The 288,358-nt window shown below is 47.5% G+C and overlaps 3 protein-coding genes and 1 pseudogene across 4 annotated transcripts in view; 1 reads left to right on the forward strand and 3 right to left on the reverse strand.

The window, feature by feature from the left end:
• Window positions 1-17,167: 17,167 nt before the first annotated feature.
• On the reverse strand, window positions 17,168-34,899 carry ADORA2A (adenosine A2a receptor). Its single transcript, XM_059140078.1, has 3 exons — window positions 34,756-34,899; window positions 25,705-26,281; window positions 17,168-18,965 (listed from the first exon to the last, which is right to left on the reverse strand). The coding sequence occupies exons 2-3, from the start codon at window positions 26,034-26,036 to the stop codon at window positions 18,059-18,061; spliced, it is 1,239 nt and encodes a 412-aa protein (XP_058996061.1). The 5' UTR covers window positions 26,037-26,281; window positions 34,756-34,899; the 3' UTR covers window positions 17,168-18,058.
• A 5,816-nt stretch (window positions 34,900-40,715) lies between these two features.
• On the reverse strand, window positions 40,716-181,049 carry SPECC1L (sperm antigen with calponin homology and coiled-coil domains 1 like). 2 transcript variants are annotated; one of them, XM_059140869.1, is made up of 17 exons: window positions 180,884-181,018; window positions 154,832-154,961; window positions 146,673-146,862; window positions 135,180-135,333; window positions 129,083-130,716; window positions 126,689-126,896; window positions 113,859-113,932; window positions 112,569-112,744; window positions 105,834-105,997; window positions 100,483-100,574; window positions 95,795-95,885; window positions 84,156-84,239; window positions 80,555-80,711; window positions 76,872-76,974; window positions 46,230-46,346; window positions 45,130-45,189; window positions 40,716-43,402 (listed from the first exon to the last, which is right to left on the reverse strand). In XM_059140869.1, exons 3-17 carry the CDS (start codon window positions 146,823-146,825, stop codon window positions 43,313-43,315), a joined length of 3,357 nt encoding a protein of 1,118 aa, XP_058996852.1. In that variant the 5' UTR covers window positions 146,826-146,862; window positions 154,832-154,961; window positions 180,884-181,018; the 3' UTR covers window positions 40,716-43,312. The 2 variants fall into 2 exon arrangements, with proteins under 2 accessions (XP_058996852.1, XP_058996853.1); XM_059140870.1 differs by lacking the exon at window positions 154,832-154,961 and having other exon boundaries at window positions 180,884-181,049.
• Window positions 141,484-142,398, forward strand: LOC131811880 (iron-sulfur cluster assembly enzyme ISCU-like; annotated as a pseudogene).
• Window positions 181,050-200,737: 19,688 nt separating the features above from the next.
• Window positions 200,738-288,358, reverse strand: part of BCR (BCR activator of RhoGEF and GTPase) — a 121,435-nt gene continuing 33,814 nt past the window's right edge. Inside the window, exons 2-23 of the mRNA XM_059140602.1 lie at window positions 259,422-259,594; window positions 252,686-252,790; window positions 252,185-252,370; window positions 246,816-246,923; window positions 243,398-243,458; window positions 242,111-242,163; window positions 239,871-240,011; window positions 229,594-229,715; window positions 228,389-228,557; window positions 227,684-227,803; window positions 226,648-226,723; window positions 225,151-225,255; window positions 224,482-224,556; window positions 222,263-222,360; window positions 220,307-220,438; window positions 208,799-208,858; window positions 208,056-208,165; window positions 206,200-206,339; window positions 205,278-205,412; window positions 204,460-204,565; window positions 203,844-204,006; window positions 200,738-203,493 (exon numbers count right to left, since the gene is read on the reverse strand). Coding sequence (XP_058996585.1) covers window positions 203,404-203,493; window positions 203,844-204,006; window positions 204,460-204,565; window positions 205,278-205,412; window positions 206,200-206,339; window positions 208,056-208,165; window positions 208,799-208,858; window positions 220,307-220,438; window positions 222,263-222,360; window positions 224,482-224,556; window positions 225,151-225,255; window positions 226,648-226,723; window positions 227,684-227,803; window positions 228,389-228,557; window positions 229,594-229,715; window positions 239,871-240,011; window positions 242,111-242,163; window positions 243,398-243,458; window positions 246,816-246,923; window positions 252,185-252,370; window positions 252,686-252,790; window positions 259,422-259,594 — 2,528 coding nt within the window. The 3' untranslated portion in view covers window positions 200,738-203,403. The remainder of the gene's footprint in view (window positions 203,494-203,843; window positions 204,007-204,459; window positions 204,566-205,277; window positions 205,413-206,199; window positions 206,340-208,055; window positions 208,166-208,798; window positions 208,859-220,306; window positions 220,439-222,262; window positions 222,361-224,481; window positions 224,557-225,150; window positions 225,256-226,647; window positions 226,724-227,683; window positions 227,804-228,388; window positions 228,558-229,593; window positions 229,716-239,870; window positions 240,012-242,110; window positions 242,164-243,397; window positions 243,459-246,815; window positions 246,924-252,184; window positions 252,371-252,685; window positions 252,791-259,421; window positions 259,595-288,358) is intronic.

A 288,358-nucleotide genomic window follows, 5' to 3' on the forward strand; every position in this document is an offset into this window, starting at 1 on the left:
ACGTTACCGTTTTCACTGAAATTTAAGACACAAGTGTGTAAGAATCAAAGTCTGAGGCTTTGGATATGAACCCACCCAGAAGCAGGACTCCCTTCTCGTTCTTTTCCTGCTGCCAGTGCCAGAATCTGACACTAGCAGGGCGCGTATTTTTCTGTCCCACTCACTACATTTCTATCCCTTGCTCTTCTCCAAATGAGGACCTGAAGCAGCTGGCTGTCAATCTAGACCCTGTCCACTCAGTATCATATAGACATTTATTCACAGGATTTCTCAAGGTGAGATGCTGAGAGTTAGGCTAAGGAACTAACTTACAGCAGGAAGTACAAGTGTGGGCTTAGCCCCCAAGTGACCTCCCTAATGGAAGCGCCTTCTCACAGGTATTTTGCACGACCTGCAGCAGCTCAGAAAACCTGGCACCAGCAGGTTAGCACACGTATGTGGGACACCTGTTGGCACTGTAGGCCCTCAGTTCACCGCGTTCATTTTTTAATTATTTAAGTTTTATCAAAGTTATACCAGGCACATAATTGAAAGAGCCAACCAGTTCTACAAGGTTAATGAAGACAAAGAGCAGTCCTCAGCCTCTCTCCACCCACTCCCCTCCCCCCATTTCCCTTTCCCTAGAGGGACCATTTTCAACTTTAACTAATTCTTTTACCTATCTATAAATAACATGTTTGTATTGCTACTTCCTGGTGTTTCAGTTCAGGCGTTATCTGTTGACTTCCCACAATGGGAGGTGAGGATTCAGCTCCTTTTTCTCCGCTCCCCCCTTTTACACATATGCACACTTCCCAGGGCCCCTTATTCTCTATATAGTTATATGGTCATTTTTGGTAGATCAGTAATCAGTGCAGCTGTCATTATGACAGTGTAATGCCACTCGCAGCTAAGCCACATAGTCAACCCCATGATTGTTTTTCCTTTACAATATTACCTTTTTGTTTATTTTGTTTTTTCATACACGTAGGTTTCGAAGCTCTTAGCACTAATTAACCTTAAACTCTGCCAGTTACCCAGGTGTCTTCTCAGTTTGTTCTTGGGAAGGTCTCTTGGAGCCTCTCTCCTGTTCAGAGGTGGGGGAGGCCGAACAGCTGCCACCCTGGAACCTCCCTTTACTACCATCTGGGCAATTCCCTGCCTCTTCCCTATGTTGGATCACCTGTTTCTGGATCCCGTGTCTTCTCGTTTCCTGCTTTCTTCCCTCTTTTTGATGACGTGTATTTTCTAGAACTTCCTGAGAGTTATGAGTGGGAAATTTTTTGAAATCTTGGGTCTGACCGCCTCAGAACATTGATAGCCTGGCTCCATTGTCTTCTAGCTTCCAGGGCTGCTGTTGAGGCCAAAGCCCTCTTTGCATGTGACCTTGTAGGATTTCTTTGTCCCCCCTGTGTTAAGAAATTTCACAGTGACATACCTATTGTGCTGGCCACCGAGTGGCCCTTTCAGTCTGATAACTCATGACCTTTGATTCTGGAGTGTTTTCTTGAATTAGTTTGTGTCCTTTGTTGTGTTTCTAAAACTCCTGTGATTCAGCTATTCAGATGAATTTCTCATCTCTTCTTTTCTAGTTTCTTTTTTTTTTTTTTTTTTAATTTTTTATTTTTTATAAACATATATTTTTATCCCCAGGGGTACAGGTCTGTGAATCACCAGGTTTACACACTTCACAGCACTCACCAAATCACATACCCTCCCCAATGTCCATAATCCCACCCCCTTCTCCCAAACCCCCTCCCCCCTCTTTTCTAGTTTCTATCCCTGTCTTTTTGCTCTACTTTCTGGAAAATTTCCTCAATCTGTCTTCTAATTCTTTCACTAAAGTTTTCATTTCTGATGTCACAGTTTTTCTTTCTATGATTTCCCATTGGAGACTTTGCCCTTGGGGAGGGGAAAATCCCTCTTAATGGAGTTTTAGATACAGTGAAATTAGATGCATATATTTAATCCACTGTTTTTACCCAGTATCTCTGTATATGCTGATTATTTAATAATTCCTGCCTTGTATTTATATCTAATCCTTTAGCCTTTAATGATGGTTTTCTATTGGTTTACATATTTGACCCTTACAATCTAGTCTGTGATATCTAGATAGGACCTTGGGATTGTCTAGTGCATCTTTATCAATTTACAGAGCAAATACCTGATGCTCAGAGAGAGGAGGTGTCCTCTTGGAAAACACGTTTCTGCCAGAATTTTCCAGAGGCATGTGAGATGGATTATTTGGCAGGCATACAGTACTCACATAGTTTTTTGGGTTTTTGTTTTTTTTCCACTCTTTTCCAAAAAATATTATTGCGGTATAACTGAGATACAATAAGTAAACTGCACATAACTTAATGTGTATGATTTGGTAAGTTTTGGCCCATCTATACACTCCTGAACCATCATCATAATCGAGGTATCGATCACCTCCCAACGTTCCCCTCCACTGTGCTTGTCATTTCTCCCTCTTACCCACCCCCAGCCCTTCTCAGGCGGCCACAGATCTGCTTTCTATCACTATAGATGAGTTTATATTTGCTAGATAGAAATGTAATGAAAGAATGTGATCTTTTGTTGGGGGCCGAAGGGTGGGGGTCCAGCTTTTTTTTACATGTGGCTTTTCTGGGTACTTTGAAGGCCATACCTGACTGTCCAGGTGGAAAGTCTTTACCAGCTGCACGTCCGTGTGCATCCTTTCTCTTCTACACACCCCCCACCTGCCCTCTCCCGGCCTACAGGCTGCTGCCTGCAGTGTTCTGGTCCTCCCCTTGCCATCCAAGCCTGTTCTCAGGAAAGGACCAATGTATTTCATTCACATTGAGGTGACCGATATGATTTTATATGTGTGATGTGGGCAATTATACAGAAGACAAAACCTACATTTGGCTTATACCAAAGAAGTAAAGCTCTAATGATGGAGTTTGAAGCAGTGAGCAAATAAGTTTGGAAGAGAGTTTTGGACAAGGGCATCCCCTGAACCTCTGAGAGTATGCCCTGTTTAACAGAGTCCTTGTGTTAGACTGACTCTGCCTGTAGATAGGCGGGATGAATTGAAATGCCCTCTGGTCCCATTCAGAATTTTGGTTTCCTGAAATGTCAGCCATTTAGGAGCTAAGAAAAGAACTAATGTCTTGCTGGCTTTCCTTCCTTTTGGTGTGTTTGGCAGAGAAAACAGTCCTATGTAGATAAAAGGTCACTCAGAAGGGCAGGGCCTCCTGTGTTTGGTCCTCATGTCCCTGGTCTAGGTGAGAGAAGGGCCATCAGAGGTGGCCCTGAGCTACTAGCTACTGCGAGTCCAAGCTAGCAGTGGCCCAAAGATCACAGACAGAGAAGCCTGGCAAAGCAGCCTGGCTCTGAGGTTGTCTTGCCTGTCTCGCTTCTCTTCTTACTGATTTTCACATTTAATCTTTAATTCTTTATTAATTAATTCACGTTTAATTCTTAACAACATTGTGAAGGAAGAGAATAGGAAACATTTCTTTATTTTAAAAATAAGAAAAGAGGGGCACTTGGATGGCTCGGTCCATTAAGCGTCTGCGTTTGGCTCAGGTCATGATCTTGGCGTCCTGAGAGCAAGCCCTGCATCGGGCTCCTTGCTCAGTGGGGAGCCTGCTTCTCCCTCTCCCTCTGCCTGCCACTCACCCTGCTTGTGTTCTCTCTCTCTGTGTCAAAAATAAATAAAATATTAAAATAAGTAAATAAAACAAAAATAAGAAAAGAGAGATAGTGTAACCTGCTTAACTTCAAAACATTTCTCAGCATGAGTCTTGTCCACGGGCAACCAGGCTACCTGCCCGTGATGGGGAACATGGTGGTGTGAAACCTCTGGGCTACAACAGAGGAGTCGGGGTAGGGCGCAGAGTCCCCCAGTGAACACATTTCCAGTCGTTGTTTCTTTCTCCACTCCCTTATGTGACCATCTCCCTGGGGTTCAGCATTACTTCCCATGGCCTATTGGACAAAGCATCTAGCCTAGGAGGGAAGGACAAGGAAATAGGTTCCAAGACTCTGTGGGAAGGGACCTATCAGACATTTCCTTGTGAGCAAGAAGCTCAGCACAAGGTTTCTGGTTAAGGAGGAAGACAGGCGGTAGTCCCTTTGGCTCAGTTTGACATTTGTTGAGTACAGACTCTCTGCAAAGATGGGGCCAGGCACGGTTCCTAACCTCAGGGGCCTTAACAGGTCTTCAATAGTGGGAAGCCCAACAATAGTTGGGAGAGGGAAGTTGGTTGTATAGAATCCCTCCTTCAGTAACTCAGGAAGGATGTAGTGAAGACTAGACCAGGAGAAAAGGCACAGGGAAAAATGTAGAAGCCTGACCTGGCTAACTTCAGTATTTTGTCAGGGTTGGCCAGCCCTGCCCCGAGGGACCCCAGACTGCCCACTAGTGTTCCTGTGCCAGAGAGCTCGGGTGGCACAGAGGCTCCAAGCAGCAGGAGACGGGAGAAGGGAGCAGTTTCCAGAGTGCTGCTTCTGGTATGAGGTCAGCAGCCCCCAGTCCACCACCATGCTTCATTTATTTTCAATGGCAAAACTCTCCACATCAGTTGCTGTTTGTTTTTTTTTTTTTTTAACCAATTGGACATCCCATGATCCTTTTAGCCAGAGGGCAGGCATTTTGGCATCCTAAGAATAATAAAAAGTTAATTTCTCCCTTATTGCAAATACATTTGCATTTTCTTATCTCCTGTTTCACTCGATTCTATTAATGGGTTCATGTGATAGCTAGGCAGAGATTATTGGCATCAACCTGATGAAAAAAACAAGACACAGAGCTTGACTTAGTGAGTCACATGGAGAGTTTGTGGTTAAGTCAGATCCAAACACTTCGCCCACCAGAAGGGGTGATAGCCACTGAGGCCAGAGCTGTCTGGGGTTGTGTGAGGAACAGAGTGCCCCACGCTTAGGTGCGATAAATTCTGAATTTACCATTCTCTGATTTTACCTGTAGACTTACACCATACAAGAAGGCAGAGGGCCGGGGTGCCTGGGTGGCTCAGTGGGTTAAAGCCTCTGCCTTTGGCTTGGGTCATGATCCCAGAGTCCTGGGATCAAGCCCTGCATTGGGCTCTTTGCTCAGCAGGGAGCCTGCTTCCTCCCCTCTCTCTCTGCCTGTCTCTCTGCCTACTTGTAATCTCTGTCTGTCAAATAAAATAAATAAAATCTTAAAAAAAAAAAAAAAAAAGAAGGCAGAGGGCCAAGGTTCCCGGTCTAATTCTGCCAGTCATCTGCCGTGTGAGCTTAGTGTGACTCAACCTTTTGGGGTCTTTGGTTTCTCATCTATAGTGTCAGAATTAAAAGGACCCGGGAATGTTTTAAGAGGAAGCTGCACGTAAAGTATATCACTAAGATTTGTTAAGCAAAAAGTGAGGGAAAGGACAACAGCCATGAGCACTGGCACTAAAGATAGGAATTCAAAGCATGGTCTGGAAATAGCTAGAGACATTTAACTCGGGTACAGAGTAAGTACGCATGTATCGAGTTCATTCATTCTGTCTTCCATGTGCTCGAAGGGACAGACTGCTGTTTATATACCCGTCCCACCTCTGAGGGTTGCTTCAGCTTCTCAGTATTACACAGGCACGAGGAACAGCCATGCGCATGGTTTTATTTATATATGTGTGTGTCTTTATTACATCGTATGTCTTTATTGAAGATTGAGGCCTAGAAACGGAAAACGCCAGGTCATTGGGTAGTCACATCTTCACCCATTGTATATTTCTAGCTCCTCATGTCCCCACCAATGTTTTTTTTTTTTTTTTAAATCACTTAAAATTTCAGTTTTATTATGACAAAAATAATACAAATCCTCAGCAGCCAAAAGAAGAGATGCATCCGGTGAGGTCTGGGAGGGCCCCAAATTTAAATTTTCTGTGTTGTTTCCCCTTGGAGTTAGGAGGAATAGCCCTCCCAGCACCTCAGTGGGTAACAATATGGACTGAGCATTATTAGCCAGGGACCGTGCCTTATCAAGTGCTCAGTGTCACCCAAGCTTTGGTGTCCAGGGTTTTACATTTTTTCTTTTTAAAATATTTTATTTATTTATTTGAGAGAGAGAGACAGTGAGAGAGAGCATGAGCGAGGAGAAGGTCAGAGGGAGAAGCAGACTCCCCATGCAGCTGGGAGCCCAATGTGGGACTCGATTCCGGGACTCCAGGATCATGACCTGAGCCAAAGGCAGTCGTCCAACCAACTGAGCCACCCAGGCGTCCCTACATTTTTTCTTTTTAAAGATTTCATTTATTCGAGAGTGAGAGAGAATGAGAGAGAGAGAGAGAGAGCACAAGAGGGGTGAGGAGCAGAGGGAGAAGCAGAACAGGGAGCCTGATGTGGGGCTTGATCCAGGGACTCTGGGATCACGACCTGAGCTGAAGGCAGATGCTTAACCGATTGAGCCACCCAGGCACCCCCAGAGTTTTACTTTTCTTGGAATTGAATTACATAGGCTTGTTGAACTAATCCCCAGCCTTCTCCCTTCCTTGAAGGTCACACTTAAAGCCCCAATCCCCTAATCACATGATTGGACCTACCAATACTTAATTTGTTGACTAACTACGAATGGCTGCAAAGTATGTTTTAATTTGCCTCTCCCTAATTACTAATGAGATTAAACTTCTTTTGTTTGTAATTTTCAAAACTTTGACATGTAACATTGTGTAAGTTTAAGGTGTACAGTTGTTACTTCAATACATTTATATATTATAATATGATTGCTGGTGTGGGGATATTTATCATATCACATAATTATAGTACAGTTTCATTATCTAGATCATACTGTGAATTAGATCTGTATGGCTTATTTACTACTTATAGATTCGTCCCCTTAAACCCCATCAATCTTATCCCTCCAACTCCGAGGCCTTGGTAACCACCATTGATTCTGTTTTTTACAAGTTTAACTTTTTTTAGATTTTAAGTTTTTAAAAAAAGATTTTAGGGTGCCTGGGTGGCTCAGATGGTTAAGTGACTGCCTTCAGCTCAGGTCATGATCCTGGAGTCCCAGGATCGAATCCCACATTGGGGTCCCTGCTAGCGGGGAGTCTGCCTTCTCCCGCTGACCTCTCTCTTCTCATGCTCTCTCTCTCTCTCTCTCTCTCTCTTTCATTCTCTCTCTCTCTCTCAAATAAATAAAATCTTTAAAATTTTTATTTATTTATTTATTTGAGAGAGAGAGCACGCACAAGCAGGGGGATGGGCAGAGGGACAGGGAGAAGAATTCCCACTGAGCTGGACCCTGACTGGGTCCTGGGATCTTGACCTGAGCCAAAGGCATACGCTTAACCAACTGAGCCACCTGAGACCCCAGTTTAAGATTGCACATATGGGGCACCTGGGTGGCTCAGTGGGTTAAGGCCTCTGCCTTTGGCTCAGGTCCTGATCCCAGGGTCCTGGGATCAAGCCCCACATCGGGCTCTCTGCTCAGCGGGGACCCTGCTTCCTCCTCTCTCTTTCTGCCTGCTTCCCTGCCTACTTGTGATCCCTGTCTATCAAATAAATAAATAAAATCTTTAAAAACAAAACAAAACATAAAAAACCCTCCATTTTCTTAGAATCACTTAATGAACATTCCTTCCTTTTTCTGTGGCTTGTGCTGTGACCTCTACCACATGATACATTTCCACACACAGAGAGGTTTGCATCTAACCTTTATATTCCATTCAGTCTGTCTCTTTGCCTGTTCCTGTATCACGTTGTTTTAATTACTTGGGCTTTATGCTTTATGTATCTATCTGTTAGGGCAAATTTCCACATTCTTCACTAGGAAGAAAATTATTGTAGGTCTTCTTGGCCCTTTTCTTTTCATACAATCTTTTGGGCCCAAATTGTCATTTTTGAAAAATTCTATCAAGACTTTTAAAAAATGTTTTATTTATTTATTTGACAGAGATCACAAGTAGGCAGAGAGAGAGAGGAGGAGGAAGAAGGCTCCCCGCTGAGCAGAGAGCCCGATGCGGGGCTTGATCCCAGGACCCTGAGATCATGACTTGAGCCGAAGGCAGAGGCTTTAACCCACTGAGCCACCCAGGTGCCCCATCAAGATTTTTTTTTTTTTAATTAATTAATTTATTTATTTGACAGAGAGAAATTACAAGTACACTGAGAGGCAGGCAGAGAGAGAGAGAGAAGGAAGCAGGCTCCCTGCTGAGCAGAGAGCCCGATGCGGGACTCGATCCCAGGACCCTGAGATCATGACCTGAGCCGAAGGCAGCGGCTTAACCCACTGAGCCACCCAGGTGCCCCTATCAAGATTTTTAAGGGAATTGCACTTGATCTCCAAATTGATTTGGAGATAATTGTGTTTTACGATACTGACTCATCCCACCCATGATCACAGCCCATCTTCATTGATTGGAGTCTTCTTTTGTGTGTATATTTGTCAGATTTATTCCAAGGTACCCTCTAGTTTTTGTTGCTGTTATAAATGACATATTTTTAAATTACTTCTTATAGTAGTTTTTGCTGATAGACAGAAACACTGTTGAATTTTTTCTTTTTATAGTGATCTTATATCCAACAGCTTTGGTGAAGTCTCGTTTGTTCCATTAATACTCCAAGTAAATTTGTTTTCTTTTTCCAGTCTTAAATATTTTCTTTTCATGTTTTTTGTGATCTCTAGGACCTTTAGTACAATAATGTATAGAATAGTGTGCTTGGTCTTTACTAGAAAGAAAAGTCCACCATTGAGTGTGATGTTTCCTATATAGTTTTGAAAAATCCTCTTTAATTGGGTTAAGAAAATACTTTCATATTTCTGGTTTGCTAAGAGTTTTCACTATGAATGATGTTGAATTTTTAAATAAAATATAATTTTCTCTGTTGTGAAACTCCTATCATGCTCTTTAACTTATCAACATGAATGACACTGACTTGTTATCTACTACTAAGCCATCCTTGCATTCCGGGGATGAACCCTAATGAGTAATGATGTCTATTATTATACATTGGTGGATATGGTTTGCTAATATTGAGTATTTTATATCTATATTGATGAATAATATTGGCTCTAAATTTCCCCTTTTCCATGCTTTTCTTATAATATATACTGATATAAATATACATTTTTTTTGAGGATTAGAGCCGTTAGAAGGGTATTGATCTCAACACCTCATAGTGGAAAAAACTGGAACTCAGAAAAAGGAAATAGCTTTTCTAAAATGATAGTTAGAAATGAGAGAGTCAGGACTAAAGTGTTTCTTTACAAATTTCAAGTTACTTCCCTACTCGCGATCTCATTTTCTCCCCACAACAGCTCTACAGGAAGGGTATTGCTTATTGCCCGCATTTATGGATGGGCTAACCGAGGTCTGGAGAGATCCTGTCATGAGTTCTGTGGCCCAGCAGGGCTGGGACTCTAGGAGACTAGAGGCCAGGCTTCTGACTCCTAGACCTGATCTCCCTCTTGAATTTCTTTTGTTTTATGTCCATCCCCACTGACTGATCCACTTACTTATTAGCCTGAAATGAAGGAAACCCTGAGACCTGCATCAAAATTATTATTTTGCAGGAGTCCAGCAACAGTTTCACAGACATTTCAGGTAGATGGCCCATCTGCAGAGAACCCTCAATAGGCAGGGGTGAGGGCTTCATGGTCCCCAAGGACCATCTTGGTGGAGGGACACCCTCAAGGCCAGAATAACTCCAAGGTCTCCAAGAATGTCCCCTAATTTGGGCAGAAATCGGCCCAAAACTCCTAAATGGAATCTTTGTTATCAGATGAGACCACAGGGTTCCTCCTAAGGGGGACCCACAGAATGGGGCTCCAGTTTTCCTTCCATCTCCCTCCCCCACTGTCTGGCCACCACCACCCCTCCCCCACACATCTCAGCAAAGTGCTTCCTGCACCAGCGCTTTTGTTTTGCTCCTGCTATTTGTGTCTGCTTCTAACAGCTGGCCCCAGCCTGGCAGCCCCTAGCTCTGAGGATTATCCAATTATCCCATTAGCCCAGCATGTCCTTCCTTCCTCCAGAGCTATTAGCTCCCCTTCTCCCTCTCCCTCTCTCTCTCCAAGGGCTGGTCCGTAGCCTTCCTTGCTCCTTCCCTAGCCAGACCTAGGGCTGCGTCAGTCCCCAGTCATCTAGACTCAGAGAATACTAGACCTGGAAGGGGTGTTTGCATCAATCCATCTGCTCCATCGTTTTGCAGGGAAGGAAACTTGCCTGCCATACCCTGAGTCACATGACCCGTCATAACAGCGAAGTAAAACCCAGGTCTCTTGACCTCATGGCTACACTCTTCCTCAGCCCATCTGGTCAGCAAGCCTTTTCAAGTGTTCACTGTGGTTAGCCTTGGGATGGAGGAGAGATTGCATCCCTATTCCACTCTCTGGGAATCTATGGTTGAGATTAGAATTTATGGTCTAGGTAGGGAGGAAGAACATACACTGGTAAAACCCAGCACATTATCCAGAAGCTAAGTCATATCTTAGCAGAAGACGAGATGTTTCCAGAAGTAGGTGACAAACTTCTGGAGCATAGAACAGACACTTAGTGCTAAAGGGACATCAGAAGAAGAAGAGTCTGTCAGCGGAGAGTCCAGAAAGGCCCTGTGGAGGACAGGGCTCTTCAGGTGGTGGCTAAAACATGAGAAGCGTTGAAGTAGGGGAGAGTCAGAGGGAGAGCCCTCCTAGCAGAGGCCTCCCTGAAAGGGAAGGGGAGGGAATGGATTAGGAAGGTGGTAGCTGTTCAGCTGGGCTCAGTCAGGGCAGGTAGGGAGACAAGGCTGGAGGGTAAAGCTGTGACCCCAAACCCCATACCAAAGAGCGAGGCTTGATCTGATGCCCATTTAGGGCCCCCTAAATATTTTGGAGCAAGGAAGAGTCATGACAGGAAGGGTACACAGGGCAGATTTGTCTGACTTTTTGGGCTGAACCAATTAGGACAAAAAGAGACCAATGCAGAGAAGTCAGTTTGGAGTTGATCCAGATGGATGAGGGATGATGAGGCCTCAGCTAATACCATGACTTGGGTGTGACTGGGGGTAGAACGGATGGAGCAGATTCGAAAGACGTTTGGAAGAAGGATTAGCAGGATGCAACAGATTGGAAGGTAAAGCAAAGGACCCCCCCACACACACATTCATTGATAGGATTAAGCACGTTAGAAGCAGCAAATGGGAAGTCGAGGGTAGAAAGGAGGAGGTGGGTAAGGACCCTCCTGTACTCGACCTTCTGGCATTCACTGGATGAGAGCATTTTGTAACTTGACAAATTTGCTTAACCCTATGCTGGGTGTCATGTCATCTCACCATGTCCAAGTCCCTCTGGCTTATCAACCAGATATCCACAGACTGACCCAATAAATCAAGCTACCCCCCTCCCCCGCCCACCCCAGACAGCAGAGAGCTTCAGCTGGGTTGACAACACAGTCACCAGAGGTGGTTCTGGTGGAAGGAACTCAGGCCTTGGGTATATTTCATAGATACAACCAGGTCGTCGCCTCCCACCTGTATAAACTTAATTCAGGTGATCACTTTATTATTTTTTTTTTTTTAAGATTTTTATTTATTTATTTGACAGGCAGAGATCACAAGTAGGCAGAGAGGCAGGCAGAGAGAGGGGAAGAAGCAGGCTCCCTGCTGAGCAGAGAGCCCGACGTGGGGCTCGATCCCAGGACCCTGAGATCATGACCCGAGCCGAAGGCAGCGGCTTTAACACACTGAGCCACCCAGGCACCCCAACTTTATTATTTTTAATACTTTGTCATTCCCTCCTTCTAATCACCCGTCGTATCCCCCATTCCTGCTTTCTGCTTTTAGGGTCCTAAAACTAGTGATTCTGGTCAAGAAAGATGAACCATCCTTACCCGACCTGGTGCCCTTGAGGTTCAGGGGAAGCTCCTCAAGGGCCCGCAAGGGTGTCCAGGCCCCTTCCAGGCCAGTGAGTGCGTGAGTGCTCCCGGAATACACTGAAGACCCAGCTGTGGGTCTCCAGCTGTAGGGGGTGGCCTCACCCACGACATAGTCATTCCACCGGAGCTTCTGTGAGCCACAGAACTCCAACAAGTTGTTCTAACCAAGCCCTTCAGAAGAGCACACAGAAACCTTGTTGGTTGTTCTGGTTTGCTCACCCGCTGCGACAGCACCAAGACCTCTTCTCCCATCTTCAGTTTCCAGTTTCCAGACCCTCGCCATCTTGATCGCGTTCCTTCAGCCATTTGTTAGTTCTGCGGGGTGTGGCTCAGAGACGACCACCTCATGGTGGGCACAGTCACATATGGTATTTCAGCTTGTCCGTGATCAGCTGTGGTGTTGAGGATGGCTTGAGTCTTCTGCCATGAGCTGGGAGTGAGCTCCTTCAGCCTGGGGCCCCTAGAGACTGTGGTGCGATGCCCCTTGAAGCCATGGTCCCCTGTCTCTCAGGCATTTCCCACGGGGCTAGCCCGTGCTGAACTTAGCAGCTGAAATGTCCATGTTGTTTTGACACGAAATGACTGGGCTTCTCCTGCACATTTTCTTTCTTTAACTCAGTGGAGGACTTTACACTGATCTTTGCTCAGTATTATCTCTCTGGCCCCCTGATGTAATTCTGAATCCTGATTCTGTCAGCCCAGACATTTACTGTGGCTCTTCTCTGTTCACCTCTTTGATAAGCCCCAGTTCCTCGGGATTTAAGACTTCAGTGAAAAATATGGGACAAGAATGGGCTGAAGACAGCAAATGATCTGTAGTCAGTGCTCCTTGCCTAAGTGGTTGGCCAGTTCCCACACCCACTTCCCGGGCCCCCCAGACACCAGGTGCCTGGCTTAAATTCACAATCCCCACATTTCTTTATCTGATGATGGCTGGGTCATGTCAGTGACCAGAGTATAGAAACCAGGTAAGCAGGCCCTTCCCCTTTCGTCTTTCTTCCCTTCTGACCCCCTTTCTACTCTGGTTTCAAGAACACTGAAACCATATGATTGCTTGCCTTCTCGCGTTTTCTGTTCTAGAACTAATAGCCCTGGGCATTTACGTCACACCTACCTTCCAATGAACTTTCACACCAACTGTCACGGTATATCTGAAAGTGGGCGTGGCAGCTCGGAGAAGGAGCTGCCCCAGTCAGGAAGTCGAGAGCCAGGCCAGGAAAGCCTGGTGCTGAATCCCCGTTAGGTTTCAGTGGAGCAGGGTGATGGCCGGAAGGAGGGAGCAGAGGGACTATTCGGCGTCTCTGAACTAGGCAGGAAAGAGAATCAAGCTGCAACACCAAGAGATTGTTTAGGATTGACTACAGATTGACTACAGAACTCCCCACCTGCTCTCTCTAAACCCTAGGCCTGAATTTTCCTAAGAGAAAACTAGATCATTTTAAAAAAGTCCTGTTTAACAATTCCAAAAAATCTGAATCTGAACCAGGCTCTGTCCCCCTCACTCCCCTTTCCAACCCAGCTAGAAAATGTGGGTGGATTGAGAAAGAACAGAAAGGAAAGATCAAAACTGTGACAACCCTCTGACAACATTTTAACTCGAAAATTGCCTCCGTGTAGGCAGATGTAAATCAGGCGCGCATTTACTCAGCTTCTCCTCGTTCTTACCTCCTACTGAATACCTCGAAGATATGGGCCCTAGAGTTGACCGCTGGCCTTTAAAAGGTTAACTCAACTTCAGTTGCCTGATTGCCCAGTCGGATGCAACTTATTCCTCCTCCGAAACCCCCGCACTCGTGTCCCGCTCCTGGCCCTCGCCTCTGGCTGCATCTAGCTTAGTCTCCTTTGACAGTTGTTGGCTCCCTGTGCACTCCTGCTCACACCCCTCCAGGCTTAGCATGCATCGGTAGGTGCTCATTAATTTGTTGAGAGTGGAACAGAGAGTCAGGAGATGGGGCTCACATTCTGGCCTACTCCGTCTTATCCAAGCCCTTGCTAAGTTCACTGGTCATTAGGTGTTAGTCTGATGACTAATTCTGCAAAATCACATGTACACACACACACACACACACACACTCCCCTTCCCTTGGGCAAGGCAAAGAATTGTAGATGGTTCCATGTGAAGCCTTTTCCACCAGCAGGGAACACTGGGTCTGTCTCACCTGTCGCCTACCCAGCCTCGTGCTGGTGATACCCTCAGCCTGGCCTCTCTGCACCCAGCCCTTCTCTTAGCCTGATGAATGGGAGGGGTTGGGGGCTTGTGGAAAAGCTCTGCTGAGCTGCTCTTTCTCCTCTGGCCGAGGAGAGGGTCAGGGCAGAGCCATGTAGTATGGTGCCTCCTGTACCTAGGCTACAGGTTCTGTGTTTCCATCCCTGGCCTTTGAGGTTGTCTGAGTCATCTGACATATTCCTGCCCCATCCTGGCTCTGCAGCCTGATGGGGGCTGTTCCAACAGTGACAGTCACTGCTAATGATGAGTGACAGCTGTAGTGAGGGGCACCTAGGGACAGAGGAGGGGTTGGTGTGGGGAGGGCAGAGAGGTGATGATCAGACACTCTTACACAGCACCATTCACTTTGCCAAGTAAATAAAGACCCAGAAGGAAGTGGCCTGTCTTAGAGCCGACCTCAGTCCCCACCAACACCTGTGAAACCTCTCCCATCTCGGAGGGCTGCTGCCGGGCTCAGGCAGCAGCAGGGCCCACCCCAGGATTTTGGGTTGCCCCTGGGGCAGCCATGTGTTACATGACACACGGTTCCTTTAGTCCCAAGCGTCGGGGCGGGCTGCACAGAACCATTCCTGCTCCCCAGGCACTTGGCTCCTGAGAGCCGCCGGTTCCTGTTTACCCAGCACGGCTGAAAAGAAGACTATGGTCGCAGCTCTGGGATGCTGAGTCCCAGCCAGGTCGATCCAGGGACATCATCACTCATTTCCTCTTACTCTCCAGGCTGTCCCTCATCCCTGCTCTGCTGCGGTTTGTCACCAGAGCTTGCTTACCCCTTGTCAGCACCTGTGGAACTGAGGTTCTGTGTCTCATCCTGGTTCTCTGGAGCCCAGAGCATTTTGTGTGAGGTCTCCAGAGGGAAGGATTTTTATACAAGTGGGGAGAGCCACAAAGGAAGAATTTCAAGTGGAGGAGGGAAAGGGGAAGCTTCCAGAGGGCCTGTCTCTCATGACAGCCAGTGATGACAAACCAGAACCTGGGCTGATACCCCAGGCTTCTGCCCACAGGCCTCCCTGAGGGCTCTGGCCATTGCTGCCATGGAGAGGGCTCAGGCCATCACCAGAATCAGTTCTGCGAAGAGACCCTTGTGCTCAGGACAGGTCGGAATGTAGAACTCTTAGCCCTTTGGGCATAGCATGGAGAAGGCAGAGGGGCCCTGGGGCGGAGCTGTAGGGCTCAGAGCGGCCCTGATAGAACCACTGGCAGCCTGGCCCCGGGGCAGACATATGTACACTCCATGGGTGGGGCTGGGCCAGGCTTCATGTCGACCTTACGCTGCTGCTGCTGTAGGCACCTACTATGTTGAGGTAGGCTTTGCCCATGTGTGTCCACGTGTACACACGTGTATTCTCCTGTGGTCGGGGAGTGACAGGTGTATCTGTTTATTTCTATGCATGCGCTCTTATACTGCAGGCACGACTCGCAGTGGGAGCCTGCATGGGGTGATACGGAGGTAGGATCCTGGGCCCTATGGGGACCTGAGGAGGTTGAAGTGTCTGGGCTCTGGGCTCTGGAGCCAGGCTCTGGGCTGTCCCTAAGAGCACTTGGGGATCTGTAGTACTTGGGGGCCTTTCCTTAGCCCCTGGTCCTGTTCCTCCCTAGCCCCAAAGCGTATACCCATGTACTCAGCACCCAAAGCTCAGTTCCTAAGAAGCCTCAGTAAGGACAGAAGAGACCGTATTTTTCCTTCTCTACCACTGTGGTTCTCTCCCTGGCCTCTTTCCTCCCACTGGTCACGAGGACCAGCAGCATCCATGCTCTTGGCCTCCTTAGGCACAACACGGGCACTGCTCTACCCTCAGCCCATAGCACAGAGCGAAGTGTGTAAGAGAGAGGAGGACGCTGGTGTGGATAGGGATGCGCTTAGCCCCGGCTGTCCATAAGAGCCCCTGGGGGACTACTGCCTGGATCCCCCCAGCGACTCTGGGGGAAGGCGTTAGGCTTTGATGCTTTTCGAAGGCTTCGATGCCTTCGGTGTCTCTGCTGTGCGGCTGGGCTAGAGGACCTCTGGCTGATGGAGCCGCGTAACACAGCCCAAAGCAAATCCATGTTGGCTTAGAAATACTTAGATGTGCATCTGTGTAGCAAAGGTAGAAAGATGTGCAGTGGAACCCAGTGAAGGACAGTGGCTGTTTCTGGGTGTGGGAAGCAGGGTAATAAGATAGGGGAGGGGCCGGGGCTTTCACTGTCATCGTCATGTTTCAGTTCTTGAGTGGAGTGGTGGGGACCTGGTATTATTTCATACTTTTCGGTCTGGTTGAAACAGTACATCACGAGAGCATGAATTTTGTAGTCAGACCTGGGATTTAAGTTTATTTCTGCCGCTTACCGGCTATGTGACCTGGGGCAGGCAGGTACTTAGCCTCTCTGTTCTAGAGGCTGTTTAGTCCTCTGTGAAATGGGGCTCCCAGGCTGTGTGAGGATTACCTGTTAAGTTCTAACAGCCCTTCCCCAAACCTGCCTGAGCGTGTCCAGGAGACCTGAGACCAGACTGGCTCTCCGTTGGGTCGCAGTGGGTTGCTAACTTCCCCCTGGGCCTCTAACTTGTCCGGTATGGAAGGATGACACAGCCCCTGAGGCAGGTTCAGAGCAGGAAACCCAGTAGGTTTTTGTTAGGTGCAGGAGGTGGGGTGACTCCAGAGGAAGGGGAAGGCAGTTGAACCCTCGCCTCTATCTCTTTCCAGATACCTCTGTAGCCTCTCAGCTAAGGGGTGGAGCAAGGGGCCGGCAGTGGGGCATTCCTCTCAGAGGACTGGAAGGGGCAGCGAGGGAGGGCGGAGCCACGCCCCACACCGGGGATGTGGGGCGGGGAGCTCTGGCCTCTGCAGGGAGGGCAGCTGGGAAGAGCCCCTCCTCCCACAATCCCCCTCCCACAGGAACACAGGTCTGGGCGCTGCTCACGTGCCTTTAGATCCTGGTGCACCCAGGCAGCCTTTTCCCTCGGGACAAGGGAGCCTGTGAGGCGCCCCCAATCAGGCAGGGTGTCTGTCTGTCTCCAAGTACAAATGCACACTCTCTCACACGTGCAATATGCGCCCATATATACACATATATATTCCATAGGCCTGGCTGTGGAATGGGGAAAGGAACTCAGACACCATTTTCAGTGGACAAGTTTAAAACACAAATGGCTCATTTTTATTTTATCTCAGAAAAAAAGAAAACATTCCCTTCAGACAGAAAGGCCGCTGGACAGGGCCTCTGGCTGGGCAGCTCTGAGCTACCCAGGCACCCTGGGCAGTGGGCCTGTCCCAACCTCCTCCCCGGAGCCCACAGTCCGGCAGCATTCCATGACACCTCCTGTCCTCGAGCCCAGCTTGGTGGCCCCAGAAGATGCCGCTGGGACGGAGTGTGTAAGAAGTGCACGGCAGCTCATGGTAGCCAGAGAGGGCTGCCTGGGACTCCCTGGGCTACTGCTGGAGACAGCTAGCAGCAGGACTGACATCAGACCCAGCAACCAGGGAAGGAAGATAATTTAAAAAAAAAAAAAAAAAAAGGTATTCTTCACACTTAACATTTTCTCTTGGAAAAACAACAAAAGAAAAACGCCACCTCTGGGCACAGCAGCACCTGAACCCTTGGGAAGCCTGGGGAGGGTGGTCTGTTTGTGTGGTCGGAGGCCTGTTGGAGCCATACTCCCCCACCCCCTTGCCCCAGCCTCAGGGCCAGCCAGCCTGCTCTGCCACAGATCTTCTGCCAAGTCGGGGTGGTGCTTCTAGATGCTTCCAGAGTGGGGTACCAGGCCCTGCCCAGCCAAGATGGTCTGGTGCTGTGGCCCTGACTTGAAGCAGGGCCTCCCACCAAGAAACGTCCACTCCCTCGGACTCCAGGCCCTTCCTGCTGGGCCTCATGCTGCTCCAGCCGGGGCTCTCGCCTCTCAGTCCAAAGTGGGAGCTGGCCATGAAAAGGGTCTCCAGGCCCATTCACTCTTCTCCCAACGTGACTGGTTCCATCCACCAAAGAGAAAGATCTCCCTTCTGTAGGAAGGGGCAAACTCAGTGGATCGTCAGGACACGCCTGCTCCATCCTGGGCCAGGGGACCCTCGAGGCCGGGGGACTCTGGGCATGCTCCCTTGAGCTCGTGGCTGAGGAGCTCCACATCGGGGAGCCCCATGTCCCCATGGGCCTCATGGGCACTCCCTCCACTCACCAGCCCCAGGGTGTAGCCGTTGGGCCGCCGCTCAGGCTGGGGGGCGCTGCCATTGGCCCACACCCCGGGAGGATGGCCGTTGAGGCGGAGGCTGATCTGCTCTCCGTCACCGCCATGGGCTGCCAAGGCCCGGGCACTGGGGCCACCCGCCTTGAAGGGCTCCCGCCGCCTGAGGATGTGGCTGCGAATGATCTTGCGGAAGGTCTGGCGGAACTCCCGGATGCGGTAGGCGTAGATGAAGGGGTTGACGACAGAGTTGGTGTGGGAGAGGATGATGGTCAGGTACATGAGCTCAGGCGGGGCGTGGCTGCACTCGGGGCAGAAGAAGGTGAAGCAGTTGATGATGTGCAGAGGCAGCCAGCAGAGGGCGAAGAGCCCCACAATGATGGCCAGCGACTTGGCCGCGTGGACCTCCTTCTGCAACGTGGACCGAGCCCGCTCCCCCGGCAGAGGCTGGCTCTCCATCTGCTTCAGCTGCCGCCGGGCCGCCAAGAAGATCCGCAGGTACACGCCCAGCATGAGCAGCAGGGGCACCAGGACACAGGCAAAGAAGTTGTAGTACACCATGTAGTTCATGGGTACCACGTCCTCGAAGAGACAGGTCACCTGGCCCTCCCTGCAGACCTCTGACTGGTTCTGGCCCGCCTTTGGCTGACCACAGTTGTTCCAGCCCAGCATGGGAGTCAAGCCAATGGCGAACGACAGCACCCAGCAGACCGCAATGATGCCCTTGGCCCTTGTGCCAGTCACCAAGCCATTGTACCTGGGGAAAGGAGACCAGCATCATAGGTCTGAAAAACCTCAAGGCTAGGTGGGGCCATGAGTCAGAAACCCAGAGGGCCTCCCCATCCCCCCCACCCACTGGCTAGAAGACCAGGACCAGTCACTTCCTGCCTCCTAGCCTCGGTATGGTCCTCTGTGCAGTGCAGGTCCGAACCCTGCCTTTTCCCACAGGAGCCAACAGGACAGCAGGCTCCCTGGAGAGGAAACCACTGGGCAGACATTCAGATGATCACTAAACAGTATTACAAGTAGTCCTGGAACTCAGTAGTTCAGTTTACGGGAATTTATAAGTGAGAGAACTTATCACCTCCATGTTGGGCTTAGTTGACGCTAGAGTAAGTTTCCTCTTAGAGTGGGAATGGGTCAGGGGTGCAGACTCAGTGGCTGGGGGTGGGGGGGAACCTGCCACATCAGACTTGGAGATGATTTGTGTCTCTTGTCCTCCACACTCTTCCTTCCCCATTTGACTTAAGGTCTCCAGAAGCCCCCAAGAAGCAGTGGAGGTCCTGGGCAAAATACCCTTTCTCCCCTCCAAATTCACTCCCAGCCCTCTGGAGAGACACAACTGACATCAGCATGTCTTAACATTTATACAGTAGTCTTAACGTTCAAGAGCAAAGACCTACCAAAGGTACTGAGGTCCAGAGAGGAAAAAGAATGTGTCTGAAAGCACTGAGGACTCTAGAGAGCCAGGCTCAGTCCCAGACTCAGGGCATTGACCTGATCTGCCAGCCAGGAAGTTGACCCCCCAGCCCACAAAAATGGTGGCATAAATTTTATTAATAGAATGGCAGTCTGAAGCACCTGGGTCGGTCAGTCAGTTGGGCGCCTGACTCTTGATTTCGGCTCAGGTCATGATCTCAGGGTCATGGGATCGAGCCCTGCATCGGCTTCTGTGTTGAGTGGGGAGCCTGCTTGAGATTATCTCTTCCCCTCTGCACCCCCAAACCTCCCCCCCAAGCATGCCTGCACACACATGCTCTCTCTCTCTCTTTAGAAGAGAGAGGGAGAGAATGGGCAATCAAAACATCATCTCCTTGATTGAAGAAGGTCACCTCAGTGATCGCTGAGAGATGACCATCTGTTTAATGGTTTTGATCCTAGCAACATCAGACTGCCCTCCCCTTGACCTGGTAAACCCCACCCACCCTTCACATATCTTCCCCAAGAAGTTTCCTACCCAGATGCAGCTAATTTCTACTCTATCTGGGCCCCTGAGGCCAAGGGCCCCTTGGGGGAAGGGTTTTTCTGCAGCCATCTCTGTACTGCCAGCATGGACCCAGGAGTACACGGTAGGTGCCCTTTACTTAATTCCAGAATGGGAAGCACCCACAGAAACTATCTCATCTGGGGATGGCAAACATGGGCCTCTATACAGGGAAGAAGTGTGGGAGGCAGGCGGTCAGGACATCATGTGTACAAGAGACAGCTGACACTGCTCTGCCCCTGGCCACCCATGCAGAACGTGCTTCCAGTGCCGTGCTTCCAGTGCCGCCAGATCTCAGAGGGGCTGAGGAGCTGATCCTCTGGGTAAGATCGCCCGTGGCTTACATTTTGTCAACAAATTCAAATTAAGGGGGAGAAAAGTCTGGTGGCCTCTGACCTCTTATCCAATCCAACTGCCTCATTACATAGATAAGAAAACTAAAGCCTGAGGAGAGGAACGGCCTTGCTGTGGACTTTTCAGGAGCCCAGAGCACCCTGGGCCAAGGTAAGTGTGTCAGTTCTGAATGTATGTCAGTTTTGAATCCTAACAGTAACCGGGCAGGGCCCCTCCCAGGAGCCTTCGACCCCATTTAGCAAGGGCCTCGGTGCTTGCAACAGGGCTTGGCAGAAACAGGGTCATGGACTTGACCATTTCTACCAAGCCACAGAGAGCCTGCGCTGCCCTGTTTCCTATTCTGGAGCCTCAAACACAAAGTCACAGGCTCTCCCCGCAACACACTTGATACTTACACAGCATTTGTTGTGTGTCGGGCACTGTTTGTAGTACTCTACAAATTATAATTTATAGAATCTCATTGAACAGGAGGCTATTTTAATGTTGGTATTTTTCCTGAGAAAAGCATATCCCTTCCTGAGTCCCAGGGCTGGTGTGTTCCTGGTTCGGCCATGTTCTGTTTGTTACTCTACATCTCTGAGCCTTAGTTTCCTCATTTGTAAAATGGGGCTAAGAATCCAGGGCCTGTGAGCACTGTCCCATGAAGGCAGAAAGTAAAATCCGGGGGTGGAGATTGCAGAGAGGTGAACTGTGACTGAGGGGTGAAGAACTTCTTAGCCGAGCTGTGCACACAAGATGCGGGCTGCTTCAGGGAAAGGGAGCTTCCTGTCATTTGAAGCAAGCAAGCAGAAGCAAGTAGCTCTGGGGATGGTGTAGAGGACCCCGGAGACCATCTGCTTTGGGGATTTCCAAATTGTCCTCCAGTAGCCACCCTGTGATTCCCAGGCAATCACAGAGGTAGGCTGCTGAGGAAGGAAGGCAGCTTAAGAGTCACTGAATGAATGAGCTGGTGGGGACCCCAGGGTCCAGCCCAAAGACTTCCAAGATAGTTTGAAAATCCCTGATCTGCCCAGCTGTCTGCTTTTACAGACAAGGAAACCCAGGAGGGGAAGTTGGGCACTCGATTTTAAAACGAAAGCCCCTTGTGGGGACAGAGACCCACGTTAGTAGCGCTCGCTTGCGGCATGCCAAGAATATCTCCGAGAGGATTCCCAACGCTGCCTTCCAGAAAGAGAATTGAAGGCAGGGCAGGGGACAAAAGGGACAGTTTTACCTGGACCATATACCCTGTTGTTTCTCTTTGATGTTTTAGTATGTGCAGGTAATTATTTAAATACACATACACACATCAAACAAATTAATTTTGTTATTCAGAAGAAAAGTCCTTAGGCTGAGAGCCCTAGACCCAGGCCCCTGGGGAGCTGGAACAGCATTACAGCCCAAATGGAATAACAGCCAAGCCACAGCCTGGCCCAAGGGCATCCCCTGGGCATCCCCTGTGTCTATGACAGATGCTAGTCCCATCTTGGCCTCCTGGGCCCTGGTCACAGGCCGTCCAGTGTAAGGGGTGACAAATGCATCCAGCACAACCCTCCGCCATCCGGGGGGGGCCCAGCGGCACCACAGGGAGCGGGTGCCAGGGCACTGCTCGGCACGTTTGGGGGTACCTCTGCATCCATGCGTCTTCCAGCTCCCAGGCCGCCCCTTCCCAGGGACTCCCCATTACCCATGTTGGGGCTTCCTCTGTGATCCCAGAATACCACCCACAGCTCCAGGTGGGGCTTCATGTGCATTTTCCCTACACTGACAGAAGGTGGGGGCTTTCCGAAATTGTCCAAATTGGTCAGTGAGCTAAGAAATGAAGAGCCATGGGTGAAACCCAAACTCCTTCCGGGGCAGAGGCAGGCCTGAGCCAGCCTCATACACTCCCTGCCCTCCTGTTCTTCTGTCACCTCTCCTTGGCCCAGAGCCCATGTATTCCTTCCTTCCTTGGGGCCTTTGTCTAGGCTTGGCCCACTCCTGTTACACCTGCCTCCACACACACCCATCCTGTAAGACCCGTCCGGCATCACCTCCTCCAGGGAGCCCTCTCTCCCACTCCTGCCCTCCTTAGAAACCAGGTACTTGGTTTTTGTCTCCATGGGGTGATTCACCACATACCCCTCAGGTCTTTGCACCCACTGTGCAAAGACCTTGCTCCAAATGTGGCCTATTTTCCAAGGAGAGTGAGTGTTTGCCAGGGGCTAATGTGAGAGGCAGGACACAAGGGGCACGAAAGTAACAAAGTCTCTCTCCCTACGCTTCCTGTCCTTTGGGGATACTGAGAGCTCCATCTCTGCCTCTGGTCAGGTTGCTTCTCACTAGCTTCTTGACTAAGCCCTGCCATAGCCACCAGGGTCCCTGCCCTTGGGAAGAAGCACAGATTTTTCTGAAACTAAATTTTTTAAGAAAGGAAGAGAGAGGGGCACCTGGGTGCCTCAGTTGGTTAAGGGTCTGACTTCAGCTCAGGTCATGATGTTGGGGTCCTGGGACTGAGCCCCACGTCAGGCTCCCTGCGCAGCCGGGGATCTGCTTCTCCCTCTGCCCCTCCCTTTACCCACTACCCCGCCCCCCCGCCCCGTTGTGTGCTCTCTCTCAAATAAATAAATAAAAAGTCTAAAAAAAGAAAGAGAGGGAGAGAAAGGAAAGCAAGGAAAGGAAAGGAAAAAAGGAAGGAAGGAAGAAGGGAAGGGAAGGAAGAGAAAGAAAGAGAGAAATGAGGGGTGAGTGACATGGGCCTGGGGTCGATGTCCAGGGCAGCAGTCAGGGGAGGGGCTCCTGAGAGCTGCCACAGGCACCTGCTGAGCGGAGCAGAGGAGGGGAAGTTTCCCACTGGCGGGGGTCGGGGGAGAGGCAGGAGCTCCCAGTTCTCACCTGCCTCCTCTTTGCTCCCCGTCGCACCTTCATGCCCCTCAGCCTCCCCGCCCCAGGGCCCTTGAGGAATAAGAAAGCAGAGAGACCCAAGGGAGCCTGGAACTTCAGGAAGGGCCCCAGAGCCGCCCCCCAACCCCGAGTCAGCACACACTGGCCTCTCCATGAGTAACACAAGGGTCATAACATCTGCCCTGGCCCCGATGCCAGGGCTGTGAGGATCAAAGGAGAAACTGCGCTAACGTCCCCTGGCAACGGGAGGGGATCAGCCACAGCAGAATTGGCATCCCTAACAACTCCCCGCCCAAGACATCCAGGCTGACCCTTCCAAAGCTTTATCAAGCGTTGCTCAAACAGCCAGGATCTGGGTGGACCTGGGTCCCACTCCAGGAGATTGTGAGAACTGGAGATTGCAGATGGGCGGGGCAGGTCCAGGCTCCATGCAGGGACCCAACTCTGAAACTCCAGGCACTTAACCAGGAGCGGATTCCCTATCGGTCCCCCCCACAACCCGAACCTCCCTCCTCCTGGCCCCATCCTTCCCATCTGCTCACTGGATCCTTACAACACCTTTGTGAGCTCAGAAGGACAGAGAGGCCTGTCCCCTTCTACAGATGAGGAAATGGGCCCAGAGAGTGACAGCTGGCTTTTTTATGGTCACACAGCATGTCCCACAGGATTCATTCTCTTGACTCTCAGATTGCAGAGAGAAAAGCAAAAGCTGAGACCCTTTCATTAAGCCCCATTCTCTCCCTAGAATGCTGTTGCCCTTTAAATTGGGGAAGGAAGTGAAAGCGAGGTCTCTCCTTCCCTACTGAGCGTTCCCAACAGGGCGGGCCCAGGCCCAGCTCAGGCTCAGCCTGGCCCCTAAAGCAGACACCAAATTCTCTGCTCTCTGGTCTACCTGGGATCCTGTGTTCTGACCTATCCCTCAGTGAGCCTGGACCCTGGACCCTGCACAACGAGGCCAGTCCTCTATGGGCTGGCCAGAGTCTCCTCTTCAACAAGGGTCATAAGCTCTCCTGAGACTAGAGCACCCTACAAGGCCATACGGGGGCCCAGGCTCCTCCCTTCCTTCGAGCAGCACAGGGAGGCTGCCTGCTTCCCCCTTCCAGCCCACGTAACAGCAGTGGCCAGGTGCAGGTCTGGGAGCCCAGGGCCACCCTGTCACCCTGTTCCCCAAAGACTGAGCTGCCGCGGGTGACAGGCCACAGCTCTTCGCAGGCCCAGGCCCAGGCCCAACTGTGCTGCCAACTCGTCGTGTGGCCCTGAGGGCTGGCTCCCTTCTCTGAGCCTCATTTCTCTATCCGGAAGATGAGAAGAAATGACCTTTACTAAGGGCCCCCTTGGGTTTGACACTCTGGCCTGCTCCACAGGAAGGCACTTGAGCTGTCTGGGAGAATTCACCACAGGGCCAGGTACCTGGGTCCTTTGAGAATCCCCTCAGCATCTGCAGCCACTGGGCTGTGGAGCCTGACTCCCAGATGCACGGTCAAGGAAGTGGGGCTGGAGGTACCCCCACCCCCATCCCAACCCCTACCTTGGGGTAGAGAGGTACTTCCTAGCTTCCCTCAATGCCAGCTAGGTGGAGGCCATATTAAATAAGCTCTTGGCCTCAGGGAAAGTCTTCATTTACACAATCCAGAGCTGAAGTCACTTCACAAAAGATTCACCATGAAAACCCCCTCCGCTAGCTGAGCACAGAGGCTCTCTCCAAGACCATGAGTACTTGCTGACCTGAGGAGCACAAAATTTGCATATTGGTCCAAGTGACTCACTGTGGCATTCAGCCAAGTCACTTCCCCTCTCTGGGTCATTTTCCTAATGTGCAAACTGTGCGACTGGCCCAGAAGAGCTGGAGGCGGGCCTGCGGGCAGCCTTCTAGCTCCAAGGGCCTGTGGTTTCCCGTAGTGCCCCGCCCCAGCTCAGCATCACGCTGTGTGAGAAAATGGCCCAGATGCACCGCCCAGGCTCGGGCCACACGCATCTGCCAGCAGCCAAAGTAGCAGCCTCAGCCACACAGCCTGGGGAAGACTGAGGAGGGCCAGGGTTCCTGGGGCCCACAGGGGTCCCCTGGATCGGCATGCTCCCCGGCCACGTGCTAAGTCCTGGGCAGCCTCAGCCAGGCCCCCCTGGAGCTGTCCTCAGCTCCACACGCAGACATCAAAGACCAAAACGTGAGCCCAGGTTCACCCTGACCCTGGCTGGGCACAGAGCAGACCTCGGCACAGATGTGAACCCCAGCATGAGGCATGCCAAGGAAGGGAAGAGGGGAGCTCCAACCCACCGGCCCCGGCCCCCAGCTCACCGAAGTGGGATGCGGATGGCGATGTAGCGGTCAATGGCGATGGCCAGGAGGCTGAAGATGGAGCTCTGCGTGAGGACCAGGACAAAGCAGGCGAAGAAGAGGCAGCTGTGGCAGGCAGCGCAGAACCCCGTGCTGATGGTGATGGCGAAGGGGATGGCGAGGACTCCCACAGCAATGTCGGCGGCCGCCAGGGACACCACAAAGTAGTTGGTGACGTTCTGCAGGTTGCTGTTCAGCCACACGGCCCAGCACACCAGCACGTTGCCCAGAATGGCCAGCACGGCGATGGCCAGCTCCACCGTGATGTACACCCAGAAGCCCATGGTGGGCATGGCCGCAGACAGGCAGGGTCAGCAAGGACGCGGGCCAGGCCAGCTCACGGTCCATAGCTGCAGCGCAGCTGGCCCTGCCCAGGCCCCTGAGCCCCTTCTTCACAGGAGCCAAGAGCGTCCCTGCCTGGGAGGGGAAAACCCCCAAGGGCTTTTTCACAGCCAACTCCAAGTCTCCAGAAACCAGACCCTTTGCAGAGGCTCTGGCAGCATCCTGGCTCAGCTCAGCTTCGCAGTCCCGGAGGCACCTGCCGAGGGAGAAGGCTTGTGAGGAGCTGGACCCCAGGCAGAGGGGGCAACGCTGAAGATTCCCGGGGGCAGCCATCAGTGCCACTCACCAAAGCCCTCCCCGCAGGCCAGACATCAGCCCAAGAACAACCCACTGTGGGGATCAGCCTTGGCCCCCGTGTTTTCTCAGCGAGACAGGAATCTGTCTTAACACAAGTTAAGTCACTTGTGTTGCCCCTCATGCTCAGCTTCCCAAGACTTTTGGGACAGCCCTGCCAGTCTCCTGGGTCCCTGAGTTCACTGCCACCCCCAGGACCCTTCCAGAAAGCCCCCCTCACTCCTCAGCTCTCCCAGGCCCACCCACCTTCTCTCTTGGCCAGCCTAAGTCCTCTCTGTCCCCTAAGAGCTCTCCCTGGGAAACACAAGTACCTACCTAGGCCGCTGGGTTAAAGAGAAGCCCAGAGATGCCTAGAGCTCTGATCTGGAAGGACCTGGGTGGCCCGTCTGGTCCCGTGTCCCGCTGCCGGCAGGTGAGCCCCCATGCCCTCGCTGGTAATGCCATACAGCGTGGAGGAGCAAGCACAAAGGCAGCCGCCCCTCAGCAGCCCCTGCTGGCTGCCTGCACGTCTGGGCGGGGAGCGCCCTCCTCTCTCCCTCCTCCCACGGCCGCTCCCCAACCTGCTCCTCTGCCTGGCTAATGCCAGGGTAGACTTCGTGTCGTGCTAGGCAGAAAGCAGAGGGCTCAGCCGGGACTTGCCGGAGAACTGCAGGCAAGGATGTTTTTTTTTTTTTTTTCTTTTCTAGGCCTCAGGTTCTTCATTGATACCATGAGGAGACTGGACCCCAGAGAGCCTCTGGGGATCACGGTGGCACTCACTCAAGATTCCATGAGAAGGAAGGAAGTAGACCTGAAAGAGCTCCCCCAGAGTCAAATGTCAGAGAGGTGTAAGGAATTAAACCCCGCAGAAGCACAGGCAGAATTCAAGGTCTTGGGCTCCCCCAGTCCAAACCCCCAGGGTTCCCTTGAGCTTGTGAAATGGTTTCCATCTCCCCTTATCGGCCTGGGGGCTGCTCCCCACTGCCTTTGCCCCCACCTGTCACACTCATAGGTGCTGCCTCGTGGCGTCCCCTCATGCCAAATCCACCCCCTCCTCCTGTCCCGGGCCCTCCCGGGGCCCCAGGTGCGCGCGGGCCGCAGCTCCTGCCTGCATGGGGACAAGAGGCTGGAACCTGCCTTTCCTCCGCCCACACGTGGACTCGGGAGAGTGTGTCCTCTTTCACTCCTCCAGGACACAAGGGATAGAGCAGGCCTGGGAACCTTGGGAGAAGGTGACTCATGGTCCCTTCCCATGTTCCCAGGGCCAGGCTCCCCCCGCCCCATCCAGGAGGTGACAAGGGGCTGCAACAGAGAAACACAAGTCTCCTAACTCCAGTGTGCCGGACTGCACCTGAGGGCTGGTCCCTGCGCCTACCGGGAGGCTGGAACAGAACACCCACCCCCAGGAAACAGGACAGAGAAGAGGAGGCGAAGTCCCTGAAGAGGGAGGGTTCCCGCAGCCTGCGGCAGACCCGGTGGGCTTCCCCAGGCCCGGCGCGGCCCACTACCAAGGGGGCCTGAATGAATCCCAAGTGCCCGCTATACACAGGGTATTTGCCAGCCAGCTGCCCACAAAGCATGGCAGTGGCAGAGGACGATGAGACCAAGTCTCCTGGTACTGTCCCTGGTCCCAGAGTGTCCCTGGCCTAGAGCCCAAAGCAGCAATCACCAGGGAACCCCCAACTGCAGAAGCTGGGTGTCCAGGGTCCAATTTTTATTCAGCAAAGGGAAGTGCCAGACCCAAGACTGCCTGCTACTCCGGGGCCTCCCAGGCCCAGCAGCAGAGGCAGCAGGCCACGGTCCAGTGGGGTCTGGCCAGGCCCGCTAAGCCTCAGGGACCCTGCCGCCTGCTGTCTGCGCTCTACCCTCTTCACCGTCACCCACCACCCTCCTCACCCGACTTTGGCCTCTCCATGGGACTTGGCATCAAGAGGTGCCGCAGCATCTGCCAATCAGAGCAGCCCAGGCTAGTAGCCTAACTTGGCCCCAGACCACTGTCCAGATTCCGAGGGTCCTTCCTGGGGGAGCATGAGGCAGGAGCCCTGGCAGTTCACTTGACCCAAATACATATCACATTTCTGCAGCGCTGAGACCGGACTGCCCTACCCCACTGCCCAGAGCACTGCTGGTGGAGTCACACTACCAGCACCTGTCCTGGAGGCCAGGCTGACTCCATGAGCCAGGATGCCTGGACTGGCAAGGCCTTCGAGGGGCCTAACCCGGCCCTGTGTTTGGTGAGGCTCTCCTGGCAGCCCCGAGTACCTGCCTGCATACCGCCAGTCCTCAGGGCCTCCCTACCACCTTCTGTGCTATGGGCTCCCATGGTCACCAGCACCTAGTAGCGACACTCTTCCTGACGACACTGAAGTCACCGTACCTGCGGTGCCCTCCCACTCTCACTGGATGCAGCAGGTCCTCCTGGTCAGCTCCTCTTGCCCATATCAGTCCTGCAAGGACCTAATGTCCCTTACAGCTGGGTCCTGAAAGGCTGCCTCTTTGCACATCTGGCTCCCCATCTGCCCTTCTGAGAGCATTCCTGCTCTTCCCGCTGCTGCCGGCACATCCTGGGGTAAGACCGGCCTGGCCCCACAGGCAGCCTGGGCATCTGTCAAACCAGAGTGCCAGCCCCAAGCCGAGAACATCCGTGCAACCCAAGGCACCAGGGGACAGACAGGGCAGGAAGAGGGCTGAACAGCCTCCTACTGGAGCTCTTCTGCGGGAAGGTTGGGAGCTTCCCAGCCATGGATAGGCAAATCAGCCCAGGGGGTCGGGGCACCCTGACTTGCGACCTTTGTCAGGCTTTCGTGGTGTAAATGCTCCCAGTGGAGCCAATGTCAAGCTACTAATGTGTCATTGACAAGAAATGTGAAGTAGCACACACAGCTCAAGAGAACCTGTGTCACTCGGCTCCGGCCACCATTGAGCCACCGAGCCCTGCACCCTCCCTGGATGCCAGGACTCTACTCCAGACCCTCTTAGCGTGGGCGGCCTGCTTGGGAGCTCACAATATGAGAGCATGGTGGCAAGGGGGTCATCTGTTCTCACTGGCCCCATGAGCTCCATTTTAGAGATGAGGAAGCGAAGTCCTAAAGAGGTTCATGACCTCTCCCAGCCTTTCCAAGAGCATGAAAGGGGGGAATAGAGCTGAGGGAAATGCTCATGGAAAACAGCAGCAGGAAGATTTCCTGGGGCCTCCTGGCCCCTCGCGGCTTCCCTCCCTTCAGAGGCCTCCTAGCGCGACAGGAAGGTCTGAGGCCCAAGGGGAGAGGGACAGGGGTGGAGCCAGGATCTGGCAATTTCCTATCCCTTTCTGTCGGCTCTATCTAATTAATTCTTGAGTCATCTGTTGCTAGCCAGGAAAGGAAATTAAATGGTAATAATGTAATATTTCCCCCTGATTATCCCTTACTGGGGACAGGGCAGAGGGCAGAATCTGTCCCATCAAAAATAGAGACACATGCACGATAAGCCTGGAGAGGACAACCCCGCAGGATTCCCCCCGGATAGATCAGAACTGTTACTTCTTCCAGCCTACCTCCTCACCCCCACCCACCTGGCCACTTTAATCAAAACTCCATTTAATCAAAACCCACATACTTCCTGGCCCACTTCTGGCTCATTGTAAGTCACACTAGCAAGGCTTTCTGTACACATGCGTAGATGGCGTCTGTGTTCCCAGAGTCTGCTGGACGGAGGTGCCTGCTAGCTTCTAGGCAGGACCCCATACCTTTGTCCCTGGGTGCGGCACAGCGCAACAGACCAGGCCCAGTGTCAGGACTCGGACCGGCATAACCATGCTCGGCGCAGTCCTGGGCTCCAGGATCCTGGCTGGAGACTCTTACCATCACTTTCTCACAGCAAATGTTACACCAGCGCCTACTCTGGGCCAAGCAGCATCCCAGCTGCTGCATCACAGGGAGCTCTGTGCCCCGTGCTGCTGAGCCTGGCCCCAGAAGGGTCCTGAGCTTCTAGAAGGGGGCCTTGAAGGACGAACTGTCCCAGGAGACTGCTGAGAGCCAGCTGCTCCCCAAGTGTGCGGTCACTCCCCGTCTCCAGGGCCTCAGGTCCCACTTATGATGAGCCTGCAAACCGCAACTGCGAAGCACAGGAGAAAAACTCAAGCTAAGATAAGCAACAGCACCCAAACTACGGAGATTCATTCGTTTGGGAAGACATGAAGGTGAGAATCTCATAATGCTTTTCAAAGACATTTAGGATCTTTAAAGAGACGAGAAAAGGAATAGCATCCACAAGCAAGAAAGAGAACGTACGACTCGACGGATAGAGATGAAACAAGAATGGATGAACATGAACAAGAAATAATACAAAATCCCTGCAATGAAAAATAAAGGGCCTGAGGCAGAGCACAATCCGTGTGATGCACTTCGGGCGTGCACACAGTTGCAGACGACCGGGGCTCTGAGGGGGAATGATCAGTACTGAGGAATGAGCACAGCAACTTCGCAAAGACACAAAGTCCAGGAGGAGATCCAGCTGAGAGACCCTGAAGGTAGACGAGAAGTAGCAACACCTGTCTCACAGGAGCTCTGTCAGCGTGGAGAGGGCAACAAGCAAAGAAGAAACAGTCGGACAGGCAGCTCGGCTCTGCCTCTCAACCCCAAGCCCACAGCTTGCTCTGCCATGACTGGTCTTCGGAGTGGCCCGGGGCATGGACACAAGCCTCCCAGAACCCCAGGGGTCCTGGGGCCTACCAAGGCCCTCTCCAAACACATCAAGTGGAGTGGGGCCAGTGTCTTCCAGGGCTGCCTGGAGGTGAGCAACCACGGAGCACTAGGGCCCCTTCCTTTTCTCCTTCTCTCCCTGCAGGACAACCTCAGGACCATGGCACAGGCTGCGCCCAAAGCCCCGAGCAGGCATCCAGTGGTCCCCCTCCCCCACGGCCCCTCCGGAGGCTGCTGCTTTCAGCCCCAGGGGCAGGATGTGGGCAGGAACTGGTGGAGTGGAGAGTTAGCTCCCTGTACTGAATCTAGCCCTTAGAGTAGCCTCGGCATCCTCAGCTCCTAGGGCCCCAGGCCCAGCCCCAGCTCCTTTCTCCCCACAGGGGGCCCAGAGTCCCCCTCCAGTCCCCATACATCCAGGCCAGATACCGGGAGAGTCTGCAGCCTCTAGCCTGAGGTGTCCATTCACCCCCTCACTGGCCACCTCTCTGACAGCCCCCCTCCAGGAAGTCACCCCACACACAAGGTGCTGGGTGCCCATTCAGGTGTGCTCCCACTCCTGCTCCATCCCACACTCCCTGAGATCCCAAGCAAGAGTCTTCCCCTTTGTACTGAGGGTCCTGTGAGATAGCACCCACACCTTCCTCTAATGAGCCTTCTGATGGTGGGACGACAGGGACTATGATGCCTGAAGGGGACATGGCGGGGCGGGGGCCTAGATGGCCCCAGTGGGCCCGGTGGGGCCCTGGCAGTGGTCTGTTGGAGGGCAGGAGCTCGTTAGAGGGAGGACCCACCCAGGATAGGAGGGAGGCAGGCCCACTTCTGGTGACACAGCCCTGGGGGCTGAAGGGAGAGGGTGAGAGCAAAAGCAGCACGGCCTGTGGGTCACAACAGACGCCAGGCAGCACCACCACTGTTCCTTGTTAACTCAGTGGGCCCCTGTACCTAGTTCCCGGTTTGCAAAGGCCATTAGGGGCCAGAGGTGAACGCCTCTGTTGTGGGTGGGCAGACGGAGACCACGAACCCACACACCAGGAGGGGCATCAGAGTGACGCTGCCTGCCTCTCCCTGGCGCATGAAGGCCCTGTCTAGAAGGTGAGCATGGGGGCCTCCTCTCTGCATCCCAGTTACAGGCTCCTGCCCATTTCTCACTTCCCTTCCCCCATCTGGGCCCGGCACAGACCTCCAAGGTACGACCCACAGGCACCGCACTCCAACTATTGCCTCCAGCCTCCAGACCACGTAACCCCTCCCTTCCGTGACTGCTAATGCTTCTTGGGCCCAGACCCTTTCCCTGGGTGTTGGGACTTGTTCCTTTTGGCCTCTCAGCACCTGACTCCGGGTGTCTGTCTCCTCCACAGCCCCCGAGGCACACCCCCCAAACTTCATGCCATACTTCATCATGGCCATCCCTCTGGTCACCCTCCCCTTAGCCTTGGTCACACCCTTCAGCACCTGGTCTGAGCTGTGGCAGACAAGACAACCTCCACGGGATGGCTGGGCTGGCCGTTCCCGCTCATCCAGGTAGGGTAGCTCAGGAATGAAGCAGGTTAAACGTTGCAGGCTATGAAGCCCTGAAGCCCTGAAGCCAACTCCAGTCCACATGTCCCTCTGCCAACAGAGATCTCCTGTGGTATTCCCCCCGCCACCCATGCCACAAGGCCAACAGCCTCCCTTGGGTTCCCCAGTTCAAGCACAGACCCAACCTGTCCTCTGGTCTGACCTTCTCCTTTCAGGCCCATCTCTCATTTACTCTCGATCACAACCCTGTACAGAGAGCATTGGTTGTTCTGTCGTGCTCGTTTTTACGAGTAAGGCAGCGAGTGCTCCAAGGAGGTGAGACCAGAATCCAGGTTTGGGCATCGAATTTTGCCGTCCATTGGGTCGCCCTTGAAGCCAGCCCTTGCTCTCTTGGGCTGTGGGTTCCTAGGGGAAGGACCACGGTGTGGTTGGGGGCCCGCACCTCATAGACCAATATGAGGGAGAGCAACACAAGCAAGTCCCCAAAGCTTGGCCAGGACTGACCTGGGCCAAAGCGTCTCTCACCTGCCATCCATATCTGGGCGGACCTCAGCTTCTCTGAGGTTCTGAACAGGGAAGCAGGCTGAGCCCAGAACCTGATCTACAGGGACATTAGGATAGAGGGAAAGTGACCAGAGTGACACTAGAACCTGGGAAAGCCAGGAAGACTCTAAATGGCAAGGACAGAGCAAGGACGTGTTGACACCACTACCTGTGGACAAGCCTCAGTGTGGAGCTCGGGTCACAGACCTGCTGAGACCCGAGATGGGGACCTGGCCCCCAGAGCCTTCCAGCCCAGCCAGTGCCTCCAGGACCAGCCACAGCAGGACTAAAGAGGGAGCCCCTGACCTCACAACATCCTCCCTGGGCCACTGTCCTCCAAAAAGTTCCCCATCTTGGTCCCCACAGTGGGGACAAGCAGGGCAACCAGAGTCGGGCATAGAGGTAACACAGAGAGTGTCCTGGAGGGTGCAGAGGCTGGCTGGACAGCAGAGACCAAAGGAAGGGCAGCCTGAGTTCTGAGCCAGAGGTCAGCACAGGCCCTGTGGGTGGACACGGGCCTGGGAGCTCCCCCGCCATGGTGAGGGAGAGCTGGACAAAGGGGCAGCCTAACCCAACCCCAGGAGCCAACCACGACTCCAGTCTTACGGAATGGGGGGTGGGGGATGGGGAGACCTGCTCTCCAGCTTCTCCTTCTCTTTCCCTTCGCCTCTGCCTTGGCCTCCACCACCCTCCCATTTTACAGTCTGGAAACTTAAATTCTAAAGCGGCATGGCGGTCCCAGGGAACGCAGAGATCTCTGCTTCGCGGGCCCGCGGGCCCCTCCTTGATCCTTTAGGCTGTCCTGCGCCAAATCCCTCGAGGGCCGCCACCATTCCCGCCGTTCCTACACCTCAGCTCCGGGCAGCCCGGCAGACGGCCAGGTTCACTCCGAGGCGCGCAGCCACCCTGCCCGGCCTCCGGAATCCCTTGGGTCCCCTAAGTCCGGGTGTCGCCACCACTGCCCCCGGAACGCTCCCGCCTCGGCCCAGCGTTCCAGACTCTCCTTCTCGCCGCACCCGGGCATTCGCGAGGCCGAGCAGCTGCCCTCGCCGTTCCTCCCCGGGAATGCGGTCCTCGCCCCGGGCTGCTCCACCTGCGGAAGCCCTCTCTCGCCCCCGGGGGTCCGACCCGCCTTCTCTCTGGCCGCACCTCTGCGCCCCCAGCCCACCCCCGCCGGGCGCGTCCGGAAGGTTCGCCGAGTGCCCTGGGGCCGGCCCGTGGCGCCGGGACGGACCGACGGACGTCCCCGCACGTCACCTGCGGGTCCCGACTCCTGCCCGCCAACCCCCGCCGCCGGCGCCGTCGGGTTCTAGCGTCCCCACCCCTCCACGCCGACCCGTGCGCACCTTCCGGTCCAGTCTGGGGCGACCCGGAGGGTCCGCACACTGCCCCCCGACCGGCTTAGGACGTGCGTCCGCGCTTGAGCCGCCCCTGGACCCGCCATTGTGGTCCCCGCCTCGGGGCAGAGCTCGGACCCCAGCCCTGTGAACTCGCTCTCGGGATGGCGGGAAGAGAGGGTCGGGGCGGCGGGGCGCCCTGAAGGGAGGGGTCCCGCGCCACCCATCCCACCCAGGCCCTCCGCCTCCGACGACCCCATGCCGTCTGGCCGCCCGCCAAGGACCCTGGGGACCCCGGACCGGAGACCCCGGCTGACCTGCAGCTCGCGCGCCGGCTCCCGCTGTCTCCGCGGCGGCTCGGGCTCAGGCTCCAGCCGCGTCGCTCATGGGCGCCCCCTGCAGGCGGCTTCGAGACTTGCACTGTCCCCGCCCCGCCCCGCCGCTCTGGGAAACCGAGGTCCTGAGTTCCCCCCGGGGATTGGAGGATCTGGCTTGAGAACCTGGGGGATGCTCGCAGTAGGACGAGGCCACGACGGGCTGGACCGCGCCACATCCCTGCCCGCGTCCCCCAGCGTGTTCTTCCTGGCTTGCGTCCGTCTGGCCACCTCCGGCGCCACACCCCCTCTCCTTCGATGAGTGTCCTGGACAGTTTTCCTCCCCGCCCAGTGAAGCCGCCCAGCCCTTGGCCCGCACTCCCTTTCCTCCAAGAAGACTGAAGGGCTTCCCCTGCTGCTCTGGTCCTCTCGGAGCTCTGCTATATCCCTTATCATTGTAGCTGAGTTGGGGTGGTGCCTGCCTTTGTCATCCTTTCCCAGTGTCCAGCTGTGATCTGGGAAGTGCCCAGTGCCAGCTCCTCCTCAAGTCTTTCCATGGCTGCACTGTTTCTGAAGGATAAAGCCCAGCCTCCTTCCCTTGGCATTCAAGGCTTTCAGCCCTGAGGTCCTGCCTGGTCTCCGGCTATGCCCTCCTTTCCTGAGCCTTACCCTAGGTTGGGGGGTGGGCACCTCAGCTCCAAGGATGTCTGTAGGAAGCCCACCGAGTTTCCAGTGGCCCCTCTAACTGCCCCAGCACAGACTCAGGGCCAGGGCTTTCTTACAGCCTCTGGGGCCCAGCTGGGACCTGCCCCCACCTCCACTTCTCTGAGCAAAGTGAAGAGGAGTTGTCTTCTGTGCCACACACTGACCTGGAATCTTAGACTCTTGGGCTGGGACTCCATCCCCCTGTTACTCCCAGGCCCATGTTTTAGAGACTTCAAATTGGGAATGACCTCACAATGGCCCCAGTCCAGCCATACAAGGGGACCCACCTTCTACCCTTGGATCAAGAAAGTCTTGAATGTCTACCCCAATTCTGTGCACAGCCGGATGAACTATATCAGACAGCCAGAGACCGGGGCACTGGTGACCAGGGACTCATGGGAACCCCCGCATTCTTGAACCTCTGGGGGTCAGTGGGGTCACGGTGAAAAGCCCAGGAGAGGGGTTTGTGCAGGACCAGACCGAATCCTAGAGCTGAGGCCCCCTACAGGAGCTCGATGTCTCCCACAAGGGGAGAATGCCAGCAGGAGATGAGACTCTAGGCTCAGCTCGGGAACAAGAGTCTAAGGCCGTGCCCATCGACTGCCTGGATTCAGCCAGCCTCCATTGCCCTGCAGCCTCCTCCAGCTCTTCCCTAAGCCTGAGCTCCCATCCCCATTCCGCCAGCTTAGGTCCCAGGGTTCCTATTTTCCTTAATATCCAGTGTTAGGATAGGCCATGGGGGACGGAGGAGGGTGGGCTGGGAGGGGTCAGGACCCCAACCCCGCTCCAGGTGTTGGTGAGGCACATAAGAGATTTTTTTCAAGTGGGGAACGGTCCCTGGATGCCTTTCCAACCTCCAGCCTGGCCCTTGTCCCCTTGGCACCCCATCCCCCAGTCTAGACCTTTGTAGCCTCCAACCCTTGTCCCACTCACATCCTGTGAGGGGTAATGGGGAACCAAAGGAAGGAGCTCCCCCACCAGGCAGGAACACTGCCCCTGGGGCTGCACTGGTGCTGTGGCTTCCCCTCAGCCGTGAGGTTCCCACTGCCTCACCTGTAAAATGGAACTGTTTTGTTTCACCTCCCTCGACAGTCAGGCTATGAGGTACCAGCTGGGGGCTCTGCCTGGCCAGATGGCCCTCCCCCACACCCTTGGCTTCCCACCCTTGCTTCTGTGCTGTCTCATGAGATGAGTTACTCCTGCAGTGGAGATAAACCCCTCCTGCCCACACCAGTTTGTCCTCGCTCAACAAACACGCAAGGAACAGCTTGTCTTGAGAGTCACCTGGGGCCTAGGAGGGACTATGGAGTTTCATGGGGCAGAGACCAACACTCAGACAACCTGGGGCAGGGCTCGCTCTTGCCCCTTTAGCCCCCAGCATGGGCCCCTGCCATTTCCATTCTGGGGCCCAGCACCTTTCCCACCCAGACTGCCCCATATATGACCTGGCCATACATGCACCTGTCTCCACGCCAGACAGGCCCCACGCCCAGGGACTGAAGGTTTCCCTTCTATAGCTGGTCCTCAGGGCCAGAGTGCCAAAGCTCTCAGAGCTCACTCCTGGGGCCCACTTGGCAGCCGCCAGCTCCTTGGCATGGGTGCCCCAAGCCTGGGATAGGCGTGTCCTCAGGTCAGAGGTGGTCAGGCAAGGGGTTGGGTCCACCCCAGAACCAGCTCCTCAGGACCCCTGGGACCTGCCCAAGCTGGGGGCACCACAGGTCCCCAGCCTTGTCCTAGAGCAGTCCTTCCCCAGCCAGTTAGAGGCAGAAGGAGCTGCTCCAGTGGTCCTGTATCATCTGTCATATGCCTCTGTCCAGGTCTCCCGTGAAGCCACTGCCTGGACAGCACACACCCAGGACTGGCCAGTTGAGCCGTGACAGGAAGCAAGCATGGGGGAGGGCTATTCGCAAACCCTGCTTCCCCCACCGAGCCGATGTGCTCATGGTTAACCCTCATCTCCGGGCCTTCCCATACTAGAGACCCCCCCAACACTGCGCTCTTGGCACCCCCACTGTGTTGGCCTTGCTGCCCTCTTACCGGTGCGGTGCCCTCCTCAGCCTGGAGAACACTTCTTAGGTGTCTCGGCCATAGGGGAGGCCCCTGTCCCTGACCAAGGGAGCTCCGGCAGTGCGGCGGGCACAGGCCTACTGATCCTCAGGTTCGGGGATGCCTCTGGCAGATTCCACCTTCTATCTCTGGGCCTTGGTATCCCTGCCCAGCCACAGGTCAGGCTTTGAAGGCAACGGGTGCCTGCCCTTCCTTCTGTCCAAGCCCAGGCTCCTCAGGGGGTCCAGCTGGGCTTGCTCTTGCTCCTGATTTCTGGTCTCAGACAGCCCCTCCGGCCCCCTGCTGGCTTTGTTCCTGTCCAGGATGCACCTGGTGGCCTCTGGACCCCAATTGTTTGCACTGGGGCCAGCTGGGCCACATCAGGGGGAAAGCGATTCCAGACCCAGGACAAAGCACCCGGTGGGTACTGGGGCCAGCGTCCCTGCAAACCATCCAGGCCACCCTGAGGTACTCACCAACTTCTCCTTCAAGTGGGAGGGGCACTGCATACTTCCTGGGACTCTGGAATTGAGGAAGTGGGAGACCTCACAGGGCTCCTGTCTATGCTTAGACTAAAGCAGGCTCCAAGGCAACAGAATCATGCCAGAGGAAGCTCCCCAAACCATCTGTAGGCCTGGGAGCCACAAGAGCAGTGCCCTGATCCTCCAGCCCCGTCCCCAGAAAGATGCTCCAGCCCACATCGGCTTCTAGGTGTCAGATAGTAACCCCACTAGGAGCTCTATGCCTCTGAGCTGATCATGGCTCATCCATGCAGATGTGGGAACTGAGGTCCTGACAGGACTGGGACCTCATCCTGGGCTACAGGGTGGACAGGGACCATGTGCATGCCGGAGCTTGTCACTCACCACCCTAACAATGGCTCTAAGCCAGGAGCCCAGGCACTGGCATGCAGCAGCTCCCAGAACATCAAACCAGCTGCCTTCTCCCCACCCTCCCTGACCCTTATCCCCATGCCCTGCTAGGAACTTCCCTACCCCACTTCTAGAAGAGTAGGGTGTTTGGTAGTAGGGATCAGGAGGGGCCTCTTTGTGGGGGGTCATCATATTGCAGAAGTGTGAAGAATCCTGGCCTGTCTCCAAGTTGGTGCCAGACCAGGGGGTGGAGGGAACCCTGGTATCCCAATTCCCACTTGGTGCAACCTGTTTCCTGCCCACTGGGTCCCAGTGACATGCCTGTCCTGTGCTCCACCCCAGCCCTCCTCCTAGGACTGTGATTCCTTTCTAAGAACCCTGGACTCACATACACTCCATAATGAGGCCATCCTCCAGGGACTCATGTGGCCTTTCCATGCTCTGGGTCTGGCTCGGATCTGGTGGCAGAGATGGCAGGCTGTGCCCGGTCACTCTCTGCCCCTCTGACCCACCCTCCCAGGCCCCCAGCTCCCAGCCCTACCTCCATACTCAGCCTGCTCTCCCACAATATGAGCCAGGCCCAGGGATTACAAAGCCGTCCTCCCAAGCCCCCACCCTGCCTCCTGCACAGATGCTCTAGCTACAGCCCAGCAAAGCCCTGCCCTGGTAGGCTCAGAGCTCTTGCTTTCCCAACAGCCTTGGCCCTGACTACAATCCACTCCTCATCAGCCTGGTGCAGAGCCCAAGACCCCTTCTATCTGCCCTGCCTTCCATTTAAAGGACAAAACAACTCAGGTCAAACCAAGGGTGTTGGGAAGTGTAGCCATTTAAGAATAGGGCCAAAGAGTTGGCCACTGTGTCACCAGGGCATGGCTGCCTAAGGCCTAGGACCCCAGCCCTGCGAGGCTATGGACAGAAGGGTGTGAGATCCTTTCTGGATCTCTCCTTCTTGAGGAATTGGTTTTCTTGCTTCCACCCATCGAAGTCACCTCCTGCCCCCCGAGGTTCTAGAACCTACCTAAGTCAAGGTGGTAACAGTTCCCTCCCCAGACATGCTGTCCTGGGACAGGAAGCACAAGCATCAAGTCTAGGAGAGCGGCGCCCCTGGGCCCCACCATGTTATGAGCAGTTTAGGAAGTTGGGCTACAAAAGGACTCCCCTTAGTGGCCCTCAGTCTTCTCCGGAGGTAGCTAGCATGACAGGCAGGCAAGAGGGGATGTTTTGGGGATGGCAGATTCCATAACTGAGGGGCAGCAGCTAGGACAGCCCATTCTGACCCTCCTGCCCAGGGGTCCTGAGGGTGTTGACTGGTGTCCACTGCACACAAACCCCAACATGCGGGTCTCAGCAGCCTCTTGTTGTTCCCAGCAGAACGACCTCCTTATGCTTCAGCGAAGGGCAGGAGCTCCATGTCTGAGCGAGCGCCCCAGGTCCCACAGCTGGCGAGTGGGGAGAAGCTGGAGACACGCCCAGTCTCAGGGCAGTCTTTCTCCTGCCCAATCCTGTACTCCAAGGACTTGGGTGTGCTCTGGAAGCCGGGTCACGGTGGGCACCCACGGTTGTCAGCACTCACAGGCCACATCTCAACTCAGGCCATAGGAACTTCCCAGGTGTGAGCTCAGTTACTGGACAGAGGCCAGCCCTGAGAGGGAGTCTCAGGCCCAGGAAAGGCCCACTAGGTCACTTAGTGCATAACGAAGTGGCCTCATAGTCCTTTCCACATGAGACACGTAGCATGGGTAATATGACAAACCCCAGTGTTATCCTGGGCTGCGCCCCGTAGATTCATAATCATTCCACACAAGATGCGCACGGAAAAAAGGCCTGACTGGTTTGCTTGCTCTGAGTGGTATAATTACTGATCTTTTTTCCTCTATAATTTTATATATTCTGAAAATGATCTCCCAAGAAGATGCACTGCTAGGGAGAAAAAAAAAAAAACAACCGCCCTCAAGGCAAACCCCCCCACCCCGCCCCAACCACTCTGTTCCCCACAACAGCATGTCTTGGCTACCGTTGGGAATGCCAGGCCTTCCGTTCTTGTAGGGTAACCTGGGCAGGGCTTCTAGGGTCTCAGTCCTGGGCATCTGGCCTGTAGTTCTGCTTTGCAGGCCACGGTGGGACCTGGAAGACACCAGCACTCCCACTCACTCCCTCAGGTCCCTCAACCACAACACTTCCCAGTCTGTGAACTGCAGGGGAGGGCCAGCCAGAGGGGATGGAGCCTGGGCTCAGGTGCCCTCCTGTTGCCACAGTCAGTCCCAGGGGGTGGCCAGGGTCCCGTTCACACCATGTCAGAGGAGCAGCTGGAAGTGTAGAGTTAGAAAAGTCCGAGCCTGATGTGTTTCAGTAATTTTAATACATTCAAGAATATTTAATAGAACAAAATAAAAAAGTACTGTCAGTCAGCAGAAGCCTGTGGTTGAGAGATACAGAAATGGAACTGGCCCTTTTGCAGTAAAGCTTGTGCTTAAAGGGAAAAGAGACAAAATGACTTCCTGGGGGCTTCATGTCAAGTGCCACTGGACTAAAAGCACCTCAGAGTAGCACTTTTAGGTATATATGACTATTTAGATTATCCCATAAAGCCAACAGTGTTAAAAGGATCCTATTAGAAAAAGAAGTCATGCTTCTAGAATTTTCTCGTCTGTGGAGCCACACACAAATGTAGGTGGCCTGGCTGGGTACCCTGGCACAGCCTCTTGTCAGGAAGGCAGAGATGGGCCCTTAAACAGGCTGGGCCCAGTCCTGGCACTTCCTGCGGCCACCCTCTCCCTGTCACCGACCCCAATGGCGGCCTTGGGGGCACAGCCCCAGGTCCCCCAGCATGAGCTGCCAGGGCTGGGTCACTTGGCTAGGAAGGAACAGATGTGTGGACTGCAGCCCAGGAAAGTCTTCTCCTTCATAGGACAAAAAAGCACCCCCCAATAATAATAAATAAACAAAAACATGGCTGCAGTCAGACACTGGGTCTAGACAGGAGCACAGGCTTCCACGAAGGCAAATGAGAGCAAAAGTGGGACTTGGGAAGACCGAGTGGAGAGACATTTAAAAAACGATCATTCTCACCTAACAGTCCCTCATCTGACAGCAGAGAGCAACTGCCAACAGAGCAACAGAAGCCAGAACGGAACCTGACCAGGGAGGATGGGGACAGGTATCCGCCAGGGTCTTCTGGTGCGCCCTGGGGCTGGGTTCTGCTCACTGAGTCTCTCCTTCCTTAGCCGAAAATAGGCATTTCACAAAAAGCCTCCAGTCGGGACAGCAGCCAGAGCTGCCAGGTTGGGACATCTGGGCAGGGTTGATGGGCACTTATCAGCCAGCTGGTGACTGTGGGCCAGCAGGCCATAAACAAACACACACACACACAGCCCATTTCACAATAACCACATTCCTTCCTAGGCTACAGACACCTCAAACTCCTACTCTAGAACATGATGCTTGAACACAGAACCCTTGGGCCCACATGCTGGCTGGGCAGCCTTCTTCACATCCTATGGCTGAGGCAGCGATGGTGCTTCCACCAGTGGCAACTCTTCCTCGTGCTACTTTGTAAGTGCCAAACACAGTTGTATTCTAGAAGCAACAGGTCTCGACGCTGTTCAAACCAACAGCTACTGTGTTAGGTGCACATGAGATGTGGGATCCCTGTTCCCAAGAAGGGCTGAGTCCCAGCCTGAGAGTCATCTCAACAGAACCCCTCATAATAATAAGGCTTCAGTTCCACCACACAGAAGGGGTACAGGTGCAGCTGCCGTCACTTGGAACCTGGAGGGTGGCATGGCAAAGGACCAACTCCATCACAGGGATGCAGGCCACCAGCCCTGATGCTATCCGCTGTGGCTGTAGTCATGGTGGCCTCCAAGACCCTCTATCTGGTGTACCCGTGCAAGGAGACTTAAGGCACTTCCTTAAATTCTTGCCCAGGAGGATTTTATCTGAGTGACTCAGTGACTTTAAATTACCCTGCAGGGCTCTCTCCAGGTGTTTGGCTTTTTCTCCTGCTACTTCTGACTTCATTTCTGGCTTTCACCATGCTAATGTCCAGACTTCATGTTTCATCTCTATCTTTACTAGAACAATTTAACTTTGGTACTAAGAGATCAGGAGCTATATTCCCCCAATATTGCTCATAAGAAAAAAAATTTTTTTTAAACTAGAACTCCTTTTAACCAATTCTTTTGTACAGAAACCTAAAGACAGACCTGGGTTTCCAAGCCCCTTCCATGCTGAAGGACAGGTTGGCAGTGCCGAGGACAGGGGCCACCTCCACTCGAAGGGCGCCCAGCCACAAAACCAGCCCTTCAGCAGTGACGGGCGCCACCAGCTGGGAACTCGAGTCACAATTCACTGTTAGCTCAAGCTGCAGACACCTAAATCACGCAGGCCACATCAGCCCCACCACACGGAAGCAGTGGCTGCCCTATGGCCATGGTGATGTACTCCATGGCCCTCCACGTCCAGGGCTGCAGCCTACTCCCCAGCACCTCTGCCGGGCGCCGAGTCCCCTGCCGGGTTCTCATGGGTGACAGAAGCCGCATTGGTGAGCAGTCGAGAAGAGCTGTGGCGAAAGCTTTCACTAACCCCCGGTGAGCTGCCCACTGAGTTTCACCCACTTTCCCAGGTTTAGCTGTGCAGGAGCTGGTTTGCACACCCCACAGCACTAATGCAGTTCAATATTCTCTTCAGAAAAAAACTGGCAGCAAACAGCGTGTGTGACATGCGTGGAGCCCAGGCCAACCTTGGGCCGGACAGGTCATGTGTGCAGAGCCGGCTGCAAGCCGGGGGCCAGATAGGACTGAGTTCTCCTGACTCAGAGGCCCCGGCTGAAGGCTCACACGCTGCGGGGCAGCTCAGAGAGTCACTGAAAGCTTTACGGGGTGCGTAGCTAATGGCATTGGTGTCACTTGGTAACGGGAAGAGTCCTTCAGAGGTGCTCAGGTTTCGAAGTACTTGTAGATTGCTGTCACGTAGAGCATCACGCTCTGCCAATCAGGCCGCTCAGTCCGCACCATTTCATTAATGTCCTAGTGGAGAAGGAAGAAACGTCGTTATAATCCCGGTCACTTCTGGGCCCGTTCCGACAGGCTCCCTGGCAGCTACACCGGCTGCACAGGGCAGGGCCTCTGACTTTGGGCCAAGCCAGATCACACCTCCCAAAGGCCTTGGCAAAATGCCTGCTCCATTGCTGCCAAGTGTGCCTGGAAGCTTCAGCATTATCCCTGAGCTGCCTCTCTGTGCCTAAGCCCCGCCCCAGAGCCCCACATAGGAGAGCCCCTGCTCCCGGCCATGGCCCTCCGAGGCTTGTTATCATCTTCTCTGGGGCCTTCAACCCTGTCTGCCTCCTTTCTTAAACCCCTCCAGGTGGTCGCTTCTGAGCGCCTTTCTCAACCCAGTCTCTGGGTGTCCCAGGAGAGTCTCTGGGCACCCAGGGCTCCCAGAACTCAACTTTCCCATGCCCTTCACCATGGCAACCATCTGAAATCATCAAAAACACTGTTTTCTGATTGTATTCTGCAGAATACCAGTCGTGTGAGATACCAGCTGATGAAAACGAATGTGGGAAAAGCCAGGACTCAGATATAGAATTTGGAGGCCCCCAAAAGAGACCCACTGTTGCTGAAGAACATCCCTGTGACTTTCCAGGGGGAAGTCTGCTCTGGGAGGTTCTGAGTTGAGGCCATGGACAGCAGGTTGGAATAGGCCACCCAATTATGACTTGGTATAGAAAAAGAAAAACATGTTTGTTCAAAATAAAGATTTTTGGGGGTCGGGGAGAATGGCCCACTTTAATATGTTGGAACTTCCCACATGATGTAAAATACCCACATAACGGAAAACATTTCAATAATGGTAACTTCTCTTTCTTTGTACAACTGAATAGAGACCACCCTAAATAAGCTTATTTCTTCAAGTCCGAAGATAGACTTCTGGACCTTTACATGAACACTCCTGTGGGGTAAATACGAATGTAAACACTTCTTCAAAGCCATCCAGCTGTTACCAGTCAGGCTGAGAGGTGCCCTTGGGGCAGTGACCTGGCCTCATGGGGCTCTTACTGCGGAACTCCCCAAGTTGCGCGCTGGCCACCGTGTGCCCCTGCATGACCAATACCACGGCACCAAGTTTATATAACCTCAGTGTCACTGGGTGTGGAAGGACTGGCTCTGTATCTGGACCCAGTACCTTCTTCAGAAAGTCAGACATGGTGACAGGGTGAGAGCTCTGACAGAAGCACGTCGGTTGTGAGCTACTGTGGGTGCTGGGCAGTGGCATGACGACCCTGAAACGTGAGGGTTTTCTACAGCTCATGTCTCACACCTGAGTGGTGTCTGCCACAGTCCCTGTGAAGCACGGGAGTGCCTGCTCGGCCTCTAAAGCCTCCTTCTTTGACAAAAGGCAGACAGACCTGGAGGAATGTGCCTCTGACAGTGACTGGTTACAAACTTGTTAGCATTTTTTTCTTCTGGACTCTAAGGAAGTCAAAGCTGCTGGGGCTGTAGGCAAGATGACTCTATCCAACTTAGGGTGCTTCCTTTGGACACTTCATGTGAGGCATAAAGCGCCCATGGGACAGAGGTGAAAGCCCAGCTTGTACCTTTCTAACGAGACATGCATTTTGCTGGCAAAGGCCTCGGTGGACCCCCATCTTCACCCACTAGCCCCTTGATCATCAGGCCACCACACCACCTAGGATCTCCCTTAATGAGAAGGAAACTCTTCTTAACAAAGAGGGACCCTGCCAGTGACTCACCAGTGTGGATTTGATGCCGACGCTCTCAGCTGCCTGGAAGGCCAGTGTGAAGTTCCTTCGCTGTAAAACAAACTGCGTGACTAGAGTGGACAAGCAAGGCCAGGAGGAAGGGGACCTGCACTACTCATGCTGCTGGGGAAGATGGACAGCCACCTCCATGTGGTACCAGAATGAACCTACACTGGACCCTTGGAGCGCCCACTGAACCTGACTGCCCCTCCGCAGGCCCCCCCGCTCCTCTTGGAACCAGCCATGGAGCAATCTCCACACACTCGTTCTTTTCTCACTGTGCAAAAAGGCCACTTTTGACACATCAGTCCTGAGGCGCCTGGACCTGGACCCAAAAGCTCATCAGAAACAACCGTCAAGGGCAACTGGGTGGCTCAGTGGGTTAAGCCACTGCCTTCGGCTCAGGTCATGATCTCAGGGTCCTGGGATCGAGTCCCGCATCAGGCACTCTGCTCAGCAGGGAGCCTGCTTCCTCCTCTCTCTCTCTCTCTGCCTGCCTCTATGCCTACTTGTGATCTCTCTCTATCAAATAAATAAATAAATAAAATCTTAAAAAAAAAAAAAAAAAAAAAAGAAACACCCATCAAGTGAGCTTCCTCCCTGGGGGGAATCTTCAAGTGTTATCTGAGGGGATGAGGGTACCAGAGGAGGGCTCAGGCCTGGGGCCTCTCCTCATGTCCCTCTGGGCAGGGGCTGGCCCTGACCCGGTCCCTGAGCAAGCTCCCTAAGTGGGATGACTGAACTACACAGGGCTAGCAGGAGACTGCCCCAGCATGGGAAGCACTGCCCAAACCACTCATGCCCTGAGTTGCTCTCAAGAGTAAAGCCTTTGATCCTAAATGTCATCACCCAGGAAGGCTGACTCCTCCCACTAGGAATGTTGTCCTTGGGGAATGCTGAACCCACCAAATGTCCCACACAAGGTAGGTCAGGGACTGGCTAGCTCAGCACAAATAACTCAATCCCAGAATAAGACTAAGCTGGGAGGGGGCCGCTGTGAGGCAGTGTTGTGGCAGGGGCCCTACAGCTGGGAAGCTCTGCCTCTCCTGTGTGGTAAGGATGCCAGGAGCTGGGCTGTTTCATCAGCCTACCTTATCCTGGCTGTTCAGCTCTTGATACGGAATGTGGGCCGGAAGGTACGTATGCAGGAGAGCGCAGAAGGCCAGCCCGTCATTCCAGCTGCTGCTGAAGTTCGTAATGTCAATATTCTGAAGGAAAAGAAAAATACATGTAAGTAACAAACCCTGTGATCTTTTCAGGAGCGTGTCATGGAGGGGGAAGGCAGCCTCAGATGCCACATGGCTTCCAAACCCCAGGCAGGGAGAGCTTCTGGAGAAGGCACAGTGTGTTACAGGTCATGTCTGAAGACCGGCAGAGGTCAGGGACTGGCCTTTTCAGAAGGTGCCCATCCCATCCTGCCCACCGCCTACAGGTCACCACCCCCCTGGCCGCACACATCGGGGTCACTGCCCCCTCGTGTGAAGAGCTTTGGGCGCAGGGAGCTGGTTGGCAGCTCTGCAGCCTTGCCGGCCTTGGGGAGCAAAAGTGCTATGTTAAGAAGTTAGGATTCATTCTGACCTCACCTATGAGGGCTCTAGGCACAGATTTACTATCTATTAAAACCTCTGTGTTCTGAGGACATCAACAGCTGCCTTCTTGCCTTAGGAGGCACTGGGAGCCGACTGATGCTGGGGATGTGTGCTTCCCCACAGAGCTTCTCCACAGATCACCTTGGTTTTCTTTGAAGAGGTGCCTCTTTCCACATTCATAGTAAATTATTTGCAACTATAAAAATAACCTATTCAGAATAGCTGACTATATGATAACAACCTTTGGGTGATCTGTAGACTTTACCCTTATTTGCAAGAATCCTTTTGAAGTTGAAACTCTACAGTTAAATTTTGGAAATTCACACACTTTATGTCAATGCCACAGACCCAAAAAGAGAATACTTCCCAAATGCCTCTTGTTTGAGGCCCCACTGTTTCTTTCACGCAGACTTCAACTGCACCAAAGGTGAGCTCCTAGAGGACTGGGAAGCCCAGACTTTATTAGTGAAGGCAAACACCCCACTCCTGGATACAGGTTGCCACTCCTCCCAGGGACAAGTGATCATAGCGACAAGAATACTATGTGTATGTGCACAGGGTTTTACAAACTCTGCCATACTTCACCCCAGGTTTACAAACTGTTAGGTCCTCACACCAAGTAGGGGACCTGGGGCTCATGGACGAGGGGCAGGTGGGGAGGATAGGACTAGGCTGGGCAAGTGGCCCTTCCAGGAAGACACACAGCTCGCGGTCAGTCCCCTTAGAAAAGCAGCCAAGTAGTGTGGAAGAGCACGGGGCTGAACTTTTCATCAGCCTCATCACTGAAACGATTTCTCTGGCCCTGACTCTAGACACCCAGAATGCTGCCCTCTGGGTGTGTGTATGTTGGGGGGGGGGGGGGTTCTACTCAGCGCAAGCCTTCGAAAAGGCAGCAGCTCTGTGGGCCATCATTCCAGGGGTCATTTCCCCTCGGTAACCTGATTATCTGGGGCAGCTAGTCACACCAATCTGGCATGAAAGCATTGTTCATAAACTGTGGTGAGAAAAAGTAGCAGATTAAAGCACAAAAGAATGCAAACCTGCCAAGAGTCATAGGGAAGGTCTCCGCAAGCTTTCAGGGCCATCTGACTAGGCCTCCGTAAGTGAGCCCACCAACCCCTCCCCAGCCACCGGGGCCTGATAGGTCCTCTCTGCCTCCAGGCAGCAGGCCTCACGCTTCTGGCCATGACACAGCCCAAACAAGCATTCCTGTCCTAATCTTGACAGGTCCCCGCTCCAGGGAACAAGGACAGCCCCTGCCTCCCATGAGGGCACTGTGCACCCAGCAGTGTCCGATGGTAACTGCTGATTGCTGCCCCAGCAAAGGGGCCTCTTTCATCTCGTCTGAATCTCAGGAAGCAGCCAGCCAGGGGCGCCAGTGCCACCTGGGAGGAAACGAATCAGGGAAGGGAAGTGACCTGTCCAAGGTGCTGGGCTGGCAGCAGGGAGGACAGGGTGTCATTCTAATTCCATCGTCACCTAGAAGCAGTTTCAGGTAAGGAGGCTGGGACTCAAGAAGGCCCAGGTTCCAGAGCTGACCTGGGGGATTATTCAAACTCAGGCCCATCCAAAGCCGGTCCACACTCCTCCTAGGAACCCGACCAGACCTCATGACAAGTGCCTGATCAAAGAGCCCAGGGCACCTCATATCATTGCCTGAACAACAGGGCAAGTAGCCTCTTACAGACGAGTCCGAGCCCTGTGGGAGGTCAACGGCAACATGTGGACACCGAGGACTCCCAACCCTTGCCCCCAGAGGCCACATTCATTTCTGGAGGAAAACAAATCTCCACTTCCTGCCGCCACAGCCCCCTCTCCAGCTCCCTGAAAGGCAGGCGTCTGGCAGAGCCGCCTACGTGCCTGGCCTCCCCACGCCACAGGGCAGAGGCTCCTGCAGCAGAGGAAATGGCTGCGCCCCAGCTCCCCAGCTGTGGGAACCCCAGCCTTCCCCAGCTTCCTCAACACAAACCCAACCTCAAGCCTGGAACCTCCAGGCAGAGCAGCGGCTTCATTTACAAAACATGCCAAAGAAATTTAAACAATGAGGAAACAATGGCCTCTTGAGATCCAGGGTAGGGGGAGTTAACTTTGAAGTACCTGACAACCAAACTTCCAAATCAAAACAAAGTCCAGGCCCAGGCAGGCTGGCAGGTGTCTCCGCCTCCGCCAGCTGGCAGGGGCCAGGCTGGGCACTGTACCCTGCAGAGGACAGTGAGGCACTACACACCAAATCCAAGTGAGACCTCTGAGTGTTCTGACCCCTGTCCCTCTACCTCTTCACCCCTCCAGAGAGACCCGGCAGGGAAAATGAGGCCAGGGCTTCAAGGGAAGTAAAGAAAAGCCTAAAATCTGAGATAGCAGGCCCCAGGCAAGGCTGCCACCACCCCACATCACCACAGCAGCGCTGGGCTGGGGCCTTCTGCTCCCCCATCTCACCACTTTGATCAGGGCTAAAAAATCAAATTACTGGGAAATAACGCAGATCGAACAGAGAGAAGTCTATATAAACAACAAAGCCAGTTCTCTGAGGCTGAAAAGGGTACAAGAAAATTCAGATGAAAGACGAAAACTCCCCCGGCTTCCTCTCTGGAGCTCTTGATTCCACGGCTATCAATTTAGGTTTAAGAGGCCACCTCATCACGAAGTTCAATTACCTGTAATGGTCCTATGACATACACTTTTTTGACATGTTTACTTACTTCACAAAGGTTGTCTAGAAATGGACTATTTTTAAAAAGTGGCATTTTTCTGTGCCTAAGGTAAAACCCTTGACTGTAAAGCGTGAGTGCACTCTATCTGGGCAGACAGGCCCAGTGACATTTTGTAGATCAGTGCAGGGGCTGCAGAGGGTCAAGGGCCTTCCACCCACACAGGTCCTGACCCCTACATGCACGGCTGCTTCAGCAGGCCAGCCGATACCTTTAAAATAAACTATTCTTAAAGCCCAAAAAACGATGTTTTGAGGGGAATATGCACACTAACGGAAGGACTTTCTATTGCTCATTATTCACAGTCAATGGTGCCAAGATCTCTAAGGGAACAGTTTTCTTTTTAAAATAGGGACAATGGAACATACTCGTAATTATAATACAAGTTTCTTTTTCTTTTTTTTTTTAATTTTATTTATTTGACAGAGAGAGACACAGCAAGTGAGGGAACAGCAGCAGGGGGAGTGGGACAAAGAGAAGCAGAAGAGAAAAAGCAGACTTTCGAGCATGGAGCATGATGCAGGGCTCGATCCCAGAGCCCTGGGATCATTACCTGAGCGGAAGGCAAAGACGTCTAACGACCAAGCCACCCAGGCGCCCCTATAATACAAGTTTCTAATTAATAAATTCAGATTTTGCATTTGGTTCTCAGGTCAACTCGGGACTTTTCTACTCTTCCAGATAAGTCTATCTTTGGATTAGGTGGACAAAAATGAGAGGATTATGATATGTGTCAGAACAAAAGTTCAAGAAAGCATTCAGCACAGACTCAAATGAGGCACTCTGTCGCATTTTCTCCTACAGGCTCACGTCCTCCCATCCAATAAACGTCCACTAAGAGATCTGACTGGGCAGATGGACGTAGCCTGCTTTAGAAGCTCATCTGCTGTTCTTTTCACTATCATAAAAACTCAGACCTAGACTCGTAAAATCGCCTAACACCTCACACCCCTCCACAGGATCAGCTGGGTGTTTCCCACTCGCTCCTTCTGGAGCTGGGCCAGACGCCCTCACCTGCTCTAAAGACTATGATAGGAGGTTGTCCTCTGCCTGTGGGCTTCAGGTGGCCCCACTTTGGTGTGCCCTTGTATGCACTGAGAGTTGAGGGGTGGGGTAAGAGAGTGAAAGTTACACAAATCTCCACAGAGAAAGATAAAAAATGTTATAAAACATCTTAAAAATGTTTTAATCTGTCTGAAGTTTAATTAAGGGCCATAAAATACACTCCCAAATACCACATGTTCTTTAAATAGTTATTAAGGTTCTGATCTATTTAAGGAAATGCCACTTTTATGAGCACAGGGCAAGAAGCCAAACACCATGATTCATCTCTCTGTTCACACCGATTTCCTTAGACCTGTCTCAACTGTTGACAGTGGTGTCATAGGCCCAGACACAGGCAGAAAGGCAGGGTCCTTCCCATGACTGAAGATATTGGGAATGCCACCTGCTGGGTGTCACAGCGCAGCCTTCAGGAGGTACAACTGGATTACAAACAAAACCCCTACCCAACTGCTTCAGCTCCAGGCCAGGGGGCAAGGTCTGGAGGGAAATCTGGGAGAAGCAGATAGGGGTATCCTTTTCTCTGTGGTATGGCAGGGGGATGTGATGTCTAAAAGAGAGGTAAAAAACATCAACAGACAGTATTTACCCCTGCTCGTAGTACTAAACACAGAAGGCCCCAGAAGACCCTGGAAGTTAACAAGCAAAAACCTGCTTGGAGTCAGGGCTGCCACGGTGTAAGTGTCAGGCCCAGTCTGGCTGCAGATCTTAGGGTGCTGCCCTGGGGACTTTTGTGCCATCTCCCTTATGAAGTTTAGCCAAGCTCTGCTCCAGGTCAGGGAAGAAGAGAGGAGGGGAGAAAAGAGGAGGGCAGGCTTGCTTGTCCTTGTCCATGAGGCTTGCTCATCATGAAGTCCAGGTGTTGGGACTACATGGTAAAGCAGGGATAAGGAAGGAAGGCAGGGCAGACAGCCCAGGCTGAGCCAGCAATCTTGAACACAGGGCCCTGCATCTTGTGCCCCTTGTTGGGGAGGGGGTTCCAACAAAGACCTTCAATCTTCACTGTGCATCAGAATCACCTGCAAGGCCTTTTCAAGGTAACATGCTCAGCTCTACCCTAGAGAAGGCTGACCCAGCTGCCCAGACACCGATTTTCTTTGAAGGTCTCCAGATGACCCAAGTCTGGACTGATCTAAAGACTGCCAGTGGGTGGAAGTGCAGTGGATGGGAACATTTAAAAGGTCAAATCCGGGAGTTCATGATGATGCTCACAGAAGCACACCCAGCCCAGCTTGGAAACCACTCATGATCCTGAGTGCTGGGAAATCAAGGGAGAGGATCAAGCATAGGATGGAACTTTCCTGACCAAAATGGATGGCAAGGCAATTAAACAGCTGACCAAGGAGTCTGTGAGGAAGAATTCCAATGAAGCAGGAGTGACTGACAGAAATGGAATGGCATCACTTGGCAACAATGAGGATGAGGGGCCGGTGCCATCTCAGAGAAAGAGCCGGTCCTGCTTTGCTACCTGGAGAGACGGACACAACTCCACAGCTCAGGTGTTTCTGCCAAACACTAGAACTGGAATCAGACCTAACCTCAAGTTCTATTTTCTAGCTTATACCAGGGGGAACACCACAGGGAGGTAGTCAGCAAAACCTAAAATATAGAAGTTCTGTTAAGATATGTGATCCAGGGCACCTGGGTGGCTCAGTTGGTTGAGTAGCTGCCTTCGGCTCAGGTCATGATCCCGGACTTCCAGGATCGAGCCCCGCATTGGGCTCCCAGCTCCTTGGGGAGTCTGCTTCTCCCTCTGACCTTCTCCTCTCTCAAGCTCTCTCTCTCATTCTCTCTCAAATAAATAAAATCTTAAAAAAAAAATGTGATCCAGTCCCTTCAAGAACACAAACTGAAAAGGGGGAAAAGAAGGGGGAAATTTAAGATTAAAATTGACTAAAAGAAGTATATTATCCAAATGCAAAGTCTGAGCCTTATCTGGATCTTAATTCTAGCAAACCAACTATAAAACCATGTTTCAATCGGGAAGTTTAAACTAAATGCAAGATGACATTAAAGGGCTGGGAGTTGTTCTGGAAGCCTCCAGGTGGGGAGAACTCGAGGACCATATGCAATGACTTGTGCCCAGGGAATGTGTATGCAGGGTCGCTTTACCACTCTCATTACTTTAGTGGGTATCTGAAAATTTCCATAAAAAACCAAGGTACAACAACCCTAAGGAAAGACAAACCACCCAACTGCCCAAATGCAAAATGGGTAAAGAATCTAAACAGACATTTTTACAAAGATGCCAGATGGATGGCCAACAGCATACAAGAAGATACTCAACTCCATCAGTCAGTAAGAAATATAAATCAAAACCACGAAGAGCGGGGCGCCTGGGTGGCTCAGTGGGTTAAGCCGCTGCCTTCGGCTCAGGTCGTGATCTCAGGGTCCTGGGATCGAGTCCCGTATCGGGCTCTCTGCTCAGCGGGGAGCCTGCTTCCTCCTCTATTTCTCTGCCTACTTGTGATCTCTCTCTGTCAAATAAATAAAATCTTTAAAAAAAAAAAAAAAAAAAAAACCACGAAGAGCTACCACTTCATATCCAACAGGATGCCTATTATTTCACAAAATGGAGTGATAAGTGCTGGTCAGGATGTAAAGAAATGAGGATTATATAGTGCTGGTGGGAATGCAAAATATTGGGGCCGCTACGGCAGGCCCTCGGTGAGTCACACAGAAAACTGCTGGGTGACCTGGCACTTTCACTTGGGGCACACACCTCAAAGAAGTGCACACTGGTGTTCAAACTAATCCCTGTACAGGAATGTCCACAGCAGCATTACTCCCAACAGCCAAAACGTGGAACCAACCAAGCAACAAATGTCCATTTGAAAAAAATAGATAAACACGATTATGTATGTCCATAAGATGCCATCTTTTTGAGTCCACAGAAAAGAAAATGAAGTACTGACACATGTTACTATGTGGATAAATCTTCAAACACTCTCCTGGGTGAAAGCTAGACACACAGGCCACATGTTGTATGACATCACTTATATGCAGTATCCAAACTGGTGAGAGTCAGAGACAGAAAGCAGGTGAGTGGTCACCAGGGGCTGGGCATACGGAGTGACTGCTAACGGGTATGGGGGTTTCCCTTTGGGTGAGGAAAAGTTCTGGAACCAGACAGTGGTGATGGCTGTATAATACTGTGAATGTATTTCATGTCCCTGCCCTGTGGACTTAAAAATGGCTGGAATGGTAAAATTTTAGGGTATGTCTATTTTACCACAGTAAAAAAAGAAAAAAAAAAAAACAAAAAACCCCAACAAACTGGCAGAAGTTCTGTAGTAGTTCATGCTCAGTAGACTCTATACACTGAGTAGATCTCATAAGCAGCTAAGTTATCCTAGAGTGTTCACTGAACAATTATGTTGCTCCTAAAGTGTTCATTGAACAATTATGTTGCTTAAATGTAATGATTCAAGAGTGGGTTTTATGGGAATTTTTATGGTCTTACTTTAAAAAAAAAAAAAAAAAATTCTCAGGCACCTGGGTGGCTCAGTGGGTTAAAGCCTCTGCCTTTGGCTCAGGTCATGAACCCAGGGTCCTGGGATCGAGCCCCGCATCAGGCTTTCTGCTCAATAGGGAGCCTGCTTCGCCCCCCCACCCCCCGCCTGTCTCTCTGCCTACTTGTGATCTCAAATAAATAAATAAAATCTTTAAAAAAAAATTCTTAAAAACAAGTAGTTGAATGTAGGAGGCAGGTTATCAAGCTGCTCCCTTTACCTCCGGGATAAACCAAGCCAACTACAGCATCTAAGAAGGAACCTGATCATTCTCTATGCATGGCTGCTTCAAAGTTCAGAGAGGGAAGCTGCCAGGGTTCTCTAGGGGAGGTAGCCAGTTTAGCCACAAAGATGCCGCCCAAAGTAGTAAGCACACTTCTAGCATAAGCTCCAACTGTGCTGAAACGTCACGAAACAAAACCTAAAGTACAATAATAACATTTTGAGTTTAATGTGCTATAAACTGTTTCAGTCAAATGACCCTATTTTGGGGGAACAATTCAGAATAAGCCAATGTCACCCAAAAGATGGGATTAGCATCCCTGCATTGCCCATAAATCCCTCCAAAGGGAGACTTTTCACAGGAACCAGGATGCCTGCTTTTTGAAAATTCAGGAAAACTGCCACCAGGAAGGGACAGCAGGCAAGAGCTGCTGGCTAGGTCACAGGTGATTCATGAGCCCTGGGCATGCTGTGAGGAGTCTTATGAGCAGCTTAGGAATTAGTTCTGCCTTTTCTAGATTTGTTTAGCTTTGGCAGGGGTTATTACTCACTAAAATGCAATTTGAACTCAAGGAGACATTCACAGTAATCCTCCAGCAACATTTACCATGGTGTGTGCTCTGGGGAAGGGCTTGGCAGAGGAGGAAGAAAGAAGCTATGTCTCCCCATCCTAACCCCCAAAGGTTTCCCTGAGAATTTATGTGTCTGAGGGCAAGAAAATAAGGCATTCCAAAATATCCTTGGGATGGTCTCCTTTAGTTTATCCTTAAGACAAATGCCACCAGTTTCGTACTCAGGCTCTGAAACAGACGGATGCAGGGTAATCTGGGTGCTTGTGGACCAATGTAAGAAGCCAGGGCTCACACAAAAACCCTGTTCAAACGCCTTCTCTGAGAAAAGGTGACAGAAATAAGCTCTTTGGCTTGCAAGGCTGACTCCTTCTCCATTTAAGCCTTAGGAAATTTTTTACACCGATGTGAAAGCCACTGCTCTGGAAAAGCAGGGCAGTGTGACAGAGGTTATCATGGGTTTTAGAGTCCGGTGGACTAGGCTGTGAATGTTGGGGCGAGTCCCTAGTAGCTCTAAGACAGTAAGGCCAATTTACCTTGGAGGACTCTCCATTCTCTCATATGCAAAATGGGAAAGATAACCCAATTACGTAGATTTACTAAGACAGAGTCTGTGAGGTACAGGGAACAGCTCTTCAGCTGGAGCTTGACATTATCAGGCCCCCCTCCCACCTTCCCCAAGATGGTGGTGATTCCACCTTCCAGAGCACAAATAAGCATGAGACAGGAGACTGCTGTCCCTGCCCCAGGAGAGGCCCTGGAGTACCAGGAGACAGACATGCTGGTCCCTCTCCTCTAGTGCACACCCTGGAATTTCGAGATACCTGCCGTCTGGGCCACAGATGAAGAAGGTCTGATGGCTCTGTGACAGTCATACGGACTTCTGTCACATGTCTCCCCTGTACCTACTACAACGAACAGCACTTATATGACTTCGTTTCCCCTCTCGGATGTGTTCCTGCTAAGCACTGACCTGGAAAACCTAGCACACTCTTCAGGCACTTCACAAAGGTTTGCTGAATGACTGCTGGGATTACATGCTCATTTAAGAAAACTCTGACAGAATGTAGAGAAATTTAGGGGAAAAGGTCCAGAGGATCTGAAAGTTTCAGTATGGAGATAGGTCTTAAAAAAAAAAAAAAAAAAAAAAAAAAATGCTTCAGCTTCTAAAAGTGAGGGCTGCTAAAAGATTATACTTACAAAGTGCGAAGGATAGACACAAAGTATACCTAGACTCATCCAAATACCTTAAATTTTAAAAATGTAATTTATGAGCAAAAGGATAGGACCATACAGAGACCATAATACATTATCCCAAGCAGAGCAAAGATTTAGACCAGCACACTGGTGGCACGCCCCTAACCGTGAAGGTGCTCATTTGGATGCATCGTTATCTTCCTGGTACTCAAGTTTCAGGGGAGAATTACCTGCCCCTGAGAACACCCAGAGAGAACTCGAGCCCAGAAAGAGTACTGATCTTCCCTGGCATAGCACTTCCATTTCTGAAATCAAAGGGAATGTATCCAGTCTGACCCAGGACACCCCACTACAAGGCAGCCTGGATGTGAAATGCAGTGGTCTTTCAGTAGCTTGGGAAGGAAATGGTCTCGGGAAAGAGATGCTCAATGGAATGCTCACCTTCAGATGAACTCATCTTACTACTGAAGGCAGGAATTAACGTGTCCTTTTAAATCTTTCAGGGTATTTGTTTCCACACCTATAAGGTACCATTCTGGCAGAGGGAAAATGGTGAAACATCCAAAAACCAGGTATCACACCTGTGGAACCACCACCCTCTTATACCCCCACACTCAGTGGTTTATTTATTTTCCCATTAGTGTAGTAAATGTGAAGGGAAATGGTGAAACACTTTCCTCTGAACCAAATATAACCAGTTACCACCAGTGGGAGAACACGATGCTGTTGCAAGGGAGCAGAAGAGCCTGTATGCCATTGGGGTCCTATACATGGCACTTTACTCCTGACCCCATACTTTTCTGGTTTTGTTTTGCATGCAAGTTGGTCACAGGCACTTTTTGTGGTTTCTTGGCAAAAAAAAAAAAAAAAAAACACATTAGGATGCAGCCAGACAGAGAGGGCTGAGGGTCAGAGGGTGGGATATGATGCAGAAGAAGTATAAAGGCCACTTAAAACTGGATTCCACATAGTGCAGTCATGAATGCTTATGATTACAAATCTGAGTCATTAAAAAGGTTAAATCGCGTGGGGGCGCCTGGGTGGCTCAGTGCGTTAAAGCCTCTGCCTTTGGCTCAGGTCATGATCCCAGGGTCCTGAGATTGAGCCCCACATCGGGCTCTCTGCTCAGCAGGGAGCCTGCTTTCTCCTCTCTCTGCCTGCTTCTCTGCCTACTTGTGATCTCGGTCTGTCAAATGAATAAATAAAATTTAAAAAAAAAAAAAAAAGTTAAATCGTGCCCAGGAGAAGGCATCATTTTAAAAGGCATGGAATTGGGGCGCCTGGGTGGCTCAGTGGGTTAAGCCGCTGCCTTCGGCTCAGGTCATGATCTCAGAGTCCTGGGATCGAGTCCCGCATCAGGCTCTCTGCTCAGCGGAGAGCCTGCTTCCCTCTCTCTCTCTGGCTGCCTCTCCATCTACTTGTGATTTCTCTCTGTCAAATTAATAAATAAAATCTTTAAAAAAAAAATAAAAAAATAAAAGGCATGGAATATGATTATGTTTCAGAAATAATTTCGAAAGTTCCTAGAGGGCAAAGGTCATGCTCTAGACCGCATCATATCCTTCCTTGTATTTGATGACCATTCTGGTTGTGCACAGGCACGTCACTGAAGAAGACACATGGATGGCAAACAAGCACACCGAAAGATGCTCCACGCCATTCATTCCCAGGTGACTGGAAAATGAAAACCATGCTGAGATAGCACCACATTATTAGAACGGCTGGAAGCCAACCACACGAAGTCCCCATGAGGATGTAAAGGAACTGGAATGCTCCTGCACTGCTGGTGCAGCCACTCTGGAAGACAGTCTGGCAGCTTCTTAAAAAGTAACACCTATACCTACCACATGAGCCAGCCAATCCACTTTTCAGATGTCTTTGCAACCACCCGCACATGAATGTTCACAGAAGCTTTACTTAGAAGCAACAACTAGAAACAACCCAATGTCTAGCAACAGCTGAATGGATAAACAAATGGTGACGTATCCATAAAACGGACTTGTTCTTCAGAAAATAAAAAAGGAAATGAATTCTTGAAATACACAATATGAATAAATCTCACGATCATTATACTAAGTGACAGAAGCCAGAACCCTCCCCAAATTATACACGCTATGATCCCATTTATACAGAATTATAAAAAATGCAAACACTACGCAGTGACAGCAGACCGTGGTTGCCTGGGGGCGGGTGTGGGAAAAGGCAGGACGAAGAGGATACAGAGAGGCTTAAGGAATCTTCTGTGGACGTCCATATACTCACCATGTGTGGGGATGTTTCACAGGCATATGTATGTCAAAAGTCATCAAATTGTAAATTTTAAATATATGGTTTATTATATGTCAATTCTTCCTCAAAGCATCTGTTTTTTTCAAACAAGGGATCCCAGGGCCACAAACACATCTGGGTGTCACCTAGGTCTCTTTGTTTTTAAGCTTTGTCCTTCTTCTCAGTGTTTCAGAGTGCTATAACCGAATGTAGTTTCCAGTTAGACCGTGGTGAACCAGACACAGTCCAAGAGACTCTGATGGAACCCACACTCTGGGTGGGTTCGGAGAAGGCAGACAGTCATGACCCTGAGATCTCAGGGTGCAGTATGGTTCTTGCTATGCAGAACCATACAGGCAAATGCATCCTGCTTTCATAAGGAAGACTTTTCGCCAGACTGCCCCTACTCTACCCAGGTTTCCTCTCACCTATGAGGCAATATTTTTTAAAAATATCATTATAAGGTTCTGCCAGGCTAGTGTCACATTACTGGCTGTTCTACTTAAATAAAAGAAAAGTCTCTGTGGAAGACTGGATTTTTCACAAAAAAAGGCCAATATTTCTGGCCCTATATCGTCTCCAGAACCTTGTTGCGTTCCATCAGGAGATGGAATCTAGCTCCCCTCCCCTTGCAACTGCACAGGCTTTTGCGACTGCCTTGACTAATAGAATGTGGCAAAAGAGATGCCGCATGACCCCCAAAACTAGGTCATAAAAAATGAGGGGCTACTGCCCATATCTCTCATGAGACCTTTCCCCTGGAACACAGCCGGCACGCCGTGAGGAAGCCCAGGCCACATGGAGAAGCTGCATGTAGGCTTCTAGTCCCAGCCCAGTGAAATCTCAGCTACCATCAGCCACCAGACATGGTGAGGGCAGGAGCTTCAAATGAAGCCAAATGGAGTAGAGATGAGCTGTCCCCACTAAGCTCCACCCAAATTGTAGATTTATGAGCTAAATAAATGTCATCATTATTTTAAGCCATTAACTTTTGGGGTGGTGTTTGTTATGCAGCAGTAGGTAACCAGACCAGCCTCTTTCCCCTGATCTACAGAGCCCATTTGTTAAGGAAGCTAGTTTGTCTTTCCTCCTCCCTCCAGTACCTAATGGTTAATTACCCTTTCCATAATTATATATCATGAGGCAGCAATAGAGCATCTTTACAAATTACCTGCTTCTACAGAGAGGCCACCCTAAATTTCCTGAATGACCTCAGGCTAAACTTATTTGTGAAAAGCCAGAGCATCATGTATATAATAAAATTAACCTGCCAAATTTCAACTCCTCTATAGACTTCATATTGTTATGCTGGCATCGCATCCAAAGTGAATCACACACACACACACACACACACACACAACTCTTCTCATGATGTAAGGCAGTAAAGGGCTGTGTGTGCTATCTGATATATAAAGATTATTTGACCCAAATAATCTAATGATTCGGCTTTTAGCAAAATAATGAAACAGCTCCTGAAACTGTTACTTATCTGATTTCTCCTCTATTTCTCAGTATTACTCATAATAAAAATTCCCATTTACTGGGAACTTAGTGACGAGCCTGGGACCCTGCTGGGGAGGCACGATGGTTGGTGGCGAGAGCCCAGCTGGGTGTCTGGAGGCCTAGGTGTATAATCTCAGGAAGCCTGCCACTTCTCTAATTTGAAGTTCTGTCACCTGAGAAGTGAAACTTCACCTACAGGATTCCTAGAGGTCATCTCAAGTCTGATATTCTCCAACTTCTGAAAATGGAATTGTGGGTGCTAATTCAAATTAAGTGCCTCAAATTTTATCCAAGCAAACAAACTCCTGTAACAATTACCTTATAGCTAACCAAGTCACACCATGTTCCCACATTCAGCAGGTGGGTGGGAGTTAAATGGGGGAAAAGAACCAGGGCAAGAGGAACAGAACCCTGAGTTAAGGAGAATGACAGGCCTCTCTGGCTCTGTTCAAACTCCTCAGGTCCCTTTCACTTCTCACATTTCCACAGGCCCATTCTGTCGATGAAGACATGACAGGTACATGTGAGACTGCTATCGCTATGTGCAGCCCATCAATCCTGAACATCTTTCCACATTCACGGGCCCTGAATGCAGCTCTGAAAGCTGCTCACAATCAGAAATGTAAACATCAGCACTTAAGAACTGGAGTCAGCTGCGGGAAATGTTGATTGGGTAGTGTCACCTACCGCACACAAGAACACAGATCAAACCAATGTATTGTAATGCTATTAAGCAATTAATTAAAAAAAATTATAGCCTTGACATTTCTGGAAATAGATGTTAATGGTGACTGTCAAATTATGTTTAAACAGAACCCAAGAAGTACACTGTGATTCTGGGAAAACTTTGTTTCCCAGCTGCTATGTTTGGCACTGAAAGGAATCCCCTGAAAACAGGAAACCGCTCTTTCACTCCACTGTGATCATAAGGCCATCTGCCTAACCTTCACTGTGTGCAGTGGAGAGCACAGGCGTATGAGGAGCCGTGAGACAAGGGTGCACAGAATGACCAGGCTGTGGCACCATGAGTGACCACATGGAGAGAGCAGGTGAATATATGGAAATGCACATAAAGACTGGGTGGGACTACAAACTTGCCATTCCCTTTCCCTTTGTTCAAGTATTTTTAACCCTTGGAACACAGTGATATTTACAAACAATAAGATCTTTCTGTATGGAAAATTAAGTTTCCACCCAAACTGACAATGTAAAATTTTTAAAAAATTTGACTTTCAACCTAGATTCAATTCAGATCAAAACCCTTACTTACTGCCTCCACCTTTTTTATTTTTTAACTCTGGGAAGTCATTCCTGTGACCTTAGATTCCAGTTATAGAAGAGGAAATGAAACCATCTAAGCTGTGCATTAACTATCAGGAATTCCAAATGTATTATTTTAACTGCACTCTATCTACTGGCAGAACTCCCAGCTTTCCTGACCTCTCCCATTCCACCCACCCCGGCCTTAGTCCTAACTGAAATCACGAAGAGAGGATGCTAGGAAAGTGCAAAGGGAAGACAGGGAAGGAAGGACTGGGGGAAGAGGTACTCCATAATGTTTCTGACATGAGAGACTGAAGACTTCTCTGAAAAGGAAGGGGAGTACCAATGGAAATACCACTTGGATGCATTGGACAGACCAGGGGCCAAGGGTCACATGTGCAGAGACACTTCTCTATTCCCTGTCTCAGCATGCAGTGAACAAGAGGAATCATAAGAAATCTGAGCTTTTTGGGTAAACAAAGCTACTTTATACAGAGAATTCACTCACCCCCCAAGTTTTGGAATGCTGGAAATGCACAGTGGCCCAAGAGAGTGTGGCAAACACCAGGTGCCTGGGCTACCCGGGTAGGCACTAGCAAGTATCATATGAATACTTCATAAATTTATTAAGAGAACTTCCTTTTCTCCTGCTTGGCTACAGACAGCCTAATATTTCAAAGGAAGCTGTGGGGGACTGAGCTATTTTTATCTGTCCATTAGTTCTTACTCTACTGACTCTTCAGTCCACGGGGACACACAATTCTGGGAGAAGAAAGGCTAAGTGCTCCTTTGTTGTTGTTGCTTAGTGAAAGAGGGTCGGGGGGAAAAGAAATCCAAAAAGGAAGCATGTGAGGAAATTTCCAGCTGTGGTGGAGCAGAGGTCAACAATGCCTTTTTCTAAAAAAAAATACATAAAACTGGACAAAATTGTCAAAAATAGTAATTTCAGGGCTCTGGAAATGAATCAAAGGCAAATAATTTCAGGTAAGAACAGTGGGAGCCTGTAGTAGCCTTCATGCCTAAAATTGCTCTCATCTGTTTTCCTCTTTTATTTTTTAAAAAACCCGTAACAATGAATAAAGCAATAATTATAGTACTGTACTACTGGGTTTATAACACAAATAAATATAACACATATGACAAAAGCAGCACAAAGGAAGAGGGAAGAAAAGGACCTACATTAGAGCAGCAGTTGCTTTATTTTACCATATTAAGTCAGAAAAACCTTAAATCAGCTGGGGTAAGATATGTATTATAACCAATCCCTAGAATAATCATTAGAAGAATAACTTTTAAAATATGGTAATACGCAACTATATGCTTGCTACCCGCAAAAAGTAGGCACACTAGATATGTATACCACACTAAATGTAACCCAGAGAAAGATAGAGCGGCTATATTCATATAAAATAAGGATTTCATAGCACAGAATATTCTCACAGGTAAAGAAGGTCATTTCATAATGGCAGAGGTAAATTTCTCAAGAGGACATAACCCTTCATTTTTATGTACTAGTAACAGTTATAGAATACGCTGTTTTTTTTTTTTAAAGATTTTATTTATTTATTTGACAGACAGAGATCACAAGTAGATGGAGGCAGGCAGAGAGAGAGAGAGAGAGAGAGAGAGAGAGAGAAAGAAGCAGGCTCCCTGCCGAGCAGAGAGCCCGACGTGGGACTCGATCCCAGGACCCTGAGACCATGACCTGAGCTGAAGGCAGCGGCTTTAACCCATTGAGCCACCCAGGCGCCCTAGAATACACTGTTAAAACTACAAGGAGAAGTAGAGAAATCTACAACTATAATCAAAAGACTGCAATATTCTTTGCTCAAAAATGGATATAATAGGGCACCTGGGTGGCTCAGCTGGCTAAGTGTCTGCCTTTGACTCAGGTCATGATCCCAGGGTCTTGGGATCAAGGCCCACATTGGGCTCCCTGCTTGGTGGGGAGTCTGCTTCTCCTTCTGCCTCTCCCCTTGGCTTGTGCTCTTTCAAATATACAAACTCTTAAAAAAAAAAATGGACAGAATAGGCAGCTATAAAATAGAGATACAGAAAATAGGATAAATAGTCAATGAATGGTATCTAATTAATATTTATAGAAACTTTCTCCAGCAACATCAGACTAGCATTTTCTTCCTTTCTTTTCTTTTCTTTTTTTTTTTAAAGATTTATTTGTCAGAGAGAGAGAGAGCGCACAGGCAGAGAGAATGGTAGGCAGAGGCAGAGGGAGAAGCAGGCTCCCTGCCGAGCAAGGAGCCCGATGTGGGACTCGATCCCAGGACGCTGGGATCATGACCTGAGCTGAAGGCAGCTGCTTAACCAACTGAGCTACCCAGGCGTCCCTCTTTTCTTTTTTTAAAAGATTTTATTTATTTATTTGACAGAGAAATCACAAGTAGGCAGAGAGGCAGGCAGAGAGAGAGGGGGAAGCAGGCTCCCTGTTGAGCAGAGAGCCCGATGTGGGGCTCAATCCCAGGACCCTGAGATCATGACCTGAGCCGAAGGCAGAGGCATAACCCACTGAGCCACCCAGGTGCCCCAGACTAGCATTTTCTTAAACAAGAGACCATATTCTGTGCCACAAAATGAGTCTCAATAAATTTAAAAGGATCCGAGTCATAGAAAGTTACATTCTCTGACCATTGTCAAATTTAGTTAGAAATCAGTAATAGAAAGAGCTCTAGAAAATCCTCAAGTGTTTGGAAATGAAAGGAAATCCTTCTAAATAATCCATGTATCAAAGAAGAAATAAAAACAGAAAAGTATTTTGAACTGAATGAAAATGAAAAATTTGTGCGATGTACTTTTTGTATTTGGGTACTTAGGGGAAAAATTTCTTGCAAGAATTATCTACACCAGAAAAGAAGAAGAGCTTCAAATGATGACAACTTTACCTTAAGGAACTAAAGAAAAAGAGCAAATAAAACCCAATTAGTGAGCAGAAAAAGGAAGTAAGAGGGCGCCTGGGTGGCTCAGTGGGTTAAGCCTCTGCCTTCGGCTCAGGTCATGATCTCAGGGTTTTGGGATAGAGCCCCGCATCGGGCTCTCTGCTCAGCAGGGAGCCTGCTTCCTCCTTTCTCTCTCTCTGCCTGCCTCTCTGCCTACTTGTGATCTCTGTCAAATAAATAAATAAAATCTTAAAAAAAAAAAAAAAGGAAGTAAGAAAGACCAGAGCAAAAAGCAAGGAAATAGAAAATTAGAAATAATAAAGAAAATAAAGAACTGGTTCACCAATAAGATAAATTTGACAAACCTCCAGCTAGATTAATAAGGAAGAAAGAGAGAATACAAAAGTTGCAGTATCAGGAATGAAAGCAGAGACCACCCATCAGTTTCTACAGATAACTAGGAAACGGGAATATTATCAATGTTATCCCAAAAATTCCACAACTCAGATGAAATGAACAGATTCCTTGAAAGATACAACTACCTCACTCAAGAAGAAACATAATCTGAATAGCTCTTTGTCTCTACTAAGGAAACTATATTTCTGTATTTTGAACTTAAAAATGTTCCTAACAAAGACAACCAGACAAGATGACTTCACTAGCGAATTCTACCAAATACTTAAGAAGGAAGTAATACCAACTGTAAATGAACTTTTCCAGAAAACTGAAGAAGAATTCTTACCAACTTATTCTATGGTCAACATTACTAACACCCAATCTTGGTAAAAACATTATTTACAAACTGCAGTCCAATATTCCTCACAGACATAGATGCAAAAATCTAAACAAAATTTTAGCAAGTTGAATTTAACTTGCTAAAAAGGAATAATACGTCATAACTAAGAAGAATTTGTCCCAAGAATGCAAGGTTGGTTTACCACTCAAAATAAATTATCTTAAGCAAATAATGGATCAAAGAAGAATTCACAAAAGGGAAATTAGAAAACAGTAAGAGAAAGAGCATCGAATCCTAACCACTAGACCACCAGGGATAGTAGAAAATAATAAGAGAAAAAGGAAAAGTAAAACCCCAAATACCAAAACTTAGGGGACACAGAGAAAGTAGTTTCGAGGAAGCTTACAGCAATAAACTCTCACGCATTAAAAAATAAAAAGATCTCGGGGCGCCTGGGTGGCTCAGTGGGTTAAAGCCTCTGCTTTCGGCTCAGGTCTTGATCCCAGGGTCCTGGGATTTAGCCCCACATTAGGCTATCTGCTCAGCAGGGAGCCTGCTTCCCTTCCTCTCTTTGCCTGTCTCTCCGTCTACTTGTGATCTCTGTCAAATAAATAAGATCTTTAAAAAAAAAAAAAAAAGAAAGATCTCAAATCAACAAACTAACTTTAAAACTTAAGGAACTAGAAAAAAAAGAACAAACGAAATCCAAAGCTAACAGAAGAAAGTAAATAATAAAGAACAGAGCAGAGGTAAACAAAAGAAAATAGACAATTGAAAAAATAAATCAAAAGCTGATTCATTAGGGGCGCCTGGGTGGCTCAGTGGGTTATGCCTCTGCCTTCGGCTCAGGTCATGATCCCAGGATCCTGGGATTGAGCCCCACATTGGGCTCTCTGCTCCACGGGGAGCCTGCTTCCTCCTCTCTCTCTCTCTCTGCCTGCCTGTCTGCCTACTTGTGATCTCTGTCTGTCAAATAAATAAATTAAAAAAAAAAAAAAGCTGATTCATTAAAAAAGTCAGCAAAATTGACAAACCTTTAGCTAGACTGACTCAGAGAAAAAGAGAGAAGAGGCCTCAAATTATTAAAATCAGAAATGAAACTGAGTGAGAATATTATTACCAAGTTTATGCAAAGGAAAAGTATGATAACAGAGTACTATAAACAACTGTCTACCAAAAACTGGACTACTAGATGAAATGGGAGACTCCTAGAAACACAAAACCTATAAGACTGAACTACAAAGAACAGAAAATCTGAACAGATGTTTAACTAAGATAACTGAATCAGGAACCAGAAAAAATTTCCAGTAAAGAAAAGTCCTTGACCTGATGCCTTCACTGATGAATTCTACCAAACATTTAAAGAGCTAACCCCAGTGCTTCTCAAACTTCTACTAAAATTAAAGAGGAGGGAATAATTTCTATCTCATTCTATGAGACCATCCTTACCCGGATAACAAAGCCAGACAAAGACACTACAAGAGAACAATGTTCTGGACCAGTATCTCTTATGAACACTAATGCCAAAGTCCTACTTTGGCATTACCACTAGCAAACCAAATTTGACAGTACACTAAAAGGATTTTACACCAAGACCACAAGACCAAGTAGGGCTTATTCCTGGAATGCAAGGATGGTTCACAACACACAAAAATTGATTTATGTGATATACTAACCACGTTAACAGAATAAGGGAGAAAAAACCCACCTGATCATCTCAGTTGATACACAGAAAGCATTTGACAAAATTCAACAACCTTTCATAATAAAAATACTTGAAAAATAGGAATAGAAGGAAACTACCTCCACACTATAAAAAGCTATGTATGAAAAACCCACAGCAAATATTATACTCAATGGTGAAAAACTGAAAGCTCTTTTCTAAGCTGAGGAAAAAATAAGCCAAGGATGTCCACTTTGGCCACTTCTACCCAACACACAGTTCTGGAATTTCTAGCCAGGACAATTAGTGAAGAAAGAGAAATATAATGCAAGAGGAGAAGAAGTAAAACCATCTCTGTCTGCAGATGATATGATCTTCTATGTAGAAAACTCTAAATATTCCACATAAAAAAACTGTCAGAGCTAATGAATTCAGCAAAGTAGCAGGATCAAGGTCTACATATAAAAATCAGCTGCACTTCTATACACTAACAATGAACAACCTAAAAAGGAAATCACAAAATAATTCCATTTATAAGAGCAACAGAAAGAATAAAAATAAAAAAATTAGGAACAACCTAACCCAGGAGGTGAAAGATTTGTATAATAAAACCAACAAAATACTGCTGAAAGAAAGTAAAGACATCCCATATTCATGGCTTGGAAGAATTAATACTATTATGATTTACTATTACCCAAAGAAATCTATAAATTCAATGCAATTCCTATCAATGTCCCAATGACAATTTTTTTTTTTACAGAAATAGCAACACCCTCCTAAAATCCACATGGAATCTTGAGGGACCTTGAAGAGTCAAAATAATCTTGAAAAGATAAGAACAAAGCTAGAAGACTCGAAGTTCCTGATTTCAAAACTTACTGCATAGCTCCAGCGATGAAAATGGCGTAGTACTGGCAGAGGCAGACTTACATAACAATGGAATAGAGTTAAGAGACCAGAGATAAACCATAAGGTTTTAAAAGGAAATAAGTAAATAAACATTGTATATAGTCAAATGAATTGACAAGGGTGCCAACACCATTCAATGGGGAGAGGAGATTTTTTAATAATAAACTGGGGCTAAAGTGGTTATCCTCTGGGCAGCAGCTTCTGCTGAATCTAAGTCAGCCTCCATACATTTTACTTAGGACATGACAAACAATTGTGAGGGCAAAAGCTAAATCAAATGTTGAATCTGCTACTCTGGCATTGTCTTTCCCCTGGGATTTAGGACCCTCAAATATTGATTTAATAGCTCTAAATTCTAATTTTAGCATCCCCACTCAGAGATTCTGAAACAAGCTCTGGACCACTGCTTCCTGTTTGGTTTCTGCCCCATGCCACAAGTCGCTTAATACTCCAAGGGTTTAAAAAAGCAGGGGTAAATATGGGGCTCAAGTCAGTGTGTTTTTTCTTTTCTTTTTTTAAGATTTTACTTATTTATTTGTCAGAGAGAGAGAGAGACAGAAAGAGAGAGTACAGGCAGGTGGAGTGGCAGACAGAGGCAGAAGGAGAAGCAGGCTCCCTGCTGAGTAAGGAGCCTGATGTGGGACTCGATCCCAGGACCCTGGGATCATGACCTGAGCTGAAGGCAGATGCTTAACACACTGAGCCACCCAGGCGCCCCCATGCACTACTATCTTAAACAAAATCGAAATTCTCAGTAGAGTCTGGTCTGATATTCTACCTAAACAAAAGTACATTATTTAGTTTTAATTACTAATATGTTCTTACTGACTAGTCCATAATCTTCCTGAGAAGAGACTGTTTTTTTAATTTCCTGATTCTGCTTTAACACCCAGAGCCCTATCTGGTGTCCACCTTAGTATGTATCTGACCAGTTAATTTTTGTATCAGGAACAATTGAAAGCAAATAAAGCACAGCACATAAAATATTACTTCCAAATCATTCAAGTCTGTCAGTTCTTCTGCCTCCAATGATCTCCACTAAGACATGTAAGAAAAATCTTTTCTTCTCTATCCCGAGCATTAATGAGCAAATCCCTAAACAAAACTGTGCATTCTTAATGTTTATTTGAGATTAAATTACCTCAGGCAGTTCTTCTAAAAGCTTTTTTTCATCTACTAAAACTATTTTGTACTAGATTAAGTGATTTCATTATCCTTTGGATTAACTAATCCAATTCTAGGTCTGGCATTTTATCAGAAAACAAAGATTTTTCATCCAAAGTAAAGCTCTTTTATTTTTTTTTTAATTTTTTAAAGATTTTATTTATTTATTTGACAGACAGAGATCGTAAGTAGGCAGAGAGGCAGACAGAGAGAGAGGAGGTAGCAGGCTCCCCACGGAGCAGAGAGCCCAATTCGGGACCCGATCCCAGAACCCTGGGATCATGACCTGAGCCGAAGGCAGAGGCTTTAACCCACTGAGCCACCCAGGCATCCCAAAGTAAAGCTCCTTTAAATTAACCTTTAGAGGCCCCTTGACTATATTCAGCTATGTTTCTTCAGAACAAGAAAACAATGGCACACCAGAAGCTGCTAAATACAAATTTTAGAATTGAAGAAAATATATTGAAAGTATAAATTATTTTCTTGATTACCTTATCAATCTGATACCGTCAACCCCTAAACAGCTAGAAGAACTGAAAGCAGATGCCTCCAGGAAGCAGAAATTACAGAGGTTATGAAATAGACAATGGATTAGCACTTTTCCCTGTGCACTTCAGAATTATTAATGTTTTAATTGCATATTTAAATTAAATTTAAAAAGCATAACTGTAGGGACGCCTGGGTGGCTCAGTTGGTTAAGCAGCTGCCTTCGGCTCAGGTCATGATCCCAGCGTCCTGGGATCGAGTCCCACATCGGGCTCCTTGCTCAGCAGGGAGCCTGCTTCTCCCTCTGCCTCTGCCTGCCATTCTGTCTGCCTGTGCTCGCTCTCCCCGCCCCCTCTCTCTGATAAATAAATTAAAAAAAAAAAAAATCTTAAAAAAAAAAAAAAAAAGCATAACTGTAGAAAAAAATAAAAATATAATGGGTACAAACTGAGGCACTAATTTAAAAAACAAGGAAGATTTAATCCTTAAAGCAATAGTGCTGAAGGTTGTTTATGTGACGCCATGGTCTCATGAGACAGCCTTGAGGCCATCATTTATCCTATGGGGCTTTCAGTCCTACATTTGTAAACCTGACAGTAAATCAGAATGCCAAGGCCCTTTCAACAGTAGTAATTCTAGTATTCTACAACTTCAGTAAACAGTGAGTGGCAGGACACAAGAGAAAATGTACTTGTTAGATAAAAGGCAAACTCACAAGGGCTTGTTTTGTAATGGATGGTTAATGAAGTTATAGTGATTAGCACAATTATTTTAGGATGACTCTTAAGAGAGTTAAAGGAAGATGATATGGTATTAGGGAATCTATCTCCGTTGATGAGACAGCTCCTACGACAGAAAGCATGCATGCTCCAAGCATTAATGCTGCATGTAGGGCCTGAGAGAGCCGCATGTGCTGAGTGTCACGTAACAGCTCCTGCTCTAGTGAGCTGGTCAAGTGTCACAACCTGCCCTTTCCTGTGGACTGTAAGCAGTCAGAGACCAAAAAAAAAAAAAAAAAAAAAAAAAAACAAACTGGTCCCAAGCTGCTGGCTCCAAAGGATGGGTATGCTCATCCATATTTACAGCTAGATAAGGAAAGGGTTCTGTCACCTCTTTTATGGCTCTTGACCAATTAAGAGCTCGATCAGATATATCTTTCCATTTACAAAAAGAGTACACATTTCAGACTGCCCAATTTTAACTCACAGACTTGGAAATAAAAGAATCAGCATCCTATCTACTTTTAAACAGCAAGAATAGAGATCTGCCTTGCAGGAAAAAAAAGCAAGACAAACAAAAAAGCTATAAATCGATATCATTATAGAAGTGTCCATAGGAAGTAAAGAAAGGGGAAACTGGGGTTGTAGCAATAACACTGTCTAGTGTCCAGGAAGGTCTTTTCTTTTTATATGTTGACTATTCCATTTTGCATATTTCCTCCTGTACTGTAAGTACCTGCTAAATGGAAAAAACTTAAAAATTAATTAAAGTTCTTAAGTTTTTGAATTCATTTTTTTTTTTAAAAAAACAGGTGGAGTACCTCTTAACAAATGGGCCTTTACAAGAGCAGTAATATGGGTGGGGTGTCTGTGTAATGCCTACTCAACACAGCAGAAAGATAAGAGGAAATTTTTGGTATGCCCAATTCTAAAAGTAGTAATGGGGGAACCATCTGGAACCAGTTGCATGACAAATCCCACGTTCATCTAAACCTTAAGGGTTTCCTCGTGGGTACAAGCACAGACAGAAGCCCATAGGGCGTAACTGTTTCCCACAATGCAAACGCTTAAGTAGCACATGGAGTTTGGAAAACTCTGCAGGACTTCGAGGTCCCCCCCCCCCCCCCCACTGCTCCCAATCCCGTGGCTTTCCTCAAAGCATCCCTGGATTAGCCTCTCTTCTCCCTCTTGCTTCCCCTAGAATTGTATTTTTTTTAAAAAAACCAACACAATGTCCCTTAAAATCATAGAGGCAGAGAATTTAGGTGGGAAAGAACTAAGAGACAATTGGTAGACTACTGATTTAATGCTTGAAAGATCTCCATCAACTCATTTAATTTTTTAATCAACTTGATACATGGCAAAGTTCTATAACCAAGGGTTACAAAGGTTATAACTAAGGTTATAAGTAAGTGCCTCAACTGACATAGCAGTCTAAGAAAATGTAGTTTATTTTATCAGACAGCACCCAATGCATCAAATAAAATAGTAATTTAAAAATCTATTAAACACATAAGACATGCTAGTGAATGTGCATGACTGCCTCAGTTACTCCTCTATTTTATGGAAGAGAAAAGTGAGGCTCAGAGAAGCTGAGTAATTTGCATAAGGTCATACAATAGGGGCAGAGCAGACACTCAAGTCCATGGCCTTGATTACTACTCTATGTGTGAGTCTCAGTGTGATCTAAGTATCACCTGCAGTACCTGCAAAAATGAAGACCCCAGGGTCTCACTTTATACCTCCAGAATCACAGATCTTTAGGTGTGGTTCTCAGGAATCTGCCTTTCCCCCACTATCACTATCTTCACAGTTTTTGATGCACAGGGTTGAGAAAGCCTTATGCCAGATGCTGGAGAGGCAAAAACAAGCTCCCTAGTCTAGAAAGGAAGACAGACATGCAAACTGACAACTTTTAGTACCCATGTGATACACCCTGTGGAGTTTGGGAACACAGGGAAATGAACTATACATGCAAAGACCCAAAGAATATGCCCTGAAATATAGCCAACACTGTCCTGAAGTCAAGGAAGAACTTGACTCCCTCGTTTCTGGGAGGAGGGAGTGGAACATGTAAAAGATGAACCCTTGTAGGGGTGAAGCAGGGGCACAAGCTATTTTGCACAGATGCTGTTTTCTCAGCTGAAGGAGCAGATACTCCCTAGATGGAAAGGATGAAGCGAGAGGATGGGGAGGCATTCGGGACCAAGGTGAGACTGGGGAGTTCACTGGAATGAAGAGTCAAAAAGGCTATGCAAGGGCCAGATTGATCACAGGGGGTCTTGTCCTCCATACTAAGGATCTTGGTTTGTAACTGCATGGCAACGAGGAAGTAGGTTCCAGATCAAAATTTCAAACCAGTTTGGCAGCAAAGTAGAAGATGGACAGGAGGATGAGGAAAATTACTTATGTCCATGCAAAAACTTACACACAGCATCCACTGCAGCATAAATATAATAGCCAAAACAACCAAAATGTCCATCAATAGATGAATGGAAAACATGTGGTATAACCAAACAATGGAATGTTATTTGGCCATAAAAAGGAATAAAGTACTGACAACACAAGCCACAACATGGATGAACCCTGAAAACATGATACTAAATGAAAGAAGCCAGTCACAAAGGCCCCCATACTTTGTGACTCCCTTTATATGAAATGTCCAGGATAGGCCAATACATGGTGATAGAAAGTAAATTAGTGCTTAACTATAGGGCAAGTGAGGACTGACTGTTAATGGTTACAAGATTTTTTTTAGATTGATGAAAATATTCTAAAATTGACTATGGTCAGTTTTTAAAAACTCTGAATATACCAAAAGCCACTAAAATGTATATCTTAAGTGGGTAAATTGTATCTTATGTGAATATTTCAATTAAAAAACCATAATGAGGGGCGCCTGGGTGGCTCAGTAGGTTAAAGCCTTTGCCTTCGGCTCAGGTCAAGATCTCAGGGTCCATGGGGCGCCTGGGTGGCTCAGTGGTTTGGGCTGCTGCCTTCGGCTCGGGTCATGATCTCAGGGTCCTGGGATCGAGCCCCGCATCGGGCTCTCTGCTCCGCAGGAAGCCTGCTTCCCTCTCTCTCTCTCTCTCTCTCTGCCTGCCTCTCTGCCTACTTGGGATCTCTGTCTGTCAAATAAATAAATAAAATCTTTAAAAAAAAAAAAAAAAAAAAAAAGATCTCAGGGTCCTGGGATCAAGCCCTGCATCAGGCTCTCTGCTCAGCGGGGAGCCTGCTTCCTCCTCTATCTCTCTGTCTGCCTCTCTGCCTACTTGTGATCTCTGTCTGTCAAATAAATAAATAAATTTTAAAAATAAACAAAAACCATAATGAAAAAAAAAATCAAGTGGTTATGCAATATTGATTCATGCTTAAGATTTCAGTCTTAGATCAAACTTGTAGCCAGCAGCATTGATCTTCTTGCCATTCATTAATGCTAAGAGTATCTGTTTTATGCCTACTTTCAGATCTGGAGTATCGAAATCTTTCATGCTAGAGCTTCCTGTCTGGCTTCTTTCACTTAGTGTAGCATTTTCAAAGTTCATTCACACTGTAGCATGCATCACAACTTCTAATTCATGAACATGGGATGTTTTTCCATTTATTTAGATTTTCTTTCAGCTATATATTTTTATTTTTTTAAAGATTATTTATTTATTTGACAGAGAGAGAGATCACAAGCAGGCAGAGATAGAGGGGGAAGCAGGCTCCCCGCCAAGCAGAGCCTGATGTGAGGCTCAATCCCAGGACCCCAAGATCACGACCCAAGCCAAAAGCAGAGGCCCAAACCACTGAGCCAACCAGGCGCCCTCTTTCTGCTATATTTTGTAGTTTTCAGTGTACAAGCCTTGTCCTCCCCTTGGTTAAATTTATTTCTAAGTACTTATTCTTTTTTTTTTTTAAGTACTTTATTCTTTTTGATGCTACTGTAAGTGGAAGTATTATTTTAAGTTCATTTTCAGAGTTTTCATTACTTGTATATAAAAATGCAAGTAATAGGGCACTTCGGTGGCTCAGCTGCTTAAGTGTTGATTTCAGCTCAGGTCATGACCTCAGGGTTGTGAGATCAAGTCTGTACTGGACTCAGTGCAGGACATAGAGTCTGCTTAGGATTCTCGCTCACTCTCTGCCCAAAACACTCTCTCTTAAAAAAAAGAAAGAAAGAAAGAAAGAAAGAAAGAAAGAAAGAAAGAAAGAAAGAAAGAAAGAAATGCAAGTGATTTTAGTATATTAACCTTGTACCCTGCAAATTAGCTTAAGTTTATTAGCTTTAACAGTTTGTATGTTAATTCTTAAAGGTTTTTTAGATATAAATCATGTCATCTGCAAACAGAAATAATTTTACTTATTCCTTTCAATAACATTTCTTTCTCTTGCCCAACTGCTCTAGCTAGAACTTTCAGGAAAATACTGAATAGAAGTGGTTGAGGGTGGACATCCTTTCTTGTTCCTAATCTTGAGGGGAAAGCTTCCAAAATCTTTCACCATTAAGTATGCTATCAACTGCAGGTTTTTCACAGATGCCCTTCTATGAGGGCATAAAGTTCCCTTCTATTCCTAATTTGTTCATTGTTTTTTTTTTCTTATCATAAATGGTTTTTTTTTTTTTTTTAAGATTTTATTTATTTATTTGAGAGAGAGACAGTGAGAGAGAGCATGAGCAAGGAGAAGGTCAGAGGGAGAAGCAGACTCCGCATGGAGCTGGGAGCCCGATGTGGGACCCGATCCCAGGACTCCGGGATCATGACCTGAGCCGAAGGCAGTCGTCCAACCAACTGAGCCACCCAGGCGTCCCATCATAAATGGGTTTTTAATTTTTGTCAAATATTCTTTCTGTGCCCATTGACAAGATTATCTTGTTTTTTTTTCTCCCCTTATTCTATTGAGATATGTATTATACTGATTAATTATCATATATTGAACTAACCTTATATTTCTGGGATAAATCCTACTTGGTCATGGTGTATGATCCTTTTTGTCTGTTCCTGGATTGTTTACCAGTATTTTGCTGAGAATTTCTGCATAAGGAATATTGACTCATAGTTGGGTTTTTTTTAAGATTTTATTTATTTATTTGACAGAGAGAGATCATACATAGGCAGAGAGGCAGGTAGAAAGAGGAGGAAGCAGGCTCCATGCTGAGTAGAGAGCCCCATGCAGGGCAATCCCTGGACCCTGGGACCATGACTTGAGCCAAATGCAGAGGCTTTAATCCACTGAGCCACCCAGACGTCCCTTGACTCATAGTTTCCTTATGACATTTTTTTCTGGCTCGGTTATCGGGGGACACAGGGAAACACAGGGAAAATGAACTACACATGCAAAGACCCTAAATGAGTCTTTGGGTCTCACAAGATGAGTCTCACAAAATGAGTCAGGAAGTATTCTCTCCTTTATTTTTGGAAGAGTTTGAGAAAGCCTGGTGTTAGTTCTTCTAAAAATTTGGTAGAAATCACCAATGAAGCCATCTGGTCGTGGGCTTTTCTTTGTTGGAAGTGTTTTGCTCATTAAGTCAGTATCTTCTGTTGAATAGATCTATTCAGATTTTTTCTTCTTGAGTCATTTTTTTTTTTTTTAAGATTTATTTTATTTATTTGGTGGGAGGAACAGAGGGAGGAGAAGGACAAATAGACTCTGCAATGGGCATGGAGCCTGACACAAGACTTGATCCCAGGACCCTGAGATCATGACCTGAATTGAAACTAAGAATCAGACACCCAACTGACTGAGCCACCCAGGTGTCCCCTTCTTGAGTCATTTTTGATAGTGCATTTCTAAGAATTAGTCCTTTTATACATAGGTCATCCAATGTGTCAGTGTACAGCTTGTCATAGTATTCCCTTTTAAGTATTCCTATTATCATTATTATTATTATTATTATTATTTTCTAAGTAAATAAGTATTCCTTATTTCTTGAGGTCACTAGGAATGTCCCTTCTCTTGTAGTCTGCTCTTTTTTTTCCTTTGTCCATCTAGCTAAAGGTTTGTCAACTTGTTGATCTTTTCAAAGAACCAGCTTTTTTTTTTTTTTTAAGATTTTATTTTTACTTGTCAGAGAGAGCGAGCACAGGCAGACAGAAAGGCAGGCAGAGACAGAGGGAGAAGCAGGCTCCCTGCTGAGCAAGGAGCCCGATGTGGAACTCGATCCCAGGACGCGGGATCATGACCTGAGCGGAAGGCAGCTGCCTAACCAACTGAGCCACCCAGGCATCCCAAAGAACCAGCTTTTGGTTTCATTAATCTCTTCTACTGTTTTTTCTGCTCTAATTTTTATTTCTTTCCTTCTGACTACTTTGGTTTAGTTTACTCTTCTTTTTCTATTTTCTTAAAGTGAAAGGTTGGGTTACTGATTTGAGATTTTCTTTTTGAAGATATGTGTTTATGGCTATAAACTGCTCTCAATGCCTCCTGTAAGTTTCAGTAGGTTGTTTCACTTTCATTCTCTTTATTTTCTAATTTCCCTTGTGATTTATCCTTTGGCCCACTGCTTTTTTTTTTACTTTAACTGTTTAGTTTCCACTTAGTTGTGAATTTTCCTCCTGTTACACATTTCTAATTTCATTCCATTGTGGTCAGAAGATACTCAATATAATTTCAATCTTTGTTCAAATTTGAGACATTTTATGATCCAATATATACCCTATCCTGTAATGTTCTATGTGCATCTGAGAAGAATCTTTGATACTGCTGTGGTTGGGTAGGTCCAGTTATACATACATGTGTTACATGTGTGTGTCCATACACACACACGTATACACATATACATTTTTATATATATATACACACATACATATATATACACATAGTGTCTAGTATCAAGTTCAAGTCTTAATATGTCCTTGATGATTTTCTATCTACTTATATCCTAACCATTTACCCTTTTTTGCTAAGTAATTTATTGCAATAAAACTTACATAAAATATATATAATTTATCATTTTAACCATTAATGAAAATATTAAAGTAAAATAAATATATTTTTACTCTCAGTCCAGATGAGACCTCAGCGAAAGCAGTTAACAGGACTTAAGTAAGAAAGTATTACAGAATAGCTGAGTAAAAGTACTAGAAAGATTAGCTACTCTGGAAAGGTAAAAACTGATGCCATCCAAGTGGCCCTCAGCCAAATCTGGGACAGACTTTGTGTTGAATGTGTTCTTAAAATTCAGCATAGGATCCCCATCTTAATGTGAGATATGTAGCGAGCTATGACACTCTAGCATCTGGTGCGGCCACTGCTCCTGTGGGACAAAGGAACCATATGATTGATTACCTGATAACCTTCTGTCTTCTTCTGACACCACTTCAGCAAGGCATTCCTCTTTGAACCTCCATATTCTCTTGCCAATGCTGACAGAGGGTCCTTCCTTTCTTCCCTAAGTGAAAACAAGGAACCCAAAGTTAAAACATTTTTTATTTGAGCTCGATTATAAACCAGAAATCCCACAAAGAAGAGAACAATGTCAGGGTGCATTTTTGAGTAGTATAACTGCACACACAAAGACATCTAATGGCAAGATGCATCTTTTCACTCATATGATTTTACTTACAATTTTGCCAGGACCCTCACTGACCCACCACTGTCAGGGGTTTCTGCTGTCTGAAGGGAGGAACTCTATTATCCACAAGGAAACTGGCAAAGATTCAGTGCAGTGTGCATTCACAAAAATAATGGAATGCACTCCAGAACGCTCAGAAGGGGGCATAATAACTTGATGCTGGCAGCATCTGAAAGCTGCCACAGCCGCCTTTCACCTAATAGCTTACCTTTCCATAATCTTTATGCTTTATTTTATTTTATTTTATTCATTTTTGTTTCCTACCTTTTATGTCCTCAATCATTTCCTCTTTTTTAAGAACAAATCCTTCTTGTAAATACAAAGGATTATAAGGCATGGTTCCTGCCTTCAAGGTGCCTACAACTGGGGGAAGCAGATAAGACAACAGATGGCGACAAACATCCATAAAACATCTCAAATGTATTTACTGCTATATTATACACTCTTTCTTGACTATAGGTAATTAGAATTTTATCTTGCATAGAAAAATGGGATTTTTCCGTAAATTCACTCACTCATTTAATACCTCCTTACCCACCACTTCGCCAGTCAGTGTGCAAGTGCTGGGCAATGAGTAGTGAACAACACAGGCTCCCTGCCCCCTTAAGGAACTTCAGAGTTTACTATAAGTTATAACACAGATAGATCACAGAAGTTCAAAGAAAGAAAGGAAGAAAGAAAGAAAAAAAAAGAGAGAAAGAAAGAAAGAAAACCCAACAATGGTTGTAACTCATTTCTTAAAAATATACGTAGGGTACTTTTGGGTACTGCCAATTTCCTTGAAGGCAGAACAAATATCCTGTTCCAGAAAAGACAATGAATCAAAAAAGATGTTTGGATCATGCAAGGGAGGCATACTACCCTGCATATCTGGGCCAAATCCTTCCTTTTAGTAACTACTTCAGGACTACCTAGACTAAGAGTACCTCTAAAATAACCTGCTCTTTCACAAGTGGCATACCCTTGAAAACCTGGTCTAGTTTTTAGTGGTTACTTTATAAAAAAGCAGAGATTCTACCCCACACTCCATAAACTTAGTCCAGTAAGTGTCCTAAAGGTTATGTTACAAGCAGCTCAGTATTCTTCAACACAGTGATTCTGTCTGTATTCACCCTTCAAAATAAGTTAGGAAATAAAAGAATACACATTTAGAACTGAGGCTTTTTACAATTGAGAGGTGCAATGAACCCGCACCAGTTTGATTTATCTTAGAACCAGAAGTAAAATACAAAAATTTTCAACAAGCAGTTAAAACTGCTACCTTGAAGAAATATACTTTGATGCTTGTGTGCCAGCCCACCAGACTCCTGCTTTGGTTTAAAAAGTTCAAAGAAGTGTGTTAAAATACCACCAAACATAGGAAAAGAGAATGAAGATAAAAGTTATTTGAATGAACACAAAAAAGCAAGCCAAAAAAATAAATAAATCAACCTCCATCATGCTCAAAATAAAACTACTATAATCACTGTGAAAAGTTTATTCTGGCTCACACCAGGTCTGTTTGTTTATAGAAACAGCTTAAAAAGCATCAAAGAAGAGTAATTCTATGGACTACAATGGGAAGCTGCAAAAAAAGATCCTTCCAGAGCTGGAGAGTCATCTCTCATAACTTCTTCATTGTAAGTTGAAGACAATTTCCAGGAGATGACTTGTTGAAAATCACAGCTTCTGAGTAGGGAAGCCAGAAGAGTGGGTGCCCTTTCCATAGGCAAACTGCAGGTGGCCTACTACCCAGAACAAAGACAAGCATGGACAATGCTCTCCCTGCATCAGTCTGGCCAGAACGAGAGCTACCCTGATCATTGGCTCCCTACTTGCTCTGATGGTGCACTGTTTACAGGACCACTATTCTAAGAGGCTGGGCCCCTAATGGCAGGGCTTTAAACACAAGTACATAATTTGAGTTTGAGAGGTCAACTATTCCATTTTATCCTTATACCTATAAGTGAATATAAATCTAAAGTTGTTTTTTTTTTTTTTAAGATTTTATTTATTTATTTGACAGAGATCACAAGTAGGCAGAGAGGCAGGCAGAGAGAGAGAGGAGGAAGCAGGCGCAGAGAGCCTGATGCGGGACTCGATCCCAGGACCCTGAGATCATGACCTGAGCCAAAGGCAGCGGCTTAACCCACTGAGCCACCCAGGCGCCCCTAAAGTTTTTTTTTTTAAAAGATTTTATTTATTTATTTGACAGACAGACACAGCAAGAGAGGGAACATAAGCAGGGGGAGTGGGAGAGGGAGAAGCAGGCTTCCAGCCGAGCAGGAAACCTGATGCAGGGCTCAATCCCAGGACCCTGGGATCAGGACCTGAGCCAAAGACGGATGCTTTACAACTGAGCTACCGCGGTGCCCCATAAATCTAAAGTTCTGAAACCCACTCCCATCTCTCCTTCAATTCTCAATACACCTCAAAACAACAGTTTTCCTCATCCCTATAAACAATGTTTGCTTCATTTCTGACATTTGTTTTTTTTCCCCTCTAAATGACAACTATTTCTTAGTCCTAAACGGCTTCTGATATAAGAGAAAAATGAATAAAATATACTATCCCATTTTCAGGTATTGTTTATCAGCGATCAATGCAGCATCATGCCCTTAGTTTCCTCTAAAAATAGTGTCCCCTTTGGTAACTCTCCTTCTTTCATTCCTTTTCTAGAATCTGTTGTCAGAATCAACCATCTTTCCCTTTGAAAAGCCTCCAGAACATAAACCTCCCTTCACCATTTCCACTGCTATCATCCTGATCCGGGCATGGTAGAAACATCATAATGTTATTTTAGTTGTGTTCCTCGACTTTTCTCCACAAGAGAAAAATCTCTGAATCACCTTCTCACATTGGTTTACTTACTCCGCTTTATAGCTACAACCATATCTGAGTGACTCAATTGGACTATAAAGAGGTTCCATGCCTAGCCATTCCTTACTGTCAATCTTATCTTCCATGGCCCCTGGATGTAGTAGGTCCACACCTTCCTCTGGCCTTCTGTACCCATCCTCTGTGCCTGTGCAGTACTACCTCCCACAGCTCCCCCAGTCTTCAGTTACTCACCCTTCTGTTCGTTGACTCACATCACTGACCTTGCCAACAATGCCAGCCTGCCCTCCCCACCCAGACGCCACTCCTCTCGGAAGCCTTCCCTAACCCTCTACCCAAGCCCAGTATTCTGATTCCATAATGCTTTCTTTAGGGGAAAGGAACCATCTCTTCTATGTTGCCTTGCTTTTTATCATACCATCCTACCCAACTCTGGGCATAGAAGAGACGAGAAAACATTTAATGAGACACAAAGGAAAAAAAATCAGTGCTTGACTGCCATTATTTCACAACCTGATCATCAATCTCCAAAGGCCAGGAAAGGTATGCATGAAATGCACCAGGATTAACTGTTCTCTACCTTATCCGACTTCGAGTGGTGGGGGTGACGGATGCCGTGGGAGAGGAGGACAGAGAAAGCTGTGGAGACGTGGTTCCCATAGCCATAAGAGAGGCCGGTGATGCTCCCTCAGGTGCAGAGATATCTCTTTTCATCTCTTCACTACTTCGTCGAGACACTGATTGTGAGAAACAGTCATTATGCATTTTACATAAATGCAGAAAAACATTTACTTTTATAAAAACACTTTTAAATTGAGGGACGCCTGGGTGGCTCAGTCAGTTAAGCTGCTGCCTTCAGCTCCAGTCATGATCTCAGGGTCCTGGGATCAAGTCCCTCATCGGGCTCCTTACTTGGCAGGGAGCATGCTTCTCACTCCACCTCTGCCTGCCTGTGCATGCTCTCCCCCACCCTCCCTCTCTCAGGCGCAAATTAATAAATAAATAAAATCTTAAAAAAACAAAACAAAACAAAACAAAACAGCTTTTACCAGCTTTTAAATTGAGATAGTTTCTTCAGCAGTTTCAAAAAAGAGCAGAAATGACCATATAGGAGGAAAAAAATAACATTTTCTTTATCACACTGGTAACTTGAATGGATTTACTTCTTTCACTAGGAAAATGGTAAAAAAGGTACAGCAGTTGAGATATGCACTGAACTCCACACTCCCTGAAGTGAGGAATGTGTCTTATCCATCCCCATTAACACTCACAGAACCTACCTAGCCCACAGTGAGCATTCCAGACATGTTCATTTAATCACAAATACAGTGAAAACCAAAGGCTAATTAAAGCCATACTTGGAATGCAAGCTGGTGCAACCACTCTGGAAAACAGCATGGAGGTTCCTCAAAATGTTGAAAATAGAACTACCCTATGATCCAGCAATTGCACTACTGGGTATTTACCCTAAAGATACAAACATAGTGATCCGAAGGGGCACGTGCACCCGAATGTTTATAGCAGCAATGTCCACAATAGCCCAATTATGGAAAGAACCTAGATGTCCATCAACAGATGAATGGATAAAGAAGAAGTGGTACATATACACAATGGAATACTATGCAGCCATTAAAAGAAATGAAATCTTGCCATTTGCGACGACGTGGATGGAACTAGAGGGTATCATGCTTAGTGAAGTAATTCAAGTGGAAAAAGACAACTATCATATGATCTCCCTGATATGAGGAAGTAGAGATGCAACAGGGGGGGTTATGGGGGTAGGAGAAGAATAAATGAAACAAGATGGGATTGGGAGGGAGACAAACCATAAGTGACTCTTAATCTCACAAAACAAACTGAGGGTTGCTGGGGGGAGGGGGGTTAGGGGAAGGGGGCGGGGTTATGGACACTGGGGAGGGTATGGTGAGTGCTGTGAAGTGTGTAAACCTGGTGATTCACATACCTGTACCCCGGGGGATAAAAATATATTGTATGTTTATAAAAAATAAAAAATTATTAAAAAAAAAAAAAGCCATACTTGGCAGCTATTCACTGTCAACTAAAATAATCAAAACCCTTCTAAACTTAGTCAAGATACCATTAAAAGGAATGAAAGGAAAGATACCACACTTAATTCTGGATCAGGCCATGTTTCTAAAAACACGAACCAGTGAGACAAACCAAAAGGTGTCAACTACTGAGAAACAAGGGCAATAAGGAAAGTTCTATTTTATTTTATTTTATTTTATTTTTAAAGATTTTATTTATTTATTTGACAGAGAGAAATCACAAGTAGATGGAGAGGCAGGCAGAGAGAGAGAGGGAAGCAGGCTCTCCGCTGAGCAGAGAGCCCGATGCGGGACTCGATCCCAGGACTCTGAGATCATGACCTGAGCCAAAGGCAGCGGCTTAACCCACTGAGCCACCCAGGCGCCCCAGGAAAGTTCTATTTTAAAAGGCTAGCACACCCTGCCAGAACTACAGAAAGCTCTGAGAACTGGTAAGTAGAAGTAGCCCATGCTTCAGCCTTTGGTAACAGAGCCACAACAAAAGCCACTTTCCAACAAGGAGGTGCTGACTAGGCACAGGTGCTCGTGGCCCTGGGCTGAATGCAGGAAGAAAGGAAATAAGAGCAAAGTTCCTGATGTCAGATACATACTCTCTCACGTCAGAAGATGCTGGATGTGCAGGCGCCCTGAGCTGGCTGCAATCAGTGCTGTACATCAGTAATTCTTCCCTAATGACTGAGATGGCCCCCCTTTCATAGACTAAAATGTTTTTGGTGATTTTAGGATAGCCAAAGCAGAACCTAACTCTGCATTAGTAAAGTGATGTCTGTAAAGATCCAGAGAAAAGAGATGCTTTCTCCTATTACATGATCTTATTAGAATGATGTATTTGTACATATTTCTGACATAATCTTACAATTATCCTTGTTTTTTCTTTCAGTGTCAGATCTTTGAATGCCTTAAATCAGCAGTTTAGAATGCCTTAAATCTAGCAGTGCTAAAAAACTGGCTGAGAACACCTTTCATCATTTTATATAAACTAGAGGAAAGTGAGAAAGAATAGGAAGGACTCTGTGAGAAGAACAGGCTTTGGAACCTGCGTTTTGGGATGGTAATTAATAAAAAGACCCGGCTATGACACCTGAAAACTGTACTAACTTAAATCACTGTACAAGTGGAAGGGTAACTGTAAGGCAGAGTTACAGAAATTTCTCCTTTCCTGGTCCAATTTCTAGTTGAGTTTTAAAGGGTAAATAAGGGCCACAAAAGGAAAATAATGTGAGCAATTGATAAACTGGAGTTAACCCTAGGAGACAAGGGGAGCCTGTCAAAGTCATTATAGGATGGCTTTATGAGACTGGAAAAATCTGGTTTCTGGAGAATTTTTGGTGTGATCTGAAATAACAGTTGCGACATACCTTGGGAAGGATATCCTAATCTTTCACAACTGTACTAATGTTGTATCAAGCTATAATTCTGGCACAATATCTAACCCATTCTAGGCCCCTCATAAATACTTATTAAAGAAATGGAATAATCTAGTTTTCAGGATTGTTTTATTTATTTTAGAGATTTTTATTTATTTATTTATTTGACAGAGAGGGAGAGAGAGCAAGCACAAGCGGGAGAGCTGCAGAGGAGCAGAAGCAGGCTCCCCACTGAGCAGGGAGCCCAAAATAGGGCTCAATCCCAGGACCCAGGGATCCTGACCGAAGCCAAAGGCAGATGCTTAACTGACTGAAGCACCCAGGTGTCCCTCTTTTATTTTAAAATCACAGCCATGAAATGTGATTTCTATAGACTCTAGAAGATACAACAGGGGAAATTCAGAGTGAAAATAATCAACTCAAGGGACACCCTTGGCTCAGTCGGTTAAGCATCCAACTCTTGATTTCAGCTCAGGTCGTGATCTCAGGGTTGTGAGATCAAGCCCCATGCCAGGCTCCCAGCTCAGTGGGTAGTCTGCTTGAGTTTCTCTCTCTTTGCCCCCTTCCACTCCCTGCTCATGCATTCTCTAAAATAAAAATTAATCTTTAAAAAAAAAAAAAAGAATCAATTCAAGAGCTAAAGAGGCAAGAAAGTTAAGTAAGTCTAAAGAGAAAGCATTTGGTACCATTACTAAAACTTCTGGAAGAGTCTTTCTAAAGGAAATTCCAGATAAAAAGTCATCACCTGAGATGGTCTTGGCACTTTCCATGGCAGGTACTCTCGGCAGAGAAGCGGGTCGGCTGGTTGAAGATGTTCTTAATAGATGCTCTGCACAAAATAGGAAGGGTCAAAATAAAGACATCAGACACTGAACTTTGAAGTCACAAGGGCAGCAGGAAGGTGATCTCTCCTCCTCTCCCAGCACCCCCAGGCCCATCTTTCCTTTTCAATATAAGGCAATCTAACAATCCCCCATGGAGCCCATATCTACAGAAGAGTTTCTGTAGACAAGGACTGTGGAAAAACATTTCATTCAATGTTTGATTTCTAGGGATGATTTTTGACACAGATGAATGCCTCTAAATCACTGACTGCTAAATCAAAATTCAAAGATCTTCTATGTTGGTCTATAAGTACATGCTAAATCAAAGTCTTGCCCTTAAGTTCCTACCAAGAGCAGGAAAGCCATACATATACACAACCAGAGACACAGAAGACTGGACAATTACAGTGAGAATCAAACCACAGAATGAGAAGACATTCACTTTGATTTAAGGCAGCAGGGAGGTCTTCCACAATATAATGACGTTAAGCTGGGCTTTACTAACAGAAAAGAGAAGGGGTAACAATATTTTGGCCAGAAACAATGAGAACAAAGGTGTAATGACATTCAAGTTACAAAGCAATAAAATCCCAGTGTGGCCTCAACACAGGGCATACCGAAATCAGAGAGGGCAGCAGGAAAAGGGGCTCTGAAGGGATGAGGCTGACCAACAAGAGCCTTCATTACCTTTTAGGTGGACTTCAGTCTGAGAGCAACAAGGAAGCACCAGACATTTCTGAGAATTTGAGGAGGAAGAAGACAGGTACTGTCTCTACTGCCCAGTTTGCAACCACAGCCCTGTTTCACCCCTCTCTTGCTCTCTAGACTCCAGTTTCTCAAATTGGAGCTTCCCAAACATTGGCACAAGCTGCTCCCCCACCTCCTGTTCTCTTCTTCCATTCCCGCTATAGCCTGGTTACCTTCACCATCCTTCTGGTCAAGCTTCAACATCATTTCCTTAGGACCTGCCCCCCCGGAATGGCAGCCCCAAACAGACCAGCACACACTTCATGCCTCAGGCTACAAGCCTGACAAGGCTGTCATCAGGCCAGGACAAGCAGCAGGACGGACAGACTAGATGTGTTCTGCCCAGCTGCCACGTGCGAAAGATGTGTGATTAGCATAAGGGAAAACACTACCTCTTAAACTTACTGAAGACTATTAGTCTCACTATCCAAGAATGTCCCCACAGTGAAAATATTTTAACAGATCATTTACCACTTTAAAAAAATAGTTCCTCTCAGAATATCATCATGTCCAAAGTAATGGCCCATGACATCTTTCAAGGATAACATACCTGCTATTTCAAAATCTATTTTCTAAGTTTATGAGGAACATTTTTATTTGGTTACCAAATGTAACTAATTACATACAACTTTGGGAAGGATGAACTTACTTTCTTAATGAAGACAGGACTTATACAGCCTCGAGTCACTACATCTTTCCAAACCTGAACAAATACCACCTCTGTGCGAAGAGTCCACAAACAAGCATCAATCAGAATTCTGAACCCTGTCAGTGGCTGGCATTCATCCTCACAGGAAAAGCAAATTATGCACAGACTGACAGACAAAACAAAGTTAGTAGAACACGGAAATAGTAGGAAACAGAAATCAACATTTTAAATTTAATCAAAATTTCCATTTTACAATTATGAAACCAGTCACTTCCCCAAAATCTTAATCTCCCAAAGAACACGGCAAATGAAGAAAGTGAAAATAAAGCTTGTAACAGACAAATGAATCCAAACAAGAAGCATGTCGGCTAAGGCAATAAGCCCATGTCATTCCCTAGAGGGAAAGTGTTTCTAAATTGCATACTGTAAGAACACGACTGAAACAAAGCTCATGAAATTTACTGCTGATTCCTCTCCTCAACCCTGGTTAAATCTTTCCTACTGCATGTCTAAGGATCTGTCTCCATTTGGCAGGTACTCCCCTACCACAGACCAACACCTACTTTTTTTTGAAAATGCACAAAATTGTACTGAAGGCCTCAACAGGGTTATTCTTTTCAAAATTAATTGTGGTCATCTTCATCGGGCACAACACAGTCTGCTGCCATTCTATGAAGTGCTCTCACTGTGGGACTCAAACTCGCTCAGAAGCACTTGTCCCAGGGCGAGCACATGTCCATTTACTACAGCCATCAGCCGCTGTATTCCGTCTGCATGTCAAACTGTCAGTTTATTGCTCTTCAGCAAATAAGACTGGGGTATTACAGTCAAATGTGGTAAGCAGAAGAGATTCTATTTTATAGTAATAGAGTCTATTCTACTGCCATATGGAGCTTTTCTTGTCTTTAATACATTCATTAAACAAAAAACATTTGGGTGTCCACTACTCACTAGGCACTGGGCTTGGTGAGAAGGTTGAAGAAAGGAAGAAAGGAGACAAGAAACTTACCCTTACAGAACTCAGAATCTAGAGCAGAAGCCATATACTTAAAACAAACAAACAAACAAAAAACACACACACACAACAACAACATAAACAAACCATTACAAGTGAGGGATGCTAGGAAAGAACAAGTACACAGGGCTCTGGGAACACAATAGGGGACGTGACATGCTCTTGAGGGGAGGTCCGGGAAAACCACCTCAGGAAATGACATCTCAATTCAGATGAGAAGGGTAATTAATAGCTTTTACACAGGCAAAGGAGAGGCTGGAGGGGAGAGTGTTCCCAGCGGAGGGCTCAGCAACTTCAGGGCAGCAATGTTCAGAGGATGGGAGAAAAGAGGAACAGATGAGGCAGCAGAGGCAGGCTGGAAGGGCCAGAACAGGCAAGAGAAAGCGTGCAGGCAATGCAGGCCAAATTAAAAAGAGTCTGGACTGTACCCTATTGGCAACAGGGAGCCAATGAAGGCACTTAACCAACTGAGCCACCGAGGTATCCCAGGATGTGGTGAGCATTTTTAAATGACAGTGGAAGGGAGCCAGTAGACAGGGTAAAGCTGAGTATCTGGGAGAAGTGGATCATAGCCTGAGGCTAACAGCATCTGTGACAGCTCAAGGGGATGAGATCCAGAGCTCAGGGGAAGGAATAAACCTACACAGAGTTGTTCTGTTCATGTCCAACAGACAGGCAACAATAACAGGAGCATAGTAGATCTGCTACTTAATGCTCTCTTATTTTAGGAATCACAGAAATAAACAGGTACAGGCAGTTATCCCTTTATTGTTTCCCAAAACAAATTTTCAGGCAAAACAGTGGGTTTTAAAATAGAAGCCTAAATGGCCAACTTCTGTTCAAAGAGTAGTTCCAAATGGACTGATGCTCCTGCCAAAAAGGAGTATAAAATCTGAAAAAAATATGAAATTCAACCACTTAAGGGGGCATTGAAGAAAATCCAAAAGCAGGCAGAAAATGAAAGGAGTAAACACGTGGAAGAATGAAAGAGCATAGGGGTGAGTTTCCCAGTTTATGGCTCTAGGCATGAGTGCAGGCCCAGGTGAGGCCACGTAGGACAGCTGGTAGACATCTATCTACTCCTTCTTCAAGGCAGTAAAGCTGTCAGGACAACCAAAGCTGCTGAAAAGGGAGGGAGTAGGGGAAATACCAGAAAGAATCACAAATTCTGTATACATACTCTGCCCAAATCTCTCACTGACCTCTGAAAACCACAAGCACTCAGATTCCAAGGAGCTGAATTAAGGACAAAATAACTGAACAGGTATTTCAATCGAAGGAAAAGAAGTTAGATGGAGTTAGAGATGAGCCAAGGTATGGTTTGCTATCAAAAACCAATTTTCTGCAGAGGAACAAAATGGAAAGCAATCTCTACAATGTGTGATTGACGACAGCCAGAATATAATTCAAAATTACTAGACACACAAAGAGAGAGAGAGCAAAGTGACCCACACTCAAAAGAAATGGAAACCTACCCAAAACCTACCCAAAGATAACCCATGTTAGAATTAGCAAGAGTTTAAAGCAGCTATTAAAGATTTGCTCGACATTATAAAATATATATACATGTTCTCAACAGATGAACAAATGAGAAATTTGAGCTGAAAGAGTCACAAGAATGTGAGACTGGCGCTCCCTAAGACGCAATATGCAAAGGCAGCCGAAAGCTGTATTTGGAGCGAACATTGAGAAAACTCCTCCCAAACACCAGTCCCCCTCTAAATATAAGGATCACCAGAGCAGCTGGAAGCCTGCTGTGCACTAAGGACACCAAAGCAACTTAAAACCCAAAGCCAGCCCAGCTCCTGAACAGATCAACTCAAATCAACTCAAGGAGGTGCCTGTGTCAAGGCATAAAACCAATCTACTGCCCTATATAAGATGTCTAGATTTCAACAAAGAAGTCTAAAATATATTTAAAAAAACAACAACAAGAAAAAGAAAAGTATATCCAGTTTACTATGTCAAGGCACAAAGTAATCAATAAAACCGAAACAGATGTAGCAGAGATGTTGGAACTATCTGATAGGGCACTTAAAATACTATGATGAGTATGTTAGAGCCTCTGATGGAAATAGACAAACAGAAGATCAGCTAAGATTTCCTTCTTTCCTTTGATTTTTGTTTATAGTTTCCATCTCTCTGCTAAAATCAGATAAATAAAACTGTGAGAACCATGTCTCTGGTTCTCAACTGAAGGCAAGTTTGCCAACATGTCACTGTCTTGAGGCAATTTTCACTGCACACCTGGTGCAGTGGGGTGCTTACTACCTCGTGGGTAGAGGCTGGGGAAGCTGCTAAGCACCCTACAATGCATAGAACAGAATGAATTATTAGATACAAAATTTTTAAGAAAATCAGAAGGGGGGGGTGGAGGGATGAAATACAGACTAGACAAAATTAATCTAACTGTATTACAAAGGCATGGCATAACTATACTGAGACAGTGGTGAAAAGGGGGCTGATCTAAGTAGAAAAACGGATGGACTGGATATCGAGTCCATGACTGGACTATCCATTGACTATCCATTGGCTATCCATTGACTGGATACTCTCAGGCTAAACACAAAATGAACTGTATGCACTGTACTCTGCAGATCTGCTTTTCACAGGGGTACGGTGCAGCAATTGTGAAATGACTGGACATGCACAGGAGGGTTCAATAAATAAGTATATTATGGACAATGACGTCCAGGTTTCTGCTGTTGGGAGACTGGAGGAGTCTAGATCACCTTCCGGTGCCCAAAAGTAAGAAAGTGCTTGGGGTGGGGGGGGCCATTAAAAGAGCAAGGATCCAATGTGAAAGAGCTCCAAATGGTTCCCAAGTTGGAATAATTTGAGAAACAACAACCAAAATAACAACAGTAAGAGATTACAACAAAAGAATAAAATAAATACCCATGAATCTATACTAATACAAATATATGTTAAAAATAAAACAGTAATGGGATGCCTGGGTGGCTCAGTTGGTTAAGCAGCTGCCTTCAGCTCAGATCATGATCCCAGGGTCCTGGGATCAAGTCCCACATCGGGCCCCTTGCTTGGCGGGGAGCCTGCTTCTCCCTCTGCCTCTGCCTGCCTCTCTGTCTGCCTGTGCTTGCTCGCTCTCTCTCCCTCTGTCTCTGACAAATAAATAAATAAAATATTTAAAAAATAAAAATAAAAATAAAACACTAGTATAATGATTTGAATAATTCCCGCAGGCTAAATACCCAAACGGATGCTAAAATCAGTGATAGAAAGTTTAAACAGGAATAGGGTATTTATTAATTACTAGCAGACAACCATCCTCACCAAGTGATCACAGCCAACATGGCTAGTAATAGTATATATGGCCCTTACAAGTCCCTGATATGATACCTGAGAAGGGCCCTCACCCCTGTCAGAGCTGCTTTGCTGACAGTACATAACCTCAACCCAATCAGGAATAAATAACACACAAATCCATTCTGAGAGATACTCTAAAAAAGTAACTGGCCAGTATTCTTCAAAGGTGTCAAGATCACAAAGACAGAGAAAGACTGATGAACTTAGGAGGCTTCGTGAGATAAGACAACTAAACACAAAGTTGGGCCTGGGATTTGATCCTGGAATTAAAAGGGACAGCAGTGGAAAAATTGGTGAAATCCAAACATCTGTAGTTTAGGTAACAGTATGTTAACAATATTGATTTCTTATTTTTGATAACTGCCCTGTTGCTATACAGGATGTTCACTGTAAGGGAAGCTGAGGAAAAGTGTTAGAGAGAGCTCTAATATTTTTGCAACTCTTCTATAAGGTTTACCTCAAGAGTTTAAAGACAGACAGGGCACCTTAAATAAATATTGCAATGCATGCTCAAATGTACCAACAACAACTTACCTTGAGAAGCATTTAAAAAACAAGATGGACTGAAGGGATAGAGGGGTGGATAAAACATGAAAACATAAACACAAGGGCACCTGGGTGGCTCAGTCGGTTAGGTGTCTGCCTTCAGCTCGGGTCATGGTCCCAGGACCCTGGAGCCCTGCATCAGGCTCCCTGCTGAGTGGGGAATCTGCTTCTCCCTCTCCCACTCCCCCTGCTTGCATTTCCTCTCTCGCGGTGACTCTCCATCAAATAAAAAAATAAATAAAATATTCTTAAAAAGAAAAACATCAACACAGCAAAGTACTTAAGAATCTAGACAATGCAGGGGCACCTGGGTGGCTCAGTGGGTTAAGCCGCTGCCTTCGGCTCAGGTCATGATCTCAGGGTCCTGAGATCGAGTCCCGCATCGGGCTCTCTGCTCAGCAGGAGCCTGCTTCCCTTCCCCTCTCTCTGCCTGCCTCTCTGCCTACTGTGATCTCTCTCTGTCAAATAAATAAATAAAATCTTAAAAAAAAAAAAAAAAAAAAAGAATCTAGACAATGCAATGTAGATATCCACTATACAAATTCTTCCAACTTTTCTCTATGTTCGAAATTTTCTGTAATAATATGTTGGGGGAAAAAAGGAACCTAGATACTCTGGTTCATCAAGACGAATACCAAGAACCACAGAGAGAAGAAGGAAAGGGTTGAGGGTGGTGAGAAGTTAGAAGTGAGCAGACAGATACTCACCAGACTATAAATACAAGAGGGGAGGATTTCTAGTTGAAATTTTCCTAGGAATTTCCCCATTAGGATGGGATCTAGGGCTGAGCCAGAATCTGACATAGATCTACCCTCTGGAGAATGAAAATTGCTCTGAAACTTTTTAAATAGAAAGCTCTTTTTGGGGGCACCTGGGTGGCTCAGTGGGTTAAGCCTCTGCCTTCAGCTCAGGTCATGATCCCAGGGTCCTGGGATTGAGCCCCACATCGGGCTCTCTGCTCGGCAGGGAGCCTGCTTCCTCCTCTCTCTCTGCCTGCCTCTCTGCCTACTTGTGATCTCTCTCCCTCTGTCAAATAAATAAATAAAAATCTTAAAAAAAAAAAAAAAAAAAGAAAAGAAAGCTCTTTTTGAGGGTGTCTCGGTGGTTCAGTTGGCTAAGCACTTTGGCTCAGGTCATGATCTCAGGGTCCAGGGATTGAGTCCCACGTTGGGCTCTCTGCTCAGTGGGAAGCCTGCTTCTCCCTCTGCCTTCCCTGGTCCCTGTTTGTGTGCATTCTCTTTCTCATTCTCTATCTCAAGTGAATATATATATATATATATACACACATTTTTTTTTAAACTTTCATTTTTTTAAAAGAAAGCTTTTTTTCTTTTATTTAACTTAGGACTATAACTTTCAACACAGATCTGGCCTGCTAGTAAAACCTCCTTTATATCACATTTATTCTATGTACCCTTACCATAAACCAATGTCTTCAAAAAACTGCATTTTTAAACCTTTTTCTATCTCTAGCCTCAAGTAATGCAATTTAGACAGATGATAAGAGTCTTTCTTTCCTTCTTTCTTTTTCTTTTATTTTTTTAAAGATTTTGTTTATTTATTTGACAGACAGAGATCACAAGTAGGCAGAGAGGCAGGCAGAGAGAGAGAGAAGGAAGCAGGCTCCCTGCTGAGCAGAAAGCCCTATGCGGGGCTCCATCCCAGGACCTGGAATGATGACCCGAGCTGAAGGCAGAGGCTTTAACCCACTGAGCCACCCAGGTGCCCCTTCTTTCTTTCTTTTTAAGATTTTATTAATTTGAGGGGCGCCTGGATGGCTCAGTTTTTCTCTGTCTTCCTTCAGCTCGAGTCATGATCCCAGGGTCCGGGGATCGAGCCCCACATGAGGCTCCCTGCTTGGCGGGAAGCCTGCTTCTCCCTCTGCCTACATCTTTCCCTGCTTGTGTTTCCTCTCTCGCTGTGTCTCCCTCTGTCAAATAAATAAATAAAATCTTAAAAAAAAAAAAAAAGACTATTTATTTGAGAGAGAAAGAAAATAAGTGGGGGGAGGCAGAGGGAGAAGGAGCCGAAAACTCCCCACTGACCAGGGAGCCTGATGTGGGGCTCGATTCCAGGACCCCAAGATCATTACCAAAGCGAAGGCAGATGCTTAACCTAATGAGCCACCCAGGTACCCCAAGAGTTTGAATTTCTTTACAGAACATAAATCCACTTGGATTAATGAACTTTCTCAGATACCAAATGTCTAAGCCATGACACAGAGAAGGCACTTATAAGTATATCACCCTGACATGGGGCAAAAACCCAGGCTCCCCAGCCATCTGCAACATCCAGCTGAGGTCTTTGCTTAATACTCCGGACCTTAAAACATCACACTGTGTAAGCAGGGTCAATAAAGACCTTTTCAGCCACCTGTATCCATGTACCTAGTTAGCAGATCTATCTTTTCCTGCTTATTAGGCCATAAATGCTAATTCATATCCTATGTACAAAGAGTCACTGAGGTGGCACAATCATGACCCTAAGCCAATAATACCAACAAAAGAGCATCTGATTAGTCCATTTATAGTAAGATTTCTCTGCTCTGAAATATTTTCCCATAACTGACATATAAGCATGATGCTAAAATAGAACAAAAACCCCTATGCCTATTATAATATACTTAATCGGAAAAAAAACCAAATTCTCTAATTTAAGTGTAGAACAAGAGGCAGCATCTTTGAAAGTTTAAGTAATGAAGCCACTGAAACTTTCAAAATGAAAATTATAGACTATTCTTTGATTATTTATGACAATAAAGGAAACAATCAAGGAAGAAAAGCAATTTGAGGGGCGCCTGAGTGGCTCAGTGGATTAAGCCTCTGCCTTCAGTTCAGGTCACATGATCTCAGGGTCCTGGGATCAAGCCCCACATCAGGCTCTCTGCTCAGCAGGGAGCCTGCTTCCTCCTCTCACTCTGCCTGCCTCTCTGCCTACTTGTGATCTCTCTCTCTCTGTTAAATAAAAAAAAAATCTTAAAAAAAAAAAAAAAAAGAGAAAAAAGAGAAAGAAAACCGTTTCAAGAGAGCCTGGAAATCCTACTCTCTTATCACAGTTTAGATGACTGGGACCTGGGGACTCTGTTTTCTCTGTGTCTGAAGATGACCTCAAGGCTCTCCAGATGGGGTCACTCCCACAGGGCTGTTACAGGCCCAGTGTTACATATATTCTCAAAGGCTGTAGCATCCCGGTCCTGGTTCCAACTGTACTTGGCACTGACTGCAGATCAAAAGGCTGACTTCATTGACAGAATGGGGGCAAATGCAACAGGCAGCTGAGTGGGAGTGCTCCTGAACCCTTGGCTTCCATCTTTACCCTCGGTGCCTGCAGCTTTAAGATGCCCAAAACATAACATGTAGTGATGGTTTCTCACAACCACTTGTCAGCTGCTAAGCAAAATCCTGCAGACCCTGGCGGCCTTGCAATGAAATAAAATCTTGTACCCAGACAATAAAGAGCCATCCTTCTCAGCCACTTGTGCTATGAGTAGCATATGCTAACAGTAATAAAATCTCACAGTGAGCATTTACTGTGGACTAAAATCTGTGCTAAGCCCCTTACATGCTTTAACTTGCACTTCCTTCACTCATCTCATAATTTATTATCAAGAGCCCAGTAAGACAACAGGTGCTGAGATACCTCAGTGAATCAAACAGACATTAAATTCCTGAATTCATGGACCTCACAGTCTAGGGAGGCAGATAATAAAAGCTATAGACAAGTAAACTATGCAGTGTGTCCAAAGGGTAAAGTCATCCAAGTTTTTTTAAAGGGGAGAGGAGTTTGGGAAAGGGGTGTGTGGAGGGGCATAAAGTTTCTAATTTTATATATGGCACCCACCAGCTGAGGAAGCCTAAAGCAAAGCCTTGAAGAAAGGCCCGAGGGAGCCGTGTGGGCATGCGGCAGCGCTCTCGGGCACAGGAAGTGCCAGTGCCAGGCTCCGTGGCCGGGCGTGTGCCGGAGTGCCCAGGGAGTGACTGAAAGGGAAACGTGGTAAGGCTGGAGAGGCAACCAAGGCCACGTTGGGAAGGCCTGGAGGCCACTGAGAGGACTCTAGCTTTTCTTCTGAGAGAAATGGGGAGTTGGGGGGAGGTTTTGAACAGAATGAAGTGTTCCGATTTATATTTTTCAGGAGTATGCTGGCTGTAGGGTTAAGAACAGATTGTGAGGGTAGATAACGAATCTTTTGTCAGAACCCAGGTGAGAAATGATCGTGGCTTGACCAAGGCTAGGTGATGGTAGAGGGAAGAGCAATTCTCCGACTCTGGATTTGTCCTAAAGGACAAAACAGTTCTGTAACTTTGGTGACAGATGGTAACGAGACTTATTGCAGTGATCATTTTGCAACATGTACAAAAACATGAAAGCCTGAAATTAATATGTTATATGTCACTTATACTTCAATTAAAAAATTGATTTGACGGGGGCGCCTGGGTGGCTGAGTTGGTTAAGCATCAGACTCTTGATCTCAGCTCAAATCCTGATCTCAGGGTCGTGAGTTCAAGCCCACATGGCGCCTACCAAAAAATAAATAAATAAATAAAAAATAAAAATTAAAAAAATTTATTTGATCATGAAGAGAAAAAAAAAAACCCAAAAACCTAACAGTCTGCAGATATGGGGTATAAGATAAGGGAATTAAGGATGATTCCAAGGTTTCTGGAGGATAAAACTGTCATTAACTGAAATGGAGAAGACAGATTACAGGTAGGACAAGGTCAGAAAATCCGGAAATCTTGTCTGGTACTGGCTCTACCATAAAAGTTGTGTGAGAACAGCCAAGCCCCTTATAAGTGTGCAAAAGAATGGACCTCATCTCAACCTCATGTTTCAGATTCTCAGTTTCCTTGTATGGACAATAATACCGAGCACAGAGGTTAAAAGAATGGGCTTTGGCATCAGGCTGCCCAGGCCTACTGTTCATTGTTAACCTGTGTGAAGTTATTTAACTTTCTGAAACCTTGTTTTTAGTATCTATAAAACGTGGGTAACAGCACCTACCCCATGAAAAACTTGAAAACAAAATGCCTAGTAATGGTGTGGACTCTCCATTGCCGATCATAATGTCTAGAGAGTTGTCTTCCAAGACATATATGTATAACGAATCCCCCTATCTGTAATGACGATGTATTAGTAGTAAGCTTCTGATAAAGATGTATACCAGAGCAGTGAAATAATGTCAAGAACAAAGAAAATCACAATTTAGTTAGCCAAAAAAGTCAGAAGAATCAAAGAATTGACAGCAGAAGTGAAATACTATGCCATAAGAGATATACCTTGAACAGGGATCTCCCCATAGTTTGGTCTCTTATCGGTCAGTGCCGTTAGGGGCTTGGATGTAGAGATTGGTCCACTTATGGAATGTCTCTGAAATCGTAACATAAATAGTGTCAAAGTTAGCATAAATCTAGAGCTGGGACTCACAAAGTCAACATTGCTGAGGGTAATATTTAGTTACAAATCTCCATCATTCTATCCATATTGTTATGGTAAGACTAAAACACACACATACACACTTGGAGGCATACAATGTGATCAATATATTTTAAAAAATTATACAGAAATATCCCCTGTGCCTATTACTCAGTTTTCCCCAATGGTAACATTTATAGCATTCTATCACAACCAGTATACTGACATTGTTTTGTTTAAAGAGAATTCTTAACAATTACACACCCATCAGTGAAATACGGACTTGCATCTACTACAAGAGCCCTAGTACAACCTAGCATCTTAGTTCAGCGCCACCACAATGGCTTTGATCTGGCTTTCTCATCTCCAGTCAGATACATGCATCTTTCTGCATGCAACCACAAGTATCCACCACAAATATTTCCTCTTACTTCCTCTGCATTGTCTCCTGCCACCTCTGTGTAATGCTCAAATGCCACCAAACTATTCATTTCCACATAGACCAGGGTGTTTACCGTCACTGTCCTTTCTGTCATGCTTATTTTCCCAGCTTTTCCCCCAGCCCTTTTTTATCCGAGGAACCTCTAACGACTCTTTTCATATTCTCAGCAGAAAAGTATGCAAAGTTCAGCCTCTTCACATCCTTCCCAACATTTGAGACTGTCTTCTAGTTTTAGCCATCCTAAAAGGGTACATAGTGAGATCCTTCTGTAATTTAATTTTTACTTCTCCAATAACTAATGATGTTGAACATCCTTTTATGTGTTTACTGGCTATTTGTCTATCTACTCTAAGGAATGGACTTTTAAAATCTTTTGTCCAGTATTTACTGGTTTGTCTTCAATCAAGATGAGGATGTCTTCTTGGAATACAAGTGTTTTGACAGATAAATGTAGTATGATTATATTCTCCTGAATCTATAACTTATCTTTTATTTTCTTAATGTCTCTCAGAAGTTTCAAATTTTGAAGTCCAATTTATCAATTTTCTTTCACGGCTCCTTCTAATGTTCTAAATAAGAAATCTTGGCCTTCTTGAAGATCAGGATGACTTTCTCTAATGTTTTCAGTTTTGTAGTTTTAGCTTTCACATGTAGGTCTACAATCAATTTTAATTTTTATAAATGCCATGAGAAACAGCTGTGGTTATCTTTTTTCCATATAGATTCTAGCTGTTCTGGAATTCTTTGTTGGAAAGGCTACCCCTCTCCCACTGAATTATGTTGGCACCTCTGCTGAAAATCAGCTGGCCTATTTCTGGATTATCTAATCTACTGATATAATGTCTACATTTAAACTATATCAGTAAGTGCAGCCGCTGGTACTCTGGCTATTTGTGAGATGGGGAATTTATCAGCTTAATGATTTCAAATAAACAAACTATGTCAGTACCACACTGTCTTTGATTCCTCTATGTGCTAAAACCAGGTAGTATAAATCTTCCAAATCTGTCCCCCCTTCCTTTTTTTTAAATCTCCCAAATGCCTTGGCTATTCAGGGTCCTTTGAATTTCCATATAAATTTAAAACTGTATTATCAATTTCTACAAAATAGCATGCAGGACTGTCACTCGGATTGTACTGGATCCCTCACTGGGACTGTGAGGGAGAGCTGTAAGATAATAACAATCCTGAGTCTTCCAGTCCATGAATATATCTGTTTATTACTTCCTCGAATTCTCTCAGCAATATTTTATTCTTTCCATTATACAGATTTTTCACAGCATTTTATTAAATATATTGCTAACTATTTCAATTTTCAATTGTTTACTGGAGTGACTAGATATAAGAGAACAAGAAGAAACCTCAAGACAGAAGATACTCTTTTTATAACCCTACCTTGTGACATCCCACCCTTTTGCCATACTGTATTCATCAGAAGTGAGCCAAGAAGTCCAGCCAACACTCAAGAGGAGCAGATTCCACAAGTGCATGACTTCTGAGAGTCACTAAGAAGCACTTCAGAGGCTGAGGACCCAGTTACTTATGGATCTCCTCCTCTTCTGAGGTTTATTTTTAAGGCAGGTGTAGCATAGTGCTTACTCAAGAGCCGCAGCGTAGTTCTGCTTTAGGGTGTGGCCCTCAGGAGTCTCTACGGAATGCTCCAAGTATTTCAAGATTTCTCCACGGTGGCCAGTTGGAAATCAAATGATTCCCTGCTCTCTGTGAACTACGGGAAGTGTTTACCTGGTAACTCTTCTGTTCTGGGAATCTGTTCTTACTCAGCCTTGTGGGTTTCACCCTGTGCCTGTGCAGACTAGCATTCAGGCAAAGACTCATAGGGATGCCTTTGCAGAGGCCCTTCCTCTGGCCCTTCCAGAGGCCCTAGCTCCCTCCTCCTAGGTCCTCAGCCCTGCAAATTCCAGCACTCTCATTCTCCCTGAACACGGATCTCTGTCTCCTCAGACTCAGTTAGTTCCCCCTTCCTGACTCTATCTGGCTTCATCCCCCCTGAACCACCATCTGGAACCTCCCAACAGGAAAAGTGTGGGCCCAGCAGGACTTTTATTTAAGGACCACAGTCTCATGCTGCCTGCTGTACATGTCTGAATATAACTGCTTCCTTTAATTTGTCCAGCTTTCGAGTTGCTGGGGGTGGCAGAGTAATCCAGCCAGTCACTCCCTCAAAGTCAGAAGTAGAATTCCCACTCAGGGAGTTTTGAAAAACTAACAATCCCACTCTTAGGCCCTATTCCCTAGAGATTCTCATTCACTAGGATGAGGCCTGGGAATCTATGTGTTTAAAACCTCTCCACATGGTTTTAATGCACAATTAGATTTGAGAAGCATTGTGTTAACCGAGTACTAAAAAGCTACTGAATGTGACTTATATTAACTTCTATCAAGGTACAGAGATTAAATTTTTCACCTCCTACCTTTATAAAGATTGTCAAACTCATGCATTTTTTTAAAAATTTTATTTATTTATTTGACAGAGATCACAGGTAGGCAGAGAGGCCGGCAGAGAGAGGAGGAAGCAGGCTCCCTGCTGAGCAGAGAGCCCGACGTAAGGCTCCATCCCAGGACCCTGGGATCATGACCTGAGCCAAAGGCAGAGGCTTAACCCACTGAGCCACCCAGGCGCCCCCAAAGTCATGCTTTGTATCTTAAATTTCAACCAACAGATATTAAAGAAATTTCACCTCTTTTGAAGTTTGTATTTTGCATCTTGAGGTCTACAGAAAAAGTATGAGTAATAAGAGAGCATTAAAAAGCATTAAATCTATAGTACAATTGGAATTCCCTTGCCTTCATGGTAAATTAAGAGCATTAAAACCTTCGGTACACATGGAAATGCAGCACCACTAATTTGCAACATTACAAATGCAGAAGGGTACACATTTACCCTAAATTTCACATAGGAGAAAGTTAGAAAGTAAGAACAAAACAAAACAAAAAAAAAACCCCAACAGATTCACTCGTAAAATGCATGGCCAATAATTAACAAAGCACAAAGGTTTCAATTCAAAAATAAAATGTTCCCAAATGCTAGTTTTACAGAAGAGGTATGGCCAAGGTTCCCCTGTATCAAAGGGTACTAGGTACTAGGTTTATGGCCAGTTTTCCTTTGGCTACTCTAACTTAAGTGGCAAACTCCACCACAGCCAATATTTCCAAAAGCGGCTGACCAACAAGGGTACAGTGAGAGGCCTAATGAGCACTACAGAACCACCACCATCTCCCTTGCTTCTGGCCTACATTTCCACAGCAACCAAGAAGAGCAACTTCAGAGACTTGTTTATAATGGATCAGCAATGCCCTTGTACTAGATGGCTAAAAAAAAAAAAAAAAAAAAAAAAAAGCCCATAATGAACCTTCTGCAGAAACCCCAACTCTGAACCTGGGCCAGCCTTAGGATTTGGTTGGACCTTGAGACACCGCACCATGAAGGAACCTGAGAGGAAATGCCACATGGAGAGAGTGGCCCAGGCATCCTTGCTGAGCCCAGGCCTCAGCCCACCCTGTGGCTAAGTGCAGGTACGGAAGTGAGCCCACAGAAAGCCAGCAAAGCTGCCTATTCAACACACAAATGCGAAAATCATACAACTGCTCTTTTAAACCACTAAGCTTTGATTTGTTAGGAAGTGGAGGCTGACACACGCCAACTACACATCCTAACTTAGAGAGATGGTCCCTGAACCCACACTGCTCAGGTTCAAATCCCCACTCCACCACTTCATTATATGACCTTCAGCAAATTGCTGAACTTTTCTAGGCCTCAGTTTCCATGTGTGAAAACTAGAGGTAAGAATAGTACCTGGTACCCAACAGGGCTGTTATGAGAATTACATGAATTCACATGATAAAGCACAGGGAATAGTGTAGAATACACAGCAAGTGTTCAGTACTTGTTACTCTTTCCAAAGAGTAACATAATGGACATTTTCATAATTTATCTCAATTAAGGATATTTACATTATTTTACAATCCTAACTACTACATTCTTCACGAGGTAAGTCATTTGCCCCCCATAACGTAAGTGTAAATGACTTTTAGGAGGACAAACTTTTAGATGCTGAGGCTCCCACAGCCTCTATGGTCACGGACACTTACCTGCATAGGTGAGACAGCTGCGGCAGGAGGGGTTTTCATTGGACTCGGACTCAAAGGCGTGCGAGGAATTGTGGCTGCAGTGGGGTTTGGTACTACAGAAACAAACAAATACTGAATGCATCATGGTAGAGTGGAAGCTTTTATAACTGGTCTCCCCTGAACGATCCCTCAGGCTACCCAATGTTCTGGCTCCCCTGAAGCTGTCCTGAGGCCTAACCTCCGAGGCGCTCACTCACAGTCCTGCCTAACAGGTGATGCTTCTCCTGCCATCAGGCAGACTGTTCCCTAGAGTAGTTGTGTTGATTCCCAAACTGGTTATGCCAGTCATCCCATTTTTGCCATTTCATTAACTTGGGTAGTTAAAGAACTCCATGAGCCAATGTAATTCAAGTTCAAAAAACCCAAGAGGAATATTTCTGTAACTGTACCAGGTGAGAAGCTGGGCCCATAGTGGATATGCATTCAATGAAGGCACACTGGAAAACAAAAGCAAACAAAAAACAAAAGAACACTGGGCTCCCATTCAGCTTTTCTCATCTCCTCCTGTGGAGTTCATCACTTCACTTTGCAAGTACTTTCTGGTTTGCATTTAATGCACAGATCTGTTAATTATTCACTTATACGTCAATCTCCCTCTCTAGACTGAACTATTCAAAAGTCGGATCCATAATTTACTCACTTCCAGATACTTGGGCTTGATACAAGGTTTAGTAGAGGGTACATAAAAAATGGTTATTTGGGGTACTGGGTGACCCAGTGGGTTAAGCCTCTGCTTTCAGCTCAGGTCATGATCTCAAGGTCCTGGGATCGAGCCCCTCATCGGGCTCTCTGCTCAGCAGGGAGCCTGCTTCCCCCCACTCTCTCTGCCTGCTCTCTGCCTACTTGTGATCTCTCTCTCTGTGTCAAATAAATAAACAAAATCTTTAAAAAAAAAAGGTTATTTGTTTGAAGCCAAATTAAAATCAAAATGGGACACATATATAAAATCAGGCACATCACACAGTAGGAAAAGATGAAAAAGTAGATCATTGTGGACCTTTTCATGCAACCAAGTACTTATATTTAAATTGCTATTTTTAGATGCATTCTTTTACTGAGATAAAATTCACATAATAGGGGAACCTGGCTGGTTCAGTCGGTAAAGGATGCTACTCTTTATCTTTGGGTTGTGAATTCGAGCCCTGTCTTAGGTGTGAAGCCTACTTAAAATTTAAAAAAAAAATTTTTTTAATTCACCTAATAGGGGTACCTAGGTAGCTGAGTAATTGAGCAGCTGCCTTTGGCTTGGGTGATGATCTCGGTCCTGGGATGGAGCCCTCATTGGGCTCCCCGCTTGATGAGAGGCTTGCTTCTTCCTCTCTACCAATTGTGCTCTTTTGTGCACTCTCTCTCTCAAATAAGTAAATAAAATCTTTGAAAAAAATTCACATAATAGAAAGTAAATAATTTTAAAATGTACAGTTCAAGGGTATTTAGTACATTCACAATATTGCACAGCCATCATCACTTCTACCTAGTTCCAAAATGTCCCAGTCTCTATTAAGCAATCACTCCCCATGTATCTCTTCCCTAGTCCCTGGCAACTGTCAACAAACTGCCTTCTGTGTCTATGGACTTAGCTATTCTCCACATTTCATAAAAACGGAATCTTATAACCCATGACCTTTTGTTTCTGCCTGTTTTCACTTAGCATATTTTTCACATGGTAGTATGTATTAGTACTTCTTTCCTATGGCTGAATAATATTCCTTCAGATGTAGAGACCACATTCTGTTTATCCACTCATCAACTGATGGACAGCTGGGTTGTTTCCATGTTTTGGCTATTATGAGTAGTGCTATTACAAACACTCATGTACAAGTTATTTGAATACTTTGTGTTAACTTCTTTTGCATATATAATTAGGCAGTGCAATATGGAGTCATTTAGATATATTTTATTGTAAAACATTGCTTATTTAAAAAGATCAGTTCAAAAGCAGATTTATCTTTTTTGCATTAGGGCCCATTTCATCAATATTCTGAATAACTTCATGACTTTAATTTAGTGTAGACACGTCATTATCATTTCGTTTTAGAAGTACAGATTTTTGTAAGTCTTTCTTTCATCTTAGCTCCTCATATTACCCAGAGGTAGCTACTAACAATAGTTCCAAGTGCATCTTTCTTGCACTTTTAATGCAAAAATCTATGTACTTAAAAAAACAAAATGAGATCACACTATGAAATACTGGTGTTCAACTTACTATAAAGGACTGCAAGCGTATTTTAACATAAGTACTTTGAGATTTACCTCATTCTTATTAAAAAATGCACAGCATTCTATTGTACTAATGGGTCATAATTGACTTAATCCTTTTAACGGGCTCGTAAGCAATTTCCAGGTTTTCCCCTTTTTTTCAAACAATCCTACACTGAAAACTTTGTGTGTATATCTGTATCTATATCTATCTATATACATTCTTTTTGAAGATTTTATTTATTATTTCACAGAGAGAGACATAGCAAGAGAGGAAACACAAGCAGGGGGAGTAGGAGAGGGAGAACCAGGTAAGCAGGGAGTCTGATGGGGGGCTTGATCCCAGGACCCTGGGATCATGACCTGAGCCAAGGGCAGATGTTTAACGACAGAGCCACTCAGGGGTCCCTATATCTATATATATTTATAAACATCTGCCAGTATTATTGTATTAAGAACTTCAGGATCTATGAATATGGCATTTTATTTATTTATTTTTTTTTAAAGATTTTTTATTTATTATTTATTTGACAGAGAGAGAGAAATCACAAGTAGGCGGAGAGTCAGGCAGAGAGAGAGAGAGAGAAGCAGGCTCCCGCTGAGCAAAGAGCCCGATGCGGGGCTCGATCCCAGGACACTGAGATCATGACCTGAGCCGAAGGCAGTGGCTTAATCCACTGAGCCACCCAGGCGCCCCAAATATGGCATTTTAAATTGGAAGATATTATCCTCCAAAATATCTGTACCAACAATGTGAGTATATAAATGACTTTTGCTCTGATTTTAAGTCAAGGACACTAATTTGCATACACTCACAGAATATAGATTATAGAAACTCTATTATTATTAGAGGGATTAGAATAAAGCCTATTGTGAAGTTAAAAGAATTTTTAGAAGAAAATGTAAGTTTTAGGACACATTATATTCAGTTATTTTACTGTTGTTAAGATTTATTTATTTTAGAGAGAGAGTATGGGTGAGTGGGGGGGGGGGGGCAGGCAGAGGGAGAGTGTCTTAAGCCAACTCCGCACTGAGGACAATGCCCAACCCAGGGCTTGATCTCACCACCCTGATTGAGATTATGCCCTGAGCCAAACCCAAGAGCTGGATGCTTAACTGACTGCATTACCCAGGTGCTCTTCTCTTCTGTTTTTTCAAGATTTCATTTTATTTTATTTTTTAAGATTTTATTTATTTGTTTGACAGACAGAGATCACAAGTTGGCAAAGAGGCAGGCAGAGAGAGAGGAAGGGAAGCAGGCTCCTTGCTGACCACACAGCCCGATGTGGGGCTCGATCCCAGGACCCTGGGATCATGACCTGAGCTAAAGGCAGAGGCTTTAACCCACTGAGCCACTCAGGTGCCCCTGTTTTTTTTTTTCTTTTTAAGATTTTATTTATTTGACAGACAGAGATCTCAAGTAGGCAGAGAGGCAGGCAGAGAGAGAAGAGGAAGCAGGCTCCTTGCTGACCACACAGCCCGATGTGGGGCTCGATCCCAAGACCCTGAGATCATGACCCGAGCTGAAGGCAGAGGCTTTAACCCACTGAGCCACCTAGGCGCCCACTTTTATTTTTTAATTTTTAAAAAATATTTTATTTATTTGAAAGAGAGAGCAAGAGATATCAAAGAGGGAGCAGCAGACTTGCTGCTGAGGACAGCCCATTGTAGGGCTTGATCCCAGGACCTCTGGGATCATGACCTGAACCGAAGGCAGAAGGCAGATGCTTAACCGACTGAGCCACTCAGGTCCTCCTAGTTTTCCTTTTTGTTATTATTATTATTATTTTTTTAAAGTAATCTCTACACCCAACATGGGACTCAGACTCACAACCCCAAGATCGAGAGTCACATTCTCTGCCAACTGAGCCAGACAAGCACCGCCATTTAGGTTTTTTTTTTTCCTTTTTTAAAAATACATCTCTTTCCCCTTCCCAGAGCTGAGGGGGTTAGAGAAATTAAAAAGGACCCAGTCATCTGAAGGAGGGAAGAATAAGCTTCCGGATACAGAAGAGCCTTGCAATATAGAGCCTGGCCTGCTTTGGGACCTGCAGTCCAGTGTGGCAGGAATATAGAGGACAGAGGAAGAGCAGTTCAACTGGGGTAAGAGGAAGGCAGGGTCAGACCACGCAGGCACTGGGGATCTGAATTTCACTTTAACTACAATAAAGCAATTAAAGGACTTTAAGCAAGAAAAGTCCTTTCTATCAAAATGAATCAGAGAGACTGATTAGGAAGTCACTGAAATTAGAAGCTGATGATGGCTTGTACTAGCAGTTGATTATGCACTAGAGATGGTGAGAAGTAGACAGAGCAAAGATGTGCATGCTGGAGGCTGGATCCACATGACCTGATAATGGATTAGATGTGGAAGTGAGAAACAGGAAGGATTTAACAAAGGAGGAGGATTCTTGGGCGCCTGGGTGGCTCAGTGGGTTAAAGCCTCTGCCTTCGGCTCAGGTCGTGATCCCAGGGTCCTGGGATCGAGTCCCGCATTGGGCTCTCTGCTCCGCGGGGAGCCTGCTTCCTCCTCTATCTCTGCCTGCCTCTCTGCCTACTTGTGATCTCTCTCTCTCTCTGTGTCAAATAAATAAATAAATAAAATCTTTAAAAAAAAAAGAAGAAGAAGAAGGATTCTTGGATTTCTGGCTTAAGTAATTGGGTGGAATGGTCCTGCCATTTACACAGGGGAAAGCCTGAAGCTCAGGGGCAAGAGTGCAGTTTTGGACATAACATGTCTAGGAGATACCGGAGTGTCAATATCAGGGAAGCCTTTGGATTTATAGACCTACAGGAGTTCAGACAAAGGGAAAGGGCTGAATTCATACATCTAGAGGTTTTTTGGCATAGAGAACACACTCAGAGCCTCAGGACTATGTGAAGACCCATTTATTTGAGGGGCAAGGCACCAAGTCTAAAAACAAAATCTCTGAAGCTGAACAGATCCCAACTCCCCTGCTAAAAGTCACCTGATAGTAAGACTAGTTCATTAATACTACATTGAATTTGATGAGGCTCAGAGAGTAAGATGGAAAGAATATCAAACCAGACCAGAGAACAGATAGTAAGTGAATGACGACAGCCTGCCCTTGGCATAGGATTTAAGAAGTTACCTTGTGATGCACTGTCAAAGGACTTGATGAGGGTTTTCACCGTAGGGGTTGGCTCGGAGGAAGTTGAAGACCTTCTACTCAGTCCCATCCCTTGCCTTAAGGCTGCCAAGTCTCTCTCAACAGCATTCATATAGTTGTACACCCGGCCTCGCTCCTCCTCTTGCCTGAAAACAATAGTGAAATCAGGCCTTTTTATACACATACTAGCAAACACATTTTTGCCTCCCTACTGAAAAGCATTAAAAAGTATCACTTTAGGGGCGCCTGGGTGGCTCAGTGGGTTAAAGCCCCTGCCTCCGGCTCAGGTCATGATCTCAGGGTCCTGGGTTCGAGCCCCGTATCAGGCTCTCTGCTCAGCAGGGAGCCTGCTTCCCCCTCTCTCTGCCTGCTTGTGATCTCTCTGTCAAATGAATAAATAAAATCTTTAAAAAAGCGGGGGGGGGGGGGGGGCACCTGGGTGGTGGCTCAGTGGGTTAAAACCTCTGCATTCAGCTCAGGTCATGATCTCAGGGTCCTGGGATGGAGCCCCATATCGGGCTCTCTGCTCAGCAGGGAGCCTGCTCCCCCCCACCCGCCTGCCTCTCTGCCTACTTGTGATCTCTGTCTGTCAAATAAGTAAATAAAACCTTTAAAAAAAAAAAAAGTATCACTTTAAAAAAAAGACAGTATCGGGGCAACCTGGGTGGCTCAGTGGTTAAGCCTCTGTCTTCTGCTCAGGTCATGGTCTTGGGAGTCCTGGGATGGAGCCGTGCATGAGGCTTTCTGCTTAGTGGGGACCCTGCTTCCCCCTCTCTCTCTGCCTGACTCTGCCTATTTATGATCTCCCTCTTTGTCAAATAAATAAATAAGATCTTTAAAAAAAAAGAAAAAACAAAAAAAGACAGTATCAGTAGAGCTAAATAAATTACCGAGTCTAATATTCTCGTTTGTTTGGTAAATTCCAGGAAACAATATTACAATTTTTATATTGGGTTGTACTAAATATGTTTAAAAGTAACCAACAGAATCCATTTTCCATCTGAGTATGTGTAAGGTGAGAACATCAGTTATCAGTTAGCAGTAAAATGCAAAGTGGGCTGGCCAAAAAGAACCTGATTCAGGACTGGGATTTTGAGATTCTGTCCTGCTTTTTGGTGTTTGGGAATTCACCAGTACATGTGGGTTATCTATACTGGCCCTATCTAATATGCCATGCACAAACAGGAAAATACAAAAGAAATGAAATCAAAGTTCATATTCTATTTTTTTAAATACTATTTTATTTATTTTGAAAGATTTTATTTATTTATTTGACAGACGGAGATCACAGAGAAGCGGGCAGAGAGAGAGTGGAAGAAGCAGGCTCCCTGCTGAGCGGAGAACCCGATGTGGGGCTCGATCCTAAGACCTTGGGATCAAGACCTGAGCTGAAGGCAGAGGCTTTAACCCACTGAGCCACCCAGGCGCCCCCAAAGTTCATATTCTTTAAAACAAACCTTCTGTAGTATCCAAATAGAATTTCTACAAAGAAAAAAAACAAAACAAAACCTGGGCCCTATTAGTACATGAGTCTCGTAGATGCTCAGTGGATCATGATTCATCTAAAAAAATCAATAACATTTTATTTCTGGCTAGCTCTAATTCACTGAGCTAATACAGAAGTTTTCATCTGGAATAAGATTTCAGTTGCAGAGTTTGCATCTTTCATATAACCATCAAATAAGTTTACAGGTAGACAAAAACTAAGCCAGCCCTTGGGAAAATCTGGTAGCTATTTTACTCTTCTGACATCTTCTGACAGTTGTTTTCCTCCGGATGTATCACAGGGTCTCATGTTCACACTTTTTTTAAAAGATTTTATTTACTTGAGAGAGAATGTGGTGTACAAGCCGGGGAGAGAGGCAGAGGGAGAGGGAGAAGCAGACTCCTTGCTAAGCAGGAAGCCCAATGCGGGACTCAATCCCAGGATCCAGGTATCATGACCTTAGCCGAAGGCATACACTTAATTGCCACTCAGGCGCCCCATCATGTTCAGAAGTTGAAACAAATAATCTGTAACAATGATTATCAAACCTTTCTTGGAGTCCCTTTCCACTCTTTTTTTTTTTTTTTAAGATTTATTTATTTATTTGAGAGTGAGCAAGAGTTACAGCATGAGCAGGGGCACAGGGAGAGGGAGAAGCAGACTCCCCACTGAGCAGGGAGTCCAAAGTGGGGCTCTATCCCAAGACCCTGGGACCATGACCAGAGCCGAAGGCAGACACTTAACTGCCCAAGACACCCAGACCTGGGCCCCCTCTTTCCACTCTTAAAAATTACTGAAGATGGAGCACCTGGGTGGCTCAGTGGGTTAAAGCCTCTGCTTTCGGCTCAGGTCATGATCCCAGGGTCCTGGGATCGAGCCCCACATCAGGCTCTCTGCTCAGCAGGGAGCCTGCTTCCCCCTCTCTCTCTCTGCCTGCCTCTCTGCCTACTTGTGATCTCTCTCTGTCAAATAAATAAATAAAATCTTTTAAAAAAACAACAACAACAAAAATAAAATTACTGAAGATCCCAAAGAGCTTTTCTTTATGTGGCTTATATCTGTTGACATTTATCATAATGGAAATTTAAACTAAGATATATTTAAAATACTTAATTCATCTAAAAATAAAAATAAACCCGGGACTTAACAATACAACATACTTTTATAAGAAACAACCATTTTCCAAAACCAAAAAATGGAAGAAGAGGAGGAAGAGGCAGAGGAGGAGGAGGAACAAGAGGATGAAGAATAGCAGTGTTTTTACATTTTTGTGTATCTCTTTAATGTCTGGCTTAACAGAATATACTATTAGATTCTCATTTCTTCTTCTGTATTCAATCTATTGTGACATAAGAAAAACAGGGCTCAGAGATATGTAGTAGTTGAAAAAGAAAAGATTATTTTAATGACGTGAAATAGGTAATTGTGGCTTTTTAGACAACCGAGGCTGTTTTTCCTTGGTACTATACCAAAATGTATTAAGTGGTAGTTACTTAAAAGTTTGTTGCGATGTGCAATTTGAAATCATGTGAATAAACTTCTCCTACTCTGTACATTCAAAGTACTCTAGTCTATCTTATACTTTAAATGGATCTTTTACCCATATGTGACTGCACTGGTCATACAGAAAACACTGGCTCGGGGCGCCTGGGTGGCTCAGCGGGTTAAAGCCTCTGCCTTCGGCCCAGGTCATGATCCCAGGGTCCTGGGATCGAGCCCCGCATCGGGCTCTCTGCTCAGTGCAGAGCCTGCTTCTCTCTCTCTCTCTCTCTGCCTACTTGTGTTCTCTGTCAAATAAATAAATAAATAATCTTTAAAAAAAAAAAAAAAGAAAACACTGGTTCACTGAATTACATGAATTTTCCAAATGATGACATCTGTCATTATCGGATTTACTATTTAAAAGTCACATTTGTTAATATCAGCAATGATCTCATCAGAAAACTCTTTAAATACGGGAAGCTGCCAAGCTTATGATGGCAAATACAAATTTTCTAAAATCCTAACATTTACTCGAATTTCCACATTTTGGTACCAGCAACAAATACAGTCAGTTGTTTTCCTTTAAGTGACAGTGACAGTCTCTCTTAATTCATTTCCAAGGGACATCCACCAAATACCAAAGTCTTAATAGTTTATTTTAGTGTGAGCTGTTTTTTTTTCTTAACAATCACAGAGCACTTTCCTTGAGACAACCTCATACTTGAGTATACAGCAGACATAGTGAAAGTGCTTTATGTATATTTCCCATTTATCACATGGAATGTTAAACAGAGTATGTACTTAAGGACTGAGATTTAGTAAAATTAATTTACTGCTTCACTGAGGACATCTTTAGGACCTGATGGAATGATTCTTCAAGAGCAGAATTTCAGTCACTCAGGTTAACTTCAGAATGAAAATTTTCAGGGATGCCTGGGTGGTCAGTCAGTTAAGCATCCAACTCTTGCTTTTGGCTCAGGTTGTGATCTCAGGGTCCTGAGATCTAGCTACCTGTTGGGCTCCCACACTCAGCACAGAGTCTGCATGAGATTATTTCTGCCTCTCCCTCTGCCCCTCCCCGTCCTAAATAAATAAATAAATCTTAAAAAAAAAAAGGGGGGGAAGGAATAAAACATTTCTTTAACAGTATACAAAAAAAGGTAATATGAGGGGTGTCTGGGTGGCTCAGTGGGCTAAAGCCTCTGCCTTCGGCTCAAGTCATGATCCCAGGGTCCTGGGATAGAGCCCTGCATAGGGCTCTCTGCTCTGCAGGGAGCCTGCTTCCTCCTCTCTCTCTCTCTCTCTCTCTCTCTCTCTGCCTGCCTCTCTGCCTACTTGTGATCTCTGTCTGTCAAATAAATAAAATGTTCTGCTTAAGGAAGCCAAAGAAAAATGGTTTAGTAATCTAGTTTTTCTCTGGGCCATTCATTAGAGATAAGCAACAATGAAACAAGATAGGTTTTCGAGAATATCCTGTTTTGTTTTATTTTGTTTTGTTAAGTAGGCTCCAGGCAGCATGGAACCCAACAAGGGGCATGAACTCACAACTCTGAGATCACGACCTAAAATGAGATCGAGTGGGGGGGGCACCTAGTGCACTCAGTGGGTTAGGCCTCTGTCTTCTGCTCAGGTCATAATCTCAATGTCCTGAGATCGAGTCCCACATTAGGCTCTATTAAGAGGGGAGCCTGCTTCCCCCTCTCTCTCTGCCTGCTGCTCTGCCTACTTGTGATCTCTCTCATCAAATTAATTAATTAATTTTTTTAAAAAAAGAGTTGGACACCTAACCAACTGTGTCACCCAGGCACCCCATAAATATTTTTCTAAATTTTTTCCTAGGTCTACCTAAAAATTAGTTAAAAGTAATGAAAAATCAAATACTTTTTTTTTAAAAGATTTTATTTATTTATTTGACAGAGATCACAAGTAGGCAGAGAGGCAGGCAGAAAGGGTGGGGGGAAGCAGGCTCCCTGCTGAGCAGAGAGCCCGATATGGGGCTCGATCCCAGGACTCTGGGATCATGACCTGAGCCAAAGGCAGAGGCTTTAACCCACTGAGCCACCCAGGTGCCCCAAATACTTTTTTTTTTTTTTTTAAAGATTTAATTGATTTATTTGACAGACACGAGATAACAAGTAGGCAGAGATGCAGGCGGGGAGGGGGGAAGCAGGCTCCCTGCCAAGCAGAGACCCCCCCTCGATGCGGGACTCGATCCCAGAACCCTGGGATCATGACCTGAGCCGAAGGCAGCAGCTTAACCCACTGAGCCACCCAGGCGCCCCCCAAATACTTTTTTTATAAAGTAAACTCTATGCCCAACTTGGGGCTCAAACTCATGACCCCAAGATCAAGTCATATGCTCTACTGACTGAGCCAGCTAAGCGTCCCTGGATAATCAAATTCTTAATAACCTCAAACATAAAAACTACTCCCCCCTACCCATTAGATGGAATCTCACTGAGAACTCAAAACACATCACAAATGGCATCTCATCTAAAGCACTACATTGGTTTCCAATGATCTCTATGTTAATGGGGAAAAAATACTACTATGGAGATTAAGGTGGTTATAAGTAAAACCTCCTCAAGAGAGTGATACAGAAAAACTCGCTTTGCACTCTTTACTTGGGTCTCTAACAATAACATTAGTTATTAAGGTAGGTGTGCCTGGATGGTTCAGTTGGTTAAATATCTAATCCGGGGTCCTGGGATCAAGCCCCACACTGGGCTCCCTGCTCAGTAGGGAGTGTGCTTCTCCCTCTCACTCTCCCTCTGTGCTTTCCCTCTCTCTTTCTCTCCAACAAATAAATAAAATCTTTAAAAAAATAAAATAAAGTATACTCATCATCACCCTGGCTACTGGGCAGGCAGATCTCCTTTCAGCCTTCCAGCAACACTGTAAAGCAGAGAGGACTGCCTCCATCTTAAAGATGAGCAAAGTGAGGCTTAGGGAAGTTAAGGGCCCTGACCAAGATCACACAGCTAGTAAGAAGCAGAAGTGGACAGGATGTGTAATTCCATAGTACACATCCCTACTCAGAGGCTATTAATCTAAAGCAAAGTAACAGGACTGGGGTGTAGAGATATAGGAAAGAAGAGAACTAGAAGGTACTTTGTGCCAGGGACCATTCTGGCCCCCCCGGAACTATTAATTATAGATACTGATAACAACTCTGACAGATCATACAGAATGTACTATTTTGCAGGTATCATAAAATGAGGCCAGAAAAGTTGAGTAACTTCCACTAGGATCCACACTCTTTCTTTCCATGATACCACATCCCAAAATTGGGACTGAAGTGTTCTCTATTAAAACTGGTTTCTCGGGGCACCTGGGTGGCTCAGTGGGTTAAGCCACTCGCTGCCTTCGGCTCAGGTCATGATCTCAGCGTCCTGGGATCGAGTCCTGTATCGGGCTCTCTGCTCAGCAGGGAGCCTGCTTCCTTCTCTCTCTCTCTGCCTGCCTCTCAGTGTACTTGTGATTTCTGTCAAATAAATAAATAAAATCTTTAAAAAAAAAAAAAACTGGTTTCTCGGGGCGCCTGGGTGGCTCAGTGGGTTAAGCCGCTGCCTTCGGCTCAGGTCATGATCTCAGGGTCCTGGGATCGAGTCCTGCATCGGGCTCTCTGCTCAGCAGGGAGCCTGCTTCCTCCTCTCTCTCTCTCTGCCTGCCTCTCTGCCTACTTGTAATCTCTCTGTCAAATAAATAAAATCTTAAAAAAAAAAAAAAACTGGTTTCTCAAAACATACTTGCGTGACTTTATCTCTTCCAGTTCTTTTGTGAGTTTCTCATTTTTTTCTTGAGCCTCATGTAACCGGCGCTTCAGATCGCCAATCTCCTCTTGGGCCTCAGATTTAATGTCATTTGCAATGACCACAGCAGTCTGGAGATCAGCTTGAAATTGCCGCCATTCCGCAGATTCTTCCTACGTTAAAAAACTAAATTTTTATTTCCAAAAGAAAGCAAAAATACTTACTTAAAAATAATAAAGTGTATTTATGACTGGACTATAATGCACTTCCCAAATGACGATTAATTTCTTTTAAGTCTCAGATAACTACTATTATAATTTCTAACAGGTAACAGGTAATACAATTATTAGTAGTGAACTTGTACTTAATGAGGAAAAGACTTTCTAGTTACTCTGTCTGCTGAGGCATCGAGCACCAGAGTGCTTAATCAATTTTAATGACAATATTATCAAGTCTCCCTTCCTTATGCAAGTTTTTAAAGTCTTATGAAAATAAACACATTGTTCAAAATTTACAGCACTTTACCTCTGAAAAGTAGATAATGGTGTGTGAACCATACGGAAAGATTTTACAGGGAATATCTATAAATATCTTGACATCAAAAACTAACAGGAAAAAAAAATCAAAAGTCAAGGAAAAGGAAGAGGAAGTCCGATGAAAAACACTAAACTCTAACTAGGCAGACAAAGTCATACAAAGAGAAGAGCAAAGAACTGTACAGTCTGCTGCTTCCCACAGTCATGGAGGATGTGGGCGTGGCTGGATGGGCAAGTCTCCCCAGGGCGTTGCCTCCACCAGAGCCACAGCTGCCCAATCGCCGGCCCGGCACCCATCCCCCAACAAAGCGATTTTCTGACACTGTGAATATAGCCTGAGTAACTGAGGCATGACCCAAACTAAGAGATGAGCTTACCCAACCTCTGCAGCAGACTGGCACAGCTGTCAGCAAGCTGATCAAATCCACAGAAGACTGAAAACAGCTTGGTTTGGGACACTTACTAAGCAAGAGCAAATAATTTTTCTTTCCAAAATACAATACTTGCTTCCTAAATCCATCTTTTTAAAACTACCACTCATAAATTACTAGAAGATTCTTCTATCCAGAATCCAGCACTAATCCCAACTTGAAATGGTGGCAGTTGCTTTCCGCCCAACGGGCAGAAGGATCAGTATTTTAACTGAATCTGAAGCTTAAGACGAATACTAACAACGATCAAGGACTACACAGTCCTCAACTTTCAGAAACCTAGGTATTCTAATGAGATAATACATGAGGATTTATCCTACCCGAAGTCTCCTATGGAGTGTCTTGATTTCTCTTTCCATGTCATGTTTCTGGTCCTGGAGTTTTTTAACCGTATCTGAAAAGAGCAGAGAAGTTTAAATATATATTCTTAAAGCTATGTTCCAAGGAATAATATAAAGGGAGGTATTTAAATATGACATTGAAAAGAAAGGTCATCCTGCCCAAAGACTTCTTATTTGTAATACCAAACTCTAAAACAAAAAAAGAATGTTCATTCCAAGTATTAACCAATACTACTTTCCTAAGGAAAATATCAAAGCTTAAATCACAATTTCTGGATTGCTTCCTTCCTCAGAGTCTTAATTCTGAAACAAAAAGTTAAGTAAAATCAATTGTTGGAAACACACTGTTGGCTCATAACCAATCAAAATATCACTGACTACTATTAAAGTGTGAACTTTTAATCAAAAGGGTTATTAAACTAAACTCTTTATGAAAGCATAACTTATTTTACACACTGCAATAAATTCCATAGAGTGGTGAATTAGCAAAATTTTTACAAATTTAATTAATTACCCTGGGGAGCTGCTATTTACATTACTTTTACAGAAAGTCTTTTTATAAAATAATGATATATTCATAAAATAAATAAAAACTCCTCAAATCATTTCTTACATAATATGAGTTTTCCTCAAACAATTTCACTTTCACTGTAAACATTTAATGAGTACCACTTATATCCAAAGTACCATTCTAGATAGAGTGGGAATGCAAACATGAAGGCAAAGTCAAGCCCAGTGTCCTTGGAACCAGAAATGTATAGGAAGTCATATTCTACTTGGAGGTTCTGCTCAAAAGTCCATGCTTAAGAGGAAATGGCTTAGGAAGTCGCCCACTGGTAACCACCACCCAGTAAATCTAGCACAGTTGATTACTTGGACAGCTCAGGGACTGAGCACTTTCTCATGGCTGAAGCATCAAAAAAAGCACTGACATCTGGTGACAAATTCCATGACTTTACCTGCCACCCCCACTCCAGGAAAGCCCTATCCTTTCTGTGTTCCAACTCTGCCTGTGACTACTATGGCCAATCCTGTTACATTTCTTTATATATCTGTCTCTACCACTAGACTGGAAACACTTCAAAGTCAGGTACTATGTGGTGACTTCACAGCTCCAACACCTGACACACGGTAGGGCTGTAAAATGGAATAAATGTATAAATATGCAGGCTAATGGAGGGAACAAGAGAAAACAATACTCAAATCAGAACCTAAGATTTTAAAAAAATATTCCATTTACAGAATTAAACTCTTTATTATCAAGGACATCACTGCTATAGACATTGGTGTTTCTGAGTAAACATTCCCTCCTATTCCTTACACTTACTTAGTAGTAAGAACCTAGGCATAGTGAACAGCTGTGTGAGGTTTCATGTGTAATCAAAAAAGTAGTCCTTAAAGAGCCCCTGGCTGGCTGTCAGTAGAGCACAAAATTCTTAATCTTAGGGTTGAGTGTAGAGACCACTCAAAAACAGAATCTTTAAAAAAAAGAATCTTAGGTGCTTCACTGGCATGAGATGCTTGATCTTGGGATTGTGGGCCCAAGCTCCATGTTGGGTTTAAGATCACTTAAAAATAAAATCTTCTCCAAATTAAATCTTCCTGGGGCACCTGGGTGCCTCAGTCAGTTGAGAGACCAACTCTTGATCTCAACTCAGGTCATGATCTCAAGGTCATGGGATGGACTCCAAGTTGCTCCACACTCAGCAGGGAGTCTGCTTCTCTCCCTCTCCTTGTGCCCGCCCCCCACTCACGCCCTCTCTCATAAAGCTTACAAAAATCTTCCCTAAGTTCACAAAATATTAACTTTTAATCAACACCCTAAAGTAGGAGTGTGCTACTGTCTTTTCTTAAACTGTTCATCTTCCTCCTCTCAGTTCCATTAAGAACCTGCTGTAGACCTCTGTGACATGAAACCTTTAATTCAACACTGATACATCTGTGTTCAGATATTTTTACTTTTTTTGATTTTTAAAATTTTTCTTTCTTTCTTCTTTTCTTTTCTTTTTTTTTTTTTTTAGAGAGAGTGCAAGAGCAAGGCAGGGAGGGGCAAGGGGCAAAGGGAGAGAGAGACTCTTAAGCAGCCTCCACGTTCAGCACAGAGCCCAGCACAGGGCTCAGTATCACAACCCTGAGATGATGACTTGAGCTGAAACCAAGAGTTGGATGCATAACCAACTGAACCAAGGCACCCCCAGTATTAATATATGTGTAATAATTATTGTAAATATATAATGACAATATGTTTTCTAAAGCTGAATAAAAAATAAATGAGAGGGGCGCCTGGGTGGCTCAGTGGGTTAAAGCCTCTGCCTTCGGCTCGGGTCATGATCTCAGGGTCCTGGGATCGAGCCCTGCATCGGGCTCTCTGCTCAGCAGGGAACCTGCTTCCTCCTCTCTCTCTGCCTGCCTCTCTGCCTACTTGTGATCTCTGTCAAATAAATGAATAAAATCTTTTAAAAAAACATAAATAAATAAATAAATAAATAAATAAATGAGATAAAACATGGGGGAAAACCTGGCCAATTTTGGTAGCCAGTAATTAATTCTCTCCCATTCAACACAAAATTGTTCAACAAAGTTGGGGTCTCTGAAATAAGGATACAAAATTCAAAATTAACTCAACGAGTACCTCATTAAGTACCCTCTTTGTACCAGGCTTTTTTCTAGATGCTTAAGGTATAAAGGAAAGGGAAAGAAAATACAGTCCTTACCTACAGACAGAAAAGAGGATGTTTTCATATGAAAAGGATTAAAAGTCTATCTCTATAGAGCTCCTTCTGACCTCATTTAACCTGGAAACTGAAAGGGCCATTCAATTTGATTAAGAGCAAAGTGGACACCAGTGAGTGAGTCCAATACCCTGATCTGTATCTCTGGAGGCAAAGATGACTCAAACTAGCATGGATCATTGGCTCCCATATGACCTACGTACAGCCGAATTCAAGGTCTTGGTGATACTATCAGACGTAAATAAGGACAGAAGATAAAATATTTTTAGTACTGGGAACACTACAAGTTACACCTTTCATTTACACTATATTTAAATGTAAAAATTTGGAGGGTGCTTGGGTGGCTCAGTCAGTTAAGTGTCTGCCTTCGGCTTAGGTCATGATCCCAGGGTTCTGGGATCAAGCCCTATGTCAGGCTCCCTACATGGCAGGGAGCCTGCTTCTCCCTCTCCTTCTGCTACTCCACCTGCTTGTGTTCTCTTGCACGCTCACCCTCTCTCTGTCAAATAAATAAATAAAATCTTTTTAAAAATTAAAAACAAATAAATGCAAAAAGTTTTATAATGAAAATAGGGGAAAAAAGTGAATTTCTCCTCCTCAGCTGAAAACTGTTTTTCATTTTTTCTGGTCACAAAAGATGTATCTATGGGGCGCCTGGGTGGCTCAGTGGGTTAAGCCGCTGCCTTCGGCTCGGGTCATGATCTCAGGGTCCTGGGATCGAGTCCCGCATCGGGCTCTCTGCTCGGCAGGGAGCCTGCTTCCCTCTCTCTCTCTCTCTCTGCCTGCTTCTCCATCTACTTGTGATTTCTCTCTGTCAAATAAATAAATAAAATCTTTAAAAAAAAAAATAAATAAATAAAAAAATAAAAAAACAAAAAAAAAAAATAAAAAAACAAAAAAAAAAACAAAACAAAAGATGTATCTATGAATCTTCAGATTATAATTCACATAAGACAAATGACAGCAAATCTAACTACTGCTCACCTTTAACATCTGGTGTGTCTTAATTCTCAGTCAACATTTTAAGCCATCTGACCATCTTAGACTGATCATAAAATCCAAGATTTCATTCATTTCTTTGGCTGTTATTCTTTTATCTTTCCCAAACTCCACATTCATGGCCAAATCATCACTACTCTTAAAAGGGCATTGTTCCGGGGCGCCCGGTGGCTCAGTGGTTTAAAGCTTCTGCCTTCAGCTCAGGTCATGATCTCAGGGTCCTGGAATTGAGCCCCGCATCGGGCTCTCTGTTCGGCGGTGAGCCTGCTTCCTCCTCTCTCCCTCTCTGCCTGCCTCTCTGCCTACATGTGATCTCTGTCAAATAAATACATAAAATCCTTAAAAAGGGGGGGCATTCTTCCACACTCAGCACTACATATTAATTATTGTTGTGTCTTATTAAACCTTTTGAACAGAAAGGAAAGGAAGCTGGCAGCCAGTGGACATATTTAGACAGAATAAAGTTCACTATAAGTGTCTCTAGGGAATGTGACTTAAACTTCATGAATCATAACTATTTTTGCTTTGTAACATAAAGTATTAAAAATGATAATAGGCTTTTCTCCTCGGAAACCAAAGGACTCTGTATCTATGCTCTTGTTTTGAAGACCAGCTTAACAAAACTGCCCTCTGGCCCAATTAACGGTCACACAAAAGGGCACTGTTAGTTGTCAAGTCCGGGGCCACTACACGTGCTAAATGCACTAGAAATTCCTCCTCTGAAGTTCTTCTAGTATGGGGGACACTGCCATCTACTGTCTTCAACTCAAAAGCAACATTACATTCTATCAAAGAACAGAAGAAGTACTACAATCTCATTTTTAATTACAAATTATAACTCAACTTTACAAAGTTATTTTTATTCTAGAAATCAGGTAAACTGCTATTCTCATTGGCATTAGACCAACTTTGCTCTGAATAGTTCTGGGCACTGCCCTCCCCATTTAATAATGGGGTTCACAATCTCTTCCCTACTAAGACCTCTCATCCCTGACAGAGAAGGAACCACCAACTGGGCCTTCGTTCTGGCCCAGTTACATGCCCATCACACATGCAGGTGTTACCTACCATGAGCACAGCTAAGATAAGCACAGATTCAACCTATGACTCCGGTGGGGGGGGGGGGGGGTATAAAATCAATGGAAGTTCACAAGCAACCTTTCCTGCCCTCCAAATACAAGAAAACCCTCAGGGTACTGATAGCTCAGTGCTGTCAGACCCTTACATCCTATCAAGTGCTTTCAACTAACATCACGTGCAATTTCCAGAGGAAGGGAAAGGACAACTGTATACCATCAGTTAAAATACCATGCCTTAGGGCCACGTTGGGGAAGATGGGCAGTACATTCAGCCATCAAGCCACAGCTCTAGCTTTATCTCTAAACCAGAATTCCTGATGCTGAAAGAGGACACAGATGAGCTTCAAATGAACCATTTACTACTTTTATTTTTCTTTATTCGTTTTTATTTCCCATCCCCCCCAAAAGTAGGTAGAACTTTTCCCCTTTGATTATAAAAAGTAATGCATGTTCAGCAAAAATCCAGGAAACAGAAAAGGGTTGCAAAAATAAGATTTCTCAGGATGCCTGGGTGGCTCAGTTGGCTAAGCAGCTGCCTTCAGCTCAGGTCATGATCCCAGCATCCCGGTATTGAGTCCCACATCAGGCTCCTTGCTCGGCAGGGAGCCTGCTTCTCCCTCTGCCTCTGCTGCCACTCTGTCCGCCTGTGCTCCCTTGCTCGCGCTCTCTCTCTCGCTCTCTCTCTCCCTCTCTCTCTCTGGCAAATAAATAAATAAAATCTTTTAAAAAAAAAATAAGATTTCTCATGGGTTGCCTGGGTGGCTCAGCTGGATGACTGTCTGACTCTTGGTTTTGGCTCATGTCATGACCTTGGGTTTGTGGGACCAAGTCCTGCATCCAGGCTCCACATTCAGTGAGGAGTCTGCTTTTCTCCCTCTGCCCCTCCCCCTTCACTCACATGCTCACCTTCTTTCTCTTTAAAATAAACCTTTATTTTTTTTTTTAAGATTTTATTTATTTATTTGACAGACAGAGATCCCAAGTAGGCAGAGAGGCAGGCAGAGAGAGAGGAGGAAGCAGGCTCCCTGCTGAGCAGAGAGCCTGATGCGGGGCTCAATCCCAAAACCCTGAGATCATGATCTGAGCCGAAGGCAGAGGCTTAACCCTCTGAGCCACACAGGCACCCTAAAATAAACGTTTACAAAATAAAATAAGTAAGGTTACTCATTATTTACTAAAATAAGTAAGGTTACTCATTATTTACATTTGCCAAATATCCTTCCAGACTTGGCGTGTGTGAATATTTTTCTTAAAATGGGATTATGGTATTCATACTTCTTCATAAGCCTTTCCACTAAGCAGTAAATAATGGACATCTATCAACAAATACAGGGGCATCTGCTTTATCCTGTCTACGGCACTTTGTGCCATACATAGAGAGCTGCCTAATTTGTCCTCATTGGTGACATGGCAGTCATAGCATGGATGCACTGTGCATATGGGCTATTAAAACTAGATCGCAACTGTTGAAAGTACAGGTAGTTTCCAAGTATTTGTGATAAAGCAGCAATTCTGCAACATACATATCTAAGTTTACATTTGCAAACTTATAAGCATGTTTCTAAAGAACAGGTTTCTGGAAGTGGATTACTAAAGTACTGTTACACTTTAAATTTTGATCAATATCCCAAAAAGGCTGTAGTAATCTATACTCCTTCAAACAGTACACGAGAGGGCCCTTTTCTCCTCTGCTACACTATCAGCCTTTTTTACTTTCCACACCTGCTGTGAAAATCGGCATTTTGTTGAGTTTCTTTGCTTTTTTAGTGAAATCGAGCATCTTTTTTCACCTTTTCTAATTATCTATTCAAACACTTTTTTCAGGGAAAGGATTATCCTAGTATCATTAATGTATATAATCTCCTCATATATTCGATATGTGTTACCAAAATTTCTCCCAATGTCCTTTACTTATGGTACTTTTGTTTTGCTGAACTCAAAATTTCAATCATACACAGTCAAATATAGACTTTCCTTTATGGCTTCCAAGTATTCCTTAACTTTTTTTTTAAGGGGGCTCCACCTAGCATGGAGCCGATGCAGGGCTTGAACTCAAGACCCTGAGGTCGAGACCTGAGCTGAGATTAAGAGCTGGACACTTAGCCAACTGAACCACCCAGGTGTCCCTTCCCCACATATTTTTAAAAGGCTTTTCCCACCACAGATTTATACAGCTCTCCTCTATTCCTTCTGCTACTTCTCTACTCTCAAGCCACCCTTGCTCACCACTGTCACTAGTGTTCCATGTAAAAGTGCAAAACCTGTGTTAGATGTTTGGCCCTAGTCCCAAATCTCAGAAGGCATGAAAGAACTATCATAATTGCAAGCACACAGAGAGCATAACTACACAAATACTAAGTTGATAAATTCATTGTAACAGATGGGTACATCACATCACCTGAGCCACACCTGAGATCTCCCTGGTGCCACTACCCTCAATACCAATCAGCTTTGGTTTGCTGGACTAGTGGTGAATCAAGTCATTAACTTTATTTCTTTGGGCTCAGCTGAGTTGCTTCCTTCTGCTATTTCTCTTTGAAGATACTAAAATGTCCACTAAGTCCTGGTTGGCCTTACTTACTTATAAGGACAAGGATAATTAATATTAGTGACTTCTCCATGTTTCTCAGCAACTGTGAAAGTCACTGCTGTGATGGCCTCTCCCCTCAACACAACGACTGGCTAAAGGCTCTGCTGATGACAATTCCTATAGGGGGCCCCTCCACCAAAGGTACAGGGACATAAAGTGGGTGGCTTCAACCAAGGCAACAGGGGTGGTGTGTGTGTGTGCGCGCGCGCGTGTGTGCAACACGCGCCTGTTTCACTGCTGAGCCAAAGTGCCTTTCCCTATGGGAAGCCTGCGGTTACTTCAGGCAAGGCTTTACTTCTGTTTCTGATGCTAACATCTCCACAGGAGCCCCTGGCACCATATTCCCCACCTCCTTTAGAAAAGAATCCAAGCCTGGAGGCAAACACCAGAGCCAGCACGCTATAGACAAGAGGGCAGTAAAACTTCTGGCAATCCTTTACACCACAGCCTGAAACTGCTACGGGTCCCAGGCCTGATGATCCCTGAGAAACCCCCATCCCCAAAGTTAGGCTGGGAACATCACTACTTAGAGCTTCAGTGTTCTCCTGCATTGTAGGTTTTCTTGCTCTGTTTGATTTCTCCATATCCCCAAATCCATTTGCTTTATCTATTCCAGAAGTTACTCAAAATTTCTGATCTACTGATGAGACCCCCTCACCTATTTTCTGTCTTTGGTTTAGGCTCATTGTCATTTTTATATTACATGGCAGGACCATTTCACTAAGACTTTGGGAGGGCAAGGAAGTACATGTATGGCCTCAGGCCATCATCTTGAACCAGAAGTCTTAACACAGTATTTACTGAGTGAACTTTACATCAGATCTTTGTAGTCTGGAATGCTAAATCCAAACAATACAAAAAAGCACTTACAGGCTAGGTCTAGGCAGCATGGTACTGACATGATCTGGAAAGCTACCTGGGATTCCAAATACATGTTATGCCTTGTGATACTGTCCCACACTCACTGAACTCTACTAATTTTTTTTTTCATCTTTCTTCTCTATGTCCTTCAGACTGGATAGTGCCTTACTGACTGGTCTTTAAGTTCATTGACATTCTGCATCTCTACTTTGCAGTTTAATGACTGAGTAAACTTTTTGTATTAGCTGTTAAAATTTTCAGTTCAAGAATATGTTTTAGGTTCTTTTCTTTACAGTTTTCATTTCTCTGCTGAGATTTGCTGTTTATTCATTCCTTTCAAGCAGATTTTCCTCAACGTCCTGAGGACAGTTACAATGGCTGCTTTAAAATCCTGTCTACAGGGTGCCTGGGTGGCTCAGTCAGTTAAGAGTCCAACTCTTGATTTCGGATCAGGTCATGATCTTGGGTTCGTGAGACTGAGCCCCATGTTGGGCTCTCTGCTCAGTGGAGAGTCTGTTTCAGATTCTTTCCCTCTCCCCCTCACCCTGCTTGCACACTTGATACTCTTTCTCTCTCAAATAAAAAGATAAATCTTTAAAAAATGATAAAAATAAAAATAAATAAAATTCTGTCCACTAATTCTGAAGTCAAGATCATTTTGGGGTAAGGATTAACTACTAATGCCTAGTTTCTTTTAAGGGTGATGAAAAAGTTCTAAAGTTGACTATCATAATGGCTGCTCCATAGTACAACATCTCAATTTTTCAGGGCACCTGGCTGGCTCAATCAGTGGGGCGTGAGACTCTTGATTCTGGGGTTGTGAGTTCAAGCCCCATGTTGGATGTATAGATTACATAAAAATAAAGTCATTTCTTTTTTAAGATTTATTTATTTGAGAGAGAGAAAGCACAAGTGGCGGGGGGGAGGCGGAGGAAGGGAGAATCTCAAGCAGACTCTGGGCTGAGCAAGGAGCCTGCAGCGAGGCTCAATCCCAGGACCCTGAGTTCATGACCTGAGTAGAAACCAAGAGTCAGACACTTAACCAACTGCACCACCCAGGTGCCCCTTAAAAATAAAATCGTTTTTAAAAAAAGAAAGAAAGTGGGGCGCCTGGGTGGCCCAATGGGTTAAAACCTCTGCCTTTGGCTCAGGTCATAGACCCCGGGTCCTGGGATCGAGTTCCACATCGAGCTCTCTGCTCAGCAGGGAGCCTGCTTAGTCCTCTCTCTGCCTGCCTCTCTGCCTGCCTGTGATCTCTGTCAGGTAAATAAATAAAATCTTAAAAAAAAAAAAAAAGAAAGTTCAATTTCTCAATTAATAGCAAGTCCCCCATTCCAAGTGCTGACCTAGCATCTATCCCAAGTGCTAGAATTCGCTAAGAAATAAATTAACTCCTATCAGACTAGAGAGACATAACAACTCGTTTCATGTACATGAAACTTGCTTGGATCCTGGTTCCTAGAGAAAACTATAAAAGACATTTTGGGGACAGCTGAGAAAATGTGAATATGAGCTATTAGATGATACTAAGGAATTATACCAAATTTTTACTAAATATGATTACAAGGAGAATATTTAGGAGTCACATATTGAAATATTACATGTCATAAGGTCTACAACTTACTGTCAGCTGGTTCAGTTAAACACACACATACACACATGGAAGGTGAATACTGCAAAACAATAACTATCAAATCTAGGCAATGGATGCTAACATACCATGCTGCCAATATTTCGAAATATTTGAACTTTTCATTTCAAAAAATTGGAGGGAGAAGCTATATAGCTAAAAAGATATTCAGAATTTTCAGCCACCTCAAAATTAAAATCCACATGTTAACATAATTTTTGTTTTGGCAATGATTTTTCATCCCAGGAATCCTTATCAGCTAACATTTTTCTACCTACATCCTCAATTACCACAAGATGTCACTCTTTTCCATGTTCAAATCATAAGTCTTACAAGGCAAAAGGCTTTTTTTATCAGTACTAAATGAAAAATGCACTCAATTTCCAAGTTAATCTGAAAAACTGTAGAACCTTTTATATTTAGGAAATAAAGTTAGATACATTCTCTCAGTTCAGAGATAATGAAATACAGACTAGCTAAAAATGTTAAACTGAAAGTACTGGGTTTTTAAAAAGATTTTATTTATTCATTTGAGAGACAAAGAAAGCATAAGCAGAGGGAGGGACAGAGGGAGAGGTAGAAGCAGACTCCCCGCCCGAGCCAGGACCCCGAAGTGGGGCTCGATCCCAGGACCCCGAGATCATAACCCAAGGCGAAGGCAGGCACCCCTTAAACTGAAGTTTTTAGAAACTTCAGGTAAGGACATTTTATCTGTTGGGCTATCATTATCTCTAAGAAAAGAGTCCCCTGGTGAGCTACTTCAGTATCCAAATGTCTCAGAATGTTCCAAATAACCCTGGGGTCAATCCAGAGAATCAGAGCCAAGTAGTCAGAGCTCAGAACTGCCACAGGTTTATAGGACTCCTGCAGATGACCCACCCACTCTTTCTTGGAACTAGTTCAAACCTCCCCAGGGCGCCTGGGTGGCTCAGTCAGTTAAGTGTCGGTCTTTGGCTCAGGTCATGATCCCAGTGCTCTGGGACTGAGGCCAGCACTGGGCTCCTTGCTCAGTGGGAAGACTGCTTCTCCTCCCTCTGCCTGTAGCTCCCCCTGCTGTGTACTCCTGCAAGCGCTCTCTCTTTCTGTCAAATAAATAAATATAATCTTTAAAAACACAACACAACACAAAACAAACCATAAAAAAACCTCCCCACCTCTGCACCCACAGCACATGGGATCTGGCCCGGCACTGTGTCTGTCTATTAATCCTCTGTCAATAAATAACACACTGTCAGAACCCAATGAAGCAATATCATAAACCACAAAATTTAAAAGCTTTAACTAATGTATCCAAAAACAGTTATTCCCATTCTCCCTGTCCCCACCCCCACCTGGGTATCATTAAAGTGTACTACAACTTAAAATTTGTTAACATCTAAGGAATCTGGATGAAGAATACATAAGAATTTCTAAGATGCACTATTTGGAAATTCCAAATTTACAAAAAGGTGCAAAAACTGGTACAAAAAAGCACCCATATGCCATTTTCTTCAGATTTATCTATGTTAACAGTTTACCCATCCGTTTTCATCATTTGCTATCTTGTATCCCTATTTATGTCTCTATCCATCTATCCCTAATGTTTTTCCTAAACCTTTAAGGATATACATCATGGCCTTTTACCTCTAGCTATTCAGATTGTGGTTCCTAAGGATAGAAACATTTACTTACTTAAACACAGTATAGTTATCAACTTCGTAAGTTTATACATGTATTTATCTAGCATCTACTTTTGACCAGTTTTGTCATAACATTCTTTATAGCATTTTCCCTATAGCACTAGACCCAGTCTAGGCAAAGGTATTTTGTTTGTCATGTCTCCCTAGGTCCCTTTCCCAAAGATTTTTATGACATTGGCATTTTTTAGGAATACAGCACCACCCCACTTATGTTTTTAGGAAAACATTCTTTATTTTTTGTTTAATGTTCTTTATGATTAACTGAAGTTATTCCTCAGCAAGAATATGGCCTAGCGGGGCACCTGGGTGGCTCTGTGGGTTAAGCCTCTGCTTTCAGCTCAGGTCGTGATTCCAGGGTCCTGGGATCAAGCCCATCAGGCTCTCTGCTCAGGAGGGAGCGTGTTTCCCCCTCTCTCTCTGCCTGCCTCTCTGTCTACTTGTGCTGTCTGCCAAATAAGTAAAATGTTTAAAAAAAAAAAAAAAAAAAAGAATATGGCCTAGCTAATGCTGAGTCTGACTTTGTGTGCCTCTGTCACTTATACAATTACCCAAAGTGCTGCCCAATTTTTCCACTGTATAATTTCTGGTTGTTTCTTTTTCCTCACTCGCAACATAATAAACAGTCTGTGGGAAGCCATTTTAAGATCACCCAAATTTCTGCTCCTCATCAAATTGTCAACACAGAAATGCTTTGTACAATTTTTATAACTTTTTTTATAAGTCTGAAATAATCATAAAAGTTTCAAAAAACGTAGAGCAACTTAAAATTAGAGTTTCAATTCTATCAGATCATAAAATCTCCTTGATAGGGAGGAAAATAAGACAACAAATAAATACCTGTGCCTCAGACATAAGATTACGAATGATCGATTTCTTTGGTCTCTGTATACTTGCAATCACTAAAAATAAACAGTAAATGGCTTTTCCTAAGACCTAGAAAAATATAATAACAATCAGCTTTTCCTTTAAATTATTTTCTGTAACTAACACAGTTTTAAAGCAATGCTGCCACCTAATAGTTCTTGCTTAGGAACAAAACACAGCAGTCCAAAGACTACTGCTTAATGTGTGATATATGCTTGGCCACATACGTACTTCTGCTGGGCACTATCTACTACTGAACCTGTTTCTCTGCAGCAGTCAGAGGAACCAATTTTCCTTCTGTTACCAAATGCAAACTATCCCCTCTCATTAAGATGGGTAGGACAAAAAGGAATGAAAAGCTCCCCCACCACTTACTCTCTAAATCAGAAATAATGAGGTTGTCATGGAGTTTCACGGCTCGGTGTTGTTCTACTTCATCTTCAAGTTCAAAGATGGTTTCTTTCATGTCGCTCCTCTCTGTCTCTTTTTCTTCTAGATCTGATCTTAGTTTCTCTAATGTCATATTCAATTCTTCTATTTGTTTCTTAGCTTCTTCTTGGAAGGCTCGATATTCATCTTCTACCTATATAGAATCAATGGTGCAGATTAGAAAAGTAAGAGCTGCTCTAAGAAAAATTCTAGAATGGAAGTATATATTGTTCCAAAGGAAGCTAAGCATGAACTGCTAGGTGAGAACTAAAACCACCTGTGTAATAACTGTCTGAAAATATAAAAAAGCACTCTATAATAATATACTATTTTATGTAATGTGCTTAAGCATAATTTGTCGCTACATCACTGACAAATTATATTGACATATCACTGAACTTAAATAGATCATTTACAAGGAAATTTTGGAAATTCTTCCTTCTCCAAAGTTTGGATCGAAGACATGCATCTGATTAAAGATTTTGTTTATTTACTTGACATAGAGAGAGAGAGAGAAAGATCACAAGTAGGCAGAAGGGCAGGCAGAGAGAGGGGACAGCAAGCTCCCCACTGAGCAGAGCCCGATGTGGGGCTCGATCCCAAGACCCTGAGATCATAACGCCAGGTGAAGGCAGAGGCTTAATCCACTGAGCCACCCAGGCGCCGCAGGCATGCATCTAATTAATAATTAACATCCTGGGGCGCCTGGGTGGCTCAGTGGGTTAAAGCCTCTGCCTTCGGCTCAGGTCATGATCCCAAGGTCTGGGATCGAGCCCCGCATCGGGCTCTCTGCTCAGCAGGGAGCCTGCTTCCCCCCCCATCTCTACCTGCCTCTGCCTATTTGTGATCTCCCTCTCTGTCAAATAAATAAATAAAATCTTTAGAAAAATAAATAAATAAATAAATAGCATCCTCTCCTATTTAAAAAAAAAAAAAAGATTTTTTTAAATTTAAAATTAAATTTTTAAAGAAGTCTGATGTGTGACAGTTTTATTACCAAAATAAAAATGGAAACAAATTCTCAAATATTGTCATTGCAAAAGTTCAGCTCCATGTGCCCTCCAACACATATGCTCCAACACATAATACATTCCCTAAATTGTATCTCTAAACATCACTAAAAAAATTGAGATCTAAATTATTTGAATTTTAGGGTGCCTGGGTGGCTCAGTGGGTTAAAGCCTCTGCCTTCAGCTTGGGTCATGATCCCAGGATCCTAGGATCAAGTTCCGCATTGGGCTCTCTGCTCAGTGGAGAGCCTGCTTCCCTCTCTCTCTCTGCCTGCCTCTCTGCCTACTTGTGATCTCTCTCCCTCTGTCAAATAAATAAATAAAATCTTTACAAATAAATAAATAAATAATTTGGATTTTGGCCAAAAGATATACTGATGTTTCTTAGTTTAAAAGTCACTGCATTAAAATAGGAAATAAAATGTAAGACAGAATATTTGGATCAACTCATGCAAATAAATCCTGCATCAGCAATCACATGGGGCACAGACCCTTGGCTGAAGTGCCAGCAACCCCAGGCAGTAGTTCTGCATGTGTCCTCATTACCATAGTAGGTGTAAAACAAGGGGGCTGGACCCATGATCTCTAAGGTCTTTGCCAGCAATAAGACTTAGCCCTCTAAGCAACGGGGGCCTCCATACTCCAAAAATATTTTAACTCGAAAGAGAACTCTATTTGAAAAACTACAATCACAGGAAAAGGGGTAGACACTGCTGATCCCACAGAGAGGTCTACTGGCTCTCATCTCTCCTACGCCAAAATATGTCATTAGAGATGAGGAGATAAAATTGCACTATACGATTCTCTGGGCACACCCAGACTAGAAACAAATTCTGTTGTTGCCATTCTAGTCCCTTCCTCTCACAGGCAGGAAAAAAACAACAAAATGCAAGTGAGTCAAAGTGACATTATTTTAAGAATACTTTTGACTGTATCCCAATAAGGAAAACATTCTCAATCTTTAAAACAAAATCAATCTTGGGGCGCCTGGGTGGCTCAGTGGGTTAAAGCCTCTGCCTTCGGCTCAGGTCATGATCCCAGGGTCCTGGGATCGAGCCCCGCATCGGGCTCTCTGTTCAGCAGGAAACCTGCTTCCTCCTTTCTCTCTGCCTCCCTCTCTGTCTACTTGTCATCTCTGCCTGTCAAATAAATAAATAAAATCTTTTTTTTTTTTTAATTAAATTAAAAATTAAAAGAAAAAATAAAAAGAAACAAAACCAATCCTAGAACAAGTGAATGAGACATCACACTAGTGATACTGGCTTTCAGTAAGCAGAGTGTGTACTTTAGCTGCATAATTCTGCTCCATTTTATCCACTTAAAACAGTACCTTTGCAATGGTGTCCTGCAATCGATTGGCATCATTTCGGGTGTGAGCTAGGTCTTCCTGCAGGCTACTAGCCAGAGTCTCTGCTTTTTCTTTGTCCAGTCTGACACTCTCCAGGAGATCCTGAATATCAGATTTGTCTCCAGAGTTATGGATGGAATACAGCTCTGCCACTTTCTGCTTTTCATTCTCTAGCTGAGCCTTCAGGCGGTTCATCTCTATCTGATCACTGGCCACTGTGGCTTTGTACTCCTCTAATGTGGCTGCCAAGGCTGCTTTACCCTTCTGCTCAGACTCAATAATCCGCTCCATATGGTGATTGCGTTCCTTTAGTGCCCCTATCATTTCTTGAGCTTCCTTGTTGTCTTGTTCTGCCATCTTCAAAGTATTGCTTAAATGCTGCTGGACACCAAGAAGCTGTTCTCGTTCAAAACGGGCATTCTCTGCTAGATCCATATAACGTTGCTCCAATTCCATATAGCGTCCACTTTTCACATCCTCGTCTATGACATAAGAAATGTGATGCTCATCAAGAAGGGAGCGGAAATATTCAATCTGTCGACTAAAGTGTTCTAACTTATCACTCTGCTGACATAAAGACTCCATGAGAATAACCTTCTCTTCCCCCAGCCTTTCATTTTCACTGTTCAGTTCCTGGGTTATCTGTTGTAAATCAGCTAGCTCTTGCAGAGTTGCCTGAAGTTCCTCACTCGTGCTGTGTTGGTTCTCTTCCATCTGATGTATCCGTTCTGTCAAGCACGCAACGGACACTTCACTCGCGTTACCACTGCTCCCTTTCCGGGAGCGCTCTATGCTCGGAAGGCCTTCGGACTCTGAGGACGATGGTGCGTCCAGGGCATCATCGCTCGACGTGAGGGGCTGGTACACCTCACTGCACTCGCTGTCTAGGTTGTCCATAGAGTTACTGTGCTGATGGTCCATGAGGGTGTTTTCATCCTGGCTCAAGAGATCCTCCACAGAACCAGGAGCAGAGCCTTCCACCGAAGAGGTCAGGGTCCCTCCTCCATCGCTCTGATTGCCAGGGGTGATTTCCGGGCTCAGGGACTGATAACCAAACAGTTTTTCGGAATTGTCTAACCTCTGCTCTAGGGAAAAGCCCAGAGCATTCAACCTGTCCTTTAACATTCTATTTTCGTTTTTGAGCTGGTTGAGTTCTTCCCGGATGGCAGCATTCTGTTCCTGCAACTGCAGTAAAGTGGACTCCACGTCAGTTGGCTGGTGAGCAATGATGGCTTCCTTCTCCTCAGATTTTTCATCACCCTCGGAATGATCCTCATTAATGCCCAGCTGAGCACGCATGTCTCGGAGTTCATTCCTCAAATGTAAGATTTCCACATCTTTGGTTTTTGCCAGTGTGAGAAGATCTTTCACTTTGGCTTCCAAAGCAGCTTTGTCACTGATTTGGTTGTCCGACTTAGACTTGCTCATGCGAATGTCACATTCCGTAGCTGTGCGACTGCGCGAACGCTTGGCCAATGCCACGTCATTAGCTCCCTGACCCGCAGAAGGTAGTTTTTTGCTCTGGTTTAGTCGGGTACGCTCACGTAATCTTTCTCTAGTAGAACCAGATTCTTTATTACCTATGGAAGTGCTCCGCTTAGTTGAAGAACTTGTACCTAAATATTTAAAACAAAGAATGGAATGCAAAAATATTAACAAGAAAAGGTACATAGGTTATGTCCAAGGTCTAACCAGATGAAATCTAGAGTCCTACGCATTGATTCCGACCGATGTCATCTTGCCTTAGATTCTGGTTACTGTAAAATTCCGTTTCCTCAAAACCAGATCATTCATCTTTTAATTATTAATGAAAAAGAAGCTATATACTGAATTGTATATTTTTAAAAGGTGAATTTTACAAAATATGAATTATATCTCAATAAATCTATTACATAAAAAAAGCCACACATTAACTTGAATCCTAAACCATGGCTAGAGAAGTGGCCAGGGGCATAAGAGTCTAGGGTAAGCTAGATGAAACAAACTCTAGGATTAACCAGTCAAGGTAGCAAACTAATTGTAGAAGCGGATGGTAAAGAAAGAACAGACAAGCAAGAAGGGAAAAGCAGCTTCCAGACAAACCAAAAATCCAAGCTACCTATGATAAACACAAAAAGTATGATCAAAGTAAGTGCAAAAAAAGTTTTTCACATCATAGAATGCTACATAAATAATACCAGTAACATTAATTATAATAAGGCTAATGTGTACTTAGCACTTACTCTACACACACACAGATGAACGCTTCACATACATTAACTTATGTAAGCCTCATTATCGTTACATGAAGAAACTCACACACAGAGATGCTAAATAATTTGCTGACACCACACATGTAATAAGTGGATAAGCCAAGATTCAAATGCAGGCAAACGGTGTGGCTCCAGATTCTGAAACTTAAGAATTATGTTATGTTGTCTCCCTAAATGTTAGAAAACAATAATGTACTAATACTAATGCTAACTAATGATGGCACATTACCAAATATGTTACATGAATCACTACTACCTGACTGCTAAAATTCTAAACCTGTGGAAACTGACATAACTATGGGTTTAGTACAGAAAGAACAGGAATATGCTTACCTAAAAACACTTAGGAAATAATTAGCTGCTTTTCACCTTGAAAAATAAGATCTAGACCTAATCAGTAAGTATTCGGTAAGAACCTGCTGGTTTTACATGTCAGGCATAGGCTGCAGAGGTGAGGGAGTGAAAGGGCAATGGGTATAGGAAGACAGACACTAATTCTGCCAGGGATCAGGGGTAGAGCAGGGGAGAGAATTCTGGCTGGCCACAGGACAGGATGACGAAGCAGAAGTGAACAGGGTGCACAGCAAGGAAAATAAGGCCACACAATGGAAGCAGCAGAGAAGTTTTTATGGGGCTCTGAACGCCAGGGGAAATTTAGTGAGTTCCAGAGTAAATGTTCTGGAGCAGGGAAGACTCGTAGGGAACAGCATTTTAATGAAAATGAATCCAGAGGCTGCTAAGTGAAACACCTGAGGAAGAAGAGTAGTCCAGGAGGAGTGTGGGCAGGCAGAGCAGTAAGAGTAAAGGAGGGCCTACATTTGGGGAGTGAGATCAGGATCTCTGCAAGAACAGAAAAGAGGCTACCTCTGTAATAGATTTACAGGGCAGAAATAACAAGATTAAGGAGCAAACAATTGCAAATGGAGGCCAAATAAGGAACAGGGTGGTATAACTAGAAGTATTAATTCCTTTTCCCATTTCTGTAAACAGTACCAATAATTATTCTTTCCCAAACCAAAACCCATCCTAAAAAGCAAAGCATCTGGGCATGCCTGAAAGACAAAAGGAAAGGAGCCAGTAATGAGGGGAAGGATTAATAATGCTCCAAAAGGAAAGGAGAAGTAAATGAACAAGAAAAGAGAGAGGACATGACAAAAAAAGCTCCCCTTCTGGGATTACTGTGCTCCGTGAGTAGATGGAAGAATCTGAGTTACAGACAAGTGAACTGGATTGGGAAGTCATGGGGAGTAAATAAACGTAAAAGTAAATAAGGTAAAAGTAAAAAAGGTAAAAAAAAGTAAAAAGGGACGCCTGGGTGGCTCAGTTGGTTAAGCAGCTGCCTTCGGCTCAGGTCATGATCCCAGGGTCCTGGGATCGAGTCCCACATCGGGCTCCTTGCTCAGCAGGGAGCCTGCTTCTCCCTCTGCTTCTGCCTCTGCCTGCCTGTGCTCACTCGCTCTCTCTCCCTCTGTCTCTGATAAATAAATAAATAAAATCTTAAAAAAAAAAAAAAAAAGGTAATAGTAAATAAAGGTAGAGAAAATCAATGGAAGAGTTAAGGATGTTGTTAGGGGATGAACTGTATCCTCCAAACTCATATGCTGAAGCCATACCCCCCCAAGACCTCAGAACATGACCGGTTTTGGGGAAAAGAGAATTAGCTTAAAAGGTATTTATATTAACATGGGGTTTGTAAAAATGGGCCCTAATCCAATCTGACTGGTATCTCTGTAAGAGGAGGAGGCCAGGCCACAGACACAGAGAGAGGTATGACCATGTGAGGAGACAATGAGAAGGCAGCAAACTACAAGTCAAAGAGAGAGACCTCAGAAGAGATCAAAGTGGCCACCACCTTGATCTCAGACTTCTAGCCAGTTCTGGTGGGAAACTACGTGTCTGTTATTTAAACCACCCAATCTGTGTATTCTGTTATGGGTGCCTTAACAAACTAATACAGATGTACAAAGCTGCCTCCAGTAGAGGCAACGGATACAGGGAGAATATAACTGAATTTAGCCTGTGAAGGCATGTGGCACTGGTCAGTAGGGAACCGGTACAAATGCATCTCTCCCAGTAAATTCTAAAAGCTGGAAATAGGAAGATACATAGATGGCATTGGAATACCTCATTTCCTTCTTACCACAAAGGCTGCAGTGTTTAGTGTGGTGATGACTTCAAGCTTGAGATGTGCAGTCCTTGTTCCACCACCAGCTTTGTAGCAACGTGGTACAGTACCCATTATATATTTTCTGAGCAAATGAACACAAGGCCTTATGCAAGATACTTAAGCTTTAAGCATAGCTCTCACATCTCTAAAATGAGGATAATAATAGCCTCTACCTCCGAGGACTATAGTAAGGATAAAATGGAACGGTGCCTGGTATAACAGTGCCTTCCTCATGATCATACCACATGCCTATTATAACTAACAGGGGGTGGGTGTGTGATCTGGGATAGAAGGAGGAGTCCACAGAAGATCAAAGTAGGAGAGAGGACAGTAGGTAAACCTGGGCTAGGAAAAACTCTAATAACATATACGAGGGGCTAATGGTCTAAATAATGATCATAAAGGAAGTCTGCTATTATTTTTGCCAATGTGCTTTCATCAGCTGTATTACACACACATGACGTTAGGGCACCTAGGTGTCTTGGTCAGTGGAGCATGCAACTCTTGATGTCAGGGATGTGAGTTTGAGCCTCACATTGGGAGTACAGATTACTTAAAAGTAAAAATTTTTAAAAAACACAAATAAATAATAAAAAATAAAATGAATACACATGATCTTGTGTGTACTGGAAGGGATGAGTTAATTAACAGACTCCAACAAATCTAAAGCCGAATTGCTGCTAATGAATGAAGAAAGAATGGTAGAACAGGAATGCATGGATCCAGCATTGATCGTCAGAGGCTGCTAACATCTTGGAAAGACAAACAACCAGAAATGATGTGCTTGCTGGTGAAGGACAACTACTGTGTATGAAGGCACCTTATGAGGGAAAAAAAGAAACCTGAATCTGAACCATCAAGGCTCTAGATCCAATGACATTAACAGTAAATGAACAAAGGAACATGGTCAAAGACATCAAGGAGATGTGACATCAAAATCCAGATCACGGAAAAATATAGTTCAAACAACGTATATTTCTATAAAAATTAAATTTTAAGAAAAAAATAGATTTAGGAAAGGGTAACAATTATATACAGACCTTAAGTAAATCCTGACCTAGAAACAGTAAATACACCTATTCAGTATTTATGAAAAAGTTGGAAATTTGAATAAGTTTTTTTTTATATTTATGATTTGAGAAATTATTAATTATTTTAAGGACTAATAATAGTATTGTGATTATATATTTAGGGGAATCCTTATCTTTCAAAGATAATTACATGTTTGTGGATGAAATTACAGGACACTTAGAATTTGCTTCCAAATGAGGAGGGAAGGTGGATGTGAAGGAATTAAGACTGTCCTTCACTTGACAAGGGTGATGAGTACATGGGGTTGAAATACAAATACTTTTGTACATGGCATACATTTTCTGTAATTAATGGAACACCTTAAATACTACTGCACTCTGTTATTCAAACAAAAAAGCAGGGGCACCTGGGTGGCTCAGTGGTTTAGGCCTCTGCCTTCGGCTCAGGTCATGATCCCAGGGTCCTGGGATCGAGTCCCACATCGGACCCTCTGCTCAGCAGAGAGCCTGCTTCCTCCTCTCTCTCTCTGCCTGCCTCTCTGCCTACTTGTGATCTCTGTCTGTCAAGTAAATAAATAAAATCTTTAAAAAAAAAGCAATTTAACTCTTACTCTGAATGCCACCCATACCTGTGCTGATCTTGGATTTGTTCTCCACGGTAGTCATGGCAGGGGCTGATGCTGAAGACACTGTGGAAGGGCAGGTGCTTTTCTTTCCTTTAACACCATTAGTCACAGTCACCCCTCCAGCCATTCCAGCTAAGAGGTCATCACTGCTCTTGGTCTAGAACAAACAAAAATAAAAGCAAACTGATTAGATGAAACAAAAGTAAAGAGTATTTTGAGACTACACAAAGCTCTTGGCTTTTACACTGAATTCAAGATCAAGAGCTCCACAAAGATTTTCTGACAGTTACCAAACATTACTTAATACTGTGCTACAGAAAGAGAACCTCTTTACTGGTTTATAAACAATCACACGCTTCTTTCTAAAATATGAAAATCACATATGTAATCAAAGACTTTATGCCCACACACGCCCACATATGCCAGAGTCAGTGAATGAGAGGAAAGTGAAGACATCCTCTTTGTTACTCTTTCTAGGACATGACTTACAAATAGGGATCATCTGAATGCTATCACATGGGCTCAGAGAAAAGTTCTATAATTGAACAAAAAATGCCATCCTATAATTTCTAGAGGGAAATACCACTAAAAGTCAGAAATGATCTCTATTACTTTAAGGTAAATCAGTGATGGAACCACTATTTTGAAAATTTATTTTTCTTACCTGACCTAATTTTTCAGTAGTCTAATTTAAGACAAAATTGATTTTTCTTAAAGCTTAGTCAGTATATAAAATCTAGACAGTTTAAGGTTAGAGTGAGTAGTCAGCCTAAATGATCAAACTACTTGAGAAAGACCCTTTGTAATGCTTTTTTATATTTTAGAAGGACTAAAAAAAAAAAAAAAAAACAAGAAAAAAAAAACCAAAAACCAAGCTTTTTAAAAAGAAAACAAGAGACAACTACACTTCAATTAAAAAAAAAGGAAACAAGCACTCTGGATAAGATCAGGTACAAAATTATTAAAGAAAAAATAGTGAAGAAACCTATTTTTACTTCTAGGAATAGAATACAGAGGACTTAAAAATCTGTGAAAAAACGAAAAACTACTTTTTTTTTAATTAATTCATTTGAGAGAGAGAGAGAGCACAAATGCAAAGGGTAGAGGGGGAGAGAGAGAGAATCTCAAGCTGACTCCACACTGAGATACCACCACCCTGACATTAAGAACTGAGCAGAAAACAAGAGTTGGATGCTCAACTGAGTAAGCCACCCAGGCACCCCAAGAAAAACTACTTTTTAAATAAAAAAGATCCAAGAAGTTTGTCCCATTAAGGTGAAATCGTAAGTTAGCCAAATAATTTACTACTCTTGTCTACCTGGAGCCACGCAACCATAATAAATTCCCAGGCAATCATAATAAACTCATCTCCACAGATTAAAATGCTTCATAAATGACTAATCTCTAAAGTCTTCTCCTGTTCTAAATGTCAGTAGAATAGGTTCTATTCTCATCATTCAGATATAAAAGTTATAATACAATAGAATTAGCTAGGTCAATCTGTCTTACTAGAGGTAGAAAAAGATTAATGTTTAAATGAATTAAACTAATTCAGCTTTGGTAATTTAGGATTGTCACATTATGAAAAATCTAGTTATATAATGAGGAAGGAGAATACTGTATTAATCACTAAGGATTGCTCATATTCTTTAAGGCTAGTTCCTGTTTATGAAATTAGTCATCAAGTATGATGCAAAAAATTTGTCAATCAGTCCTACTTCCCTCCTGTCAATTCGTCCCTCATCAATTAATCAGTATATAAACTCAACATAACCTTATATTTTCAAATAACCTTTCATAGTCCATTAATAGAAGTTAGAATTATCTTTGAGGTAATTTTTCTTCCTCTACAAGTTAAATAATAGCAGCGTACTGGCACATGAATAAACAGTAGAAAAGAATCCAAAAAGAAACCGCATATATAGACACCTGACTTATGACCAAAGAAGCAGTACAGAAGAAAATGGGTTTTTCGATAAATGATACTAGGTCAACTGCATATTCACAAAAGAAAAAAATGAATGAACCCTGTTTCATACAATATCAAAAATAAATTCAAGCTTTCCAACTATGATTCAAAATCTTGAATGATGAAATAAAGAACTGATAAATTTGACTACATAAAAATTAAAATCTTGGGGCACCTGGGTGGCTCAGTGGGTTAAAGCCTCCGCCTTCGGCTCAGGTCATGATCCCAGGGTCCTGGTATTGAGGCCCACATCGGACTCTCTGCTCAGCGGGGAGCCTGCTTCTCCCTCTCTCTCTGCCTGCCTCTCTGCCTACTTGTGATCCATCTCTCTCTCTCTCTGTGTCAAATAAATAAATAATCTTAAGAAATAATAAAATAATAAACAATAAATTTTAAAAAATAAAATCTTAAAAAACTTTAAAAACCCTGTGCATAATACAAAAATGAGAAACTGGGAGAGTATATTTCCAATATTTCACAAATAAAGGGCCAATATCCACAATACACAAAAAATTCTTAGAAATCAATGGTAATTACGAGACGCATAGAAAAGTGAGCAAAATGAAAAATCATCTACAATCAGTCCACATACAATACAAATAGTATAACCAGTCTAACTCAGAATAGGAGAAATGCAAATTAAACACCACTGAGATACCACATCTCACCTATCAGACTGGCAAAAATGAAAAGTTATGACACATTCCTTTGTGAAGGATGAGGGGCAACAGGCGCTCTTTTAAGTTGCTGGTGAGAACACAGCTGGATGTGGCCTTATGAAGGGTATCCAGCAATGTCTAACAGAACTACATAGGCATTTACTTTGTACCCTGCAACCCACCTCTAGGAATTTCACCTGAAGACATACCTCCAATAATACAAAAATACATATGCTTAAGGTTACTCAATGCATTGACTTTTTATTAACATACAATGTTAATATTTAATGTAATATTTAATGTTAATTTGTTTCAGGGGTATAGGTCTGTGATTCATCAGTCTTACACAATTCACAGCACTCACCATAGCACATATTCTCCCCAATGTCCATTACCCAGGCACCCCATCCCTCCCACTCCCCTCCACTCCAGCAACCCTCGGTCTGTTTCCTAAGATTAAGAGTCTCTTACGGTTTGTCTTCCTCTCTGGTTTTATCTTGTTTCATTTTTCCCTTCCTTCCCCTATGATCCTCTGTCTTGTTTCTCAAATTCCTCATATCAGGGGCGCCTGGGTGGCTCAGTGGTTTGGGCTGCTGCCTTCGGCTCGGGTCATGATCTCAGGGTCCTGGGATCGAGCCCCGCATCGGGCTCCCTGCTCCGCAGGAAGCCTGCTTCCCTCTCTCTCTCTCTCCCTGCCTCTCTGCCTACTGGTGATCTCTGTCTGTCAAATAAATAAATAAAATCTTTAAAAAAAAAAAAAAATTCCTCATATCAGTGAGATTATATGGTAATTGTCTTTCTCTGATTGACTTATTTTGCTTAGCATAATACCCTCTAGTTCCATCCATGTCCATACAAATGGCAAGATTTCATTTTTTGATGGCTGAGTAGTAGTCCATTGTGTGTGTGTGCGTGTGCGCGTGTGTGTGAATCACATCTTCTTTATCCATTCATCTGTTGATGGACATCTAGGCATCTAGGCTCTTTCCATAGTTTGGCTATTGTGGACATTGCAGCACTGACTTTTAAAAGATTTTATTTATTTATTTATTAGAGAGAGAGAGAGAGAGAGCATGAGAGTGAGCGCACAATCAGGGGGTGGGGTAGAGGAGAGGGAGAAGCAGACTCCCTGTTGAGCAGGGAGCCCAACTCAGGACTTGATCCCAGGACCTTGGGATCAACCTGAGCCAAAGGCAGACAATCAACTGAGCCACTCAGGCACCCTTGCAGCATTGTCTTTAACTGCAAAATATTGGAAACACCTTGAATATCCATACACAGTACAGTAGCTCAATAAAACTATAGTACATCCACACAAAGACACATTAAACAAAATAAGAAGGGTGCCTGGGTGGCTTATTGTCTGCACAGGGCTCTCCGCTCAGTGGGAAGCCTGCTTCTCCCTTTCCCTCTGTCTGCTGCTCCATCTGCTTGTGCTCTGTCTCTAATAAATAAAATCTCAAAAAATAAATAAATAAATAAACCCAGAATGAGAAAGACTACTATAAATTGGTATAAAGAGATTTCGGGAATACAGTAAATGGGGAAAAAAAAAAAAAAGCAAAGCGCAGAAACAGATCTAATTATGGCAACTTCTGTTTAACAAAGGGGAAATAACACAATAAATATACATGCATCTGATTGTGCAAAAAGAAACACCTCAAGGAGAAAAACAAAAACCCAGCTAGACTGTTTACCTCCAAGAGATGGCTGGGGACAGAGTAAGAATGTGGGAAGAGAGGGGCGCTCCTCTGAACACATCTTCTCCCTAATTCTGACATGTGGAATGGAACCTTGGTAGTGTTTCACATGCTCGCAGTTAATTAATTAATGAATTAAACAAGGATACGGGAAAACCTAAAGTGGAACACCATTGGAACAAATGGACACCACTGCATTTCAAATAAATAAAACAGTGGGTTAAGCCTCTGCCTTTGGCTCAGGTCATGATTGCAGGGTCCTAGGATGGAGCCCCACACTGGGCTCTCTGCTCAGCAGGGGGCCTGCTTCCCGCCCCACCCCCGTCAAATAAGTAAATAAAATCTTTAAAAAATAAAAAAATAGGGGCGCCTGGGTGGCTCAGTAGGTTAAGCCGCTGCCTTCCGCTCAGGTCATGATCCCAGTGTCCTGGGATTGGGCCCTGCATAGGGCTCCCTGCTCAGCGGGGAGCCTGCTTCCCCCTCTTTCTCTGCCTGCCTCTCTGCCTACTTGTGATCTCTGTCTGTCAAATAAATAAATAAAGTCTTAAAAAAAAAAAAAAAGGCTCAAAAAAAAAAAAAGGCAATTCTGACCCATGCTACAGTGTAGATGAACTCTGGGAACATTATGCTAAATGAAATAAGCCAATGGCAAAAAGACAAATACCATGTGATTCCACTCCTGAGGTATTTACGTTGTCAGATTCACAGAGACAGACAAAAGTAGTTGCCAGGGACTTGGGAGGAGGAATGCGGAGCTGTGGTTTAATGGGGATGGAGTTTCAGTTTTGCAAGATGGAAGTTTTTGGAAATGAATGGTGCTATTGGGTTGCTTAATGTGAATGTACTTACTGCTACTGAAATGTACACTTAAAAATGGTCAAGAAGATAAATGTTATGTGTATTTTACCACACACACACACATACACACACACATAAAGCTGAAAAAAAAAGTTAACACAGTAACAAAATAGGCAACTGATTTGAACAGGAACTTCACAAAAAACATCTCTAACTGTCCACTAAACATATAAAAGTAAGATATCAAAAGATGCTTAATTCCATTGATAATGCAAATGCAAATTAAAGCCACTTCAGACCACTCCTTGACCACTTCAGCCCCTCCTTGATCTGGGTGGTGGCTACAGAGCGTGTTCACTTTGTGGTGATTAACTAAGCTGAACACAGATGCTGTGTGAACTGTTCTGTATGTATACCTCATCAAGAAAGTTAAAAACAGGGGCGCCTAGCTCAGTCAGAAGAACACGCAACTCTTGAACTCAGTTGGTGTCATGAGTTTCAGCCCCATGTTGGGTGTAGAGATTACTAAAAATAAATAAACTTGAAAAAGTTTAAGACGAAACAAAACAAAAAAAAACCTCTGCTTCTTTTACACAAAGCTACTTGCAGGCTACCATTCCATATTTCAAGTTTTGTTACACAGTTCTGCAAATACATGTGCACTTCCACACATAAACAGTAGTTCAAAACTTAAACAGTTCAAAAAAATTGTGAAATTGATGAAGGGAAGAGATTTTTAACTTACTTCTTAATAACAGATGCAAAATGCAAAGCCTTTGGTAAAAACCTTCTAGATACAGGAGCAGCTGGCTGGTTCAGTTGGTAGAGCATCCAACTCATGACCTCAGGGTTGTGAGTTCAAGACCCACGCTGGGTATAGGGATTACTTAATAAAAATAATAAAATTGGGGCGCCTGGGTGGCTCGGTGGGTTGGGCCTCTGCCTTCGGCTCGGGTCGTGATCTCAGGATCCTGGGGTCGAGCCCCAAGTCGGGCTCTCTGCTCGGCGGGGAGCCTGCTTCTCCCTCTCTCTCTGCCTGCCTCTCTGTCTACTTGTGATCTCTGTCAAATAAATAAATAGAATATTTAAAAAAAAATAAAATAAAAAAAAATAAAAAAATAAAAAAAAAAAAAAAAAGAAAAAAAAATAATAAAATTGCTTCACAGGCTCAAGTGTGAAAGATGGCGGTGGCTGGAGCTGGCCGTCTGAAACGGACAGTGTCAACCCTACTGCTGCAGAGCCCAAGTCCACCTGCCAGGGAACTGCCAGCTCCAGCCAGGATCTATCATAAGGTTGTTGATCATTATGAAAATCCTAGAAACGTGGGGTCCCTTCACATCAAAAAATGTTGGAACTGGATTGGTGGGGGCTCCAGCATGTGGTGGTGATGTAATGAAATTGCAGATTCAAGTGGATGAGAAGGTAAAGATTGTGGACTCCAGGCTTAAAACATTTAGCTGTGGTCTGCTATTGCTTCTAGCTCGTTAGCCACAGATTGAGTAAAAGGGAAGATGGCAGAGGAAGCCTAGACCATCAAGAACATGGACATCACCAAAGACCTCTGCCTTCCCCCCGTGAAACTACACTGCTCCATGCTGGCCGAAGATGCAATCAAGGCTACCCTAGCGGATTACAAACTTAAAGATTTAATTAATTTATTTATTTGACATAGAGATCACAAGTAGGCAGAGAGGCAGGCAGAGAGAGAGTAGGAAGCAGGCTCCCCACTGAGCAGAGAACCCAATGTGGGGCTCAATCCCAGGACTCTGGGATCATGACCTGAGCCAAAGGCAGAGGCTCTAACCCACTGAGCCACCCAGACGCCCCTCAGATTACAAACTTAAAAAAGAATCCAAGAAAGGGGGCGCCTGGGTGGCTCAGTGGGTTAAAGCCTCTGCCTTCGGCTCAGGTCATGATCCCAGGGTTCTGGGATCGAGCCCCGCATTGGGCTCTCTGCTCAGCGGGGAGCCTGCTTCCTCCTCTCTCTCTCTACCTGCTTCTCTGCCTACTTGTGATCTCTATCTGTCAAATAAATAAATTAAATATTTTAAAAAAAAATAAAAGAATCCAAGAAAGGAGAGGCAGTGAAGAAATGAGCCCTCTGTGAAGTTTCCAGCAGGTCATACCTGCTGTCTGTCCACCTGCCAGGCAATCTCTATAGATGTTCAGAAGCCCTCACACTACAAAGAGCTCTGGGACAGGCCCAGCACTTGCTAGTCATGTGTGGCTCCCATGCAAGCAAAATACACAGTTTACTCATTCCACGTCTTGTGCTTTCTTTCAGGCCACTCTTAAACTGCCTTAACCCAGTCTGCATATATTTTGAATTGTGTGCGTGGCCTCAAAACTGAAATCAGTCGCAAAGTCTCAAGTGTGGTAGTCCACAGGAGTGTGCAAATATCCAATTTCACCCAAATCTATCTTGGGAAAGATTATCAGTAGAAGACCATGGTATGATTATCTGATAGAACCAATTATTGTACATAAAACAGATTTGCATATATATAAAAGAATGTAAGAACAAAAATATTAAAATTTAAAAATTTGTTAAATTTGTTAAAAATAGAAAACCTAGATACAGGGCGCCTGGGTGGCTCAGTGGGTTAAGCCGCTGCCTTCGGCTCAGGTCATGATCTCAGGGTCCTGGGATCGAGGCCCACGTCGGGCTCTCTGCTCAGCAGGGAGCCTGCTTCCTCCTCTCTCTCAGCCTGCCTCTCTGCCTGCTTGGGATCTCTCTCTCTCTCTCTGTCAAATAAATAAAATAAAATCTTTAAAAAAAAAAAAAAAAAGAAAAAAAAGAAAACCTAGATACAAATGATGAAATAATATAACCAACATATCCACGCTTCTCAACTTGGACTTTCCAAGTTTCATGGTCGGCATCAACTCAAAATTTACAGTTAGTTTTTAAATTTTGCCTTTCAAGTTTCAGAGATGGATTATTCATCATATGGTTAACTAATTTTCACACTGAAAAGGTATGATGATAAATAATCATTGAGAATCATCAATTATTTAGACAGATTCTAACTGAAGTAACTGCTACTTACTAATTCTTGTCTATTAACTTTTAGAAAAAAGTACTCTTGGGACAATGAAAGAGTGTATTACTTCCACAAGAATTAACCAGGAATACCCGAGCAGTGTGTGAAACCTGCAAAGTGCAGGCACATACGAGGCCATCCCTATGTGGCAAATAATCCTCTCTACTCACTGTGACAAAGAATTAACCATGCAAACATCCCAAACCAGATGTCAAAGCTACTCATAACAATGGGAACAATTTCCTCAAAATTCACTGAACAGCAATCATACTGTATTTTGTATTTACAAAAACTCCAATCAGCAGTGAGATGCTCTCGTCAAAAAGGTACTTTCTCGGGGTGCCTGGGTGGCTCAGTGGGTTAAAGCCCCTGCTTTCGGCTCGGGTCATGATCCCAGGGTCCTGGGATCGAGCCCCACGTCAGGCTCTTTGCTCCGCGGGGAGCCTGCTTCTTCCTCTCTCTCTCTCTGCCTACTTGGGATCTCTGTCTGTCAAATAAATAAATAAAATCTTAAAAAAAAAAAAAAAAAAAAAGGTCCTTTCTCTTATACCTCAGCTAGATCTAGCCTCAAACAATATTTGAAATGAAAGAGGTAAAGAAATGTATATCCCCATGCTGGCCACTATAAGAAAAGTGTTGAATACTGTGCAATGACAGACACACACGTGGGTGTCCACATGAATAGGTGAGTATGTGTACACGGTGTCTATATGACTAAAAACCAAAGGCTTCATTCATCTGGTTAGTCATCAACGCTCCATCAGTTACAGGAATTCAAGCTGTGGCAAGTGTCCAAATGCTAGAGAAAGCACAGTGAAATGTGAAAACTTAGGAAAATAAAATAATAGGGCACCTGGGTGGCTCAGCCTTTAAGCCACTGCCTTCAGCTCAGATCCCAGCGTCCTGGGATCAAGCCCTGCATCCATCTCCCTGCTCAGTGGAGAGCCTGCTTCTCCCTCTCCCTCTGCCTGCCATTCTGCCTACTTGTGCGCACTCTCTTTCTAATAAATATGTAAAATCTTTTAAAAAAGGAAAGACTACATGTTTATTATTATTTTTTAAAAAAGGAAAATAAAGTAACACTTAAGTTTGTGGGGTCTCCAAGCCCTTTTGATCTTTTCAATTCTTCTGTTCATTTCACTGTTTTCTTCTTTCCTTCTTTGACTTCTCACTTCAATTTCTATTCAGTGCCTTTTTTCTTCTTCTTTCTTAAGAAAAAGCAATTGCTTCAGTCTAGATAAAGTATTTCCAAATAGTTCTGCCTCTTCTAAGACCCTCCTCACTATACACATACATACACACCCCTACTTAAATGCACCAACAAGGATGGCCAGAGCTATGGACAGCTGGCACGTGCTGGCACACAGCAGAGATACAGTTGTTTTGCTTTACAATGAAAAAATACTCACTGTTCAAAACCAAACTACCATCAACTCCAGATACAAGCCTCAGAAAATCTGACATGCCTATTCAAGGCACACTTCATAGCAAACCTTCAAAGACCCTGCCTGCCACTGATGAGGAGACAACAGAAGAAAAGCAGTAGAACACATCCAATGCCAGTGTTTCAACCTGTTCTTCCAGTCACGTAAATAACAGGTACCCAGTCACACAGTACTCCGCTCCAAAGACACCCCCAGCAAGTGAGTAACCAGTTAGGTCAGAAAATGCCAGCTATCTTACACAAAAGAGTGGCAGTACTGTCATCGAGGAAGTAATTCAAGGTTTTGATTCCAGAAGTAGGGCAAAGGTCTATTTCTGGCACCATCCTCTGGGCCATAAGATGACACCCAGTAACTCATCAAAACTGCAGCAAGGAGAAAATCTGGGGGCACCTCCAAGCCCATGGAGTTAGTCTGGGCTTACTTTTGACAACCCTGAAATAGAAAAACCAGCATTTCCAGCTGTATCTTTCAACATATATAAGGAAGTCCCTCATTAGCTGTTCTATGAGGTGCTTCTTAAAATAATTAAGTCACAGTCTATCAAAGCCCTGCCTAGACAAAAGGCTTTTGAATGGATCACGTCTGAAACAGTGCTTAGTTTTCCCTACAAGACTAACCCTCTCCAGGTTTTCTCCAGAGTCAAAGTAGCAAAACACAAAATTCCCAGGACAAACAAGCAAAGAACAAATAAGTGGATTCTGCACTGAGAAAGACTAGAAGACTGTGTGGACCTCTGTGCAATATATCTAAGATATGTCCAGTAGAAAAACAGCCCGGAGTCACCTTGTCCCTTGAGTGGTCAAAACCAACACAGACACTGAGAGCACCCACAGAAAAAGACTATTCTTTTCAGAAATCAATAAAAATGTTACTATCTGGGATGCCTGGGTGGCTCCTTCAGTTAAGCATCTGCCTTCAACCCAGGTCCTGATGGTCCTGGGATAGAATCCCGAGTTGGGCTTCCTATTCCACGGGCAGCCTGCTTCTCCCTCTCCCTCTGCCCCTCACTACTGCTCATGTGCTCTCTCTCTCTAACAAATAAAATCTTAAAAAAAAAAATTCTACTACCTGTTATTTATGAAGCCCTTGCCATGTGCCAGTCTCTGAGCTAATTCACTTCCATACATTCCTCATTTCATCCTAATCATGGTGCTATAAAGCACATGCATAGAAAGTCTGGGTCTGTCTGCTTCTAAAGCCCAGTCACCATTCTGTACTAACAAGAACTAAACCAGCCTTGGAAAGAGTGTAAAACAAACAAAAAAACTAGTTATGTGCTAACTAAATTAACATCGCCCAGTTTTAATGGGATTAATACAGATCGGTTGTCAGGAAAAGAGTAACAGTTATGGGGTGCAAGGGTGCAAGGGGTGGAGTGGGAATAAAAATACCCTACCTAGGAGTTTCAGGAATAGTATTGCTGGTCATCCTTTAAGATCTACCACATATATTCTTAAAACCTTCCCAGGCTAGCAACAATGTCTTCCTGAAATGCTTACACTATCCTCCTGCTTCCCTGTGGGAATCTGACTTTTTTGCATGTATTTCATTTACACATGTAGGTGACAACCTCCACCCATTACCCCACAAGCTCCTTGAAGAAAGACGCTAACTCCAGCTCACACTGACACAAGAACCTTGCACAAGGCAAGTGCTCAATGATATGTTTCATAAGCAAGTCTACTATTTGGTTTCATTTGTAAAGCCAGACCAAACACAAACACACCAAGTCTACCATACTGTGAACTCTTCGAAGTCTATGTGTTCCCAGCACCAGCAGAGAGCGAACCCTAAAGGATGTTTAGTTAATAAATCAAACATCCTATTAAGATTCACTCCTCCTAAAATCCATCACATATTCAAACATCACCACGTTAATACCTTTGACAATGATGCTGTTGTTCCAGGTTTTACGAGTTTGCCTCCTGTAGATGCTGAAGAACTGTTTTCAGGTTTAGTTTTTTCTACTGTTTGCGTTTTGCTTATCCCAGACACTTTAGGCACTGAGCCAACACTCCTGCTTGCTTTCTTCATTCTGGGTTGCCTCTTCGTGATGCATTTACAAACAAATCTGTGGAAAGAAATGACATTATACTAAGAACACAATTGGAAGGAAGCTCTTTAGAAATTTGTTTCTGAAAAATTTTACCATGCAATAAATAAAAACGTTTGAAAGCTAAATATTGATACAGAAACTAAAAAGTTGAAAAGCTCTTAGACTTATTAATTAGAATGTACCCCACATTTAAGGTTTCCTCCTTGAATATTACTAACATGAAACTACTTTGTGCATTCTAGCTCGGTCATTAAAAGGAATAACCTGGGAGCGGCTGCATGGCTTAGTTGGTTGAGGGTCTAACTCCTGATTTTGGCTCAGGTCATGAACTCAGGGTCCTGAGACACTGAGACAGAGCCCACCCACATCAAGCTCCACTCTAAGCCTGGAGCCTTTTTTTTTTTTTTTTTGACAGAGAGAGAGAGAGACATCACAAGTAGGCAGAGAGGCAGGCAGAGGGGGAGGGGGAAGCAGGCTCCCCTCTGAGTAGAGGGCCCAATGCAGGGCTCAATCCCAGGACCCTGAGATCATGACTCAAGCTGAAGGCAGAGGCTTTTTTTTTTTTTTTTTTTTAACATTTTATTTATTTGACAGACAGAATCCAAGTAGGCAGAGAGGCAGGCAAAGAGAAAGGAAGGGAAGCAGGCTCCCTACTGAGCAGAGAGCCTGATGTGGGGCTCAATCCCAGGACCCTGGGATCATGACCTGAGCTGAAGCCAGAGGCTTTAACCCACTGAGCCACCCAGGCGCCCCATGAAGGCAGAGGCTTAACCCACTGAGCCACCCAGGCACCCAGCCTAGAGCCTGCTTAAGATCGTCTCTCCCTCTACCCTTCTTACCTCCTCCCCACAGGGGAGCACATGCACACACTCTCTATAAGGAAAAAAAAAAGGAATATCCTAGATTGCTAATGGAACTAGCTAAATATGACACAGCATACATTATCTTTAGCATTTAATGAAGCAAAAACCATCCTGGCATTTGAGAATTGGCCATTCTGCAGGTATTTAAGGGTGATCGTATTTTCCCAAATTATCCAGCATAATCCTAGTTTCAAGTATCTGTTGTCATAACCTCACCTACACCAAGAGGAACATCCCAGAAACTCTATCATTTAGGATCTAAATATATTTCCTAGGATATCTCTTTTATCAAGAAGCAGCAACAAAATTCCTTACCAGAACATAAACCTCAAGGATGCTTGGGTGGCCCAGTCAGCTGGACATCTGCCTTCGGCTCGGGTCATGATCTCAGAGTCCTGGGATTAAGCCCACATCAGGCTACCTGATCATCAGGGAGTCTGCTGCTCCCTCTTCCTCTGCCCCTCACCCTGCTCATGCTCCCTCTCATGCGCGTTCACTCTCTCAAATAAATAAATAAAATTTAAAACAAAGAAGGAGAACATAAACCTCAATTTTTTTGTTCAGAAAACAAGGCCATCTATACACCTATAAGGAATGTGACAAGACTACCACCTAAACAGCTCATGCTTGATTTCACAGCTTAGACAACTTGAAATAACACCAGCTGCACACAAAACTGCACTCAGATAAACCCTTAAATATATCTTTATTAACTAAGCTAGAAAAGCAATTCCTACAATAAGTAGTATCAGGTTTAGAAAGATGTCACACACCAGGTTGGCTTTAACAAAAATGAAAGCCTATTTGAATGTAAGCAGTTTTGTGTATGATGACGCTTGAGAAACTACAGTGAGCACAAAAAGAGGCTGTTCTATTCTGTGAAGATTTCTACGTACTAACAAAAATAAACTTACAAAATAGCCCCTCGGAAAAGAAAAGGCTCATCCCAACAGCCTTAATGAGTACTTGACTGACACTAAGCTCAGACACTCCAGATTTATCTTGCCTTGACATAATATAAACTGTACCAACTGGTTTGGTGGCAGGAACAGTGAGACAGGACAAGGGGGCTCTGCTCCAGCCCTCAACGTGATAAAGCCTTTGAGCAAAAAGAACACTATTATTAACAGCAACCAAAGCACAGAAGCAAGTCTATGCTTTTCTCACCGACAAAATGAAGGAATGACACTGGACCCATTGCTAACTCAAAGTACTGTGGAAAAATCAAGTTCCTAAGAATCTTCCCTTCAACTTTTCACTTTCCCTTTTTATTTGCCTCCTCTTTTCTAAGTCTCCTATCTTGTAGATGACTCCCTGAAGTTTCTTTCTTTTCTTCTCCAAATTCCACTCCTGCACTCCTTTCCACACCACTCAGACCCTCTATCATTCTCTGCCTACTCATCCAAATGAACTTTTTCTAGACAGGTACCATCCAATAGAACTTACTGCAATTATAAAAATGTTTTATGTATATCTGTGCTGTCCAATACAGTAAGTAACCACTAGCCACTTGTAGCTACTGAGCACTTAAAATGTAGCTGGTATGACTGAGGAAATGCATTTTTATTTTTATTTAATTTTAACCAATTTAAACGTAAAGGTTCATGGTAGCTACCATACTAGACAATGTAACAGACTGTCCCTTTCTTGCTGTTACCACGTAAAACCTAAGGAACTACCACTTTCCACCCACTAGGATGGCTATAATCAAAAAGATAGAGGGGCACCTGGCTGGTGCAGTAGGTGGAGCGTTCAACTCTTGATCTTGGAATTATAAATTCAAGCCCCACACTGGTTGTAGAGATTACCTTTTTAAAAATCTAAAAAAAAAAAAAAAAAAAATGGTAACAAATGTTGTAAAGGATGTGCAGTAATTAAAATCCTCACATGAAGCTGGAAAGAATATAAAATAGTGCAGCCACGTTGGAAAACAGTCTAGCAGTTCCTCAAATGCTTAAAGACAGTTACCATATGATCCAGCATGTCTACTCCTGGATTTATACCCAAGAGAAATAAAAGCTTTCATCCACAAATTTATGTACAAATGTCCACAGACACATTATTCATAATAGCCACAAACTGGAAACAACCCAAACCATCTCAAAAAATTCTCCCAAATTAGGGGCACCAGGGTGGGCTCAGTGGGTTAAAGCTCTGCCTTCAGGTCAGGTCCTGATCCCGGGGTCCTGGGATCAATCCCCCCCATCCAGCTCCTTGCTCAGCAGGAGTCTGCTTCCACTCCTTTCTCTGTGCCCACTTCTCCACCTACTTGTGATCTCTGTCAAATAAATAAATAAATAAAATCTTTGGGGGAAAAATAAACTGCTCCCAAATTAAACTATCACGGAATTGTTAGCCTGTAAATTTTTACTTATCAACATGTATTTGTTATTTATGGGATACATATTACTATCACATAGTTCTGTTTACATACCATCTGCATACAAAGTAACTTTTTGTTTCAATTCCAAATATCTATCAACCAATGAATGGATAAACAAAATGTGCTATATCCAACCAATGGAATATTATTTGGGCATAAAAAAGAAATGAACTACCAATACATAGTACAACCCTGAAAACATTATACCAGATAAAAGACACCACACACAAAGAATCATGTATTGTATGATTCCGGTCATAACAACTTTCCAGAATATGCAAATTCAAAGAGACAAAAGTAAATTAGAGGTTGTCAAAGATTAGGGTAGCAGGAATGGATACTGACTGCTAATGGACACAGGGTTTCTTTTTTGGGATAAAACACTTGGAATCAGGGGCACCTGGGTGGCTCAGTGGGTTAAATTCACATCTATTTTATTACAATTTGCCTTCAGCTCAGGCCATGATCTCAGGGTCCTGGGATCAAGCCCCACATCAGGGTCTCTGCTCCGCAGGGAGCCTGCTTCCCTTCCTCTCTCTTTGCCTGCCTCTCTGCCTACTTGTGATCTATGTCAAATGAATAAATAAAATCTTAAAAAAAAAAATTTGGAATCAGATTGTGATAATGGTTGTGAATATACTGAAAACCACTGAATTTTACACTATAAAATGGGTGAATTGTGCAGCAGATGAATTATATCTCAATAAAGTGGTTACAAAAACAAAAATAAAAAACACCTGGCAGCCTAGGTTGCTCAGTTGGGAGAGCATGCGACTCCTGATGTCAGGGTTGTGAGTTCGAGCCCCAAGTTAGGTGTACAGATTACTTAAAAATAAAATCTTTAAAAAAAAAAAAATAAAAAAACTAATGAACATCAAAACAAGGACTTCAAGAAAGTAGATCCGAACATTATAAAATACCTGATAAAATAAAGAAAAGGACTACAGTTTTGCAAAGATCAGAGAGAAGATAAGCAGCACAGCCAAAAGCTTAGAAATGCTAAGAAACACTGGTCCAAGACACTGGCAGCTTGAGATCTTAGATTTTAGACCACTCACTCACCCTCACCAACACTGGACCCAAAGCTCCCTTTCTCCAAGAAATACGTAAACACAACTTTACTACTAAATTGGAATCCAAAGCTAACCTATTTATTTTATTATATACACACAGATACTTTCTAAAAATATCTATGTGGCAACTAAAACATAAAAAATAAAAGTAAATCGTAATAAAATAGATGTGAATTTCAATATGTGAATTTTCAAGCAAGACTATCTGAGGAACAAAACAGTAAGAAATCCACACCTCTAAGTTAAATCACTATGAATCTGACTACAGATAGTCTTGACTTGGGCACTTGGTAGTACTGCAACTCAGATCCCATGCCATCTATCATACATGCTATCAACAACATGTTTTTCTTAAAGGATGAATCTCTCTTATTGTGATGGTTAATTTTATATGACAACTTGACTGAGCCATGAAGTGCAAAGATATCTGGCTAAATTATTCTGGGTGTGAGGATGTTTCATTTTCTTTTTAAAGATCTGTTTTGTTTTGTTTTTCAGTTTTTTTCATGAGAATGTTTCCGAATGAGATAAACATTTGAATTCACAGGGATTCCTGACTCCTTGAGTTGGGATGTTGGTTTTTTCCCATCTTTGGACTCCATCTGAAAAACTGGTTTTTCTTGGGTCTCGGTCCCACCAACTTTCAGACCGGAATTTACACCATCAGTTAGTTAGCTCTCCTGGTTCTCAGGCCTTCAGATTCAGACTGGAACTTGCATTATTGGCTCTCCTGGGTCTCGAGCTTCCTGACTACAAATTCTGGTACTAATTCAGCTTCCATGATCATGTGAGCCAACTCCTTATAATCATTCTCTTTGTGTGCTTACTTGCTTCTGTGTGTTTGTGTAGATCCTACTGGTCTGTTCCTCTGGAGAACCCTGACTAATACCCTTGGTAAAGCTGAAAACAAAACAATTTCTCCTCAATGTCTACAGTAACTGCATTCCTGGAAAATTCCATCTATACCAAAACTACACTTAAAAAATGCCTTCTTTGTGTAAAATGGAATTGATTCTAGGCTCAGCCATAAACAGTTTTTTTCTATCTACGTAAATTATTCAACAAGATATTCCAAAGTTGTGGCAGGTCACAGGAAAAATTTTGATTTTGCAGAACTGACGCTTCATTTAATCTAGAATTCCATGGCCCTTACGTACTAAATTTCAACAGCAACCACCAAACATTGAGACAACAAAAAAAGCTTTCATGATTTCTTTTGTTTTTTTTTTTTTAAAGATTTTATTTATTCATTTGACAGAGAGCGAGCGCAAGGGCATAAGCAGGAGGAGCAGCAGGCAGAGGGAGGAAGAGCAGCAGGCTCCCCGCTGAGCAGGGAGACAGATGCAGGGCTCTATCCCAGAACCCTGGGTTCATGACCTACGCCAAAGGCAGACACTTAACTGACTGAGCCACCCAGGAACCCCAGCTTCCATGATTTTCTAAAATGACCCCTATCAAAGGGCAAAGATCCTCATAAACAGATGCTAATTCACCAGATCTTGGCCCCTACCTGGTTAATAAGGAGGAATCGATAACCCTGCCTAGAGAGTCTCTAGAGTCCCCTGGGCATGGGAGAGATTACAGAGGGGAGGGAAAGGACCAGCACAGTTCATAGCACTTCAAGTGCCTGAAAATGAAAGGAAAAAAAAAAAAAGGACACCTGGGTCAGTTGGGCATTCGTGTTCAGCTCAGATCACGATCCTGGGGTCCTGAGATTGAGTCCTGCATCCCACTCCCTGCTCTGTGGGGAGCCTGGTTCTCCCTCTGCCTGCCACTTCCCCTGCTTGGGCTCTAACAAATAAATAAATAAAATTTTAAAAAGAAAAAGAAAGTTGAAAAGGGTATGTGTTGAAAGTTACTACTATTTCTTCCCCAGTCCTGCTCAGAGCTGTCATCAGCACCCATCACTACCTCTAGTCCAGGGACGCCTGGGTGATCCCAGGGTCCTGGGATTGACCCCCACATGGGGCTCCCTGCTCGGCAGGAACCCTGCTTCTCCCTCTCCCACACCCGCAGCTTGTGTTCCTTCTCTTTTGGTCCCTCTCTGTCAAATAAATGAAATATTTAAAAAAGGGGGGGGCACCTGGGTGGCTCAGTGGGTTAAGCTGCTGCCTTCGGCTCAGGTCATGATCTCAGGTCCTGGGATCGAGCCCCACATCGGGCTCTCTGCTCTGCGGGGAGCCTGCTTCCTTCTCTCTGCCTGCCTCTCTGCCTACTTGTGATCTCTGTCTGTCAAATAAATAAATAAAATCTTTAAAAAAAAAAAAAATCTACCTCTAGTCCAGAGAAGTCAAGGTTTAGGAGGAATAAAAAGTAGTTCTCACAATAACAGTATGGATCCTGCCTCCATAAATACTAAGAATAATCTCAAACTACAATAAATCCATGAAGTATGTCAGATATATTTCTCAAGTAATATTTCTTAAAAACATCAAAACTGATGCACTGCACCCAAAATAGGGAAAGGCACTGAAGGCCTTGAGCTCCTCCCATGGGGAAGGCATCATTTCCCAGCTCTGCGGTACCTGGTAAAAGTTCAATGAATCCTCACAAGAGCCCATACAGGCATTGACAGAGGCTCAAAGAATGTAACTCACTCTCCCTGACTCAGCATTCTTTAGTGACAGCAGCATGAATCCAAAGTCCATACCCTGCCCACTGCTCCATATGGCCCCCAGTGCAACTACACATAAGAACTTCATCAGGCATGTGTAGTTTTCATCTCAACAAATATTTCACAAGATATGAACAAAATGTAACAACACTAAAACTACACTGTGCAACTTCTAGATTTATCAATCTGTCCTTTGGATCAGTGCTGATATAAAGATTTTATTTATTTATTTGACAGAGAGAGAGAGATCACAGGTAGGCAGAGAGGCAGGCAGAGAGGGAGAAGTAGGCTCCCTGCTGAGAAGAGAGCCCGATGCAGGGCTTGATCCCAGGACCTGGAGATCATGACCCGAGTTGAAGGCAGAGGCTCAACCCACTGAGCCACCCAGGCGCCCCTGTCATGTTATTTAATATAAAATCTATCTTTTTTAGAGCACAAAATTTATCACCAGTTCTAAATCAGTATATATTAAGTTACAGCTGTAAAAATAAAATTCTCAGCTATAATCACATTAATTTATAGATACCTGCTACTTTTTCATTTAAAATAATTATTTGTTAGGCATGGCAGGCAGAAGCACAGCTGCCCTCCTTTTACAGAAATAACCCTGCATTAAGAAGGCTGCAGGGCACCTGGGTGGCTCAGTGGGTTAAAACCTCTGCCTTCGGCTCAGGTCATGATCCCAGGGTCCTGGGATCGAGGCCCGCATGGGGCTCTCTGCTCAGCTGGGAGCCTGCTTCCTCCTCTCTCTCTGCCAGCTTCTCTGCCTACTTGTGATCTCTATCTGTTAAATAAATAAATAAAAATCTTTAAAATAAATAAAAAAAAAAAAAAAAGAAGAAGAAGAAGGCTGCAGTCTGGGTGGCCAGAACTCTCACCAGGATGTCCTTGTACTTGGACTCCCCAGGACAGGATTTAAAGTTCCAGGAGCCCTGCCCAAAGCTAATTACACATCCACAGCCACAGAGGAAGCTTGAGTTTCCTATTCATCTACAAGGAGAACACATAATTAAAACCTACTGAAGAAAACAAATAAAGGGCCATCTCTTACCTGACAGATACGGTAGAGAAAAAACTACTTAAAAGTCAAGCCACGGGCGCCTGGCTGGCTCAGCTGATAGAGCATTCAACTCTTGGTCTCAGGGTCGTGAGTTCAAGCCCCATGTTGGGTGTAGAGATTACTTGAAAAAAAAAAAAAATCAAACCACAGACTCTTAAAAATGGTAAACATTTTGGAGGCCATTTTATAGGAAATCCTGCATGCAACATCACTAACAAAAAAATCTTCTAGTTACAAACATCTACTGTTGAAGGAAACTGACTACTAAAAAGTTCTGAAGCAAGTCATTATTTACTCAACATTCACTCAATACTTTGTGCCATGGAAAATGCCAGTTCTCTAGGAACTAGTCAGATAAGGCATAAATAAATACATGGACACATAAAGATAATTAAGACAAAAATACCTACTTTCAAGGAGCTCACAGTTTAGTGGGAGAATCAAGATACATAAACAGTGAAGAGGATGCCACCCTTCATAAATTCTGCTGATAAAACAAGGTAAACAGATATACAAGGTACAATGGCAATAGAAAGAGCTAGTCCTCGGTTCTGTCTCTCAGGAACCAGGTGAGAGGTACACCTCAGAGAGTTATGAGAAAGCATGGGCTCACTTGAAGGACTCCAAGAACTTGGGTCTGACTAGAATACAGAAATGGGAAAGGGCCCAGCAGGCCAGTCAAGCTCTGGCCTTTGTCCAAAACAGGATGGCAAACTACAGACAGACTAAAGTCAGTGCAGCCCTAATGAGGATTTACAAATCCTAAAGAGGAACCTGGTGCTGGTGTGGATAAGCTGAAGCGGCATAACATGCTGGCCGAGCTCAGGCATGAGAAACCCTGATCGGAATCTCCTTCCCTCTAACTCTCTTCCTCTGACCTCACTCTAAGCTCTCCATTCAAAAGTACCACTCGGGGCGCCTGGGTGGCTCAGTGGGTTAAGCCGCTGCCTTCGGCTCAGGTCATGATCTCAGGGTCCTGGGATCGAGTCCCGCATCCGGCTCTCTGCTAAGCAGGGAGCCTGCTTCCTCCTCTCTCTGCCTGCCTCTCTGCCTACTTGTGATCTCTCTGTCAAATAAATAAATAAAATTTAAAAAAAAAAAAAAAAAAAGTACCACTCTTGGGGCGCCTGGATGACTCAGTTGGTTAAGCATTAGACTCTTGATTTCCTCTCAGATCATGGTCTCAGGGTTGTGAGATCAAGCCCAGCACTGGGTTCCTTGGTCAATGCTCCATGCTCAGTGCAGAGTCTGCTTATCCCTCTCCCTCTGCTCCTCTCCCCAGTGCTCTCTCTCACAAATAAATAAAATCTTAAAAAAAAAAAAAAGTACTACTCTAATACCGCCCCTCTCCCAGGATCTGAACACCACCACAGTGCTACACTATGCCTGCCTTTCTTCCACATCAACCCCCATGAATCTCCAGCCACACCTCCAGATTCCACACCATCTGCCTCTATTGGCAACATGATGCATGGGCCCTTGGAACTGGGCACCGATGCTACACAGATTTGATCTGGCAAGCAGAGCTCAGTGTGACTATTACTTCTCTTGATGTAGACACTGAAGCTCTTAACTTAATCAAAAGAAAAGCTGCTTTTCTACGAGCTACCAGAAGCACACACTGAGTTCATGGTTACCTAATACTCACATGTTTTCACATCTTTTTTTTTTTTTTTTTAAGATTTTATTTATTTATTTGACAGAGAGACAGCGAGAGAAGGAAAACAAGCAGGGGGAGTGGGAGAGGGAGAGGGAGAAGCAGGCTTCCGGCCAAGCAGAGAGCCCGACATGGGACTCGACCCCAGTACTCCGGAATCACGACCCAAACCTAAGGCAGACACCCAACAAGGGGAGCCACCCATGAGCCCCTCACATGTCTTTTTAATGCAAACGGCCCCTAAGCTGTTTTTTCTCTCCCCTACCACCTGCCAACATTTTACTACAGAAATTTTCAAACACATGGAAATGTTGAAGAAACTGTAAACACCTCACTGTTCTCCTTTTCATAGCTGTGTAATTTATATTCAGAAAAGAATTTACACTCTGCTAAAATTTTCATTTGGTCGTTCAGCTCAAAGCCTTTAGGATATCTTAAAATTCTGACTTTGATTTAAAACCCAGAGTTTTCCCTCAAACAAGTACTGTCTTTAAGCTAAGTCCCATGTCCATTCAGGATCCTCAACTACAACACAAGCAGGTTGGATTCTAAGGAATTTCAAAGGTAGCTTTTGACTCCCAAAACCTTCTACTTTAGCAAAATTCACAGAACTGATGACAATGTTACATAGGTCAGAGCAAAGACAAGTTTCCCTCCAGGTCTCAAACAGCAGCAGAGTACTGAACTAAAATCAGGAGAGCTGGGTTCAAGCTCCAGCTTTGCCATACAAGCTGTGTGACTGTGGACAGACTCTTAATCACTTTCTATCTTTGCAACTCTGTTTTCTCTCCTATAAGAGGAGCTGATAAAACCTAAATGAAGAGGTCCTGACAAAATAACCTGTATAGACAATGAAAAAGAACAAAAATCCTGATACACTCATTCCAGGGGAATTCACCTTTCCAACACGCAAAGGTTGGGAACGGGAAAAAAAATGTGCAACAAGCCAAGATCAGGGATGGCAATTTATCTCAGTGACTCAGAAACTCCATCCTCACCAACTACCCACCTATAGGGAGCACATCAATCAAGTTTCAAAAATAATCCCAAAAGGACTTGGAAAATTTGTCTTTCCTGTCAGGATACTGCATCAAGAAGGAGCTACCCTGCACAGAGAACACAGTATCTTGGGAACTGTCAGAGAGCTAAGGCCCCAACCTCATCAAGAAGCACCTTCAGCCCTGGCAGCATGTGGGACAGGAACCTGATAGCAACTACAGGGGCATCCCTATCTCTTCCTCCTACAGTCACACCAGGATTTTTAAAAAAGATTTTATTTATTTAACAGAGAGAGATGGAGGGCGCAAGAGAGCACAAGTAGGGGGTGTCACAGAGGCAGTGGGAGAAACAGGCTCCCCACTGAGCAGGGAGCCCAATGCAGGCTCCATCCCCAGACCCTGGGATCAGGACCTGAGCTGAAGGCAATTGAACCACCCAGGTATATCAAGTCACAACAGGATCTTTTTTTTTTTTTTTTTAAGATTTTATTTATTTATTTGACAGACAGAGATCACAAGTAGGCAGAGAGGCAGGCAGAGAGAGAGAGGAGGAAGCAGGCTCCCCACTGAGCAGGGAGCCCGACTCGGGACTCGATCCCAAGACCCTGAGATCATGACCTGAGCCGAAGGCAGAGGCTTTAACCCACTGAGCCACCCAGGTGCCCCACACACCAGGATCTTGACAGGGTCACTACTTTAGGTGACTACTTTTTCCTCTGAATGCCTCCTATTCACCTCCATTAGAACCTCTTTTTCCTTCTGTTATGCAAAATGTATTGCTATTTAAAAGGATTTAAATTTAACTGTTATTTAATTGATATTTTTAAATCTACTGTGCTCCTTTAAAACAACCAGTATCCTGGAGACTGCCCTACCTTGTACAAAGAAATATGTAACCTTGGGCAAGTTACTCGACCTCTCTGGAATCTCAGTTTCCTCATAAGTAAAATGGGCTGCTAATGCTACCTCCCTGATAAGGATGTTGAGAGGATTAAGGTAATGAACCTAAACGGCTTAGCAGGGTGAGAGCCCACAGTAAAGATGGGATAAATGTGGGCTATCATAATGTAGAGAAAGAACACTCTGCATGCCCCAAGTATGACTAATGGCCTTATTAAAATAAAAGCAGTAATTCAAAAGACACTTTGAAAGAGAAACCCTTTATAAGGAATGACTAAAGACTGTTTATACTCACTACTTAGATTAAATTATATACTACTGCACACAGATGTCAACAAACAACACTTGCTTCTGGTTCTTTCCCACTGAAAATTATATATCAGGAAATACTGAAAATATATGGTAAGGAGCTCACTGGAGTGATTATCAAGAGACCTGGATTGTGGCTGCAAGCCTGACAAGTCTGCATGACCTTGATAAGTCATGCTAACTCTGTGGGCCTTGTTTATAAGGCAAGGAGCATGGATCAGGATCTTTCAGAAATTCAAAAATTCCATTTCATAATTTATACCATTCAGAACCAGGAATCAAAACTACTTTTAAAAAGGAAACTGTTGATTAGGTATGACATTTTTGTGCCTATCAACATGCCACTAAAAATCCAAAAAGGGTTTCAGCCCAAATGATAGAGATACATTTCTCTCTTATTTCACAAACTCCATATATGAAATATGTAGGGATTATATTAAAATGTAAAGTAAGAACAGACTTAAAACACAGAGGAGAAGGAATCACATAGTCAAGGTAAAACTGAAAATCAGGAAACTAGCTACACTGGAGTCCGTAACTACAGGTTACTAAACCAATCAAAACCAAAAAACCAATCTGATAAAGCATGTGGGCTACAAAAACCAAACAGAACGCTGAAGAAATGAAGTAAGAAATGTTTTAATTAGATAAATCCTAATGCAGTCGACTGATCCAATAGTGAATTCCTCAACACATACATGTTTCTAACCCTTCTTTTGTGAATTATGACACACAATCAGAAAAATGCATTTAAATGTAAACATTTTAAAAACTCGGAGTGAGACTCCATTGAAAAAGTCAAGGCTTACTCAGAGGAAAAGTGTGAGCCCTGTCATGTCAAAACCCTGCACACGTGCAAGTGGGCGTGTATGCAAGATGCATGAAACAGGGAGAGGAAGGAGAGAAGCCAAGGTGAAATGGTTTTGGACATACAACTTTCTGCGTAGTCTGGATCCACATATAAAAAGTCCACTACCGGGACGCCTGGGTGGCTCAGTGGGTTAAGCCGCTGCCTTCGGCTCAGGTCATGATCTCAGGGTCCTGGGATCAAGCCCCGCATCGGGCTCTCTGCTCAGCAGGGAGCCTGCTTCCCTCTCTCTCTCTCTCTGCCTGCCTCTCCATCTACTTGTGATTTCTCTCTGTAAAATAAATAAATAAAATCTTTAAAAAAAAAAAAAAAAAAAAAAAGTCCACTACCGCTCAAAATACTTCAATGATTACTAACAGCTAGCCTTCAATTACTACGCTTAGTGACAATTTTCAAACGCTTATTTTTATTGTAACACAATACCTTCTCATTTTTAATACCGATTTTTTAAAGTTTATTTATTTATGTAATCTCTACACCCAACGTGGGGTTCAAATTCACGACCTCACAATCAAGAGTCATATGGTCTTCTGACTGAGCCAGCCAGGTGCCCTGACACTGATTTTAATTCATGCCTAAAATCAGGGTGTGATTATCAACTAATGTGCACATTTAATATGGTAGTTTGTCTTGTTATGGTATGGTTTCCAGAAATCAGTGATCCACATTATGACTTACTGAGAGGGAAAGGGGACATTCAGATCCATCTCTTCTCCACTTCCACCTGCAGCCCTGAGAAGGAAGGAACTTCGCCCCAGTGTCCTTTCCTTAACCCTAGCGGTGTACCCCTCTTAAGCACGCCCATGGTCACAGATGAAGGGAAAAAACAGCTACCCCTCTGATTTCCCACTTTCCCTCCCAGCTTCCTCCTTTCCATCCGGTCACGTTCTGTGAAGGGAGTATCAACAGGAGAAAAGCCACACTGACCAACCATGCCCAAGTGGATACTGAAGTTAGCACTAAGAAGCTGACAGCGAGTGGGGCTCACAACCCCAAGAGGAAGGTCAGGGGCCAAGTCAGACTGCAGTGGAATGTGATAAAAAACTAAGCAGGAGATGAAGGATAAAGACCTTTTCAAAACTTGGGCTTTGTTAAGGGGAGACAGTCCTGAGGAGGTAGAGACACTTTGCTGGTGGTGGGGTTGTTGTTTAAATTAAAAGCAAGCTGCCTGGAGACCATCAGCAAGAAAGGCCAGTGCTGTATCAGCACACCTGATTCTCATCCTCACCCTACGTGGCTGGAAAGGAGGAAGAAACTGGGGTTAGGGAGGTAAACAGCTTGCCCAAAATGTGTGCTCTTTCCACTAAACTATAGCTACTGATAGACAGGATGCTAAGAAAAGGAGTTAATTATCAGCAAAAAAATTCAAAAGCACAACTCCATGTCCGTTTGGTTTTGGCCAGAAAGAAGTCCACTAGTATGAATTTATGATTTCTATTATTCTACAAGATTGAACACAAGGAAATCTTTAGAAATTAGAGGCTTCCTGGATTTTTCAAAATTAGAACCATGTCTTCTTACTGCTTTCTAAATAATAACAGAGAAACACCTATTTTTTTTGGTTTAAGTTTTATTTGAATTCCAGTTAGTTAACATACAGTGTAATATTAGTTTCAGGTGTACAGCACAGTGATTCTACACTTCGATACACGACCCAGTGCTCATCACAAGTGCACTCCTTAATCCCCATCACCTATTGAACCCATCTCCCCACCCCCCACCTTCCCTCTGGTAACCATCAGTTTGTTCTCTGTAGTCAAGCCTTTGCTCTTGGTTTGCTTCTCTCTCTCTCTTTTCAAAAACCTAATGTTATACCAAGACCTCTTCAGATCCATTTCTGGAGCTCTTTTTTAATATAAGCTGCTGAAAGGCCGTTAAACTGACAATACTTAACATTCCAGACTAGTGACAAGGCTGGAAAAGAACAGCCTAAAAGAATTTTGGCTATAATACACAAATTATTTTTCCAGATTTAGTCCAAAACAAATTGGTTCCCGAAGTTCAAACTCCCAGAATGCAAGAAATTTTGAGTCTCCTCTGGCCATTCCCTCCTCAGCCAAGGTTTGTGAATATTTTCTAAAAGAAAAAGTTTATTCAGGATCCCTTCAAGCCACAGCTTTATGCTCAGAGTTGGCGGGCAGTTACCCAACAGTACAATGCTATATTCATAAAATAAACTGTTGGCCATTAAAAACACTAATCTATTTTTACATTTATAACGAACTCTGACCCAAAATACAAAATGAAATATTTTCTTGGCATTTCACCATTCAAATCTAACAGTGTAAAAAATCCTTTACAAATAAGCTTATTTTTTAAAAAAGATATTTATTTATGAGAGAGATAGCAAGAGAGGTAACACAAGCATGGAGGAGCTGGAGAGGAATAAACACAGGGAGCCCGACACGCGGGCTTAATCCCAGGACACCGGAATTAGGACCCGAGCCGAAGGCAGATACCCAACAACTGAGCCACCCAGGCACTCCTAAAAATAAGCTTAAAAGGTGGGGGGACACCTGGGTGGCTCAGTTGGTTAAGTGTCTGCCTCTGGCTCAGGTCCTGATTCCAGGGGCCTGGGATCAAGCACCAGTGTTAGGCTCCCTGCTCATGTGGAGTCTGCTTGTCCCTCTCTCCCTCTGTATCCTGCCCCACACTCATGCTCTCTTTAATTCTCAAATAAATAAAACCTTTTTTTTCTTCTTTAAGATTTTATTTATTTGTTTGACACAGACAGAGATCACAAGTAGGCAGAGAGGCAGGCAGAGAGAGAGGGGGTAGCAGGCTCCCTGCCGAGCAGAGAGCCCGATGCGGCGCTCGATCCCAGGACCCTGAATCATGACCTCAGCCGAAGGCAGAGGCTTAACCCGCTGAGCCACCCAGGCGCCCCTAAATAAAACCTTTTTTTTTTTTTTTAAGATTTTACTTATCTATTTGACACACAGAGATCACAAGTAGGCAGAGAGGCAGACAGAGAGAGGGGGGGCAAAGCAGGCTCCCCACTGAGCAGAGAGCCCGACGCGGGGCTCGATCACAGGACTCCGAGACCATGACCCAAGCAGAAGGCAGAGGCCCAACCCACTGAGCCACCCCGGCGCCACTAAATAAAATCTTTTTAAAAAGTAAGCTTAACGGGCCACCTGGCTGGCTCAGTCATAACATGCAACTTTTTTTTTTAAGATTTTATTATTTATTTGACAGAGACCACAGGTAGGCAGAGAGAGAGGAGGAAGCAGGCTCCCTGCTCAGCAGAGCCCGATGCGGGGCTCGATCCCAGGACCCTGAGATCATGACCTGAGCCAAACGCAGAGGCTTTAACTCACTGAACCACGCAGGCGCCCCCCAGAACATGCAACTCTTGATTCAGGGTTCTGAGTTCAAGCCCCACACTGGGTGTAGAGCTTAAAAATAAATAAGTAAATAAATAAAATTTAAAATAAAATAAAATTCACTAGAAAAAGAAATGAACGAGACTACGTGTCAGTGAGGACATGAACACCTGGAACTCTCACACACTGCTGCTAGAAGTATAAAACAATACTGCTACTTTGGAAAACATTCTGGCAGTTTCTCATAAATTTAAACACATACCGTTATTATCCAGTAATTCAGCCCCAGGTATTTATCCAAAAGAAATTAAAACATATGCACACAAAGACATACATAGATGTTCATAGCAGCTTTTTTTTTTTTTAAGATTTTTATTTATTTATTTGACAGACAGAGATCACAAGTAGGCAGAGAGGCAGCAGAGAGAGAGAGAGAGGAAGAAGCAGGCTCCCTGCCAAGCAGAGAGCCTGATATGGGGCTCGATTCTCAGGAACCTGAGATCATGACCTGAGCCAAAGGCAGAGGCTTAACCCACTGAGCCACCCAGGCGCTCCTCATAGCAGCTTTTTAAAAATACATACAATACCCCCAAACCAGAAACAACCCAAATGCCCATCAACAAGGAAATGGACAAACTATGGTATAGCTATATAATGAAATAAAACCCAGCAAGAAAAGGGAAAATCCACTGATAACATGGAACGGCACAGATGAGTCTCAAAAGCATTATGATAAATGAAAGAAGCCTGAGGGGCACCTGGGTGGCTCAGCCTTTCAAGCACCTGACTCTTGATTTCAGCTCAGGTTGTGACCTTAGGATCATGAGACTGAGGCCACACTGGGCTCCCCACTCAAGGAGTCTGCTGAAGATTCTTTCTCTCTTCCTCTCCCTCTGCCCCTCTCCTTTGCTCTCTTTCAAGTAATAAATAAAGCTTAAAAAGGGAAAGAAGAAAGAAGCCTGATACATTCTATTTACACGAAGTTCTACAAAATGCAAACTTTTCTATAGTGACCGAGAGCAGATCAGTGGTTGCTTAGGGAAGAAGGGGAAATTAGTTGAACAAGATGTAAGAGAACTTTTGGGGGTTATGGAAATATTCTGTAATTGGACAGAGGTACTGCTTATATGGCCATATACATTTTCAAACCCCATTACACTGTACATTTAAAATGGAAGCATTTTGTTGTAAATAAATTACACTGAAAAACTCATTAAAATAGTAAAAAAGTTCCCAATTGTTCAACCAAAATGCCAAAAATTTAGATTAGAGAATTATTTTGTCAACAGCATAAAGGAAGTCCTTCTAAACTAAACAAGTTAAAATAGATCAAATGGGGCACCTGGGTGGCTCAGTCAGTCAAGCAGGTGACTCTTGATTTCCGCTCCAGTCATGTTCTCAGGGTTGTAGAAATGAGCTCTGCATCCAGCTCCATGATGGGTGTGGCGACTACTTAAGAGTCTCTCTCGGGACGCCTGGGTGGCTCAGTTGGTTAAGCAGCTGCCTACGGCTCAGGTCATGATCCCAGCGTCCTGGGATCGAGTCCCACATCGGGCTCCTTGCTCCACGGGGAGCCTGCTTCTCCCTCTGACTCTGCCTTCCACTCTGTCTGCCTGTGCTTGCTTTCGCTCGCTCTCTCTCTGACAAATAAATAAATAAAATCTTAAAAAAAAAAAAAAAAGAGTCTCTCTCTCGGGGCGCCTGGGTGGCTCAGTGAGTTAGCCTCTGCCTTCGGCTCGGGTCATGATCCCAGCGGCCTGGGATCGAGTCCCGCATCGGGCTCTCTGCTCAGCAGGGAGCCTGCTTCTCCTCATCTCTCTCTCTCTGCCTACTTGTGATCTCTCTCTCTGTCAAATAAATAAATAAAATCTTTAAAAAAAAAGTCTCTCTCTCCCCCATCTCCCTCTCCCCCCTCCCCGTGCCCCCTTTAAAAAAAAAGATTTGAATTTGAATTTGATTTAATAAAAGTGAAATCTTTTTCAACAAGCATTTCACTGGTTCGATAAAATGAAAATTAATTTTAAAATACTGTGAAGTCCTTTTTCCTTTTAAGGTCATGGTCTCAATAGTGGGCAGTTTTGCCCACTTGGAGACCACTGGCACTGTTTGCAGACATTTCTGTTTATGACGATGGGGGTAGAGGTGCTACTAACATCGAGTGGTAGAGGTCAGGGATAGTCAAAACATCCTATAGTGAAAAAGAACTGTATGACCCAAAACATCAATAGTGCCAAGACTCAGAAACCTTGGTGTACAGGGATTGGTTTAAGCCTGGGAGGAAGAGAAGATCTCCATTTTTTTGTACCTTACCATACACAGGGCCATATCTGCACAGACATTCTGTTGAGCTGAAAAAGCCAACTCAACAGAATTGGCTGACAGGAAGGGAATGTCTCTGCCCCAGGCCTATTACTCCTCTGGGTTTCCGTCCACATTTCCTGCTAAAGGACAGATAGCTCAAAGAAGGGCTTTCTCTGATCTCCCAGAATGAAATGTGAGAAGGAGGCATAAGGCCTCATTGCTTACCTGTACCTCCTTCTGCAGTCCCCCTGCTGCCTGGCAGAAACTGATGACCTGATGATCAAACTCTACCACTCTCCCATTCCTCTGAAACCTTACTAGCAAGAGGGAAAGAAGGAAAAGTAAAACCTGTGGGCCAACCAGTGTAGCCAAGCACTACACTAGAAATTTCTCACACTTCATTTCATTCAATCCTCCTTCATCTAAGGAGATGGATATGATTATCAAGTCCAAGGTCTGACTCCAAAGCCCACACCAGTCCACCACAACTGGGTAACTCCCTGGATTGTCTTTCTTTTTCTCAAGGGGTGGCCTGTACAGTGAGAGTACTGAGGGCCTCCAGATTACTCGATGTTCAGAGACATTTAATTATGGTGGGATGTGCCTTGGAAAAAACAGCAGGTATGGCTTATAGCATTCCCTCCTCTACAGCTCTGCCAGCTCTGCCACAGCCCATAACTATACAGAGGATGGAACCAAACCCCCCAAAAAGACAAGAATCAAAGCTATGAAGTGAACAGCCTGAATCAGTGCTGAAAAGGACATGTGTGTCATAAGTAAATCCTAATAAACTCTTTCTAGACATGCCAGTTAACCACCTGTTACACAGTTTACTCCTATTATAAGATACCCTGTAACTGTAGACATGGAGACCTTCTGCTCACTCATTAGTGGTAGGATAAGGATGTAAGAAGGAAAAAGAAAAAACAGTGAGAAAGCACTTCCTTCTGAGTTCAAAATGTCATGGTCCACACTCTTGAATGCTGAGATAAACCATGTAACTCAATTACACTGATTTTGCTGTTGCCGATTTAGGACTACACTGTTCCTCTTCATGGCATGAGTAATGTATTGCAAGTTCAAGCAATGGAGCTCAATCACCCGTCAGAATTTCCATTCAGATATTAAGGAAAACAGAGGGGCTACTGAGTGGCTCAGCTGAGTGTCTGCCTTTGGCTCAGGTCATGACCCTAGGGTCAGCAGGGAATCTGCTTCTCCCTCTCCTTCCGTGCCCCCCCCAATCTCATGCGCGCGTGCTCTCTCTCAAATATATGTAATCTTAAAAAAGAAAATAGAACATGTAAAATATGTTTCTTTCTACTTCTTCATTCCAATTTTTTAAAAAGTAAAATTTCGCATGGGAAGCCTGGGTGGTTCAGTCGGTTAGGCGTCTGCCTTCGGCTTGGGTCATGATCCCAGGGTCCTGGGATCAAATTCCACATCAGGCTCCTTGCTTGGCGGGGAGCCTGCCTCTCCCTCTGCCTATGCTCTCTCTGACAAATAAATAAAATCTTAAAAAGTAATAATAAAATAAATAAAAAGTAAAATTTCACAACACTACTACAAATGTTAGCAAACTGTGAATTTCAGTAAAAGGTTACTAGTAGCAGATGTTAAGAATTATAGATTCCCGGGACGCCTGGGTGGCTCAGTTGGTTAAGCAGCTGCCTTCGGCTCAGGTCATGATCCCAGCATCCTGGGATCAAGTCCCACATCAGGCTCCTTGCTCCGCAGGGAGCCTGCTTCTCCCTCTGACTCTGCCTTCCACTCTGTCTGCTTGTGCTCGCTCTCGCTCTCTCTTTGACAAATAAATAAATAAAATCTTTAAAAAAATAAAAAAAAAAGAATAATAGATTCCCGGGGCACCTGGGTGGCTCAGTGGGTTAAAGCTTCTCTCTGCCTTCGGCTCAGGTCATAATCTCAGCGTCCTGGGATAGAGCCCCGCATCGGGCTCTCTGCTCAGCAGGGAGTTTGCTTCTCCCTCTCCCTCTGCCTGCCTCTCTGCCTACTTGTGATCTCTGTCAAGTAAACAAATAAAATCTTAAAAAAAGGAACACCTGGGTGGCTCGGGTGGTTGAGCAACTGCCTTCAGCTCAGGTTATGATACGGGAGTCCTGGGATCAAGTCCCGCATCGGGCTCCCAGCTCCGTGGGGAGTTTGCTTCTCCCTCTGACCTCCTCTCATGCTCTCTCTTACTGCCCTTCTCTTTCTCTCTCTCTCCCAAATAAATAAATAAATAAAATCTTTAAAAAATAAAATAAAATAAAATCTTAAAAAAAAAAAAAGAAGAAGAATAGATTCCCATACAAAAGTCACAGCATCTTACCTCCGACTTAGAAAATCGGAGTATTAAAATGCTAATATAAGGCTCTGGAAACAAGTCCAAGAAGAGAAACTTTCAACTCATTAGACTGTTTAAAAAATAATGGCTATTTTAAAATTTGAAAAGATCCAGAAAGCAGTAGCACTAGTCACTAAAAGTTATCAAGAGGCAGATTCTGGAACAACTAATAATCAGAGATGCCCCTACACCAAATGAACTGCCTTCAAAGTAGCTGGGTCTTCCTTCTCACTCTTCAAAAGCCTTCCAGTGGGGGCTGGGAGGGCTGATTTATCATCAGACATCAGCTGAAATGGGAAGTTCCTACACTAACCTCACTTAGCTGCCTATCAGATATTCACAATGGTTCATCTCTAAAGGCTCCAGATACCAGTGGGATAACTTCAGTTTAATTTTAAAAAGCATTGTATGGTACATCTGCAGGAAGAATTCTCTTAGCTGACTGTCTCACTGTCACTGACTGGCCCAAGACTTAATCACTGAACAAATACCTAGTCTGGGCTTTTGACAAAAAAAAATTTTTTTAATTTTATTGACAAAAGACAAAACGAACTGCTATGCAAAAATTCATCAGCTTTCTGAGAGGTGACAGGTCTTTTTCTTCTTGACCTCACTAATCTCTGAAACCACCTTCAGAGGTGTACAGTGACTGAGAATCCTAATAATCCTTTCTCAGAAGTCACTCATGTCAACACAGAACTTACCACTGCTTTCCAAGTCTCTGCGCATTTGCAATAACTCCTTTGGTAACTCCTTTGGCCAGGCAAACGCAGCACCTATGAAGCTTTTTTTATGCAAAATTTTGCACAATCACATGCAACTAGGAACAAAATAAGGTAAGAACCTTGGGCGCTTATCTCCAACAATGCTAACCTTCAGTGAGAAAGTAAATACTGAATTAGCCTTTCATTAGAGAATCTCATACTTACATAATAAACCTCTCCTTAGCCTACCAGCCTAGTATACCGTCTTCAATTTTCATTTCCAGTTAAAAAAAAAAATTCCTCTAAGAATAGGATCAGAAAATAAATTCCAAATTCCAAATTCATACTTTACTGTCATTTTATTGAAAATAATACGGAAGGAGGGGTGCCTACCTGGCTTTGTCAGTAGAGCATGTGATCCTTGGTCTTAGGGTTGTGGCTTCAAGCTCCATGCTGGGTGTAAAGATTACTTAAAAATAGAATTTTTTTTTTGAGAGAGAGTGTGTGTGCATACCCAAGTTGGGAAGAGAGGGACAGGGAAAGGACAGGGAGCTGAACACAGAGACTGATGGAGGGCAGGATTTCATGACCCTGAGAGTGTGACTTCAGGCAAAATCACAAATGGGACACTTAACCAACGGAGCCACCCCAAAACAGAATCTTTAAAAGAAATAAAATAAAATTGGGCGCCTGGGTGGCTCAGTAGGTTAAAGCCTCTGCCTCTGGCTCAGGTCATGGTCCCAGGGTCCTGGGATCAAGCCCCACCCACATCGGGCTCTCTGCTCAGTGGGAAGCCTACTTCCCTTCCTCTCCCTCTCTGCCTGCCTCTCTGCTAATTGTGATCTCTGTCAAATAAATAAATAAAATCTTAAAAAATAAAATAAAAGAGGATACATTCCAGGGGCGCCTGGGTGGCTCAGTGGGTTAGGCCGCTGCCTTCCGCTCAGGTCATGATCTCAGGGTCCTGGGATGGAGTCCTGCATCGGGCTCTCTGCTCAGCAGGGAGTCTGCTTCCTCCTCTCTCTCTGCCTGCCTCTCTGCCTACTTGTAATCTCTCTCTGTCAAATAAATAAATAAAATCTTTAAAAAAAAGAAAAAGAGGATACATTCCAAATGTGATAAAATGAAGCAAAAAGAACAGAATTATCATTAAATCTTATCACAAGGATATACTCCAAATGTGATAAAATGAACCAATCAAACACAAGACCATCTCACACTTAAAATCTGCCTCTGAGTGGTTAAGAAAAGCGATGCAAGAAAGAGAAGAGAGGAGGCACAGCTAAGTGCTCAGGCAATAAAGGATGCAGAGGGAGGATGCAAAGAATGGGAGCAAGTGCAGAGAAGACTTCGGTAAAACAGGTCAGGCATCATCCCTTGACATCCTGCAGCCTTTGTTACCAGGTAGTAACTCGAAAGGGGCAGCTCCTTCAATTCTTGGGCAGTTTATGCAGCTAAGTATCAGTGCAATTGGAACTGCCATTTACCAGAATATCTGCCAAACCAACACAAAATAAATTCCTTCAACTACTTCAATTACAAGAGAAACAATGCCCACCTAAGTCTTCCATTCTCCAGGCTAAATAGCACGGTCGTTCCTTCAGCCTTATGACAAATGCATTCTAGTTGAAAGGCAGCATATCATAGTAAAAAGAACATAAAACTTTTAGTCAGAAATCGTGGCTCAAATCCAATCTTGGCCACTGGTTAACTCTGTATTCTTAACCTCATTTCCTCATTTATAAAATTAAAGAAAATAATAGTTGTGCTAACTACCTCAAGATGTGGGGCGCTTGGGTGGCTCAGTCATTGGACATCCCACCTTTGGCTCAGGTTGTGATCCCAGAGTCCTGGAAGTAAGCTCCACGTCAGGGCCCCAGATCAGTGGGAAGCCTGCTTCTCCCTCCCACACTCTCCCTGTGGAGTATTCCCTCTCTCGTGTCTTTCTGTCAAATAAATAAATAAAATCTTATTTAAAAAACTATGTCAAGATGTGTTGTGAGAGGACCACATTTAATGAAAGGTACACATGAAATATCTGCTTTTTCAGCTCTGCGGATATAGATGCTCATTAGATTCCACAGTACTATTAATATAGACTTCATAAAACTCTTGTATTTGTTTTATAAATAAAATTTTGGAACCCAACCCAACGTGTATGATGGCAGAGGTAGTCACAGCAAAAAGGAGAGGAAGTGATTAAGAATCCCAGTACAGGGACGCCTGGGTGGCACAGTTGGTTGAACAGCTGCCTTCGGCTCAGGTCATGATCCCAGCGTCCTGGGATCGAGTCCCACATCGGGCTCCTTGCTCCGCGGGGAACCTGCTTCTCCCTCTGACTCTGCCTTCCACTCTGTCTGCCTGTGCTCGCTCTCACTCGCTCTCTGACAAATAAATAAATAAAAATCTTTAAAAAAACAAACAAACAAAAAAATAAACCAACTTAAAAAAAAAAAAATCCCAGTACAGGGGCACCTGCAGTACTTCACCTGGGTGGCTCAGTCGTTAAGCGTCTGCTCTGCCTTCAGCTCGGGTCATGATCCCAGGGTCCTGGGATGGAGCTCCACATTGGGCTCCTTGTTTGGTGAGAAGGCTACTTCTCCCTCTCCCACTCCCCCTGCTTGTGTTCCCTCTCTCACTGTGTCTCTCTGTCAAATAAATCTTTAAAAAAAAAAAGAGAGAGAGAATCCCACTACAGCTAGACAGCTTCCTGACTGACATTTATATTCTACACTAGGCCTTCAGAAATACAACTTTAACATAAACTTACAGGTTGCACTTTTTTAAAAACAAAGAATGTAGGGCACCTGGGTAACTCAGTGGGTTAAGCCTCTGCCTTCAGATCAGGTCATGATCTCAGGGTCCTGGGACTGGGGCTCTCTGCAGCGGGGAGCCTGCCCCCCACCTCTTTCTGCCTGCCTCTCTGCCTACTTGTGATCTCTGTCTCTGTCTCTCTCTCTGTAAAATAAATTAAAAATCTTTAAAAACAAAACAAAGGAGCATTAGTAACTGAATGCCAAAAAACTTTTTTTTGCAAAATATTTTATTCATTACAATGAAATTCTGGTTACTAATAAATGACTTGCATTCCGCTATGATGGAGCTAGGTCCAGCCAAACAAGCCTTTGAACTGAACGGGAAGGTTGAGTATGTGTCTAAAGGATGCATTTCTAACTTCATTACCAAGTCCAATATAAAAATACTCAGAACAGAAATGTTTATTTTAACTGCAGTACTTCTAGAACCACCCAAGAGGGGTTAGTGTAGATCCAACTAGGCTGCATATCAATATAAATCTGTCCTTGTACGGATGGACATCATTTTTCCCTCTAGGCTTAACCACTCTAGAAGATCCAGATTATTTTCCCTAACCATCAGCATGAATAATTTACAGTAGGCCTTACTATAGTGACAACCTCAATAATTCACAGGGCAATATAATAAATACATAAAAGTTCAGAAAGAAAAATAAGACTTTTGTCTTATTAAGCCTGCAAGTTTTGCCATGTCACCCAAAAGTACTCTTAGCTACCTATCAAAAACTTGTAACACATATATACTCTACCTGGCTTTGGTGAAAGGAGTCTATTACTGATCATTAGAGCAAGAGGGCTTGGATACAATTTATAAATATGCAAACTTTGGGGTGTCTAGGTGGCTCAGTAGGTTGGACTTCTGACTCTTTATCTCAGCTCAGGTTTTCATTTCAGGCTCTTGAGTTCAAGCCCTGCGTTGGGCTCCATGCTAGGTGTGGAACCAACTTCAAAAAAAAAGCAAATTTTGTTACCAAGACCTTTTAAGGCTCATCAGTTTATCCGCCCAAAAATTCCATATCCACATTTACCAGTTGGTTGTTTTCTATTTTTTCCTTTATGAAAATGTTTCTACTTTTACCTGCAAATGATTAATATGAATACAGACTTACAGTAGCTTGTAACATTTAGGGTAATCTCTAGCCTTTAGTACTTTATCTACACTATTCAGAAAACTGCCACAGACTCAAACTGCACTGGTAAAACCCAATCTGCATTACTTACTTAATTCCTAACTTCTCACCACTCCCCTACCAGAAAGTAAATCTAAAGAGTGCAAAGGATTTTGTCTGTTTTGTTCAATGCTGTTGCCCCAGAGCCTGGAAGTGCCGGGCACTTAAGATCTTGTCACATAATATAGGGTGTCTGGGTGGTTCAGTGGGTTAAGCCTCTGCCTTCGGTTCAGGTCGTGATCCCAAGGTCCTGGAATAGAGCCGCATCAGGCTCTCTGCTCAGCAGGGAGCCTACTTCCCCACCCCCAACACCCTGCCCCACCTGTCTCTCTGCCTCCTTGTGATCTCAGTCACAGAAATAAACAAAATCGTTAAAAAAAAAGTCACATAATAAATATCCGCTGAACTGATGGAGCACCTGGCTGGCTCCATCAGTAGAGCTTATGATTCTTGATCCTGGGGTTGTGAGTTTGAGCCCCACAGTGGGCACAGAGTTTCCTTAAGAAAACTAAATAAAGATAAATAAATAAATAACTCTGCCGAACTGAATGACTAAATGGTGTATTTTTACTATGGAATACTACTATGAAGCTATTAAACACAATGAGTCAGAGTGATGCCAGCTGATTTAATGGAATTTCCAGAAATACTAAGTGAAGAAAACAAGAAGTGTAAAAAAAAAAAAAAATTTTTTAAGTATACTCGTAAAACCTTACACTGATGAGTAGGTGGAGAATCTGAACCCCTCATACACTGCTAGTGGGAATGTAAAATGATGCAGCTTTGGAAGTTTGTTGGTTCCTCAAAGTTTAGCACAGCTATCACATGACCCAGTGACTCCACTCTGAGGTACACACCCAAAAGAACTGAAAATATTTAACCACAAAGAAACCTACACATGAATGTCCAGGGCAGCATTATTTATAATCACCAAAAGTGGAAAAAACCCAAATGTCCATCAACAAAGTATGAACTATTATTTGGCCATAAAAGGAATGAAGTACTAATAAATGCTACAACATGGACAATGCTTAAAAAGATCATGCTAGGGCGCCTGGGTGGCTCAGTGGGTTAAGCCGCTGCCTTTGGCTCTGGTCATGATTTCAGGGTCCTGGGATCGAGTCCCGCATCAGGCTCTCTGCTCGGCAGGGAGCCTGCTTCCTCCTCTCTCTCTCTGCCTGCCTCTCTGCCTACTTGTGATCTCTGTCAAATAAATAAATAAAATCTTTAAAAAAAAAAAAAAAAAGATCATGCTAAATGAAAGAAGCCAGACAAATGGGCACAAACTGTATGATTCCATTTCTATGAATGCCCAGAACAGGCAATCTACAGAGACAGAAGTAGATTAGGGATTTCCAGGGGCTGGAAGGAGTAGAGAATGGGGAATGACTATTAATCAGAACAAAGGTTCTTTCTGAGGTGATGAAAATGTTCTGGAATTAGACAGTGGTGATCAACGCAAAACTCTATGGATATACTTAACTTTATGAACTTTATGGTATAATGAATTTTATCTCAATAATCCTGTTATTTTTTTTAAAAACATACATGTTTGCAAACAAATATACAATCCAATACATGAATACATCAGTCACGCATTCAAATGAATACAGACACTCAGGTATTCTTGTATTCAAACGAATACATGAATAATAAAGAATGATAAAAAAGCGGGGCACCTCGGTGGTTCAGTAGGTTAAGCCTCTGCCTTTGGCTCAGTTCATGGTCTCAGGGTCCTGGAATCAAGCTCCACATTGGGTTCTCTGCTCTGAGGGGAGCCTGCTCCCCCCTCTCTCTCTGCCTGCCTCTCTGCCTACTTGTGATCGCTCTCTGTCAAATAAATAAATAAAACCTTTAAAAAAAAAAAAAAAGAATGATGAAAAAAGGAGTGGGGGCCAAGGCCTAAGGCAAGGAGGAGATTTAAAAAAAAAAAGATTTAAAAAAATGAAAAGCTGGAGGCCTTGCGTGGGGGCACCAGGCAAGGATGAATAAGACTGCAATGAAGTTGGCATGAAGACTGAAAAGGAGGGAGATAGGCTGAAAAGGTCAGCAGGTAATTGGTAACGGGCTCCCCTGTTACACAGCAGACCTGGGTAACCGTAAGGATTCAATGGAGTCTGCAGAAAATGAGGAGTGCCAGAGAGGGAGAACAAGAAAGAACATGAGAGAGAAGATTTAAGACTGGCTCAAATCCACTAAAGTTTAAAAAAGAAAAGTGTGCAAGAAGAAATCCAATAGGTCCTGCTCAAGAATCCTTGAGCCTGGTATGATAAAACCAAACCACAACAAGGAGAAATTTACAGGGAAAAAGGGAGAGGGACTCAGGACACTGGCTATCTCCCAAGTAGGAGAAAAGGTGCTTCTCTTAGGAGAAAGTGTCCAATGGTGACTCTTCTGGGAAAAAAAGCAGCCCCAACAGACTGCCCTGGGAATTCTCAGTAGAAGAGGTACAACTGGAAAATGGCTGACCTGAGTTTTATCCCAAGAATATAAGGAGGGAGAGAGGAAGAAATGGACAATTTTAATTTTTAACCAGTATTTCTTCACAAATCTGAACAGTGCTCTAGGTTTTCTTCATGACTCTTTCCTAAGCTTAACCAGGGTTGTGGGTTTTTTTTTTTTCTTTTTTTAGGATTTTATTTATTTATTAGAGAGAGAAAGAGTGTGTGCTCTCGCACCCAAGCATGGGGAGTGGCAGAGACAGAAGGAGGAAGCAGGTTCCCCACTGAGCAGATAGGCTCATGTGGAACTTGATCCCAGAACCCTGGGATCATAACGTGAGCAGAAGGCAGACATTTAACTGACTGAGCCACCCAGACACCCTTAACCAGTGTCTTTTTTATTTTTCTTTGTATAACCTAAGTTCTTTTGAAAAGAAGTGTAATATGGGGCCTTTTTAAATAGACAAAGTATCTTTTCCCTTTATCATTTTTTTCTTAACATTTTATTTTTGGAGTACCTGGGTGGCTGAGTCAGTTAAGCATCCAGCTCTTGGTTTTTGGCTAAGGTAATCATCTCATGGGTCATGGGACGGAGCCCTGAGTGGGGAATCCACGTTCAGCCAGAAGTCAGCTTGAGGATTCTCTCCCTCTGCCTCTTCTCTCACTCACATGCATACATGTTCATACGAGAGCTTGCTCTTGAAAATAAACAAGTCTTTTTATTTTTTTTTTTAAGGCAGATGCTTTTTTTTTTTGCCCTGAAAATAAACAAGTCTTTAAAAAAAAATCTTGGGGCACCTGGGTGGCTCAGTGGGTTAAAGCCTCTGCCTTCGGCTCAGGTCATGATCCCAGGGTCCTGGGATCAAGCCTCACATCGGGTTCTCTGCTCAGCAGGGAACCTGCTTCCCCCTCCTTATCTGCCTGCTGCTCTGCCTACTTGTGATCTCTGTCAAATAAATAAATAAAATCTAAAAAAAAAAAAAAATCTTAAGTAATCTCTACATCCAAAATGGGGCTCAAACTCAAAACCCTCAGATCAAGAGTCAAATGCTCTCCCCTCTGAGCCAGCCAGGGGCCCCTCCCTTTATCATTTGTTTTCCCTATGTTATATGCACAATAAAGAAATTGCAATTTAATATCGTTATTTCTTAAACCATTACTGTCCAAACACATCAAATTAAAACAAAAACAAAAACCCAAGGTGGAAGGTATCCAAGGGGAATGAAGGAAGCAATACAGAACAAATGCACATTCCTTCCAGAGCTGGGAACAAAGATAATGCCCAGCTGGTTTCTAGGTTATAAAACACGTATGAGACAGTCCCTCCTTCAAGAAGTAAAATTTGAGTTAAACGCTAAGATACAAACAAATATACTTTGAAATCGTTGCGTACAACTGGAGGGTGTCTCACAGCTGGAGAGGTCAAGTGCACCTAGAGTAAAACTCCCAAGGGCAAAGACTTAAAGTAATCTCTACTTCCTTGGTAGTGCTAACATGCCTAGCACATAACGCACCCAGCAGATGAAACAACCTTTGGTCAAGCCACACACTCTGCTATGCACTGTGACGTCATTGGCTAGTGGAGGGAACAGACAAAACACAGGGCACCAAATCCTCACTAGACAGGAAGCTGGACAGGTAAGCAGGAAATAAATCAAGGGATGCCTTCAAGGCAAGGTAATATCTAAGTTGAGTAGAAGGTGATAATGGGATGAAGTGAGAGAACATTCCAGCAGAGGGAGACACAGAGACCGGAGAGAGTTAAGGGACCGATAGAGGTTCAGCAAAATTCGGCGAACCACCAAAAAAGGTGTGTTTGGGGGGGGGGGGGGTATGAGAATGGAGGCCAAAGCCCAGTGATGAAGCATCCTGGATAACAAGATAAGGATTAGTAAATCTGATTATGAAGACAGTGGTAGCTGTTGAAGGACTTAAACTTGGTGGTGGGGATGTGGGATGACTATGAACAGATATATTTTGCAAAGACACAGGCAGGAACCAACCACTGGATTCAACCAGAAAAGAACTACACTGATGATGTGGGGAAACCACTGTTAACAGATCTGCACTCTTTCCTAGTAGACAAATTTCCTTTTGGGAGTTACCCAATTATTCTTAAAAATAGAGAACTTAGGGGTGCCTGGGTGGCTCAGTGTTAACCCACTGCCTTCGGCTCCGGTGTGGTCTCAGGGTATTGGGATCGAGCCCCGGATCAGGCTCTCTGCTTGGTGGGGAGCCTGCTTCCCCTTCTCTCTCTGCCTACTTGTGATCTCTCTCTGTCAAATAAATAAATAAAATCTTTTTTTTTAAGATTTTATTTATTTATTTGACAGAGATTGATCACAGGTAGGCAGAGAGAAAGGCAGAGAGAGAGGGGAGGAAGTAAGCTCCCTGCGGAGCAGAGAGCCCGACTCGGGGCTCGATCCCAGGACCCTGGGATCATGACCTGAGCCAAAGGCAGAGGCTTTAATCCACTGAGCCACCCAGGCGCCCCAATAAATAAAATCTTTAAGAAATAAAAAATAGGGAACTTAGAGGTAGCTGAGAGCAGACAGTGCTCTAAGCACAGAAATTAGTACTACAAAGAATTATACTGCATTATTCATTTTACCTCAAGACACTTTTAAAATGTGTTTGATACATTTTCATATACTACAGTTTTGTGAATATAAAAAAAAGACTGACAATAACTAAATCTTATTTGTTATTAACAGCAGATCAGGATGAATTTTAAAGACTTCACAGACAGAAAGATCATCTGCTACATTCCTTTGGAACAAACCATTGCCACATCTTCCCCTCAACAAATCTGAAATACAGTCTGTAAGCCTAATTTCTCAATGGTTATGTTTCACAGTAAAAGACTGAGGCCACAATACTAAAAGATTTCTGAGCTCAGAGAGAAACCCCATGGAGGTTCTTTACCTCAGCAGCTAGTCTATTCACCACTAACAATTCCAACCACCAGGAGGAATTTCCCTGCCTAGGCTTATTTTGTTGGCAGAGCACACACAAAAAAATATCCTGACATTTTATATCCAGTAGGAAAGAATAATCAGAATAGTAACATCTTTAGTACCAAGCAAATTTAACCAATCTTCCCAGTTGCCTATGGATTTGGACAGATGGCCACAAAGTAAACTCATATTTACTCTTAAAAAATAATCTCCATTTTAATATTCTTACCACCAAAAGCCCTAGGAACTTTTTGAACTCCCTAACAACAATAATGAAACAAAAGATTTCAGGCTTTATTTCTAAAAATATCTTATTGTGATAAGATAACCAACCTTGTATTTGCCATTTACAATCACCATACACCATCATTTACTATCAACATTTCATTAAAAAATGCTTAATTTCGGGCGCCTGGGTGGCTCAGTGGGTTAAGCCGCTGCCTTCGGCTCGGGTCATGATCTCAGGGTCCTGGGATCGAGTCCCGCATCGGGCTCTCTGCTCAGCAGGGAGCCTGCTTCCTCCTCTCTCTCTGCCTGCCTCTCTGCCTACTTGTGATCTCTGTCTCTCAAATAAATAAATAAAATCTTTAAAAAAAAAATGCTTAATTTCAACACCAGGAAAATGACACATATATATTCTTTTTAGAAAGGGCAGTCCTTTCATTGAATAAATTTAATGAAAAACTCCTCTCATTGTCCTTGTTTTTCTCTATACCCTAAGGCCCATTCAACCCTCCCTTTCAGGGGTTTGACCAAGAGTCTCCAAGATTTGTTCTCACCCATTTTTACGATGGCCTCACTCACTGTCTTTCCAGAGGGACCACAAACAATGTCATGGAACAGATGAGAAGACCCATTTCTACTAGGAGGGAAGAGAACTCTGTAGACAAAGACCCATTAAATGTTTTAAAAGTGGCAACTAGGGGCACCTGGGTGACTCAGTCGTTAAGTGTCTGCCTTCACCTCGGGTCATGATCCCAAGGTCCTGGGATTGAGCCCCGCATTGGGCTTCCTGCTCTTTGGGAAGCATGCTTCGCCCTCTCCCACTCCCTGTGCCTGTGTTCCCTCTCTCGCGGTCTCTCGCTTTCTCTGCCAAATAAATAAATAAAATCTAAAAAAAGGGGTGGGCTGAGTCGCTCAGTGGGTTCAGCCTCTGCCTTTGCCCCTGCATCAGGCTCTCTGCTCACCAGGCAGCCTGATTCCCTGATCTCTCTCTCTGCCTGCCTCTTGGCCTACTTGTGATCTCTCTCTCTCTCTCTCAAATAAATAAAATCTTTAAAAAAAAAAAAAAAGTGGCAACTGGAGCTCCGTTCATCTCTTCCCTCCTCCGCCATCCCTCGCATTTACAGATAGGGAAAGGAAGGTCCAGAATGGGCAAATGATTTGCCCCAAGCCATAAAACCAAGAAAGCATTTCTAGCCTGCTGATACCCTATCACCAGTCCTCTACTGAGCTGGACAGTTTGCATAATGGTAAGTACAAGTTAGCATTTGTGACTTAAATATGTATAAGGTTTGGGGCACCTGGGTGGCTCAGTTGGTTGGGCATCCCACCCTTGATTTCGGCTGGGGGCGTGATCTCAGAGGGTGCTGGGATGGAGGCCCAGCTCCATGCTCAGTGAGGGGTCTGCTTGAGATTGGTTCCCCCTACCCTTCCCCATTCGTGGGCACACACACACCCATGGGTACGCTCTCTCTCAAACAAATCTTTAAAAAATAAAAATTAAAAAATTAAAAAATAAATATGTATATAGTTATACAGCAAGTTTTACATATTATGAAAACCCAACCCAGGTAATAATTTTGAACCGAAGCAATACTATCAGCTGAGTCATGTGAAATTAAGAATGTACTGTGTCAAATCGTTTATAAAAAGAACTTGTGCTTTACAGAAATCCCATCTCAAAACAACACAATGTAGATACACACCCTAAAAATTCAAGTTTAAAGCTTTTCTATGGGCAATATTCACTTTCTTACTGAAAATGAATGTCAAGAAAATCCCTACATACCTAGAGTATACACAGGCTATTAAGAAACATTCTCCAGCTACCTAAAGTTGCTGAGTCTTAAAGACTGCTGGGTGTAAAGTAAATCAAAGGGGGAAAGGACATTTTTAAAGAGGAAAAAAAATTACTGGATCAGTTAGCTATTTCTTTATCTAAAACGACTTTCCCCAAACCAATACCTCACTTCTCCTTACAGATATACCTGTCAGTATTGGTTTGACCATTTCATAACCTACATGTGTTATGCTGATGTCTGCTGATGTCTACAAAGCTCTGATTTCATCTCAAGATACATCCTCCTGGAAACACTGTTGGGCTCTGCAACATTTTTTAGTTTCCTGAATCTGCTGTAATCTTAGAAAATATTATCAGTGGCTAGAGATGCTCTTTTTACAACACACTTTTCCCTGCAATCAATATAGGGCAGGGAATTTATGGGAATTTTTCCTGGACCCTCCCCTACTTGCCGGTAAATTATCAAGGGCACAACAAATCACATCTCTCTACATTTGAATTATCACTGGAATCCTTACTTGGTCTTGTAAATAGGCTGAAACTACGTGGAAACTGATTTATTTTCCAGTCATCTCCAGGAGAGGTGCCCAACAATGAACTATGATGTCTTAAATATAACCATGTATGCCACACAATTACCAGGTTGAGGAAAATGCAAACTTCCCTCAATAAAAAACTATTATTCATATTCACCCTGATGCAATTAACCAGATCTCAAGAAAAAAACGACTTTCCGCTCGCTTAAGGATGACCTCCCTCTGAGCGGGGAGAGGGTGGGGGCGCGTACCCCAGCGGAAGCAGAGCCCACAGGAGGCCCTGGGTCCGCCGCCCACCCGCGGCGCTACTCCCCGAGCCGCGTCCTCCGAGCCCCGAGCAGCGGTGTCTCCGCCGGGGGAAGGGGACTAAAGGACCAGGGCTATGGGGCGCCTGTCCCAGCCTCTTTTGGGGCACGGGGAAAACAAAGCGCGAGGGACGCGCTCAGCCACCTGGCTCGGAGGGACCAGCAGGCGAGGAGCCCAAAACCACCTGGGCCGCATACACCAGCCAGGAGCCGCCGGGGTACCCCGGGGTTGGCCCAGAAACCCCGGAGGGGGACGGCGCAGGCGCGGGACGGACTGGGGGGCCCCGGCGGGGGACCGCGCAGGCGCGGGGCCGCTGGGGTCTGCGGGGCCGCCAGGGCCTGGCCGCGCGGCCCGCCAGCGCACACTGAGGGGACCCGGCCCTGGCTCTTACCGCGCGGCGCCGCCTCGCTCGCTCGCTCGCTGGCTGGCTCCGGGATGGGCCGGGCGGCGAGCTCGCCCGGTGGCGCGGCCCGAATCCGTTGAGTCCGGCCTTAGGGCAGCAGCCAACCCCGCGGCGCCGTTCGCCCAGCCCGCCCTGCCTCCCTGGCGGCCCCCGCCCTCGGCCCGCCCCTGTCCCGCCCCACACAGCCGCCACCGACTGCGCCGGCGCCGCAAGGCCCCGCCTACATCCCGCCGCCGCGCAGGCGCCTACGGCCTCGGCCGTTCCGCTCGCGTCCCTCCCATCTCCGGCGAGCGCAGGCGCATTGTCATCGGCACGGCCACCATAAAAAAAAAAGGCTCCAGATGCTTTGGGGTTTTCGCTGGAGCTGTGGATGGCGGAGGCTCCTGAATGGTGTGTTTGACGGGGCGGGGTGATGAGTGTAGAGCTCCACCGTTCCCAAACCTTACCTCAGCTAAAGGTCCATTTTTCATGCAGCACGCATTTACACTGTGCTAAGGACCTTGCTAGGCGACGAGCTAGACAGTGGTAATAAAAACACACAAGCCCTGCCCTCTTGGCGCTCCCCGTGCGGCCGGGAACACCGACACTAAAAAACTGAGCCACCAAAACCGTGAGGCTAAATAGCCTCTATCAAGTTAAGGAAGTTCTGTAGGTCACAATTGTCATACAGGTTTCTTCCTTAGGTCGGACTACATTAATAAATTTTTATTCCATCATCGTAATTTCCCAGAAAAAAAGAAAAATTGGACTTGATAAATGTTTAGCATTGCTGGACTATTCGCTAGTATTTTATTTAATATTTTTGCGTGTATGTCCATGAGTGATTTTGGTCTTTCCTTTTGCTCTCTTGTGCTGTGGATGTCTGATTTGGGATTAATTTTTTAATCAAGTCACAGTGAGTTGAGGAGACTTCGTTTTCTTCTTTATCTGGAAGATTATGTATAAGAGGATTTTTCTTTTCAATGTTCGCTGAATTTGCTGTAATATTACCCAGTTCCTGGTGTTTTTCTTTGGTTTCGTCTGACACTTCTGAGGGGCCAGGATGCAGATTTTAGATTAAGCATTCTATTTCTTTAATGGTTCTAGATTGACAGGTTTTTTTGTTTGTTTGTTTGTGTAGGCTCTCTGCCCAACATGGGGCTTGAACTCATTACCCTGAGATCAGGAGTCCCATACTCTACAGGCTGAGCTAGCCAGACACCCTAAGACAGAATTTCCCTGTATCATCTTTGCTGAACTATATTTTTGCAAGAAAGTAGCTGTGTGTTGATGTTTCAGAATCCTTGGGATGAAGTTGTTCATATAATTCCCTTATAGTTCTTTGTTTTAATTTTATTTCAGATGTAACCCATTCCTGTAGTTCCTCTTCCCAAATGCAGCTAATTGTATTGTTTCTTGATATCCTTCTAGAGATACTTTATGAATATAAACAAATATGCAAAATAAACAGATAAGTTCTTTTGCTTCTCTCTCTCTCTCTCTCTCTCTTTTTTTTTAACATAAATTATAGCCTACTACAGATACTGGTATTTTTCTTTTTAAAATACCAGGTGGGGGGCGCCTGGGTGGCTCAGTGGGTTGAGCCGCTGCCTTCAGCTCAGGTCATGATCTCAGGGTCCTGGGATCGAGTCCCGCATCGGGCTCTCTGCTCAGTAGGGACCCTGCTTCCTCCTCTCTCTCTCTCTGCCTGCCTCTCTGCCTACTTGTGATCTCTGTCTGTCAAATAAATAAATAAAATATTAAAAAAAAAAAATACCAGTTGGTTAGGCAACTACCTTTGGCTCAGGTCATGATCCTGGAGTCCTACGATTGAGTCCCACGTCAGGCTCCCTGCTCGGCGGGAAGTCTGCTTCTCCCTCTGACCTCTCCCCTCTCACTCTCTCTCTCTCATTCACTCTCTCTCAGATAAATAGATAAAAGCTTTAAAAATAAAAAAATTAAAATTAAAAAACCCAGAATATATGGGGCACCTGGGTGGCTCAGTCCTTAAGCATCTGATTTCGGCTCAGGTCATGATCCCAGTGTCTTGGGATCGAGACCCACATGGACCCCCACATTGGGATCCCTGCTCAGTGGGAAACCTGCTTCTCCCTCTCTCACTCCCCCTACTTGTGTTTCCTCTCTCACTGGGTCTCCCTCTGTCAAATAAGAAAAGTCTTTACAAAAAATACCAGAATAGATACTGTTTTAATACTCTGTAGATAAGGGCACCTGGGTGGCTCAGTTGGTTAATCGACTGCCTTCGGCTCAGGTCAGGATCCCGGGGTCCTGGGATCGAGTCCCACATCAGGCTCCCAGCTCCATGGGGAGTCTGCCTCCCCCTCTGTCCTCCCCTCTCATGCTCTCTCACTGTGTCTCTCCCTCAAAAAAAAAAAAAAAAAAAAAAAAAAAAACTCTGAAGATAATCGTTCAACCCTAGTGTAGGACTAAGGCAATGGTCCTCACAACCAGCCAGCCTGAGTTTGCATGCTGGCTTCATTATTTATTAGCTGTCTGTCTTTGTGTTTCTGGGTGTTTTGTTTTTTGGGTTTTTTTTTTTTTAAGATTTTAGGGACGCCTGGGTGGCTCAGTTGGTTAAGCCACTGCCTTCAGCTCAGGTCATGATTCCAGCGTCCTGGGATCGAGCCCCACATTGGGCTCCTTGCTCAGCAGGAGCCTACTTCTCCGTCTGCCTCTGCCTGCCACTCTGTCTGCCTGTGCTCACTCTGACAAATAAATTCTTTAGAAAAAAAAAACAAAAGATTTTATTTATTTATTTGACAGAGAGAGAGAGAGAGAGCAGAGAGCCTGATGTGGGAATCTCCCTCTGATCCTTTCCTATGAAGACACTTGTGACAGCGTTTAGGGCCCATCTGGATAATCCAAGATAAATCCCGATAAATTCTTTATTTATCATATCTACAAAGACCCTTTTTCCAAATAAGGTAACATTTACAGTTTCCAGGGTTTAGTACCTCATAGGTTTGGGAGCCATTATTCAACAGTTAACAGAGGAGGTGGACACTCTGAGCAGCACTAGTGGCGCCAAAAGTAACCTCTTAGGTTTTTCTTATACCTTAGGACACATCTTGCCAACAGATGCACAAAATAAACTCAGATAAAGCAGAAAAAATGCTCACACAGTTCAAGCCTATGACAGCTTGCTGCTGGGATGCTGAGTGTACTTCCCATGGCGGGCGTTTGGGGGCGCCACTAGTGTGTATTTATCATATAAATGAATGATAATTGCTTCTTTGTGCCATTTCAGTGTATGAAAGATTTCACAGAAACATTTTACTTTCAGATTGCAGGGGAAACCTGTATTCTGTCAGTCTTTTTCACTCACCATTAGGTCAATAAAATTCATCTGTCTTTTTTTTTTTTTAAAGATTTTATTTATTTATTTGACAAAAATCACAAGTAGACGGAGAGGCAGGCAGAGAGAGAGAGAGAGAGGGAAGCAGGCTCCCTGCCGAGCAGAGAGCCCGATGCGGGACTCGATCCCAGGACCCTGAGATCATGACCTGAGCCGAAGGCAGTGGTTTAACCACTGAGCCACCCAGGCGCCCAAAATTCATCTGTCTTGTTGCATGCACCTGTGACATGCAAAATTAATAATATTTCGGTTACAGTATAGTGTTCCATTGTATGAACAATACCACATTTTATCCATTTTCCTACTGATGGGCATTTGGGTTATCCCCAGTTGTGAGCTGTTAGTGGAAGGAAAATCGCATCATGCAAAAAAAGATACCTGGATTCTCCGATGAAAAGCTATGCATCCTTGGAAGAGGTCCTGCTAGGTTATCTGGTACTTAAAAAAGGCTCTGAGCCTTTTACTGTCTTCGAGCTCTTTTACAACTCTGTAAATTGTAGAAAACTGATAGCAGTGCAAATGGCTCTTATCTAAGGACAACCTTCCCCCACAGTGGAAAGGTCAGTTTGGCCTCCTTTTGCAAATTTATTTCAATATCTCTGTTCTATAAGTGTATTTGACCTTTGGATTCTCCTTTGAGCAGATTGTAACATCTTACCAGTTCCCTTGGTTAATTAACTAGTTAGGTAAACTCTTTGATATATGTTTATTTTATATTTGCATAAGGGTCATGATTTTTCTTTCTTTCTTTCTTTCTTTCTTTCTTTCTTTCTTTTTTTTTAAGGCTTTCTTTATTTACTTGAGAGAGAGAGAAAGCACAGAGGGAAAGGGAGAAGCAGACTTCCCATTGAACAGGGAGCCCGACATGGAACTTGATACCAGGACCCTGGGATCATGACCTGAGCCGAAGGTAGACACTGAACTGACTGAGCCACCCAGATGCCCTGATTTTATTTTTTAAAAACTTATCCTCAAACACTGGAAACAAAGTTTCTATTGTTATGCCCCAATAATGGGTTCGTGATTAAAGGAGGGAGACTGATACAAATTGAAGGTCAATTTTTTTTATTCACAACTGCTTATACCTCCCACCTATATCTTAACAACAGGGCCAATAATGAATTTAATGAACTCATTGTTTTTTGAGTCTTAGTTTTAGTCCACGGTTGGCAGGGTCCATTGGCAGAAGCATCCACCTCTGGGTGGGGCGCGGGGGGGGGCGTTCTCATCCTTGGCTCGTTTCACGTGACCTGCGTAAATCCAGGCCCTGATGCCTTCTACTTTTATTGCCATGGGTGTGGTCAAGATGACAGTAAATGGTCCTCTCCAGCAAGACTCCAAGCCTCTCACTTGGCAGCAGGCACCCAAACTAAGTCCCTGGATTGGCGAGGATGTGGCTCCACCTCCGATTCTGTCCCAGTGTGGGCAGTCCGGGTCCCTGCATGGGCTCTTTTAAGACAGACTATAATGCCTGCAGTGACTGGAGTACAGACTGAGCAGTCATTTCTGCTATAGCAACCTCTTTCTCTTTTCCCTCTTCCCATTCTAGTTCTTTCCGCATTTACCACCTGACATTGAACACATCTATCAACCACATCTTGAGCCATACACCCTAATTTAGAAACCTAGAACTGCTTGCCCATAAGCTCTTTAAACTTGCATGTCCCCAAATGAGTGCCCTGATGTGTTTGGCTTACTAATTTTCTCCTAGTCTTAGCCCACTCTACCATAGTGAGTCCTCCCTTAGTTAGTTCATAGATAGGTTGCGCCATCTCCAGGAACCGTGGTATCCACAGCCTGCAGTAGCCCTACATCCCAAGAAACTCCCTCATGGAGACCAAAACCTAAGTAAGTGGCGTGGTTCTTACAAAGCTGTGTTTTTATTGCTGACACCTGATACCCTTTTCCCTGCAGAGTCTGTAAAAGAGCTCTCATCCTCTGCAAGCAAGACCCATAGTCCTCAGCAGCTTTTTCTACTATTCCCGCTAACTCAGTCAGATTCTTCCTTTCAAATCCTTCAATTTTCTGAAGTTTCCTCCTTATATCTGGGGCTGACTGACTGGCAAAAGCAAGATCATTTACACGAGTTATCGTGTAACTTCTCTTAAGTTTACCTTAAGTTGTCTAGCTTAGGTAAACAAACATTTAATAACAATCTAATCTAGAATTTAACACCCATAAAGCCATGTTATTAAAACATAATTTTTCTCTCCAAAATAACTACCATTTCCAGAGAAAGCCAAATCAGGACTAACTCATTTGAAAAACAAGTCCAGTTTTAACAAACTTGGCCTAATTATTTACATAAACTCAGCAAGAACAGTGAGTAATCATATAGATCTTTTAGAATCTGCTTTGCTGGAACTTTTTATAAGGAATCTCTAGGTTGAACTTTTAGTAGCCTCTCCGGGCCAGAAGCCAAGCCACGTACTTGCCATCAGACATGCCTGCAATACCTGTTGACTTGGGCGAATTCCTCTCCCTGAGGTACCCAAAGTATCTTGAGGCTCCTCCTCCTACCAGGGAGTGACATTCTTTACTCACCTGGTGAGGCTGCTGGGAACTCTGTAAGCAAGGTATCAGGCCAACAGTTCCAAAGGGCTTTACAGCTCCAGGTTTTACAAAGTCAACCTTAGTTCCTTTAAGCTGGTCATATCTGAGTCTTTTCAAATATGACATTCCAGTCAAAGCCTTGGTAAAATATCCAGTGTCCAATGCTGTCCTGTTACAAGGAGAACAGATTCTTACTGAACTCATGCAAATGACTGATTGCGAAGGAAGAACTTGTTGAGCCCTTTTGGTTTCAGAGGGTTCAGATAGAGAGAAAAGTTGAATGCCTTGATTCGTTTACAAATGAACACCTTTACATCTCTATCAGTTACAGGTAACTTGAGAAAAAGTTTCCCTAGTCTAGAGGAGCAAACATTACAGAACCAGTAATGTTTAAAACATTAAGAGACACCAGCAATGTTTAAACAAACCAGTAATGTTTAAAACATTAAGAGACATAACCCTTCAGTTTACCTAGTCCCATGTTACTAATTCTGGTTTAGTCTGAATGTAGCCCTTACTTCTGTAAATCTTTACCCATTTAAGTTCCCAGGATTTTAACATATCAAAGACCTGTATTTGTCCTGAAAGTCTTCCCATATGAAATTTTCTTAAAGGTGGAATTCATCTTACAAGATAACTAAAATAATTACAAATAAAAAAACTCGGGCGCCTGGGTGGCTCAGTGGGTTAAGCCGCTGCCTTCGGCTCAGGTCATGATCTCAGGGTCCTGGGATCGAGTCCCGCATCGGGCTCTCTGCTCAGCAGGGAGCCTGCTTCCGTCTCTCTCTCTCTGCCTGCCTCTCCGACTACTTGTGATTTCTCTCTGTCAAATAAATAAATAAAATCTTTAAAAAAAAAAAAAAAAAAAAAAAAAAAAAAAACAAATAAAAAAACTCAGAACAGATATAGTTAAATATCAAGTGATGACCCTTATGAAAACATTAAACTCTAGGAACTGTATAGAACCTCTAGAGTAGCTACAAAATGTAACCCAAGGTTTATCAGTAACTTAGCATATCAAGGAAGACTTAAGAGCCAAAGAGATCTCATTTACAACTCTGGGAAGGCAAGGAGAAAACGCTTTACATTTCAATTAACTGAAGAAAACTTTGCCCTTTTAAATGGAGAGAAAACCAGCTTTTCTATACCAGTGTCTTTCCTTTTTTTATTTTTAAGCATCCAGTCTTAAGATATGAATTTTCTGGGTTTCCCTCCCATCCTGAATGATGTCGCAGACAAAGGGAGGGGGATCTTTCAGATGCTGTCCTGCTCTCGTCCCTCACGGGAACTTAGGAGCGTCTTAGCTAAGGTCTGTCCGTTTAAACCCCGGACCAGGCTACTCCGTGGAGTAGATGACCATTATGCCATATGACGCCCTGCGAGACTCAGGGTGCAGCCCACTCAGACTCTGTAGCCGAAGCGGTGGAGCCATACAGACACATTCACACAGTTAGGAACTCTTCAGATTCAAACAGGTTGGACATCTCCCCCCATCCATTCTTTAGGAATGGATCTAGCTCAGACAGTGGCCCCGGGCCTGTTTTTCTTTCTTATTCAAACAGGATCAGGCATCGGGTATTTTTCTCTCCTTTTTACATATTTCCTACTTTTCTACTGAGTTGTTTCCCTTATTTCCATCAGTCTTAATTACACTTAACAGAATTTTGTACTCTAGAAATACCTTAACCTCTACTGAAGATTAAATATAAACCAATTGTGAACTGTTACAAATAATTCTTTAGATGGCAAATTTATCTATTAGTTAAGAACAAAACATGTTTACGAACAGATTTCATTTTTTTAAAGATTTTATTTATTTATCTGACAGAGAGAGATCACAAGTAGACAGAGAGGCAGGCAGAGAGAGAGAGAGGGAAGCAGGCTCCCTGCTGAGCAGAGAGCCCGATGCGGGCCTCGATTCCAGGACTCTGAGATCATGACCTGAGCTGAAGGCAGCGGCTTAACCCACTGAGCCACCCAGGCGCCCTACGAACAGATTTCAAAAGCACAAACCTAGTTCCAGCAACCAGCGCTCTAGCATTTTATCCCATTTGGTTGAAGTTTTGAGAAGCTTAGGGAATAAAATTATGACCATTATACACCTAACCTCTGTTTCTGCTTCTGTACCTTCGCTTGCTAACCCATGAGGAGATGGAGAAATAACCAGCAGACTTTCTATAGATACTCTGTAACCGCACATCCCCCACCCTGAATTGAACCTGACAGAATGACCGCTCCCGGACCCCCCACCGAGCTCTGGGTGCAAGAGATAATAGCGATCTGGTGCCCCGTGGCTTGACAGGGAGACCCCGGCCAATCCTGAGGTGACACATACCCTAGCAATGCCAACTAAGCAGTTTGAAGAATGACAGCCCTTCGACCTAACCAATAATCTGCCTTTTCCCGCTCTGTAGCGTGCCAGTCATATTATAGAGTTGCTTTTTGATTTTCCCGCACTACGTGGCGATTTGTCACAAGATACTATGATGTATGCTAAGTCCCTGCCTCCCCAAAAATAGTGTATAAAAAGATGTTGTGGTCCCGAGCATGGGACCTCTTAGTGTCACTGATAACGAGTGCGCGGAGGTCTGGGTTCGAACTCGTAATAAACGACCCCTTGCTGTTTGGCTTTGACTCTGGACTCTGGCGGTCGTCTTTGGGGGGTCTCGGAATTTGGGCATTTCAGTTTCAGGTTAGCAAAGACTTTGAAAGCTACTTTAACAATTACCCATTGAAACTCTGAGACAGACAATCATCAATTTAGTCATCTCTTTTTTTTTTTTTTTTTTTTTAAAGATTTTATTTATTTATTTATTTGACAGAGAGAAATCACAAGTAGATGGAGAGGCAGGCAGAGAGAGAGAGGGAAGCAGGCTCCCTGCTGAGCAGAGAGCCCGATGCGGGACTCGATCCCAGGACCCTGAGATCATGACCTGAGCCGAAGGCAGCGGCTTAACCCACTGAGCCACCCAGGCGCCCAATTTAGTCATCTCTTTGCTAACAGATTTCAACACAGATTTTAACACAGATTTTTTTTTTTTTTAAAGATTTTATTTATTTATTTGACAGAGAGAGATCACAAGTAGGCAGAGAGGCAGGCAGAGAGAGAGGAGGAAGCAGGCTCCCCGCTGAGCAGAGAGCCCAATGTGGGACTCGATCCCAGGACCCTGAGATCATGACCTGAGCCGAAGGCAGCGGCCCAACCCACTGAGCCACCCAGGCGCCCCTTAACACAGATTTTTTTGACCTTAAGTAAAAACTCTGAAGTTTCACATTTACTACTGTTAACTCAAAAGACATGTTTATCCTAATTAACCCAACAAGCTTAACTTAGTTCAAATACTGATTTACATTCCACCTGGGCCCACTCCATTTCGAATGTTTACCTGAGACCCAGGTGGGAAGATCCAGAGTGGGGGGTGTTAGGTCCAGGGGGTGCTCTTCTTGTTTCCCGACAGTGAAGAACAGAACAAAGTGCCACCAGAATGCAGAGAAAGGGTTCCCAGTTCTAGGGCTCATCAGCTCAAAGAGAGGAGCACACACCATGCTTTCCCACCAGCAAGGGGGAGGGGCTAGGCAGTCTCCATTGGGCCAGAGAGGGCAAGGAATGTCCCCAAAACAAAGTTGTTTCGGCAGCTGCTTGAGAATATTTTTTAAAGTCTCTGTCTCGCGTTAGACTAATCCCCTTTGGCTCCAGTTATAGCCATTAAGAGTCAGAGTTCCCTTACTCTCTGTTTGCAACAAAAAGACAAGACAAAGACAACCGCAGGCCCAGCAGTTCTTACCCAGAACCTGCCACTGGTGGGGACTTTTTGATCTTCTGGCTGTCCAGGGGGACTCGAACCCCCTGGCTGCCTAGGGGGACTCGAACCCCCTGACCGCCTAGGTTACTGCATAGGTGACCGCCTAGGGGAACTCGAACCCCCTGACTGTCTAGGGGGACTCGAACCCCCTGGCGATCTACCAGTGGAGGGAAGGAGAGTTCCCGCATCCTCTCCAGCCCTGGGGAGCATGGCCGTGTCCGGCTTTACCCTGGTGGACTATACCTGGAGCTCCACCCAAACAGACCAACCAATATCACAGAGCACCTGAAGATCGGCAGATCCCACAGAGTAAAATCTGTGGGATCTTACCTCAAGGCTGTTCCCAGAAATTTGGATGCTGGCTCAGTTCTCATCGTTTAATCCCGGATGAGGCCCCATATGTTATGCCCCAATAATGGGTCTGTGATTAAAGGAGTGAGACTGATACAAAGCGGAGGTCAAGCAAAGCTTTATTTCTCCCCAAGCATCAAGAATCTAACCGAACGTTCAGGGACGCACCTCTTACAAGAGAGGGAGACCCTTCTCTGTTTCACAGACTAGCTTTTAAGTGCGAAGGCCATGCGGTTGGGCCTGGCCACGCACAGGTGGCCAATGAGATTGTAACACACACAGGAAACTCCACAGCGATGCTAGATGACCAACTGAGTTATAATTTACCCTAGTAGACATTTGACCCAGCCTATTACACCTTGATTGGGATTGGCGCCAAAAAGGCCCCCAAAGGGCGGGGCCCATACTCCTTGGTAACCAGGGAATCAGTATGCATCCCCCCCCACTGATCGATGTCTCCACCTGGCCTGACCCACCTTTGTATCTGGGCTTTGTTACCTGAAGCTGGTTTCTGGGACTTGTCTCCAAGTAAATCCCTTGGGGGAAGGGGAGCAGGGACAGTTTTTAAATAGGTCCTTACACCTATGAACACTCCTGCCCACAGTGAAGTACTTTTAATGAGCCCAAACTACTGACCTACTTGTTCTCTCATTGAAATTCCAAAGCAAAAGAGCCATTTTTGACCAAGCAGAAAGCTGCCGACATTTCCTGAGCAGCCATCAGACCTGTGCCTGGGGCAGGGGCTGAGGTAGAGATGGCTTTGACCAGGCCCCTAGCCTCTAAGAGTCCTCTCTGGCTGCGGCAGCAGAGTGAATTGGTCCTAAATCCCGTGAGCTGTTGCTAAGGTGTCCTGGAGGAATCAGCAGCATTGTCAGAGGAGGTGGTATTTCAGAAGCATTTCCTTTACTCCCCCCTCAAAGATTGTATTTATTTGACAGAGAGAGAGAGAGAGAGACATCAAGAGAAGGAACACAAGCAGGGGCAGAGGGAGAGAGAGAACAGGCTTCCCACAGAGCAGGGAGCCCGATGCAGGGCTCAATCCCAGGACCTTAGGATCAGGACGTGAGCCAAAGGCAGATGCTTAATGACCGAGCCATCCAGGCGCCCCTCAGCAGCATTTCCATATGGAGAGGGCACATCCAGGATGGTGGGCAGCAGGAGAAAGAGCAAGGAACTGAAGGCAAACAGGGCATCCTCTAGAGCTGAAAGACCCGCGGATCCCCTTACCCAAGAATCCAACACTGCCACTGGATGCAATCAGCAAGAGGTTCTTTATTGTTACGCAGGCGCCTGCGGGTGGTCAGCTGCACCCGCAGGCGCCTGCGTAACAATAAAGAACCTCTTGCTGATTGCATCCAGTGGCAGTGTTGGATTCTTGGGTAAGGGGAACCGCGGGTCTTTCAGAGCAAAGACTAAAGGAGCCTGGCAGCAGGGAGCAAGCACGGCTGCACCTGCAGGGGTGGGGGTGGGCGCAGAGCAGGGAGAGTCTTCCCCACCAGGCCTGGGAACTTGGGTTCAGTAGTGTAGACAGGGACTAGTCCCTGCATTTTTGGGACAGGGAAGTGACATGCTACAAGATGGAGGACTGGCCTTGTGGCATGCACAGAGTGGCGAAGTCGACCCTCAACAGAAGGGGACCTGTTCATGGTTCTGGGAGGTCTGAGCTAGTAACAGGGTCAGAGGGGAAGAGACAGATCTGAGGGTGGGACACAGAACCAACCATGTGGACTTCATGCCAGTCTATGGCTGGTTCTCAATGCCGCCCAGGCATCTGGGCTGTCCCATCAACCTCACCCATACTCCATCCTTTGTCCTTGGTCATCCTCCTTGGTTCCCCAGCACCAGAGGGGCAGAAAGCTCTGGCACTTGGGTCAGCCACTGACTTGGAGCAAGAGAGGACTTGGGGAAGCCAGGGGCTGCCTGCCTACAGGAGGTCATCTATCTATTTGAGCTCGTTCCAGGGCCCCACATCTCTGCCTGGCCAAGCGGCAGAGTTTGGGACACTGTGATGATCCATTCATGGGCTGAAAGTGCCCTTCTAGTCAGGCCCCTGCAGACCCTGCCATGCTAGGGTCCTGTCACCATGAAGATGGGCTGAGCTGCACAGCCAGGAACCCCTCTGAGCTCAGTCCTGCTGGTTTCCCGCTGACCCACTCAGCTCACCCCGATGCCCACCCCAATCACTGACTCAAGCCCCACTCAAGCCCAGCTACTTCATCTACACCACAGCTGGAAGAGTCAAATGGCAGGGGCCGGAGGCCAAGTTTTCATTGGACTGTTCCCACAGTTAGCAAGCCATCAGCTTCGAGTGCCAGGATGTGGAGCTTAGGATTCTTGACATGCCTCCCTCAGAGCCAGGGGAGCTCTGGGTCCCAGGAAATACACAACTGTCAGCTGAGCAATGATGTGTCTGCAAGCACAGATGGGCTGTTGGCCTTCCACGGCCGTGCTGCTCATTCCAGGAGGGACCCACGTGCCCGCAACCATGGCCTGAAACCCCAGAAGCTCCTTGGGATGCCCAGCTGGCCTGCAGGTGACCCAGAAGAGATACAGGAAGGGAACCTGCTCTGGACAAGGCATCCACCTCCCTTATGGCCTACAGCGGTCAGACAGAATCAGACCCTCTTACAACACAGTCAGGGAAACTGAGGCCAGTGAGAAGGGAATGGGGCTGCTGCTTTTCACGGGCCAGCAGCTCTTTGGGCCCCCAGACTTGAGCTTAAACGCAGGCACAGACAGCTACTAGCTCTATGTCCTCAAGCCAGTTCCTCAACCTCTCGGTGCCTCCAGCTCATCTGTAAACAGTGGCAATGCTCCCACACCAGTCACGGTGCTGGGAGACTACATAACAGGGTTTCACCCTATTCTGTGCCCCTGTACACCCCGCTTCTCTTCAAAGTCTTTGGGACACGGAAACCACATGACTAATAAGCAGTAATGATGCACTTAGTGTCTGTAAACATCCCAAGGGCAGGGCCTGCCATATGGTAAGGGCCTGGGACATGGCTCTTCTTTATCATTGCTCAGTGTCCAAGTCCTAATCCACAGAAAGCAATAACCCTCTTCGGCTTCCTGATTCAACTCCACCTAGCCCTGGGGATCTCTGGAAAACAAATAGACATCTTGGTTGGAACACGGGGACAGCAGGGATAAGCCGGAGAGCCAGCAAAACACAAAGGTTTGAATAATGTTCATTGGCCTGTGTCTGGCACTTCCCAGTGTCAGTGTCTAACCAGCCTTATTTCCCAGGTTCAGTGAGAGAAATTAGTCATCCAAGAGGCACAACAAATCTTGGCTTCTAGATCCTGGATTTGCACCCCCAGCTGGTGTCACCACATCCCTAGCAAAGGAGCCTCTTGGGATTCTGCACACAACACAAGGCTCCAAACATGCCCACATCTCTGAGAACCATGTTCAGGACTAGTAGCTCTTTAGGAATAATTCTCCTTTTGTGGGTAGAATTAACTGTGGGGAAATTTTAACCAAATGGGTAAAAAGAGAGGGGCTTAGGGGCACCCGGCTGGCTCAGTCAGTGAAGCATCTGCCTTTGGCTCAGGTCATGATCCCAGGATCCTGGGATCGAGCCCCACATTGGGATCCCTGCTCTGCAGAAAGCCTGCTCTCCCACTCCCTCTGCTTGTGTTCCCTCACTTGCTGTCTCTCTCTCTCTGTCAAATAAACGAAATCTTAAAAAAAAAAATTTTATTTGATAGAGAGAGAGACAATGCACAAGCAGGGGAGAGGGGCAGAGGGAGAAGCAGACTCCCTTCTGAGCAGGGAGCCCAACGCAGAGCTTGATCCCAGGACCCCAGGTCATGACTTGAGCTGAAGACAGTTACTTAACTGACTGAACCATCTAGGTGGCCCATAAATTTAAAAAAAAAAAAAAAGAGGGACATAACAGTACATTATTATCCTGTTTTGAACCCAAAGCACACTGTTTTTGCAGGAAAACCTGAAAGCAATTCATTCCAATTTTAGTATATGTGCTGCCGAAGCAAGCACCCTGAAAGCAATTCAGAGAAGTTCTAGAAAGATCTGGAGGAAAGAAAGACACACCCATTGAGAAAACATAAAATGGCCCTGGGGAATTAATTTCAAACTGGTCAGCAGGCCAAGCTTGGTCACAGAAGCCAGAAAAGGAAAGGACCAGCAGGAGGGAAAGGCAGTTATGTCAGAGGCTTCAGGACCGTGAACAGCCTTTGGCTTCCAGCCACAGTCAGGCTGACCTGGACATAAAGGAAGTGGGCACTGAGGGGCAAGATTGCAAGGGCAGGTAGCTGTTCCCAGGAGCTTCATGAGGAAGGAGAAGAAAGGTGGGTGGAGGGGTCAAGAACGAGCTGTTTTTTAACTTTTCTTCTGCTTTCTGGGAGCCAGAAGCCAACTGGGTGTGTTTATGGGACAGCTGTCTTGGGAACTGTGGGGCATCCCAACAGAGTGGAGACCAGTGGTACAGGTGGTGAAGGAATTCAGCCAAGGCAGAACAAAGGAGATGTAAGTTTATTGAATACACTGCAAGAGAGAAGTAGGCAGGATGGCCAACCCCCCCAGGCTGGGCTGTGTATGGTGTTTGGAGATGATCCCTCGGTCTATCTCCAAGGCTCCTGCCCCAACCTTTCAGCCTCTGGCCCCAGGACACAGGAGGGACAAGCCATGTCTGCTTTGAGCAGGAACACACTGGGAGAACAGGAGGTGGGAGAACAGAAGGAGAAGCTGGAAAGCCAGGATCTGGTCACGGTGTTGAATTTACTAGCAAGGTGACTGTATTAGTTTCCTGAGGCTGTCATGGGTTCTCTCACGGTTCTGGAGGCTGAAGTCCCAAATCCAGGTGTTAGCAGGGGTAGTTCTTTCTGGATTCTTGGAGCGAGAATCTGTTTCCTGCCTCTCTCCTGGCTTCTGGAGGCCAGCAATCATCAGCTCACAGATGCATCACGCCAGTCGCAGCCTTCATCTGCATATGGCACTCCCCCTGCCTGTCTCAGCGTCTTTTTTTCTGTCTCTTACAAGAACATTTGTTGTTGGTTTGGGGACACACCCTCATCTGTGAGGAGCTCATTTTGAAATCCTTACCTCAACGATTCCTACAATGACCTTTATGCCAAATAATATCAAATTATGAGGTTCCAGGTGGACATGCCTTGAGCAGGGAGCACAAGTCACCCATTACAGGGACGACGGAAGAGCCACTTCCTCTTTCAAAAGCTTGGTATTATCTGAACATGAGAATGCTCTTGCAAGGAGAATCCGAGAGAATGGTGACCAGGAGCCTGCTCTGGGGACCACATGGTCCAACTGGGATACACAGGTGGCTTTAGTCCTAAGCACCTTGAGAGCAGAGGCCACATACCACTGCGGCCAAAGACCACAGTATGTGCCTCCTGGCAGTGCACGCTAATCTGTCCAGCACCCAGCCTTGTTTTCCCATTGGGTTTTACTCCACTGGGCTTAGGAAATCTTCAGTGTCCTGAGGCCTCCCTGCCCTGCCGCATTTTGGGGTCAGCCTTGACCAACCTCACAGGTGCTACAATTTCTCACCCACCCGCGTGGCCCAGGAGGCATGGGCCCTGACCTTGAGCTGGGACCTTAGAACTCTGAGGGAGGGGGTCTTGAGGCTCAGGAGCTGAGGGGGTAGGGAAAGATTGCCTGGGGGCTTTGGCCCCTAAAGTTCACCGTTGTCTGGAGACCCTCACAGTGAGACCAGCAAGCATGGGGGCCTTAACTTGGGGTGACCCATACATGCCATATCTGGATGGTGGCTATGGTTAGGTGACCCACTGGACCTACAGAGTGACTCTGAATTAGAAGAGATTGTCATCAACTGTAAGGGAAGAGGGGGCCACAATTACGTGTTTGTCTGTGAGGTTCACTAATGAGGCCTAGATGAGGGGGTGACAACCCCTTCCCTCTGGGTGGTCACCCTTGACCCCCACAGAGCAGACTTGGATTCCAAGCTTGGTTCCACATTCCAGAGTACCAAGGGCCAAAGGACAGAGTCCACAGTATTAGTCAGCTGAGATTGCATAACAAAGTCCCACAGGAGGGAGGGGCTTCTCCTGAGGCCTCTCTTCCTGGCTTGCAGACGAGCTCCTTCTTACTGTGTCCTCATATGGCCTTTCCTCTGTGTGCATGTGTGTAGGAAGAGAGAGATCCATCTCTTGGTGTGTGCTCCTTTCTCATAAGGACCCCAGTGCTATCAGACGAGGATCTCCATTTAATTACCTCCCTATAGGCTTCTGTCTCTGAATATAGTCACATTGGGGTTAGGGCTTCAACATATGAATTGCGGGGGAGCACAATTCCATTCATAACAGTCATGACATAGCGGAAAATTCTAGGTCAGCCGTGGGAGGGTCTGGAGGATGTGGGTAACACCAGCGGGGTGGAAGAGGGATTTACCTCTTGCTGGAACCCCAGTATGGGTTCAGCAGAGAACAAGTTTGGCACAAAGGGACCTATGGGGTGGAGGCTGAAGCTCAGAGGCCTGAGACCAGCCTGCCCGGAGGGGTTAGAACTCCCTAAGTCATCGGTCCTGGACCAGGAGCCCTGGGAGTTGTTCCCTGGCCATCACCAGGGTAAAGGGCCCCAGCTGGGTAGTGTAGCCCGGGAGTGTTTACCTAATGGAGAACACAAAGGTCACAGATACCTTAGCTTGGTCCAAATATCTTCTGGTCGCCACTCCCCAACATTGTCAATACTGTTTTCAGAAAAGTAGAAGAAACAGCAACTACTCCCCTCTTTTTCTCTCCTTCTGACCTGTGTCCCCCTGAAGCTGAGAGGGAGTGGGGGGTGGGGCTCACTCGGGCACCAGTCAGACACAGATCAGAGCTGAGACAGCAAATCCTGAGGGGAAGGAGGGGGGTCTGTCAATACCAGCCCATCATGTAATTTAAATTATAGCTATATTTATTTATTTTTAAAAAAAGATTTTATTTATTTATTTATTTGACAGACAGAGATCACAAGTAGGCAGAGAGGAAGGCAGAGAGAGAGAGAGGAGGAAGCAGGCTCTCTGTGGAGCAGAGAGCCTAATGTGGGGCTTGATCCCAGGACCCTGGGATCATGACCTGAGCTAAAGGCAGAGGCTTTAACCCACTGAGCCACTCAGGCACCCCTAAATTATAGATGTATTTAAATGAGCACCTGCTTCCCTCTGGGTGGGTCTGGATTTCCCCTGCTGGCCCTGGGGGGCTATGCCACAGGTTTGGGAGGTCCACGTGTCTGTGGTCACTCAAGTCCTTCATCCCTGGGGAGTTCCTGGGTCTGGGCTGGCCACCATCCTGGCATCCTCCACTTCTCTGGCCACTCAGTCGGCAGCTACCTGGGACCCGAACTTGTTTAGACCCCATTTCTAAGTCCCCCTCTTTGTCCAGAATCCCACTGGAACTTACACAACCCTAGCTGCCAAGCTCGGGTTTCAACACAGTGACTGAAAACCCTAAGGAAGAGTTTCTGGTCAGGAGTGGACCAGTCTCCCCCCACCCCCCCTGCCACAGGAGGGTGTGGAAAAGGAGCCAGTGCAAGGACTGAGCCCTCACTGTTCTAGCTAACTCGTCTGAGAAGCCCCAAGAAGGCCTTTCCCAGGACGCATGGCCGCGTTATATCCAGTCGGCTGCCCGGCCCAGGGCGCTCAAAGCATCTCGCTGGGGAGTGTACAGATTAGCAGCCTCAGTTCCCTCAAAGCAGCTGGTTTCCTTCCCAATCTGGACCCATCCGAGAGGGGCAATAGGGCCTTGTCTTCCTGGAAACCATTCACATGGGTGCCTGTTTGTCCTGATCCTGGCTGGCTTTTCTGTGATGCAAGTTTTGGCGTGACAGACACAGGAACTTTTCTGGCAGCGCCCCCCCCCCCCCCAACTCTCCTCCAGCAGAGTTCCAACACCCCCCCCCCCCCCCCCCGCCCAGGACTGACAGTCCTTCCTCCTCCAGGCGAGACCCTCAGCCCCAAGGCTGCTGGCTGACCCATGGCAGCTACTCCAGGAGGCCATTTGGGCCTCTTCAAGAGCCGGTCTGTTTGTCACCCCCTCACTTTTTCTGTTTATCTTTCCAGGGCTATTTGCGACAGCCTATCCTTAGTCCACAGAAAGGTTTCCTTTTAAGGCAATTGAGGCATTCTTTTTGGGGGGGGGCAGGTTTACAAGTTTTTCTGAGATTTCTACACAAAATTTTGCTCTCCTTTATTTGTCAGAGTGTGTGCGTGTGGGACACCTGGAGGCCTCAGCTCGTGTGCCCACATGAGCACTGCTAGGTCTAGGCCAAAGCTGGTGGTCAAGGTCTAGCCCTGTCCAGTCCTGCAGAAACAGGGTAAGCTTGGGGGTCAGTTGAACACAGACACCCTAGCCTCTGCTCATCGACCAGTTCTGAGACACTGGAAGCGGCGGTGTGGGCGTGGCTTTGTGTGCCTCAGTTTCCCCATTTATCAAGTCCCCATTGGACTAAGAGGCCTGTGAGGGCCCTTTGGGGTAGATCTCAGATTGGGGATCACTGGCCTGGGCTCAGCTGGTCATGGTGCCTGCCCTTAGGCATTTGGGTGCAGTCAACTTTGGCCTGAAATACCAAATCCTAGTAAGAGAGATGCAGTAGGGCATTAACATTTATTATTATTATTATTAATGGTTTTCAAATAGGACCAGGACTACAGGGATAGAGAGAGCTAACGCTAACTGGAGTCTTTTAGGCATCAAATACTCTGGAGGAGAAGGGCCAATGGCAGGCTGTTCCTCATTGGCAGATGTTAGAGCAGATGGATGGCATGATGTATGTGAAGCTTTTCCAGTGCAGGCAAGACCCAAGGTTAATACTTAAACCTGTGGGAAGGGGCACTGTGGGAGAATGCTCTGGGGGAGGGTGCTGTGTGGGGGGGTTCACTGTGGGAGGGGGTGCTGGGAGACAATGCTTTCGGGGATACACTGTGGGGGCCACAGTGGGGGGCTGTGGGAGGGGTGTTGGAAGAGGTCGTGTGGGAGCAAAAATGCTGGGGGTGCTGTGGGAAAGGGCTCTGAGACCTTTGGAGATTCGGAGGTGGAGGCTCATCCCTAGGGCATCCTGTCGTACTCCTGGTGTGACTTCCTCCAGGTCGCCACAAGCTGGTGTTTAAGGGTTGCTGCCATCCAGCCCCGTCTCTCTCCAGGACAGCCCCACACGTGGCTCAGTGAAATTGCCTTGGTGATACCCTACAGGCAGTGGTGATGGGTGGCCAGCCAGAGGGAGAATCAGTCCAGTCTACCACACTGCCCCGGCCCCTGGGAGCTGACCAGGGAGTCACCAGGAGACCCTCATCCCCTGGGGGTCTGAGGAAGACCCCCCACTGGCCATTTGCTATCTACCAGCAGAGCTGCAGCCCCAGCTCCTCCCAAGCAGCACCCAGGACCCACACTTGTCTCCGTCCTGGGCACAACTTCCCTGTCAGCCAGACAGGCTTTATTCTGAGTATAAGGCTGGTGGCAGCTAAGGGTGACCCATGTTCCCCAAGCCTCAGTGCCAGTAGAAACCATGGAGACCAATGGGCCAGTGCAGGGGTCTGGCTGTGTGTGGCTGGAGCCCTTCCTGGCCCTGGGCATGGCATGGCCGGTACACTTGGCCCTAAACCAGAGGGCTCTGGGGTCATCCCCTACACTGCCCACCAGCCTGTGGTGTGTCGACCCCACGGGGCCTGGCTTCTTCCTGCCCGTGTGTACTGCCCTCCGAGGCACCCGGGCCCTCTTTGTCCCCTGCTGCCCACCCCTGGCACCTCCCAGCGGCTCCAATCACGGCTTTTCTTCCGAATGGAGCAATTGCCACTGATACCAGTAGTCTCAGGTAACTTTAATGAAGTGCGGGCAGTCCTTTGCCTCACGGTGGTATAGGGAGGCCTGAGCCCAAAGCAGAGATGCAGCTGCCGAGACCGGCCGAGCTCACAGCTCCAGACTCGGGGGCCAGGGCGGGAAAGCATCACTTCTCACGGCAGAGTCCAGCAGCCGAGCCTCGCGGAAGGTCATGTCTGGGCTCTAGGCCCCGAGGCACCCTATGCTGGCGTTACCAACCCACGGCCCGTACATATGATGGGACAACATGGGCGGCGGGGGCCCCAAAGCGACCGCCGCCACTGTGGCCCGGCAAAAAGAGCGCTCTTACAGCTCCACGAGAAAGAGTGGTCATTCCGTCATTAAACAGCACAAATTCTATATAAATAAAAAGTAAAAAGGGGGAGGATATGGGGGAGGGAACGAAAATTGGCACAGACACAGATATATTGCTTTCCAGTTTCAATGCGACAGATGCAAATCATGACACCAGGGGAACAGAAACAAGGGCTGGATTTAGATTTTCAAAGCCAAGTGTGTTCTCCTTGTGGGGCTGGTGGGTTGCTAAGATGGACAGGGATGGGGAGCCAGGCCAGAGACAGCTTGGAGTTGGAGGCCTGAGAAACCCCGTGCATCCAGAAATGTGCAGAGGGCACAGGACTCCACTCCCTGCCCTAAGCTCCCCAGGAGAACAGCATTACGTTAAAATGGTGGCTCTGCTCTCCTTGCAAGAATAAAGCACAGAGAAATAAATACAGTATGTGGACATAATACCTTCAAGAGACTGTTTTCTGTCGCCTCCCTTGCCTCCCCGCTTCAACAGGTCCATAAGCAGAGGAGATGTTTGGGGGCACATGCCCCCCCCCCCCCCACAACCATGTGCTGCAAGTTCAGGCAGGAACTGCCTTGTCAAGTGAGCCCTCCCATCCCCACCCCTGCCACGCAGGACATGGGAAGGATCATAGGACATTGCCACCAGGTACTGGTGTAATCACGTGACAAGTAAACACCTTTTCCTGAGTCACACCATCACCTCCCTCCTCTGGTTCACTACATCCTCTCTTCTTGCAAGACCAGCACAGAAACTTGGCTTCTCCTGGTTTCTTTTCTCCTTACCCTAACCCCTTTCTTTTAATTAAAAAAAAAAAAAAAAAAAAAAAAAGAGCAACTGTTCATAGATTTGTTTCTTCAAAATTTAGTGGCCTCCCTCATTCTCTTTTTTCTAAGCTGGGTGGTCAGGAGGGTTACTGGGAATGTCCTGGCTTCTGTACTGGTATTTGGAGAGCAGGAGAGGTGGGCAGCAGGGGCCGGGGCGGGGTGTGTGTGTGTGTGTGTGTGTGTCTCTGTCCTTCCGCCTGCTCTGGGATAGGAGCCCAGCATCTTGAGCCTGGCTGGCAGAACAGCTCCCCCCTGCTCCTAACATTCCCCCATTCCTGATGCTCAGGAGACTTTAGAATGGGCTCCTGAGAAAAACAGCCGGAGTGTGGAGGAAGACAAAATGTCACTGGGACACGGACTGCCTATGGAGTACATTCTAATATCGTATTAGGTATCTGAATCTGTTAGGAAAAAAACTTGAAACTATGTAGAAAACTTAAAAATATTCAAGTATCAAAAGGCTATTCGGATCAAAGTTTAAAACAAGCTGTCAGCAAGCTGTTGCTGCCAAGAGGAAACTTTACAAAAGTTAGTACTGAGTTTGTTCAGCAGAGAGCGAGAGAATGAAGTGATCTGTGTGGTGAGGGGGACGATCAGGGGAAGGGAGGGTATTGGCAGAGGGGGTGACGGGCTGGAGGAAGCCAGAGAGACTGAGGCCTTTTGAAGCTGAAGAGTAGAGCCTTTGCCCAGCAGGCAGTGGACAGGGTCACTATCTCTGGAGAAGAAGCCATAAAGTGCACAGCCTGGACCTCCCTCCCCCTGATGTCGGTCCTGGACAGACGGACAGACAGACATTACATGGCTCCATGGGGAGCTGCCTTCCAAGGGGACATGAATAGCAAAAACAAAGCAACAGGACAGAATAGGAAGACCCATATCTGGACAGAGCTCCTTCTAGAAAGAAAGAAAAGGAAGGAGGCAAAAGGGGTCAAACGCTACACAGTGTTGACTTAGCTTTTCAAACCCTGTTAAGCAAACAGAGTCAAATTTCTAAGTCAGGGAAACTGAAAAGCCCCCACCCACACAGGGACAGGGCTGTGGCCCCCACAGTATGAAGCAGCATCAGTGTTTATTCAAGACACCATAGTGAGGGAATCTGGTCATGTTCCCTTCTCCCTGGAAGAGGGTGCATCTTGACAAGTGATCCAGTAGAAATCTTTTAAACTCTGGTAAGTTAAGTTCGTAGAAACCACTCCCTTCGCCTGGTCCCACGGCCAGGCCTGCGCGCCGAGGCATGCTGGCGTGGGGCGCCCTCTGGTGGCAGCATGGAAAACCGCAATCTGAGGCCCGGCGGGAGCTCACAGACCCAAAGGGCCCCGAGGCCCATAACTGCCCAGGCCACTTAGCCTTTTGCCTTGGGTAGCTGTCTCTAGGCAGGTGGTCCAGCCCTTGGGGGCAAGGCGGCCCAATTACTCCTCAAGAAGATCCGGTTCCCGCTCTGTGGATAGCCCGATTTGCCAGGAGGTTTCCAGGCCGGTCTGCCGGCCTCTCAGAGATGGAACTGGGCCTTTAGACTTCAGTGGAGAACAGGATGCTCTGTCTCTTGCTGTCTGGGGCAGGGATGGCCTCCAGCTGCAGGAAGTACAGCAACACCTGGACCTGCCAGGGCACAGCAGGGAGGAGGAGAGAGGCAAGTGGCTCAGAGGGATGCTCATAGCTGCAGAGTGTGCTGGTGACAATGAGCTCCTCCTGGCAAGAGATCTGAGCATCCCTGAAGGAATACCAAGCCAGCCCTGAGAAGCCCCAGGAAGGAACAGTAGGAAGGGCAGTGGCCTGAGTCCTCCCATCGCCCCCCACCCCTCAGCCACATGGCCTCAGTCCCTCTCTCTGCATCTCGGCCCCCTTCCCTGTACAGCTGGGTAGGAATGACTGGCAGGACTCCGCAAGGGCCAGGCAGAGGCCACCTCTGTGAGGTGAGGCAGCGTGAGCTGGAGTCTGTCTCCTCATACCTGGGACATGACTTCCAGGGACCAGCTGTCAGTCATGGATATGGGCTGGCTGGGGTTGGCAGGGAGCTTGCTTTCCTTCTCTGACGGCCGGAGCAGTGTGGGGCCGAAGACTGTGGCAAGGTTGTGCAGGGACATCTTGTTCACTGTTTCCTTTTCTGCCACCCTGCAGGGGGCCAAAGCAGAGGGTGCTACTGTGACACAGCTTTCAGAGTGGGGGTGAGACAGAGGGGCCAGACCACCCCGCCGAACTCAGGAAACATGACAGTGGGCCCCATCTTTCTGCCTTGGGCTGACTCTACAACACAGACACCCCACCCCTGGTCGTGCCGAAAGCAGACCCCACCCCGCTTCTTTTGGGTTGGAGGAGCCGAGGATGAAGAGCACCCGAGGCTGGCAGGGAGCTGGCCAGCTGTGGGCCGTGACCTGCTGGGGAAAGAAAGCCTAGCCACTGGCTGTAACTGAAGCATCTCACTCCTCCCTTAAGACTGGAGAGTACGGGTGAGTGGCAAGGTCCCTAGGAGCCATGGACTGCGACAGGAGCCAGTGTGCCACAAGAGAGACTACCCTGCAGCCTGGGGGTCCTGGAACCCTGGGCCCGAGGAAGAGTTGGGGTTACCTTTTCAGGTGGTCCAGAAGGAAGAGGAAGGTCAGCAGGTTGGCCTCTGGGAGTGACAGCAGCAAGTTAAGCATGCAGCTCTCCTTTGCAACAGGGTCTGACAGAGCTGCGGGTTGGAGGGGGGGATTGGGAGGGATGTTATTCTCAGCGTCACAGTCAAGCTGGAGGCCCCTCCTGGGGCCCGAGTCAGAGGGCAGAGCACAGACCAGGCCCATCATCACCCTGACCCACACAGCATTGGCCCCCAGTGAGGACCCCAGGATGGGTGCCTTTTCTGTATCCCAGAGGGCTGACAGGCACCCCAGGGACCAGTGGCAGAAGATGCCAGGCATAGCTGCCCTCCTGGCTGGCTTGGCCATTCCCACCTTCTGCTTGGAAAAGCCCAAGGCATGAGAAGTTGAGCATGGAATGAAACGTAAAGGAAGAGGGGTAGGAGTTTTGGGGGGGCCCTGGCAGCTCCCTCATCACCCTGGGTCCCCTGGGCCCCAGTACCCCCACTTCGGATACCACCCTCTGGGTTGACGTAGGGTCAGCTGGGCTTGAAGCCCCACTTGATGGGACTAGGACCTGGGGTTAGAGGAGCAGGGCAGGCACTCCAGTGAGGAGGAAGGAGCTTCTAGGACCCCATACCCCCGTGTGTCCACAGAGGTAGCGGCTGTTTCACCCTCTGGGGCCACTTGGAGGGATGCGGACAACGGGAGGCCCTGTAAGGATGGGCAGAGGCCTTCTGGTACCAGCTGGGTACACAGTCCCCCTGCCACCCACCAAGTTTGGACTGAAACACGGACCGGGTAGAGAGGGGAAGCTCCCATGCTCACCAATGCCCTCGGCAAAGTTGGGGTAGAATTCATCGGTGAAGAGAGGCTCCGGCAGCTCACGGAAATACAGCTTCAGCGTTCCGGCAATGGCGTTCACGTCCATCTCGCTCATCATCACCGACACGTCCTTGTTATCTGGAAGGAGTGAGGACATGAAGCATGGCCTACTCAGGAATCCCAAACAGGGCTCTGCTCTCCCTGTCTCGGCCTAGCACAGTCCACAGCAGGCTGGCTTTTGGGGTTCCTCCTTTCAGCAGCTCATCTTCTTCCAAGCACACCAGTGATTCTGACATGGGAGGCGTCCTCTCTTGATGGGCAAGGGGCAGCCTGGCAGCTGAGCCACCATGAGGGGCTGTGAGGCTGGTGGAGGCCAGACACTGCCTGGGCAGGGATTGGGGGTGCTCTGCTCTGTAGTGACCACCTGGCTACAGGCATCTTCTGATAACATTAAGATACTGAGTTTCAAACCAGTGCCTTCCCTCTGGACCATGGTGTCACAGGCCAGGGAGGGGAGAGGACACAGGCACCAAGTCCAGTCTCTGCCCCCTTCTACTCTGGGAAGCCTCTGGGGTCTCAGCATCCTCATCTGGGGATTAAGGCAGTTCCACCAAGTTCTAATAGACCACACTGACTCCTGGGCTTTGGTCAGCACCTCTCTTCCAGCTGGTGGAAGCAGACTAAACCCCAGCATGAGGTGGGGTGGCCCCACAGAAGCCCCTGGTCCCACTCCATGGGACCCATCACGCATGGTTCAGACAGGAGAATGGGCTTCTGCAGAACCGCCTCCCACCGCTCCCTCTTCTTTTCATTTGAAAACTAAAACAGTAAAGGAAAGGTATGGAGCCAGCATGAACCAAGCCATGGGAGGCACATGGTTACCACACCCACACCCCCAGTCCGCGCTGCCCAGGCTGACACTCACTGACATCAAAGGCGGCCTTCAGTGCCTGGATGTCTGTGGCCACTCCAGACACGCGGTAGATGCCCACTTCCTCCATGCCCCGGCGCTCGATCTCTTCCACACACTGGCGCACAATGTAGGGCACCTTGGATCTCTCCCTCCTGCAGGGGAGAGGCAGTGCCTTTAGTGCCTGGTGCTCCGGCTCAGGCTGCGGTGAGGCTAGAACCACCCCGTCTGAACATCTGGACACCTGGAGATGGGGGTGATGGAGGCCCCCAGGGTTGGGCTCACACGGACCTGTCTGCATGCTTTCCCTCTGCTGTGAGAGCTCATGATTACCATCACTTACATCTTATGAAGGCTTTGTTCTTCCTTTTTTTTTTTTTTTAAAAATTTATTTATTTATCAGAGGGGGGGGCGGAGAGAGCGAGCACAGGCAGACAGAATGGCAGGCAGAGGCAGAGGGAGAAGCAGGCTCCCTGCCGAGCAAGGAGCCCGATGCGGGACTCGATCCCAGGACGCCGGGATCATGACCTGAGCTGAAGGCAGCTGCTTAACCAACTGAGCCACCCAGGCATCCCTGTTCTTCCTTTTTAAAGGTTTTATTTATTTGAAACAGAGAGAACACGAGCAGGGGAGGGTCAGGGGGAGAGGGACAAGCAGGCTCCTAGCTGAGTGGGGAGCCCGCCACGGGGCTTGATCCCAGGACCCTGAGAACGTGACCTGAGCCAAAGTCAGACACCTCCCTGAGCCACCCAGGGGCCGCCATTATTAGGGCCTTTCTAAGGTAGCTGGATGCCTGTGAATTATACAGGATTTAGGAGGTCAGGAGGCTTTTCGAAGTGGTATCAGCTATAGGAAGTCAGTTACAAAGATCCAGGTGTTGGGCAAACAGGTGGCCACACAAGGTGCTGGACTCAGTCTCGGCCCTGCTACCCACTTGCTGTGAGGGGAATCCTGATCCCTCCAAGCCTCAGCAAGAGGTGAGAGAGGTAAGCCCTGCACACAGCGTCATTCCACCACCATCTGCTGGATGAATGACTCCACAGGTCTGCCTCCAATCAGCACCCAGAATCCTGGGATTCTAAACACTATTCACTCACGTCTTAACAATGCACAATGCTGGTACCTCTACACGGGACCCTGGAGTAGGAATACTTCAGAAACGGGAGACATGCTGTTTGGAGTGTCTGCTCTGGCCTAGCTGAGCACCTGGATTCAGGTGCCCAGCAAAGCTCCCTCCCCAGCCACCCCATCAGCAGCACTTATTTGAATAACCGCTGACATAGTCCTCTCTGCTCAGGCCCCAGACCCTGGGGACAGCTGGGGTGCAGCTGGGGGCGGGGAGTGGTGTTTGGACACAATTAGGTGTCCGGGGAACATCGGACGCAGGCCCCGGCTCGGACGACCAGTGAGGTCAGGGGCATGGCCAGATTCCAAATGGAGGAAGTGAATGATGGATCCTGGCAGGGAGAGATCTGTGTCCCTGAGAACTGCTCTCCAACATAGACTTCTCCAGGCAGCTGACCTGACCAAGGGGTCGAGGTGGCCATCATTCTACAGGAACCCTGATCAGGATAGATTCTGAGTGAGGGAAGAAAACCCTGACCTTGCACAGTTCCAGTAGTGTGGGAGCCCACCTGCAAGAAGGTGGCGAGGATATTCCTAAGCTGACAGGGCCACGTTTCACCCTATCACGGGAGGCAACCAAGCACATAGAGTGCTCTGGGGGCCTGGGAGGTGGCCTTGTGCACAGAGGACTGTGTACAGAGAGGGGAGACCCTCACCTGTTCTTTCCTTCAGAAACACCTGGCGAGGAGGAGTGCCCACTGTGCCCAGGATGAGAGACATATGAACTCCAGCCCCCCTCCACTCACTTGGTGACCACGGCAATCTTGACTCCGAAGACGCCCGTCTGTTTTCGGGAAGGCATTCTCTTCAAGCTGAACTCCCTACTGGTGAACTTGACAGAGAGCTTCACTTCAATCTGCAGGGGGAGGCAGGGGCACGGCCCTCTCAACTTTCTGGGACTCACAGTCTTGAGTTCCCGGAGGTGCAGGGGGCTTAGCAAATCACTCCCCCTCCCCGAGCAAGTGGGCTAAGATCCCAGTGTAGGGCGGGTCCCTGGCCCAGCTCAGCAAGAACCGGGACCGGTCAGGATGATTCAAGGGTTGGTTCTTGCAGGACACTGCCCCCCAAACCCTAACTCCCACTGCTTTTAATAGTTAAGAAAACAACAGAAAAAGTACAGACAATAACATAACAAAAAGTCATGAATTATCTATCAAATGTTAACATTTTGTCACATATGCCCAGACCTTTTCTGGTATGTAATAGTTTTGTTATTTTTTTTAAAAAGGTCTAAATCCTTCTGGGACCCTGAAAACTAATCAGGGTCGCAGTTTCTACAGGTCCCGCCTATCCTGTTCAAGGTCACTGGGAATTGCTTTCCAGCCACCAATGGATACTTTCCTGCCCGTAGTGACCCTGCTTTGCAGTGCCTTTCCCTCCTCCAGCCATGCTCCACCTCAGACACTAGCTCAGGCTTAGCCTCCTTCTGATTGTTTTGGAAGGAATCGGTGCCACCCTCATCTTGTGGAAAAAGTAGGCGCCAACATACCCCATTCATGGCGATGACAGTCCGCTGCCAGTCTCTGTCCTGCAGGGCCTGGGGGTCCAGCTGAAAGCAAGCAGTTAGGATTATCAGGTGCCCTGAGATCTGCACAGAGACCCTGCCAGGAAGCAGCCCAAGCCTGTGCCTTCTCCACACCTAAGTTGGAATTAGAGCTAGATTTCTGTTGGCACCTCTGTCTGGAGGCCAAGAGGGGTCCTGACAGAGAACTTGCTAGAAAAACCTTGGAAACTGAGAGCCCTCCTGCTCCCAAACCTGTACTTCACAGGTCCCAGGCTCATGGCTCAGGGCCCTGTTCCTCCCTCTGTCCCTTCCCATGGGAAATTCAAGTCCATACTGGCGGTCAACTTACTCCCCTTCACCAACCATTGCAGGTGCCATGTGCAGCTCAGGGAGGCTGAGCATTTGGCTTAGATATTTTGGGAAACCCAAGTTCAACAGGAACTTTCAGAGGGCAGTTTCCCCCCTGAGCGTGCTAGGTGGTAGGAGCCCATGCAGGAGGGGTCTCCAGTCCAGGCCAGTTCTATGGTTCAGAGTCAGGACCAGAAGGACCCAGAGCCCAGCTCCAAATCACACAGCCAGTGATGGGTGCTGGGGGGCCCTCTGCACCCTCTCCGACTTCTACCCCACACAGCACTGTCTGAGTACCAGCCTGTAGGACCATGTTGCTGAATCTCACCCCACAGCCTATGTTGCTATGAGACCCTGACCTTCAAGGTCAGGCCAAGGGCCCCCCATCTAGGAGGACTCCATCTTCCCTGTTTTGGTAAGCACACATTCCACACCACTGGGCTGGGCTGGACAAATGAACACCTGGGAAGATCTCGTTTCAAAAACAGTTCCCCGGGTTCTACTCCCAGAGTTGCACCAGCAGCGAGGGGAAAGGAGGGGAAATCTGGGATTCATCTAACTAGAAACCTCCCCAAGGGATTCTGATATAAAGGCAGATTAGGGAGCCACTGTCCAACATTGTATAACCTGGCGCTCCTCCTGCAGGGCCTTATGATTTTATCACTCACTTCATGTCTGCAACTAGACACACCACTGGAGAGCAGGGTCTGTGCCTCGCAATTGCTGCACACACCAACTTGTGTGTGTGCATGCATGCACACGTACACACACACACACACACACACACACACACACGGACAGTACTGAGCACAGCACCAGGTACAGAGGGGTGCTCAGAACAAGCATCCCGTATCTACCCACTGCAAGAGACCCAAGGGGTGAGAGCCACATGGGCCTTGTGCAGGACAGGAAAGAAGGTCCAGTGGCAGCTACAACTCAGGTGTTTGCAACCTGAGCCTCTCTCCCTACACTGCTTGGCACAGAGGCTCAGCACAGGCACTCCTGGCAGGGGCAGCGAGGCATCACCTCCCCTTCAAGGGCCTACTGGTTAACATCCCCAAAGATCTGAAATGCATGGACAGAATGACACAGAAAAAACAAAGGGTGGCAGAATGTCTCCCTCCTGCAACTGTAGGGTCACAGGTTCTCATTCCTTAGGGGCCAGACCTCTGGGCCACAGAGGGGCAGGGCCTGTGAGCAGGGACCAGGCAGTCACAAACTACTCAGAAAAGGAAAACCCAACTTCCCCAAGAGAGCGAATCCCAGGCATCCAGCTGGGGGAATGGCCTCCTCCAGGGGTGGCATGAGGGGATGATGCTGGGGCCCCACACTCTCAACCAGACCAGGTACGGTGAGACAAGGTAAAGGTGGGGTGCACCGCCAGCCTCTCACCCCCAACTCCTGTGCTCTAGCTGTCCGGGAAGGAAAGGGACAGACACCGTCCCTTCTGTTCCTAAGCAAAGGGAGAGCTTCATACCACCACTGGGAGTTTTCTTTAAAGGGAGACACAAAAGCAGCTTCAGCAGGAGACCCTCACTTCCCTGTCCCTCCTGGGAACGGTCATCCCTGGGCCCCTCTCCCAATGCAGCCAGCAAGCAGAGCAAAGGAGCACCACATCCAGGCAGCAGGGACCCTGCCCCGACATGGCCTCCCCCGGGAAACCATGGCACACCCCTCTGCCCACCTTGCCCTTGCACACGAGGTTTCGGATGTAGGTCCACAGGGCGGTGCCCCGAGCACACAAGTGCTTTTCGGGAGAGACCAGCCGGCTCCGGCCCACCCGGCTGGGGTGGAAGTACCGCAGGACGCCCTGTATGGCGGCGGGGGCAGACAGCATCTCTCGCATCCTTGGCCCTGCTGTTCTGAGAGGCCGATGTGGCTAGACAGGAGCGTGTTTGGACAGGAGTGTGACAAGCTCCCGGCCTCCACTGCCTTTTGACCATGCTGGTCGGGAAACCCCACCCCTGCAGCCTGGCTCGCCAAGGTCAAAGTTTCCGATCACCCCTGGATTCTCCTTTTTTGTGTGTGTTTGGAAAATACAGCCCCATCCCCCACCAGCAGCCTATTGGTTACGGGAACTCCGAGTCAGTTTTCTTTAAAGCCCAGAAAAGTCAAGCTTCCTTCTCAAGTGGCTGGTTTCCTGTGGGTGCCTTTGGAAACACTGAGTAACATGTGTCTGCCTGGCTAGCCTGCCTGCCTCATGGCTGGAAGTGCTCTAGGGACACCCCCCTCCTCCGAGCCTCTACCACCCCAGTCAGGGACACCAAGAATAGTATGGAGTCTTGCCTGGACTCAAAGCAGACATCCCACGGCCCCCCGCATCCCCCACCCCCTGGCACAGCCAGCCCCATGGAGGGTGTTCACTGTCATTGCCCACTGCCAGCACCAAGGTCCAGGCCCATCGCCACCTGGCCCCAAAGGCTGTGGCAGGAGCTGGCCTCCAGAGTGCAGACCTGGCCCACGGAGCTGCCAGGCTGCTCCTCACCCAGCCCCCAGGACTTGCAGCAGCTCCAGTGGGAAAGACCGGCCCCAGGCTGGCTTGGCTCCAAAGAACAGAGTGTGCCGAGCAGAGCGGAAGCAGCATGAAGAATAACACGATGATGAGGCCCAAGGCTTGGGGCAGTCGGGCTCCAAACGACATCCAAGGCTGGCACGCGCTCTCGTGCGGCTATTTCAAGGACCAGAGAAGTAAACAAGGCGGGACTGGGATCTGGGAAAATAGATGACTGAGGAGAGAGGACCAGGAAATGGTGCTCCAGACGCCCGTGGGGGCCCCTCGGGGTCTCAAGGTCTCGGCAAGGAATGTGGCTGCTGCTGGGGGATGGGGGACAGGGACTAGGCGGGTGTGGGGGGGCGGTTTCTGCTCACCAATGTTCTCTGGAGGAAGGGCTGGTTTCTAGCTTGTCTCCCCGGGGTTGGGCAAGGTGGGGGGACACTGGTAGGCGGTGGGGCTGGTGGATGGCTGCCCCCGCATGTCTGGGTGGCTCTGCTGAGGACCAGGCGCTGCCCTCAGCCCGAGAGGCAGGACTAAACCGCCCAAAGGAGGCAATACCCATTCCCTGTGTCCACTGTCACCACCCAGGACGGCCCAAAAGGGTTTCCCACGTGTGCTCTGTAACCTTACTCCCTCCCTGGAATGGGTCTTCTGAGAGACACCCAGAGAAATCTCTCCGGGAGGGAAATCTGGTTTCCCGTTTCTGCTCTTATTGCTACAATCTGTTCTCTTGAGCTCCAGCGTCCACATCTTTAATTCCTTGCTGCCCTTCTCTGGTCCCCACCAGGCTCCAGCATCACTTAAATGGATAAAGGAACACTGCCTAGGACATCTAAGATGATAACAAGTGCTGGGGAGGCTGTGGAGAAACAGGAGCCCTCAGATACCGCCGCTGGGGATATAAAATACAGCAGCCACTCTGGAAAAGAAGGGCAGATCCTCGTAGAGCTAAACTTGGCTGCCCAACACAGCAATTCCACCCCCGGTTTCCACACGGGAAGAATGAAAACATCCGTTCACACCAAGACTTGTGTGCACACGTTCACAGCAGTGTTAACCGTAATAGCCCCGAGCTGGAAACCCAAGTGTCCATCAACTGGTTGGTGGATAAACACAGCATGGTGAATGGATACATAGGATGGACTACGATCCGGCCATAACCAATACTTGCTAGCATGTGGGTGACCCCCACAAACGTGCTCAGTGTTAGAAGCCTGTCATAAAGACCACATAATACAGAATGATTCCATTTATGTGAAATACACAGAATGGGCAAATCTGTAGACAAAAAAGCAGATCAGCCTGGGTCTGCAGGTAAGAACATCAGGTGATTATAAATGGGAATGATGAAATGGTTTTGGGGGGATGGAAATATTCTAAAATTGGATTGTTGGTGAGAGTTACACAACTCTGTAAATTTACTAAAAATGACTGAATTGTATACTTAAGATGGAGTTACTGTATGTCATGCTAGTTGAAGAAAATAAGATATAGGCTCCCAGAATGGATCACAATACAGCAAGGAGGGCCCAGGTCACATGGCCACACTTTCTTCACCAGGACAGAGGTACGCTTCTTGAGGGCAAATCTTGGGGAATCTGGACAAGGAGGATTTGCTCACATGTTTTTTACACGTTCAGAGCTTTTAAAGCCTAAAATCTTCCTCATAAGTTTATTAAACAATCTTACCTGTTTTATGTGTCTGGTACAAGAGACACTTTGGACCTCTCCCAGAGAGGGAGGTTTCAGAGGTGACAAGGGTTTCTTCCCTTGCTCATTTACCCACAACAGGGGCTGTATCTCATTCATCTCTGAGCAACCCCCAGCCCTCCCAACAGGTACCCAGGAAGGCATCCCTCCGCCCAATAGCAGGATGCCGTAGCGTGCTGAGTGTCTGTGTGGATGGACCGTTGTGTGGTTTGGTGATGAAAGGCTGGGTCTCTTGGTTCCTTTCTAACAGTATCTGTTCTCCCCAACCAGCTGGCTGAAAACCACATCTTCCCCAAACCCCATCTCCTGCCTGCCTGACCACAGCTCTTATTTTCACTTTCGTTGATGTCTGTCTCTCGTACGGGCCCCAAGCACAGGGCTTTCTTCTTTTTCATTTGCTGTGGTACCTCCGTGTCAAGACACGTGTATATGGGATATATGACATAAACATTTTTCATATACATGGATTACAATACGGGTTGGCACAGACTAAACATTTGGTCACTTGGCATGGCCGGGTGACAGATACCTGCCCTCTTCTGGGTGAGGGTGCTGAGCCTCCCAAAGGTGGCTTCCCCACCATGCCACAGGGGCTGACTGTCCCTCTAGCGGTGGGGGATTTCATGAAGGATGCAAGTCGCTGAGTCTGGGCTACCATGTCCATCCCTTCACCCTGTGGACATGTTAACTCTTTAAAGAAGTTAAAACTCTTTAAAAATTGGAAGTTAAAAAATATATATAATGTATATCATGTATATATTATATATTATAAAATATATATTTTATATATTAACCCTTATATATTATAACCATCAATGACTATATATTATAAAATATATAATAGATAACATAAAATATTATACATTATAAATATTAGAGATTAAAAAATATATACACATATATGTGTGTGTGTGTGTGTGTGTGTATAAAACATAAAATGAACCATTTTTAAGTTCACAATTCAGTAGCATTAAGTACATCCCCAATGTTGAGTAATCATTACCACCATCTACCGCCAAACTTCATCATCATCCCAAACACCATCCCCGTGAAGCAGTAACTCCCCATTTCCACCCCCTCTCAGCCCCTGGGAACCTCTGTTCTATTCTCAGTCCCTAGGAGTTCACTGGTTCTAGGTAGCTCCTGTTAAGTGGAATCCCAGGTCACTCATTCTTTTCTGTCTGACTTATTTCACTTAGTACAATGTCCTCGTAGTCCACCCATGAAGCGTGTATCTGAAAGTCCTTCCTGTTATGGCTGCATTGTATTTCTCTGTATGGATATACCACGGTTGGGTTACGGACCCACCAGCTAATGGACACTTTTGGTTCCTTCCAGGTTCAGGCTGTCATGCATGTACAAGTGCTAGTGGTGTCCCCACATCGCACAGCTGCTGGGAGTGGGGGAAGGAAAAGATGCCTGCGAGCAGAAAGACCTCACAGTAAGACCTCACACTAAGGTCCTGGTGAGGGCTGGAGCATGGGTGTCCGGGCACCCCCAGAAGGGGGAGCACAGCTGGACCTGTCGGTCTATATCCAACCAGGTTTCCACTCACGAGGCAAGCAACTCGGGCCGGCAGAGTTTGGGAACCCACATACGGCCAATCCAAGCACTAGCTTCGAACAAAGCTTCAAACAAAGTTTGAAAACAGACAAACCAGAACCCCGAGGCCCCAATCTCATCCAAGACTCAGAAAAAATGTTAGAAAGAAAAAACAACTCTGATGATCCCACTGGAATGAGTGGTGAGCCCCGCGAGACACGCAAAATACCGGGAGAAATGGGAGAAGACAAAACTCTAGGGTTTGATATAAGTTAATCACTGAGAAGAAACAGCGTGGAGGGGGTTTAGCATCAGAAAATCGGCAAACGGAGGAGAGCAGGGAAAGATGGAAAGAAGGACTTCCTAATAACTGCAAGGCTCCAATTTCTCTGGGCTTTGATGCAATCTCATCAGTCTTGTGCTCCTGCTCAGCTCAGAACATAGGACGTTTGACATTTCCACCTGGGAAAATCCTTCCCCTGAAGCCCCAGACCCAGACCCCAACTCAGTGAAGATTTCCCTGTCCTCTGACTCCCTCCAAATAACTGCATCCAAGCCACGCAGCCACCCCAGGTCATGGCCTGCTCTGGCTCTCAGCACATCTGCAGATCCTTCCTTCCTGAGACTCTCCGCTCCGTGAAACATAGGGGCACATGTCTTCTTGTTCTCGGGGTCCCTGAGGCCTGACATGCAGGAGGCCCTTCATCACTAGGGCGGCACAGCGGGCTCTTGGTGTCTGCTGATAGGACAGGGATGGCTTTGCTTGCTCGGATTCAGGGAACACTATCAGTGGGGCCCTATGCACCTGTCTGCACGTGAGGGCTCAGGCTTGCGAGTCTCTGACTCTTTCTTGAACAGCTGGCGCCCCCAGGGCTGTGTCCCTGTTCTACACTTGGTCCTTCTGCCTTTCTCTCTGGGATGGCCTGATGCTGTGAACAAACCAATTCACCCATCCTGGGTTTAGGAGGGGGAGCCCTCCATCCTCCTCTTGTGGAAATGCCATTGTTTAGGAGGGGAAGTGGGGATCTGGCCAGGCATCTGAAGAGCAAGGGCCGAAACCTGAGACTCAGACCGGTGGTTCCTGAACCTGCAGCTCATCAGTACCACGTGGAACCTGAGACTCAGACCGGTGGTTCCTGAACCCTCAGCTCATCACTACCACGTGGAGGAGGAAAGGGAGCCCGATCAAGCCCCGGGAAATTGGGACTCGGCTCCCCAGATGACTCTGACACCTTCTGCCCAGACAGGTGTGTGAGCAGCTTTGCTAGAGACTTGATTTCCATCCCTTGGCCCTCAGAGGGGCCTGTCCGGCCTCTGCCCTTCCCAGCCTGGACTTCTCCCTGGCTCCCTGTAAACACACCTGGGGTGCTGCATCTTCTCCATTTCACAGAGAGGGCTTTACACTCAACTTTTTAGTCAATGTACATATGTGGGGGGTGGGTAGCACTTGGGTGGGGGAAGGCCATGCTATTCCCAACCCCCCTCCCCAGACCCCCAGCAACGGGGAGGGCAGGGCTCTATGTCCCAACCACGTGGCATACTTGGAAGGGGCCTGATATTGCTGGGAAAAGCCCCACTCAGAAAACAGTATCTGGGGGAGTTGAGGGACACAGGGGGTCATCACCATTCCTCCTCTGACTTCCTGCCTTCTTGCTCCTGGGGATGCTGGCTTGTAAGCAGGCCCCACCAGGAATGGGGGTCTCTAGGGGCAGGGCCAGCCACTGCCTACTCTGTGTGAGTCACAAACGGACCTTGCGTCATGCTGGGATTCCTTCCTGGCCGATGTTGGCTGACCAGGCTTCCCACTCACTCAGCTCTTCCCACTCACTCAGCTCTTCCATGGAAGCAGAAACAGAGCCAGAGCCCGCCTTCTTCCACCAACAGTGACGACACTGAGTAATAATACCAGCAGCAGCCACTGAAGACCCCCATGGCCAGCTCCATGGCAACCGGCTCCAGTTTACACGGGAGGAAATACATTTATGCAGGCAGTGGTGACTTGCCCTAGCTCCCAGGAGGTGCACTGGGGCTGAAGGAGTGGACAAAGGGTTTCCCTTGGGCAACACCAGGAAGGCTGCTCTGAGTTGTTTTCCAACTAGACCTTATTCTTGGGAATGTCCCACGAGCTCAATTTTAGCAAAAATCACCCCTTGATATCTTTGATAGCTGATGAACTTCGACAAGTGACCAGATTCCTTGCCCCCCCCCCCCCATCATCACCTCTGGGTAATGTCTGATTGCCCTGGCCTCCTTTCAGAAAAGAACCCGTTAGGTTGATTTACCCCTGATGTTTCCCCTTACCCCTGATGTTTCCCTTCAGTAGCTTCCAACCAACAATCCCCCCACACCCTGCTTCTTGGCTATAAATTCCCTCTCTCCTTGTCACATTCAGAGTTGGGCTCCATTTCTCTCCCCTGCTACAAAACCTCACTGCAGGGTCCCTATACTTACATCCTGCTGAATACAGTCAACCTTAATGTTCTAACAAGATCAGGCACGATCTTTTTCTTTTCTTTTCTTTTTTTTTAAGCAGAGTCCACTCCTGTCCTATGTTGCCTACCAGAAGGAACAGAAATGGAAAGTGTTCACTGAGGAGCACCCCTCAGAGAACCTCAGAGATGTCCCAAGCCAGCCCCCACAACCCCACTGCTCTTTTCTTCCCCAGGACAGGGCAGGGAGCTCACCTGGCACCCCTAGTGTGTCTGAGAGCATAGGCTGTGCTCATAAAAGAATATTTTGTTTATATCCAGTAGTATCAAGGCAAAGGGTCTCCACAGACGGCTCAACACAGTACAAGAAGAGGATGAATATCCTTTCTTTTTTCTTTTCCACTGAGACACCCGATTACCCAGTGACAGTGCAAATCCTACCACCCCTGGGACTCTAGCATTGGAGGATTTGGATGAATTGAGTGAAAGGTTGGTGGAATCTGGGCCTCCCTCAGTCTTTCAGAAGGACTTAAAAAAGGAGCCAGACAACCAGTCCATCTACATCTTCAGCTTGCCTTGGGGCTCTCTGAAAGACGGGGGGTCAGGGAATGGGTGTATGGGAGGGACGCCCGGGCTGGGGGCAGATGCAACTATGGAGGGGAGAAGGGAGGGCGAGCAAGGGGAACATATTAGTTGCTGAGCAGCAGAGTACAGCCTGAAAACTCAAAGGGCCAGAGCTGTGACCGTTGCCCACCAGGTGCCAAAACACGTCAGTCCTCAAAGATGTCCAGCCCCAGCATGCTCCCAGAACAGCAAAATCTGGAAAACAAGTCTGTGTCCATTAAAAGGAGAAGAGTCCCTTGAAGTGGCTGACTCAGTCCATGGGACTCTCTATTGAGCCAAGATGGTGAATAAGACCTATGTGGAAATATGGGGTTGGATCTCAAGGACACTGGGGAGTCAATGCACATGAGCTGCAGAGTGGTGAGGATCCGCACTGAGCATGCGAGCCAGCCCCCAGACATCACCCCAACTTCGCAGTTGGTGCACGCCTCCATCAACACGGGACTCGTGTCCAGCTCAAGGGGGTGACTTTGGTTGGGGAACGAACCTGACTTGTCAGAGATCCCTGGACAGGATCCCAAAAGTGGAAGAGCTGAAAAGCACCAGCTTGTGTTCCTCCTTCTTCCATCCAGAAGCCCTTCGCTACCAGGACCCCTACAACTGGCTCAATGGTTTATCAGGCTGACGGGGAACAAGGAAGAACCATACGCTTCTCCCTCAGCAACCAAGCCACAATAGGACCCCTGTGCAGGACATCTACCAGGTGGCCCTGGACCAGCCGTCGGCCCTCAAAGACCATGCTCACTGACAAAGCATTTCAAACACCTCCATTTCAACCTCAGTCAGTGCTTCCAGACTCTTCTTCTTTCCAGCTTATCTCTTAACTCAGGCGAAAGACCCTGCGGGGAAAGGATCCCATGATGAGAACCACAGCCCTCCCCTCGAGCAGTGAGGACTGCCCTGACTTCAGCAAGACCTCGCGTGACTGACCCCAGGACAGTGCTCCACCTGACCTTCACTGCCCACCTGCAGGCACCCACCGCCCTTAGTCCCACACTTGCCTTCTGTAAACCCGCAGGTATTTTTAGCATTTTGGAGACAGTCTTTGAGACACTAGCCTGCTGTCTTCCCAGTGATGGCCTCACTGAAGTAAATCCCTTTCTTGTCTCACTACCTCTCGTCTCTCTGCCTTTGGATTTTATCAATTGTGAGTAGCCCAACCTGGTCTGTTTGGGGGCCCCTGTGCCCCAGTTACACCATCTGAGAGAGGGGCCAAGAATCCCACTTTTCCTGTGCTGGGCAAGGCCACCCGACTGATCCCCAGTGTGCATCCCAAACCTTAGTGGACTTGTTGGACGGTTGCCCCAGGCCAGTCCAGCCCCAGCTCCTTTCTGTCGGGGGTAGCTGAGGCCCTGGGCCGGCTCTCCTGGGAAGGTGTGGGCTACGGGGTGGTGTCCGCTGGAAGGTAGGTTGGCTGGGGGTGGGGGGGTGGGGGGAGTTGTTACATATAAGGCAGTCAGAGGAGCATTTTTGCTTCTAGACCTGGTCTCAGGTACAGGGTATGAGGGGGTCCCTGGAGGCCCTGAGCCATTGAATTCCCAAATAAGCTTCCAGGGTAGGAAAGCAGGCAGCTGTGAAAACCTAGGGAACCAGAACCTGAGAACCGGGCAAAACAGAGAGGGGGGTCTGGAGGTAAGTGAGGACTTGCTCTTCTCTGAAGGACGAACATATGTGCTCCCCACCAAGAAGACGAAATTACTCAGGGGTGAGTCACTCTCCTTCTCCTTCATCCATGCTGCTCAGAATTTCAGCACTAAAAGCAATGTCCTGCCCTCAGGGCAGAGAGGTGGGGCTTTGTGGACAGCCTCCTTCTACCACTTCACCTGGAATGCCCAGCCCACTCCTGCTGGAGGCTTTACTGGAGGGGGGGGGTGGAAGGGTAGGAGAGGAGCTGGAGCAGTCGGTGCCCAGGGCAGGGCAGGGAGGAACCTGCTTGGCCCGGTTTGGTAAGAGGCCCACAAGGAACACGGATATCAGGGCTTCCTCCAGTGGCGTGCAGAACTGCACAGGTGAGGCCCAGGAAACACAAGGCCATGGAGGAACTGAAGCCCAGGCTGTGAGAACAAGCCAAACTGAACTTCCTTTGGGGACAAGATGGGGCAGGACAGACACTCAAACAGAGAGATGAGCAGGAAAGGACCTGTGACGGTCCCTCTCCAAGTCTGGGAGCACCTGCCCTTGATCCCTGGAGTTGAACCGTCTCTGTGTCCCAGGTCAACTGGGAAAAGAATGGCGAGCATCCGGCAGAGGGTGTGGGCCGGCCCAGGGGCAGGCGTACGAGGGTGTGCTGGACACAGCGATGGGCAGAGGGACTCTGCAGGAAGCAGAGGAGCGGGAAGGCCTCACCTGGACCTGGCCCTTGCCCATGATCCTGTCTGTGCTCTCGCCGTCCTCCTTGGTGATCTTCGTTTTGTTGTAACACTTTTCGTAGCACAGTATCCTCAAGGTCTGGGAGCCTTCCAGCTCAATCTCAAATTCCTGAAGTCCCAAGAAAGAATTGTGAGAGGAAGGGACGCCCAGTGGGTTCCTCACTGCCCCAGAAGGATCCATGCCTCAAGACCCTCTCCACTTTAGTCCTGCAACGAAGACCCTTAGAAGCTACTTCCCTGTGAGTGCCCCACTGTGGCCCAGCCTGGATGCTTCTGAAGCTCTGAATACCTCTAACATCTAATCCAAACTCCTGAAGCCAGAATGTCAAAGGGCAGTCCCCACAGCACCTTCACCAGAAGCTCAGGGGTGTTGGTCACAAATGCAGTTTTCTGTGGACTCTGGGTGATATGACGTGTCAGTATAGAATCACCGATTAGTGGGGAAGGCTCTGCATGTTTGGGGACGGGGTTCTATGGCAAATCTCTGTCCTTTCTGCTCTGGACCTAAAGCTGCTCTAAAAAAATCAATGTATTTGAAAGGGGAAAAAAAAAATTGCCCCAGAGACGTGACAGAGGAGACAAAAGAATTGCTCCTGTAGGCTTTGGAGCTGTCTACTGTAGGACGTGTGGTGTTAACTTTCTCCTCCATCACCTCAGGATAGCTTCAGTAAATTCTGTGTTTCACACCAGTGCTGTTGCCAGCACAGGGTCGTGGTGGGGAAATGGAAAAGAAGGTGACGGAAAAGAAAAAAGGAGAGATTTCTGAGCCCGCATGGGGGTGTGGAGGGCGCGTGTGCTGGGAACACGTAACACCCCTGGAGGATCCAGACGTACCCCCAGGCTGGCCACCAGGTGACCTGCTGGTCTAGAACCCTCGTGCCTTGGTTCTTTGAGCCTCTACTGCTGGCTCGCACTTGAACCCTTTGTGCTGTGGCCACAACCCCTCCCTCACTAACCCTGTCAGTCACAGCCCTCTTGCTCCCAGCAAAGCCTTTGGTGGTTCCACATGGCTATGCTGCTCCCTTGCCACGGAAACCACCACCCTTTCTGCAGGGATGCCCAGAGCTATTATGCCTGGTCAATCCTCATGCCCTCAGACCTGCTAAGGCATCAAGTCTGATGATCAGAGTAGGGGACACCAAGAAAGGAGAGCTGGGGGCTTGGTCCCACGGCTCTATGAGCCACACGACCTGAGGTGGACCAGGCAGCCAGGTGGGACTCAGCCGCTTTTTCTGCAGGGGGGTTGCGTGGTATGTCCCCACCCACATCTTTAAGCATGAGGCCTTTGAGGGCCACAGCTGCTCCAGAAACTGGGAAATGGCATTCTCACAGATCTGGAGGCTTCGTCAATATTAACCACTCTGTAACCATTCCTATACTCCTAAAGGCTCAAGGCAAGACAGTAAGCGAGTTAATGTAACAGCTCTCCAAAGTGAAGGAGAACAGAGCAGCAAACTCTACAAACCCAACACCTGGGAGAGGCAAATCAGGTCCCTACCCCAGCCCTGGCTGGCGGAGTTCAGGCTTCCAGAAACCAAGAGGGTCGGGTCATAGGGCTCATTCCAACTTCCGAGGAAGAAACGCTATGGAAACTTACTAAGTAAACACTAAGCAGTAACAAAGGCAGCACAAAAAGCCCTTTTAAGTTCGTTTTCCAAAAGCTTCTCCAGGCTGTTTCTTTGTAATGTATGTGTGTGTGTGGCGGGGTTGGATTCTCAGGAACAGAGATATAATCTCTTGGACTAGCCCCCCTCCTCCCAGGAGATTCCTGGCATGCTGGTGGAATGCTGGCTGTGGCAGGGCCTCGGGAGGTGGGAAGCCATCAGGGAGCCCCAGGCAGGGGCGGGGGATGGTTCAGACTGTCCACAGGGACAAGATTCTGGCCTGCCTGCCAGGGCTAGAGCTCAAGAAGTATCTGGAAGTAGTAGCTCACCTCATTCCAGTTGGGCTCCGTTGTGTCTCTGTAAACGCGTGTCTTGGCTTTATTCACAAAATAACCAAAGGAGTCCACCTCCAGGGTGCAGTACAGATCTGCAGAAGGACAACACACGGAAGGTGACTGCACTTTTCCACATTACCTGCATTTTCTATGACAACAGGGGTTATTTTTTGTAGGGGGCCAAGAGCAGGCTGCCCCAAGATAGACCACTGTGACATGGAGATTACTCTGAGCTGAAGGTAATTAAGCCTCTATGGGCTGAAGACAAACTTTTGCCCTTTCCTTAACTATACAGAAGAATCTAGATTGTGGAGGGGGAATTCTCAAAATAAGGGTTATGAGCAGAGATAAATTTTATCTGAGTGACCCATCAGTATGGCAGGGCAAACTTTTTTTGTTGTTGTTAAGATTTTATTTATTTGTGTGTGAGGGGGAGTGAGTGAGAGCACAAGTAGGAAACTTACCAAGTCAAGTTTCCAGGCTGGCATGCAGAGGGAGTAGGCTCCTCGCTGAGCAGGGAACCTGATATGGGACTCGATCTCAGGACCCTGACAGATACTTAACCAAATGAGCCACCTGGGCATCCCCAAACATCTGTTCTTATTGCCCTGTCATGTGCATTCCTGTCCTTCGAACTCCCAGACCCCTATGCCCTTCTCCTTAGTTCGGAATGACATATATGCCTCATTTTGCCTGACCAGCTCTGTAATTTCCAAGTCCATGTGGATTTCCTGTTTAAATGCTATTAATTTTCTCTTGTTAGTTGGTCTCCTATCAATCTGATTCTTAGTCCAACTGAAAGGACCCTTGAAGGAGACAGGAATTCTTGTTCCTGGACATTTTCAAAATCAGGGGAAAATGGCCTTCATTTTCTTTCTTTCTTTTTTTTTTTTTAAGATTTTATTTTACTTGAGAGAGACAAGTCTCCTCCCACCCTGAGCCCCAGGAAACCCCTGCAAGGCTTTCTGTCTCCAAATGGTGATTTTCTAGAAATTTCTGACAAGCAGAATGGTATGACATGTAGTCTTTTGAATCGGGTGTCTTGCTAGGAATAATTCTCTTCCGATTCATCCCCGTGGTTGCCTTTATCAGTACTCTGTACCTTTCTACTGCTGAGTGGCGCTCCGTCACGTGGATGAACATGGCGTGTTCTTTGTGAACATGCATGCATCTCTCTAGAGTAAATACTTAAAAGCAGGGCTGCTGGGTCACACGGTAGAGATGTGTTTAGCTTTTTAAGAAACCGTCAAACTGTCTTCCAGGTTCCAGGCTGAACCCTTTCACATCCCCACCAGCAGAGGGCCTGAGGGTTCCAATTTCTCCACACTCCCACCGACATTTGTCACTGTGCACCTTTTTGATTATCGCCATACCAGTGGGTATGAAGTGGGATCTCACTGTGGTATTAATTTCCATCTCCCTACAACCATAAACACCTTTTCACGTGCTAATTAGCTACCTATATTTCTTTGGTGAAGTATATTCAAATCTTTCGTTCATTTTTAAAAACGAGGTTGTCTCCTTTGCACTGCGGTTCTGAGAGTTCCTCATACTCTGAACACAAGTCCTATACATGTGCGCACACACACACACACACGGTTTGTAAATTCTGTCTTCTTGGCTATGGCTTATCAGTGATTTCTCATTCAGCTTTGCAGCATCAGTGGGAAAGCACCGCAGCACAGCCCCTGTCCTGCATCCTCCTACAACGGGCCCCAAGGACTCACGAGGAAGTGGCATGCTGAGGGATGCAGCCTGTGCTGTCCTAGATTGAAATGCAATCAGCCCCCGCCTGAGCACCTGCAAGGCACTCCCCACCTCAGAGGGGTGGGAGGAAAAGGGGATCCATTTAGCTCTCAGCAGCCAAATCTACTCTGCTGGCTGGGTCAAGGCCCAGCTTTCCACAGCTTGGAACCCAGGCCATGCCTCCTGCCAGTAGCCGATCCCAGTGCCTGTAATTACAAGACCTACCTGCAGGGGGAAGCTCAGCAGATTGCACATCTGGTCCAGGGACCAGGGACCAGGGACCAGGGACCAGGGACCAGGGACCGGGGACCAGAGACTGGTAACAGTCCACTAGGCGTGCCAACCTCCACAGGACCTCACAGGGTTTAGGGTCCAAGGCATCTGACGATAATATGAGTCACGACCCTGGTTCCTCACAGCCTCCAGGTCAGTGCCCTGCTCCCTTCCTCCCCAAACCAACCACTTACTTGAACTCTGCTTAAAGCCAGTCGCAGAGTGGACAATGACATTCAGGAACCCGTACAGCCCGGGAGATTCATCATCTGTGCAAGAGAGCAGAGAGGTGAGCATCCATGTTCCTGAGACAGGGAGGCAGGTGACAGGCTCTGCTTCAAAACCAGTCCTCGAGGGGAGCACCATGTGACGGCCATTTGCTTAGCTCAGGGCCAGGGGATGTCATGAGCCAGAAACATATCCACTGTAGCCTCCGTCTCAGGGACCTGAGGATCTGAGTTGGGTTCACAGCACAGCAGACCTGTGACTGAGGTGAAGAGTAATAAGGTTCCCAGGATAGGAAAGGGGACGTGTGTACAACCCAAGTGCCCGTGAGCAGGAATGAGTAGACATAAGTATGTGGATGAGTGGACGCAAAATGCAGCATGATCAAAGGGAGGACAGGGGAGCAAGGCCAGACCCAGAGCACAGAGGATCTGATATGTGTCATATGACCAGGAACAAAGTCATGTGTCTCTTCAACCACCCAGCAGCTGGGGACAGACCACCCCTGACCCGTCCCATCCACTCCTGGCAGGGGCTGACAAGACCCTAGCAACACACGCATTCCTTTGAGAAACCTATGGTCTCAAAGACAGTGCTGACAGCAGAAAGGGACAGCAGCCCTTGGGAGGACAGCCCACCTTCTTTGTTGATGGTCAGTGGAATGCTGTGGACGGTCTGCAGTTTGACACATGAATTGGTCAGCATCTGCAGCTCCACGGACGTCAGCGAGAAGCTTTTGAAACCTGAGAGGGTAGAAACCAGGTGCATCAACCAGCCAGCCTGCATGGTTCCCCAGACCCCGGGGACACCCAGAGGGTGTTTTCTGATGTCCCCACGCAAGACCTTCACCATGGTGATGAGCTGTGGTGGCCAGGAGGGGCGACCTGCTTGCTCCCAAGAGAGGAGCTGGTAAATGGCCAAGCAAGGTGTGGCCTTGGCTGAGGCTGGGCTCAGAGGGCAGGAGAAATTAGCATAAGGCTTGCAAACACAAGAGCGGGCCTGCCACCTAAGCACAGCCACAAGGCAACTGTGAGACAGCCGCTTGGACCATCTTTCCACACAGACACCCAGCATAGCCCTGCGCTGAGCTCTGTCAACAAGGGTCCCTGGATCTTCACCAGGTGAGGAAAGGGGCTGATTTCTGTTGCAGTGCTGAGCAGGGAATAGACGCTGCCATGCTGCAAATGGTTGGGGTCCCCTGGTTATAAAAGCACACCTGGGACACGAGCCCAGGCAGGGCAGCAGACACTGTGTGTGTGTTGGGGGTGGGGGGTGGTTACGGCTCAGCACAAGCAAGGACAATAAGCCTGGAGGAATGGGAGCTCAGGACAGGGCAGAGGCGTGTGTAGCTCCCAGCCCACCTGGGACACCGTGCTCAGCCCGGCTCTCTCTGCAGGCACTCTCAAAACAGTGCCACACGTGGCACACCTGGGAACCTCTTATCAAGGATAGCTTGGGAATCCTGAACCATACAGCTCGGGTGCAGAGGAAGGACCCAAGTGGGGCAGCCCTGGGACTTGTGGCAGGGTCTGCCTTCCCACTCCTGAAGCCTGCCAGACAGGCCCAGGGGCAGCTCTGAGCTCAGGAGAAGGTGGAAACTGCTAAGAGAGGTAAGCACCCAGGAAAGGGACCATCCCAGAGAATAGTGAGCACCCTACCCTAAGAGTGATCAAGTGCTGGCCCCTTGGACAAGGACTGGGACTAGCACAGTGTGGCTGCCTGGGCGGGTCCAGCCAAGGGCCTCTTTGGCATCAGCACCTGCTGGGGGGTAAGGGAGACCAAGGCGCAGGGCAGGCAGGGGAGAGGGGGGATACAGAGGACAGGTAGGCATCAGAGTAGGGAGGTGGGGTATTTAGGAAAGGCACTGGGGGAGAGGGAGAATTCACAGGGAAGGTCAGAAAGCAGTGGGGGTGACATACAGGGGATGTGGGGGAGGCCTAGGAAAGTGGGCCTATATAGAGGGCAGGGCCCTACAGGAGCTCCTGTCCAATTTATTTTCTGAACCAGAGCTCACATAGCATCCCTTGGGTAAGAGAGCCACTGCCCAGCCCTCAGGAAGAAAAGGCTTGAAACCATAGGAGGAGATGAATATCCAGCCCCGAGGTTCCAAGTCTTTCCTTGCAGATGCCACTTACACTTTTTCTGCTGCTCTCGGATGTTCTCCCTCCACTCAGCACGCTCATAGTCAGAAGAGATCAGGAACGTGTAACTCTGGGGAGTGAGAAGGAGAATGCATCCTGCCTACCTTCACTCCCCATAACTGTCCACATGTGCTCCAGCAGTGCACCCCTCCAAGGCACCCATACCTGGGTGCCAGAGGCTGGCTGGAGCCTGGTGGCTGAGTGTGCTCACAGCTTGGCTTGTGTTTCTGGCACTTTCCACCCTTCCTGCCAGTTGGGCTTTAGGCCATAGCTCCCATGCCCCATGCAGCTCTGCCTCTGGAACCCGCCCCCTGCCTGGACTGCCTGGGACAGGGCATGGCATGCTGTGACTTAGGGCCACAGAGAAGGTAACCAGGTGGGATCTGCAGAAGTGAGGGCTGGTCCAATTTATTTTCTGAACCAGAAAACCAGACCACCTGTGTCTGACACATAGGCCCTGAGCTGTGACCCAGAGATGAGGCTCTCACAGAGCCCACCAGCTGCCTCCCTAGGCTGCCCGTTGATGGCCATGTGAGATGCCCGGCGAGGGAGAGGCCTGGACTCCAGACGGCACCAGGAGCCAGACTCAGGACAGAAAGTCCCCCTCAGGCCCACAAGGTCCCCAGACGGAATCCCTGTACTGAGGTCTGGGTCTGCACAAACCTGTGAACCCCCTGCCCTAGTCAGACTTCCTGGGGACCCCGCCACCTCCCAGCTATAAGGGCTGAGGTCAATCTGGGGGCTTTGGCCCAAAGCACTGGTCTGAGGGACACATGGGCCTGGGTGTGCGGTACTGAACTAGCTAGCCTCTCGTGATGTGGGAGCGCCCTCCAGAGGTAAAGGGCTGCTGTTGTACCTGTCACACAGGAGCCAGGGAACACAGCTGCCACCCAGCTGGGCGGTGGGTCTCTGCCACAGCACAGCGAGGTTCCAGCTACATGGGACCCGGGGGCCAGGGGGCCAGGAGCATCTGCCGGGGCTAGCAGGGGGAGGCCCCAGCTGGCTGAGTGAGATCGTGGCGGGCGCTCACCTTGCCATTGCGGTTGTGTACCCTGAAGGCCATGCTGGGGGACATGAGCAGGAGCAGCGACTCCTGCTCTGACAGCTTCTTCTTCAGCCTCTCGATGGCCTTGCTGCCCTTGTTAGCCCTCTGTGGGGAGAGGCCACATGGTCACATTTCTATCCCGGGGGCCCGTGCTACCTGTTCCCGCCCATCCAGTCCCCACTGCTTCCAGAGCCTTCCTCGGCCTACAGGGTTTGTGGAGCCGTAGGCCAGGAATGGGGGATGTGGAGCTGTAGGCCGGGGGGAGGAGGACCCCCGTCCTGCTTAGCGCACCTCAGCCAGGCATCCCTGAACTAAAGCCCAACCTTCTGGTGACCCACCTCATCTGTGGCCACCGCATGGTGCCTGCTCTGGCTGGGGCTAACCTTACATGCGAACCCTCACTGTTTCTCAAATCTTGTAATCTCTCCAAAAACAACCAGGGGCCTGCCTGGGCCAGTCTAGAACACCTACAGGGGCTGATCCCTTTTCCTAGGATCCTTTCTCCATCGGTGCAACCGGGCACCTCCCCGACCCCACACATTGGATGGCTCCAAGCCTGAAGGCGGGCTCGCAGGGATCCCAGCAGGTCTCCAAGGCCAGAAGTGGATCAGACACCAGATACCCAGGTGTGAGGGCTGGCTGCTGCTCCAGTTGCAGGGCCTAGCCTTGCTCCTTCCCAACTTGTCTCACCTTCTCTCTCTGAATATCATTCTTGATCTGGGATATCTTGATCTTCATGGCATCCAGCTCCTCGTCCAGCACCAGAGGGATGCTGGGAGCCGCCTCTGACTCGTCCACCGTCTGGAAGCTGAGATCCGTAAGTGGGATGTACCATTTGCAGTCATACTGCTGGGTTTTGCTGGGGGAGGAAACGGCACATTAACACATGGACTGCTTCTCCTTCGCTAATGTCACTGCTCTCAAGAACCGGAAAAGCCTAAGTCTGAGGCTCGCATAGTTTACAAGACCTTGAAACCTAGTTTGTGATCTGTGTGACAGGCTGGCATAAGGCCTCTGGCTGACACTGGGGACCCAGTCCCGGTGAACCCTAGTAATGGGCACTCTGCTTGTATGACTTAGGCCTGATCCACCTCATCCTGGGTTGAGACGGTGGCGGCCCACAGGCTCCCTAATGTGGGAGCACATCAGTGGGGGGCATCCACCCACAGGACAGGACTGCAGAAAACCCCCAGAGCTGTAGAGTTTGAGGGTCTACAGATCTCCTGGGGGTAATCCCTTGCTGTGACAGAAGGGGAAACTGAGGCTGTCTTCTGAGGTGACTGGTTTAAGTGTACTCAGTACGGTAATGGCAGAACGGGGGAAAGAGCCCAGTTCTCGTCTTTCTCAATATAATCTCTTATTTCCTTTACAGCTGGTGCAACCTGGGTGGTCTGATTCCCGGGAGGGGTGTGTTGGGGGGTGGTGCGTAGCCTAGGCTGAGAATAATTTAGAAGCTCTCACCAGGTCTGGGGAGACAAAGTACCGGGATGGTCTAGTGATGCCCCCCACTCCCCACCCTGCTCCCTCACCTGCCAACCTGCACCAGACCCTGCAGCTCTCTGACCTGCCACTTTTTCATGACTTGACGGACCCCCAAGAGCACCTCATCAGGTAGATTCCCTTTCCACTGTAGAAGGTAACAGACCAGTCACTGATCCTGACCTAGAATGTCCCCAAATTGTTAGTGGTGACCTTTCACCCTGAGCCTGGCATCATGGCCAGCTGGAAACGTGACCTAAAGAAAAGTGGCCTGGACACATAGTTACCAAACTCTTTAGGCTCACTGCACGATGGGAAAAGAAAAAAGATAGGTTTCCTTTACCCATGAGACTAGCCCCACGTCCGGCCCCAAGACCCTCACCACCTGGCAGGATGGGCATCGTGTGGTCACTTACCCCCCGCTCTGCTTCTTGAGCTTGGTACAGAGGAGTAGGTCAGTGAACAGGAACACGTGGCGCAGCTTACGGGCCCCCTCCACCAGCTCCACCATGAAGCTGTCCTTCAGCAGCTGCCGATGCTGTGGGGTGCAGTGGGGGCTTGAGTCAGGGCCGGGGGGGGTGGGCCTTCACTGACTTAGTTTCCCACTTTCAGACCCAGTCTCCAGTGCTCCCCCCACCTCAGCGAACACACACATATGCTTTTCTCTTTGTTCAGCAAAGCTTCTCGGGCACTTAGCCTGTGGAGGAGGGTGAGTGGACAGGGTACCAGCCGCTGGCCTGAAGGCTGGGGAGGGGGACATTACAGCTATGTCAGTGGTGCGCAGAGAAAATGATGGCAGGAAACCCCTGTGAGCAGAGTGGTCCCTGCCTCTGCAGGGCAGCAAATGGAGACCCAGAACGGGTAAGAGGCTGGCCATGCAAGGGGCCTTCTTACAGAAGGACCATCATAGCACAGGCCCACGGTGAGACGAGCATGGATGGGGCAGCCTGGTGAGCGGAGAGGAGACAGGGCCAGGGTGCTCCAAGAAGGCCTGGCTTAGTTCTGAGGGCAGCAGGAGGCCCAGCAGGGGGCCCAGAGCTGGGACCCTCTGCTCTGGGCTTCTTAGGGTCAGTGCCCCCTGACGGGCAGAAGCCCACATAAGATGCCCAGATACCTGCAGCCTGAGTCTAAGGTGACCTGCCCAGGATGCACTAGACCTAGACTGAGCAGGCGGACAGTAGGCACCAGCCCGCCAGCAAGCCACGTGCCTCTGCACCCGGGTGCTTCATCTGAAAGACAAGAACACTCCCACTGGCTCATACAGCTCTGTGGGTAGCTGAATGGCACACCAAGGTAAGTCAGTAATTCTTCTGAAAAAGAATGCCCGGCACCTCATGAGGGTCAACACAGTGCTGTGTCAAGGACACAAAGACAGGATGAGAGGCTGATGTGGTGAGCCTCCCCCTTCCCCATGCACATTCCAGGTACGCTGTGTGAGCACAGGGCCTCATCATTGGATGTGATCCCCAAGAAACCTGCGAGCAGGTCCTTGTGCCCATCTCACAGATGAGAAACAGGAACCTCGGAGAGGTTTACCACCTGTCCCAGGCAGGGGACTCAGGTGATTGAGCAAGCAGAGATGCTCAGCAGACTCTGTCCTTGGAATTCAAAAGCCCACGGGAGAGAGATCAGATGCTTAGCGGGAACCCAGCCACCCTGACTTCTGGGAAGGCCCTCCAGAGAGGGTGACTCCCCACTCCTCACTGCGATGGCCAGGGAAGGGCCTGGAGGATCGGGTACATATATTGGAATGATCCATATCCATAGCATCTCCCCAGCTGGAGGTATCTCCATCCCCACCCCTGCCCCTGGTGTGCTTGGCAGGCTCATGCCTGGCTCGCTGCCACTTGCAACCTCAGACTCTTCTTGGGGAGCCTGTGCCTCCTGAACTCTCCCAGACTCTCTGCAAGAGCTGGAGCCAGCAGAGCTGCCCAGAAGCAAGTACAGCCTGGGCTGGTCCCCAGCACTCCCAGGTGCAAAAGCCACACGTCACTGTCACATTCAGCTCAGGTCACAATGGCCAGCTGGCCCCTGGTTCCAGGGAGCGAATGATTTAAATGGAAGAGCATTAAGTGGAAGCGCTGGAAGACTGCCTGCGTTCCAAGGCCATGACTCATTGTCACTCACCCCCTGCCCGCCTGGCATGGGCTGATAGCTCACCTGGCATTGGCGGCTACGAAAAGCAGGAAAGTGTGTGCACCTGGAGAAACGTCCACATGGAGCTGGAGACCCTAGGACAAAGCCTAGGACAAACCTGACTGCTGGGTCCTCATCAGGGAGCAGGTCTGTGAAGGCTCCTGGGACCCAGAAGTCCCAGAGGAATGAACAGATAGATGCCTCTGCAGCAGGGACAGAGGAGAGGGTCTTCCAGCCCAGGGGGCAGGGACCCAGGGACTCTCTGTGACGGGACATGGATCCTTTCTCCTTACAAAGCGGCTGAGCTTCTGGCCACCACCAGCAGAGGGCCCCCAATGTCCAGCTCAGAAGTAGACTCATCAGCACATCAGAAATGACTAGAGTCCCAGCAGCGCCCACCCTCCTCCACCTCTCAGCCAGCCCACCCTCTCTCCCTGCAAGGTCTTGCTGCTCACACCGTCAGCTGAAGTGTCGCATTCATCCTCCACAAGACCACTGAGTATTCCCTGGTGCTAGGGGCAGCCCACATGCCTGCCATGTGGAGAGGACACATGGCTGACTATGAGGAGGACACAGACCCCTGGGTCTCAGCCTGCAGCCTTGGGAGGCTGTGACAGGCAGACTCTATTTGGATACTGTGACAGTCGCCACGACCCTCCCCGTAAACTCTTGCCTATGCAAACCCTCATCTTTCTAAGAGAAGCCCCAAAGCCAAGAGAGCCCCGACACTTCCTAGTCAGCCCACTGCCCCCAAAGCATCCCAGTCCGAGCCCTGCTCCATGCCATGCTCGGTCTCTGAGGGAGAGCAGAGGGTGCGAGTCGTGCATGTCACCTGCCAGACCCTTGCAGTGTGCGGGTACTGGACATGTGCTTGGCATGAGCCTGCCAAGCACACCAGGGGCAGTGGCTATCTTCAGAGTAAGGCTCTTTCATTGTGAGTTTTCCCTGTCACAGTTGCCCTCCCTCCAGAGGAAGCACTGGGTCTTGCTTCTGAATCCCAGGCCACCCTGGGGTCTTCTGGCATGCCCAAACAGAAAATATCCAGGAATTGGGCAGGAGGGGTCTCCCAGCCCCAGGAAAACAGGCCCCCAACTATACTCTGGCAAATCCACAAAGGGAGCCTGGACCCCAGGAGAGAGACCAGAGTTGGGGGGAGGGAGCAGGTCAGCAGGCAAGGGGAGTGTGGGGGAGAGGGGAGGGCCGGGCATCACACTGCCTCTGCCCATATTTCCCCAGGCCCAGGGGTAGTCCTGAGGCACTGACTCTTAGGGCTGGTAGTCCCACGCTGAAGGCACAGCCTAGGGCCCTGTTGCCTGGGTAGATGCCTCCTACTGGCTCTGGAGGTCAGCCGGCCTAGGTCTGGGATCAGCCCTGCTCAGAGTCCAGCCCAAAGCCCCAGGCTGAAGAGGGATCCTGCCGCTGAAACAGGTCCATGAAGAAACCACAACAAGCCCTTATCTGCACAGACACCATTTCAGGGAGGAGAGAGGCCAAGGATAGACGATCAGATAGGAGGACAGAAATGAAGGAGGGATGAAGCAGGTGCAGGCCCAACAGCGTTTTTGAGGGGCTTCTCTGCCCTTTGCCTGAGGCATTTGAGGGGCTGCTGGACCCTGTGGCCATTACCCGGGCCTCTTCTCAGATCCTGGGCTTCTGCAGAGAAGCCCTGCCAGCACACATGGGACCAGTGTAGAGCCAGGAGGACCCTGTCTGCCCAGGAGACGTCCCACTTGGAAATGCTCACTAGCCCTGTCTGCAGCACCAACTTCTGGTGTGGCCCACCTGTGTCCCCTTGAGGGGATATAGCAGGGTCACACAGCTTGGCTGCACCGGGTCACAGCCCCATGGCACTGTGGGCTGTGGTCTAAAGATGGTGTGAAGTCAGGTGACTAGAAAGGACTGTCCCTTTGCCTCAGCATCTCATGCAGAGCAAACAGCCCCAGCCCTGGGTAGAGCTGTAGGAGAAGACCTGGAACCTGCTGGACCCCAGGGTAGGGCAGCACCATTCTCAAGGTCTATGGGACAGTGACTCAGGAAAGCCAGCTCCTTGGGGGGGTGCCACAGGAGTGCGTTTGTGTGAAAAAGAATCCATGTGTCTCTGTGTCTCTCTGTGTGTGTCCCCATGTAGGCATGCATGTCTTTGTATGTGTGTATCCCCGTCAGTGTATGGGTCCTGATCTCCGTGTTGCCCCATGTATGTGTCCCTTGTATATATATTTGTGTTTGTGTCCTCATGTGTGTCATGTTCCTGAGTTTCTATATATCATTCTAAATGTTTCCATGTCCCTGTGTGTCCATGGGTCTATGTGTCCCCCCATGTCCCTCTGTAGGTATGGGTGTGTGTTTTTGTCCCTGTTTGTATCGGAGAGTGTGTCCCCTCATGTGCAGGTCTTTGTGTGCACTATGGGGCCGAAGAGTGATGGTGCTGGGGAAGGCACTCCACTTGGGGAGTCCCCCCACCCCCACATTCCAGGTGGGGAACACCTTTTTAGAGGGGACACCACTTGCCTCCCTGAAAGAGTGATAAGCTCACGCTGCCAGGGAGTGAGGGGTCTGCAGCCCACCCTCCTCTCTTCTCTGCAGTGATGACACTGGCTCAGCCAGTTCATCTCTCTGAGCCTCTGGCTGCCTTAAAAGATAAGACAGGATGCAAACACCTGCCTGGTGGCATTTTTCAGAGGATTAAATGTGCCCACATGGGGCTATTGGCTTCCATAAGCCAAGTCCTTTGCAGGTCCAGGCCCTGCGTTGAGAGGTGCCCTGTCATTGGGCTTCTCACACTTCGTGATGACTGGGGGGGGGAGGGTACTATCACCCTCATTGCTACAGACAAGGAAACTGAGGCCAGTGAGGCTACATTATGTATCCACCATCTTCGGAAGAGGGGTGTCTCCTTCCTCAGGGGTCTTCCCCTAGTCTGGCCGGCCTCCCCCAGCTGTCATCTAGGCAATACTGCCTCCGACCCCCAGACAGAGCCCACCCAGGAAGGAGGCATCTGGAAGAAGTACACTCTTACAGACTGATATTTCTGTCCACCGCAAAATCCATATGTTGAAGCCCTAACCCCACAATGTGACAGTGTCTGGAGGCAGGGCCTTTGCAGGCAATTAGGTTTAGGTGAGCCTGCGAAGGTGGGAGCCCATGATGGGACTGGGACTGGTGTCCTTCTAAGAAGAGGAAAACAGAGCTCTCTCCAAATGCACATTGTGAGGAAAAGCCGTAGGGGCACACAGTGAGAAGGTGGCCATCTGTGGGCCAGGAAATAGGCTCGTACCAGACCCTGAGCATGCTGACCTCGAGAACTCGAGACCCCCAGCCCCCAGAACTGTGTGAAATAAAAGCCTGTTGTCTGAACCCCCAGCAGATGGCACTTTGTTCAAGCAACGGAGTAGACTGCGGCACACATACGAAGAAGCCAGAGACCACGATTCCATGGAGGGGGTGCAAGGAAACTTTGTCAGGAACAGGAATTGGGAGTTTAGTGATAAGCCAGTGGGGCCTGGCCAGGTGAGAAGAAGAAGGGTTGCCAAGGAGGGCCCAGGTGGGGGCAGAGAGGAGAACATGGAAGGTGGCCAAAGCAAGTGGTATCAGTTGCTGGCTGAGGGTGCCTGGCTTGGCTCTAAGCATGGACCAGATTAGCATGTGTGGCCCTGGAGGAAGCTGGCAGCCTGGGCCCCCTCATTCCCATGCCCACAGAGTGAGGACTGAAACTGGGGGTCACTGGCTGCATGCGAGCAGCCCAGCTGACACTGCCCATCAGAGCAGCCCCGGCTGCAGGGTAAGTCACTGGGATCTGGAGGTTTATCAGGTGGAGTAACAAGTGTCTCTGCAGCCCAGTGTGTGCTGAGGGCCCCATCCGACTCTCTTGCCCTTATAACTGTTCTAGGGCTCTTGGCACCTGCCCACTTGTCCTCCCTGCAGAGCACACCTCCACTCCCTGGTCCCTGAGAGAGCCTCTGGTTTCCCATGCCCTGGAGAGATGCATCATCGTGAGACAACCAATCGGGGGAATGAAGTCAGAGCAACAATGTTGCCTGGAAGGGACAGGAGCCTGCTGGATAGAGGGCAGGGTGAGCCCGGGGCAGCATGCTGCTGACACACAGTAGGAATGTTCACTGAGCACCAGCTAGGTGTTCTGCTGGGCCCTGTGCAGAGTGCTTCCTGAAACATCTCACACTTGGCCGAACTGTTCCTGGGAGCATGTTCCAACTCCACCACTCTTAGCGAAGGAAAGGCTCAGAGTTAAGTAACACGCCCACGTTCCTGGAAGAATCAGAACCTGGGCCCAGACAAGTGGAGAACTTTATGAACTTTATGAAAGGTTGAGAAAAGGCCTAGACACGAAGCACCAGCCTTTCCCTGCTGGGGCCCCCTCATTGTGGACATCCTCTGAAACTGGACGACACAGCCCCATCCCACAGCTGACCAAGCTAAGGCTCAGAGATGGCACTGCTGAGGTCACCAAACACGGGGTCTGGTGGTGCTGGGAACCCCAACCCTTTGGCTGCCTTCATGCCCACCCCCTCCTGCAGCACCCCTGTAAACTGCCACAGGGTCTGGCATTTCCAGTTCTTTAATCCTTAAGCCAGAGGCCTCCCCTCTCCTCTGCCTGAGCCTCACTACCCCTTGGCCTCAGCCTACACTGGCGACACCTCCCTGGGGGCTCCTGTTCAGCCTGCCCACCTGCCTTCTGCTGCTTGGGGCACCTGGGAACCTGGGTAGAAAATGGCTCCAAGAAAAGGCTGGCTCTTGGGAAACAAGACACCACACAGGATCATCCCACTTGTCTCCCAGCTTGAGCTGGGATGCCGGGCAGCACATGGTGCGGTGCTAAGAACAGACAGACAGGCAGCCGCATGGGGAAATCAGCTGGCAGCTTTAAGTTCATTCAGCTAAATGAAGGAGCACCCACCCACCAGCCTGCAGGTCCCAGGCCCGGGAAAAAAATGTGCCAGTGGGACCTCTTGGTCCTGATCGGCTCCTGGCTGGCTGAGGAGGGTGTCCTCCTGGGAAATGCCTGTCGCTCACGGCCCGTGGGATACGAGGGCCAGGAGACAGGCTGGCAAGACCACCTGCCAGCTATAGTTCAGGGTCAAGGAGGCACCTGTAATGCTGCCCAAAGTCCCTCTTCTTCAAAAAGCACAGCCCTGGAGCTGTGGGGACTGGCTATAAAGGGTGATGAGATTACAGGAGCCACAGAGGGGGGCTGGGGCTGTTGGCCCAGCTCAGGGCTCACAAGGGGCCTTCCAGTGCCCTGACTGACTCAGGCTGAGCAGGAAGAGAGGTAACCTCTTGGGAGGGCCAGCAGTGACTGTGGGGATATCTCTATACATCCAGGCCAATGGAGGTACCTTTCCACTCCCTAGAAAACTATCAAGAGAGCTAGAAACAGAGACCCTCCCTGCCCTCCACCATGCTCCCAGCAGGAGAAGCAGAGGATGGGGCTCCACTCAGAGCCTAAAGCTCTGGCAAACCAAAGGGGCACATCTCCTTACGACCACCTATGTCCAGGTAGCTCTTTATACAGGGATCCAGGAGGGGTGGACAGTCCTGTGGGTTTGCAAGGGTGTGGGGGAGTGCGGGAGGGCCTATCAAAAGTCATAACACACCTGTGGTGCACAGATGCTATGGCACACCTGGCCTCGTGTCCTGGCTTGGCTACTTAGTGGCTGTGTGACTGTGGGCAAGTCATTCAACCTTTCTGAGCCATAGTGTCCTCACCTGGAAAATACCTCTAACTTCACAGAATCATTAGGAGAACTCAGAAGCCGACTTTCTCTCTCCCTTTGGAAGCTTGATAGTTAATGTTATATACCAAATTTAGAAACAAGAACACAGACAGGAAAAAGAAATAGGTACTTCCAAATCTCGGACTCTCCCCAGCTGCAAATTCTAAAAGGAAGCAGCCTGCAGCTCCCCACCCCTCCTGGGACCTGCAGATTCTCTCCTGGCTGGTGATCTAGAGGGTGTTTTCCTACCACCTCCAACATAAACGGTGCCCATGTGGGGAAATCATCACCCCTGCTCTTAGATACCCCCTCAGAGATCATGAGACCCTTTCTGTCTCACAACGGCCCCCTGGAGGGCTGCAGATCCTGAGACACTGTCCTTAGATTGTAGACACTTGGCAAAGAAATAAGGGCTTCCCAAATTAAAACCACTGGTAAGTGGTGGGCAGAGCTGAATCAGGTTGGGGGACCGCCCTTCTAGCACCCTTTCTACCACACTGGGGATTGTAAACTGGGTTGGGCACCCTGAAGTATGTCCACAGGCTGATCGATTAGTGATGTCTGTGCCTGGGACGGTGGGGGTGGGGAGCATGAGCGTGGGCACCTGTCATACTGGGCTGGCCACCACCCTCCTTACCATGCTTGGGACGGAGAGAAGGTACATGCGAGTCAGACTGACAACCTCTCGGAAGGGATTAGCTTCCTTCTCCTTGTTTAGTTGAGGTACCCGAGTGATCTCTCTCACCAAGCAAGTATCACTGAGGCCAACAGGGCCAGATCCAGTAGGGGAGAGGTGGGTGGAGATAAAAGCCCTTCTCTTCATGAACTGGCTAGCCCCAACAGACTTCCTGGGTCACCTTCCCAGGATCACCCTGGGACCATAATGATGGGTCAGCATGGAATGAAGCCTATGGTAACAGATGCGGGACAAGGGCTGGGCTGCCGCCTCCCAGGTAACATTTGATTTTCCTCAATTCCCTAGGGCAGCCACCTTCACTGAGGTGAGGAGCAAAAAGGTATTTCTCTCCAGGGATCCTGAACAGCAGGAGGCGGATGCTGAGGGCAGACTCAGCCCTCTCTGAAAACCTGAGAGGGAAAAGACTCACGTATTTGCTTCCCAGGAGGACATCGCTCTCAGAATAGTCGGCAGAGGAGAAAGAGGTGTCCTAGGAGGGAAGGGTGAGCTGGGCACAAACCCAAAAGGAGTCTGGACAGAAGCAAATCCCACATCCGGTTAGGGGGGGCAAAGCTTTGCACTCCTCCGGAGTCCCTGAGCTGGAGTGGAGCTGATCCAGGGCCAGGGTGCTGCTGTTGCTCTAGGAAAGGAGAGCTGAACCCCACCACCCCCAGGTTCTAGTTATCAGACAACTGGGTGTGGAGACCCTGGGAGGTGCTGGGGACCCACTCCTGCCTTCCAAGAGCTCAGAGACTGCTTCTGTTTGCCTGCCGGCAACACCGTTGCCGTGAGTCGTGAGCTTTGGGTGCCCGGGTCCAAGTACCCACCCTGTTGTAAAAGGGGGAAACAGATCCAGGAAAGAGAAGCAAGCACGGTCCAAGCCATGTGGTGGGTGAGTTCATGCCAATGTTGGCATCGGATCTCTGTGTTGACCTGGCTCTAGGGTCTGGACCTGCCCGAAGGGTGGACTGGAGGGTACACCTCCCTCCTCCTTGACCCCGGCCCACCACGAGAAATCTGACCAAGCCCCTCACTCCTGGTTAAGCCTGATGAGACTCTGGGCCCATGTGAGCTTTCTGCCTTGCACTCAGGTACCTACGTCCCAAAGAGGAGTAGGGAGGACAGATCTGAGGGGCCTGCCTGCTAGCCCAGGTGAAGGATGAAGAGAAGCCCTGACTGCAGAAGGGTGAGCTGTCAGTGCCGAGCACCTTGCACGTGAACCAGAAGAAAGAGGAAGAAGTGGCTTTCAGGGGAAGCTACCATCAGTCTCACTGCTGGTGGTGTCCTGCCTGGGCCATACAGCTCCCATCCCCGCCAAGAGCCCAGCGGCCATGGGTCAGTCTCCCTTGCCTTGATGCTGCTCACACTTGTGCTAGATGCCAGCCTCCCTGATTTACGCAGCTCTGCTCTCTCACTAAGTGCTGCCTGCCAGGGATGGCACCTGCCCACGCCTCACTGGGCCCCTCCTGGGGTGGCTCTCGGTGAGAGAGGGAGGAAGGAGAGAATCCTTCTAGCTGAAGACAAGCAAGCCCACAAACTGCTTGTACCTCCCGCTCCTCCTCCTTTTTAAATCCTTAAATCTGGTCATACGTGTTTCCGACACTATTCAAAAGTTTGCCTTTACCAAAGACTTAACATGAGTCCTGAAAACATGAGTTTTCAGTAACCAAAATAGACCTGAAAAAGATTTTCGCTTCACCAATGGTGACAGCCTCTTCATTTTACAGCATTTCAGCTTACAAGAGATTTCACAGGAATGTTCCACCTTCAGATAGGAGGTGAAACCTCGAACTGTTTTTCACAGAGAGAACACTCAGGAGGAACCAGATCTCTCCAGACAAAACGATCTCTCTCACCGGTCTCCTCAGCTGGGGACCCCGAGCTGACAAGGGTGTAGGGAAAAGAAGGCATGTCCTGGACACGACCCACCACAATGGGAAAAGAGATGGCCAGTTGAGGCGAGCAGCCTGGCAACTCCACCTGGACACCCTGCTTTGGGGACTGGGTTTTAGGGTCAACACCCTAAAAGGTATCATGTTTCCTATGTTAGGCTGAACAGGAGGCACAGTCTCCTAAGGACCAGAGAGGGCTCCAACATCCCCTTGGCCAGTGGGGGGGCTGGCGCACCCTGACTGTCCCCGGGTTGGCTCACCTCTCCCTTCTTCACGGTCATGGACTGCCGCCGGGGCGTGATCTCCTCGTTGATGCTGGACAGGAAGTTCTGTGAGATACGGAGGGCATCCTGCAGCAGAGGGTGGTCGGGGTGGCTGGAGGGCGTGTGCTTCAGCAAGTCCTGTGTCAGGTGAGGAGACTCAGGTCAGAGGGAGCCCAGCCCTGGCACCCACCATGGTGTGCAAACTGCAGACACAGGCCAGGCAAACCCAGGACAGCTGTCCGACGGGCCGGGGCTAGGCGGGCAGTGCCTGCCAAGCACCATCCCATAAGCAGGTCCTAAACCTAGCATGGTCCCACAAGTCCATGCTGTATGCAAGCTGCCAACAGAGGCTCCTGCTCTTGGGGTTGACCCTGTCCACCTAGGCCCATGACATTCTGGGCTGGACGATTCCTTGTGGTGGGGGCTGTCCTGTACACTGTAGGACATCAGCCCTCCCCAACCCCAGCCTCTACCCACTAGATGCTGGCGCTCCTCCTTGGCAGTTGGGATGAGAAACAGTCTCCAACATTGCTGCATGTCCTCTAGGGGGCAGAATTGGCCTTGTCCAGGACCTCTGGTCTGTGCCAGCTCAGGAGAAAGCACCTGGCCTTCCCTGCTCCTCCTGCTTTAGAGAAGAGTCTAAACCTCTTTAGAATACAGATGGAAACGTTGACTCCTTCTCCACTAGGAATGCAAGTAATTCATGTAGAAGGTCAACAGCTCCTTGGTTCAGAAAAACCAACTCCCCTTAGCTTTCAGATCTCCTCTGCTGAGATGAAATAAGCCTGGAGGAAAGCTCTGGTGCTCATGGTCCCAGAAACCCCATGCCACCTCTGAGTGGTTCTGGCTTCTTCCTGTCAGGACGCTTGGAAAGGGGACAGATAAAGGTCTCGGAGGCTCTGTTCAACAGGCCACCAGCCAGAGCCTTCTACACCATGCCTCTCATCTCCCTCTTTATCAGAAGATAGTGAGGAATTATGAAATGTGCACTTAAGGGGCGCCTGGGAGGCTGTCGTTAAGCATCTGCCTTTGGCTCAGGTCATGATCCCGGGGTCCTGGAATAAAGATCCACATCAGGCTCCTTGCTTGGCGGGAAGCCTGTTTCTCCCTCCCTCATCCTGCTTGTGTTCCCTCTCTCACTGTCTCTTAAGAAATATCTTAAATAAAATCTTAAAAAAAAAAAAAAACGATTTAAGAAATGTGCACTCTGGGTGCCTGGGTGGCTCAGTGGGTTAAGCCTCTGCCTTCGGCTCAGGTCATGATTTCAGGGTCCTGGGATGGAGCCCTGCATCGGTCTCTCTGTTCAGCGGGGAGTCTGCTTCCCCACCACTGCCTCTCTGCCTGCTTGTGATCTCTGCCTGTCAAATTAAAAAAGAAAAAAAAAAAGTGCACTCAACAGAATACTACACCGCTTAAATTCTATGGGGCAGAGCTGTTTGGGCTGAAGTGGGACAATCTCCACCACATCGTATCAAAAAAAAAGCGAAGGGTGGAATGATACATATAGCAGGATGTCTTCTATGTAATCAAAAAAGATGTTCCCATATGTCGGTATGTGCATGAAAGAATTCCCGTGGTGGTGGGGACGAAGCAGGCAAGGAAATGGAAAAAAAAAAAAAAAAAAGGCTGGGTGCCTGGGTGGCTCAGTGGGTTAAGCCTCTGCCTTTGGCTCAGGTCGTGATCCCAGGGTCCTGGGATCGAGCTCCGCATCGGGTTCTCTGCTCGGCAGGGAGCCTGCTTCCTGTCACCCCCCCCCCACCCGCCTACTTGTGATCTCTGTCAAATAAATAAAATCTTTAAAAAAAAATGCATGTACAATTTGCTTTAAATATAAGTGAAGAGGGTCACCTGGGCAGTAGGACTAGGGGCCATTTTCATCTTCCCTGCTGCCTTCAGGAGCAGCCCCAGTGAGGCGGGCCCTCCCCACGCTCCCTCTCCCCAGGCTGGGAGGCAGCGGTCATCCTTGGGGCCCTGCAAGGCATCTACTCTCAGTGCCTTGACCCCGCCTACCTTGGAGGCCCTTCTTACTTGGGACAGGATGCTCCCACCTGGCACCTCCTCTTCAAGAGCACCCAGGCCCCCCTGCGAACCTGCTTTGTCCCCCCTCACCTCCGTGTGAGCCTCTCATTTCTAACATCATCAATAAAGGTGTGTGGCAGGAACAGGGGTAAGGGGTGGGCAACACTGATGAACATCAGAAGCCAAGAACCCCAGGGTTGAGATGGTGGGGGACTCACATGCAGGACCAGCGTGCTGCGGGTCACCCGGTCCACAGGCTTGTAGAGCAGGGCTGCAGAGAGATGGGCAGGGTGAGAGGTGGCCACGCACAGAGAAAGCAGCCCCAGACCACCCGCCTGCCTGTACTTGTGGGAAGGGCTTGGGTAGAGAGAGCAGCCCTGGGAACCAATCCATACCCAGAGACAAGCGCCGACTCAGAGCACCTAGAAGACTGAGCCCATGGCTTTGAGCTTTCGGTCTGTGACGTTAAAGGCTGAGTGCAGCGCTACTGGTCAGAACCCAAGCTGATGTCCCTCCCCTTGGAGCTGGGGAACCCATGAGCACCTGGTGCACATGGGCTGATGAAGGTCCCAATCATGGCAGGAGACTGGCTCTCCGGCTTGGAGGGTCTCCTGGGAGCAGACCAGCATGTCACTTGCAAGGCCCATTCCTGCGCAGTTTGGAGCCCCGACTTTGAGGACAGTGGAAACTTACTCGGGTGCCGACACAGTTCTTGGCTTTGTAAGTGTTTTCAGACACCTGGCATCCAGCAGCACAGGAGCCCTGGCCAGCCTTGGCAGCCCCCACTTCTCCATCAGGATGGCGAGCCCAGCCCATGATGGGCGCAGATGCGCACTTGTGTCCTGACATATGTCAGGTGCATTTCCTCACGTGACTCCCACCACTACCGTAAGACATGCGTCATTAGCCCCATTTTACAGATGAGAAGCTGAGACTCAGAGCACGGTGAAGCTCTGCTTGGAAGAGCCAGGTCTGCTGTTTTCTGGAAGTGCAATTCTTCATGCTATCCTAACAATGCAACCAAGAAGTGACCTATCAGTGCTGAGGCTGCTTTCTGCCCAGAGTGAAGAGGTTGGACACACGGGCCTAGGGGAGCCTGACAGCTCTAGCTTTCCCCCTGCTTGGCCATGTAGGACCTATGGTTCCAGCTCAGTTCCTTTCATTCTATATCTGTCCTGTCACTTGAAAAATGGGAACATAAAATCCTCCTTACAGGGCCGCTGGGGACAACATGATGACATTTTAAATGCCCAGCAGTGCCTGGTTTATGGGTGTCTGCAAACTCCTACCGTCCTTACTGGTTGCTACCTGACCATGTCCTTCACTACTCAGCACACCCAGTGCTGCTTTATCCCTGTCTCCGCTCTATTAGAAGTCTGGAACAGCAAAGTCGCTGGAGGGTGACCCAACAGGGTGCCCTGTTTGCTTTTCTAGCAAATGCCCCATCGGCTCATGGCAGCTGCCCCCACAGGCAGCACGAAGAGGCCTCAGCCCAGAGAACTCACTTTCCAAAGAGTTCTTGGTCGTCTGGTCCTTGGCATCCTTGTTGCTTCTGGCTCTCAGGTTCTGCAAAGAGAAAAGCCCATTTTTACATGGGACAACTGAGGTAGCACTGAAGTGGCAGCAAGGCCAGTGGCCAGCAACCTTCTGCAGAAAACTCACCTTTCTTTCACTGCACCAAACCTTAGGGGAGGCAAGTGTTGGGGATGTGTGTATGTCCTGGACCAAAGCATGAAATACAGGGTGGGTGGAACACAAGGCCTGCCCTGGGCACCATGGTTCACCTGGGATTGCTGACATTCAGGGCCAGATATCTGGATTTGCTTACTGTGGGGGTGGGTCCTAGACATCATAGGACACGGGGCAGAAGCCCTGGCCCCCACCTATAGCAGCAGCATGCCCCCTCCTGTTGTGACAATCAAAAATCCCCAGGCATTACTCAGTCGTCTGTAGAGGACAAAATCACCCCTGGTCGAGAGCCTTGGACATACAGAAGCCTATAAAAACAAGGCAAACCACACTGTCCTTCCTTAACGCATGGAATCGCTTTCTCAGAGAAGTTAAACAGTGTGCAACAGGCTGGAGGGCTGGAAAAGCACTCACCTCTGGAAATGGCCAGGGCAGGCCCCCTCACCACTGAGACCCACGCTGGATTCCCCCTCCTCCCACCCTCTCCTGACTTCCCAAATGTACAGGCATACCTTGGAGATCTCGTAGGTTTGCTTCTGGATCACCACAAAGAAGGGAGTATTGCAATAGAGCAAGACCAGTGAATTTTTTTTTTTCCTAGGGCCTAGAAAAATTATCCTTACAGTATACTACAGTCTATTAAGTGTTCAAGAGCACTAGGTCTGAAAACAATGTACCTACCTTAATTAAAAAATACTTTATTGCTAAAGAATGCTATCATCTGAGCTCTCAGGAAGTCATATCACCAGAAATAGAATAACAATGGAAAAGTTTGAAATGTTGCAAGAATTACCAAAATGTGACACAGCGGGCAAATGCTGTTGGAAAAATGGTACCGAGAGACTTGTTCAACACACGGTTGCTGCAAACCTTCAGTCTGTAAAAAATGCAATATCTGCAAAGTGCAATAAAGCAAGGCAGGCCTGTAGTTTCTAACGAACAGGCACTATGATCCCCAGGAGGAGAGCAGAGCTTTTTGGTAGGTAGGTCATGTTCCCCACAACTGTATCAAAGGCATCATCGATTGGGTCCAACATACCCAGAGCAACGAGGATGTATGATCCCTGTGTACCTGGAATCACCTCCAGGAAGAAGCTATGGTTAATCCCACTACCAGGCTGCTGAACAAAAACGAAAACCAGCATGGGGACAGGAAGGGGCTCAGAGATGGCTTTCCCAACCTCTCGTGCTATATAGTCAATGTCTCATGACTAAAAATGATGGTATTTACAGCTCACTGGGGCCAAACTCCACAATGCACTTTGGTGTCTCTCTTGAGAGTTGAACGGTCCTCACCGTGATTATTCTTCTGTACGTCTGCCTCAGCAGTTCCCAAGGGGTGCGGGGGTGTGTGTGAGGGGGTGTGAGAGCAGAACACAAGCCCCTGCAAAACTCAGGGTCCATGCTCCCGTGAGCCTGGAGGAGCCCTCACAACACGTGCCCCTGGGCCGCACCACGCACACTGTGCAGAGGTAGGTCCAGGAGTCCTGCTTCAAGGAGACTTACACATCTGGCTTAATCCCACAGTTCTCAAACTTAACTTGACCCAGAGGCCCTTTTGCCAGAACTCTCAGTATGTCTCGTGTGGGAGCTGGCATTCCATGAAATCCCAGCTTGGGCAACTCTAGTCTAAGTGGATGCTGCTCTGGCTCATTTTCAGGACCAGGAGCAGATGAAGGGTCACTGCTCCACTGCTCCCCTTCCTAGAGGTGACCATCCAGTCCCCACATCTGAGCTCCCATCCCTGGAGTGCAACCTCTCATGGCCTGCTGCTTGTTTCCTTTGGTTTAGTTTTGCTCTGTGTCTCTGGGTCTCCTTCAAAAACACGGTAGAGAACCCAAGTGGATGCCACCTCCAAGGTACAAGCTTCATGAGGGGTCAGGGAAAGCTGTCTCTCTCCCAGCACCCCTGCCTCAGCTCAGAGTCCCATGGGACCACGTGACGCCTGGGTGGTGTCTCACCATTGCTTCCTCCTTCCTCTATAGGAACCTGTCTGGGTGGACTTGAACTTGGCCCCCTTTAATTATAGCCTGTTCTTAAAGGATTAGGTCTCTAATTTGCCAAGGTCACTCTGGATTCTGCACCAACACCCCAGCTGTTAGGGGTGGTGGGCTTGCTAAGTGAATGAGCTCAAGAAAGGTATGGCCTCAATGCTCTAGGCAAAGCAGAGCAGAGAGGGAGGGATGTCTGGAGCCAGCCTAGATAGAACCCTGGGTGCATGTAGCCTGCTACCAGCAGCACCAGGCAGGGAGTGCCTGTCCCCACAGGCTCTGGAGGAGCAGCATGGCACCCACTGCCACCATGAAAGATAATCAGCACCCACAATACCCCCCTCACGACAAATTACAAAATGGCACAAAGCCCCCAGAACAAAGCCAGGTATGACAGTCAGGGTATGACTGTCTCTCAGCAAGGGAGACCCCACTTAGTATCTATTTCTAGTTTCCAGTTTTCTTATGCTAATTTCTCTCATGGACTTTTCTGCCCAGAATCCTTGCTTAGCTGAGGGAAGGCAAGTCAGAGCTCGGAGGAGCTGGAGCCATCACAAGTAACGACAGGCCCAGAAAGAGGAAAATGTCACCCAACTGCACAGGGCAGACACAGGATGTGGAAAACCACCCCCAGAGCCTGGAGAGGCCTGTGCGGCAGGTTCTAGTCCAGGGGTGGCCTGCTTGTCCTCTCTGTATCCGAAGTGCTCTCTAGAGGCCCCTCATGCTAACACTCCAGGGCTCAAGGTTTCGGTGCTTGTGGAGCTCCAGCCTGGAGCTTTCTTCAGTCCCATACCCCTTATTAGTTGCTCAGTCTCCCCGGCAAGCGATGTTCCCCCAGAGCAACAGAGCACAGCACAGCTCCCAGGCTGTTTTCTAGTGACCAGGTGCCTCGTCAGCCCAGGACCCTCACATCCAGACCTCCGCTAACGAGACAAAACTATGGACACTCATTACTGCACACAGATGGCACAAGAGAGTGTGTGTCTGGGGCACTTGGCAGAGCCCCAGAATTGGGCCCTGGCCCTGGGGGATGCAGGGCTCTTGTGGGGCTGCTCCTCCTGTGTCCCCTATGCACAGGGCTGACAGAGATAACCCAGAAGCCTCTGGAAACAGAGCGGAGATTTATAGTCAGAACTTGGTCTGATGTGCCTTGTTCTCGCGGGTCATGATGTACCAACGACCGGCCCACGTCCCACCCGGGGGAGGTGGAGGGGTGCACCTGTCTGAACAGTGTCACGAGTACCTCAGAGATTTCTGCAAACTGAGCGTTGGCCTGACAGCACTTCTCAGCCGTTTCCATGGCAACTCCGTAGTTGTCTACAAAGGCTCGGTACACACCCAGCTGGCTGGCCTGCAGGGAAGAAGGAACAGTGTGGGACAGGTGCAGGGCAGGTGCCACTGCTTCTCATCTTTCTGAGAAATGGGCTTCTGTGCACAGCTCTGGAGAAAGCCCAGGGACAGCAGACAGAACAGAGCTGCAGTCACCTCACCTCTTCCTTGCTGTCGCCTCCCACCTGCTTCCCCTCCCCACGCACTGAGCATGTTCCCCCTTCCAAGTGACACGTTGAGAAGTGACTCACAGCCCCGAGCAGGTAACGGCTCCCTTCCACAGCTGCTGATTCCTCCCACTCTACTCATTTACACGGTGCCACCAGCACCGTGTAAAATGCACCGTCTAAAATGCAAGGCTGTCCCTGAGCATGGACAAGAGTCTACATAGGTGGGGTGGGGAGGCACTTTCACATTCTGGCCGCAGGAGGCCGTAGTGGATAGGGAGGTTGGCCCCCGGCTTGAGGTGGCTACAGTGCTCCACGCTTGTCTGATCCCTTCAGACACATAAGGCCCATGCAATCTAGCTGGCCTTGGAGAAGAGAGGCTCCCACTGTCTAGACATGAGCCCAGCCCAAACCTGGCAAGGGGTCCAGGTACCACAAGCCACACCTGGCATGTGGGAGACGTGCCGGCTGCCAGCTGCAAGGTGAGAGACATTTTATTTTTAATTTTTTAATTTTTATTTTTTAAAATTATTTTTAAAATTGACATATAATGTATTATTTGCCTCAGGGGTACAGGCCTGTACGGTCTTATAGAATTCACAGCACTCTCCATAGCACATACCGTCCGCATTGTCCATCGCCCAGCTTCCCCATCCCTTCTCCCCAAGGTGAGAGGCATTTTGTCTTTTGTCAAACCAAAGGTATTAATAGAGGGTCTCTTCACATACCCTCCTGATCAGATACTCAACTGAGTGACAACTTCCATGGGTGTGTGGGGGCGGGGGGAAAGCTGCCACCACCTCTGGGCCCCAGGTCACTTTCAGAGGCAGCTGAGGGAAAGCCAGCCCTCATCTTGTACCAGCACAGCGAGGCCTGGGGAGGGAAATGGAGGACCTCGGCGACCTGCTAGCCAGGATTTCCCACTGCAGACCAAGGGCTGGAAGCCTAAAGCTTTAGCTGATTCTGGTGTTTGTTCTGTGCTGAATGTGAATTTTGTTTTATATGCATTTGCATTTATATTGAATTTTACGTTTCTTCAGATGACAGTCCCAGATGCTGGGTAAGTCCTTGGCACAGTCTGGTCTCTGGCTCTGCTCCCTGTGGGGGCTGCATGGAGGCCTGGCCTGGCCCCTCCTGCACAAATCACCCTGACTGGTCACTCCATCTCCAAGTGCCAATCAGGACAAGAGTCAGACCCAGAGCACTTCCTTTTCTCCTTCCCCTGCGGCTCACTGAACGCCTCCCCCACAATGAAGACCTGTTTTAGGCACTGTACTGTCACTACAGCCGCAAATCTCTCAGACACAGTGGGGCCAGCAGCAGGAGAGATACACAATAAATAAGTCAACAAACACGTCATATAGCAGATGTCTGAGAACAGAGCTGGGGTTAAAAGCTATGGTGCTTTTTTTATCTGCTTCAGATAATGTGGTCAGGAGCCCTGAGGGGACATTACTGTCGACAGGCGTCACCTCAAAATTCCTATGTTGAAACCCTAACTCCCGGCACCTTAGAATGCGACTGTGTTTAGAGATAGGGCATAAGAGGCGATGAAGTTGTCGGGGCGGGTCCTAATCCGGTATGACTGGAGCTCTAATGAGAGATAAGTACACAGACTGAGGGACCCTCGTGAAGACACAGGGAGACTGCTGCCATCTGCGAGCCAAGCAGAAAGGCCTCAGGAGAGACCAACCCTGCCAGTGCCTTGATCTCGGACTTCCAACCTCCAGAACTGTGAGGAAATAGATTTCTGTTGTGCAAGCTGCCCAGATGAGCAGCCCTAGCAAACCGATATGAGGTCCAAGAGAGGAGAACCCCTTCCATTACTTCTCCCTTTCCCAAAGGAGCTCGCATCTTCCATGTGGCTTTTGCCAAGTGCCAAGCAGTCTAATCTCACACTTTTAGCCAACCCAAAATGGAGCCGGACCAGTAACGGGATTGATGGCGATCATGTGCCTCCTGACATGAGGCACTGAGGACACAGTATCACTGCTGTGGTTTATTCAGTTTTTGCCAGAAACACAGAACCTGAATCTATTCCTGAGGAAACCTCAGACAAGCCCAAACTGGCCAGTACCCTTCAAAAAAAATGTCAAGGCCATGAAAGACAAGCAAAGGCCAAGGAACTGGTATAGCCCGAAGAAAACAAAAGAGATATGAACACTGAGTCCATCTTGTGAGCTCCGATTGGATCCTGAATCAGAGAATGCAGGAGGCTACAAAGAACGTGATGGGGGCGCCTGGGTGGGGCAGTCTGTGAAGTGTCCGACTCTTGATTTTGGCTCAGTTCACGATCTGTGTCTAGAGATCGAGCCTCATGTTGGGCTCGGTGCTCAGTATGGAGCCTGCTTGAGATTCTCTCTCTCCCTCTCCTCTACCCCTCCCACTCGTGCTCTCTCTCTCAAATAAATAAATGACTATTAAAAAAAAAAAAAAAAAAAAAGAACACGATGGCTAACTTGGGAGAAGTCCGCATATGGACTGCGGACAAGGTAACAGTGCCTTACCACTGTGAAAGTTCCTGAATTTGATCATTGTACTCTGTGGTTATGGAAGAGCTTGTCTTTGTTTTTATCAAATACACAATGAAGTATTTGGGGGTAAAAGGGCAGATCTATCTGCAAGCTATTTTCAAACTATTCAGGATGTGTGTGTGTGTGTGTGCGCGCACCTAAATAAAAATGAGAAACTCGGCAAAATATTACCAGTGGTGGCTCTGGCACATGGAAGTTCTTGAACTATCTGTGCACCTCTCTGGAAGCTGGAAATGATTAGAAAAACAAAAGAGTAGCCTGACAAAATTTGAGCCAGGAACAGACCCCAAGCAGCAGCACTAAACCCATCCATTCCAGCAGGAAGGGGAGGCAGGCTCACAAATCCCGGGGCAGAGGGGAGGTGCCACGGCTGGGGCAGGGCATCACAGGCTCCTTCTGTCCCAAGACTTACCCAGCTGGGGAGCCTACTGGGGTGAAACGGAGCTGACCCTGCTGTGCTGTCAGAAAGGGACAGGGGTGCCCCTGCACCCAGCTGCGCAGCACACACGAAAACTCTTCATGGGCCTGGTTCCCGGGGCGTGATGTCCCGTGGCCACCCCACCTCTCTCCCTAGTCTGCTGCAGCGTCTGACCCACAAAGGTGGCTCAAGGACACCGGGGAAACCAGAGGAAACTTCCCAAATTCTGGTGTTCATTGGACTATGACAATTTGAAAGACAAGTTTCTGAGCAATGTCAGAATGTTATTTGGGAAAGTGTATTGGGTGCAGTTTCTTCTCAACAACATGATTCTCGAGTTCTCAGGAGGGCTACAGGCTGAGCCAAATCTACTAGGTTTAAATCTGTGGACACTGCACACAGAGAGAAACGGGGGAGGGGGCACTTTGGAGATGGTGGGGCTGCATCAACACGGCCTCCCATTTTCTGGCTAGAGGAAGAAGGGTCTCATGTGGTAGGAATCTGAATTTAAAAAAGTGAAAAGTTTCCTATGTTTCTTAATCTTCGCTTCGGCCTAGAATCTGAGGTGTCTGCAGCCCAGGGCAGTGGAGAGAGGGGACTGCCAACAGGAAGGCCACACCTTGGAGCAAAACACTCAAGCCCAGGTGTGAGCTAAGGCAAGGACTGGGTCTGGACCAGCTGGGAGTCTGGGCAGCCCAGTGGGGGCGTGCTCTGCCTGTGACCTTGGGCCACCTCTACCCTTGGAGGACTGGTTTCCCTTGGGAGGGGGAAGGCTCCAGGTCAAAAGATATGCTCAGGGGGCCCAGACTGAACTCAGCTCAGGTTAGGGATCCTCAGAGGGAGAACCTTCGTCACAGGGGTCTGCCTGGCACCTGCCATCGGTGACACTCCCAGGACAGCTGCTGGGCTCTCCTACCCAGATGCCTATCTTCCACAGCCTCCTCCTGGAAAGACCGACCGGCTCCATGCATCAGACCCGCAAAGGAGGCAGGGGCTCCTTTCCACAAATGTTGGAACCACACATGTTGGAAGATATCGATCAGACAGCTCTCATCTGAGTTTTCTCTTTCCATCCACAGGTGCCTTAACTGTTTCCTCCCACTGGACAAGTTTTACCTCACCCACATCTTGGTTGAAGAAGCACTTTGAACTAATTCTTGCCCCAGATGCGGCCTGGCTTGTGACAACCTCTTTCATCAGATTGCTAGGTTTTATAGGTCCCATTGAGTTTTTAAAAGCCATATCCTTGGTTTCTTGGGTCCTGTAGTCAGCAGAGGGCCACAGAGGCCCCTGACCTGCCTTCACAGTAGACCCCTTCTGTCCTGAGAGGGTGCTTCTGCCTCTGGGACCTGAACCAGGACCCACAGCCACCTCTGCCAAAAAGATTCCTCGTCCATACGGGCTCAGTAAGCCCCTTCAGAAATATTTCTTCTGTCATCCAGCCAGCATCACCTGTGTCCTTCAGGTTATGGCGCCTGAAGGCAACAGGAAAAGCACTCCTTTTGGAGATAACCCGATGTTGCAGTCCCAGCAAGTTACCCACAGTTCCTCTACCTTCTCACCCCCACAGTGGTAAGGACAGGAGCTGCCTTATCTGGCTGCCTTAGCTCAGGTGGGACGGGCACCTGGGGACCTCCTTGCACCCCACTACTTGGAGCCAGACTACCTTTCATTTCGAGGCTGTGCCTGGGTCCAGGCTCTGCAGTCACAAAAAGAACCAGTCTTGATTTCTACAAAGCATGAGGGTGTCATGTTCAAAGTCAGCATCAAATCGCCTCCAGGTTCTGAAAACAGCTGGTGGTAGGAGCTAAGGGTCACACAATGGCTTGTCTCCTGACCCCACCCCACCCCTCCAGGGCCCTCCTTCAGGCTCTAGGGCCACTTTTTCCACTACTTTAATATTTAATGAGCATGTCCCTCCTCCATAGGCCACTTAAATAAAATTCTCCAGGGGCGCCTGGCTGGCTCAGTTGGTAGAGCATGTGACTCTTGATATTGGGGTCATGAGTTCAAGGCCCACGTTGGGTGTGGAGTCTACTTAAAATAAGGGTTCTGTATCCCAGAGCCCTTGGCAACACACACCAGCAGGTCAAGGCAGAGGCTTGACCCCTGCAGAGTTGCGAACTCCGGGAAGGAGGCTATGCACCTGTTTTGAGTCACTCACCAGCTTCTGGAAGAGATCACCCACTCGCTGCTGGTGGCTCCACTGCTGCACGCGGGGGGAGAGCCCATCATAGAACTCCTTATGGATCTCGTAGAGCTCAGGCACTTTGAAGAAGATGGTCTCGATCTGCTGGCTCGTCAGCACAGGCTGAGAGGTGGTGGCTGCAGCCTTCAGAGGCTTCATGGGCTGGAAGAGGGCACAGGAGAGGCAGCAAAGGTGACCCATGAGGGTGGCACTGATGAGAGGGCTCACCATTTTTCAGGTGTATGGTATGACCACAGAAAATCACGGTTATGTGCCATATGAGCTTTTCTTTTTAAATTCCCACTAAAAATAAAAATTCAAAGCCAGCTTGCTTTGGCACCTGTCTTACGCTTGTATCCACCACCCCACGGGGAGGTCCAGCTTCTACAGAGGTGGAATGACCCTCCAGGGAGGGTGCCACCTTCTGACTGGTGCCCTGGGGTCTGGGACCTGGCTCGGCCCCTACTCCCTCCTCACCAGCAGCAGGGCCTCCAGGTGGCTCAGGTAGGTCTCCTCGCTAGCCAGGATTCCAGACAGGACCCATTTCCTCATTTCCATGCCCTTTTCCAAGTCCAGCTCGCTCTGCAGGAGAAACAGACTAAGGTCAGACCTGGGGGATGATGCCTGAGGTGGCCCCTCTAAGAGAGGAAGGCCTGTTTATTAACAGCCTGAGATCAAGCCTCTGGGAAAGTCTCTGTGGGGAAATAAAGGGAAGCATGGGGGCCTTGCCAAGCCCACCACTCGCTCATGGCCACAGTAAATTCTGGAGGGTCACCCAGCAAAGCTGAGGGCCACCCTTGGTCTGACGATGGGAAACGGGCAGTGTGAAGTGGAACAGTCAGGGCAAGGCCCCCCACTCTGTGGTACTTTGTCACAGTGGCCCAGTAACCCAACACCAAAGCTGATGCCAAAGGCAATGAAGTCTGCTCTGTGACTTCCTGCCCACTCCTCCCAACGCATTCCCCGACCCCCAGTGAAGGACTTGGTATCAGAGACGGCTGTGTCCACAGCCTGCCCATGTTCTGATGAGCCCCACTGTAGTCCACAGAAAGTGACAGACATCCCTGCCTGTTCTGCCACTAGTTTCCCACCTGCAGATGAACATGAGCAACCATACCGCGGCAGCCCCTGGGTGTAAAACCAGACGGTTATCCCTACGGTCCACTTTCTGGAACCACTCAGGGGAGATCAGGAGTCAGGGCTCCTGATTCGGCCCTGCTGACATCCAGGGCTGCAGGATTCTATTTTGGATGCTGGGGGGGCCTTGTAGGGTGTTGGGCAGCACCCTCTCCTACCCCTGGCTGGGACAGCCACAAATGTCTGCAGATGTTGCTACATGTCCTCTGGGGCCAAATCACCTCTACGTGAGAACCACTGGGTTCCAGGAAGGACCTAAAGCCAGCTCAAGTTTCACTGTGTCTCTAAAAAGCCTAGAATCAGAACCCTTCAGCATAGTCCCTCTGTGTGCCCCCAACCCTGCTGCCCTTTCCACTTCCCTGGCCTGGCAGAAGGGAGGCACTGTGTGGTATAGATGGCTGGCCCAGTGGGAAGCACCCAGGGACAGGAGTTGGGGGACAGAGCCACAGAGCAAGGCCTGCCCGGGGAGCACCATGGTCTTAGGCAACTGTGCTCCTGCCCTGGGCATCAGCTACCTGGGTGTAAACTGGGGAAGGAAGACGTGATCCCCAAGCCCCATCTGCTTCTGCTTTCTGGGTCCCTGGGGCTTGTATCACATCCTCACTGCCCACTTGGACCATCCTAATAGTCTTCCTAAACCAGCACTTTGCTCTGGGAATCCCTTAGTGTGCATGAGCTAGGTGCCTGCATATGTATGTACATGTGTGCATGCCCAAGTGTGTATGTGGACTCAAGCATGTGTAGGGGGCAGCCACCATGATCATGGCTAAGCATCACTCCAGGGAAAGAACACTCAGGTCCCGTCCCCCTCAGAAGGCCCTCTCCCCCAGGGCACACTGGGCAGTGGCTCCATAGGCAGAAAGTTCGAGGGCATACTGTGCCTGATCTTGGAACTTTCTGTGCCAGCATAGTGCCTGGAACACACAGGTGCTCCAGGAAGACACAATGAACACACAAACCCACGAAGGGATCCAGAACTCCTGGCTGGGGCCTCCTTCAGGCTGTATCTCTGAGAAGCTCTGAGTGCTCCTTCTGGAACCCCTATGTGTTTGACAAGCCAGAGCCAGTATCCAGAACTGTCAGCTTAGCCCATTCCAGGGCCTGGGGTGCAGCACATGGTGCACGGACATGCAGGGTAGGGGACCGTGACACCTCCTTTCACCTCAGCCCACGAAGGTCACAACATGAATGGGGGCAGCATGCTGGAGAAGCAGCTCTCAGCTACCCCTGAACATGCTTCCCACTGTGTCCAGGTGCCATGTGTGCCCCCAAACAAGGGAAGATGTAGAGGTGAAGGGGACAGCGGGCTCTTTGAGCAGCAGCAGGCGCCCACCCCGCCCTGCTGTGTCCTAAGGAACAATCCTGCTACTGTGAGCACGGTGGGGGTGCTGTGGGCAGCGGGGGTTGGGGGTGGACAGGACATGGAGGAGCCCCACCCAGCATGAGATGCTGGTGCTCACGTGGATGGCGGTGCGTCTCATTCCCACCCACACAATTTGGAAAGCTGGGAGGAAAAAGAGCGCAGGCAGGATGGCGCCAACACCAGCTCTCTCCGTTCCGAAGGGCGTGGTCAGCTCAGGGGACCGTCTGGCCGGGGGAATGTGCTGGACTGGGGAGAAGACATGGGTGCGAACACCTCTCTGTGGACCAGGAATCATCTCCTGAGCTCCGGAACGGGGCTGGGGGCTGACAAGGATGGCTCAGAAGCCAGCCAACTGCACCTTAAAGGAAAGGGCAGGAAAGAAACACAGAAGATGAGGGAACAAAGGGCATGGCCAAGGCCAGGGTTATTTATAACCCTGCTCTGGGCTCGTGCCAGTTCTGGAAAGGGCACATGAATCCAGTCAGGATTATGATGGTAGGGAGATCTTGGTGGAGAGGAAGCCAGACGAAAAGGGCAGCTGGAAAAAGGCAGCGGCCAGCTGGAAGGCTTCTGCCAGGGAGGGGGTGGGGGCAGAGAAGGGAACAAGCCACACAGATCTGGGGCCGAAAGAGCAGATAAAAACAAACTGGGCATGACAAGGGGGGAAAGGCTGACAGAGGGACCTGGGTGAACAGAATCTCCACCAGATCCACAAGGGCAGGAGCTGGAAGAGAGTGGCAGGAGTATGGATAGCAGGGCAGAATTCAGGGAATATACTTTACCCCCAGCCCCAAGGTGGCGGGGTGGCAGGCTGATCAGGGTATAAAACCCCAGCTATAAGGGGCGCCTGGGTGGCTCAGTGGGTTAAGCCGCTGCCTTTGGCTCAGGTCATGATCTCAGGGTCCTGGGATCGAGCCCCGCATCGGGCTCTCTGCTCAGCAGGGAGCCTGCTTTCTCCTCTCTCTCTGCCTGCTTGTCATCTCTCTCTGTCAAATAAATAAATAAATAACCTAAAAAACAAACAACAACAACAACAAAAAAAAACCCAGCTATGGAAGGGGTGGACTGCTCCCAGCTGGGAGCTGGAAGCCAGTTTGCTGGACAAAGGACACTTGTCTTTCTCTCTGGCAGGGGCCATGCCTTCACTGGTAACAGGGCTGGCAGAAGTCCTGGAGCCCAGCCAGCAGAGGGCCAGTGGCTGGCCTCTGCGTAAGAACCCGAGCTTGGGGGGATCCTGGCGCCCCAGAGTCCTCTGAAGAAAGAGTGCCAACATCCAGTATGATTTGTGCCTGCCCCTGGATAAACCACCCTTCGAGGGCCCTCAGGAGAAAGAGGACAGGTGGGCTGGCCAAACTCCTGCTGTCCCCAGCTCTGCCGGGAGGACAGATGTGAGCAAACAGTATCCCTGGATAAGCCAGGACCCAGAGCTGGGCTGTGTGGCCAGGATGAGCCACAGGAGTGCAGGCATGACTTATCCTCCTGTGCTTGATGCAAAGCCTCGCTGAGCACCCATGCAATCGAAGTGATTTGAACCACTGACCTAACCACTGAATCACAAAAGTGAATGGACTTGTGGTTGCTCAGATGAAAGCTCAAGTCAGAGTTACAACTTCTGTTCCATGAGCGCAACGGGTGACCAGATACACTCAGTGTGGTGATGGCCGGTAGCAAAATTATAGAGCAGGTCAGTCCGTCTTCAAACACTCCTAAGCCAGCATTTACTTCTTTATAAAAAATGCAAATTTGACTTCTGAGTAGGAGTGACTGATTGAACATGTGTGTTTACTTTGGCTTCCTTCTGGGGAAAAAAAAAAAAAAAAAAAAAAATCAACGCCCGTCCACCCCCCACCCCCAGCCAAAAACAAAACCCTCAAAGGGTCCATGGGCATGGCCACTTCTGCAAAGCAACAGTACACAAGTGTGTATCTGCTTTCTCAGCCCCAATATGCCCAAGAGAAGCCCCTGGCTGGTGGCCTGTGCAGCTTCACCACTCCCTGAAGTATCCCTGAACATGAGAAGTGTGGGCTGAGGTGTTATTAGCCCCTTCGTGCTGAGGTCTAGTGCTTCTACCCTGCGGATAGGACCTGGCAGGTCATTGTGGGAGCAGAGTTGCACAGTGTGTCCCAGAGCCCAGTGGGCAGGGGCTGCTGGACAATGTCGGCTCCCCTCTCTGATATCGGGACTCTCGAGGACCCCAGGAAGGACTGACTGTGCTGACGTGGCAAACCACGGGCCTTGCTTCCTCAGGCCACAGGACGGCAGCTGGGGACGATGCCAGACCCTCACCCCTCTCCCGGACACTGCTCAAGGAAGGTTACTTGCTAGCCCACAGCTCTGTGCATAGCTTCCAGGAGTGTCCATGACAGTGCCTCAGGTCAGTAATGCCAGCTTTGCCCTCCTAGGGGAGAGAAGCAGTGGTCATCAAAATGGCCTACTGCTCTTCTTCCTAGCAACCCCAAGGGGCTTGCTAACACATAGCCCCACCTGGCCATGAAGAAATGGTGGATGTGTGCCTCACGGCTCTTGCAGCTTCTGTCCCCATCTGGGATCACACAGTGATCACTCAAGGAAGAAATAGCTTGGTCAAGATGGGGAGGTACCTTGGAAAGCCCAGGGCTGGAGAAAGTCATAGGTAACCTTGGTCACCAGTACCCACCCAATGTGGCCTGGGTCCTTCCCACAGCACCCCAGGCAAGGTGGCTCCTGGCCTCTGCTGACTCCCTACCTTCCCCTGGGGGCAGGCATTCATAGAACAGACCTGCCATCCAGGAGTTCACAGAGAAGGGTCCCTAGAAGGGACTGAGCTCAAGCTCAGCAGAGGGAGAGGAGCACCCCCTGGGAAGGTAGGGAAAGTTGAGCAGGGATTTCCTGAACCCAGCTGGTTGGGACAGGGAACCTGGGGTCTCAAGACTAGCATGCTGGCTGTGGGCGCTAGAAAGTGACAGCTGTCTTCTTTGAACCAAAAATAAAAAATGAAAGAAGAAAGTCATATTGTCCGGGTACTGCACGGGCAAGGAAACCAGGAAGTCAAAACCATGTCTATCTCCAGGGCAGTGGAAAGTGCCTCCAAGCACCTAACCAGAGGGCTTCTTGAACAAGGCTACATAGCCCTTTTTCAATTAAATTTCCATCTTATCACCTCACACCCATTAGGATAACCACTATCAAAAAAACAGAAAACAAGTACTGGCAAGGACGTCAAGAAACCACAACTCTTGTGTGCTGTTGCTGGGAGGCACAGATGTGAGACACGTCTATGGGCTCCCATGGGGGCGCCCAAAGAGGCAGAAGGCACGGGATCTGGATAGGCTCCACCGCAGATAAGCCCCTGAACTGTGGCTAAAAGGTGAGGGCGGAACTCTAAGTCAGTGTAGATGAGGTCTGAGAGCAGGAGCCTGGTGGGGGTGGGCAGCCAAGCCGCATGGGGTCTGGGGCACAGGGAGGGCAGATCAGCCTCCTGGAGCAGCCTCATCCCAAGTTCAGGACTCAGCCTACTTATTCAGGACCAGAAAGATCCCCATCTGTACCAGCTCATGCTTGTGAAGCAGGAAGCAAGGGAGTGCACTGACAAAGGCAAGGTGGTTACACGAGTGTCATCTGAGGAACTCAGGAAGGCTTCGAAGCTGGTAGCTGTGTGACTCTGAGCAAGTAACTTCGCCTCTCTGAACCTCAGTTTCCTAATCTGTAAAACAGCAAAACCAGATGTTGGATAAAAAGCTGCACAATGGGGATGCCTGGGTGACTCAGTCAGTTAAGCATCTGCCTTGGGCTTAGGACATGATCTCAGGGTCCCGGGATCAGGCTCCCCACCCAGCAGGGAGTCTGTTCTCTCTCTCTCTCTGCTCCTCCCACCACCTGTACTCTCTGTCTCTCTCTTGCTCTCAAATAAATAAATAAAATCCTAAAAACAACGACAAAAAAGTTGCACAAGACAGGTGTGTGTATGTGTTATGCACGGGTTTCCCCTCCCAACCTCACAGTTCAGGACAAGCAGCCTGCCCAGTGCCAGGGTCTTTAGAAATCACAAGAGCATAAGGAAGAAGCAATCCCACTGCGAAGGCACCAGCCCAGCAGAGAACCAGCCACAGCGAAAAGATACACTTCTAGCACTTTCTACCAACAATGGAGAAAAGCAGATCCCTCTCATTTTTAAACCTGGAGGGAACATCACCAGACACAAACCAAAGAGAGAAGTTATCTGTCATGTTCCAAAGTGAAGGGGACTACAGGATTGTTAATGACAATGAAACCTCAAGGGAAAGACCCTGGCCAAATGGACAGAGTCATTAACAGCAGCCCTTTCGGTAAAAAGGAGCAAGGGCATTGCGTGTGGCACAGGGAATGGCCCAGATATTGCCCCTGTCCGCCCCTCGGCGCCATGGCTGGGGCTGCCACCACATCCTGCCAGTAGGATGGTGGTGGCGTCCTCAGCCTTAGCACGTGCTGCCTGCCTCTTCCAGCTCAGCAGACTGTTTCATCATTTCCCTGCTCAAAGTCCCCGGGAGGCTATCTCCAGAACTACAGGTACACCAGATGGGGGAATGAAGAAGGGGTTTTTAGTAACTTCAACCACTGGTTGCTCCTGGTATCACCTACTGGCTACTTACCCCCGAGAGAGTAGATGCACTCCAGGGCGCCTTCACCAATTGGACAGCAGTCCGGAGCCAAGCCCAAGCCCCATTTCACACCTGGCCCTACCACCTTGGGACTCACCGCTTTGGTGGACTCCAAGGTTCCCGAGGCCAGTGCACCCCTGCCCTTACTGCCAAGGTGGGGTGATGAGGAGGGTGAGTCATCGATGTAGGGCAGCCCGTCCTGGTGCCGACGCTGTTCCTCGGCCCGGTCTGCAGCACAGCCATACCCAGGAGGTGTTCCAAACGATGTATCTGTGTGTGTAGAGAAGCAGCTGTGTTAGAGACAGAGAAAGCCAGCCAGAAGGTCAGGGGCTGGAGGGCCAGCTGCCAGGGCAGTGGGGGGGGGGCACACCCCTCCTGTTCCAGCAGGCAATCGGCTGATGATGTCTGTCACCCAAAGGTGTTGAACAAGGATCTTAGGTAGGCTGACCTCAACTTCACAACCAGCTGAGCAAAGACCACATGGCAAGGTGGGGCCAAAAAAGTGGCATGCTCCCCGGAAAATGAGACCGGGCTTGCAGGGACACTGTCTGGGACACATCTGTGCTTGTCCTGGAGATGGGTCTGAGCTGCTACAGAAAGATGGACCCCCAATGCTAGCGAACATCTTGCTAGGGGTGGTCCTTGTGCACCTGTCCGAGGGGATCTGATGGGGCGAGGAGCACAGATCATGCTGATCCAGGTGCAAGCCCTGGCCACCGTGAGCAGTGCTCCAGGCCTGCCAGGCCAGACCCAGGGAAAGGGCACTGTAGCCCCTTCCCCTCACTCCACCCTGCTCCCTTGGCTGACTCTCATCCCACTTCCCATCTGGTCTGGCAGAATCCCAGACCACCTTTACCCCGATCTGAGCATCCCTGTGAGGACAGAGTGGCCTACCCTATGGCCGGCTCCCTGCTTTGTGGGGCTCTCTGGTTATACAGAACACCTCCAATCCTAAAGGCAACTGAAGACAATTGTCCCTTCCTCCCCAGTTAAATCACAAAGTCCATACCACCCCTTCACCTGCCTTTCTTTTCTTTTTTTTTTAAGATTTTTCTTTATTTATTTGAGATAGAGAGTGAGAGAGCACGAGTAGCAGAGGGAGAGGGAGAAGCAGGCTCCCGACTGAGCAGGGAGCCTGATGCGGGAGATCGATCTCAGGATGCTGGCATCATGACCTGAGCCAAAGGTAGATGCTTGATGACTGAGCCACCTGGGTGTCCTCACCTGCCTTTCTGTAGCTCTGTTTTCAAAACTGTTCTAAATCAGTGAATCCTCACCAAGACATTAACCCACAAGGGCCCAGTTTGCTCCAAGCCTGATGTGACAGTCACTTCTTAACTCTTTCTAAAGGGTGCCTTCATAGCCAATGGGACTTCCGTGAGGCCATCTTGGTTGGGTTACATCACCTTTACCACGACTCACCGGCAACCAGTCCTGTCCAAAATTCACCACCACAGGTGGCTTCTGCACTGTTTACTTACGAGTTTCTAACAACTTCCACCACGAAGCATACCTAGTCTGGGGCTCAAGCTCCAGGCGCTGGTGTCACCATACCACCTAGGCCAGGCAGCAGAGACCTCCTAGGCAACTCTAGAGGGGGACTGTTTCCAGTTCTTTCCATGTTGGCAGCCAAGAGGTGCTGTGGCTGGAGTGACCAGGTGCTCACCACCCCCGGCTCTAAGGGCTGCCAGTGCCCGGCTCGACTCATCTACCTACATCCCAGCTGCCTCCCCTCTGCGTCTCCCACATCCTCTCTGTCTGGGGCCCAGCAGGTCACATGCCCTCTCACAGGTGTCCTTAGCTCTGGCTATACATTCGTACTATCTGGGGAGCTTCAAAAACAAGAGAGACCCATGGAATCAGACACTCAGGGAGGTCTGGGCCCTGGTGGCTGCAAAGGCTTCCTGGCGTTCCCGCAGGAAGCAGCGCTAAGACTGCTGCACCAGCAAGAGATAGCATCCGGCACCCTGCTGTCCTGTCAACCCTGCTGTGCCCCTGCTGTCTCCGTACAGGTGCAGATCGCAGAGGTCGGGCTGAGCTCTGCTGCTGTATGTGTCCACAGAAGGCCCCAGCACAGGCTAGCAGATAGGCTGGGGGACCCTCAGAGCTGGGTGGGCTCCTACCATGTCCCCTAATAAGCTATACTAATATCCCCTGGTCTCCCTAATCCCTGGGCTACCTCATGGGCTCCTGATACGATCACCACATGTTACTCTGCTGGGGTTTGTACTGTCCTACCAGGACAGTCAGAGGCCAAAGCCAGGTTCTGTCTTCTCCTCCTAAGCATCTATAAAGGCACTTAACTAGCTCTTGCCCAGCATCCCTGAGGACAGAAGGGAAGGGTTCAAATGTATTAAAAAGCACAAATCTGTTCATACAGAACCCTAGCGTCACACCCCACCCCCAAAACAGATTTGACTTCAGCTTCTACTTCCTTTTGGAGGAATCACAGATTTCTTTAACTAAAATGAACACAGAGGACTTCCTGTCCTCTCAACATCCATGATACAAACCTTGTATCATAGCAGCCCCTACTGAAACCTTGCCCTTCATGGAAGCTGCTTCCCAAGGCTGTCCAGGTCCTGGACAGAAGACTCTGGCTGTCAGACGCCTTCCTCACAGGTGTCCTGAGTGACCCCCTGGGCCGCAGGGGTCTTTACTCTTAGTCCTGCAACCCAGGACACATCCTCAAGGTTGGGGTGGGGGCAGGTAGACTAATTCTGTGAGCTGTGGTGTGCATTTCCCAGAAGGGAGGCTTTGGTCCTGTCCAGGTTGCTACCAAATTGTGAGTATTAGTGCAGGTCCCTGAAGCTGTCCGTGTCTCCGTTTTCCTGACTTTATAATCGGGCATATGGACTAAACTAGATGGGTGGAGGCCAGCTCTGCTCTAAAACATTAGGTCCTGGGGCACCTGAGTGGCTTAGAGGGTTAAACTTCTGCTTTCAGCTCAGATCATAAATCTCAGGGTCCTGGGATTGAGCCCCACATCGGGCTCTCTGCTCAGCAGAGAGCCTGCTACATCCTCTTTCTCTGCCTACTTGTGATCTCTCTCTCTGTGTCAAATAAACAAATAAAATCTTAAAAAAAATAAAACATTAGGTCACTGTGCAGATCATCTAGCCATGCCCTGCCTATCTCCTGACCTCACCTTTTTTTTTTTTTTTTTTAAAGATTTTATTTATTTATTTGACAGAAATCACAAGTAGAGAGGCAGGCAGAGAGAGAGAGGGAAGCAGGCTCCCTGCCGAGCAGAGAGCCCGATGTGGGACTCGATCCCAGGACCCTGAGATCATGACCTGAGCTCAAGGCAGTGGCTTAACCCACTGAGCCACCCAGGCGCCCTGACCTTACCTTCTTCAACAGCATCCTTCCTCTGCTCCCAGCTCCTCCTCTGGACTTGGATTTTATATTAGCTCAGAATTTTCACTGTCCACATAGCTTTTCTAAGAAACTTTAAACTTTTTTTTTTTTTTGAAATAACAATGCTTTAAGAAATCAACATATTCATCACCTGGAAGAAGACCCTTATTCTGAGCATCACCATCTGATGTCCTGGCTTATGACCACACTGCACTCGCGCCCCAGGTCACATTAACACCAAGTGATGCCCCAAGTAAGAACCTGAGGGTCAGACCCAAGTAAGAACTTGAGGGTCAGATATGGGGGGGCCCAGGGCTCCCTCTAAATACTCCCAAGAGTCCACATGTGCAAAACAAAGGGCTAGTTTAGCAACAACCTGATTAAAACCCCACGTAAAACCAAGTGCCTGGTGAAGGTTTGCCCAAAGGCCAGGGTTGTGTGGGGCCACTGACTATGATGTGGATACCTCACCTCCACCAGGTGAGACAGGGAAACCAGGTTCCACAGCCGACTCAACAGGGTAATTATTAGGATCAGGGCAATTCAATACCCAGGTGATTCCCACTCTGATGCATCTCCACAAACTGATGTCCGAGGAACTAACGCTTTTAAGTCTGGAGTCCAGACAGCGGTCACTGCTGGGTACATTCCATGGGATGCTTCAGCCCACTGTCCCAGCTAATCCAGAACCCCCAGCCTGCTTCAATGTCAATGTGACAGGCAAAGAGGAAAACCCCCCTTTCCTCATCCCTCATCCTAAGTGCAGCAGGGACCAGTCTTCCTCTCACACCACAGTTTTTCACTCCCTCCTAGAATGAAGTATATTCCTGGGGGGGGGGCGTGGGCTCTGGGAACTGCCATTTCCCAAGAACTAGAGCAAAGTGGGAGCAGGGGCTTTGCTCTCCCCTCTTCTACCAGGAATATCTACTGGGAAAACCTCTCGGGGTCTCATTACCTTGAAGGACTGGGCACCTGATGGCTGAGGTAAGCCTTGTTCTACCCAAAGCTGAAGGCAAATACTGGTTTCAGTGGGGGAGGGCCTGCGATCCGACAGCTACAAGAGGCTCAGGAAATGAGGCTGATCTCTGGAGCAGCTAACCAGCAGGGAGGAGGGCAGGGTGGGGGCAGGGAGAGAGGCCCGTTCAGAGCTGGCAGACAGCGGCTGGCTTAGGGTGGAAAAGGGACATGCACAGTGAAATCCAAAACCTCCTCCTCTCCAGGCCAGTCGGCTTAGCAGCCACAATCCCAGCACTCTGCAAATCTAAAATCTAGTCTTTGATGCGAGGAAAAAAGACAGCCACCCCACCCCTGCCAAGTGGGAGGAATAAGTCCCAGTCAGCCCAGACCACATCCCCTTCTCACACCTCAAGGACAACACTGGTTAAAAAAAAAAAATTCCTGGGGCGCCTGGGTGGCTCAGTGGGTTAAAGCCTCTGCCTTAGGCTCAGGTCATGATCTCAGGGTCCTGGGATCGAGTCCCGCATCGGGCTCTTTGCTCAGCAGGGAGGCTGCTTCCTCCTCTCTCTCTCTCCCTGCCTGCCTCTCTGCCTACTTGTAAAATAAATAAAACATTAAAAAAAAAAAAATTTCCTCAGGTGCCTGGGTGGTTCAGTTTGTTGGGCATCTGCCTTCGGCTCAGATCATGATTCCACGTGGAGTCTCGCAGTGGGCTCCCTGCTCAGTGAGGAGCCTGCTTCTCCCTCCCCACCTTTGCCCCTCTGCTAGCTCATGCTCAGACATTTGCATTCTCCTTCTCAAGTAAGTAAATATATATTTTTTTAAATCCTCTTAAACAATTAAATGCAGCATTACTGTATGATCAAGTAATTCCATGTCTGGGTATATGCTTAAAAGAACTGAGAGCAGGAATTCAAACAGGTATATGCACACCCATATTCCTAGCAACATCATTCACAATAGCCAAACTGTGGAAGCAACTCAAGTGTTCACTGAGGGATGAACAGATAAGCAAAACGTGGGATGGATACACAGTGGGTTATTATTCAGCCTTTAAAAGTAAGGCAATTCTGACCCAGGCCACAACATGGACGAGCCTTGAGGACACTAACTGAAGGGAAATAAGCATGTCCCGAAATGACAAATTGCCTGTGTGAGTCCACTTATAGGTAGGACCCGGAATAGTCGATTCATGGGGACAGTAGAATGGTGGCTGCCGGGGGCTGGGGGTGGAGGGACTGGGGAATTACTGTTTTGTGGGTACAGCACCTCAGTCTGGGAAGAGGAAAAAGGTGAGCGATGGTGCTGATGGCCGCACAATAGCGTGAATGTGCTTAAGGCCACTGAACTACATGCTTGCAAGTGATTAAAATGGTCTATTTTATGTTATGTAACAAGTACAAAGCACACGCACACAACCCGAAGGTCCCTCCCAGACAGCGGCAACGCTTGGGTAGCTGAGCTGAGAGGGCCCAGGGGAGCTTCCCTTCCTCCCTTTCATCACCAACAGCCCCCTGGAACCACATCTAAAACACACACAGAATCAAAACTTGCAAGCAGTGTGTTCCCTGAGTTGATGAGAGCAGGCTGGGTGGCGGGTCCCCAGGCTCCACTATAGTCTTCCATGTGTATGTGTTTAATAATGAAGGACAAGAGGGGCACCTGGGTGGCTCAGTCATTAAGCATCTGCCTTTGGCTCAGGTCATGATCCCAGGGTCCTCGGATCGAGCCCCCGTGTCGGGCTCCCTGCTCCAAGGGAAGCCTGCTTCTCCCTCTCCCACTCCCCCTGCTTCTGTTGCCTCTCTCGCTATGTCTCTGTCAAATAAAAATCTTAAACAAGAGAAAAAAAAAAAAAAACCAACAACCAAGGACAAGAAAGGAAGGCCTTGCTCCTGCTCAGTATGTATAACCATCAAAGGAGTCCAGGTGTCTGTCACACTACCAACCAGTCAAACCGGTGGAGCCACTGTCCCCAGCAGCTATCCCTCTGCTCTCAGAGTTTACACATCACCTTTTCTAGGCCACTTCCCTGTCCACCCACATCTTCCTGACCCAGACTGGATGAGATCCCTGCCAGCCTGGAAGACTCTGGTAATCACAGGTCACACCTGGGGCTGGAGCAGGACTCCTCAGGAGCACAGAACCACATGTGTCCACAGCCCTGTAGGGGCTGTCCTCCCCACCCTCAGAGGACCACAGTGTATCTGCCCTCCAAGCCCCAAATGCTCTTAGCTCCTCTTCGGTCCTGGGTCCCCAGCTGCTCCCCATAGCCTATCTTTCCCTTAGCCCAGCCCTGGATCAAACAGCTCCAGTAACTTTAACACTCCTTCCCCATTTTCCTATCTGTGAGCCAGGAGCATGCATCACACAACAAGGCCTCTGCCAGGCCCTGCTGGGGTCTCTGCCACAGGGCTCCTGGGAAATGTGTAGAACCAATCTCAGATCCCCGGCCACAGGTCTCCTGGCTGTTGCCAAGCAGAGGAGGCCCTGCTGGACCCAATGTACCTGGAGGGTCCTCAGATCTTGCTTCTGTAGCCTTGCTGCTGCCACAGGTGCGGGGCCCGGATCCCAGCTCTTGTTCCACCCTCTGACCAATGCACCCCGAGATGAGAGCCTGGAGCAAATCCTCAGAAGGAACAAAGATCATATTCTCAGCCCTCCCAACCCAGAACAGACACAGAAACAGCTGGAAAGGGCCAGGAGAGGGATCCTGATAAACACATCCCAGGGTGGAGAGATAAGAAGGGACCCTGGGAACTTGGGTATGGGTGGGAGGAACTCAATCACGCATTAAGACTGAGGCAGGGTGGTCTCCTATGCCTGTCTACACAGTCAGCAAAGGGCTAGGTCATACTTATTTACTGAGGTAAAAGAGGCTCAGACACCATCTTCCTTCTGGTGGCTTGCCAGCTGCTGTGGACAGGTTTTTGCAGAGGCAGGCACTGAGCCCTCCACCTCATCGTATCTGTAGATGCCCTGCTCTCCCCACTCCCGCCCCCCTCCCCCAGGCCCTGCACCTCTCCTGGGTTGTAAGCATCCAGCACTGTGCTGAAAGTGCCATGGGGCTGGTAATTTCCAGATGGCAGCTCACATCCGTGAGGGGTAAGAGGGGCGGGTCCTGCCAGCTGGGCATTGTGCCTCCCAGAGAGGCTCAGAAAACCCTGGCTGGGACAGAAAGAGCCAGATCTCACTGAAGAGCACACAGGTTCTATAGGTCCAAGCTGAGTTGGCTTTGGATGCCACGTTCATGCATGGCCTTGAGCCTTCTTCCCACCAACTTGTGCACTGGGAGCAGATTCTACCTGCAGGATGGGCCGCGTGGGGCTCTGCTGGCTTCTTTATTATGTGGCAGAACCCCAGGCGCAGTCGGAGAATATCTGTGGTGCTTCCAGGGAGCGAGTTTCCCAAAGAGCAGAAAAGCCTCACAAGTGCCAGAGCAAGTCAGTGTTTTCGCAAATGACCTGCTACGCTTTTGCTGGGCATTTCCTCTAGGCAAGGCCCAGCGCTGATGTCCTTGAATCCACCTTGACCCCTTGGTGACCAGGAGCTTCCAGATGCTCATTTTTCAGACAAGAAAAGGCCTCTCCGAGATAAGAACAGGTGAAGCCTGACTACGCCTGGCTCCATCTGTGTGACCTGCCTATTGGGTCACCTTCTGAACAAGTTCCTAAAGGGCTGAGCCTGGTAAGCACAGGACACAGAGATTCCTCTCTGAGGCCTACAACCGAGAGGAGTGAGAATAGGGGTTCCAAGCAAAGCCTGTACTGGGATAACTCAGGCCATGTTCAAGCAGCATTATTCACTAACAGCCAAAAAGTAAAACCACCCAAATATCTGTCCATCAGCTGGCGCACAGATAAATAAATTGTCGTGTATCTCTACAACGGGATCATTCAGTCTTCAAATGAATGAAGTACCGATAGAGACAAGAACATGGGTGAACCTCGAAGGTGTGACACTGAGTGAAGAAGGCCATCCTGAAAGACCAGAGATTACCTGATTCTGTTTCTACCAAATTTCCAGAGTAGACACCAAGCAGATGCCTCATGAGTACGGGGTTCCCTTCTGAGCTAATAAGGGTGTCTGGGAACTGACCAGTAATTGTGGTCACATAACACTGAGAATACTTAATGGGGAGCTGTTTGCTTTGAAATGTTTCATTTTATGTTCTGTCATTCCACCTCAAAAAGAAAAAAGAGAGGAAAAAAAAAAAAAGATCTGTTTTCCTCTGTTAAAACAGGGAACCCGGAACACTATCCAGCTGTTTCCTGAAGACCAAGAACATCATTCCGGACAGACGTCAGTACTGCCTGGCTCCATAACCCCAGGCAACCCGCAGGCAGTCACAGGCTGCATTACTTTCTAAGCTATGCGGTTGGTTTGGGTGGTGTTTCTGTTTTCTGCTCTACCCTCAGCAGGCAGCTGTTCCTTCTTGCATCTAGACGGAGGGGGAACCAAAATTCTGTACAAACAAGATGTCCCCCATCTAGCTGGCCACCATACCCTGGCAATAGCCCACCTGTCAGAGCCTCTGCTTCTGTGGGAGAAGGAGGGGCACTCTAGGATCCCGGGGGCTCTCGTCCTTTATGCTGCCACCCCAACAATGACATCACCAAGCTAGCATGGAAAGCCCCAGCTGCCTGGGTAGTGGAAGGTCACGGTCCAGACCAGCCTGGGGCACACAGAAGGCCCTGGGGCTAGTCAAGTCTCCCCAACAGACCAGAAAATGCCTGTCAGGAAGGGCCTGAGCCTGCCCTGCTCATGGACCAATGCCTCAGCAACAGGCAGCTTGAGATGCCCTGAACAAGGCTGAGCCCTTGTGGAAGAGATAGGCCTACTAATACAATAGCTCTTATGACTCTTCCACCGGGGGCTTGGGTTCCAGCTGGCTGGAGACTGAATCACCACAAGGTCAACGCTGCGGGTGACTTTTAGCAATAAAGACTGAATGTCCCCAGTGTGGGTAGACAAGGACTCCCCAGTTAGCCCCGAGAGAGCTGTTAAAAGATTTTCTTCTGTCTCCAAGGACCCACCTAATCCTCAAGGAGGGAAAGATCACTTCTGTTCTGGGGCTGGAATCAGCAGGGTGGGGCAGGCGGAGGATGGGACACCTGCTGGGAAGCTGCAACCCTTGGTCATTGATGATGTGATTATTCTTCTCCAGCACTACCATGATTCTCTGACAAGATTCAGAAAGATTTCTTGGAGGCAGTTTGGCCTCAGACAATCAAGCTCATATATTTAGCGAGTCCCGGACATTCAGCCAAGATGCAGGACACCTCTATTTCTTGTTGGGCGCTGTGCTGGGTACATAACAGCAGATGCCACAGCCCCAGCTCCAGCCCCTGGGGAGCCAGCAGAATCCCAGGAGTGACATGACATGTATTATGGCAAAGCCACCTATGGGGGGGGGGGCACTCAGACCCTCAGGTGGGACAGCAGAGACCATCTCCCCAAGGAAGTAACCACTCCAAGACCTACTGAGGTCAGAGAGGCAGACAGTGGCTCCCCACAGAACATGAAGGTGGGAAGGACACAGCAGTGGGTTGAATGGCGCCCCCCCCCAAAGATACATCCACATTGTAACACCTGGAATGCACGAAGGGAACTTATCTTGGTAAGAGAGTCCTTACAGATATAATTAAATTCAGGACTCTGAGAGATCACCCAGGATTATCCAATGGACCCTAACCCTAAAGCCAAGTGTTCCTATGAGAGACAGGAGAGGAGAAGGCTATGTGAAGCTGGAGGCAGAGATTGAAATGACACGGTCATAAGCCAAGGAATGCACCGGGCCACCAGGAACTGGAAATGGTGACAAAGCATTCTCCCCTAGAGCCTCCAGAGAGAGTAGGGCCCTGCAACACACCTTGATTTGGACTTCTGCCTCCAGAACTGTGGAAGAACACGCATTGTTGTTTTAAGCCATTGAACCTATGGTCGTTTGTGATGGCAGCCCCAGGAGACCAACAGAGGCACAGCCCATGGCCTGAAAGTGATGCCATGGGGTAAGAGGCGGCCAGCTCGGGGAGAGGGCCCGAAGGGCTTCACAGAGGTGAGGTCTGTGTGGGATGGAAGAACTACTGGGCCTTCAACCAGCAGAGGGGCTGCAGAGGTACCCCATGCGGTGGGTGGGAGGGTGTGCGGGGGGGGGGGGGGGATGAGGAAGGCCTGGGAAAGGCTGGGAATGAGGCGGGAGGGCCAGGAAGAAGTAAAGCTGGAAAGAGCCTTGGACTTTGGACCAAGGACCCAGGAAATGATTTAGAGGAGGTATCAAGGGTCACAGAGGTCTGGACCAAGAGGGGGACCCAGGGAATACGGGCAGGGACACTCTGGCAGCACTATCTGTGTATGGCATGGCAGGTGGGACCCAGCTGGAGGCTTCTGTAATGGTCACTCCAGGCAAATGGGTCGAGGGCCTGGTTTCAGAAGAATGGTACATCATGACAACAAATGCCACGAACAGGCCCAGACTGAGTGGACTCGCATGGAGAGAGGAGGAAGAACAAAGGGGATGATGAGTTTCTAGCACCTGAAGCCAAGGTTTGGCTGCAGGCAATTGGCCAGAGGAGTCACGGGGTGTGGAGAGCACAAGGCAATAGAGGTGAGCAGGGCCCTTCAAGAGAGGCTAGCACTGAGGGCAGGACTGTGGTCTGGGAGCAATGCGGGAAGTGAGGCACATGGTCACTGTACGGCTGTGGCTCCCCCCATTCTATTCCCACTTTGTAAAGGAAACGTGGAGAGCAAGAGGGAAAAGACGGTGGGAAGGAAGGGCTTCCCCGTTCCGGGGGTCAGAGTATGGAGCCCAGGCCAGCGCTGGGCCATGAAGGGCAGGAGGAATACCCACTTTCCCCACCTCCACCTCAGCACTGACCTCCCTGAAGGAAGCCTGGGGGGAGTTAGGAAAGGAAGTACACGTACACCCCTGTTCAGAGCTTCATCGTTCCCAATGGCAGAAAGGCAGAAGCAACCCAAGTGTCCAACGGCAGATGGATGGATAACAAAATGCAGCATACACATACAACGGAGTACTACACAGCCTTAAAAGAAGGAAGTCCTGCCACATGTTACAGGTGAACCAAGGTTACAGGTGAACCTTGAGATTATGCCATGTGAAATAAGACAGTCACAAAAAGACAAACACCTCATAATTCCATTGATACGAATGTATCACTTTGCTGGGGCTGTCTTACCCAAAAACCACAGACTGAGTCTATGAAACAACAGAAATTTATTTTCTCACAGTTCTGGAAGCTGGAAGTTGACCATCAAGGTGCCAGCAGGGCTGGGTTCTGGTAAGAGCTCTCTTCCTATATGAACAGACACTTCTCCAATGAAGACATACAAATGGCTATCAGACACATGAAAAAATGTTCATCATCACTAGCCCTCAGGGAGATTCAAATTAAAACTACCTTGAGATATCACCTTACACCAGTTAGAATGGCCAAAATTAACAAGAGAGGAAACAACATGTGTTGGAGGGGATGTGGAGAAAGGGGAACCCTCTTCCACTGTTGGTGGGAATGCAAGTTGGTGCAGCCTCTTTGGAGAACAGTGTGGAGATTCCTCAAGAAATTAAAAATAGAACTTCCCTATGACCCTGCAATTGCACTCCTGGGTATTTACTCAAAAGATACAGATGTCGTAAAAAGAAGGGCCATCTGTACCCCAATGTTTATAACATCAAGGGCCACGGTCGCCAAACTGTGGAAAGAACCAAGATGCCCTTCAGTGGATGAATGGATAAGGAAGATGTGGTCCATATACACTATGGAGTATTATGCCTCCATCAGAAAGGATGAATACCCAACATTTGTAGCAACATGGACAGGACTGGAAGAGATTATGCTGAGTGAAATAAGTCAAGCAGAGAGAGTCAATTATCATATGGTTTCACTTATTTGTGGAGCATAACAAATAGCATGGAGGACATGGGGAGATGGAGAGGAGAAGGGAGTTGGAGGAAATTGGAAGGGGAGGTGAATCATGAGAGACTGTGGACTCTGAAAAATAATCTGAGGGGTTTGAAGTGGCGGGAGGGTGGGAGGTTGGGGTAACAGGTGGTGGGTATTATAGAGGGCACGGATTGCATGGATCACTGGGTGTGGTGAAAAAATAATGAATATTGCTATGCTGAAAATAAATAAATAAATAAATAGTGCTATATTCAGGAAAACAAAAACAAAAACAAAACAAAACAAAACAAAAAAACTCCCTTCCTGGTTTGCAGACAGATGCATTCATTCTTGCTTTGTGCTCACATGGCCTTGTCTTGGGTGGGTAGAAAGAAAGAGGGTGCTAGCTCTCCCTGGGTCTCTTCTTATAAGGGCACTAATCCCATTATGAGGGTTGCCCTCATGATCTGACTATCTCCCTAAGGCCCCATCTACAAATATCATGTTTCAAGTTGCGGATTCAGCATATGAAAGGGGGGTGGACACAAATATTCAATCCATGACAATAGGAAGTACCTAGAATAGGCACGTTCATAGAAACAGAAAATAGAATGGGGGTTGTCAGCAGCTGGGAGACTTACTGCTTAGCGTGTAGAGTTTCTCTTTGGGATGAAGGAAAAGTTCTGGAGATAAGTGGACATGATGGTTGCATGACAATGTGAATTTATCTCACAGGACTGAATGATATGCTTAAAAAACTAAAGATATGCCAGGTTTAGAAATTTTTTAAAAAGAAGAATGAAGCACAGTGTTATGGGTTGAACTGTGTCTCCCCACCACCCAAATTTACATATTGAAGTCCCAACCCACAACACATCCCAATGTGACCTTATTTGGAGACACGGTCTTTGCCAAGTTCAGATGAGTTCATTAGGTTGGGCCGAAATCCAATACAATTGTGTCCTTACAGAAAAGGGAAATTTATTTACTTTTTTAAAAGATTTTATTTATTTATTTATTTAGAGAGAGCACAAGCAATGGGGAGGGGCAGGGGGAGAGAGAGAATCTCAAGCAGACTCTGTGCTGAGCACAGACCCAATGTGGGGTTTGATCTCACAACCCCAAGATCACGACTTGAACTGAAGCCAAGAGTCGAATGCTTAACCAACTGTGCCACCCAGGTGCCTCAGAAGAGGGAAATTTAAAGACAGAGCAGCACAGAGAATGTCATGTTAACATGAAGACAGTCATCTACAAACCAAAAAAACAAAAAAACAAAACAAAACAAAACAAAAAAACACAAACTAGAGGCCTGGGACAGATTCTCCCTACAGCCCTCAGAAGGAACCAATCCTGCCAACACCTCAATCTCAGACTTCCAGCCTCGTAACTGTGAGGCAATAAATGTCTCTTGTGTGAGCCACCAGTGTGTGGTTCTTTGTTAGGCAGCCCTAGGAAACTAATACATACAGTAATTATGGAGATCGGGTACGGGCTCTGAGAAGCCGCTTCCCTCCCAGTGTCTCTGTGGTCAATGATTCACCCACATATGGAAATGGGACTCTGCCCAGCCAGCCAGCTGCAGCCACTTGGGGGCTGTCCACGCTCAGCAGCACACCCACAGCACCTTCACATTCCAGACTCAGACAGCAGAGAAAGAAGAAAAGAGCAGCCACTGTGCCTCATAGGCCAGCCCTGAGCCTCACACCCTGCAGCCACCCAAAATACTCACGCCCTCCTGGGCTCGTCTTAACTAGTGCCGCTCTCCAACAGAAGCTAAGCTATTGCAGATTTGCCTCAGACTGTGCTACTCAAGAACAGACCAGGATATCTTCCAACTGTACAAATCAGAAATTCTAGAAGCCAAGCATTCTGGACACCCCTGCCCAAATACTCTGTCAACTGCCCCTCCCTCAAGGGGAGAACAGGAAAGGCAGAAGACCTGAGTGAAACCCTAGTACCTTCTTCCTTCCTGACCTCAAGACCTGACAAGGGGAGCTCAGTTTGCTCCCTTCATTCACCTCTGAAAGGGGGCTTTCTACACAAATAAGGAAACTGAAGGTATCGAAATGATAAGCTCACAGCACCCACATGTCAGAGACCCATGCTGGGGAGAGAATGACGATATGCCTGTGAGCCCGTTACAGGCTGAATGTCTGTGTCCCCCTTGAGTTCACTTACTGAAGCCCTAACCTCCAATGTGATGGTATTTGGATGTGGGGCCTTTGGGAGGTAATTAGGTTGATCTCAACCTCACTGAGATGAGAATCTCAACCTCATAACCTCGCAAGAGGTTATGAGTCGTGAGAGTAGGGCCCCCATGACAGGATTAGTGTCCTTTTTAAGAAGGGGAAGAGAGATCAGAACTTCTTCTGTCCCTCTGATATGTGAGGACACAGCAAGAAGGCAGAGGTCTTCAGATCGGGAAGAAGGTCTCCACCAGGAACTGATTGGCCAGCACACTCATCTGGGACCTCCCAGCCTCTGGAACTATAACAAATCAATGTCTTGTTTAAGTCTCCCGGTCTGTGGGGTTTTGTTACCACAGCCCTGTTCCATCCTCGTGGATTTCCAAGGCCCAGGTCCTTTCCATTGGGAGTCACAGACTTCCCACCAGACAAGGGAACCTCCTGTCTGCCCACATTCCTGCCCTACAGAATCATAGCTCTGGATGAGTCCTGGGGGCTAGTCTCAAAGCTCCTCTCTGTTCTAGTCCTGGGTCACCCCAATCTATGGCATTCCTGAGAGGTTCGCTGGCTTCTAGATGCAAAGAGGGGAAGGTATCTGAGATGTTTGCCTGAGTCAGGGGCTCTGAGACCTCTATGGGGGCGACACATAGTCACGGTAACGCACTGTCCAGATGCTTGGCCTCAAGTCCTCACACCTCTACAAGAAAGCTAATACCCTGTCTCACAGAATAAAACCTGAAAAGTCTAGATGTGGAAGCAACATTCCTTGAGGCCTGCAGCTAATGAGTTGAGTTGAAAAGCAGGGATCCAGCCAGGCAGGTAGGTGTGCCTGGCCAAGGCCTCCTCCTGGAGGTTCAGAGGGTTTAGCCTCGCCCCGAGCTCGATCCCTGACTTCAGGCATCCTGGGGATGAACCGGAGGTGAGCTGGAGTGGCAGGAGTCAAGGGGGATACTTTACATTCTGCACCAGAACTTAAGAAGTGCCTGGTGTCAAAAACAAGGGAACAGACCAGGAGGCAGCAGGTTCTCAAAGTCTAGGACAGATTTTTTTTCTGGAAAACCTTCTGTGCCCCTGAATCAAGTGGCCAGGAGCTCTACCATCCTTGACTTGCATATCTGGAGAAGGAAATGCAATGCCTCTGTTCCCAGACTCCACATCCCGCCCCCCCAATCCAACCTCCAGGGCCTTCCTCCATCATCCCAGAAAAAAAGAAACAAACAAACTGGGATTACGGCAGCCACTCCGAGGCTCGTTTCATCTCTCCATGTTCCCACCAGTGAAATGGGGATAATGACACTCCACCTTCACACCCTGAGGGGGTGACAAGCAGGCTACCTTTCTCCTGCCAGAGGGAGGAGGCATCCAGAAGCATAAGCATCATTCATCATAATTATCAGGAACCTCGGCTACTCCTGTGGTTGTTACTGGAGCTCCTGTCCAGAAAACTGCACGATTACCTCTTGCCTGGCTTTTCCTGGGGCACTCAGCATTAGCCTCTACTTCCTTGCGAGGCTGAAGGCTCTATTTTGGGAAAGGACATGGGGCAGGGGCAGGGGGTGGTGGTGGAGAGAAGGAGCTCACGTGCTTGGGGCTACTGGGAAGATTCTTCTCTGGGCGGCAAACCATGTGTTAGCAGAACCCATGGCATGGACCGGGACTCAGGCTGCTGTGGGTCAGAGGGTGACCTGGCAGGGTGATCCCATCCATCTGCCCTGATGCAGAGCCCACCAGGGCTCCAAATGGCAGCTCCACCCTGCCCTTCTCAGCACACCATTGCGGGTCTATCAGGGAGGCTGTGGCTCTCCTCCATCCCGTAGGTCTCTTCTGGGGCTCCCCCCGTTCTCTTCTGCAGCCAGGATCAGTAGGAGCAGAGCTTTCCCCATTCAAATCCCTGGGGCGCAGAGTCTGCGGGTCACAGGGTCTCTGTGGAGCAGAAGGCCTTGAGAACAGCTGAGGAATGAGCCAGGGAACAAGCCAGCAAGGATCTCTGTCCAGATGAAAGAGGAGACAGAGGACTAGCTTCAGCTCTTGACCTGAAACTTGAAACTGTCATGTGGGAATTATCACCGTAGGTGGTAATCCCAGTTGTCATCACAGTGTGACAGCCTGGTGCAGGCTCCATGCTCACTCCCCAGTCAGCCAGGCTTGGGAACCAGGCCCATCTTCCCTCTTGCTTTCCTGGGCATTGGCACCGCGGGAGGAGACAGAATGCACATACCCAAGACCCCCTCCCCAATGGCAGAGCGGCCAGTTGGCTACTCAGGCCTCCATCTCTGCCACCAGTCAGCCCAGCCAGCACACCAGGCAGGTCCTGCTGAGGGTCTGCGGTATGCTCAGTTCTGAAAAAGCACCTTTTAGGAGAAGCAAGTCCTCCAGAGAGAGATTCAAGCCACAGTGGGCAGAGCGGACCACTGCACCACAAAGGGCCCTGGGTCCATTCTAGGGGTACACATTCTAGGAAGAGGCCCTTCCCTCAGGAATGCTGAGATCCCAGGGGAAATGAGGCATCTGGAAAGGCTCCCAGAGATACTGGACACCAGCTGTGAGCCTGGCACTTCTCCCAGAAATACTGCACATAGTAGAGTAACAGCCTGCTTCACTGTGCCCAGCAGTCATGCTACCAGGCTGGTAACCTCACTCAGGTTCTGGGGAGGGCCCAGGACTTGAGCTCATACTTCCCACAGAGACCTGAAGAGAATGAGGCCGATTCCTGTTCTTCACGAACTAGACTCTAGCCTACTACCTAAGGGGGCTCTCCAGGCATCTCTTCACCTCCACAGTGGCACCGCCATCCCTCCCCCCATCCCGCCCCAGAGAGGTGAGCACGTGGAAACCCAGGCAGACCACGCATTCCCAGCAGCATCTGGCACACAGCAGGCCTCTAACAGATGTGCGTCCCCTCTCAGCCCTTGTTAAAGGACCTCTGACAGCTTATGCCCAGGGCTCCTGAGGTGTGTTCTGTCTTCTTAAAGCCAGTCTCAGCTGTGCAGGTATAGGCTTCCCTGGTCTTGCCTTAATCTAGCCTGAGCCAGGCTCTGGTCTTAGCTGGAAGGCCACTAAAAGAGCCGGGGGCAACTGGAAGGTCAGGCTGGCCTGTTTGGACGGCAGGACCCGGACTACCTCGAAGCCATCAGTTTTCACCCAGCCTCCCAAAGAGGCTCCAGGAGTCAGCACCACAGCAGCAGTGCAGATAAACATCCCCTAGTTCCCTACCCCACTCAGCCAGGGTGCACCCTGTTATTGCAAGGTGGAGCCTAAGGGGAGGAGACAGCCATGGGCTGCTCAGAGCCCACAGGACAGCAGGAGCCCAACGAATGTGCCTTGACAGAGCCACTTTTCTTTAGGCGATGTCAGAAACTGGACAGCAGTGCCCAGCATGGTGACCTACGGAAGGCCTCAGAGCTAGGGTAACAAGGTGACACACTCTGATATAAACACAAGCCCATCATATTCCAAGTTTCCAGAAAGACCCATGCCTCCTGGGTGATGTAACACATCCTTTCCTTTCGGCAGCCCCCCACAGAATGCCTTCGAAGATGTGGGCCTGGACACAGATGTCCTTCCTCTATACCCCGTGTGGAGGGTTCCCTTAATTGGAGAAACATGTACCCAGTCTATACCCAATAATCTAACCCAGAAGGCAGGCTAGGAGCAGAACTGCTTTCAGGAAATCCAGAGCAGTGAAGTGAAACGGGAACTGAGGCTCTGTCCTCAAGCCCACCCTGGTTTCCATCCTCACTGCAGCTGAGGGGAGTATGGGGTACAACATTCTGCTGAGCCTGGAAGGCCAGTGCTGACCCTCGCCAGCCTGCCCCCTGAGCAGTGAGCCCCCCACCCCCCTGCCAATGCTCCATTTTGGGCCTTGGCTCACACCTCTGTCCAGATGGCCTCCCTGGGCCTCTGAATTCTACGAGATCTTCAGGACCTGCTGCTCTGATGAATCCTTCCCAAATTTGACTTAACCTGATGGTCACCTCCTGCCCATCAGGAGAACACTCCCCTGGGTACTTTTTCCCAAACACTGTATGTAAGAGCCTACCTAGCTTCTGACCTACTTTACAACCCACATCTAGTCCCTCCTCAACAACTCAGAAGCTCCTTAGGAGAGCCAGAGTCCTAAGGCCCCTAACCATCTGGGGGAGGCATTTGTAAAGGCACTGTTCTCCGCTTGACTTATTTGAGCTCTTGGTTCCCTCCACCTCCCAGGGCGCAGTTCAAAACCAAAAGACAACCACCCATATACATAACTACAAACATGGGGGTGCCAAGAAACATGAAATTAACGGCAACCCCCCTCCTTTTAAAACTGGTACAATACATGGTAAAATTTCTATTTACTTATCTCCAGAGAGTTCTGTGCAAGGGTCTCTATAAAAACGCTCTCTTAGACAATCCCACAGCTGACAGCCCTCCGGAGGACTTGGCCCTGAGTTTCAGAACATCTCAAGGGTGTGTGGGTTGAGCTCATCTCTGAGTCACAAAAACCGAAAGTGATTTTTTGGGTCACGGACAAGCGGGAAAGCTTCCAAGGTCTGCCCACTGACCCCACGTGCCCATGGCCTAACGAATGATTTTCCACGGGCCCTGGCTGGCACAGCTCCTGCGGCACAGCTCTTCTGATGACTGGCGGAAAAAGGCTGGCAGAGACAGGACCAGGGCGCTAAGGGCCCACTATGTGCACATGCCAGCACTTCAAGGGTGTGCTTGAACTCGAGCCTTGTGTTTTGGGAAGGGGGTGGGGGAAGCAGAAATGGTGTCTTCTGTTTTCAAACAAGAACAGCCTGTCAGCACCGGGTGTAGAAGTGCCGCAGGCTGCTCCTGCCAGGAGAAGGGCCAGTGGGGATAGCATGGAGATGCTGCCAGAGCCCCGAGCCTACACAGGCTGCTGAGAAGCACATTTCAAGAACTGAGTATCCAAGCGGGGAGATGCTGCCTCAGGCGGGCACATGAGGCTTCTGGAGGCTCGAATGCAGATACTGTGCTCTGGTTGGGGCCCTGCCTGCAGACCTCAAGTGGTCTTAGAAGACCAAAGCAGGAGCAGAGGAGCCCCAGAGGGGAGATTTCCCAGCAGATCCCAAAAGTCTGGAAAGATTCTTCTCTCCAGGGCTCTGGACCCAAGTCTGTTATCATCTTGATAACCCAGGCTATTATCATTTGAGCCGATTTCTGTCCCTCAATATTTTCTCTCCTCTGTGTGTATGTACATCTGCATACGTGTGGCATGAGCGTGCGCATGTAGCATGTGTGTGCAGGCACCTGCACAGGTAGGGGGCATGTGCATCCACTCAAGGGAGTAATCCAGGTTCTTTGGCTGGCAGATCCTGCCTGTCTTTGCCAAACTGCCTTAATGGCCAGGGCCCACACCTCGTTAACATGACCTCCCTCCATCCGGTGACCCAGCAGCAATCACAGCCCCTCTCATTGGCCATCTCACCTTGAGGCTGGGGTATGACAGAGCCATGAGTGCCCACAGGTACATCAGGTGAGCTCGCTGCTGACCAGTTGCAGGGACACAGAGCTGGGAGGGGCTGAGCTGGGCTGGACCCTCAATCCCAGTTAGGCCCAGTGAGGCCCCACCTGCCCCCAGGCTCCTGCGTCTCCAGGTGACAAGGGCCACCACCCCTAGGCTGGTCACACCTGAGCTGCTGACCCAATGCAGGGCCACACAGATCTTGGCTCAAACCCAGCCCTACCACTGCCCACCTGGGAGAACTTGGCAAGTTATTGCATCTCTCTGGGACCCAGGCTTCTCATCAATGAAAAGGATTCAGTTGGCCAGCAAACCCTGAGAAGAAGGTGCCAGGCACTGTGTTTGGCATGCTGCAGCTTCCAGGATGGCACCTGCTCAGGGGCACTGGGGGTCCTGGGTTCTATCACCCAGGCTGGGCCTGAGGCTTTGAAATCAGCAGGCTCTATCCTCGGGTGAGCACTGAGTGTTGAGGCTTACATCTGGCTGGGGAGCCAAAAAAGCAACATAAAAGTTAGGAAATAGAGCTAAGGTCAGAGTTACTAAGTCGACAGCACATCCTGGGACACGGTGGTTCAGCAACTAAAGGATGGCACTCTTCAGACAGGCCAAAGGTGCCCTGAGCAGCAGGCAGGCAAGACAGGGCCACAGAGGGAAGGAGGAAGGTTTGAGAAAGAGGACAGGAAGACCCTCAAAGACTTACGAACTTGTGTGGGACTTTCCTCCCCCATCTGTAGCTCTAGCCAGGGGTCAGATTCTCCCTTTGAAAATGGGGCATAAATGTGGGAGCAGGCATGGGTGGGGACATAACTCACAAGTCCCATGTGCCCCCTGAGCCCTGCCAGACGGTGCAGGTGGCCCAAGTATCCAGGGAAGAACGCCACGTGCATTCCTGCTGGATTCCACTCCCGTGGAGGGAAGGGGGTGGCTGGAACACAGCCAGGCTGCCTCCAAACGAGACAGCCTGAGTCCATGGCACCCAACACCCAGCATGTGCTGCTGGTTCCTATATGAAGTGGAGCAGGGAAATCATCCCAGAAACTACTCCACCCTCTTTCCCATTCCCAGGCACCTACAGGGTGCCAGGCTTTACAGACCGCACTGCTAATCCCAACACAGCCCCGTAAGTTCCCAGTGTCACTCCCATTCAACAAATGGGAAAACAAAAGCTCGCCTGATGCCATCTGTCCTGTCAGATGGTTCTGGATGCTGTGTTCCCCACTCCACCTGCGCCCCCTGCTCCAGAGAAGCTGGAACCCCACAGCAAGATGGAGCACATTCCATGGCGGAATGCTATGTGGTCCATGACAACTGCACAGGGTGGGTGCTCCAAGGAATGACAGCTGGATGTGCGGCTGGTGAGCAGGCTGGTGGGAAGGCAGGTCTTGGCATGCAGGACAGGCGAGAGTGGGGAGGCGATTTCTGGGATCCTCTGGCCAGGAATTCCCAATCTTGCCAAAGATCTCCATGAATTCAGAGTTGGAAGCCTTTCTCTTTCTAGAAATGTGGGCAGCTATACCTACCCTGTAAGAACCTCCGAGTGGGGCCACAGAAATCAACAGAATGGCCTGAAGCAGAGACATGACTGAGCAAATGGGGGTAGGACACTGATGAATAAACCAACAAGAAGCAAAGAGGTGCTTCTGGTGCATCACAGATTGGAAGCTGCTGAGGCTGGTGGGGGACAATGCCAGGAGGTCCGGGCGTAAATCCACAGAGGAGCTGGGCTTGGGGCAAAGTTACTGGGTAAGGCAGAGGTGATGAGCACAGACTGTACCCCTCTAAATGATATCGATGGATAGGGGCCAATCCCAGGGAACACCACTGCACATAGAAGGAAATTCAAAGGCAGAAAGCTTGAACTTCCAGTTCCAGGTGAGACCGAGTATGTGCATGACAAGTTTTCCCACTCACCACAGCTAGAAATTCTGGACCAAACATAGGAAATAGCTATCACGGGACTTGGAAAGGCAGCTATGAGCAGCAGCACGGGGTAGGCATCTCAGGACTGGAGGGACGCCCCAGGAGGGCCTTCTCGGGTTTTCTGTTTGTTTTAACCTTTACTTCTTTTAGCTTCACAGCAAAACTGGAAGAAGCTGAAGATTTTCCACAGCCCCCCCGGCCCTACCCATGCTCAGCTTTGTCCATTAACATTCTCCACCAGAGAGGAGCATCTGTCGCAGCTAAGGAAGCTGCACTGCTAGGTCATCCTCGCCCAAAGCCCACAGTCTGTGCTGGGTTTGCTGTAGACTGCACAGGTTCGGACAGTGTATCACACGGAAGAGCTGGGAGTTTCTGCATCCCATCTATCCCAGCTTGGGCACTAAAGCATCCCCAGAGTGCCAACAGGCACAGACAGAAAGGAAGAAAAACCCAAACAACAGAAAAACCTGCTTTCTCTACACAAAGGACCTGTAAGGAAGGATCCAGTGAATTAAACTCTTAATCTCACCTACTGTGCTTCACGGAGGTGAGCACCGGCATAAGCGAGGCACCCCATCCCCTTCCCACAGACACAGCAGCAGGAGCCCTATGGAGAAGAGTGCCCTCTCCACACTATACTAGGAGAGTGCCATCAAAGAAACGGAATCCCTGCTGCCATCGGTAGTGGCAGTGGACCTTCGGGTAACAGCATGGGGAGGGTGGAGCCCAGCTTTCTAGTCAGAAGAAGGGGAAGTAGAGAGTGCGGGGCAGATCAGGAAGAGGAAGGATCCTTCAAGTCTATGTGTGAAGTCCTTGGCTCACCCCCAAGCTGCCTATGTGTGAAACCACTTGCATTCAACAAGCAGAGGTTTGGGCCCTGAACCACGTAGGTGAGAACCGCTACTACTGCCCAGCTTGCAAACTGACCCCCACCTGGTGCACAGCAGGTAGTGAGTGGAACCAGAGGCCACAGAAAGTGGGTTAGGATGTGCAGTCTGAACCTAACTGGGCTGACTGGCTGTTTAAACACCTCCATCAACATCTCCAGAATATTTAAACAATCTAGAGTCTCATAACAGAGCATTCAAAATGTTCAGGAGACAATCCAAAATTACTCAACAAAGAACCTGGAAACCTAAGTTGTCAGAGGAAAAGGCAACAAACTAACATCAACCCCCAAATGACCGAAATGTTGGAATAATCAGAATACATTTTAAAGCAGCTATCAGAATCACACTCCAAGAAGTAAGGGCAAAGATTCTTGAAGCAAATGGAAAGAATAGGAGTCCTCAGCAAAGAAAGAGAAGCTATAACAAAAGAACCAAATAGAAATTTTAGAACCAGGGGCACCTGGGTGGCTCAGTGGGTTAAGCTTCTGCTTTCAGCTCAGGTCATGATCTCAGGGTGGTCCTGGGATCAAGCCCCGAATCCGGCTCTCTGCTCAGCAGGGAGCCTTCTTCCCCACCCTGCCTGCCTCGCTGCCTACTTGTGACCTCTGTCAAATAAATAAATAAAATCTTTTCTTTTTAAAAGCAATTTTAGAACCAAAAAATAATACCTATAAGAAATCTCCTGGAGAGGAATTCAGGATCAGAAAGGAGATGACAGCAGAGTCAATGAGCTTAAACACAGATCAACAGAAATTATCCAGAGTGAGAAAAATTGGAATAGAAACTCAAGGGTCTGTGAGACTTCAAAATATCTAATGTTCATGTCACAAGAGTCCCAAAAAGAGACTGGAACAGAAAAAATACTTGAAGAAATCAGAGCTGACTAATTCCCAAATTAGATGAATATTTACACATTTATACATAAATGTATAAATCCAAGAAATGCAGTGAGCCCCCAAAGAGGATAAACAATGAAAACCACTACCAGACACATCAAAATCAAAGTGCTAAAAACCAAAGATAAAAAATCTTGAAGGAAGCCAGAAAAAAACCCCAACATATTACATTTGGGAAACAAAGATTCAAATGATTGTAGATGTCTCACCTGCCATTACAGAAGTCAGAGGAAGGAATATTAATAATAATAATAATAATAGTAATAAAGTGCTAGATAAAAAGAACTGTCAGGGGCAGCTGAGTGGCTCAGTCAGTTAAGTGTCTACCTTTGGCTCAGATCATGGTCCCAGAGTCCTGGGATCGAGCCCCAAGTTGGGCTCCCTGATCAGTGGGGAGTCTGCATCTCCCTCTGTCCCTTTTCCTGCTCATGCATGTGCGCGTGCTCTCTCTTTTAAATAAATAAATAAATAAATAAATAAATAAAGGAAAATGGATTAAAAAAACCCCACAAACCCAGAATGCTATACCCAGTGGAAATATCCTTCAGGAATGAAGGCAAAATAGCAACCACCTCAGATGAAAGAAAACTAAGACTTAGCCTATGGGATACATTTTGAATGTGCGACCTCCGGAACTGTAAAATAATAAATCTGCATTGTGGGGCACCTGGATAGCTTAGTTGGTTAAGTGTCTGCCTTCAGCTCAGATCATGGTCCCAGGGTCCTGGAACTGAGCCCTATGTTGGGCTCCCTGCTCAGCGGGAAGTCTGCTTTTCCCTCTGCCCCTCCCCCTAGATTTTATTAAAAATCTTATTAAGATTTTTAATAAAATCTTTAAAAAAAATCTGAAAATTAAAATTTTTTTTAAAAGTCTGTATTTTTTTAAGCCACTAAGTTTATGGAAATTTACTATGGCAACAATAGGAAACTAATTCATGTGGCTATGATCATAAAGAAATTAAAAATCAGTAATAGAATGACATCTCAAAAAATCCCAAATATTTGGAAATTAAACAAGACACTACTAAATGATCCATAGGTCAAAGAGGGAGTCCTAAGGGAAACTGGTAAATGGTTTAAAGGGAATTAAGATAAAACTACAACATACGGTAATATGTAAGCATGTAACTAAAGTAATGCCCAGAGGAAAATTTATAGTATTAAATGTTTATATTAGCAAAGAAAGGTCTTGGGCACCTGGGTGGCTCAGTTGGTTAAGCATCTGCCTTTGGCTCAAGTTATGATCCCGGGGTCCTGGGATTGAGCCTCAGATTGGTCTCCCTGCTCAGCAGGGAGACTGCTTCTCCCTCTGCCCCTGCTTGTGTTCTTGCTCTCAAATAGTTAAATAAAATCTTAAAAAAAAAAGTTCTCAAGTCAATAATTTAAGTTTCCATCTTCAAAGATGAAAAGAGCAAAATAAACCTGTAAGAAAGAAATAATAAAGGCAAAAAACAGTAAAATTGAAAACAAAAAAACAAAAAAGACCAGGAAAATAATTGAAAAAAGCTGATTCTTGTGGTAGGGAGGGATCATTAAAATGGATAAAGCCAGACTGACACACAAATTAGTAAAATCAGGAATGAAAGAGCAAATATCACTGTGGATCCCAAAGACATCAAAAAGGAAATCTTACAAACAATTTCATGCACATAAATTTGACAACACAGATGAAATGGGCTGATTCCCTGAAAGGCAGAAATTACCAGAGCTCACTCAAGAAGCAGATAACCTGAGGGGGTACCTGGGTGTTTCAGTCAGTTAAGCATCTGACTTTCGATTTTGGTTCAGGTCATGATCTCGGGGTTGTGGGATTGAGCACAGTGGGGAGTCTGCTTGAGATTCTCTCCTTCTCCCCCTGCCCCTACCCCAAACTCTAATAAGCAATAAATCTTTTTTTACAAAGAAACAGATAACTTGAAAAAAAAAATAAATTCAATCAAATTAAAGGAAATAGATAACTTGAACAGTTATCTACTAAAGACATCAAATCTGCTGTTGAAAAACTACAAAAGCAAACAAAATCCCTGAGGTCCAGACAGTTTCACTACCAAACATTTAAAAAAGAAATAATACCAATTCTCTACAAGCTTTGGCAAGAAATAGAAAGATTACTTCCCAACCCATTTTATGAGGCCAGCATTAGCCTCACATTGAAACCAGACAAAGATAGGACAAGGAGCACCTGGGTGGCTCAGTGGGTTAAGCCTCTGCCTTCGGTTCAGGTCATGATCTCGGGGTCCTGGGATCCAAACCCGCATCCGGATCTCTGCTCGGTGGGGAGCCTGCTTCCCCCCGCTGCCTGCCTCTCTGCCTATTTGTGATCTCTCCCTGAGAGAGATAAATAAATAAATAAATAAATAAAAATAAAATCTTAAAAAAAAAAAAAAAGAGAGGACAAGAAAAACCTACAGAACAGTTATCTGTCATGAACCTTGGATACTAAAGTGCTCAACAAAATACTAGTAAATGAAAAGCAGCAAACGTACACACACACACACACACACACACACACACACAGAGTAACGTATCACAACCAAATAGAGTTTAACCCCTGGAATGCAAGACTGGTTCAACACTCAAAAATCACTCAAAATTCCTAACAGACTTAACAAGAAAACCCACATGACCATATCAATAGGTCCAGAAAAAGCATTCGACTCCGCAGGTGCCCACCAGATCGGACCCAGCTATTGCAGTGGCTTCTAGCAGCTCCTTGTGCAATCACGGCAGAAGACAAGAAATCCAGTTGATCCTTACTTTGCTAATTACTTGTTTCTTAGGGAGGCTCTTTCTGATTTGAATTCATGCAGAGAATACACTTTTTTGCAAAATGCGTGGCTGGAGGACCCACTTAGACCTACACACACAATTCAAGGGAAGGGCTCCTGGTTGTGATGTCAGGAGACTGGTGAAGTCTGCTCTCGCCAAAGGCAAATCTGCCCTATCTCCATCCTACTACCTTCCCACTGGCCTCTGTTTGGGTTCATCTGACTACAGAAGGTGCTTCAGACAAACCCAGGCGGATGTTCCTCAGTCCACCAGGACAGTAAAAGGCATCTGTCTTGGAGGAAAAGGAAGCCCCAATCCATTCATCAACTTTCTCCTGGAAACTTCCTACAACTTCTCAGTCTGACTTTCTCTCCCTGGAACCTTCTGGGAACCACCCACCCTGACCCCTGTGCCCCCAACCATTTGTGTGACTAGGCTGACAAAAGTTGTGGGGAAAGGAGCCCTGAGGCTGATGGTAACCTGAGATGGACAGACAGGCTCAGCACATAGACACAAGGACCTCATGAGGTGGTCCAGCCTTCTAGAAGACTTCTTTGGCGCAAGAACCACTCCAGAAGACAAATCTCCAAAACTCAGGGCCTTGGAAGTCCTTCTGAAGGGTCTTGGTGCTGTTGTGATCTGACCAGCAAAGAGTTTGCTCTGAGGAAGGCCAGTGGGGGTGTGGGTGGTAGGGAACTGCTAAATCAGAAAGGTCAAAAGGTTGTCTTCCAGGACTACCACGGTCAATGCCCTGTCACCAAATAGCTGAAAACCCAGGCATTGAAAATACACTTGAAAATGGTTCATATCTTCCAAAGCTCTCCTCAGATGGGAATTTCTCATCCTCCCCTGACAGCTTATCCCAGTGTTTAACCATGCTTACAGTCAAGATGTTCTTCCTTCTGTCCCGCAGGGCAGCACAGATGCTGGCTAATTCCCTATTCTCTCTCTGAGGGCTAGACCAGAGGACAGCATGCACGGGACAGATCCCTCCCTGCTTTTGGGCTAAGTGACACCGTGCAGAAGACACACCCTCTGGAACCTCTACTGGCAAGGGGATAATGGGAGTATCCTGGCAGGGCTGTTCTGAGATTTTATGCTCCGTGAACCCAAAATCCAGGACCCTGCTCCTTCTGGCCCCCTCTCAGGTGGTTACTGAGGAGACTAACCATATTAAATCTAATTAAAAAGATAAAACTGAGGACACGTGGGTTGCTCATGGTTAAGCGTCTACCTTCGGCTGAGGCCATGATCCCAGGGTCCTGGGATCGAGCCCCACATCAGGCTCCCTGCTCAGCAGGAAGCCTGCTTCTCCCTCTCCCACTCCCCCTATTTGTGTTCCCTCTCTCGCTCTCTCTGTCAAATAAATAAAATCTTAAAAAAAAAAAAAAAGATAAACTGCTGGAGAGTAAAAGACTCTGTTACGTAGGAATGCTTTCTGGGGTCTTCCACCTCTGTGTTCTATCCTAAACTAGGGCTCAGCAAACTTTTCTTGCAAACAGCCAGCTAGTAAATATTTTCAGCTTTACAAACCATGTGGTATCTACCACTACTACTCAACCCTTCCATTACAGCATGAAAGCAGCCGTACATCATGCATGGACAAATCAGTGTACTGTGTTCCAATAAAACTTCATTCATAAAAGCAAGTAGTGGGCCAGACTGAACTATTCCTTGGCCTAAATGATAAGAAGAGGCCCCAACCACCTTCCTCTCCTCAGAACTTGGGTGTTTCTTGCCATCACTGTGGACCTAGAAATTTGTTATGAAGATTAAGAACTCTCCTCATCTTTGCCCAGGCATTTAAATGCTGCCAAGAACCCACTAGCATAGGCAACCAAGAACCTGCTAGCATAGGCAACACGCCATGAGACAAAAGCACATCTTCCCTAGCTCGCTTGATGTGCAGCACCCAACAATAACCCCCCTCCACACACATACACACTCATACTCATACTCACACATTCACTCAAAGTACCAACAAGTATAAAAGAATGAATTTGCACCCTATAGGAGGAATATTTCTAAAGGGAAAGATCACTTCAGTCAAGGCAGAAAACATGAGCCAGGATCTTGATTCACACATAACAAGAGATTGTACTGGAAAACAGCATAGGCCATTTGAAGGAAATGAATCATTTGGGAGCCCAAGGAGGAGGTCTGCACAGTGTCTAAGGCAACACCACACCCTCCTGCCCCACTGAGGAGGGGCCTCCACTTCAGCAGGCCTCCAGGTCCCTGGGAAGGAGAGCAGGATGTGGGCAAGGGAGAGTGACAGGCTGGGTGAGGAGTTTGTTTGTGTAGGTTTCTGCCCGTCTGTTTCCAAAAGGATCTGAGGCAGCCTTAAGAAATTAAACAGTGTGAAAATAAGACCATAGGGAAGAAGACCGAAAGAATATTTTAGGTCTCTAGGCTGTGTTAACCATGTCAAATGAGCTGATTGGCCCCCAAGCTTCCAGATGGTAAAGGCTGGAAAAGGGGACAAGTCTTGGAAAAGTGCTGCCAAAGGATGGAAAAGGATACAGGAAGGCACGAGGGTACCTGGAATTCCTTACTGTAGACTCCCGGGTCTGCGATTCCACCTATCCCCCAAGCTGCTGGACACAATACAAATAGACAATGGTGTCAGTGGGATACAAACAAGAGGTAAGAGTGAGGAACAAGTCCTGGTATATCTCAGCCTCT

Source organism: Mustela lutreola, chromosome 11 (genome assembly GCF_030435805.1).
Source record: "Mustela lutreola isolate mMusLut2 chromosome 11, mMusLut2.pri, whole genome shotgun sequence".
In the NCBI taxonomy this organism is placed as follows: domain Eukaryota; kingdom Metazoa; phylum Chordata; class Mammalia; order Carnivora; family Mustelidae; genus Mustela; species Mustela lutreola.

What these genes read in the sequence shown, in the direction of transcription:
- ADORA2A (XM_059140078.1), bottom strand. Translation starts at nt 26,036, where the DNA reads ATGCCCACCATGGGCTTCTGGGTGTACATCACGGTGGAGCTGGCCATC. An exon ending in GCCATCCGCATCCCACTTCG is followed by an intron (nt 18,966 to 25,704) that starts GTGAGCTGGGGG and finishes TCCTTTCCCCAG; the next exon opens with GTACAATGGCTTGGTGACTG.
- SPECC1L (XM_059140870.1), bottom strand. Translation starts at nt 146,825, where the DNA reads ATGAAGAAAGCAAGCAGGAGTGTTGGCTCAGTGCCTAAAGTGTCTGGG. An exon ending in TGCAGGACACCATTGCAAAG is followed by an intron (nt 126,897 to 129,082) that starts GTACTGTTTTAA and finishes GATTCTATATAG; the next exon opens with GTAGAAGATGAATATCGAGC. An exon ending in CACTCCATAGGAGACTTCGG is followed by an intron (nt 112,745 to 113,858) that starts GTAGGATAAATC and finishes TTTTTAACGTAG; the next exon opens with GAAGAATCTGCGGAATGGCG.